This window comes from Dermacentor variabilis, chromosome 3 (assembly GCF_050947875.1).
Source record: "Dermacentor variabilis isolate Ectoservices chromosome 3, ASM5094787v1, whole genome shotgun sequence".
NCBI classification, from domain to species: domain Eukaryota; kingdom Metazoa; phylum Arthropoda; class Arachnida; order Ixodida; family Ixodidae; genus Dermacentor; species Dermacentor variabilis.
In genome coordinates, this window is record NC_134570.1 from 50167694 (window position 1) to 50456051 (window position 288358).

Here is a 288358-nt window from a genome sequence, read left to right on the forward strand (position 1 = left end):
GTTCTAATGCATCGTAGCGCCTTGCGAGGCGGTGCGATACGAGAGGCGGTGTGCAATGCAAGTTGTGTGCGCACCTGTGTGTGTCTCCCGTAAAGCTTCCGTCGGTGCAGCGCGCCGCGCTCTCATGTGTGCATGTTGTCTTCGCCGTCTTCCACGCAGATTGTAGGCGTTCATTCGCGCACGTTGCGGTGCCGCAAATTTACCGACATCCTGTTTTTCCGCGTCTTGTCAGAGTGTATGATGAGAGACCGCGAACATCGTTAACGCCGGCGAGCGACGCGGTCTCTACGAGCTTTCGGAGATATGATCATTTTCACGCGTAGAGTTTTCTCACTGCGCGCGTGTCGTCGTTATCTCCTAAACTGTGCTCCGACATGTGAGATGGCGCGATAGGCGAGGCGGCGAACTTTTAACTTGCTAGTCAGCGCTTGTCCCCTTCCGTTTTCACGTCCTGTGTATACATACATCTGATTTGTGCCTCGCAGGTTGCAGCGAGGCGCTTCTATGTTGCAGCGCCTTTTGCGGCTTCTGTGGTGGTATCTCTTCCTGCATCTAACGGGTGGTATCCTCCTCTTTTTTTTTTTTCTCTACAATTAGCGAAGACGTCGCGGTCGCAGCTTCCGATTCATTGCTCACGTCGCTCCGTACGTTGCAGGATGTATCTACGGGTGCTCCTCGGAGAACGAGGAAACCGAAATTTTCCCGGCCATCAACGATGACGAACTTCCTATCGTAGAAAACGGCCACCCGGTCTACAATACCGCAGGTACAGCAAACTATTCCTCTCGTGATCGCGATATTGATATTTGTGTAGCTTCTGAATCTTAGCGCAGCGTGGTCTTGTTGTTGCACAAGGCGTGCAAGTTCGAGTTCTCACTGAGGCGACAGAAGCTGCAGGCCCAGTCTCGGGTCCCTCAATGGAGAGGGCGGAGGAGATGTCGCCCGAGGCCGACGTTTTGTTCCTTATTGAATTGTACAAGAAATATCAATCCTATTTAAGAAATAGGAAGAAATCGAAACGACAGGTATGGGAAATGCTGGGCCGACGCAAATAATCAAAGGTTTAATTGCGAAGTGGTTTTCTCGAAAATAGAAAATGAATGGAGAGCGCTAGAAAAAAGTACAGGCTAGTGAAGCAACATAAAAGTATGTCTGGCAGTGACCGGAGGACCTGCGACGTTGGAAGAGTGAGAAGATTTTTTGAAACCCTTCCATGAATGTTAGTTCGACTTAATTCGACATAATGCTCTCGCATGGCTGAGTGTTCGAGCTATGTATTCTGCATGGTTAAAAAAACTGTTTCTCTGTGTTCTTTTGTAGCCACTTAATTGGAGCTCAAAAATAGAAACTACTTCATAAATCAGGAAATGGACCAGATTTCAGCTTAATTCCAATGAGTCCACCGTTGTATTATTTATGAAGGTACATGCTGAAAAGCAGTGTGCCGATTAAAAGCTTTGCACAAAATTAGCGTTGATTTAGGTTTTTCTGGCAGCTGGCTGAGGTCTTCGAGACTATGCACTCGTTAAATCCAGTCTACGTCACGGCGGCAGGACGTCAAGTGTTGAGGCAGGTTACAAGTGTTTTTTTTTTTTATGGAAATGCATTGTGCGTATACCATCAATAATCACCTGGCTTCCATGCCTAAATAGCACCCCTTCCTTATTGTAATTAAGTGATGAGGTAAGTAATATTATTAGTAATAAGTAATATTATTACTGCTTGCTAGTTGTTCGGCGCAGAATGCTCTTCATCTTGTAAAACAGTTGAACTTTGGGCACAATATTTTGCCACCAGTGCCCAGTCAGCTGCCTCAAGCCCCCAGTCGCCAGCTGTCGAGAGTCACCAGGCAACGACAAGTAGGGCCAGCATATCAGAAGACGTGATGGAGCTGGACCCAGACTGTCCATCGCCACTGCCCAGTCCAGCACAGCAGCGCAGTCCAGGACGGCAGCCGAGTCCAGCGCAGCAGCCGAGTCCTTCCCAGCAACCACAACCACCACAGGGCTCTTCAGGAAGACCACTCCGAGAAGACCCAAACCGAGTGCTTATAGAAGGCCTTCTGAATTGCCTAAAGCAGGCAGAAGAAAACAGAGAACGGCGCCACAATGAACGCATGAGGCTTGACCAGGAAGCCCTGGCTCTGTTAAAGCAGGTGGCAGATGTTTTTGTGCAGCAGCATCAGCAGCAGCAGCCTGCTGCTGATGATATGTAGCTTTTTCGTAACATTTAAATTATAATCTATTTTATTTATTTGGTCATATGTTTTCGTTTGCATAAATTGTTTTTGTTTGTTACATATATTCTTCTTTTGTCTAGCCTTTCCATAATACTTAAATTATAGTGTTCATTTTAATTCTCTTATTGTACCTTTTCGATCATATAGATTGTTCTTTTTCATTCATATATATTGTTCTTTTGCAACCTTTAATTGTTGTGTTGCCTAGCTTTTCCTTCATATTTAAATTATAATGTTCATTTCATTTGTTGCATTCTGCTTTTTTATTCATACAAACTGTTCCTTTTCACTTATTATATATTCTTTTGTGCCATTTAACTGCAGTGTTGTGCCTCTGTTTTCTGTGAATTATTCTATTTGTACGAGCTAAATTTATCCAAGGAATAAACATTTCATTGAAAAAAATCTTGGGTCCTTGACTATCCAAATGCTGGCCATTATGCAACAAGTTTACATGTTGCAATATGGCTTAGGAGGTTGTATAGTGTGGGATAAATAAACTTAGAGCGCCTACTTTTGTATTGAAACATTAGCAATCTTTATCTAGTCTGGTAGGATTTTGAATAAAGAAACACTATGCAGTCAGGCAATTGTTCGGAAACTTGTAGTACAAAAATACACTAGTCAATGTAGTAGTGTCGAACACTTGCTGCACGCACGTGTGTATGCCTCACAAAGAATACCTGAGTAACAAGTGCAAAAGTATATTTATTGCAGTTACTGAGCATCAATACAGGCCTGGTTCGTAAGAGCCATGAAGGTTATTTTTATCGTTAATAGAATAAAAGCTAACTGCCTTTCATATTTCTACTGCTGCATTTCAAAAAGGGAACATCACATGCGTGTACTCCTAGGTATAGCATGCAGTAAACAACCCCAGGTTTCAGGCATCGTGCGGGCTCGGATGAATAGTTAATCGAATTGCAAATTAGTTGTCAAAAGGGTGCACAAACTGTGTAACACAAAGGCACAGTAATCACGTGTAAATACTAAAATGTATAGAAACAATTAAGGGATCTTAAGTTGCATATATCGAAAGAGTAATCCATCTTGAGGATTAAGTCAATAAGCAAGGAAAAGTACATCAACATGCACATGTGCACACGGCATTAAAAAAGTAAGCATACAATGAAGAAACGAAGCTGAATGTATATATCATTAAATATTTCAGCACAATTACAAGACATGTGAATATTAAACAACTAGTGTAGCTATATAAAACAGGAGCATATATTAAAATTATATTGGCTTCGATTGATCAATACGTAAGAATAAAAGCAAAGTAAAAAAAAAGGTACACGCAAGTGGACGGATACTGAAAAACAAAACGTATATTTATTTATTTTTATTTATAGATACTGCGATCTTTTACAGGATCTTAGCAGGGTGGGAACATACAAGTACATTCGTACAAACATGCAGTTCAAGCAATCATGCCGACGCTTGAATTTAACATGGCAAAAGGACAGAATGCATAAAAAAAGGAGCAAATAAACTATGTGCGGTTGAGTCATGAATGCAGGTGCGCCTGAAAACGGGAAAAAGAATTTTACGTAACGACTTCTTCAGGAAGTTTATTCCAATCGACTATTGTTCTTGTAAAATAAGAGTACTTGAAGCAGTTGTTGTGCGGTGATAACGGGGTTACTACTAGGGAGTGTTTATGACGAGTTGCATAACCCGTTAAAGGTTTTAAGATGTGCGAGGTATCAATATAATAGTGGTCATTCATTAGCTGAAGAAAGCATTTTAATCGGGAACGGGTGTGTGTGTGTCATGCGTACAGTAAGAGGATATCGCAGGCAAGCCACAAATGTAAATGAGCCTTGCATTTAGAGGCTCCGGGCGATGCTATCACGGAAGGCTGCGGCCGACAGGGCTGGTGCGTCATCGCCTTCGCCAGGTCCGGCAAACGAGACATCAGTACCGCTGTCGCTCGCTTCGAGGTCCTCCACGACATTCGCCGCATCGCCGAGCCTTGTTGTGCAGCACACAGGCTGCAAGTACAAACTGAACCGCCTGCTTGATGCTGCCGACATGAATTTATAGCAGCCGCTGGAACCGAGCTTTGAGGATTCCGAAGGCCCCCTCAATGACCACTGGCTGCTTACCATGCGCGTAGTTGAATGCACTCATCCATGGCTGCCAGTTCGCCGTAGTCTGGCGGTAGGGTGGCAGCAACCCTGTCGTCAAGGGATACGCCCCCAAGAGGATAGCCCCCTGCGGCGGTTAATGTATGGCGATAAAATAATTGAAACACCCACAGACTGAATACGACACGAAGATGTATACAGCTATATCAAACATTCGAGCTTCTACGCATTGAGGTCATTCATTACTTGCCTGTGGGCATGCAACTGTATAATGTATTATGCATGCGTGCATTTTCTTACCCCGCGCGTGCATTACTTAATTTAATTTTGCATTATAGTAATTATACATTAGGGGTACGAAATGAGGTAATTTCATACCTTCGCAATTGGCCGGTGTTTCGTCGTACACGAAGCTGGCCCCTGAGAACTAGAGCGTCGTGGGCGCTTCCGGGAATTCCGATGAACACAGCGATGAACAGCACATCTGCATTGCAGACCCCCTGACGAATGATCGAGTGGAATTTCTTCCCGTTGCAATAACTTTGCTCAGGCTCCGACGGCCTGGAAATTCGGACGTGACATCCGTCGATGGCACCGACAACGTCCGGGAGTACGGACCTGCGACGAACCGACTCCAAGAACGCCCGCTTGCCCCGTTCCTATTCGTCGCGGTCAGGCCAGCAGACTTCTCTTTCGCACTTATGGAGAAGATGAAATCCAAGACATGGTTAATTGCGGCGTGGACGGCTGATTCACTGGCATCGAACTTGACGGCAATGCGATACATAGTTTGTTGCGTGCCTATGTACGTTAGCGCAATAAGAAGCGTTTTCTGGGCCGAAATTTGGGGACGTCCTCGGGTACCTTCTGGGTAGTAGCTCGACGCCTCGAACTCCTCGATCAGGGCTCCACACGTGCTTCTTGAAAGCCGGAAGAACTTTTTGAACTCAAGTTCCAGATGCGTTGGCACGACACTTTCAACGTACAAAGGCACATCCTGTGCCGATCCTGTCTTTGCAGCTCCGTTAAACGGAGAACTAATGCGAGCTCATCGCCGACGAAATCTTCGTCGACGTTGTCGCTAGGAGATGATCTCGCGAAAGGCAAGCTGAACAGCGATGTAGTCACTGCGAGGATGTTCTTCGGCAATCGTGTTTACACGCGGAGAACGCGCAAGCGAGCAGACGACGCCGGCGCTCCCTCCCCGGTATTCGATTTTACAAACTGCGGGCCGCCTCGAAATTTCAGCCCACCTGACTATGACGCCATTTCCTCTCAGAACCGGAACTAGCTGGCTGCCGTCTGGCTGCCAACGGGCTCCCAGAACTCCGAAAATCGAACAGGCCCACTGTTTATCCGCCTCAATTGGAGTTTGTGTTTCGGCATAGCCTGTGAACGATGCAGTGCATGAACATAAATGTCGCATGGAAACAAAGTTGTGACCTCTTTTGGTGGATAAACATAAAAAATTCCACGCGATTACTCGTTCCATATTTGATGAAAAAAATTAAAGTGTACACGTCGCCGTCAGTTCTAAAGCATTTAATTATCCGCTGTACTGAGGCCTCGCTTCTAACTGATTCCAACATGTGCGTTGAATATGCAAATTTTTTTCTAGACACAGGATTATTTATTGAATGTATCGACGATAGTGCACGCGCCTTGGCCGAACTGAGCCTTCGGCCCCCAATAAACTTTCGGTTCCCTGTTGCAAGCTGCAAAATAACGACAGCAGACTTCAGCGATTCCTTCTGCTCTGAACTATTTGCTGCGATAGCAGCCTTCTCCCAGAGAGTAAGGAGACCACCATCTTGTAGATACAGATCCTTGGATTTAGTGGCACATACCCACTCTGGTGGATTGGCCAAGAACCGGGTAGCTCAGAATAAAATATCCTGTTATTTCTTCAGAAAACATTTCATATTCCGTATATATTTCGCATTTCATATATGCTTAATTCATATATTTTCATATTTCCTATAAACAAATGAAAATAATTGCTTTGAGAAGAAAATTTGGTACATTTTGAATGTCAGTACATTCTGCTGGAAACTATACAAAGTGCCTCGAGTGGTCAATCGCGCGGCAATCTTGCGTGTATTCGCGGGCTTCGTTCACGCCCAGAAAAGTACCTTTACGTAGCACGCATTGGACAACAAAAAGATGCATCGAGAGTCTTTCATATTGCTCTACAATTTTCTCATTCATACTTTTCATCCAATTATAATACTTGAGGAGTTGATTAAACAATTAACGCTAATTACGTAATTAGGCGGAATGCAAAAGAAAAATAATGTGAGTATCTCCAAGCGACGGCAAACAACAATACCTTGGTTCTGTCCAGCTATACGCGGTATTTGCGTATTTTAAAATATTGGTGCATGATAGCTGGGACACCCTGTATGCTCTCGTGAACGGGCACGAACTATGCACGGCGTCCATCGACTTCTCAAAGTCTATTCTCGCCTCTTTGGCAGGTCTTCGGGGAGACTGCACACGCCACAGGCAGTAGCTCTGCATTGCAGTGCGTTGCAAAAAAAAAAAAAAAGCAAAGAAAGATCTTGTCGGTAGCCCAAAGAATTCGTCTTTGAGCAACCGCCCTAGAAGGACTTCCCTCATGCCAACGGCCCTTGACATGCAGGAAGAAATTCTGGAAAAGACGACTCGCACTGCTGCGTGTGGGCTCTAAGATTCCGTTTCCGGCCCGAAGTGAAGAGGACAACAAACCGAGAAGGTAGGGTGATTCAGGCGGGCTGTCATTTAAGACGCGGCTCGCTCATCATTCAAAGCGAGCCGAGCCGGCCGGGCTCCCAGGGTTATGGGTTCTCTTTCTCTTTGCCGACCGACAGGCGGAAACGCTTTGTTGCGTGCAGTGCATTCCTATGCGAGGTCCGCGTCCAAAACCAGTTGAACGACGAGCCGAACAGAGCGAAAGAGCTCATCACAGAACCGCTGTGACAGACGAAGGTTCAAGGCCCTCTACAAGTTTCGACGGATCGGTGAAACTCAGACTCGGCGTCGAAAACGGGAAAGGAAAGTAAAAAAAGAAAAGTATTGGAAAATAAACTTCGAAGGGCAAGAACTGTGCAAACAAAAGAATAAGAATCCCAAAAGAAAGCCGCTGTGCGTGTTACTCCTGTCTCTCTTTCCCAACGCGCGCGTTCAGAAATCTGGTGGCCCGAAGCTCATCACGGTCCAGGGGCTACGCAACCAGCTCAACCCTTGCGCTGACTGAACGATTGTGTGTCTCAGCAGGGCGGATTGCCCAGACCGCGTCACCGTCTCCCGTAACGTTCTTCTTGATGATCATGCGTTTGGCATCCGAGCGCTACAGAAAAAAAGGCAACACAGGTTTCGCTCTCTCGTACTAATTTGATTCTTCCGGTCGGCGAAATCTTGTAATTTCCTTTCGCTTACTTCGATGGAATTTTTTTAATGAGGCGCCTAGTCTTCCAATAGCACCGAAAAAAAAAGACACAAACTATTAAATTTATGCAAACCTGCATAGTCTGAACGGGACAAAATTACATCGCGCAATGCTCTACTAATATACACCGCTTCGCGAATAGCACTTTTGCGGAGCTTACATAAACACCGTAACGATTTCACGCGAAATGTGAAATACGGCACCAGATCTGCAGCCCGCTCTGGAACCATTGGTATAGGTGTCGCTCGCAGAAATTCGATATCTTGTCGTGGGTTAGAATGTTGCGAGGTTGCAGTATAAAAGTAGTTCTTCTCTCTCTTAGTTTAGTCATTATGGGTAACTTCTCTAAATGTATTGAGGGCTTGACACTCTCTACAGACTTAACTTTCTTCTGCGATAAATTTCGCTAAAGTCTGTTCAGCGTTTGCCTATAATGAAACTTATTGGCGGACTGGAAAGCGCTTGGTATGCGTTCCACGGGACCGGCAAGGACAAGGTTAAATAGCGTGGTGCTCGAGGCACCATCTTGGGGCACAACATGGCGTGTGTAGTGCTGAGGGGTCGGACCGTCATCTCTATGCGCAAAGAACGACCTCATGTGTAAGTATAGCGATGCACGCCGATGACATCTGCGTCTGCACCTCCTCACGCGTGCGCGAGGCTTCGGAAAGGAGCGACTTCAATAACGGCGTATCTTAACGAACTTCAGTTTGCAGCTGAGAAATGTGCGCGCTGGTCGCGTTTACGCGGAAGCCGATGACGCGTCGTACGCCGTATACCTGTTGATGCGCGAACCGTTTGTTGCGCCAGGACGCACAGATTCTTTGGGACCATCATCATGAGACCTCTGCAGGAGCCCCCATGTGGCCCGTACTTGAAGAAACGTCTAACAGTCATTTCGCACCTCTTTAAGTTTCTAGGGAGAGAAACGCGGGGTATACGTCGGCCCACGCGACGTTACAACTCGGCAGGACGCTGTTTCTCGAATATCTGAGATGCAGCTTATCTGTACTGGCCAGTACTTGCAGAAGCAACATCCGCACAATCCAGGGGGTTCGGGAACAGGCACTCAGTGTTTGTCTTTGATTGGCGCGCTCTGCACGTCAACAGCCGAAACCGTTGCGATAGCGCGGAATCAGCCAGTCACAACTCAGATTAAATTAAATATAAATTATGGGGTTTTACGTGCCAAAACTACGATCTGATTATGAGGCACGCCGTTGTGGGCGACTCCGGAAATTCGGACCACCTGGGGCTCTTTAACGTGCTCCTAAATCTAAGTACATGGGTGTTTTCGCATTTTGTTCCCATCTAAATGCGACCGCCGTGGCCGGAACTCGATCCCGCGACTTCGTGGTTAGCAGACCAACACCATAGCCACTAAGCAATCGCGGCGGGTCACAACTAAATTGGATGTGTTCAGGGCACACATTGGGCACATTGCCTGCGTCCCTTCCCACCACTTCGCCGCGCTACCAGAAGACCGGCCCAGTGCCTCCTCTTGCCAGGAGATATCGGTGTAGAGCGACAGCCTTCCTAAAGATTATGCGCCTGTTAAGAGGCTGCAGGCACCTCCGTGGTGCTTGGCTCGGCCACAGGTCCGACTCTCGGTGCCAGGAATTCGAACGAAAACGACGCGTTTCTGTACGTTGTATGCGTGATTCCAATGAATGTGCACACTGAATACTTGAAGACTCTTCATTACTTGCGGGATGAGCCATTGCATTTCTTGCTTGCTTAGAGACGTGTCAGCCATTGCTGATTATGATAGTTTGTTTGTCCCTATGGACCGGACGACGCGTTTCTTTTTCAAGGCCATCGGAGGTACGAGCCAATTAAGGCTTTCACCTTAAAAAAAGAACAACATAGTTTCGAAATAAGGGCGAAGCGATGAATGCGGTAGCAACATGTCAGAATATTGCACGAAGTGTGAGACACGTAGCTGTAGTGGCCGAATGAATTGAAGTAAACGTAAGCTAAAAACGTAAGTAAAGAAAAAAGTTGTCGGGCTAGGAATCCTCTGTTTGAATCCTGCAACCGGCCAATTTCACTCATGTTTATTTATTTGAACCCACGTCTTTCTTGGCGACTTCAGCAGCACTTTCCGTATCGGGTATGTTTCAAACCTCCTAACTGGGCCGATCGCGGAGGTAGTGCGCAGCCGCGCCAATAAATCTACATCATTTTGAGGGTTGGAGTCCTGTTATTGATTCGCACTTTTAATATTTAAATCTGAGAACACTTAAGATAAAGGAAACGTGCTGTCGGTGCTTCGTTTCATGACATTTGTTTGTGGACTGCCATTCGCAAAATTTTTATTAAATTTAAGACATGGTATGAGCAACTTTAGCGATAGCATGGTGGGACAACATAATCCGCATGTACCGCATGTCATATAGCATGGCATGACACATAGCATACATATACCTAAAGAAATGGAACCACGTACACGGCGGCACCGAAGCTGACGACGACGACAAAATTCGCTTGGAGTGTTCCTATAATTGCTATCGCAATAAGACAAGAAAGAAAGAAACGAAGTGGCGAGTGTGGAATAGGAAAAGGGGAATGTAAGTGAACACATGGAACAAGAGAGAGAGAGAGAGAGAGCAAATGATAAATGAAAGGTAGGGACGTCAACCAAGACTGGGCCCAGTTCGCTACCCTACACTGGGGAAAGGGAAAAGGGGACGGACATATTAAAAGAAGAAGAGAAAGTCCACTGGGCATATCGTTCAGTCACTCAGTCCGGATCACAGACGCTGACTCAATCCTGTAGCTTTCAGATATCGCAGCAGCGCTTTTGTGGCCTTTTTAGCTGCGATAAGCAAGGCCATGGTCCCAAGATCTTGTCCAAGGTGAACGGTTTTCTATCTAACTGGTTGAGAGCTGTGCAGAGATCTTGTCTTTCAGTTCCAAAAAATGGGCAGTAGCACAGTAGATGTTCTACAGTTTCCTCGACACCGCAGGCATCGCACTCTGCGCTATCAGCCACTCCAATCAAAAACGTATATGCATTCGTGAATGCAAGCTTCCACAATGCACGCCATCTAACACAACAAAGTTGAAACGAATAACGACACACGGACAACACAGCTGTTAGCCTCTCGTTGGTCGCCATTTTTCGTGTCCACGTCCGTGGACAAAAATCTGGAGGTCGCTTACGCTTCGCCTTTAAGAGTGGAACGCGGTAGCATTGGAAGTCCCCTTACTGCTTTTCATGCCTCCTGACAAGTGCAGCTTATGTAACCGTAACGTCTACCGGGAAACGCTGGCGGCGAACGCTACGCACGAAGCCAAGCTTTCTGGCAGAAATGCGGCCTCTTGCGTGGATCGAGCTCCTGTTATTGTTTCGCGCTTTTAGTATTTCTGTCTGAGAAGAGCTAGCATAAAGGATATGCGCTGTCGGTGTTTCTTTTTTATCGTTGCGTTTTGTTTGTGGGCTGCCATTCTCGAAATTCCGAAGCCTAACTTTATATAGAATGAAAGACAAGGTATGAGCAACTTTGGTGGTAGAAGACTGGTTGGGTATGCGTGGTTCGCAGTTTGGTCCGAAATTCGTTCCTCCAAAGCGACGTCAGACGCTGGACGCCGACGCTGGCCCTCAACGCTATCGCGCTAAAATGTGGGCCGATCCGCGGCGGAGGTGATGGAGGCTTCAAGCACTCAGCAAAGCGAAGCGAAAAGTGCAGCACACATTCTTTCGAATCACGCATACAACAAACAGAAGAGGTTTTTTTTTTCAATAAAGAACAAGCACAAAGCAAGCATCCGAACCACATAATCGATCACAAGGCACTCCCGATAACAATGCGAATCACGTAGCGCTCTCCACTGTTTGGATCGGACCGCTGGTACGATCTGTTGGGAACTCGGCGCTGACGCCCGTGGTTGTACCTGGGTCGCAAGCCCCAAGGGTAGCGTTGGCCTGGCGGCCTGGGGTACAACTGGAAGCATCCGAAGGTCCCGGCAAAGCATGAGTCGACTGGTAACAACGAAACAACTTGTTTATTTTAACATCGCAAAGAGTTGGCGGTCAGGTTTGACCGAAGTAGAGACGGGAGAGCACTTCACTCAACAGAAGAAATCGGAGCCCTCCTTTTGGCGTCCGGGGGCAGCTGTTTTTATACTCTCGCAGTTGAGGGCAAGAAGGAACCCCTCAAAAGACGAGCACGTGAATGTACAATGGGCTAATGGTGACGCACACTGTCGTAGCGATGCCGTAGCACCATGTCGAGCACGATCTCGTAGCACCCTGTCGTGGCGCTGCCGGTCGGACACAATGACTGTAATGAGAAGATGGTCCCTGCTTTGGCATCGCCTGTTTCGGGCATAATGACTGGAACGAGATCCCTGCTTTGGCATCGCCTGTTTCGGGCCCAATAACTGGAATGAGATCCCTGCTTTGGCATCGCCTGTTTCGGGCACAATGACTGGAACGAGATCCCTGCTTTGGCATCGCCTGTTTCGGGCCCAATAACTGGAATGAGATCCCTGCTTTGGCATCGCCTGTTTCGGGCACAATGACTGGAATGCGAGGATGATCCCTAGGCGGTCGCATCGCCGCAGTCGCGCCTGGAAACACCTGGCGATGAGTGTTGCGGCGACGACGATCGGGCCAAAATGTCCGCCGCCCCGCCGCAGTCGCGCCGGCAAAACCACGTGTCGCAGGCGAAACGCAACAGACCGCCCCGCCGGGGGAAGGAGATCCCGATGGACAGGGGACTGCATCCGCTGTCCGGAGGGATGTCGCTCGATGATGCTCATAATCGAAGTCGGGCGTCCCTCGACGTTTCTTGAGCGCAGCGCACAGAGAAGGCCTCGTTCTCTTGTTCAGGTTCGCACGGGACACTGCAAAGTGACTTCGGGAGAGTTCACATTTTTGTTCTCGTTCCCGGCAAGCGTTAGAACTACGCTGAAACTCAACCGCTCAGTCAGCAAGCACGGCACAACCCTCAATAAGCCCTGCCAGGCTCTTTCCCCTTTTTATACCACTGCCTAGTTCCTTACAGTAGTCTAGCATCATTCAGAACGCGTCCACAAATTGAAAAATTGCACTAGAAAGCATATCATCACTTTGAAACACTAAACAAAAGCAATATGTTAAAAAAAAAATCCTGCCTCAGGAAGAAAACATCAGTAACAAACAATTTTGAGGCTGATTCCTACGTTAGGGGCTTCGACTTAAGCCATCGGCGTTACCGCTGAGACTCCCCTTTTTGTAACGCACCTCAAAGGAATATTGTTGTAAAGCGAGGCTCCAGCGCAGGAGGCGGCCATTTTTGGGAGAGATGGTCTGCAGCCATTGGAGAGGGCAGTGATCCGTCTCAATGATAAACCTCGAGCCGGCTAGATAGCATGACAATTTCTGAACGGCCCACACGAGACATGCACACTCTTTCTCGGCGGCGCTATACGCCTGCTCACGACTGGTCAGCTTACGACTAGCATACAGGACGGGGTGTTCTACTTCTCCATTTTCCCGTTGGCACAGTACAACGCCCATGCCTCGCTCACTAGCATCGCACTGAACAATGAACCCTTTTGTATAGTCTGGCGATCGTAGCACAGGCTGGCTTGTTAGGGCACTCTTTAGGGCGCTAAAAGCTCTTTCCTTGGTCTCGTCCCAGACGACTGTTTGAGGCTCTGTCTTTCTTAGAGCATCCGTCAAGGGAGCCGCGATATCAGAGTACCTAGGGATGTACCTCTGATAGTAGCCGGCGACACCTAAGAACGACCGAATATCGGTCTTTGTGCGCGGTTGCGGAAAGTCTCGCACAGCGGCCACTTTTATTTCAGAGGGGCGGCGACGACCCTGACCAATCACGTGACCGAGGTAGACAACCTCGGCCTGTGCTATCTGGCACTTAGGAGCCTTGACTGTCAAGCCTGCTTCGCGCAGGCGGGTTAGCACTGCCCGCAAGTGTGTCATATGCTCAGACCAGGATGCGGAGAATATCGCTACGTCGTCTAGATACGGTAAAGCGAATTCTTGCTGTCCCCGCAACACTTTATCCATGAGGCTTGAAAAACAGTATGGCGCGTTCTTCAAACCAAAACTCAACACTTTAGGACGGAATGTTCCCATTGGTGAAATGAACGCCGCATACCTACTAGCCTCTTCTGTAAGTGGAACCTGCCAATAACCCCTGACAAGATCTAGGGTGGAAATAAACTGAGCGCTACTAACTTTCTCAAGGCGCTCCTCGATGTTAGGGATCGGATAAATTTGATCCTTAGTGATGGAATTAAGCCTGCGGTAGTCGACGCAAGGACGAGGTTCCTTGCCCGGTACCTCAACTAAAATCAAAGGGGAGGTATAATCCCTCTCACCTGCCTCAATAACACCGAGCTGTAGCATTTTCTTTACCTCAGCCTCCATAATATCGCTCTGGCGGGGTGACACCCGATACGCCTTGGATCGTACTGGCTCTGTGGAGGTAAGTTCTATATCATGAGTAAGTACAGAAGTCCTACCAGGCCTCTCAGAGAACAGACCTTCAAACTCTTGTAATAGCTGGTATAGTTCGGTTTTCTGCTCGGGCGACAGCGGTGCTTTACTGATAAGGTCACTAATGACTTGACCGGTGTCTTCCCTGTTCGTCACTGAGCCTAGTCCTGGAAGCTCGACCGGAAGCTCTTCCGGAACGTTTACCATCATGCACACCACTGCTTCCCTTTGTCTATAAGGTTTGAGCAGATTACAGTGGTAAACTTGCTGTGCTTTCCGCTTTCCTGGCAGACTTACCACGTAGTTAACGTCCGACAGTTTCTGAACAATTCGTGCTGGGCCCTCCCACTGCACGTCTAGTTTGTTGTTTAGCGATGTGCGCAATATCATGACCTCATCGCCAACCTCAAAACGACGGGCCCTGGCTGTCCGATCATAATAAACCTTGGCCCTCTGCTGAGCCTTTGTCATTGCTTCACCTGACAACTCCTGTGCCCTTCTTAAGCGTTCGAGGAGCTTAAGTACGTACTCCACCACGACTGGGTCGTCGCCCCTACCTTCCCATGATTCTCGAAGCATGCGAAGCGGAGATCGAAGCGAGCGACCGTACACCAGTTCAGCTGGCGAAAACCCCGTAGCCGCATGCGGCGCGGTCCTTAAAGCAAACATCACCCCAGGCAGACACAGCTCCCAGTCAGTTCGATGTTCAAAACACAACGCTCTCAACACGCGCTTCATGACGGAGTGGAGCTTCTCAACGGAATTCGACTGTGGGTGGTACACTGAGCTGTGTAGCAGCTTTACCCCACACCTTTCGAGAAAAGTTGTCGTCAAAGCGCTAGTAAACACTGTGCCCTGATCTGATTGGATTTCCGCAGGAAAACCAACTCGCGCAAATATGGACAGTAGTGCATTAACTATCTCAACTGAGCTGAGTTCTTTAAGCGGCACTGCTTCAGGGAACTTTGTCGCTGGGCAGATCACAGTCAAAATGTGTCTGTACCCCGTGGCTGTTACCGGCAGAGGTCCCACAGTATCAATAACGAGCCGTCTAAAAGGCTCCGTAATGATAGGTACCAATTTCAACGGCGCCCTTGATTTGTCCCCTGGTTTGCCCACCCGCTGACAAGTGTCACATGTCCTCACGAAATGGTCTGCGTCCCGAAAACACCCTGGCCAATAGTACTCTTGCAAGAGACGGTCCTTAGTTTTCTTAACTCCTAGGTGTCCGGACCACGAACCCCCGTGTGACAAGCGCAACAGATCCTGACGATAGCATTGAGGCACGACCAGCTGATCGAACTCCACTCCTCTTCGGTCTAGATACTTCCGGTACAGGACTCCACCTCTTTCCACAAAACGCGCAGTTTTCCTGGCGATACCTTCTTTGACATTGCAGCGCACGTTTTCCAGGCTGCCATCCTTTTTTTGCTCGGCTATCAAAGCCGACCGGCTGACTTTTAGCAACCTATCAAGTCCGTCTGACGTAGGCGCGATGAGCAAATCAGTAGATAGCTCTTCTAACTTTCCCGAATCGGGATTTTCCTCTCCAGTATCTGGCGCCTTCAACGCTACAGACTCAATTTTATTCAGTTCGGGCGTGCTCTGAATATCAGCTTGCTGCGCCTCTGACCCTTTTTCGTTGTTTGATAACGTCGGCCCCGCAACTACCGCCTTTGCAGCGAGCTCCCGAACCTTCGATCTGGTTAAGGCCTGAACACTAGCTTCACCAAACAAAAGCCCCTTCTCGCGCAGGAGGTGATCGGACCTGTTTGAAAATAGGTACGGGTACTGGGGTGGCAGCATAGATGACACTGCCGCCTCTGTCTCAAGCGCTCCGAAAGGTCCTTCAATAAGCACCTTTGCTACTGGCAGACACACGCTATGAGCTTCCACGGCTTGCTTGATCCATGCGCACTCGCCCGTGAACATATGGGGTTCTACATAAGACGGGTGAACTACATCCATCGTAGCTGCGGAATCGCGAAGCACTCGGCACTCTTTCCCGTTCACGAGGAGATCTCGCATGTAAGGCTCGAGAAGCTTCATGTTCTCGTCAGTGCTGCCTATTGAAAAAAACACAACTTTTGGTGTTGTTTCCGGACACTGCGCCGCAATGTGACCCGGCTTCTGGCACGTATAACAAACGCCCGCTCGCCTCATCTCGAACCGCTTTCTGCGTTCGGCTTCGGCTGCCGCCATCTTTTTACGTTTGGTCGGACTGCTTTCACTTGCATCCTCACTACGCGTGTTCCCCTTTGCTCTCATGGGTGTGAACTTCGGCCTCTCAAACTTCGAGCCAAATTCACCCTTTTGACCGTCCTTAGCTCCGCGAGCTCGACGCGTCACAAACTCCTCGGCTAGCTCAGCGGCTCTAGCCACCGTACTCACGTCTGGCCTATCCAAGACCCAGTATCGCACGTTCTCAGGTAACCGACTATAAAACTGTTCTAGCCCGAAACACTGCAGAACTTTATCGTGGTCACCAAACGCTTTCTCTTCTTTGAGCCACTCCTGCATGTTCGACATAAGCCTATACGCAAACTCTGTATATGACTCACTTCTGCCTTTCTCATTTTCCCGAAACTTCCGACGGAACGCCTCCGCAGACAGCCGGTACTTTTTTAGCAGACTCGATTTTACTTTGTCGAAATCCTCTGCTTCCTCTCTATCCAAGCGAGCGACTACGTCGGCCGCCTCGCCGGGTAACAAAGTGAGCAAGCGCTGTGGCCACGTTTCCCGAGAGAACCCCTGCTTCTCGCACGTTCGCTCAAAGTTAACCAGGAACAAACCAATGTCCTCTCCAAGCTTAAACGGCCGCATCAGGTCAGTCATTTTGAACAATACTCGTTCTCCTGCACCGTGTGCCTGACTTCCATTACGAGCGCGTTCCATTTCTACCTCAAGACGCTTCATTTCCAAAGCGTGTTGACGGTCACGCTCTTGTTTTTCTTTCTCTTTTTGTTCTTTAAGTTCGCGCTCCTGTCTTTTTGCAGTCTCCCTCTCTTCAATAGTCTCAAGGCATTCCGACAGCTCGTCATCCTCAGCCTCTAACTCAAGAATAGCCTTTATCAGTTCCGGTTTTCTTAGTTTGTCTGAGACATCCAGACCCAACTCTCTTGCAAGCTCCAACAATTTCGGTTTGCGCAACGACTTCAAATCCATGGCTGCTCTGAATGCTGCTTTCTCTACTGCTTACTATTGTCTTGCCGCAACTAACCCGGCAGCAACGACAACCACAATTACCAGCTCTGTTTCTAACACTAACAAAAGCCTGGCAAAGCTCAGAAGAAGAAAGTCCCGCACTCACCAAACCTCGCAGGCAGGAATTCCGCGCAGTCGTTCCGCTGCAGGCAACCAGTCGTCACACAGGGCTCGTTGCACTGCTCCCGGATCGTCGATGAGCTGCTCAGCATACCGTCAACTGCATCTCTTCGCTGCTGGCCTCCGTTGTCGCGATCTCACCGCTGGCAGACAGTTGTTTGAAGTCGGAGGCGATCTCACCGCTGCCAACCAGATGTTTGGGATCGGACCGCTGGTACGATCTGTTGGGAACTCGGCGCTGACGCCCGTGGTTGTACCTGGGTCGCAAGCCCCAAGGGTAGCGTTGGCCTGGCGGCCTGGGGTACAACTGGAAGCATCCGAAGGTCCCGGCAAAGCATGAGTCGACTGGTAACAACGAAACAACTTGTTTATTTTAACATCGCAAAGAGTTGGCGGTCAGGTTTGACCGAAGTAGAGAGACGGGAGAGCACTTCACTCAACAGAAGAAATCGGAGCCCTCCTTTTGGCGTCCGGGGGCAGCTGTTTTTATACTCTCGCAGTTGAGGGCAAGAAGGAACCCCTCAAAAGACGAGCACGTGAATGTACAATGGGCTAATGGTGACGCACACTGTCGTAGCGATGCCGTAGCACCATGTCGAGCACGATCTCGTAGCACCCTGTCGTGGCGCTGCCGGTCGGACACAATGACTGTAATGAGAAGATGGTCCCTGCTTTGGCATCGCCTGTTTCGGGCATAATGACTGGAACGAGATCCCTGCTTTGGCATCGCCTGTTTCGGGCCCAATAACTGGAATGAGATCCCTGCTTTGGCATCGCCTGTTTCAGGCACAATGACTGGAACGAGATCCCTGCTTTGGCATCGCCTGTTTCGGGCCCAATAACTGGAATGAGATCCCTGCTTTGGCATCGCCTGTTTCGGGCACAATGACTGGAATGCGAGGATGATCCCTAGGCGGTCGCATCGCCGCAGTCGCGCCTGGAAACACCTGGCGATGAGTGTTGCGGCGACGACGATCGGGCCAAAATGTCCGCCGCCCCGCCGCAGTCGCGCCGGCAAAACCACGTGTCGCAGGCGAAACGCAACACCACATACGTTTCGCGGCAAATATTGCTGTTGCGCAAGCTGCCGAGTAGTGACGTCACTAGCCTTTCGTATATAGAAGAACCAGCCTTGAAATTGAATTCATTGTTGTCGCGGCACCGTTATAGGTGGTCAATGCATAGTAGGGACACCCGAGGAGCAGCGTGACTGCCAGGAGAGTCAAAGGTCAAAAGAGACGGCAATACAACCAGCGGCGGCGTGCTGTCAGAATTACCATTACTACCATTACTCTAAGGCAATAAAGCATTGCATACCCCCCTCAGTAGTTGTAGTGGGATTTCAACAGCTTCGCTGGACATCCACTTACGCAGAATACTGCATCTCTGCCTCTTCATAACCACGCTCTGTCTCTCTCTGTCTTTTTCGCAGGGCCGGGATGGCGAGTCGTTCTTTTTCGTTGTTGCAAAAGAAGGTACATGTTTTTTTTTTGTTGTTTTAAGTGTAAATTGTATAGAAGATTTATGCTGGGGTATAACTGCATAGCGCCTAAGCTTTTTTGCGAAGAGTAGACATTTTTTTAAAAATATTGGAAAATAATCTACATAGCCACCTTGAGAAACAATGTAGTTTATACAAAGTGGTATCTCATGGCCCTGCCGCATTGATTGGCTCGAAAAGCGGAAAGTGTGGCGATGGTTCCCAGATTCCTCTTGTTCTCGCAGAGCACATTTTCCCACTGTGTTCCTCGTTCAGGTACCCCGTCCACCATTTATGCGGCGGCTGCCAACTCTTTGGTAAGCCTCGGCAAGGTTCACCCAGGCATCGACGTAGCTTCAGCTCCACTCCAAGAGTTAGTGGATATCCTCACCCCAGGACTCCCCCCAAATTGCCAAAGGTACGACCTGTCTATTCACAGGCCAAACTGGAAGCTCATTACGGCCGGTTTCTTCGGCGCCAGGCGAGCCACCTTTATGTACCGCCTGGCGCGAGGGTGCCTGCCGTTGAGCTACAGGCCCTTCACAGCCATCCCGGCTCGTGGAGTGTGTCCTTTCTGTGGCGCTCGTGAGGACTCAGTTCATATCTTTACGCAGTGTTTGCTTCCTGCAGCTCTTCTCCAAAGAGTTGCTAGTCTATTTAGGCTCCCAGGCGTTCCTTATGAGGCAGTCCGATTTTTGCACCCTTTGCCCAATCAGGCGATCAACCAGTTCGTGCTTCTCCTCGCCGAGTGCTCATACCAAGTTTGGCTGGCACGCTGCGATGCAATTTTCGGGGGTAGGGCACCGGGCCTTCACGAAGTGCTTGCGAAAGCACGGAAGGAGGTCTGGTTCCACCTCACCCGGGAGCGGCACCGCTTGGGCGAGAAGAAGTTTCTCGAAGTGTGGGCTCGTCCTGCCGTGATTTTTGACGAGTCAGGTGGAAAGCTATCCATTAAGTTATGATGCATGCTCCAAAGGTCGCACGACTCGGCCGTGTGCGTCAGTCGATCTACGGGGTTTTGTTTGGCTCAGTGGAACCCAGAGTTGGAACCGGTGGTGGCGCACCCTCAAGTGGTCGCGCTGCTCCGCGGACGGCTTTGGTGGTCTCCATGGTTGTATGCCTTGACCTCTTTTGCGTCAGGGCAGTCCGAGGGTCAGTCAGGCTTGTGCCCTGCAAGACCGACATGGCTGTTTGTGTGTCGAGTGCAGTCCCTTAGTTGGGCTGCACCACAACAGCCCCCTTGTCCGGGAAGGACCGTTGGCCCGAACCAAGTCCCCCCACCCAGTCAGCCCGGGTTGTGGGGGAGCACCGGGGTCAATGTATCGAATGATGTTGGGTTGATGAGTACATGAAAGCTCTGGGACGCGGCGCCTCTGGCTGCCAAGTCCTCTTCCCATCTGACAACGGTGCGATGTACATGAAAGCTCTGGGACGCGGCGCCTCTGGCTGCCAAGTCCTCTTCCCATCTAACAACGGTGCGATGTAGGTTGAAATTATTTACGTGACGACAGTGACATGGACTTTTACCTAATTATTAACCTAAGATGTTGACGTCATTTAGACGAACTTTGCCTAATTATTAGCCTAAGAAGTTGCGACGGCCTGCGACTTGGCTTGCGCCGCTACTTCGTGTACTTGCAAAGAGTGGACGCGAATGAAGAGAAATTCGCCGCGCCTTGTGTGAATGCTGCTCATCAGTAGTACACATCATACACGTCTTCCCATAGCGCTGTCACAACACAAATCGCTTGCCGGACGAGTTCTTCTTTTACGTTCGAAAGTATTGTTACGTCCCCCCTGGGTCTAATGCTACACTCAAGCTGCCGTCGCCGAGGCAGTTTGCGCAGCAGTAATTTTTACCGGCTCGGCCACTAGTTCGACTATCGGTACAAGGAATTCGAACGAAATCGGATTTCTCGCGGCAAGCTCTGAAGCTGCACGAGACATACATGATCATCTTCAGATTTACACGGATGGCTCGACAACTGCGGGCGGATCTGCGGCAGCTTTGATCTTCCCTGCAAAAGCCGGCACCATCCAGTTTAAAACCTCTCACCGGACAACGTTGACTGCCGGCGGAGCTTGCTGCACTTTACCGATTTGCGCATTGCATATTTACCGATTCCAAGGCAGTCCTGCAATGTATGCTACCTGCTCTACGTCGTAGGCCACTAGACAAACTGGTGCTGGAAGTAAGAGGGTTATACCACCAACTAGCAGAGAAAGGGTATGACGTCACTTTTCAGTGGCTTGCGGGGCACTGCGGCATCGTGGTTAACGAACATGCCGATGAAGCTGCCAGGAGGGCTCACGAAGATGCTTTGAGGGAACCCATTACGCCATCGAGGACCGATGCAGCGACAAAGTTTCGAGCACTCGCGGCTGACGTTACGCGATCCATGTTCAACACGACAGATTTCCGGCATACTCGTCCACACTGCCTGGAACCATCTCTCCGAATCCGCATTCCGCCTGTACTATCCCGAACAACAAACAATGACACCAAGCACTACATAGGAGAAATTACTCGTACTTACTAATTTAATTAAATAAATGATTGCAAATGAAAGTGGACGAAAGCATCGATTCGCACAAGGCGTGGTATCGCCTAGGCTCTTCAGTAGTTGTTGCAATCTTGGTGCATGTCGTAACGCAAAACAAGCCAGTGCGAAAAAAAGAACGGTCTCCAATCCACGGTGCAAAGATGGTTGGCCATCGAAGCTGTAAACGACAACTAGAACCATTACCCATTGCGACGTTGGCTGAAATTATTCACGTGACGGCATTAACATGCATTTTACCTAATTATTAACCTATGTTTCGACGGCCTGCGACTTGGCTTGCGCCGCTACTGCGTGCGCTTGCAAAAAATTTGCTGTGGCTTAGCTCAGTTAACCCTGGATATGCAAAGCGAAGGGTTGGTTTAGCTTGGTTAAGTCTTGGTTTCACTTGGTTAACCTTTGATTTAGCTGTAATTATCATACTTAGGTATACAATCATCGTTAAGCCAGGTATGACGGCTATGCCTAGTTCGGTGGCTAGGCATGACTGTTATTAGACTTGGGTGGACACGCATTGTTCGACGATGCGAAGCCTGTTGCATTACGGACCCTCTCAAGTTCAATGGGCGATATCCGCAGGGTGGTCAGACGCCGCTTGACGACGACGGCTCAAGGCTTCCCGCTCCCGCGGAACACTCAGAGAAGATGGGCGGTCCGGCCTCGCTCTCATCCATGGCCAAGCTAGCACTGGCTAGGCGAGCGCACCGCTGCTCTTAGCCAGGCGCGCGGCGAGTCACGTGGTCAGGCGGCAACCCAGCTGCGGAGAACGCATGCGCGAAGCCGGCGGCAGAACTCGGCGCGGCGCGTTGCCAAGGCAACGGCGCAGCTGCGGTCAAATGAAAGTCAAATTGCTGGCGGCGGCGAAACTCGGCTCGACGCGGTTAGTTGCCAGAGCAGAGCAGCTGCGGGAAAGCGCGGTTTGATGCGTTTACAGCTGCCCCAGCGACGGAGTGTGATTCACTAGCAAGGATTCCAGATGCATAGGCGCGCGCTCACGCAACGCGCGTAACCAATCAGAGCCGTTTCGCTTCCGCCGGGGAGGGAAAAGGCAGGGAAGGGCTTCGCGCGCGCAGCGCAGGCTTCGTTTCTGTTCAGTTCCCTCTCGGAAAATGGATGGTAGGGCCACGCGTTCTGTGTCCCCCCGAGGAACTGGCAGCCTTCGACGAGCGGCGGCGACAACTCGCCCGTGAAAGGGCTCGCCGCCGGCGCGCCGATCCAGCCGTTAAGGCCGAAATATAGTTCGACGTAGCGTGAGCGTGCGCACACATTACGTCACCTTGCCGAGAACGATGGTTCGACGCACTGGCGCCGCCAACGTAACCGGACGCGAACAACGCGCCCGGTGTCTAAAGACGCTCGCCCGCGTGTTGATAACGTCGGACTATAAACGTGCCTTTAGAGCCGTGCGAGCCCAGGCAATCCGACAGCAATGAGAAGATCCCTAGCTGAGGGAGCAGGAGGCCGAAGCAATCCGGCACCGTTACCTGCGGGTTACTTAACCGTGACGAAGGTCAGGTGCACGCAGGACAAGCTTCGCTTACTTGCATTTTCCGGTAGGGGAAAGGTTCGTCTTTTTTGTTGTTGTTGTTGTTCTGGTTTTGGTTTTGTTCCACTCCCGTGCCGGTTGCGCTCCGGAACAAAAGAAAGTGATCCGTAACGGTTCATAATGGTTTTTGTTTGCATGCAAAGTTTTCGATGGAAAGTGATGATAAAAACACAGTATTTAATTTCCTCAGTAATTGAATTATGAATTCTGACATCATGCTCGGTGCCTTGAGTCTTAGAAACAGCACGTCATCGAGTGTAAGTGGTTCTTTAATCTATGGTGTACTCGCCGAAATGAGAGACTGACGTCCCGATAAAACGAACGATAACACTGCGGTAACAAAGCGCTGTACCCGTAGAAAACGGAAAGATAAGCTCTTCAGCGTGCGAGCCTAGGGTTTTGCAACGATGCCGATCTGCTACTGCACCGGGTGGCAGGCTTGGATTATTGGAACGCTCGACGGGCTATCGCTCGTACTATCCTCCCTATCCCTGTCTTAGATGTGCGTTACTGCGGAGCCCTAATGCTGATGTTTCCTGACGTCGGTTGTTTCGGATTGCCGACTTTCCCTTGAACCGAAAACCGATAAAAAAATGAAGTTTGGTCTTGATTTTCTCTTCAAGTAATCCGCCTCTTGCCGTCAAATGAAGAAAAATATGGTTTTGCAGGAACACGTTGTTAATCTAAACTCATTTGATCTATATATTTAGTGTCCCCTTTCATTTACCTAACACAACCTAAGAGAGCGCAGAGCCGTCCTTGCGATAGAACAGCCGAGAATGACATCTGCGCTGAAAGCCGCTGCTGCCGCCTAAAATACAAGCGCACACGCTGCAAATCTGAGTAAGTATAGCCTGTCGCACAAGCAATCAAGCGCTGAAGCTCGCAGCGGTGCATCAGGCTCCCCCAATTACACGTTGCCACGGTGGCAATGTAGTTTGGTTGGTACGTTCTCTGCAGAGGCAGCTATGGGCGACATTTTGTCTTTGCGGCATGATGTGCTTAGGGCTGAGGACGTGTATGGTGACGGTGGCATGGCTATACGAAGGCATAACGGAAAGGGCGGACGACTGGACCAAATGCCAGTTCCAAGCACGAATGAATTAGTTCCTACCGGTAAGCTACTTCAACTATTTTTATCTAGCGGAAGTAAAGTTTAGTTACTACTGGTGGAAATTAAAACAAAACTTCCCTTTCTTGAATTTCGCGCCGGAACCTCGGCCCCAGCACTTCCAAGGTCCATTCGATTAGCCCGCAGCACTTCTTGAACTATACTTCCTGCCAGTTGAGTGGCAGTTCTTGTTCGTGTTGGACTGGCACAGCGCGTGCTGCACAGACGCTGCGCTATCTCCTTGGTAAGTGCAGGTGATGCTGCGAGCTCGTCCTGCTTATGCAAAGCCTGCTCTGGGCGAAACAGGTGAATGAATGGCGACGTGCAGATGCCGCCATGTTGAACTCGGGGAAACGAACAGAGATGTGCAGCACCTCGAGTGTACTTTCTTGCATTTTGGCCGTTTGGCCGCAGGACGGGTGCTCCAAGGTGAGTCCTTTGTTCCTTTGGAGCGCAATGTATACTCTCTCCTTACCGATAAACGTAGGAGCGGACGCGGTTGAAAGTTATGACGTCGCGGCAAGCAGGCGCGTCTTTCGTCTTGTCTTAGACAGGGTGTCTACCAATCGGCAAATACTCGGGGAAAACTCGGGGAATTCGTGCTTCTATCAGGAAAAATCAGCTGCAGTTTTAACGCGATAGCGTTAAAGGGACACTAAAGGTTACTATTAAGTCAACGTGGACTGTTGAAATATCATCACAGAAACCTCGAAACGCTTGTTTCGTGCCAAGGAGAGACTTATTTTAAGAGAAAATGCGTTCTGAAGCGTCCGCGTACCTCTAGCGCAGTTCAAATCGCCCGCCCTCCGATCGAGGAGTACTGACATCATGGTCTCATAGTGACGTTGCGCCATCGGTGAGTAGAACGGCGTCCGCAGACGGCGCTACGGCTTTTCTGCGCAAAACGCGAACGCGCGGCCAGAAACAGAGCCAAGACAGAGCCGACAGCAGAGCGAAAGCGGGAGTATGGTGGCTAGCGGAAGGAGAAAGGAATTACGTCCCACGTTACGTCCCGCGGCACACGGAGAGTCCGTTTTCGTTAAACTATAGGCTGCGGCGAGCTCGCAGCGTGGTCTGCGTGGTCTATGAGAAGCGACGAGCCTTTTCGCACTCGCAACAGGGCATAAAAATGTGCGAATCGACGCAAAACTCGGCCTAGAAACTTGCTTCGCCACAGCCAGGGCTCAATACGACCCAAGCTGGCACGACCCAGATGTCGTTTCCCGCACCGCCTCCAGGCGCCGCTACTATACCTCAAACTCCAGCGCAAGACGCCCATAAGCTGGTACTTCATTCTATGACGCTAACTTCGACGCTCGTCGCAATGGACCCTGACACCGACAGATTGGCTCGCGATGGTGGGCTCAACTTCAGCGATTTGAGCACCGACGAGCGCGACCTGCTGCTGAGGGCTCGCACTGCCGGCGTCGTTGCGTACTACGACGGCGGCCTCGACACCGGCTCTCCGGAGCGGGAAAGCAACGAGGGCTTCCCACGACATCACATGGACGTGGCATTCTCGCTGCTTGTTCCAAATGAAAGTTTCGCGAGCCAGCAGAACCCTCACAGCACGACGCGATAACGAAACTACTGAAACTCCAAAGCGTGCGCGGCGCAGAGTCGAGCGCGCAGAGTCGAGCGAAAACGAAACCTTTTGAACACCCATATTACTGAAGGGTAACGTCAAAATGTTATTTTTTCTTAGAATCGAATAGACGTAGGCAAGTAGCATTTTTTTCCGTCTTATAATCGAATGAAATGGTATTTTTAATACGAGTAGTTGAGTATTAGTAACACAAATTATGAGGAGTCCTTTCGTCATCGGGCTAGTACCGGAATGTCGCTGGGGGGGTCTCAAATCGTGTCATGCATTTACCTGAATTTCTCGGTTACTAAAGCTCTGTTCGCGATTATATTGACGCCTTAGACGTTCTAGAACATTGCTCTACCACTTTAACTTGAGTTTCTGGTAACCTTTAGTGTCCCTTTAAGAGGAAGCTTTAGCTCGGGCCCAACTCTGACGCGGCCTACTCAAATACATGTAAAACGCAAAAACGTTTTTATGAGATAACCCTAGACCGATTTTGATGAAATTTATTGCATTTGAAAGAGAAAGTTAAATTCTAGTGACTGTTGGAAGCGGAATTTCGATTTAGGGTTTGAATTTTCTTAAAACGATTTTCAAATATTTGACCGTTTGAAGAAAATAGAAGCACGAAGTTTATAAATTCATAGCTCTGCATAAAGAACCGATATCGCGGTTCTGTAAACGGCATCCATTAGATCAATCAAAGCGGACAAATTCAATATGTCATTTTACATCTTACGTGAATTTGTTACGTTGGTTACAGCGGTTTTGCAAAAGTTGTATTTCTCTATTATTACATTTTTTTTATATTCATGTGTAACATATCAATTTTGTCCGCTTTAGATGTACTATTAGATGCAATTCACAGAATTGTATTATCATTTTTAGTGGTTAAGTTACAGAGTTGTAAACTTGATAGTTTCGTTTTTTGAAAATTTTCGATTTTTGCCAATTTTTAATAAAAAATTGACAATTTAACTCAAAAATTCGAAACCAACAGTCACTAGATTTTAAGTTTGTCTTTTAAATGCAACAAACCTCGTCAAATTTGGTGCAGTGGTTGCCGAGAAAAACGAATTCTCCTTTTACATGTATTTAGATAGGAGCACTTGAGCTAAAGCTTCCTCTTAAGGAGCTCGTGTCGCAGAAAAGCCGGTGTCGTCGGCGTCGGTGTCGGCGTCCGCGGCGTTGGCCGTGAGCGATAAATCACGGCAGGCACTTTATAAATAAAAAGCAACTTCCAAGATTGGCTGGGTGGGAATCGAACCAGGGTCTCCGGAGTGTGAGATGGAGACGTTACCACTGAGCCACGAGTTTTTTTTTTCTTTATTACTGACGTGGCAATGAGCCACGAGTTCGATGCTTCAAAGCGGTACAAAAGCGCCTCTAGTGAACGCGGTGTTGCCTTAGAAACGAGCTGTTTCTAAGGCTCAGGCGTGCGTCGCTTGCTCAGGCGCACATTTCGTTGTCGCGCCGAACGCTGCGTTGCTCGACGCTCACCGCGTCCGATGCGGGGCGCGTAGTCGCTGCGCCGTAGCCAATTGTCTTACACCCCTTGGCGGGTCGACGGGAACGCTGTCGCGTTCCACTCTTGAAGACGAAGCTTAAGCGTCCTCCAATTTTATTGAAAGGGAATGAAAGTCGCACTTATGCTGGCTCGATTAACAGAGAGGAATCGTAACGAATCGTCTTTGACGCCGTGTCGTCGGCTGGAGGAGTTGCCAGTTGTTGCGTTCTCCAGGTAGCGTACCCCCCCCCCCCCCGCTGCCGAGCTGTTGCGACGCCTGTTTCTCGAAGCTCGACCGACGTTACTATTGGATAGCGTGGCGTTGTCGGCGAGCTGCAGGCATCCAGTAGACCATGGCAGCCAGGCAAGGACGAGACAATTTCTAGTGCGAAACTTGCACCGTTGATTCAATGGTTGGTGAAAGACGAGAAGAGAATGAAGTGAAAAAGTACATTGCGGAGCGTCTCTCTAAAAATCGTGGGCGGGATCTTGCTCACGTCAACGTCACGTGACAGGCACTGAGTCTGGTTTGTGGATGGGCGTCTCCAACTTTCGGTGAGCCGGTACGGGCCCGCCTCCGCAGGTACCAACCCGCAGGTCCGGGATCGGAGGCGCTTATCCTTTCTTCTTCTAGGCGACGTTGGTTCGCGGAAAGGGCGCCTAGTTGTCGATGGGCGCCTGTTTGTGGAAAGGCGACTGGTGGTAAGCCGTCGTCCGTGGCTTTGCAGCTGCTCTCACTTTCGGTGAGCCTGTAGGTCCGGGAGGGGTGGCTTGATCCTTTCTTCTAGGCGACGTTGGTTCGCGGAAGTTCTCCTGTAGAGCTTGACAGTTCGTGGAAAGGGCGTCTTGTTGTGGATAGGCGGCTGATTTATTGTGCCGGCTGACGTCTTCACGAGCGTGTCTCTGCTGGCGGCAGCCCGGGGGGTCCTGTCTAGTTCGCGGAAAGGGTGTACACACACAAAGGGGGGCCTATGAACACTGCGGGGCGTCCGCCAGACCGGCATCCACTCGAGATAACCATAGCGAATTAGGAATTCACCCTTTGTTTCGATGAGGCATGGTGGTCGAGCATCCCTTTTGCACGGGGTGCTACACGCCAGCCGTAACACAGTGTAAACCAACGACCGATTTTCCGGACACCTGATTTTTAAGGCACGTCCGACAATTCGGACGGCTTTGCAACACCAGTACGTACCCCACAGAGTCAACGCACACGAACGTATAAAATTTCGGATGAAAGATGCCTTCCACCGTCCGATTTTCCAGACATTTTGCTGTGACCGCAGGTCCGAAACGACATCAATCAAAGCAACCACCGTCGCCATTTTGATTATCTCGCCACCTCGAACCGGCGCTATCACATGCAGATCCACTGGCAGCCGTAGCCACCATCGCGGCAACGCAAGGCGTAGCTACTTCGACGTTCAGTACTGTTAGCAATTCGCCGCTGTTAGCAACGGCGCCGACTCAACCTTTGTAATCCTCGCCAATGGCTTCGAAGCTCGGAAAGCGCGGCGCGTTGCATTATGTCAATTTTCTAAAGTAAGCTTCGCCTCAATATAAAAACGCGTTCCAGCCGTCCGCTTCCCTTCGTCGGGGCAAGGTGGGATCACGTGATCAAACTTTGCACGTCAAATAGAATGCCTCGATCTCATCCTCCGTTTAGTTCACCGTTCACTCACAAATACATTTAGGTACAGTTTTATTCCGGAGCTAGTGACCATTTCAATTTGTTACCCGGTAAAGTGCATTCCCTTCCCCTTCGGGATTTTGCTTCTGCAGTTTATCACACGGTGTCATGTTCTGGTACCTAGTGTGTTTGTAACATTCGTGTTGATGTTCGTTCTCTGTGAATCTTTGTGTTCGTTCTCTCTCGTAATCGAGAGTAGATGTAAGCATGAAATGGCTACCGGCAAAGCAGATTGGTTGGAGATGATACTCGCCACAATCTCGATGCTAGCTACCACACCGCACCACGCCATACTGTGCACTGGTCCATATGGCCGCAATAGTTTCCTGTCACAGACTGCACGTCATTGCGAGTATCGTCTCGGTAAACCGCGCGCCGGACGCGCCGCGCACATCACGGTCAGATGGCGTTGAAAAGAGCACAGGCAACTCTGTCTCAGCGCCAAAAGACGACAATCAAGTGTATAGTGCTTTGTATCTGCCTTCTGAACGTCGCTATTCGAAATAACAAATAAAACTTCAGCGTACTAGAAGTTACAGCATGATTGATATTGTGAACGAACATTTGGAAGAACCCGAAAGCAATATTTTTGTAACTAGTTTGGTAAGCAACCAGCGTACATATGTACAGCGCTAGTTACTGGTTGCCCGGATGATCCTGTTTTGTTCTCGCAACTTGCCCGGATGTTCTCAGTTTAGTGCCGGGATAACGGCTCTGGCTTCTGGATCAAGGTCACTTGAAGGTCGCCGACAACGGGAGCTAAAAGCATTTCTTTCTTTAAAATAGTTCCGTTTCACTCCGAAACAAAATAATAACTAACGTTCTGGTTACGTTTTCTTTCCCGTCAAAAATATCATGTTTTTTTTTTTCGTTCCGTTGCGACCCATTGATCCACCCACTTCCGTGCTTCGCGCGCGCAACAAAAGAGGGCGCGTTTCCAACCCGCCTTGCTCCCTCCCTCGAGCAAGATTGAGCCGCGATCGTCGGCTGACCCTCGCAGGCTTTCACTCGCACATACAGCGTACGGCGCGCGGCGACGACCTGATTGTGTTTGGACTTTCCACGGAACATTACGGCGACGGCAGAAATGCGATTGGAGTGTCCATGTAATTGCTATCGCAATAAAAAGTGGCGAGAGCGAAGAGAACGCGATGAGAAAAGCGGGGGAGGAGCGCGCAGCGGAACGACGAGGTGGAAAGCGAAGGAGGAGGGTATCGCGAAAGCGTGAAAAGCACAGTGCCGCGTTTGGCAGTGGCGATGGTTACCAGATGGCGCCAGAGTAGCGCGCGTCGTCCGTATGGAAGCAAAGCGCTGCATGAGCGGAGGTCTGTCTGCGGCGGCCGCTGTGAATCCTGCCCGCGCATCACTCAGGCGCTGCCTCTCGCGATCTCCCGATTAGCGAGGCAGTCACGCCACACATCGCTCTGTTTGCAATGTGCCGCAAGAGACAGATTGCCCGCACAACCCAATAATCGCGAAATCAACACACGCATATATATGTATACAGCTGCGCTCACATTTCGCATCAGGGAGTATCGCAATAGCCGGTGAATTTTTACAGCGAAGCTGTTAAGGGCTACTTTCCCCGCTATCGTGTCCGCGTGTAGAAAAAAAAATCCCGAAGATAGTGCAATGCGGAGCAACCCGCGGCGGAGGTGAAGCAGCTGTTAAGCATTCCACATACGTGGGCCGATCTCGAAGATAGTGCAACACCGGGCCGACTGGTGGCGGAGGTGCAGTTCGCCATTAAGGGGCCCACATGCACAGCTTCGCTGGTCATCCTTCTTCACAGAGTGGAAAGGCACGGAGTTTGTTTTTGTTTTTTTTTTTCGCTCCGTTTAGCTTCTATAGTTTATCTGACGTGTTCTGCCGTTGTCGTCTTATACGAGGAAGACTGGGGGAAAAAAACAAGTTCGCTGCTCTTTTGGTAGCAGACGAAATTGCATCTGTGAGGTTAGGCCTACACAGCGTGGATAGAGGCTCGTATAACGCATGCCGCACGAAGGAACTGACTCGCAGGCGCGAATCTTCCGTCAAAGATTACGCCTTTCTCTTTCTTTTCTTTCTACCATACTATACAGCGAGACTATGCTCCTCACGCCGGTTACAGGTTATAAACTCCTCCACGCATGGCGGTGATCGGAATGGCGCAAACGGCCGGGGAGTCCCGGTGGGGCCATTTGGAAGTCGTGACTTGGCGATTAGCGGGTGCTTTTCGGACTTTCTGCTTCTTTCTTTGTCTTCTACTCTCTTTTCGCGCTTGTCTCCTTTTGGATGGGACGAGATGGTGCGTTTCGCGCAAAGTAAGGAAAAAAGTATTACAACGCGCAAGGACGACGAGGCGTACGTGCGTGCATGTTTTCGCTTCCGCTTTCGTTTCTCAAATCGGGCGAGCCATAATCTTTAACGTTTCTCCTTATATGTAGCGCTCGATAGAACGGAGGAACTTGCGAAAGGGCTCCAGTACAGGTCGGAGCTGCCCGAATAGCTTGATTCATGACGACCCACATGTTCCGTGCGAAACGGTATGAATGCAAGAACGGAGGCCAACAACCGCAGTACATCTATAACGCGGCACTGCCGGTTACTGTCAGGCTTATAATTAGATCGCCGAACTGGAATCCTGTAGATTAGGCTTGAGCGCTATAACGATATGGAGTGAACGTCGGCCGTGATGCCGGCGTGGATGAGCGTTGTACACATCGTGATATATAATGCACGCGTAGCACCTCAGAAAAAGGCATGTGCACTCTGACCCTGTGACCATAGAAAAACAAATTCAACGAGAGGGGACTCTCGGCCAAAACTGGCAACAGGAAATACGTCGCGCTAGTATTAATGCCCTCCGTTAGTTGCCGGAGCATCGCAAAAAGAAAGAGTGTGAAATGAAGCTAACAGAGATTCTTGTGTGTGTTTTTTTTATTCTTTCTGGTTAAAACTACACAGTTTTGCGTATAAATGAACTTCTACTTTGCGTCTTACTTTTCCTGTGTCACCTAGCAACGAGCTAGCGGGACGCCAGGCGCGACAGATGCATGCGTCATGCGCCAAACACGCCACCGAAGCGAGCGAGACCGGCTGCGCATGCGAAGTTCGCCTGTTAGGAGAACTTCACATCTCTCTCTTTTTTTAAATTTCTTCTTTAGATGTAGCCTGGTCTGTTGGGCTCCCGGCATATTCTTGCATTCCTTCTGCACTTCTACATGGCACCACGGCACTAACTGCGGCAAGGTGGGAAATTTCGTTTGACAGTCGGCGACGCATTTCGAGCAATGTGGGCTTACGGCACGGAGTTACGGAACCCATATACTTGTGACGCAGTTAGCGAAAAACAGCTCGGCCGTCCTGGTGCACTTAATTTGAGTTAATGACTCGTACTGGGAAACCCTTTTTCATTGCTTTCTGTGAGCCCCAACGTTATTGCAACTACGGCGCGATGTTGTACGCGTTACAAAATAGAGCGGAGGTGGTCCGTTCCACCGAGCCGCACACAATTGGTCAATTTGAACCGCGACGAACGCCATGACGTCAATTGTGACGTGACTGTTGCTGTCAATCATTTCGTGTCGTCTGCTATCGGACGAACGCAACGGCACGGACCGCCTATTACGTGACGTAAAGAACGGACCGCCTCCGTTTGATTTTGGAACGCGTACAAAATCGCACCCTAGGTAATTTCGATTGTTTTGGGGCACGCTCGCCGCACCCGGCTTTGTGACGCATTTAGCGAAAAGCAGCCCTCCCGCATGACGCAGTTAGTTTCGCGTGTAGTGAACATTACTGGGACAAGTTCGTGACGCTTTCTCTGACTCCCAGCATTATTGTAATTAATTTCGTGACTTTTTGGGATACATTAGGACGCACGCTTGCCGCGCCTGGCGTTGTCACGCACTTAACAAAAAAGCAGCGTGGCCATGGTAACAAAATTAGTCTGGCGTGTACTGAATCTCAGTGGGAGAAGTTTGTGACGCTTTGTATGGCCCCGCAACAACGAATACCTTCTTTCGGTACTCACGCTTGTGGAAAACGCGACGAGCGATTGCCAAGAGTGAAAATGCGGGAGTGTGTTGCTTGCACCGGCAGAACGCGCAATAGATATCGCCGAGGAGCTCGAAAAACCAGTAACTCATAACTCAAAAATGCTGTTTCAGTTTCAGTTTCAGTTTATTGAGCATTCTTTTTTCATTCTGTCTTCTAACGACTGAAAACAGGTTTTGCAGCCACGAATTTGTCTTGAGTGCGAGTAGACAGCATTCTGCGAGCGTCTGGCACGGTCTGGCTGAGAGCCTGTGTTGGGGCCACGTCTGCGTATTTTCTGCGCCATGTATGTAAAAGCGAATTGCTTTTGTTTGTAATGCCACCCACTCCACCACTTTCGCACGTTTCGCTCTGCAGGCAGTATTCCTATATGCAGTCTAAATACCAAAATGACACGTGCTTCTAATTTACTTTTCTTTTTCAGCTGATGCCGTCCGCTGGAGCGTCGTACGGAAACAAATGCTGCGCACCTGTGGCCACAACGTTGAATGAATGCACGAAAAGCTTGGAACGAGCATTTATTTAGAGCAAAATAAACATTTCCTCATTTCACAGGGTGTCCTGCGTCTACTTCATGAAATTGCACGTGGCACAGATTCGATGGAGGCTTGTAAAGATCGCTCGCAATAATTTCTTTTCTTTTACTGAATAGTAAAACGATTCCGCACTAAGACCGCGTGCATTTGAGCAGGAGCAGCAAAACAAAAACAGGAACAAGTGCAGCGCCAATCAGCGCAGCCCGTGGAACGCGTGCCAGCAACCTTTCAGAACGCGCGCGCCCAGAACCAAAATCGGAAGTGTGGTTCAGGCATAAACTCCAGCGGCTTGGTGCGCTACAGTCGATTCGCCCGCTGGGCTCTGTGGGAGTGCCCGCTCTTGTTGGATGTCTTTCTCTATGCTGTGACTGCGACGATTCTGTCTGCTACGACCGTGACGTCGAGGGTCATAGCGCGCAGGCATTGTTTTTGTCACTAGCGTGGAAGGTGTCAGCAAATAAAAAAGCCCTGTCACACGCGTGCGCTAGTCTCTCCGCGTCGCTAGGTGTCTCTCCGCGTCGTCTGTTCTTTTCAGAACTGTACGAGCACCAGGAAAATGTGGATGAAAAAAAAACACACACACAGGTACTGTGTGTTTGAGTGTGCGTGAGCAGCTCTTAGGCGCCCGTTGCTGCGTCGGCGTAACCGAGCGAACGAGCACAGCGAAGGGTGAAAGAGCGAACGCGGAGCGCAGCGGGAGGTGAAAGACGGCGAGAGCGAGGAGGAAAGCGGAGGAGGAGAGTGTGGCGACAGGGTGAGGAAGAAATCGAAGTGCCGGACGAGACGTGCTCCAAGGCGGCGACCAGGCATGCAGCGAGCGCCTCCACTAATACCATATATGGAAACAAAGCGCTGGTATGGACTTCGGCCCCACTGCGCATGCGCTACTTCGCCAGCGCCGCCCCTAGAGAACGCGCTCCGCGTGAGCCGCGCATTGTCGTGCTCACGCTCTCTCTCTCTCTGAACAATGAGCGACGGAACCGGTGGGAATGCTTCGTCTGCCACCGCTGCTAAGCGAGATGCCCGAGCCGAGGCTCGGTGCCGCCTCCGAGAGGACCCTGTTCAGAATCAAACTGCTTCCCCACAATATATCGCGAATGCAAAACAATAAAACAGCAGCGCTCAAAATTCGCATTAGGGACCGTTGTAATCGTGGGTGAACTTTTAGCGTCCGTGTTCTATTTGCGCTTGTGCAGTTCTTATGAATGGAATACCAACATGCCCAGAGTGCCACATTGTCCGTTCTGAATCTCAAGAACGGTATCGAGCATCAGAGAGCAACTTATTTCAGCTTCCACTACATATGTCACGTTATCCACGCCGCGCGCAACTTGCGCCATTTTCGTGCGGTTGCCCGCTTAATACCGCGTAATAAATGCTGCAAGCGTGCATCACACACACTTCTTGCGCGCACGAACTGAAGCCGCTGGGAAAACCGACGCAAGTAAAATGATTCGACGGGCTTTGCGGGGTCAGGGCTCTGCGAGGAGGGAAGGAAGGAAAAAGTGGAGAAGGAAGGCAGGGAGGTTAACCAGTTTTGCCTAACCGGTTTGCTACCCTACACATGGGAGCGGGAAGGGGGGGATGAAAGATGGGGAGAAGAGACAGAGGGCACATAACACGGCACACACATCGTTGGTTAGTAGTCCCTTCGTCGCCTTCAGCTGCGATGACTTCAGTCGGCGATATGTGAAAATGGTTGCAACTGACAATGGTCTATTGTCAAGGTGCGCTAGAACGGACGCCATGGACTGTCTCTGAACATTATATTCAGGACAGTCGCACAGAATGTGTTCCAGCGTCTCCTCGCAAAGACAGGCATTGCAGAGAGCGTTGTCGGCCATTCCAATGCAGGGCTCTGCGAGGTGTTACGTTTCGCCTACGACGCGCGGTATAGCCGGCGCCGATGCAACGGACGCCGGGGCTTCGTTCAAAGCGGCGGACATTTTGGCCCGTTCAGCGCTGCCCCAACGCCTCCTCCAAGCGCGTCCAGGCATGTTTCAATGCCACGTGTCTTCGTGTGTGTGTGTGTGCATGTTGGTGCCCACGCTTGTCAAAGCACGGCAGCCGGGGAGAGGACCTCCCCAACTGTAAAGCGAGGAGGTCTGACCGGCGCCGGCCCGGTGGATGCGTCACTTCTTGTCACAACGTGTCCGGGCGCCGCCGTCACGTGCGCGCCTCTCGCAAGCCGTTCCTTTTTGCCCTCGACTCCGAGAGTATAAAAGCAGCTGCCCCCTGACGCCAAGAGAGAGGCTTCGAATTCTTCCGTCGAGTAAGTGCTCTCCCGTCTCTCCACTTCGGTCGACCTGACCGGCCGCTCTTTTGCGATGCTATAATAAACAAGTTGTTCTGTTAGCAGTCGACTCATGCTTCGCCAGGACCTTCGGATGCTTCCAGCTGTGCCCCAGGCAGCCAGGCCAACGCTACCCTTGGGGCTTGCGACCCAGATGCAACAGAGGTTAACCCCGCAGAGCACAACGGTGTCATTTTATTGCTACGCTCATTTCAATATACCTCTAAATTCTTATTTAAGCGCGAGAAACTTAACCAAAGCCCAAAGTTCGCGTTCTTGACCTCCTGGAGCGAATCTTCAGTTATGTGTAGTAGAATAAACCAACTACTTATTAAATAATTATCATATCAGGTAATTCCATTCTTTCTTCTCTTTTTTCAAATGTGTTTACTCTCCATAGCCAAACATATACTACAAGTAGCATAGCCAAAGATACTGCTAGTACCAGGTGAACAATTAAGCCAGTCTAATTTTACTTGATGTGGAATGGCGCTTTGGTCTGCGGGGTTAAAAGGAAGCCCGTCGCTACGAACAACACGCGCTTACATAGGCCACGTCTTCTCAACAACACGTTATTCTTCTTTCCCCCTCGTTTTGCAAAACAGACGCCTCGTGCTTGCTGCAATAACGAATAATTTCCTTCCTTCCTCGTCGTGACCGAGTAAGTCAGGCAGCAGAATTTCGCGTCGTGCTTAGATTCCACCATCAATCTCGAGCGCGCCCGTAATGAATACCAGACCTTTGGAAAGGTTAAACTCGTAAGCGTGACCAGTGAACCATACGAGGTGAGCTCGATGCTCACGCTACGTGCGAGCAAGTCATGATGCCAGATTACGCGTGCATCGTTGTTCAATTTAGAAGCCCTTCCCAAGGTTGCGTCGTGAGAATAAAGAGGAATATTCCGGCCATCCTGTGTACTGGACCAAATCCAAGCATGCGTGCGAAATGCCGCGTGTCTGGCTCACCGCCTAGGTAGACAGACGCGTCCAGTGTGAGCTGTAACACGGCACACCGTGGTCGAATGGGCATTAAGACGGCGCAGACACATGAAAACTTGGCCGAAAATAATAAACACAGTTCCAAGCGTAGGTAATTAAACTATTTTTTTCATATGTAGGCGCCGCCGCGCAGTCATGGAGTTATACTTCAGCCACGGGCAGGACGTTTCAGCTCATGTTGAATGCGACTGTAGGTATTACTCTTTGCACTACCATGGTGCCCTGAGAAGACTGCTCTTTCGGTCATTTACCGAAGCCAAGGTGCTTGGCCTCACACCTCATAATGCGTGGAAGACACTCGATAGCTTCAGCAGTCAAGTCAGCTTTATTTCTCCAGAAAAACGCTAGAAGGTGTTCCGGTGTAAAAGCTGCTCTAGGCAGCTTGACAGGGATCCTGGAAACCCTCTGGAAGTGTACGACAGCACATTAGAAAAAAAATAATTACTAAATAGTTACAGTAGCTGAACAGCAGCTCTATTGGTGAGATGGTATCTTGAGTAGAAGGAGGAGGAGGAAAGAGAAAAGTAGAAGGTAGGGAGGTTAACCAGAATAACGTCCGGTTGGCTACCCTACACCGGGGGAATGGGAAAGGGGAAAACAAAGATCACCGGGAGAGAGACGATGGAAGGAAAGAAGTAAATTGCGGCAAGTTCGCTGGCGCGTGTGGTTTTACGGAAATTGCATTAATAGTCACAGATGGACGCACAAACCCGTCGTCCTTAAGAAACATAGAAGCGCCTTCACCGCTTTATGGGCCGACGGGCGATGGGGGCAGTGTTCCAGCAGCACCTGCACAGAAAGCGGCCGATTGTCCAGTTTTTGGAAAGCTTTGGCAAGTTCTTGTCTCTCTAGGGCATATCTTGGACAGTGGCACAGCAGGTGGTCGATGTTTTCTTCGGTGCCACAGACCTCGTATGCTGCACTGTCAGTCACTCCAATTAATGTAGAGTATGCCTTTGTGAAGGCAACTCCTAACCAAAGGCGACAGAGAAGCGTAGCTTCACGTCAAGGAAGTCCGAGTGGAGGTCGGAGTTGCAGGGAGGGGTTTAGTCGATGCAGTCGTGTAAGTCGTAAGTTTGGCTAGTTCCACTCGGTCACTGTGAGACTGCGTGCCAGGTGTCGAAGCTGCCTTGCAGCGTCAGTCCTCGAAATAGGAATTGGAACGCTGTGCTCTTCTTGATGTGCTGTGCGAGCAGCGTTATCGGCGGAATCATTGCCACTGATTCCACAGTGGCCAGGTACCCATTGAAAAACGACCTCGTGGCCTTTTTGTTAGACATCATGGTAAAGTTTCACGACAATAGGTCATGACATCCGTGTCGGAGAACTGACTGCATGCACTGTAATGCCGGTTTTGAATCACAGAACACAGCCCATTTTCTAGGACTTTCAGAATCAATGAATTCCAGTGCTCGACGCAGGGCCGTTAGTTCTGCCGCCGTTGAGGTCGTGCCATGCGATGTCTTGAACCGCAGTGTCATTCCTCGCGTTGGTATAACCACGGAACCATCAGAACTGCACGACGTAGTCGATCCATCGGTATAGATGTGCACGTGGTTGCTGTACTTTTCATGCAGAAGAAGTAAGCTCAGCTGTTTTAGAGCAGGGGCCGGTAGATCTGTCTTCTTCTGTAGTCCCGGAATCATGATATGTACTTGTGGACGGCTCAAACACCACGGAGGAAACGCTGGCTTGGCCGCAGGTGCGTACCCTGAAGTAAACGACGCACGATATGCACTGACAATACCGCTAAATGTCGAGCAGGGCCTTGCAGCAGTGAGACTCGCCAAGTGGCGGGAAGGGGTCCTAGCATAATGACTGAGATGCATACGCATCGTCTCAACGGTAATGTGCGTCGTGATTGGGTAACCCTGCGCAAGGGCAATGGTTTCAGCCGTTGATGCACTGCGTGGTAAGTCAAGACATATGTTAAGGGCTTGGGCTTGAATACTCTCAATCGTACGCAGGTTAGTCTTGCAGGTGTTGGATATTGCAGGCAGGCTGTATCGCAGGAATCCAACGAACAACGCCATGTACAACTGTAACATAGCGTGTATAGATACTCCCCAACTGTCACCTGTTCAGGTTCCTGCAAGGAACCTGAACAGGTGACAGATAGCAGTCAGCCGCTTTTTCACGTAATTGACGTGCGGAGTCCAAAACAGGTCTCTGTCAATTACGACTCCCAAGAACCTGTGACTTCTGCTGTATGGTATAATTAAGTTGTCCGTTAATAGATACGCCGTAACCAGACATTGGCTTCCTCGTGAATGCCACCATTGCGCACTTTCCACATGAAATTTCAAGTCCTTGTTCACGAAGGTAGCAAGATGTCATTGTGGCTGCCTTCTGAAGCCGAGCGCGAAGCTGAAGTCGTGTCACACCTGATGCCCAAATGCAGATGTCGTCCTCATAGATGGAAGTCGTACGGTGCTTGGCAGGTTATAAACTAATCCACTGGGTGAGATTGAAAAGAGTCGGGCTAAGCACTCCGCCTTGAGGGACTCCTCGGCTACCGTAATGCTCGGATGTCGGGCCATTTTCTGTGTGCACGTAGAATGGTCTCCTCTGTAAGTAGTTGCACACCCACATATACATTTTACCACCAAGTCAGACGGCTTCTAACGTGCCAAGGATGGCTTCATGGGTGACATATTATCATAAGCTCCTTTAACGTCTAGAAACAGAGCAGCAGATAGTCGCTTACAGGCCTTTTGGTGTTGCACAAATGTTATCAAGTCAACAACGCTGTCTGTTGACGAACGGCCCGGTCAGAATCCGGCCATAGCATGTGGATAGATTTCATAGTACTCTAAGTACCATTCCAGACGTGTTAAAATCATTCTTTCCGTTGTTTTTTCCGACACAGCTGGCAAGTGCGATCGGACGGATCGATCTTGAGTAACGGACTGCAGCGCTATTGGGGCCGAGCTCCACAACAGGAAAAGCTGGCGCCGCCGTCGGCGTGACGTGGTGTGAGGGATCACGTGGACAGGGCGGTCGCGTCAGATGCTCCGGAAGCACTGAAGCGAGCTGAAAACGAAAGTTTAAAGTCGCACCTGCGCTGCGGTTCTGATTAAGTGGGGAGGTTTTCCCGCTTCGGGTGTCTGCTTGACAACAGTTGAAAGCACTATAGTAGGTAGCGGCTGCTTTTGAAGGCGTCCGACATGGTAGGCTACTGCTCGGTGCCGCAGTGCCGGGCGCGTACGCAACGGAGCCCAGTGCCAGCATTCACACGCACCCGCAGGGCAAGAAACTGCGCGAAGCTTGGATCACGAAACTTAGAACCGGCAGGCAGCCATCGGCTACAACTCGGGTGTGCAGCAAGCGCTTCCGCGAGGAAGATTGCTGCTACGACGTTGGGGCTGCGATGTTCGCGATGAGTAACAGAAAGCGCGCACTGAGACGCTCGCCCGCGCGTACGCTGCCCGGCTAATGTCGTGGAGATTTGGTCTGTGAACTTGTTGATGCCCGATTCTGGCAAGTTCCCTGGAATGAAAAGGGAACGGTAAGAAGCACATTAAAAAAAGAAAATCCCAGTGCCTTTCCACTCTGTGAAGCAGGATAACCAGCGAAGATGTGTATGTGGGCCCCTTAATGGTGAACTGCAACTCCGCCGCGGGTCGGCCCGGCATTGCACTATCTCCGAGATCGGTCCACGTATGGGGAGTTTTTTGCTTAACACAACGACATGAAAATTTCCTTGGGCGGTAGAGGTATACAGCTTCGCTGTAGAAGGTCAGGCAAATGCTCATGTTTGTGTATGCACCAAAATGTGAATGTACTAGATTAAGAAAAATTGGGAGGACGCTTAAGCTTCGCCTTTAAGAGTGGAACGCGATAGTATTCGAAAATCCTTGACTGCTTCTCACTCTTGATGGCAACTGCAGCTTATGCAACTGTAATGTTTAGCGGGAAACGCTGGCGGCGAACGCTACATGCGCACGAAGGCGAGCGTTCTGCTAGAAACGCGGCGTCTTACATGGGCCGCGATGGATGGATGGGTAAGTGGGCGAGTTTCATAGGTCGGTGATGAAACTCTATATGGGTGGGTGGATGCGTAGAGTTTCCTACAAAATTACTAGAGGGAACTCTGGCGCTGCAGTCGTTGTCCTACCATGGGAATGATGGGAAGTACATGGATTTGTCTGATCTTCGTGCTTGTGGATTCAGACGTTCTTGTGGGCTTTGTATGTTACGCTATATAAATCTTATTGTCGTATATTTCAGCGCAATCTATATTCTTCGAAGTGTAGAAGACGCCGGGGAACGCGTACAATTGCTATTAATTGCAATGATTGAGCTTGTTTATGTGCCCAAATCGAAACGCACCAAGCGTATCAAAGCACTGGCATGCCCGCGATAAATTCATAAGTGCGTTTCATTCGCTTGTCGATACATGCATCCGTGGCTTAATGGTTTCAATATCAGGCTTCTGTACTAGAGTCCCTGTGTTCGAATCCTGCAGTCGGGCAATTTTAAAGATGTTTATTTAATTATTTATTACGCAATAAACTGTTGAAAATGACGAGTTTACTAAGTCACAAAGCCGTTTGAAGCCAAAAAGGACGAAGTTTAGGCAAATCCATGTACTTCCCATAATACCCATGCTGGGACAACCGCTCCCATTGTAGCTCACGTAGACACTAGCGCCAGAGTTCCCTCTAGTAATCTTGTAGGAAACTCTATGGGTGGATGGATGCATGGTTGGGTGGACGGATACATAAGCGTCCCCTTTGGAACTGGATGGTTAGTTGCGCCACCAAGCTCTTATTATATTGCCAATGTCCTATGTTAAAAAAAATAATTCCCATAACCAAACTTTCTGAACGAGAGAGGGGGTTAACCGAGGGGCCCCGATTTTTATTAGTCATCATAAGAAGGCATCAAACACCGACTACTGAGGACAACATAGGGGAAATCATTTGTGCTTAATATGAAACGATAAATAAATGGAAATGAACGTGGATGAAAAAAACATCTTGCCACAGGTGGGGAACGATCCCACAACTTTCGCATTTCGCGTGCGATGCTCCACCAATTGAGCTACCGCAACCCCGTAGTCGTAGCCTGCTCCACTACGCAAGTTCTCGTGTTTTAGGTCCGTACTATGGCCGAACAGGTAAAAATTTACGGCGCTTTTACTCGAACTTTGTTTCTTTGAGCGCAGTTGACATATTCAAATATTCTAAATGCATTTTAAAAAATACTCGCATTTACGACTATTCTATTCGAAAACCGAATCGGATACGACACTATTCCAGTCATTATTCGGAAGCTCTGAATATTCGCACACCTCTATAAAATGTCAATGTCGCTAAAAAAAATGTAGCCGGCCGCTAAATAAAGATCATCGTTAAATCTTGCTATAATATCACTAAAGTTTACCAATTACAAATCGGTAATCTGATTTCGTACTTCCAAAGATTGTTAGGCTAGACGGCCCCAACAGAATGTTGCAAGCGGCGGAAGGTGAAACCACGGTGAAACTTTCGTCCGGAAGGCAAAGCACTGACAGCGATGACAACGTATTTGATGACTACACGAAGTAAGGTTTGTAAATTTATCGGCCAGATAAATTACAGTAATCATTCGCTTACAAAACATGATGCTCTTCAGCGCAAACACTCGAGAGAAAAAAAAAAGAAAACGGAGAGGCAAAAGGAAACGATGTAACGCTCGTCTGCCCTTTCCTTTTGCCTCTACGGGTTTTTTTTTTCTCGAGTTTTTGCGCTAAAAGGCATCATGTTAAGTAAACACCAACTCGCCCAAGTCATTCGCTTACAAACTAGCATGGTGTCACGTTCTCAGAGGCAAGCATAGGGATCTCACTCAATGAGCCCCAATGCTCGCTGTCGCAATGCCGGCATGACGAAGAGCACTGGTAGCAGGGAGCGAATGCTTCATGCTGCCTCTTGCTTTAACGCGTCTCGAAAATTCAACATTACGCGACCTCCAACAATGGGCGCGGTGGAAAGCAGTACACGCGAAGCCACCAGCCATGTCGGCTCGCCCCTACCTTGCACCCTCCACATATTGGCTCCAGCGTACACTGCACAGATCATGTATGCACCATAGAGTTTCTCACTACATTACCTAGAGGGAAATCTGGCGCTGCTGCGCTGTGGTATGCATGGGAATGCCGGTATATTGTGGATTCGGATTGGCATCGTTCTCGTAGAGACAGGACACTTTGAAGACGCGCTTGGCAAGTACCGTTCCGTCTGTCACAATGATTCATTTTCTACTAGAACAGCACGCGAAAAGCTGTTTTAGCTTTATTATTACGCGAAAACATGTTTTGTTTAACTATGAGAACTTGTTATTGTGTGTACGACTACATGTTACGTAAAAAGTATCAGCAGGCCACTGAAGTTGGAGGACAGACAAGGCTCGCGCTCGCTTTGAAACAGTTGGTCGTCGGTTCTTGCTTTTCTTCGCTTGGTCATGCATGGTGGGTGAGTAAAGATGTAATATGCGTGAATGGAAACATTTTATGAAGATTTTACTTTGAGAACGCGTTATTTGCGTAGCCATATCCACGTTTTAGACGAAGCCTCTTGCAACACCAGCCAACACGAGCCTCGCAGACACATATACCGTCATTCCCATGACGGCACGGTGCCCCCTTAAGAAACTCCCATAGACGGTGGCGCCAGATTACCCTCTAGCTGTTATAGTGAGAAACTCTATGGTATGCACTCAACCAAGTGCAGCCACGGCCAGGCTTAAGGAAGAAACTCACGTTCACCTGCCTTTTTCGAATTCAGGACACTGTGGCCCAGCACAAGTTCTTGAAACTGAGCAAGTTCAGCTTTTGGCTCTTTTACAATAGGATGTAATCCATCGTACCGATAAACAGTGAACAATGCCTGACCAGGCCACATCAAAATTAATGACGCAGAAACTTCAAAGTGGCATTGCCAACTCTCTCTCCATTTTCACTTGACTTCCTAAGGATATTCTGATGGCAACAGTGGCATCTTTTGGAATTGTAGTAGGCTAATTTACCAATACAGCTCTAATAACTTCTCAAACTCCCTTCATTGGATAGCTTCTGTCCAAGGTGCTTCGGCTCAAGTCATTGCGGCTGCTGCACACAATGCCGTGATTTAAGTGCCATGTACAAGGTTTTACAAGCAGCAAAACAAACACAAGGTACAGGAGAGAACCGGATCACCAGCTGCATCACGCGCCATCTGCACGTAGTTGTTGCAACCATTGTCGTAGCCTTTCAAAACTAGAGTGGCACATTCACACACTGCGACGTATTGACCGAGATATGGACAGACATACACCAGTAAAACCGTTCTCTGATATGCGGTAAGGGAAGATTTGCGTCACGTGATGTCTGCACGTAACCACTTCGTATGCACGTTATACTGCCACCTTCGAGATTAGTGCCGAAAATCCCCTCCAGGAGTAGACCAACAATCAGGCAGGATAATCAGGCAGCCCAGTTTCTTGGCTGAAGTTCACTAAGTATGCCGTCTCACAAGAAAACAGTCATATTTTCTAAAAACTCACACTACTAGTGGAAGTCACTGCGGCACTGCACAAGCAGTTCACAGAAATACGCATCTACATGCACGGCATACATCCCACTCCCTTTCACAGGCAACACAAATGTAGCTCAGCACTGGAATTAGAAATTGGACTTAACAAAACCAGCTGTGTTTATTCCATCTTCTTTAGCATAAATTACAGAGGTCACGTAAGACGAAGTGGTATAATGTGAGCTCGTTCCACGTCGATGCGCTCTGTACAACAATGTGACACTTATGAATGAGCAGTGAGACACGCACACGGGTACCAGGGTGTTTGAAATGAGGCTTTATGTACAAGATGAGTGTCAGCTATACAACAAGCAGCCCTGCTAATCTCATACATGTGGAGAAGCAGAGCTGACTGTGCCCAAACACTTGCACTTACCAAAAAAAAAAAAACGAAAAAGAGAAAAGAAAAGGAGAGAAAGAAAATTATGAAACAAACGTCAAGAAAAATCAACAATACGCAAGTGTGAAGGCACAGAATTTCATCACTCAAACTCTTGATACAACGTTGCACTCAATGTGCCCGGACCGCCAAACTTGCATTGAATTCACGATGTGCTTTTTTTAAAACAGTCCCCTGTATGCCACTTTCTTTTTGTGGAATGAAGCTCCTAAACATGCATCCTAAACATTTGTCTCCAGCCACCAGGGTTGGGAAAAAGCACACGAAAAACGCACCAACATCTAAGGCAAAGGGTCGCCTTCAAGAGACAAAACAATTAAAAAAAGCAGTCCACTTCCTTTAGAATGGTGACTCAGCCGACGGAACGAGGAAGAGAATGTTCCCCTTCCACCACTCGTCACACGCAACCAAAACAACACGTGTACAGTTCTGTTCCTGCTTATTCACTATCACGACGAGCGCATGCACACACACATCGAGCGAGTGAGAGAGACACTTTACGAGTTTTGCGTACTGGCCGGAACAGAGGTCTACACGAGGAAGTGCACGAGGAGGAGGAGTCTACGCAGGCTTGGGCGGGTTGTTCCGTAGGCGCATGGTGTACGGCAGTGACCCTTGCTGACGAGCCGCTTCAATGGCTGCCTGAACCGCCTGCACAGTCGCAGCGCTCACATCTACACTGACGGCACGTGTGATGGTCTCCGACGAAGACGGTGCCGTCACGTTGGGCGGCACCACAGAGTTGTCCGCTCCTGTGGCCGTGGTGACAGCCACGGCAATGGCTTTGGGCAGGGTGCCCCCTTCCACCGGCTTGAGCGCGGCTGCAGCAGCTGCCGCGTCAGTGACGATGCTGGCCACCAGGGGTGCTGCTGCGGAGCCTTCAACAGTGTAGGATGACGTCTGTGCCGTGCCTGCCGAGGCTGTGATCACCTGGTGAAGAACAGTGGCAACAGGGGGGAGGGGGCAGGAGAGAGGGGGATGTTTGCAGTAAGCAGGAAGGATGTGCCTGAGGAAGAAGAGGACAATGACGATCATAGCCGTCCCGAGTCTGGAGTGGACTGGGACGGAGGTACTCCGCCCCTTTTGGCAGGCTGTTGGTCAGACTGAGAAGGCTGTGCGTTGACGTTGACGGTGGGTACAGCAGGATGAAAAGAGCAGGCAGCCATGCGGTGGGCAGACAAGAGGGGCAGACAGCGGGGGAAGGGAGGGAGAGGGGAAAAAAAAACAGACCAAACAATGCTCAAAATCAAAACAAAGAGAAAAAGAAACAGAACAGCAGGCATAGGTACAACGAGGGCATCCCAGCTCATGGTATACTTTCCTTCAAGACAATGGCAAACAGAAGAAGGACTGATATGCTACGTACAAGAAGTATTCCGCAAATGAAAACTTTGTGGTCGTAACATGCCCCGGAACTGATTCAGTAATGCTGATCAAACAAAAACATTTTAAACAGAACACCACAGTGGGAAAAATGAAGAGCTGAATCTAGTTTGTTTGCACATGCTTTCCAACAAAAAGTAAAGCAAACAATGCAGCGCAACTGTACAAGCATTATGTAGATGGTACTGTCTCATTACAAGGAACTGTAAAGACAGCTGACCACAGACATCCCAATGCTGGCCATTAAAGTGCAGCATGATGCAACAGTGCACGAGTATCACCAAAAGTAAAACTACTGTGCTGCCTTGAATGCAAACAGCTGAGAAAATCCCAGCAATATCGATACCCTTACCCCATAATATCGCAGTGGTGGGACTACCCAAAGTCGTTTTGGAGCAATTTTCGGAGCAAGTAAAATTCCATTTTGGAGCAGTTTGGAGCAGGCCAAATTGCATTTTGGAGCAGTTTGAAGCAGGCCAATGTGAATTTCGGTGGAATAATGAAATATGGCAGTGCACTTCAAACCCACAACTAAACACAGAATAAATCTACACGAAGCGCATAGTCGAAGCACGCTTTATACCTATAGTGTACTAGAATATAGAACAAGCCGATCGAGCGGCGGCACGGGGCACACTTTCTTGTGAAGCTGAAAGCATAGGCGGCCCTACGATATAACTATACATTCCCATGCTGACAGTCATCACGATATCGAGAAATGTTCACAAATTGTGCGGTCCAATCGACGTGGCAACATCATTCTTGGGTCGCCATGTGTCACCGCAGACCCAGAGAGCAGCAATCAACCCTGGGCTGGTATAACATAAGACTACTGTAATCTGTTTTTATTGTGATAGCAATTACAATTGAAGCTTGATACAGTCGACTCCCGTTAATACGAAGTTCACGGGCACCGCAAAAAACTTCGAATAAAACGAACTTCCAATTAAGCACAAAACACAAAAAACAGCACTTTATTTGTGGCGAAATCGAGTATTTTCTCTAAGAAAAATAGTCGGGCATCTTGCGTTGCTTCTTCTTGCCGAATCGCGCTGCTGAAAGCAAGTTCTGCAGGCTGTAGATGTGGCGAAACGCTTCTTCCGCGTTACCTTCATCGGCAAAGAAGCGCTCCGCAAGAGCAAGGCCCGCAGCTACATCGGCAGCCTTAGGTTGCGGCTCGCCTTCAACGTCATCGTCGCTTTCCTGAGGCCGAATAATCTCTACAATTTCGCTATCCGTCAGCGCACCGCACATTTCGACCGCCTTGTCTACGGCGACGTAATCTTCAAAATTGACGTCCCCGAGAGCATCACCAAAATCAGTGCCGTCAAGCTCGCTTGTTGACGCTTCCTCCGCTGAAATTTCAGAGGCATCCTCCGAAGAAGCTGCCACAAAACCGCAAGCCCTGAAGCAGTTTGCGATTGTTTCTTGCTTCACACGATCCCATGCTCACGCCAACATGTGGATGGCACTAAGCAGGCTCACCGCGTACTTTGTGGAGCTATCGATACACAAAATCAGGCGCTCGAGGAGGTGCCGCCTGTACAGGACTTTAACATTCTTGATGATGCCTTGGTCCATTGGCTGCAAAACAGCCGTTGTGTTTGCAGGCAAAAATGTGAGGCGTATTGCACTCAAGGCTGGCACATTCACGTGAGCACTGCAGTGATCGACAAGGAACAACACCTTGCGGTTCGAAGCAGCAAACTTGCGGTCCAATTTGCTTATCCAGCTCTTGAAGATTTCGGCTGTCATCCACGCTTTTTTGTTCGCCTCATAGACCACAGGCAGTGTCTTCACGCCTTTAAAACATCTCGGCTTCGCGGCTTTCCCAATCAAAAGTAACCGACAACGTTCCGTGCCAGTCATGTTTGCCGCGATCAGCACCGACACTCTCCTTGCTGCGTTTGCCCCCAGCACAGTCATCGTCCTTGAATGTCAGGGTCTTCTCTGGTAGAAGCCGATACAAGAGTGCAGTCTCATCTGCATTGAAGATGTCTTCCGGTCTGTATTCGGCGAGATATTCACGCAGCTTTCTGCCCTTCCACGTGGCGCATGTTTCCTGGTTAACGGACGCCTTTTCACCACACACGCTCTTGAAAACCAGGTCATGGCGATCTTTAAAGCGCGTCAGCCATCCATCTGACGAAACGAAGTCATCGATCCCCAACATTGCTGCAAGCGTTCGGGCTTTCATCGCAACGATGTCTCCGCTGAGAGGAAGTTTGTTGCTCCTGGGCTCCCTAATCCAAACCAGCAGAGCCTTCTCCAACTCTGGGTAAGCGTTGGTGCGCATTCGCTTCCGAGAAGTCTTGAACTTGTCGTTCTCAAATGCATCCATTATTGTGCGCTTGTTCTTGATGTAGTTAGAGAGCGTGTTCGGCTTGATCCCGTACTTCCGCGCTATGTCTTGTTTGGCGGCACCTCCCTTCTCAACTTCCTTCAAAAGCTCGACTTTCGTTGCCAGGTCGAGCGCGCGATAAGAGCCACAGTTTGCCATGGCTATAAACTGCGCGACTAGGTACAGTCAATTCCGAATCACTCGTGGAACAACCTAGCCTACGAGCTTCCCGCACAAAGGCGCTCGGCTAACACACGCCTCGACCAACTGCCTCGACATACGCTGCGCACGCTGCAAGACTAATCTCGCACAATCTCGCCACTGCCAGTATGCAGCGCTGCGTGCACCTATGGCACCTGCGTGGCCTCCGCGATCAGCTCCGGCCACGCGCGGCCGCCGCGCGTGGCCTGCGGCGGGAGCCGCTTCGCCTCCCGCCGGAGTTGATCGCAGAGGCCACGGCAGCCGTAGCAATGAATAATCGCGCCGCTCCAAGAAGGATGGCGTTGCGGGCGGCTGCGGTGGCGATGACACCAACGCGGAGCACGGAACTGTTGCAACATTTGAAAAATTGCACATTCTACCAAAGAATGACGGTCACCTCGAGGATCCCGGCTGAAAATTAACTTCCAATTAAACAATATTACTGGATGAGGACTTCGAATTATCGAGCGATTTCTTCTATAGGATTACATGCAAAACTGACGGGACCAACACTTCACTTCTAATTAACCGAAAATTCCAATTAAGCGGCTTCGAATTATCGGGAGTCGATTGTACAACAAATTATTTACCTTTTCATGACCTCTTGTCCATAGATCAACATGTAATTAAACCTCAATATAACGAAGCGTACATACATGCGATTTCAATATAACAAAATTTCGCTTCCGCCACAAAAGAATGCCGAGACAAGAAATGGAAACTTCCGTGGACCCAGATGGTCAAATGATGGAATTACAAGCGCCTGCTTACAAATGCACTTCTCAAATCGCCTTCAGCACGATAAGAGCGACCTCGCAGTGAAGCTGCAAATGAATGAAGTCCAAATGCCGCCCAGTGCACTTTGTGCTTTAGGTGCGAGTGAAAGTGTGTGAGGGTGGGAAAGAAAGCCGGTGGCATCATGCATGAGTACCTATTCCCCATGCGAGCAGAGGGAAAGAGGAGGAGGGGGGCCAGCTTACGGTAACGCGATCACGGGCGCGCAAGGAGTGGGGCGGGTACACGTCTTGGCTGCACATGGCTGTAAGCAAGGCTGAGCCAGAATAAGAATGGCTGTGCTCTTTTTCAGAGAACGAATCCGCTCGCTATTCACGGCCAATGCGGGAGCACACGTGCCAAAGCCGTTCTGGTGCAACGTGGCGCAATTTCGGTCAATTTTCTGTGTTTGGCGCAGGAATCTGAGTTTATACCAAAATAGCACAAATGGCGCAGGAGTCCCACCCTTGCGATCGGCAATTTTTGGGTAAGAAAGTAAAATGTGACACTGCACCAGAATACAGAACTGTGACAATACGTTATTTAGGCCAGCACTACTATGGCTAAACAACAGTTAACATCACAGGCCCCTCCCAGCCCTCACCACTTTCTTCACCCTCCTTTCATCTGTATCTGTGTACACGCAGGCAATACCAACCTGCAGGCCCTGCTTGAGGGCCACTGCGGTGGGCTGTCCAGGTGGCTGCTGCAGCGTCATGATGCGGGTGGGCACCAGGGTGGCTGTAGTGGCCCCCGAGGAGGCCACCGTCGGTGCAGCCAGGGCGACCGTGCTCACAGCAGGCTTGTGCAGCATGGCGTGCAGCTGCACCTGCGTCGCGGGGCTCACCGTGGTTGCGCCGCCGGAGCTGCCGCCCGCTGCTGACTGCACCGCACTTGACACCTGTCGTGACAGAGCAACAACAAAGGATCAATGGTACACTACAAGATTCGCTGAACGGTCAAATGTCAGGTATTAGGCAGCAATAGCAAGGTGTGCGGAATACTAGAGGTGAGCGAATACCGAATAGTTGATTTCAAATCGAATGTCAAATGAAATCCAAGATTAAAAGGCCAAATATCAAATCGAATATCGATTTTAATGCTTACAAATTTTGGCCAAGAAAGTATGGTGCTGCGCATGCTTGGAAGTCTCCTAGCATTGCAAAACAAAAATATAGCAAGCTATCAGTAAAATACGTACACAGAAATCAAGACATACCGTACCGTCTACTCTTAAAGGCAACATCAAATTATCATAGTATGTCAGCACTGATTAAAGCTCAGTTCTGTCTGGAAAATATTTTTTTATCTATAGAATTTCTGTTGAACAGAATCTAGTGCTCTTTTTCCTCTGAATCTAATGAATTGGTGCGCACTGTTGTAGTGGACCTATGTTTTGCAGCTATCCTTTATGCACTTCATAGAAGGCTTTACATTCCAGTTTTTCTCCGAAATGCAGAAGGGCTATCCCAACTTTAAGGCAGGTGGGTTATTGTAAGGTCAATCAGCACGACAAGCGAAAGGACCGCGCATCACGTAACTCATGCTGCCGGCGCCAACCGTAAAGAACAGGCGCTGTCCGTTCCATTTCGGTGTGAGTTGCCACCTGTCGGGGATTCTACAATCTGCAGGGTCGCGGCAAGTTGCCGTTACATGCAGTTAACATGCATAACATAAGTTACATGCATTGAAACAGTTTCTTCTGTATCAGTAATGAATAATATTGTTAATATTGGCAAGTTTGTGGCAATAACATAGCCACGTCCACTTTGAGGGGACAGAAACAGATGGGTGCGTTTAGCTGCCAGTGACATCGAAACACATGGCCAGCATGCTGCGGAAACTGCGGCATCTGTCTTCACTACTATCCTAATACGGCACGTTTCCGCTAAGGGTGGGCGAGTATCTTATGTGTGTTACAAGCGCCGGCATATGAATAGGGTGCACTACTAACGTATCAGTGTAAACGTGGCTACTATCGTTGCCGCTCGCAATTTGTTGCGTGCCCACGAGTGCAGATAAGAAGAATCAAAAGGCGCCTTTTTCTTTTTTGTTGTTGTTGTTGACTACAACCATTATAAAGCCTACACATAATAAAGGCAAGTTTGCTTGTAGCTTTTTTTTTTGTCATGGAAGTGCAGAAAGTGATAAAAGGAATGAAATGGGGCATTTGCTTAAGAATATTTGGTGCGTGCAGACCACTTGGTTTGCCTTGAAGAGACGTTCGCGTAGCATTTTACAGTTGGTAAACGCGATCATTATTAGCTAGACTTGGCACACAACATATCGCTGCAGCAAGTTCGGGGTGCGATCATTACACAGGAAATAAAATATCGAATTTTTACGACAGAATACAGGGGTGCGATCATTACGCGAGTACGATCATTATGCGAGTAAATACAGTAGTTTGATAGATAGCTTACCTCCAAGCCAATTATGCAATAAAGTTGAATTTCTTCAATTGCTGGAAAATTATTTACTCTGCAAGAAAACTGGATGTATATTTAAAACTAGCACATTGAAATACATAAACTCAGCAAGTTTCACTAAAATCGACAAATAATTCAAAAGAAAGAGAAGCTGTCGAAACATTTGTCCCCACATCATCCACCCGTGTAATGTTAACAGTTCAAAAAGTGCTCAAACGCATTTTCTACCTATTGTGTATAATACCACTTGTAAGGCCACCGCCGAAAGCACCAAAAGCAGTTGCTGGGGTTGGAAACACATCATGGCCGCCATATTGTTTGCCGATCACTTGTTTCAGATGGCACGGCTGCATCACCACCTTACATGTGATGACTCTTTGTGTGTACCATGCGCAATGTGCAGTGTACTCTGCCATTCTATGTACTCTGTCAATCAGTGTGCAATAATTAGTGGGGTGTAGAGAAAACAAAGTGCACCGAAAAACAAGAAGTCCACGTCCACCAACGTGGACTTGTTTATGGCGCTTGAGATGATGGCCGCAGCATGGGCTGCCGTGCCTCCAGCCGCAATTAAGAACCGAGGCACGGGCCTTGCTGCGTCCCCGAAAGTGAGCGTCCGAGAATACAGCCACAGCTTCAAGAGCACTGGTTTTGGTACCACCAAAAAGGCATTGCGTGCGGATTTGGCAGCGTTGGACTAAAGTTTGTCCAATGGGTCGGCATCCTCCATCTATCAGTTTTCTGGATATGATCACTTTCCCAGGATTTTTTTTTTTCTTTTCTTTTTTTTTTCAGCGTCGGCCTCTGCGAGCGACAGAGTTCCTGGCACCATCCCAAGACGGCATGCTTTATAACACTGGATAAATCCTGTAGTGTGCATGGAACGCTGCTGCTCATAGATGCCAATGCGTCCAGTTCCGACTCACGTGAAACTGATTGTGGCCCCAAAAGTTATCGACCAATACTGCTCTATGGCAATGCTGTCATCACTGACCAACGCATGGGGTGCACTTCGTGCTGTGGACAATATTGTTCTGGATAGCCTCACAGTTCACCAACGTGGGCCAAAAAATTTTTGACAGCAAAGTTTCACTTTGCAGTGCATTCACTGTCTGTGCTGCCTTACTTCTGAACTAAATTCCTGTGAAAGCAGATTTTTTTTGTACTGCCCACTGATTTCTTTATTGCAGGATTCAACTGTAATTAGTGCAACAATTATTAAAGTGATGCGTGATCAAGTGGCAGGAAGTGAGAGAGAGTGACCTACCAGAAAGTTCTGGTTGACAGGCAGCACCTGCTTGATGATCTGCTGTACGGTGATGGCCGTGGCTGAGGGCAGGGTCGTGGCCTTGGCTCCTTGTCCAGAGCCCTGCTGAACAATCTGCACGGTGCCCAGCTGGGTGGCCACTGTCGGAGCCTTGCCTGTTGGCAGCTGAGCCTGGGGAGGTGAGCGATGGCACTCCCCGTTACGTGCTTTGCCCACGCAACTCAGCAGCGACGTTCAATAGGACTAATGGCATCTCTGACCACAAGTAGTCCCAAAGCACTCCCTAGTCACCTATCACCGTATTTACTTTTAAATAGATTTTCATTGCCAGAAATGATAAATGCAACACCTTTACTGCAGCACGCTTTAAAATTTTCTAAACACAGCAGAATCTCGTTAATTCAAATTCCACAGGGACTGGAAATTTACTGTATTTACCTGAATTTAACACACATTTTTTTCCCGCGATAAAACTGGTCCAAAAATTGCGTGCATGTTAGATTCAAGTACAACTCTAAATCTGAGTTACCATATCGCCATCGGCATTTGAAAATGGCCACCTCATACGCGCTTTGAGTGTAGCTGCCGTAGCTTCCTCCATGTGTTGTGGTATGTGTGCTTAGGTTAGAACACCGCCTGTCTACCGTTTTTCTGTGTTTGCTCTATCAGGGTAGAAATGCCAACTACGAAGACACGCTGAGTTCATCGTGATGCTGCAGTTAAAAGGAAAGTGATCACATATGTGGAGACAGATGAAAATCGGGCTGCATCACGGGCATTCATAGTTCCCGAAAGTTCCATGCCGGTCTGGCGCAAACAGAAAGAGAGGCATTCTACTCCGGCGGCTGCTGCGTATGGCATGGCCGCGCGGCCCCTATCTTGAAAGCAATCTGCGATGGGCCCAGAGTGTATACGGCTATAAGGCGTACCGCACTGTGTTCTTGTTGTTTCGTTCACGTCAAAGCGAGAGGCAGCACGAACGTCAATATATTCGCTCCTGCTACCACACTTCCTCCCTCCAGCGCTTTGATAGCTAGTTTCCGCAATAATCAAGTGAGACGTGTTAATGTTTGTTTGTGCGTGCATGACACCACGCTTGTTCATTCAGTAAGCGAATGTTTACGTTTTACAGCCGAGAAAACTGCTATCCTTACTTCGTGTAGCTGTCTACTAATTTGCTATCGCAACCGATGCTTCACCTTTAGGGTGAAACTGCGACTTTTTTTATTTCTCGCTACTTTAGCGAATTGGGAGTACCTTGGTTTTTCCAAATGAGAGAAAGTTGTATTTTTTTATGAAAGAATGACGTGCGCGATACTGTAAAGGACTTTTCTCCTTTTAGGTTACAGCATATGGGTGTGCATTACAAGTGAGCCTGTCGTTCTTCTCCCCCACCCCAACCACAGAAAATAGGTACACATTACAATCAAGGGCACATTAGAATCGAATAAGTACGGTGTTCAAATAACACGGAGTTCGAACTAAGGAGAGCCCCTTTAAATATAGCGTTGGGCCAATTGTGCAGTACATTTCAGTCTTTATCTTTCTCGCATGCCATGAACACACTACCACATGTGCCGGAAGTAGCCTAGGTTCCGTATAAAGTCCAAGTACGATAAGTTCGCGCCCGGAGCGCTGTTTGCTGCGGGTGCGAGGAAAAACGCGGGAGGGTGAGGAGCCGAGAAGGATGGTTGCTCGATGTGCAGGGTTCGCCCGCATGCTGCGTGAACGTGTGTTGTCCTCCCACGTGTCCAAGGCTGGAGATGAGCTAGGAGTGTGGCGTAGGTCAGCGCACGGTAACGTGTTCAAGCACAGACTAGAGGGTTCCTTTCTGGCACTTTTAAGCCGGATGAGAAATGAGGGCTCCTCTGCCTGCTCCAGTTCGGTTTCGACTCCCCAAGTGTGTTTCTTCATCATTTTTAAGACACGCGCTTCACTTTTGGCTCAGGTTTGTACGAAAAGCGGTTCAAAAAGTGGTCCATGGGGGTGAGAAATTTTGTTTGAAATACAGTCAACGACTGAATTTTCGGACACCCAAATTTTCGGACATGCCTGATATTTCGGACGTCTTCGTGGCACCGCCACGAGCCCCATAGAATCAATGTATAAGGACATCTGAAGTTTCGGACACTCGAACCCCCCACTGTCCAATTTTCCTGACTTTTTGACGCGACGGAAGGTGCTTTGGCTCCTCGAGCAGCGCCCTTGCGAAGGAAATCGACTTGCAGCCGAAGCATATCACCGCTTTGAACCACAACTAGCCGTATCTAGCCGTCACACACCGATTTGGCCTGGGCACGCTGGCTATGTTCATCACCGCACTTCCTCCTCCGGCGGAGTTTCCGGAGCGGCACCATTTCGTTTGTTTGCGCCGGCCATGTTTTGGCTAGCGTGGTGTGTATAGTGTACTAGAATAATGTCCTAGTGACGTGACCAGGAAGGAGCGCGCGTGCCTCTTTCCGTTGATGCCACTAGGTGTCGCCACTGCGACCTTTTCTAGCAGACCGGCTGCTCTCATAATTGCTACTTTTGAGGTGGTCCGTGTTTCTAAGCGTTTCTTACGGACATGATTCTTTCATTATGACAGACAAGGATTGTATTTAACAAAGTATTGCGTAAAGGAAGTTTTTGAAGGCCACGTCGATACTGTAGCATTGACAACTTCGTCTGCTAGCGAAGTCCGGTGCTTTGATTACGCTCGTGGCATCGCCTGTGCCAGCTGGCAATTCACCGAGCTTATTTTTGCTCATCTACTGCTTGAAAGCCAGTATATCTGAGCCTGCTTTGCTTCTATGCAGCTACATTTACTCCACTTAAGTCGCATGCTTATCACGAATGACACGAAAGTGCGTAGCAACTTCGGCGTTGCGCTGCTAAGCACGAGGGCGTTTCCGACGTCACCAGTCCCGTTCACCACCAGCTCGTCGACCATCATCGCCCCTAATTATATAACGGTCTCGTTGGCTGCATTTTCATGGTGGCAAAATGCAAAAATATCCGTGTTGTTGCCGGTTATAAAACCCAACGTGGTCAGAATTATTCAAGTGCCCCTCCCCTCTCCCTTACTGCATGCTTAATAATTAGATGGTAGTGTGCTTTGCACATTAAACCCCGGAATTTATTTTTGACTGTACAATTGCGCAGATACAAACTTAAAATGTTCCCCGAAATTTGAGCTCCTAAGAAATGCGCCGTCCGCCGCATCTTCAGCACATACTGTCAGAGCGAGTCTAGAAGAAAGCGAGGTTAGTGCTTTTTTGTTTATTCACAATGAAAATGGCACAGCTATAAAAGAACCCTAAAGTGCGCCTTCCCTAGACACCGAGCATCTAATCACAGTATAAGTAACTATTACTGTTAAAACACAAGAAAAACACCTTGTAGCATGGAGTTCTAGGTACATCGACTGAGCTTAATATATTTTGATGCCTGGCGCCTTCTTTCATTACACTTATTCACGATCTTTGTGAAGAATTGTAGCCTGGTTGTTATGTAGAAAGCAGTGAGTTCTGCTGTCATAGATTCGCAGTGATCACGGCAGCCAAGTTGATGCTGCCGCCTTGCTTTATCAACATCTAAAATACTGTCTGCGTGCAACCCAAGAAGCCTAAAACAAGCTGTGAAGTCTTTCTTCAAGTTGACCACAAACTGGTACAGAGGGAAGGCAGGATATAACAAACCACCGTTGTCTTTCATATGGGTAAACTCTGCAAGCCTCAAATTTCCTGCTGCCTCTTTGGTGATCAGTAGCAAGTTCAGGCAGGCTTCACAGCCTGTCTTTAAAATACACTTTCTCGCCACATAACCAGCGATATAGAAAATGGGAGGCTGTCACTGGATGCTATAGTGCAAGGAGAGTGGTCTGGCAGTGTTTTCAGAATCACTGCTTCTGCTGCATCAATGTTCTCGGATAACCACTGTGGCAGCCCGGAGTGTAGCAATGGGAGTTCGTCTTTCTTTTTGGCATTGTGCCTCCTGTGGTGCAGTACATGCAGAGAGACTCCTTCTTTTTCAAAACAGCCACTGTTTTTCACCAGAATGACCACATTGAACATAACACGGCTCGGAAAACGCACGGAGCAAACAGCCGCAGAGCGTGTCTGAGCCAGCCCGACCGCACACCGGCAGCTAGAAAAAGGCGCAGCAGCGCCACCGGCGGCGGCTACTGGCGTTTGCTTCAACCGGCCCATTGCCTCTCCCTCTTGCTCGCGCCACTAGGACATTATTCTAGTACACTATAGTGGTGTGCGGTTGTGCCGTTGTGTCAAGTGTGCTCTGCGACACTAGGCCTAGGTGCTTCGACGCTCGTCAGCGAATTCCACTGTGCGCAACTTGAGGATTTCGCTTGCCTTCAATGGCCCCCACTCAGTCTTCCTCGCCGATGGCATCGAAGCGCGGAAAGCAGTACCGTCGGTTAACGATGGAAAAGAAAACTGCCATTATTAAAGGGACCCTGAAACGCTTTTGACGATTTTCTACAAACGTACTGAGTCGTTAGAGTAGGTCCTTCTGATCATTAATTGACACATCTAAGTGCTCTGCGTAAAGCGTGTAATTTATTATAAGGTTTTAAAAATGCACATCGCTGCCGATCGCAGCGCACTGCTCGGCGGAATTTTAAGCCGCCCCTACCCATATGACCGAAATCACTCATACGACGTCAGTGGGGCGAGCTATCCGATTGGCTGACAAGGGCGCGTGATCGATAATTTTTCCAACTTTATGGTAAACAAATGATCTTCGTAATAGTTGGAATGTTAGTTAATTTGTTTTTATGAAAAGAAAGTAACATAAAGAGAATGCACAAGAACAATTTTTCAGTACATTAAGCACTTCCGGCACACAGCAAGTGTCGTCTGCTTGTGTTACAACGTACTCCATTTTGACGAGAGCTCCGCGGTCACAGTTGGTCTCAGTCTTTTCGTGAGCACTATGATTCGACTTTGTTGCCTTGTGGACTGCAAACGTAGCGACTGGCAATATGTCAAGCTGCGACATCGTGTCCCTCTGCAAGGCAGCGTACGAGCGAACTGGCTGCTGCGCATCGGACTACCGCTATCCGATCGGCGCCAGGATTTGCGCGTTTGTGGCCGTCACTTTACACCGGAAGATTACTAACGCAACAGCGTTTCGCGAGTCCCGTATTAGGGCAAACGTAAGCGCAAGGGGACAGGGTCTGGCCGCTTGACTGTGCCGTAACGGGATGAGCCGAGATGAGCATAAGGGCAAATGTGAATGGTCTGCACGGTGCAGCCACCTGGTGGCATAGAGCGCAACCATACACAGTAGCAGCAACGAAGCGTATTCTTCTTTGCTGCTGGTGCGTATTTTTCGCAGGAGTGTAATCATCGACACGTTGTTTTTATAAATGTTTAAAATTTTTTACACTTGGTTAGAGCAATATTAGCGCTTTGTTTGGCTGGTTAAGCGCTGCGCCAACAAGTGTCTGGACCGTGTAGACCGATCAGGCCGCTCACGTACGTCTACGCCAAAGTTCCTTCATCAGCTTGAGTTTATGCCTCCAGTGATTTGTCGAAATGACCAGCTTGCCTGTGGTTAACGGAATACCAGACACGTTCGGCGCTACGACAGAATGCTCGCAACGCACGCTGCTTCGATAGCTCTCGCTTGGGGTCGACAGCCAAGCGGCTAGCGGAGAGGTCTCGCGCGGGCGGGGGCGGGCTCCAAAACAAACGGAAGTGGACGATGTGACGTCGCATCGTGACGCAGGACCAGTGAAGGCGGAGCGTAGCCCCGCTCGCTCGGCGAACGAGTTGAGGAGGAAAAGCGTGGATGGGGAGGAGGGTAACTTCTAATCGCTTGTAGCTCCATTAATACGTAACGCTTCCCTCAAATTGTGGTGCGAATGTTCTACTTAAGCTGTACCCTACGCGTCTACAAAATTTGTCCGAATCGTTTCAGGGGCCCTTTAAGCAAGTCGTGAGCGGCCGATCGCAGGCTGGCGTGAGCAAGGAGTTCGGCGCCCATTGACGACGTGATCAACGACCTCTGCTCTGCTGGGGTTTCCATACCCACGGAAATAACTTTTGAACAGTTTGTTGACGCTGACAACGAGCTTGACTTCTGCGCAGAACTGACTGACAAGGAAATAGTCCGTCAGGTTATGGGGGATTCAGAAGGCTCCGGATTTGAAAATGAGGAGCCAAAGCCTGCGCCGCCTACAAGCGCCGAGTTGATGCGAGCACTGTTGACTCTTTCATCGGTGTACAGTGCTGACATGACCCTTGCTCAGATCGAGGCGAATATGATCGCATGCAACCGGAACGCCGTCCAAACAACAATCAACAAGTTCTTCAAGCCACTGCAGCAATAACACCGGCTGCCCGACGATGCACACGTACATAATAAACCGGCAGTCGGCTGCATACAGAGTTTTTGAATGCCTCTTTTTATAGCCACTTCACTGATGCTTTGGCAGGGTTTCGGAAGCCTGGTACTTCGCCCTTTACCTCTATATCCGATAAAAAAAAAAAAGTGTGTTTTTTTGCATGCATTCATTTTTTCCGACTGCCTGAATTTTCTGACGTTTTTACGTTCCCTAGAGGGTCCGAAAGATCGGTCGTTGTCTGTAACTGCTGCACCATTTTTGGAGTTCGAATTCGCTGGAGTTTTTCCCTAGTCAAGTACATAGGACGCTACTGGGTCCAACAGTGCAGTTCGAATTATCCATAAATTCAAATTAAAGAGATTACGAATCATCAAGGTTTCAGTGCATGGTGACTGGATCCAAGTAGGAGCCATCAAGATCCATAACATCCTGACGAACTAGAGCAGAAACTTCAGCACAGCACCGACACTTGGCTTTCGTCTCTCGAGCCTTCTTCAGATTTACCATGTCTCCCCTCATGATACGGGCTCCCGTTTTGCTACTGCAGAAACGCAGTCTCCTAACACAGTGTAACTTATAGTCTTTCTAATGTGCCTTTAACATGATATTTAATAGACACAAGGTCATGACTAGGCACCCAGGACAGAAGGAAACTTTCGTTTTAGTCTTTTTGCCACTCATGTGTCATTTGTGCATTAACTTCGAAGGTTGCTCAACACATGTTCTGCTAAAGCTGTAAGGAAAGCGTGGCCAATCAATCCACGCCTCTAGGCAGTGTGCTCTTCCTGCCTTTAGCCTTCGCATTGCAGCGCCCTCCCTTGGGTGGCGCCTGGAACCCAGATAGTGCACGCCCGCATGAGAAGAAAACAAAGACCGTCGCTGCACATAAGGCAATGGCTAGCAGTTCTATTCCGGCATCAATTTGTGCCAGCTGTCTCTTTCTTCATGCCTGTGGCATAAGCTTAGGGCATGATGTACAAATTTGCACTCCTGTTGCAAGAAACAAAACTCAAGCCCCACTTGAAGTTCACTATGCCACTGCACTTGTCCAGAAAGAACAACAGCAGCATACCTGGGAGAGGCCGGCCACCTTCTGCTGCGTCTGGAGTGTGACCTTGCGCTGTTGCTGTTGCTGCAGCAGCTGCTGCTGGATATGCAACTGCCTCAGCTGCATCTGCTGTGGCGTCACAGATGCTGTGGTGATTGGCTTCGATGTCGCAGTCACTTTTCCCTGCTGCGACACAACGAAAAAGTACGGCAATCTTTTACACCAAGACAACCAGACAGACATATGAAAGCCTTGAAAGAAGCGCAGAAACATAAGCCTTCATAGAGCACTTTGCTTACCTTAAAAAAAGAATATGTTTATATGCCTTGTGTATATGCAATCGTTATGAACTACAATGAAAATGTTGCCAGTACACAAAAAAATACAGAAGAAACTTGTTGAAAGCAAGTCACATCCGGGACGAAAATACCATTACTATATAGTATCTGATATTCATTATATCGATGCTCATTTCGTTACATGTTACTAATGAGGAGAAAGATTTCAGATTTATTTCATTATACAGCAGAATCTCTTTATTCAACCCCAAGGGAACCGGAAACTTCTCCTAATAAAACAGTTTGATATAAGGAGAGCCCTCTTGAATATAATGCCCAATCAATTCTTAGATACAGAACACAAAACCATAACCGTCACTGGGCTCACACTGAAAAGGTATTGTCTTCACTCCATCAGCACACAATGACATGTGCCGGGAGAAGCCTAAATTCCATATGATTCAAGTGTGATAAGATCGCGCCCAGTGTTATGTGTTGTTGGGGGTCTGAGGGAAAGCCGCAAGGGTGAGCCGAGAAGCATGGTGGCTTGATGCACGCTATCCTCTCACATGCCATGGTACAGGTCACGTGATCAAAAGTGCATCTGGGGGAGGGGGAGGAGGGGGAGTACGTGTCTCTTCCGATATTGCAGCTGTGGCTGTGCATGTCCGTTCTCACAGGTAAGCGAATATGTGAGTCCGGCAGGTGCAAAAGCTGGGAAAGCCAACATAGCTAGTCTATTCACATGCTCCGTTTTCTTCCTGTGTGCCTAGTATAGAACGTCGCACCTTCTCAAGTGTTGGACATGCGCTGAAGCATGAGGCAGTCTGAAACAGTGGTGTAACCAGGCGGGGCACACCCCCGCTCCAAAAAAATATTTCTGGATTTCTGGCTTGGTCACTGGTCTGGAGCGTCTCCTCTCAGAGACCGCCCCTCTTAATCATGCTAGCGTTGTGCCATCGAGTATTTGCAGCGTTTATGTTTGCATGTGCTTGTCTGACACTATGCTCGTTAATTTAAGTTGTAAGTGAGTGCTTACTGCAATTTACAATTTACCTGGCTGATAAAACTATGAATCTTGCTTTGTGTACTTGTCTAATGCTTTGCTGTCGCTATCAATGCTTCACGCTTCGAGTGAGATTTCTTTTTTTCCCTGCTTCTTTTAAGCCAGACGGGAATGGAGGGCGTGCACGTCTCTGCTTGCTCCTGTTCGGTCTCGGTGACCCGTGCATCTTTCTTAATTTTAATGGAACACAATGTTATGGTAGCTAGCTACATGTTGAATCTTTGCCTTTGGCTTGGGTTTGTCCAAAAAGTGGTTCACGGTAGAAAGAAATTTTGTTTGAAGTAACTGTCGAGCGGTTACTGAAGTTCAAGTTCACTAGAGTTTTTCCCCATTCAAATATACATAGAACTTTGCCAGGAACACCAGAGCAGTTCAATTCATCTGTTAATCCGTGTTAATGAGATTTCGAATTATCAGGATTTCAATGTATCTGACAATTAGGCTGCAACTATGTTTGTTATATCAGGGTTCGACTATAATTTATGACTTTACTTTTCCACCACAAAAGCCACCACAAAAGACAATAAATGAAGCTGCTGAACCTTATTAACATCAATGTCAGATTCTAAAATGGGTAGTGCTGTGTGAATAGCAAAATTTTGGGTACGAAGCAAATTCAAATATTGATGTTTGAATGCGAGTCAAATCAAATATTTTTCTACTATTCTTCGAATACTTCCAAGTTAAATTACTGAAAAGATGTACTGCAGAACATGGCCAAAAAAAGAAAATTTATTGCGTAGCTAGTGTACTCCCACATAGTTTTTCCTAGAAAAAAAGAACAGTCCAATACAGCTGTTTAACAGAATAGATTCAGTGATAGCGCAAAACTGGATCCCTGAAGGAAAGGAATAGTCAGCAGAATAAATTTTTCTTTTCTTTTTTCTGATCATCAACATAGGGACATGCCACAGTTTTCAAAAATCTTGTAACATTACGTTTGGGTGCATTTTTATTTCGAACTCTCGAAAATTGCGTGCACATCACATTCAATTAAATACCACATTTTTCGTGGATCTTTGGAAGAACGGTCTGCACTCGTGCATGCGCAACTCCTTCACGTCGTATCTTCCATTCGTCCATTCTTTGGCGATGCTGACAAAGCTGGATTCACATGCCAGACGTTACTGCGGATGAGTCAGTCACGTGATAAGCAACATGAATTGGATCACTTCGCAGCTAGCATTCACACGACAGTCGATGACTGCACAGATGGAGCAGCCCTCGCCTTGAGGTGTGGCTTCACGGCAGTACAGTGCGCACTGCCGTGAAGTCCCACTTGAAGGCGAAATTCGCATATAACCCACACCTCTACATTAGTGTTTTACATTTTTGGAAATTTTGGTACGGCTTATGTGCGTTAAAAAAATGGTACAGTATAAGCAGATGCTGCGCTTCACACTTTTACGCTGCACTCTATCTAGTCTGCGGGCACTGATTGAGCTACCTTGTCTAAAATAGTGTCAGGATGCGGTGGCGGCCGTTAGCCTTTTGAGTAGGTCAAAGTTTACGAGGAGAGTTAGGTTTGTGCACATCATTTAGACGCACTGCCATTTGATTTTTAGTGAATGAAATCATTACATTTATTTTCTGGAGCTTCGAATAGTAAAAGTAAAAATATGGTACACATTATGGTACGCTATCTGAATAGTGCTCCTCTCTGTCAAGTTAATTTTTACAAGTATCTCGGCCTTTACATCACTCTTGATCTATCATGGCACAAGCATGGTGAATTCATAACTTCTTACGCTAATCGCATGCTAGGCTATCTACGCAGAAACTTTTACGCCGTTCCTGCGTCTTTAAGGGGGGACCTGGTGCACGAGCAGAGCTTTATTGTTATTAACTCTAGAGAGTTGAAACTTACAACTTATATTCAGTTTAGTGAGCTGATTGCAAATATGTAATCAGTTTTTTTCTATGTTTAATGAAAAAAAAGTTATGCAATCTTTAGTATTATAAATTTGGGATGTGACTTTCAAGAAATTTATTGTACTGAGAGACCTAAAATTAACTGGGTATGTTTCTGCATGTTTGAAGAGTGCACATATAAAGTTTTGTATCTCTATCTACATATTAGCCAAAGTTATCAAAATTTGAATTAGCAACTTTGGAAGAAAATTTTTTGTTGTTACTTCTTGCAAGATTTGAAAAAGTTGCATTGCACTAGCATACTATATTATAGTTTTCTTGCACTCTCCAACTGTTTAGCATTCAGGTAAAAAAAGAATCGTGCAAATCGAAGAACTTACAGAGACACAGTGCACATCCCAAATCTTCGAGCGTGCGAAAATCATGATCTGAGAAAAACGCAAAAAACATTTAGCAATGTGAAAAATACTTTTTATGGGACAAAATCATAGAATTCACCACTACAATGAATCAGAATGCTCCTGGAGAATAGTCCGAAGCAGGCTTTTCTTTGTGTCTCTTCTTGATGGCTTCCTGGAATGCGGCCGATGATGTGCGCTTTCTGTCTGCGTTGGCCACACGGCGGCTATCTTTCTCGGATGCTCGCCTACTGCCTGCGCAAGTTTGTTGCACGTGCAGCTCACTGAGTATGTGTGAGCTAGACTGGTGGCTTCCGAGGTTGAACCGCATAACAGCTTCTGCCACGGCAGCCTCAACAGCAAACAGTGATGCATTCTTTTCTTTTGGCGCCAGGCTCCAAATGATCGAGTGCAGCGATTCATTGGCATTTTGCGTCTTCCCTCTCTGGCACCTCTGCAAGAGCTTCTTATCAGAGAGGCGCTCATACACTGTCCGCAGTGCATTGCTTACAGCATATGGCAGATTGTATCTGCTTTTTGGGGGGGGCTCATTCTTTGCAATGGCTGCATTATATTTGCACCATGAATAAGGGCCATGGGGACAAAAGCTATGGTTGGGCTTCTCATCAGTTGAGGTTACGTGGTAATATGTAGCCCACACTGCTGTGTGCATCTCATCCACATTTCCCGAATGTGATTTGAGCGCCCAACCATAATAACTTGTCAGCTTATTTATGAGGTCTCCTGTCAGGCGGCCCTTACCACTCATGCGCTCACCATTTTCCCCTTTCTGCTTCTGCACAAGATTCCGCAGCGCCGTTCCCATGCGTTTCTGCACGTGGTTTGCGCAGTCTTCCTTTTCCACAGGTATGAAGCCGTAGACTTTTGCTTCATCAATGGCACTGTATGATCTGCTGTCACCATCGGAGAGCATGGTTGTGTACCTCAGGCCATGAAGGGAAAGCGAGCGCTGAAATAAAATTAGTGCTGCCTCCACCTCCATCTGGCCTGCCTTGGAAGACGTGTTCTTTTGGCATGAATGCTGCGACTTCCAGTGAGCATAATCTGGGGTTCCTGGTTTCGGGCCAAGCTCACAGCCAAGGCAGAAATTCGAAAGGACAACATAGTCCAAAACATAGCCTGAAAAAAGCTCTATCACTGTGGCCACTCCTATGTGAGATGAATGTCCCCGAGTGTGCCAAGTGCCATCAAAAGAAACTGCAATATTACCTGCATTTCCAAAATTCAGGCTTTCGTATACATTCTTCACCGAAGTGGCACACTTAGCCATATTCTCAGTGCAGGCACTTGTTGCAGCTGGATTTAGTTTCGATTTCAAATAGTGCTGATAGGTCTTGTTGTGAAGGCCTCTGTGCGAAACTCCGATAGCGGAAAAAATATCGTTAAGCACCGTCTGCCCATTTCCCGTGCTCTGTACGGCACGCGCCGCGAGAACATTGATCTCGAAAGGATTGCAGTTGGCAGTGCCACCAACTCGTTGCGAGCTCCATTTCGTGTCAATTTCGCCGCAGTTGCTGCACAGAACTTTAAGCTTCACGGCAATGCCGTACTCCCGCGAGTCCCGCTCGATAGTCACCGCTCCGCGGCACACTCGGCAACTAGCAACTTTTAGTAAGCAGTTCACCATGTCGAGGTCGACGATGGTGTACGTTTTTGTCGACGCACTTTCCAGACGAGGCTCGCTTGTTAGGCACTTCACCTTGCGCTCCGTCGCTGAAACTGAGGAGAGTTCCGCTATTTTTTCCAGTGCTCGTTGCTCGATCAGATCTCGCTCCAACGCCGTGAGATACGCCGTGTCGATTCTCGCGCGGTCCGGCCGAGTGCGCATCTCCGTAGCACACGCGCCCGTGACGACCGCCGCTCCGCAATCAGGGGTGTCCGCTGTATGTTCACAATCCGCCGTCGACATCGCGAGCGGCACCGACGTTTTCCGGAGCACAGGCCGAGCGCGAACGCCGTCAGCCGTCACGATCGCCTCTTCCCGTTGTGCTGCACCCAACTCCTCGGTTACACCGCTGTTCCGCGGCGTCTGCAAGTCCGCCGGTCTGATAAGGTCGTCAGGCGTCACTGGAAGTTCCGGTGCATCTTTTCGCTGCACCGCGCGCTTTCTTCTACGCTTCCCAAATTTATGCACTGTACGGAATTTCCGTGCACGGTTTGGCATTTTGACTGATCACGTTCACGCTGAGCGATAGTTCAAGCAAAATGGCGTCGCCGGCGCGGACGCCCGGCGTTCCCGCGCTCCAATCAGAAGGCTCTATTTAGTCACGTGATGGTCGCGGACCAACAGGATGGCGGGATTGTCTCTGTCGTTGTTGCCTGGTTGCTCCCTCCTGAAGCAACCTTGAATGCCCGTTTTCGGCGGGAAAGGGAGCGGGAAGCACACGCTTTCGAACGAGACCAAAATGGCGGCGCTCCGTTGATCGGTTTCGAAACTGTGAGCGGCGCAAGATGGGGCGTTTTCGGTGCGTCTTGCAGATGAAAATGAGCGTCTCGCGTGATAAATACGGCGTTCTTTTGCCCAAAGACGCGTTATTTCGCGTTAATTTTCTGTCGACAAGCGTGTGATGACTTCTAGATTGCGAAAATAACAAAACTGAAAAATCGACTTTTTAGTGATTTTTTCGTCTCCAAGACCCGTGTACCCCCTTAAAACCGACGCTCTACAAAACACTTGTTCGATCAAAATTAGAATATGCCTCGGCCATCTGGGATCCCCCTCAAGTATCAGTAACCCTCTCCATCGAAGCCATTCAGAACCGTGTGTCCCGCTTTATTCTATCTAATTCCTCTCATCATGCTAGCGAAACACTCATGAAGCAAACCCTTAACATATCGGAACTTTCAGTACATCGTGCATACAGTCGTCTGTGCCTTTTCCACAAGATTTACCACAACCCGGTATTAAAAGAAAAACTTCTTACTCCTCCTTCCTACTTTTCATCCCGCAGCGATCACCTTCATAAAGTTTTCGTGCCATCTTGTCGCACGAACGCATACTACTACTCTTTTTTACCTCGCACCTGCAATGACTGGAACCACCTCCCCGCATTGGTCGCTATTATTATAGACTCATCGAGGTTCAAGACTGCTGTTTTCCATGCCACCTAACAAATATTTTATTCACTGATCTGCATTATTTTTCTGTGTATATGCACCACTCCTTTCTGTAGCGCCTACGGGCCTTGAAAGTATTTAAAATAAATAAATAAATAAGAGTGCAGAGTGAATCGAATTAAATAGCAAACATTATTAAACAAATATTCGAAAGTTTGAATATTTGCACGCCCCTAATTAATTAGGTACAGAATGCTGTATGATGGCATGCCAAATTACAAAGAGGTAGGCAAAGAAACCTTAGCTTTGGAATAGCATACAGCTCACCAGCTCACTTGCTTCTAGCTGCACAAATGTCTATGTGTAATTTTGATTAGTTGCTGCACTGGCACTATCATCATCATCACTATAATCATCATCATCATCACTATAATCATCATTATCATCATCATCAGCCTGAATGAGTGAACTGGGAAACTTCAGCACGGGCATTCGTTTGTAGGAGTGCGTGCGACCTAATTTGGGGGTGCGCTTATGTGAGTGCATTCATTGTGCAAGTAAATACAGTGTATTGTCACATTAACGAGCCCAACTGTCAACCATTATGGAGTATGCTTTACGGGTCACACACCTGTGCCAGGCTAACGTTGATGTTGACGCCTGCCATGGTGACAGCCGAGACCGGGATGGTGACGGCGGTCTGGCTGGTTCCAAGGGCCGATGGTGCCGACACTGTCTTGACCAGGGTGGCAACGGGAGTCTGTACCGTGCAGGCCAGGGACTGCTGCTGCTGAGAGACAGCCACCACTTGCTGTGTTTGTTGCCCAGCCTGTTGCTGTGCTTGCTGCTGCTGCTGTTGCAGCTGCGCCTGTGCCAGGAGATGGGCTGCTGCCATCTGAGAAGGGAACAAGAAGCCAGAAAAACATTGAAAAAAAGAGAAGCCAGACCCATGGACCGATCAGCATATAATACAGTCACATAAATAGTTTTTCTAGCCCCATCAAATCTTGTAGCTACACACAATCACGTGGGAAGCTGAAAGGACATTGCCCAACAATATTATAATACAAAGCTACTGTTCTCACACTGCCTTCCTCTGTGTCCTAGTAAAAATTTATTTTAACTTAAGAGAAATGCTGGGAGTGTGGTCAAAAAGCCTAGTCATGTTGACTTGACGAGAACTACGCCATCACGGCCACACAACAAAGACAGCACTCCGAGCTGGTCCTTACCCTTTCCTGTTTGTACTTTGATACCATCCCGTGCCCACTACCCGCGAACCATGCAGTTAACAGCTAACCGCATGACAGCTTTTCAGTAGATCTGACCTAACCTTCCGCCACTGACCCTGTGTGCACGCACCTGCTTCTGCTGGAGCTCCCGACGCTTGAGCAGCTGGGCCATCTCAGCCTCGGTGAGGGAGCGCGTGATGGCCGTCTGCTGCTTTGGAGTGCCCAGAGGCGTGGCGGCCTTCACTGCTGCCACTGCCGCTGCAACCGCTTGTTGCTGCTGCTGCTGGGCTTGCTGCTGCTGCTGCTGCTGTTGCTGCTGTGCAGATGAGGCCTGCTGCTGTTGCTGCACCTGCTGCTGCTGTGACAGGGGACGTGCCTGCTGGACTGCAGCTGAGACTGCCACCTTAGCTGTGCCTGCCAGGCTGACGGGCACTGCCACGGTGGCCTGGGTGGTTCCGGCTGCGGCCAGCTGCTGCTGCTGTTGGAGGCGCTTCAGCTGCTGTTGCTTGAGCTGCTGCTCCTGTGACGCATGCGGCGGCACTCATGCAGCACACACGTATCGCAAATGTGTCCGGCCAAACGAAACTGACCGCCCTCAATGCCGGCAAAGCGCACGAATGCTTTGTTCTACTTGGTCTGTCTAACCTCGCAACACAGGCTACTGACACGTGTCCTCCTGCTTAACGCATCTTTATGAAACTTTTACATTCTTCGAAATCATTATCATCCTTACTTTACATCTTTTTACATCTTTTAATCCTTTGCATTCAAAATTCTGCATATCACAATATTTACAGATTACAATGTCACTACCTGAGGATATTATTATTTAACTCCATAAACTTGGCACGACCAGTTGTCGTTCTTACCAAATTGAAAAGAAGAACCTGATCATCTGCCCTTACAATATGGACTAAAAAATTCGATAGCCCACACTGCACAAGATAGTGAAATCCAAGGAGCAGCTTTGTTACAACATGCAGGCTGCGACACCCGGTTATTACATCACTCCCAAAAGATAAATGTCCCGTCACCTGACCGTGAGTCACCTGGTTTGAGTCACCTGACCGTGACTCAAACCGGATAGCCTTACATAGCGATACAAATACTCCTCTCTCTGACAATGAATGCCCCTCTGCCTTTAATACGTTTTTTTCATCGATTTTCAGCCGCGAGGATCATACCAATGTACCTGATGTTGCTGATTATGACTGGCAATTCATGGAAGGTATTGAAATCTCGGTGGAGGGAGTTGCATGTCTTATTAATAATTCAAAGTTATCTACTTCATCTGGTATTGATAATATTAGTTCCAAGATATTAAAAAATACCATTTCTATATCCAGTAACATTCTGTACCATATATTCAAGCAATCTTTGTCATCGGGACAGCTGCCCAATGACTGGAAGATGGCCAAAATTATACCCATATTTAAAACTGGGAATAAAAACTCCCCGGAAAATTACCGTCCAATTTCATTGACCTGCATTTGCTGCAAGATGCTCGAGCATATAATTGCTTCTCATATTTATAATCACCTAGAGTCCAATAATTTCTTTTTTCGCCATCAACATGGTTTCAGGAAAGGATTATCATGTGAGACACAGTTACTCGAATTCACGACTGACCTGCACCTTAACATGACCAATAACCAGCAGACCGATTGCATTTTTCTTGACTTTTCCAAAGCATTTGATCGTGTAGCTCATTGTCGCCTTATTGCAAAATTAACTGCACTTCGAATTGACTCCTTCACTCTAACATGGCTTCGTAATTTTCTTTCGAATCGTCAACAGTTCACAGTAGTTAACAATATCGCTTCGTCTCCTACTTACGTTACTTCTGGTGTGCCTCAGGGCAGCGTTTTGGGCCCTTTACTCTTCCTAATTTACATAAATGATTTGCCACTTAATGTTTCTTCTCACTTACGTATTTTCGCTGACGGCTGCATTATTTACAGATCAATTAACAGTACTGACGACCACCTGGCCCTTCAAAATGACCTTAGCCTAATTCATAATTGGTGTAACACCTGGTTAATGGCTTTAAATGTATCAAAATGTCAGGTAATTTCTTTGAGTCGTAAGCGTGACAACTCACATTTTTTATACAGCGTCAATAATAAACAATTGTTACATACAGTATCGTATAAATATTTGGGTGTTCACCTAACCGAAAACCTCTCCTGGACAGACCACATTGCAGCCGTTTGCGCAAAAGCTTCAAGGACTTTAGGTTACCTACGTCGTAATCTGGGTAATTCACCTTCCAACATTCGCAAATTGGCTTATCAGACATTTGTTCGTCCACAGCTCGAGTATGCATCATCCATTTGGTCCCCGCATCCTACATACTTAATCGACATGCTTGAATCAGTCCAAAACCGAGCTGCCCGTTTCATTACACGTAATTATAGCCATCACTCCAGAGTAACGCAAATGAAACTCGATCATTCCATACAGCCTTTAGTTCTTCGCCGTAATATCGCTCTGTGATCCCTGTTTCACAAATATGTTTACAATGCCGCACAATCCACATTACATATCCAGATCGCCTCGAACACGTCTCGCCGATTAAATAACCACTTTAGTTTTGCGCGCATGTACGGTACGACACATGCTTTTAACTTTTCCGCGCTCCCTAAGGCCATTCGCTTGTGGAACAATCTGCCTGATCACATTGCTTCCGAGTCAGATCAAGAAAAATTTCGTCATCTCCTACACGAGCATTTTTCATAATAGCACTTACAAATCACTTTATCTTGTTTCTTAACCTTGGCAATGTGCTTCGAACTACTTGTGATTTTTTATTTTAAATTGATGCATTGCTATCTCGCTCCTATGAATTGCTATTTTATGCTGCGCCACGTGTTCACTTGTATGCCTTGTATATATTATAGCTTTCTTGCGTCTATTTCCCTAAATATCCCTTCAAGAATTGTACTCCCTGATATGTTCATTTTTCGTGTATTTTACTTTATAGTATTAGTACCTTACGTTGAGTTTTACTCGTGTTATTTCCTTAAGCGTACCTTTGTGGCCCTTCATTACTTCAGTTGTTCCTTTTACATGTTTTTGGTAGTAATGAGCCCTGCATTGAGGCGTATCTTTGGTATTACACTTTAGAAGGCTGTTTACTCTTTCTTTTCCCCCTTGATTTTGTACCCCCCTTACACAATGCCCGCATAGGGCCTGTAAGGTATTTTAAATAAATAAATAAATAAATAAATACAAAAAACATGCCATTCACAGTAGATGCTATTCAACTTTAAAAATATAAGAAAAAAAGTAAAGGTAAGCCTAACTTTTTATAGGGTCAAGACACAATACTACCTACAGTAACAATGCACAGCGGAGATGCTTGTTTTGGGAATTCATAAGGATTTTTTAATTCAAACTATAGTGCTAATTCCTTTTGCTAGACTGAAAAAAAAAATAATTACCACCACAAGTGTAAATCACACAGGTAAACTTGCATTGTCTTTAATAAAAAAAATTCAAAAAGGGCAGCGCGAAGCATTACCTGCATCCTCTGCTGTTGTTGGTGTTGCCGCAGAAAGTTGCCTTGACGCATCGCCTGCAGCTGGGAAGCGGTGAGACTGCGGCCTCCTTGCACACTGGCCACCCCTTGTGCTGCGGTCACTTGGCTCACTGCACAGAACAAGCCAAGAGGAGGCAGCGGAGTAAGACTTCACGCCAACCTTGAGCGGGAATGCAATGCAAAACACGCACTGAAGCTGACACAAGCACTACAGAAGCCACATTAAGGCAGGGATGGAATGAAATAATTGCTCCTGAAGCGAGACTTCCCAGGCAATAACCCCGGCAGCCCGAGTTAACAGGATAACCCCACTGTGGTCCCTCGTACAGCCTCAGTACTGCTTTCACACATTTTACTTTATTGTTGTCATTACAGCACGGTGACTGAACTGGAGAGCAACTGCAGTGACAACATATGGCGGCAACCCTACACACTCACCAACCGATAATTCAGACTCATATAGTCAGATTAATGAAGCGTCCACAATAACTGATCAGCCAGAAAATGTTTTTACTCTATAAGTGGCCAGAAGACATTGTCATTGTGCTGCCGCATGCACACATGCGCACACTCACTCACGCTCTCTCTTACACAGACAGACAGACAGACAGACAGACAGACGGGTGGAAGGACGGACGGACGGACGGACAGACAGACAGACAGACGGGTGGAAGGACGGACGGACAGACAGACAGACAGACAGACAGACAGACAGACAGACAGACAGACAGACAGACAGACAGACACGTCTTATTCTACAAATGAGCAAAAGATAAGAGCTTTTCAATGCATTGCTTTATGCTCATACGCTTGCATGTGGCCTAGTTCAATCTGCATATACCAGCCACTGTAATGCTGTTGCTACAGATGACAAAATCACAGTCAATGCATTCCAAAAATCTATATCCCCTGTCAACTTGAACATGGGTCAAATGTGCTCCAAACGAGTGCAGTCATCATCCGGCATTTCCGTTGGCTCCGCGGCGTCATTGTTGGCGCAGGCCTAAACAATGTTGTTGGCACTATGTGAAGTTACTTGGCGATTCAGAACAGCAAAAGTTTGTAACAGCAACGGAAGAAGTCGTCCAAGACCTTGTCGCCAATAAAGCAAAAGGAAACAAATGCTAGGATCAAGGAGCATAAGCGAAAAACATGCAAATGCAGCCTTGACAACTTGGTTTGGCTGGGCTTGTTCCGTGGTCAATAGTATGCTTCGGTACTTTTGGTTTGGGAACGTGGAAAAAGCGTTTTATCAAAACAAGAACATCCCGCTTTCTGTTTGTCTTAGTGACTGAACTAGCATGCGGTCATGCAGCCAGAGTCCAAAATATTAAATGGTACGCTGTAATGCATCGGAAATGCCAGTCGTCCTTGTGCAGTGCTAAAAAAAAATGAAACATGACAGGGAAACTTTAGGTAAAACACTCCATATGTGCAATTAATCGAGGGTATCATATCTTGTTGCTACGAATCTAGTCACTAAAGGTGATCTGGGCTCTGACTTAAGTGTACAGACAAAAATTACGCCAATTTTGCATGAACTACAGACAATGGAAATGGAGGTACAGTGGAACCCCGTTCATACGTTTTTCACCGGACCGGGGAAAAAAAACGTAACAGCCGGGAAAACGCAACAGTGAGGAAAGCTCCGAAAATGAATGAAAAAAAGTGCAGCTTCAACTATAGACAATTTATTTCCACAGAGTGCGCTTAGGACCTAAAAAAAAGTCCAGAATTGTGGCTTGCCGTTTCTTTCGCTCGCTAGAAATCACCACACGTTTCTCAATAGCCTGGAAGGCCGCATTGCTGTCAGCGTCGCTGTGAGGTGCGACGTACCTGCGGAGGAGGTCCAGAGCCGCAACGGCTTTTCGAAAGCTACGATTTGGCAACTCCCCGGCATCATGCGGCTCGTGCATCGCAGTCTGCGACTTCACTCGCGACCGAGATCCCAACGATCTCGGCGATGCTCTGACACTCTGACGTCCCGACAACAACATCCACGGCGACGTAGTCGTCGTATGTGACCGCCATTTTGGCTTTTGGCGAGTTTTGGCCGGGCTTGGCTATGGAGCTGGCTGCAAGAAGCCGCACGCCAATTCGATGGCGGCCTCTCGAACTGGCGTGCGGCTTCTTGCAGCCAGTTCCATAGCCAGGCCCGGCCAAAACTCGTCAAAAGCCAAAATGGCGGTTGGAGCGCGTTGCCTACTTTAGCCCAGGCGGGTTCGGGGGGCTAAGTTGCGACGTATCATGCGGGAACGTTTTCACAGCTACGACGTAACAGCGGGGTTCCTTATACATTGGATCCTATGGAAGCTATGCCGGGACCGGATGAAAACGACGTAGCAGCCGGGAAAACGCAGCAGTGAGGAACGTAACAGCGGGGTTCTACTGTATGCCCCACTGACTATCCCTAAATTAACACATTTCATTCCATGAGTACTATAGATATTGCATTACATATATGCCACATGGCGAGTGATGGTTCCACAAAATTGTCCAAGTAACTGATCCAAGTGATCAGTCGGTGATTGTAAAAGCAATCCCTGTAGTAAAAGTCAGATATGTGGATGGCCAGTCGGTTACTCACCGGCCGCTACAGCTGAGATCCTCTGCGGAGCAGGTTGCAGCTGGGCAGAGGTGAGGTTGGTGACCGAGACCACAGCAGGAGTGCTGCCGCCTGCAGTGGTGATAGCACTGCTGACCGGCAGCCCACGAACTTGGCCCGTTGCCACAGCAACCATCTCCTGGACTGTCATGGTGGTGGTGGCCGTAACGACTGGCGGCTGCGGTCGCTGTGGCCGTAGAGCAGCAGTACTCAGAGTAGCCACTGCCGTAACCTGATTTAGGAAAGAGCAAGGCCATTTTGACGTCATCTTCACAGCGTGCAATGTAAATGGGCAACCTGCCAAAACAGTTCATTTCTCACTAACAGGTGGCAGTGTAGCATTGCTGTACAAACTACAGTTAAACCTTGACAAAACGAAGATGCTAAAACAAGCACTTTACTTCGTTATGCTGAAATATTGTTATACTGAAATTATGCAAGTACCTAAGTACTATCCAGTTTCGTTATGACAAGTTTTAACTGCATTCAAGTTCGTTATATCAAGGTTGAAAGTAAAGCCCCACACCTGTAGATAGAAAATGTAACAATTCTGGCTACAAAATGTGTTGTCACTGAAGAAAATTTGTCTTTCTGTGCACTTTTGTGAAAACTGCATTGCGCTACTGCCTATACCTTTGAAAGGGAAGAATTGATACTTTCAAAATACTTTCCAAATTTTCTTGCTTTTTCTGTTGCTTTCAGACCACTCAGGCTAACATGCCAGGACATACCATGTGTTTTTATGTGCAAACTGTAGCTGCGCAATTGTGGAATGCATAAGTGTTCTGAACTTGAGATGTCCATCTGGTGCACTGATACCTTTTTTTTTTTATCTTGGAACTTCTGTAATCTCAATAGTTTTTGCCAGTTTTGAAACTTCTACTAAAGCAGAAGTTTGTTACGCAGAAAAGAAAAAGCTCCAACTCATCAAATTACAGTATTTTCCCATCCACTGCCCACCACAGATGGAGCCAGAGAGTTAATGCCCAAGTTCAACCTCAATATAATAAATATGGACATACCATATTTACTCTAATCTAGGCCGACAGTTTTTTTTTCAAACAATCATATACCAATCTCTAGGGTCGGCTTAGATTAGAAGATTTAAAAAAAACATGCCAGTTTGTAATTGAAAATGATAAATATGGTGCATAGCTAGCGCCATCTAGAAACGTCAGTATCGCAGCCACTATTAGCCAGGCTAGTAGCTAACCGAAGTAAACAAGCGACAGCACCATTTTAACCTGTGTCGTATCGGTACTGTGGATAAGTATCAATGTGCGGTGTGGCAGTATCGTAATGGTACCACACAGGCTATGCCACAAACGAAAAGTTGTGCTAGCCGCACAGGCATCGTCAAATGTTCAAGCCGGGCAGGATGTCAGCATCGATGAGAAAAACATCTGTTGTTGGAGGGGGAAATGGAAGACGCCTTTTGCGTGTGCCACAACAAGGCTATGATAGCGATAAGGAAGATAAGCGTGTGATAACATAGAGGAGCTGTTCACCAAGATTGTGCAAACGTGAGCTTGCGCCCATCCGCAAGCATACAAGGATAGCAACAATGATGACGTAGAGAGCTCGGCATGTTCATATTAAATAAATACTGTTTTCATTTTGTGAACGCTGTCCTCAATTTTTTTGTTCGGCTTACATTCGAGGCAAGTTTTTTAAAAATATTTTCTGGCGTCAGACATTTGGGGGTCAGCTCAGAATCGGGGCCGGCCTAAGTTTGGGTAAATACGGTAAAAAATTATATGTTATAGGTTACCCCTATAATCCATGCAACATGGTAACCGAAATTTCAGATACCACACAGTGTGCCACTTAATTTCTCGAACATATGTGTGAATGATGCGGCAAACACAGCAGATCTGGCACCAAGACGCAACTTCAGTTGCAGACTCTAAATAGATGAAGGTGCACTGGTTAAGCCCAGGTTAGGCCTAAGCGGTGTAGCTGTGATGAAAATTTGTTAAGGCTGCCACAGTGGCTAACTACAAGCAGTCGGGGGAAAGCCTGTCATAAATATGTCTGTAACAGCACACCTCGTCAGCAATTGAGCACGTGATCACACGCATGAACTAGACTGATAAGTATTGTTGGGTGTGCACATGGTGCCTTCGGTGTCCGAAAAATGAGCCAGCAACTGCACTGAGCAAAGCAGCTTGGCACAAAATAGCTTTCACAATAAAAGTGGCAGGTCACTGCCCTTGCGAGCCACGTGAGAACTTGTTCTGTCACCATCTTGTGACGACAATGACAATGATTCGGATGGTCAGCTGCCACATGACTGTTACAAATGCTATTTTTGGACTTTCTTGGACAGTGCATACTTGTATTTCAATCAGTCAACATTTTTTTAGCATCAGGGCTTGCAAGGGTAGCTTAAGAGTATTACTTTTTTTCTCCTTTGGGGTGGCACTGCCTGGGCTTGCTCTACAATAGCGTCACTGAAGCGAAAGTGTGCCTGCTGAAGACTGTTGTGGCAGTAATTTCGATGCATTAAGTTCTACAGGGTACTGATGAGACACAATGACAACTACACTGCGCCAGTAATTTCGTGTTATTTGTTTTACAGAAATTTAATGTGCAACAAGGTATTCTTGTGTCAGATGCAAATTCGATATTAAGTTTAACTGGACGACAGAAGCCTGTCCTTGCTGGATACCTTTCATGCTTACTTGTGATTACGATGCAGTTGACTTTCACTATTTTGGCTCCAGTGAGGGGCACAAAACCGGATTGAATATCAGAGTTCTTGAAAAGTGCAGGTGCTTTCCTTGACTTCAAACTATGAAGAGAGTTGAATTCACCAATGTCATCAACTGATGGAAGTGAAATGTGCAGCCCCCATTATTTCAGTATAGAAGAACAATACGTTGTGTGGCTCAATGAAGAATCGTATGTTCTAGGGCAGATTTAGCGTCTGAAAGGCAGTGCTAGAGTGCAAGGAAAGCCACACAAACCTGCAAAACCACATATTCTTCATTACAATATCATCAATCTGCAGACTGCAGCAGCACTGCATTCTTATTTATTTGCAGTACAATGCAACATCTCTCTAGACAACAGTGATGGAGCACAGGCCCCATTAAACGACTGCTCTCTCTCTCTCTCTTTTTTTCCTCAAAGCGCTTCATGAATGTTGACTTACGGGAACCTTGGTGAGAGCGAACGTTGGGGCAGCGCTGACAACACCTCCTGCAGCAGCTGTCGTGGCTGTAACCGCAGTGCTAACCAAGATGCCACCGGATTTGGCCAATGCCACCGTGGTGACATTCTGAAACGAAGCACGAGAGGGAGAGAAGAGATGTAGCAACATTGAAGGCCACTGCACCTCCCCGACCTAACGAATGGCATGCAATGCAGGCCCTTGTTTGCACAGCTATCAGCTGGAAGCCATAGTCTGGGATTTGCATCATATTCGCTAACCACCATCATCTGCACGCATTGTCTGCTTAAATGGTTACTTAAAGGCTGCCACTAAGAAAATTAGGCAATTAGCAGCCCTGCAGTTTTGCCAATATTGCTTCCATATCATATAAAAGTAATTTATAATCAATTTAGCCAGAATGCAATTTAGCTGCAGTTGGCCATTCTTAACAACATCAGCTTATCGCGAGTGATCGTCACTTATTTTGGTGTATGACAAGCACTCTTCACAATGTAAATGGCGGTAGGCAATGTTTCTATCATCATCGTGTTAGTTGAATAAGATTTCCGACAATATTTGTAGACATACCATATTTATTAAAATTTAGGCCGATAGTTTCCTTTTATTTTTTTTTTCATATAATCATCCACCAAACTCTAGGGTCGGCTTAAATTCGAGGAGTTTAAAAAATTCGCCAGTTTGTAATTGAAAATTATAAATATGGTGCATAGCCGGCATCGTAGAAAAGTCAGCATCGCAGCCGCTATTAGCTGTGCCAGTAGCCAACTGAAGCACATGAGCGACGTCACTATTTAAACCTGTGTTGTATCGGAGCGGCGTGGCCCATAGCATGGCGTTATCATAATGGCACCAAACAGGCGATGCCACTATGGTGCTGCTTTCAAATGCAAAGTTATGCTAGCCGCAGAGGCATCGTGAAACGTTCAAGCTAGGCGGGACTTCAGCATCGATGAGAAAAATGCCCGTCATTGGACAGGGGCAACAGGGGACGCCTTTTGCGTGTGCTGCAACGACGAGATGACAGCGACAAGGAAAATAAGCGTGCGATAACTGAGAGGAGCTGTTCACAGAGATCGCGCCACATTTAGATGCATGCAAGCCTTGCCATACTGTCTGCTCAGGCATGGGCGCACGGATGCGAGCTTGCACACATTTGCAAGCGTGCGTGTGGTCTGGGCTATAGCAAGGAGGCTAGGAGTGATATAATGCAGAGTGAGCTCAGCAGGTTCATATTAAATAAATGCTGTTTTCATTTTGTGAACGCTGTCCTCACATTTTTGTTCGGCCTACATTCGAGGGAAATTTTTTAATTTTTTCTGGCTTCGGACATTCGGGGGTCGACTTAGAGTCAGAGCCGGCCTAGATTCGAGTAAATACGGTACTCGCGTGAGCTAACCACAATTATATATTCAGCGCTCACCTCACGTATTTCTTTTTGTGTCCGTGAGCTCCGTTATGCATTATGGAAATTATGTACTAATGTACGGTAGAACCTCGTTCATGCATCTTGGGGAATGTATTGGGGAGGAAATGCGAAAAAAATGTGACATCCGAAGTCACTAAAAAATTTGCCGAGCTCAACTCGCATCTCAACTCGCATGCAAAGCGTTGCGGCAATCCTTGCAGCATGAGATGTTGAAGCACACAGAGCTTGCGAGAGCCGATCAGCCCAAGACGTGCATTAACATTTCTGCGGTTTCTGCAAGCTTGCGTTTATGCTCTACGAATATGGCCTGGGTCAGCAGCTTCTTCTGGTAGGATATTTTGGCGGGAAATATTGATGTGTCTACTCGGCGAGAATCGTTACCATAGGAGACACCAATGCATCAAACAGGTAAGGCACTACGCACGTTGTCATTTTTGTATTGTGTATTGCATTGAGACAGGAATGGGAAACTGAAACGAAATGGAGCTGTTGAGTGCTTTATGGTACAGTAGCACCTCGTTCATGCATTTTGGAAAAAAAATGCAAGAAAAAGCACACAAACAGGGAAAATGTACGACCCGAAGTAACTAAAGGAAAATTCTACAGACTCAACTATTGTGGACATTTACATAATGAGAAGCGTCATGCGAATTGTTGTAGCAAAAGATGCTGACACGCATCGAGCTGGTGGTGCTCCAGCAGCCTGAGATTCATTTTCTCTTTTTCTTATTGTTAGTGTTCCAAGGTGGGTGACGCCAAATATGGGCGACGCCGAAACGTGATGCCCACATTAAGCCACCTGCAGCAGAGAATGGCTGCAGGTGGCAGGTGGCTTTGGAATATCACCTACTAAAAGCGTGCAGTATGCTACCAATAGCACTATGCACCAGATGCAGTAAAACAGGTAGGTGAAGATGCTTATTGCAATAGGTATGGCGGCGAGAGCTGTGAATGCGGTGTGCGACTACCCGGGCTGAGATTTGCTGGTACCACAACAAGAAACTGCGTGCCATCGCTTCCACGTTAGACGAGTGGCTATATACTGTTCTCGAACGCGCGAGCTTTGTGCCATTTCATGTTCACAAGGGATCTAGCGGCCGGCAAACATATACGATTCAAGTCTGCTGACAGGAACGAACAGCAGCATGTCTTGGTTATCGCGAGTTTTCTTTCTTCTTTTTAACGTTTTGGCACCAAAAATGGGTATTTTTGTGAACTTTCCATGACACTATTGCTCATACTTCCAACGACAGATTTTGCATGGAGGCTCATCTATATATACACTACATTCAAATAGGCTTTTTCTTTTCAAAATTTCATTGCAGTTGGGATCAAAACACCTCACTTGCCTTGGACAGCTGTCCTGCGACTGGCTGTAACTGCTGCGCCTGGCCGAGAGTGGCCAGCACAGCCTGAGTGGCAGCCACCTGCTGTTGCTGCTGTTGCTGTTGGACAAGCAGCGCAGCTGCAGTAGCCGGGCTGGCAGCAGCCACGACCCCTGCTGCTGCGGGACTCGCTGCGGCCACCACGGCTGCCGCGGCCTGCCCGGTCACTCCCTGGGCAGCAGCCACGGCTGCCGGCTGCGACAGCGTCTGCGTGCTTGCTGGTGCCACGTGCCCCAGCACCTGCGGCTGTCCCTGTTGGTGCTGCTGCTGCTGCTGCGCTTGCTGCTGACGCTGGGCCTCTGCCGCTGCCTACAGACACAAATCTATGGTTGACACTCCTTTTCAGCAGCCAAAAGTACATCTGAAGCAAAAAAAAAAGAATAATTTCCAGAACAAATTCTGGGGTTTCACGTGCAACAACAACCATTTGATTATAAACAAGGCATGCAAGGCATGCTGGGGGTCTACAGACTGAATTTGACCACCTCAGTTTCTTTACCAGTTAGTTATATTGAGGTAAATGAACATCCTTGTATTTTACCCCCCGTCGAAATGCGGCTGCCGTTGCCAAGATTACACCCCCAAACTCAGAGGTGCAATTATTTCTTTACCCGCCGCGACGCGGAAAAGTGTTCGGAACATCCGAATTTTGGCCCGCTGCACACAATGCATTTCGGTAGGAGAATTTTACGAATTCGTATCACACCAAAATTTGTATCAGCCGGGTTCATATCACCGAGATTCCACTGTATCCCCATTAACCACGGCAGTGCTTCTACTAAAGTGGTCATGTGTAGCGATACCCAGTAGCGGAGTCCCCAAAAGCAAGCAACTGACTCAGAGCAGAGTCAGTTGAAGCAGAGAGCGCAACTGACTCGCAGCTCAATGTAAATTTTTTTATTGCCGCTGTTAGACAGCACTGAAGAAAATAAACTGTGAACCCAAATGTGTGCAAGTGCACTGTGACTGAAGCGGCTACAGCCAGAACATCCAGAACATAAAAGTCAAACACGTTTAAACCTGCAATCCACATGAAAGACAAGAAACGTTATTCAGCTCTGTGCTTCTGTGTGTAGCAGCCTTTCCCTTTCTGTACCATTAGGCCCCAAAAAGCAGAACCACCATTCCACATCAAGGGAAATGACAACTTGTTTACATTGATTTCCGGCCACAGAAAGTACTTTAATTTTTATGAAAACTATGAAATGTTACTTGAGTAAACATTTTTCAGCATTGTAATGATTTGAATATGACTAAAATTTTCAGAAATATAGATTTGGTGTATTTTACTTAACAAAACCACAATCCAATTATGGAGCGGGCTGTAATGGGGAACTCCAGAGTAATATTGACTGCCTGGAATTATTTAGCTTGCACCTAAATCAAAGTGTACAAGCACTTTTGCATTCGGCCCCTATTGAAATGTGGCAGGTGAATAATCAATAATTGCCTTGCTCAACTATCCACAAGTGAAACTCACTTTAGAGTATCAAAAACACCAGTACGGGCTTTGCACTGCATTACCTTTCCTCCACAATTTTGAGGTTGTCAAACTTACTGCAGCAAATATGACACGCTGGCCTTTCTGCAGTTACCCGTGTACCATGCAGCTGCCCAATAAAAGGAGCTAGTTCTCGACCCATGCTTCATCCCTGCGACAGAAGTAGTACTCACGGCAGCAGCCATTTGGCTTTTCTGTTTCTCCTTGGCAATGCGCTCTGCCCGGATTGCTGCCAGCCTAGCCGGAGGGAGGGGCTGATCGTAGGAGATGCCATTGTCAGCCAGCACGGCCGCATGCTTGGGGTTCTTCACCAACGGGTTGGCGGTGAAGGTGGGCTTGAGGGTGGGCGTCCGCTTGCTGGCCACCGCCCGGATCGTGTCGAAGCGAGTATTGTAAAGCATGGTGAAGGCCTGGTTGCAGTCCTGGGAGAACAGCTGGCCCGTCCTCATGGGCTTGTTGTTCTTCGTCTGGAATGGAAGAGACCAAGCTTGGCCAGTCAAACACTGACGAGAATGGTAACACTTGTACGGCGACAACGACTATACGGACACTCAAAGCGGTCTGCGCCACCGGCATCGCCTGCAAAAGCGTCAAAAGGGCGCACGGTGCAAAAACAGGTCACACTTCACACAGAAGACTGCGCGCCCTTCCGCTCAAGGCAGCCCCATTTCCAGGCCAGAGAGCCTGAGAGAGCTAGGCAGCCAGATGTGACTGTGGCGCATGGCCTTGGTGATTTGATCAAAACAGAGCCAGCCATACCACAACGAAAAATGGGCTGTGTAGGAAAACAAATAGAAGAAAACAAATGAAAGAAAGAGGAGGAGGTCACCGTGTAAACACCGCGCAGTTCCTCGCCTCCGGTGTGGGACAAGGCAGGGAGGCATTGTGCTTTACTAATCAAGGCAGGAAGGGAGCAGTCTCTACGATGGCAGTTAAGCTCACCTCCTGGCTGCATGGCAATGTGGCATTTAAATTTGTCCCATCTCTTCTAATACTGAATCTAGTAGAAAAATTCTTGTCGTAAAATACTCCCTAGACAGCATCCCACAACTTCCAGTGTATAACCAAAATTTGCAAGGGGAGCTGGTGACTGGCCCTTTCAACAGTATGCAGCTTCCAGAGCAAGTCACTCAGCTTAATGATACTGCTGGCACAAGTGCGCAAGGCATCCATGACAGCGTAGTGAAGTTTCACCTTGTAAATGCCCTTGGTCTTCTTCTGCTTCTTGGGGTTGGTGTCGTACAAGATCTTGCCTTCTTCACGGGGCACAATGACGGACTCGTAGCGGTCCTTGCACTGCTTTGGGGAACGGTAGATGCGGCTGACTGTGTTAACCACGTCTGCAACAAGGTCCCAGTTCGGCGTGTGGCCTGGCGAGAGCACTGTCAAGTTCAGTGGGATGTCCTGCAGCTGCTGAATTACCTGAAAAATGCATCCAACAAAAATGCAAAGTGAATGTAATGGAAAACACATGGGCACTGCACGAACAGCAGACTCGTTTTAAAAACTGAGTGGGATACTGGGAACATGTTCATGCTGCCCTTATTATGGCTATACATAAGTGACAAAAATGAGCCATCAAAGCACAAAACTTTGGACTGTTCAGCTTAACGGAGAGTTTCACAGGGTTAATCGTAAATAGTCTTAGCTATACCACAGGCACAAGTGGCCTCCACATGAAGGTGCAGCTACATGCTAGGCTACAAATATGCTTAAAATATGACACTGGAGAAAATTTGAGTGCGTGCTATGATTTATGAGTGTCATAAGACTAATGATGGTTAAATAAACAAATGAGAGATACTTTGCGAGGCTGATCCCTTCTTATTGTCATATCTGAACATGCAAAATAAAAAAAAATAAAAATAAAGAAGGTATCACCAAACAATCCATCATTTGCCAAGCTAAACCATGGTATTAACCAGTCATTGCATGCTATGTGCACAGAGTGTAAAATCCCTGCTAATAAGTGTTCTGGTAGGCGAGGGCAACGACGGGTTAGTAGCTGTGGGATGGACAGGAATCCCTTCTCACTCAATGACACTGCCTCTCTCAAGCCAGACAAATGAACAATTCTACAGCAGAAGAGCCACCAGCACATGGCGTTCTCAAACTTCTGGACACCATTATCCGTTTCTCAATAGGTCTCCATCCCAGGCACTGACACTGACGACAACCAGCTTACCGCGGAGCAAGCACATCCACCCACACTCACCTGAAGAATAGCCCAGTCCTCGTGTATCAACCACTCCGGCATGTCTGGCGAGAGGTCCAGGAGTGGGCGTGCCGCCAGGAAGCCGCCCTGCTGAGCGAGCGGCCGTGAGGGCAAGGAAGCCAGGGCCTTGGGGGGAAGCTGGCCCGCCCCGCACACCATCAGGTTCTTAACTTTCTGGAGCTTGGCCTCACGCCGCATCTTGAGGATGGCTGCCGTCGGGCGGTCGAACAGCGACTTGGGGATGTGCACGGCATCTTCCTTGCGGCTCTTCTGCTTGCGTGCAGCTGCGACTGCACAAGTGAGGTGCAGCAAACAGTTTAGGCAGGCACCATGTAGTTATCACTATGCATCTGATTATAGCTATGACTAAAGGCCCTTACAGCTAATTCAGTTGTGCACGTGGATATCTACTTGGCACTTCCTATCAGACCATCTATTCTGTTGAAGTTGATGAGCTGTTGCTCTCAGGTCCTCTTTATCATCAGTGAGCAGCATTCCCTCAAAGAGGAATGTCGCCTATTCAAATACAGTCGAAACCACTTATAACGATACCAGTTTTAACAATATATCGGTTATAACAATGAAAAGCTGCTGCACCGGCAACTTTTGTATGTTTTCTATGGAGAAATAACCTGCTTACTACAATGTCCCCATGCTGCATTATCGGTTATGAGAATGAAGTCTGGCTGTTGGGTGTCTGTGCGGAAAGGTAATGGAATGCGAAATCCTTGAAAAGAAAAAAAGTAAAGTGAAATGGAAGCCGCTGCACGATCGCCTGCCACCCCAACTGCCGCCACGTGCTTCTCTCCATGAGAGATCTCTGCCATCGCCCTTACACCCCTCCGAAAGGAATGGGCTGCGCCCATAGCTCTGCGCCACGCCACCCGATGGCCACCCTCTGAAACACAAATGGACCACCCCAACTGCGCTGACAACAGTGCCAGCACTGCTCCCATGCTCGCTGGGCCCTCATTCTGCGCAATCATGCTAACGGATTTCATGCTTGTCTTTGTTCGTTGCGTCGAAGTCGTTCCTGGCCACGTAGTTTATCAGCCTCGTTTGACTCACCATTGAAACGTAACATGGCTGATCCACCTGCTGAGCACTGGCAATGCACAACATTGCTGGTGAAAAGAAGGCACACGGCTATAGATTTGGAAACGAAGTGCTTTAAAGAAAAAATTAAATTATGGGGTTTTACGTGCCAAAACCACTTTCTGATTATGAGGCACGTCGTAGTGGACTCCGGAAATTTCGACCACCTGGGGTTCTTTAACGTGCACCTAAATCTAAGTACACGGGTGTTTTCGCATTTCGCCCCCATCGAAATGCGGCCTACGTGGCCGGGATTCAATCAAACGAAGTGCTTTACCCGGTGAGACGATCGTCGTGAATGTGCTTGCATCGAATAACGACAGCGACTGCCACGATGGTGGCACTGACGCAGTAGTGCAGGCTGCCTCAACGTTGACCTCACAGGAGGTCCTGTAGATGACTCAGTCCCTCATGGGCTCTTTTTCGCGAGGGACTTTCCACTTCATTACGTGGGGCACCTGGATGCCTTGGAGAAAGATGCCGGCAAGCTTTGCGTAATGCAAGCAAGGCTGACGGACACGCGCTTTTCTCGTGCAATCCAGTAGGAAGTACGTGGCGAGATGCTTGTGGCGATCTGATCCCAGCGTTTCGTCTCGATTTCTCAAGCTGAGATGCTGCTACAGCAACCTTCCGCATTTTTAATGCAATAGCGTTAAGGAGCTCGTGTTGCGGAATATCCGGTGTCGGCGTCGGACGTCGTTTCGGCAAAAAAGATTTTCGAACCACCCATACCCTCCACATGGCACAAGAAAATCACTAAACTAATTGCATTTCTCAAGCTAAAATACGTAGAAAAATCATGAAGTATAACTCATACACAACCTACAGACATGATAGCTCTCGAATTGTAATTTTAATATACAAGAAAACGTACTTCCGTTACGCGAAAACTCAAACAAACCCCTTTTCCAGCGTTTCAAAAATTCACAGATCGCCGACGCCATCCGCCATTTGCGCGCGCCGGCGCATGAATATCTCAGAGTCCACGTAGCGGTGCACCCACTTCCTTGAAACACTTCCAGATGGCGCTTGCCTTGGCCACATTGCGGCCCATGCATGAGGCCGCGCTTCTACCAGGAAGCCTGCCTTCGTGCATAGCGTTCGCCGCAAGTGTTTCCCAGTAAACGTTACGGTTACATACGCTGCAGTTGCCGGGAAGCATGAGAAGCAGTCAGGAATCTTTTAATACTATCGCGTTCCACTCTTAAAGGCAAAGCTGAAGCGTCCTCCAAATTTTTAAAAGGTGCCTTTCGGGGCCACCAAAGCGATGCCTTGAGCCCTGTTTGCAGTTGTTTTTATAGCAGTGTCAATCTTGAACACCAACAGCCGCGGTTTGTTAACAACACGCACTTACAGCATGCAGGAATCAGCGTTAAACAGTTAAACGAGTCGACACAATCAGAGGCCGTACAGAGGAAGGTAGTGGGGAGAAGAACTGACCTCCCCACCAGTGTAGTTTTCTCGGAACAGCTATGCCTTTCCCCATTTTGATTTTTTTTTTCATGCAACACTGGTTATAACAATTATCGGTTATAACAATGAAATTTTCGTGGCACTTGAATATTGTAATAAGTGGGTTTGAATGTACATGTAGAATGCAGAAACATTTTTCTGAGAAAAGCGCTGGGCTGATTTTAATTAAATTTGTTGCCTTCGAGAGAGAAAGTTAAATTCTAGTGACTGTCGGAAGCAGAATTTCAATTTCAGGCCTAAATTTCTTCAAAGAAATTTTCAGAAATTGGCAAGTTCGAAAAAAATGGAAGCATGAAATTTATAAAATCGTAGCTCCGCACCAAAAGCAGATATCGCAGTTCTGTAAACTGCATCCATTAGACAAGAGCATCCAAAGAGGACAAATTTGATATGTCAAATTATATTGTACATAATTGTTACATAGTTTAAAGGGTTTTGCAAAAGTTATGCTCACATATTGGTGGTTTATTTGAGAGCCATGTATAATGTGACATGCAGACGAAGAAGACGTTTTAAGCTTGGTCCAACGAAGACGACACTCTGAACTTCGCGCGTTGTCTACCACCTTGTCAGCTGCTACAGTTATTGTAAATATCCTGTAAATCCCGTAAATATATTTCTGACTTTTTTCATCCCCGTAACATCTTTAGCGGAGGTGCGTCAATTTTGCCCGATTTAAGTGTACTATTAGTTGCAAGTGACAGAATTGTGATATCATTTTTCCCTGCCAAATTACAGTGTTTTAAAGTTCAGAGTTTCATTTTCTCGAAATCTGATACATTTGCCAATTTTTACTTAAAAACTGACAACCTAAATAAATGATTTGCACCCGACAGTCATTACATTTAACTTTTGCCTTTAAATGCAACAAACCTCATCAAATCTGGTGCAATGGGTGCCAAGACAGATGATTTCTCCGCTCCCATGTATTTATATAGGAGCTTCCAAGCTAAAGCTTCATCTTAAGAGTTAACCGCAAAGTCCAAGGAAGGCAAGCAATGCTAAAAGAAAGAGCGCAGTGCTGCAACACACAAGAGTTCCAAGTAGCTTGTTGAGAATGTTTCTCCCAATGTCACCCAGCCAGACAAAAACCCAAGGATCAAAATGTTTCTGCTGGCTTTACAACATTACCAAGCTGCAATATTTGGCCAAGGATGAATCCCATTTTGTATATGTGAACAGCAGGTCGTACATACCAGACAATGGTCATTCTTTTGTCCATAAATAATCCCTTCTCCAAAATAATTTGTTGAACATTTTAGACTCAGTATAAGTGTGCTAAGATGAAACAGGAACTACTCACGGTGATCATGACAAATTATATATGTACTGAACACAGTCTACTACGTGCTTCTTTCCCCTCCTGCAACAGCCTAGACAGGCTTGCATAAGACAGCTACAATCGTGCCGTCTAACCTGTGGAGAGTGGGTCCACCTTGAGCCTCTTGGCCTCTTTCTTGATATACACAGCGGGCAGGCTGGATTCCGACATGACGGATGGCTCATAGAGAAAACCCACGCTGTAGTCAATGTACAGGTCGTTCTCATCCTGAGGCGGTGTAGGAGGTGCCCAGATCTGGTTGAAATTAAAATGGACAGAACAAGAGGAAACAGTCATTCAGAGTTGTGGGAATGGGAGAATAATGGCCAGGTGCACGTTGGGATCGGATGAATACCTTAATCAGACATTGTGAGCTACTGTTATTGCTTAAAAATCTTCCTAGGGCAGGCTGAAAATGAGCGTTTTCAACAGGAGATGACTTGTGTTCCAATGCATTCACTGTCCCCTAAGCTCTGCCGGGACAGATGCTGCCAATAAAGGAGTCGCCATTTGGTTCACCATAGGGGTCAGGCGCATGCATCCTAACTGGTCAAGTTCCAATTATTTGGCGAAGGCCAATTAGGATTGAAATAGCAAAAGTTTCGGCCATAGAAATGCATGAGTACCAGCAGGGACCTTTCGTCAGGATTGAATTAACCAGAATTTCGTCAGGATTGAAATCAAATTAACCAGAGTCAATTACGCTAAAGCATTTGAGATCAGCTATAAACTATTTTAGCAAATTTCCCACTAAAAGACAGCTAGAAAAAATTTCAGTGAGAAGCAAGGTGAACACAGCAAACAAGAATTTTTACAAACCCAGTGGAAGTATAAATTATTACAACAGCGGCACCAAAGATACCATGAAGTAATAACTACATAGTACAGGCTGTACTTTCCACAGCGTTCAAGAGCTATTACGCTAGGGTTAGCTACAATTAGCAAAATCAAAAAACCAATAGCCCATGCAGCGCCAAGTGCAGAGAAAAGCACGCTCTGGCCTGCAAAAAAGCTTACTTACCGGCATCTGTTCATGTCCGTTCATAGAGATGTATATCTGCAGAAAGAGAAAAAGGTAAAGAGAGAAGTGAACAACTAATAAGCTCACTCGAAAAGTGATCCAAGCATTACAGGAAATAATGCATCAGCGCAGCAAAGGGCACCTTCTTCACAACATTCCTTTCCCATCCCACCAATACAATTGACATTATTCTCGCATACCAGAAGACATGTTTTTGACAAGAACAGCTCCAATCAAGCTTTAGCGACTCTGACCCAAGTATGAAAACAAGTGCCTCCACTGACTCTCTTCAGCAATCTCAACGGAAGGATGCAACACTGAAAGACATGGAAAAAGCAGAGGAGGAGGAGGATAAGGCTGCCCTGCATACGAAAGCTGGGATCACACAGCAAAAATTGCTGCGTCCTCTTCACACCTAAAAAGAGCTCTAACGAGTGGCAAAGCCTCAACAGAACCTGTGACGTCAGCTGTGAGCCACCTACGTGGTTCGCCAGCACAAAGCATGAATGCATTCCAAGAAATAAAAATTACATAATGCCGGTGAATTACTCATATGATGAGAAAAGCATTTTCTGTTTCCTTTTTGCTCAATATCTTGGTGTATTTGTGTATTCGTGAATGGAGCTATTGGTTGTTTTTTTGCATGCACATATGTATGCTAATTAATACAGTAATTTGCCAGAATAAAACAGAAATGATAAGAAACACACCAGAACATCTCATGCACCCAATTATCAGAAACTGCAATAACTGCCGCCAACAGCTAAATGTACTTTCGCTCCAAAACTGAGTGGGTGCAAATGCACTGCAGCATTGAAACACATACACCAACAAAAAGATGGGAGAGGAAGTGAGCTCTCTAGTTTGTTGACCTTGCTTATATTTCTGTATCTTTTAAGAAATTGCTGTTCTAAAATACGGCATCTCAACAGCACTTCCTTAAAGGGTATGATGTCGTGTTACATTCTCAACTGGTTTCAAGTGGGCAGCAACTTTAGGTACAGCCCCCAACACCTGCAAATGGCTTTGTGAACTCAAGCCCTGGGATGAGGAAGCGTGCACTGGGAAAATACAGACACATCAACTTGTTCGAGGCATCATACCCCCCCACACATGTGGCTCCCGAATTCCTTGACATATTATGCACACTAACTGCTTGTAAGCTAACCCAATATCAGCCTCGCCATGGCGAACAAATTCTGTCCTCCTGTTGCTTGCTCTCTTAAGTTAGGTATCGGTGTGTCCCTTCCACAAAATATTTCGTCAACTTCTGCAGCACTATGGTTTTAATTCAGCCATCTTTCTGCACTACGTTTTGTCGATCATGAAGCCTACCCGCAAATCATAGCAGGGCATCAATCAAAACGCAGCGTTGAAAGATGTCTCAACTTAGCAGGACACCAAATGTAGACAACTAAGTTTAACCGCAGTCACAGAACAGGATCCTGAAGAATCTCTGTTTTGTGCCGAGCGACGGTTCAAATGCCGAGAAAAAAATCCCGTCACAAGAAGAAATTAGGAGCATGATCGATATGCCGGCAAAGCGCACAAATTCTGCTCTCTGGTGACCTCCGAGCTTATGCTCGATGCATGCTCCCTGCAAGCCAGGAGGACCACAGAGTTTCCTACAAAAATTACAAACAGCAAACTCCAGCGCTAGTGCCTACGGATGCTGTAAGTATGGTTGTTCAGACAGCATGGAAACGATGGTATAATATAAATGTATATGCCTAAACATCGTCCTTCTGGCTTCGAATGGCTTTGTCACTATGCAGAGTGATAATCTTCAACAATGTATTTCATTATAAATGTAACAATCTGTAATGATCACGCATCTGAATGGATACCTATTTCGTCCACAAGAAGATTTGAAGCCAGTAGCAGATTTCAGGCAAATCCATGTACTACCCGTCATTTCTGTGTTAGCTGAACAATCACGGTGCTGGAGTTCCCACTAGCAATTTCGCCTAAAACTCTGTGGGGATGGACAGCTCAGAAAAGGCACCAAATACTGACAGATAACGTAGATGGACTGATGTGATGAGCTCTTCTGAAGAAAAATCCGATGAAACTGACCGAACAGCATTTTTCATTCTTCAAATGCAACGCAACCTGCTTTTTGTTATCGTTGGCCACTCGGCACATCCTCAATTACCGGGAGTGCTTACTTCGAAACCTTTCTGGCTTTCCCAAATTTACGGCATCCCTCCCTGCCTCTTTCTCACGCTTACACAGCTTTCAATTGTGGATGCTATGTTGTTCGCAGGAAACCACAGTGAATTTGTGGCTTCAGGACACTAATGTACCTGTCTATCTGAACTTATTTTTTTGGCTTTGATGTCCCTCTAGACAAACACCGTTGTCAACCAGATTATGAAAGAAGTTAAATACACTCCACTAACATGAGAGAACTGCACTCATTGTAATTCTTCACACCAATCTGGTTGCAACATTTGTTCTCTTTAGACTCAAAGCCAACAGTAGCGGTTAGCAGAGTACAACCTCCGACATTGTCGGCATGGCTCACGCAGGAATCCTCGCACGTCACGAGCAATTTGAAGTGCGAAAGAATTGTGCATCTCCTTCTGTTGCTACTCAAGCTGTGAGGCTTCTTCAAGGGTACTTCAACATTCTCAATTCATTAAATAAGCGCCTCCTCTTAACTATGCAGGCATCTACAATCATTTATAGCGTGCCTTGGATATTGGAACAACATTAAGAAGTCTCTTCCTTCAACTTAGGCAGCAAGTGAAGCCGCCTACATGAAAATGAGCAAGATTCCCAGAGGCAAACATTTTTTTAATCTGAACTGAGCCAATTTAGAAAAAAGGCAGCAATGTTTATTTTACCTCCCTATCCCACAATGGCTTGGCTCATTTAGAGCAACCCCAATAAAGCGCAAAGTGCTGGTCATACGAATGTACTGCGCAAAGTGTAACGCATTCCCATTCATTTTGTAAAGTGAATAGCTTCACAGAAATTATTTTGACTCATCCCTGATTTTTGCAGTTCTGAAACTGTCCTCACCGCCACTGATAAGCAATAACCAAATTGAGAGCATACTGGTCGACGATCATTTTACAAATTGGAAGGCCATACACGCAGCTGTAATTACTATGCGCTATACTACTAAATGAAATACCATAATACTACTATTAAAAGTGCTCAACAAAATGGCAAAGCTAATAGAGTGGAAAAGCTAACGGTGTTCCAAGGAGGGCATCACTGCCATGTAGACTACACAGTGCACTAAACACTAACGAACACTAGGCTCACCCTATACTTTGTCTAAAGTTTAGGAAGCTGCGCATAAATTCATATACCTGCAATCAGGACAACAGGAGTACCTTCATCTTAATGCCCTTCTAGCCACATTACAGCCTCAATATAGCTTATTTTCTTTAATTCAACTTTTCAGAGTTTCAGCTCTGGAAATTCATTCTCGAATGCATTCTATGAAACTGCGGATGCGTGGGGATTCTGTTGGTGCAAGACATTTTTCTCACAAACACATGGTTGCAACAACTGCCGTTAATAACATCGGCGACCACGTCCTCTTAGCTATTTCCCATGGTGTTCTTTCGAACCTTCTTTCAATGAACTAGCTTCCAAAAACATCTTGCTAATTGGTTCCTTCTGATCCATTCATTGCCTCTACAGCTAAAGCTGAAGATGGAAACAAGCAACTTCAATACAAGTCTCGTCCTACCAGAATAATGCCAGGAACCCACGAGTATAGATTGACATTGCCCATACATCACCCGTTTTCAAACATGAATGCAGCTTCACAACAGAGACTTGTTCTGAGTACATGCAATACTCAGCACGGAGGAAGTATTGAAGGCAACGTTTGACGTTTGAATAGAATGATTCAAAACTAAACCATACATGATGGTACTCGCACAGTTTCAAGAATACACTCCCAATTTATGCATTTGGATTGCTCCATATGAATAAGGTCATAGACATCATGACAAGTATGCAGCCTGAAGTTACTAGGTACACTGAATTAAGCACAACAGTGATGTGCAGAATGCACCTGTGAATTTCAACCCTTTAAGATATTTTTTTTTTAGAAATATATTCGCAAGAAACTGTCACTTATGTATTTCATTTTTGCTGAATTCACGCATATTTTTCACGCACGATAATTGTTCCTCTATATTACTACAAAAAGAAAGGGAAAAAAAAGGACTGCTCTTTATGTCATCAAAATATAAAATCTCCTCAAATGATATTGCGCAACAAAAAAACGACATGCACGTAAGAGAGGACGACACACCAAGCACAATTTGAGCTTGGCATGTCGTCCTCTCTTACATCCGTGTCGTTTTTTGTTGCGCAACATCATTTGAGTAAGTGATTACCAACTTGCCCGGAATGCTGGTCTCATGAAATCTCTACGTTGATCAACCAATATTCATAAATTAAAAACAACAATGCCCACAATCTTATTTTTTCCTCCAGGTTCTGCATTCTGTAAAGTTGTGAGCAGCTATGGATTCCAGCGTTGTACCATGCCACAAGCAGCTGTTGTTGCACAAAATAAACAGAGTTTGAACTCTCAAAGCTATATTGCGGCTATGAGAAATGGCATAACAAAGGGCTCCAGGGTTTGTTACCACTTGGTATTCTTCAATGTTAACCTAAACCTATGTAAACAGACATTATCTTGAAATCTGAACCTCACAGAGAAGTACCAAAAGGCAGACAGCCTTGAATTTAATTTGCATACTACAGATAAGCACAGAAGAAGACTAAACGGCCAGCAGTCTGAACAGTGTCAAATTCCAGTGTTGCCGAATTCCACCATCTTGGCATTATCAGTTGTTCAGCAGTGAGGCATAGCTGCCAATCGATAGTAACAAGATGGAGATTTTGACTATATGGTGGAATTTGATGGCATTAAGAACAGCACACCAGCAAGGTTTCTGAACAGAACCTATCCTCAACATATGTATCCAAGAAAAAAAGAAGTAGTAATAGCGGCTAGTATATGTCCAACGGTCTTACTGCTTTCACTTGCAGTGTACGACAAAGTCAAGCAGGTGCTTTAGCTCCTCAAAAAATTTACGAATGCCCTGGAATGGCATTTAAAGGCCAACTGCAACAAAACTTCACTGCGGCTAACTTTTCCATAAATTAGTAACAAATACCATTGAACCAATTTAGGCAAAGCTACAGAGCTGGCAATCGTATATTTTCTTTTTAGCAGCCTTTCAACAGCAGCTCAGCAGACCATGCGAGCACCTGGTGGTTGTCGCTATGACGCAAGTCCCAGATCACCACCTCCGAGATTTTTGTAGCGTGTCGCAGGATGCCGCAGGTACTGGGCATCTGGGCTGTCCACACACTTGGACCTACATCGCCTACAGAGACCAATCGGAGCGCACAGTTGTCTCAACGGCTAGTGGGCTCGTCGTAGCTCCCTGTGGCAGCTGCGTTATCTACGCTACAAGAGTAGACACAGCTATGCACAACTGCTGGGGTATGTGCTCACGCTCGTGTGCTCCACAGTCTGGCCAAGCCTGTTGTGCAAGCTGGCTTTGCCCAACATCAGCTTGACCAATGGATAACAGATAAATTCAGATTGTGCATTTTGAAATTCTATCAATAGCAAGCGTACATGTGGGCTTATCTCAGTCACACGTTCCAGGTTGTGTAGCTTCTGTCAAGCAGAAACGGTGACGTTTTAATTTTTTTTGGTTTCAACAGAAAAAAAAAGAAGGCCGTTTTTGCAAGATTTGCGTGACACTTCCACTCATATTATAAACGTGAAATGTTGCGCAAGGGCTCCCTTATATCTACACAATTACAAGTCCAATTTTGTTGCAGTTGGCCCTTCAGACAGCTCTAAAAGCTAATACGCACTTGTAAAGTCCTTTACTCTAACAAGGCTGCAGTGGCAATTACATATATGCAATGTGCTGAACATCGGGCCTTAGCCGCTTCTCTGTGCATCCGCTTCGTAGCCGTGCAATTAAAAGTGGATTGGCTATGGCACAAATTGATCTGAATGCGGATGCTTTTGGAGAATGTCAAATAAATAAGCATAGCTCGAATGCAGCAAACTATTGTGGACAAGTGGACGAAATGCACCTGTTCTTCACTCATTAGTTTTCTCCGTTGCAGCCCTAATATTCACCAGAAAGCTGGTCACCAGGGAAAAGTATTTAATTCACTTTTAATATTATTTTATCATCATACAACCAATTTATTAATTCAATAAGGACTAAGCAAAATTTTTCAAGGACATTTTGACTCCTTCCATCCAATTACCAAAATCTCGCCCGTGGCCGCCGGTTACCCACTGGTTATCCCAAATGGGCACAGGCGTTCCCCCGGCCTGACATTCGGCTTTCTTCAGGGGTGAATCGCTCTGGGAAAGCAGCCCGCACCACCAAAATCCCGTCGAACCCTTGTGGCCGAGATTCTTCTTTCAAACGCAGTCGTGCCCTGGCTCTGCCAGCGGCCCGCTAAATTCAAAACGCAGCCGGTGTTTACCACTGACCACGAACTCCTCAACACGAGCCGTGCATCGCACCTCAACCTTAGTCAAGTCGCAAGTTTAATGAAAAATTTTTCTTCCATTACCAGAAGTTGACACACTATTACCAATTTTGTTCTATAGCACTTTGACTGGTGCAGCAACAATAAAATTATGGCTACTGAAACATTTCTGGCTTAACATTGACAATCTGCTCCAAGATAAAACTATGAATTTTTTTCCACTTCAAGATAAAACTTCCAAGATAAATTTTTTTTTCCAAGTCCCCAAGGTGAAATGCCCACAAATGCTTCTAGCCTCCCGTGCTTTCTGGTGCTTCTGTTCTGTGGTGTGTACCTACAAAATACTTCCAAGTCAAACACTAACATTCCCTAACATTTGGCCAATTGACGACAAAACCAATTTGCATTGTTTACCTGAAGTTCAGGTGCCCACAGCAGCTCTGATCTGCTGCAATTGCTGTTGCAGCGATAGCAATATTAGCGAATTTCTGGCCTACAAAATATTTTCAGCCTAGCTCCAACAATTGCATCCTGAATGAAACTATGGATTTCACTGCCTGGAGTTGAAACATTCCTGGCAGTTCTGGTCGACAGTACTTTCTCGTACAGCAACACCGATAAAATTCTGGCCTATGAAATATTTTGATCTGAGCGCCGACATTAAAATCTTCAATGAGTTTTTCAAGCAGAAGTTCAGGCACCCACCGCAGTTCTGGTCTACTTCACTTGCTTGTGCAGCAACATTAGTGCGAAGTTCTGGGCTACAAAATATTTCCACCTCGGGGCTGACCATCGTATATTCAATGAAAAACTATGAATTTTGATTGCCCCGAGGTTGAATTGCTCTCAGCAGTTCTGGTCTTCGGCACTTTCATGTGCAGCAACACAGTTCTCGTTTGAACCGTTGCACGGGGCCGGTACTAACCGATACTTGATCCCTAGCTGAAGCAAATGATTTTGTTAACCCTTTGAAGGTTTTAGCCGTACATGTACGGCGGCAGTTTTCTGTCCCGCAAGGTCTTTGCCATACGGGTACGGTTTCGACCCTCTGTTTGAAATTTCGCGCCATAATCACGATGCGTGCTTACTGGGAGGTGCTGCCACCTCTTAGGACTTACAAGAAGAGTTTGAAATTTGTGCTACCTTCTTGGGGAGATAAACAGAACTGATTTCTAGCTTCAGCGTGTCACGCAGACTACGGCTAAACCCCTTTTGCGGTTTCAGTTTCGCCGCGTGATCGCAACGGAGGCGCGCGAAACGTAATTTTTCTCTTTGTCGGCACTCTCTTGTAGAGGTGGTGGAAGTTGATTTCTAACTTGATTGGCGCTGCTCTTAGCATGTTTCTAACCGCTGCTCGCGAGGTGTTCTCACTCTCAGCGACAACGCGCTTTCGCGGTTTCGGTTCCTCCGTGCGATTGCAACGGAGGCGCGCGAAATGTGATTTTTCTTTTTGTCGGCACGCTATCGCAGGGGTGGTGGAAGTTGATTTCTATCTTGATTGATGCTGCTCTTAGCTTGCTTATCACCGCCGCTCACGAGGTATTCTCGCTCTCTGCGGCAACGCGCTTACGCGAAAGGGTGCCTCAGACCTCAGCCCAAGGCAGCCGCACGCAGAGATGTCATGTGTGCGCCAACACAACTCTTCGCTCCATGAGAAGAACATACACGCATTTTAGGTGTGCAGACTGCGAGAAGGCGCTGCGCGGAGACCAGTGTTTCAAGGAGTACCACTCTCTGAAATACTATTCAACATTTTGCAGCTCTGAGTGATGCTCGCACCCAAATACTGTTCCTAATTTTTTTTTACTATTTCTTCCCGACTTTATATATCTTGTACATTCAAGATCCGCAATAAAGTAATTTGACCACCTGGGAAAAGGTTTTTCAAAATAATTCGACCCTCAAAGGGTTAACTGCCCAAAGTTGCTGCACTCGGCAACAGCACTTTCTACTTGACTTAAAGAGCAAAAAGAAAACAAGGACACAAGAAGGAACACCAGGCAGGATGAGCACTCGTCCTGTTTGGTCTTCCTTCTCGAGTCCATGGGGTCTTCCCCCTTATGAATTCTTACAATCTCGCCCAAATTTAATTGCTTGTAGCACTTTCTAGATCTGTAATATTAGTAAGGTTGTGCTTTATGTTGGTGTACAAGGTATTTTCAGCTTAGCAATGTCACTTGAGTCATATAGCTGAAACGACTTTTGTTCCAATTATGTTAAAAAAAGAATACAACAGCACTTCTAGTTTCCAGCGTTCTCGTGATGCAGCGGCCTTTCCTTTTCTCCAAGCACGAGGCCAATGCCACTAGGTAAGAAAAACCCAAGATTTTACTTAGAGGATGGAAGCATAATATTGATAAGGCTTATGGAGGTCACAGGACAGATGCTAAGGACAGCAGTAGCTGACCTATGTCCTTCCTCGTCCGTCAATATTGTGCTCGTTCCCCATACTAATAAATATGCACCCAACAATGCACACTGCCAATATTTACAGGGCCTTCAACGAGTGCTCAGCAGGCAGTGACGCCTATTGAGCTGGGAATAAGGAAAGGCCGATGCAAAAGCGCACGCACGTCTTGCTCTTCGCACCCAAATGCATCTCATCTCTTGGTAGAGGTGGACTAATCCGTGGCCCGGCCATCTTTTCAAGTTTTGGTGCCAGACAATAAAAAAGGGGAAAGGAAGGGAGTAACAACACCTACGAAATTTAAAACTAAATTTTCAATTCCTGCCTGCACTAAAGAAAAAATTATGTCCAGCAAAAGCAGCAGGTGGAGGACAAACAATTAAAGAGAGCAAAAAAAGTTTCTGCTCTAAATTCAGAGCTGGCCCAGAAAAAAAAAAAAAAGAATGAAAAGGATGTCAAGACCAGAATGTTGTGCGAATAATGCTAGGCCAAATGTGTATGGTAAACAGAAATAGGAGAAAATAAAAGGCTGCAGGGCATAGTTAAAAAAAAAATCGAAGATTTGGGCGTGGGAAAGCAGAAGCGAGTGGTATCGAAAATAACTATAAGATAGGGAGGGGGGGCTAAAAATAAAAAAACCTGGTGGCCAACTCTACCAAAAGAAACGCTGCATTTAGGAGCAAGAGTGGCACAGTGCGACACCAAAACCTGAGAAGGGTGCTCAACACCTCTCTCTCTCTCTCCCAAGAATTGAGACACACCGGAGGCGAAGAGAAAGAGTGCTTCACTTGACTTTTATTCAACATGCTTCTGCGCTTCCCGAGTTTTTTCTATGTTGCGTTCACAGCAACACATCTCAGCTCGGCCACAAAAGGAAAAAGGGGGAGGGGGAAACAAGCGAAGAGAAAAACATAAAAGGTGGTGGTGACATTGTGTGCCCTTTGCTCATAAATACCGAAAGAGGGAGGCAAAAAAAAAAAAAAAGTAACCAGTCAAGTGAGGGCGGCGAATTGTGCTTAAATGTGGCAGCACTTTGAACGATTTGACGAGACACAAAAAAAAAAAGGCTGCACGTATGAAACAAGCAAGAGCAGTTGGCGCGCACACACGAGGGTAAACAACAACAACACACTTCCGTCGAAGACGCGCAGCGATGGCTGCAAAACAAATCTATACACGCAGCCACCAAGTGCGCGTCAATTCATTTGTCACGATGGCAGGTACTGGAGGGACACGGGGGGGATGGTAGAATTACACAATTAGCAAAAGCACGATTGGGGTGTTGGAACTAAAAAAATAATATGAAAGAGAAGCAGGTGGCATGACAGGCTGAAGAGAGAACGAGCCAGGAGCAGAGATGAAAAAGCGAGAGCACACAAATTGATGCCGCCCCTCAAGTATTTCTTACCCCCCACCCCCCCTAAAGCTCAAGGTTTTTCCCAGTGCACGCACCTACTAAGCCGCCCAAGGTGCAAGCCACATTGACTCCGCAAACCCAGCTTGCTCTCCCCTTTGCAAAGGCTTCTGTTGTTGCTGCCACACTCTTCCTCAAAATTTTTGTAAAAGATCCTAAGTATTACAGAGTCCTTCACACTTTCACCACAGCTTGCTCACACGTGACGCAGAGATTGATCACACTGTCCTCCACACGTGGAACACTCATGCACACACACCCGCGCTATGTACAGGTCCTTTCACAGAAGGAACAAACAATAAAAGAATGAGCTAATGAAGAACTTTACAGAGTCACTGCATGATGCCTATGCCCCATCCCTTCCTCTTTGAACAGCCCTACCCCAACCCCAAAGCATCTCCCGCTTCTTTTTTCACCTAGATACACGGAAGGATAATCAACAACAAATGCTCCATGAGGGAGTCCATCTCAGAGACAACACCGTATTTTTTTGCACAAGTTGTTCACTCCCTGCTACGCCTCGAGCTTCTGGACTGCCGGTGCCGCCGCCGAGAGCGGCCACCACCTCCCCTCGTTTTGGGTCGGGGTACTTCCTCGTCAACGGTGGACTCGATTACTACAGTGGTCTCAGCTGGCGGTGGGACTAAATCTGGACCGAGGCTATCCATGACTACCTCGCCCAACACTGGGACAGGCAAGGGCTCCAAGTCAAGGTCAATAATTGCAACATCATCATCCTCCTCCTCCTCCTCCTCCTCTATAATAACTTCTGCATTTTCTTCCTCAATGGGAATTTCAGCAGCATTCTCCTCCACCGTTACCTCTGCAGTGCTCTCCTGTTCTATGTCCTGAACTTCAACAGGAGTTTCAACAACATCTCCCGGCCCTTCCTCTTCCTCTGTGGCTATTGCGGCAGTTACCTCTTCCCCCTTCTCTTCGACACAGATTTCTACAGTGCTTGCCTCCACACCCTCCTCTCCATTAGCATCTGACTCGCCTGCAAAGCTCAGCCGTGAGAACAGCTCGGGCGTCAGCTTGGACACAAATTCTGCCAGGAGGTCGGGTCCTATCTCCTCGCAAAGCTCAGGGTCCAGCACAAACTCGTACACCTGCTCTTCCTCTAGACTGTACTCCTCGCCCTGAGCCAGTTCCCCCTCCGCTCCACCTAGCACCACCTGTTCTACAGCCCCATCATCGACATCCTCAGCATGCTCCTCTGCTGCCATCTCCTCAACACGTTCTTCCACTGCCATCTCCTCAACACGTTCTTCCACCGCCATCTCCTCGACACACTCCTCCACCGCCGTCTCCTCGAGGCACTCTTCTACAGCCATCTCCTCAACACTCTCGTCAACGATTATTTCTTCAATTGTTTCCTCAACCATCTCCTGCTCCTCCTCGAGTGCAGCCACCGACTCAGTGACAACCTCCTCAAGCACAGTTTGTCCCTCAAGCGCTGCTTCTGGCCCTGGGACTTCTGCCATCAAAGGTGGCTTGGGACTGGGCATGGGCTGCATCGCCCGCTTTGGCGACTGCTTCGACTCCGTTTTCACAGCCTTGGGCATGGCTTCAGGCTCGGTCTCAGCTGCTCGCGCCCTTCTCGTTCTAATGACCAGATTGGGGTTCGAGAATGGTTTCACTGCCACAGGCGAGGACCCAGTCGAATTCGGCGCGCGGATTTTGGTCCTACTAGGACTGTTGGCCGCAGACTTCTCTGCGTCGAGAGCATCGCCTACATGATTACCGACAGGTTCGGAGAGGGGAACATTCGTGGTTGGTGCCGTGCCCTTGCTGCCCATTCGCAGTGCCTTCTCTAGCATCAGTGTTTTCCCGGCAGGTCGGGACCCTTCTGCTGGGACATTGGATTTCTCTGCAACCCCCGCCGGCACAACTTTCATGACTGGCAGCGTGCACTCCACAGACAAGTCTTTCTCCCCAAGCACAACCTTCTCTGTAGTGGGATGAGGTGGCAGCTTGACGGCCGACGCATTTTTGTCCAACACCTTCCTCTTATCAGTGGCTGGAAGAGGATCCAGCTTAACAGCTAGGGTGTGCTTGTCTGTAACCTGCGCCTTATCAGCTGACGGAGGTGGCAGTACCCTGATGTTCTTATCTATAACCTTTGCCTTTTCAGCCACCGAAACAGTTGGGGGCTTCACTGTGACTGCACTCCTATCCGTCACCTTTGTCTTATCAGCAGTGGCATGCAGTTTGACATACGGCAACTGGAGTTTTTCGGCAACCTTGATCTTTGCGGCAACCTGGTTCTTATGCTCAGAAGGATGCTTATACACTACGGCTGACTGTGCCTCCTCTTGTTCCACTGTAGAATGCAATGTTTTGCAGGAGCCTGCGCTCAACTTCTGGCGGGTACGTTGGTGCGCCGTGTCCGGCGGCAACAATGGCTGGTGATGTCTGTGGTTCTGCACCGGTGACACGGCTCGCTTTTTCTTCAGGGGTGCCGACACTTCCTCCTGTGCAACTTTATCGGCAGTAGAAGAGACGGCAGCGGCCGCCACGGCCGCCGCCCGCCGCTTACTGGTACGCTTGGGCACGGCCGCCGTGCCATTCACCTGGCGCACAGCAGCCCCACCCTTGGTCCCCCCACAACCACCACGTGATGATCTGCGCTCGCGACCACTCTTAGGCACCTGCGTGTAGGCATCCTCGCGCGAGTACACCAGGGCAGGAGCCTCCTCGTCGTCTCGGTAGCCAGCACGCCGCTCTTCCTCCTCTTTGATGGCCTTGAGGCGGCCCAGCTCCCAGTCCTTCTTCTGAGCCTCGATCTCCTCCTGCAATAGGGAGATTGGATCCTTTAAGCATGCATCATGTCACAAGGGATCAAGTTTGTACTTCTGCACATAAAACCTTCCCATGCACATGACCCACACCACCAAAAACAAATGCCCCCAATTGAAGGACGGGGAAAATTCAAGCATGTAACTGCATGAACACGAGCACGCCCATGTTTAAACCATTACGAGAGCAACCCAGCACAACTGTACACAAAGCGATTGCCAAAAAAACAATTTTGTTTCTTAATGGCAACACATGAGCACACAGCCAATGGGACCACTCATGCTATTTTTGCTGATGAGCATTGGCGCAGACAGAGAGGAGTGCATGGAGCAAAAAAACCCAGCACCCATTTCCAAGCCTTGACAGCACGAAGCCTGGCTTTCCCAGACAACGCCATAGTTCCAGCACAAGCCCTCGCCAATGATAAGCACTTGCAATGTGTTCACACGACTGCAAAACCAGAGGCCGCAGCATGAAAATAAAAATGACTCGCCTTCCCGAGGCATACAAACCCACGTGATGATGAAGTCAAGCTCATCTATAATGAACCCCTCTACAACGAAGAAAAAAACAAATAATTTTGTACCAGCTCTATTGTAAGCTGTGCAATGCACGACCCTTACATTTCGTGACCTGTATAACAGTAATTTTTGGAGGTCCCAAGCACTATGAATTCTGCCTTGCTGTCCTTCCAACACTATTTTCACGAAAACAAGTTTACTGTGGCTTGGGAGCCCAGACACGTGTCTGTGGTGCCATCAACTTTGTGCTTACATCACTAAAAAGAGAACCGATTTTTTTCTGCAAGCCTCGGTTTTGGCCATGCACTTCACTGTCCGAAACACAAGTCAAAGCCTCTTAAAATCAATGCTTCCTCTTTTCCCCTAAAATCTCATGAGCAGTGAAATAAACTTGAAATTCCCGATCAGCATCGTATTCTATACCCCATGCAAGCATTATTCATACTAACGCTCGAAAAGTAACTCAATTTCACTCACCTCTGCCTGCTTCAACTGTTCAAGAGTCAGTGGTTCCTGAAGAGATTCAAGGAACTGCATGGCATACCTCTCCACAGGTGTAAGCTGCGATGCCAAAAAAAGAAAATGGGACAAACACACTTTTAGGAATGGACATCTCATTTCTACCAAGTGGAAACGAATCATCTTGCACCATACCTGCAAGGCATATGCAGATAGAGACATGGGGAAAGAAAAAAAAAAACGAATGCACAAAGCTGCATTAAATCTTTTTCCAGATTCCATTGTTCTCTGTGCAAGCCTTGCAGGTACAATCTAAGATGCCATACCAACAAGCCCAAGCAACCAGCCTTACTGAATTCAGTTCATTTGCTCACATATGTTTCTTCGCTAAAATAAACACGATCTGGCTTTTACAGAGGTCAATGCGCAAATCTTGCCATTTAGTAGCGGCTTGTGGAAGTACGCAGTGTGACGAAATTCGACGATGTGCGCGTGCGGCATCAGTGTAGCAAACGTAACTGCTTCTTAGTTGAAATTCTTTTTTCGAAATTTTCGGCTGGTGCAGCCCTTGTATGATTCTATACGGTATTTCTCAGTTATCACTGTTTACAGTGGTGGTCCAGCCGGTTTTGGATTTGGAGCAATTTTTGGAGCAGGAAAAATGTTCTGGAGCAGTTTAGGAGCAGTTTCAGAGCAGAAAAAATTGGTCTTTTTGGAACGACTGAAGTAGTACAGCAGTAATCTGTAGCCATTTGGCGAAGCTTGTTATAACTGTGCAATCGGTAAGTGCTGTTCAACAGTGAAGCAAATCACAAAGCCAACGGTAACCCAATAAGCTTGCCTTCTCACGAATGGTATAGAATGCACGGTATGTTGCAAGCATATTTAAGCGAAAGCTTTACTGGCCAGGAACTTGCGATTTCGCCATGGCCGTGCTCCGAGGAGGCACATGACGTCACACCGCGTTCCTCATCGTTGCATTCGCCTCCGCTCACTTCGCCAGCCGCGTCGCATGCCTGATAGCATGTCGGAGGATTGAAAAGGAGAGCTCGCGTGCGCCGCAACCACAGCTGAGGCGGCAGTACGGACGGCAAAAATTCTGATAAGCAGGAGGAGGCCTGGAATCGACATCAGAACGAGATGAAGAGGAAACGAATCGCCCAGCAAAAGAGACGAACAGCACGCCAAACGACTGGCTGAACGCCGCAACATGGCTAGACAACCAGACTAACCTGGACTTGCAATCAAGATTAACCAAGGCTAACCATGCTATGCCTTAGCTTTCGCTACGTATATTCTGGCATAGCCGAGCTAAGCCACTGCTAATATTTACATGGGTAGGCAAGACACTTAATTTTATAAGCAATTAAATAAAATTTTGTAAGGCTAATGTGGGCAAGTGAACAAAGATATGCACTTGGGTGCAAGACAGACATAAAATTACAAATGAGCTGGAACAATTTGTGCCGTCACACACAAGACAAAAAATTATGGCAGTGGAGAACAACGTTCATACCATCTCGTACACACACTTTCGTAGTGAGGTGGTTTGTCGGCTTCCTGTGTGTCATGTGGCCTCTGTGAATAGATATGAGATGTTTCGGCGAAAAACCGTAACTTTTCTAGCCAACACCCGACCGACCTTTGAAAGCGCTACCTTTACTGCCTCCAAGAGCTCGAGTCACCACAGGCACGTCCGAAATAGCTCCGAAGGCCTGCCAGCAGAATTAATACGCATATCAGTGCTCATAGTGTGACAGGAGACGACGCATGCATGTGTGTATAATTAAGGAATGTGACCCATGCCAATTGCCTCTGCCCACTCTTGGTATGCTTCACTGCAGTACTTAGCATATGCTTCAACACGTAATATTGCTGTATTGAGGCGAAGCTGTCTTTTGGGAACCGGCATTATGCATGCAATGCATTGTGCTTTCCAAACTTCGAAGCCATTGGCAAGGATTACAAAGGCGGAGTCGGCACATTGTTAACAGTGGCGAACAGACGCAGCGAACAGCAAGACACTTGGTAGCGAATGTCAAAGTTGCTAGACCTAGCATTGCCGAGATGGTGACTATGGCTGCCAGCAGATCTGCATATGAGAACGCCTGCTTGAGCCAGCAAGATAATCAAAATGGTGGCAGTAGTGGTTTCGATCAATGCAGTTTCGGACCTGCAGTCATGGCAAAAAGTTCAGAAAATCAGATGGCAAATTGCTTTTGCATCCGAAATTTCAGACTTTCTTATACATTGACTATGAAGTACTGTAGTGGTGCAGAGAAGGTGTCTCAATCATGGGGCATGTCTGAAAAATCGGGCTTCCAGAAAATCAGTCATTGACTGTAGTTGCATAATCCTAGTGAAAACATTGTATTGCCATTAAAACATGAAAATATAACACTTTGGCACAGTTACCACAAGTGGCACTTGAGCGGCCGCAACCAGGAGCAGGCGAGTCGAACTGTAGAAAAATGGCGCAAACGGTGCAGTTGGACCAGCACTACTGTTTAAAATCATTGACAGAGGTGCCCCAATCTGAGAAATGACATAAAAAAACAGTGATGCTGTATAATCGAGTTCTCACAGCCTTTCAGAAGTGCTAGGGGTCTGTCTGCTGGCCCACAAACTAGCTTGAACGCTGCTGCAGTGCTTGAGAGCAGCCGTGGCTGGCTATTCTTAGTGACGGCTCCCACGCAAACAGTGTTGCAGCACCATGGCACCAGGTTTCACCGCTGCAGCCGTAGAAACCTCTAGCCGAGATTTCTATACGAGCCTTACGAGGTTTCACACGGCTCCAACGTGGAGCTGGTATAATGTGACATTAAAAAAAAAAATTACAAGTTAATTGTTAAAAACAAGAATGTACCTATAAGTTGTTTTTTTTAATGAGATATACTCAAGGTAAATTTTTTTATGATCACTTATCATTACCTTTCAAAGCAAATTTGAGGCTCTGACACATGTTGCGTTGTATACACATTTTATATTGACCCCGCTGCAGTACGCCGCCCTTCGCCGCACGACAACAGTTGCGAGCCTTCCCTCGACAGCTTTGCTGTAAACGCTGCGGAAGAATTTGCACTACACTTGCCTGATCCATGAGCTTGTCCAGCTCCTCCTCTGCTTGGGACTTGTCCTCGTCCCGGCTGTCAGTGTCCAACGGGATGGACTCGTCGAACTCGGCCAGTTCAGCAGCCGCTTCAGCACGAGCCGTGTGTGCGGCCTGGACGTCCAGCTCTTCCTCTGCCATGCCAAGTGCCTGCAACAGCATTCAGCGAGACATCAAGACAAAAGACACCAGCCAAGCATTAGTTCACCCACACTCTAGGAACTAAAGTTAGCGCGCTTTGGGGTGTATCTTGTCCCCAGACAATAATCGTCATCCATCCTGTGTGCCTTTTCTCTCTCGAACGCTGAGTACTTGGTTACTACCAGGTCACAAACAGCATGCGCGTTATCAGTGCAACACAGCAATCTTGAGAGGAAAGCACCAAGTACGGTTTTCAAGAAAGGAAATGCAAGCATGACGGATTACGATTATTATTTGGGGACAAGATATACCTCAAAGGGTGCAAACTTTTTTTAGAGTAGATATTTTTAAAACAGCATCAAGCTTTGCACCCATGCCAACTGCCGACATCTAATTTAGGCATACAAGAAATAATGAAAAAAAAGGGGGGGGCTGCGATCAGAATGTAAAGCTGAAGCCTAAAGTTTAAGGTGCACAAGTTCCACAGAAAAGTTGAACTCCTTTTAAACAGTTTTTGGTTGAAACTAGAGAAAGCCTCACAACACTATACAGTCAAACTCTGACAAAGACATAAGGAATTGTGCAACATAAACTGCGCATGTGGTGGCTGTGTGTGGTCACCCGGCCGTATCTTGAGAGCAATCTGTGTTGGGGGCAGAGTCTAGGTGGGTCGGCGGGTCGTAGCTTTGTGCGTGCTATTCTCGATACTCACTTTTCACTGACGCGATAAACAGTACGAATGACACTACGCTTGCTGATGCTGCCGCAAATGCTCACGCAAGTGTTTTGACAGCGAGTTTTCAGGGTCATTGCGTCAAATGTATTCATGTTTGCCTGTGCACGCAACACCATGTTTGCTAATTTAGTTATTGTACCTATGTCTACAAGTTTATATGGCTGATAAAACTACTATCCTTACATCGCACAGCTGTCCACCAATTTGCTATCACAATAGATGCTTTGCCTCCTTTGCAGACAAAGCAGTTTCAGCAAGATTTCAGCAGCAGACTTTTACCTTCTCGAACTCCACAGAGGAGAACTTTTCAGGCCTCTCTGGCTCGATCGGTCTGTCTTCCCTCTGCGACTCTTCGCTTTTCTCAGCAACTGCCAGGCCAAAGTCAGTTCCAAACAAGTCCTTCAGTGTGTTCTGAAAAGTACAGGCAAGAAGGTTGCGAATCCTCCTCCTAGCGATGCATGACGCCAACACGGTACTGCAGTGATCAGGCCTGCTGCTTTCATGCGTCAACAACACTCACACACTCCCCAAACATTTCCTGTCACTGTCCACTATGGTGTAGACAACTTATAGCACAAGTCTTCAAGTTCACAAACATGCACATAAGTGGAAGGCCACTATAATGACAAAAACACCCCCATTCTCGCACATCTACACATGTAAAGCACAGCCCATGCAACCTCGCATTTTCAACAACAGAAACATCATAAGACTGTTTCGCGGACCGAGAATCATGCTTATTGATTAGTTTGTCTGCAGGGCTTCTGACCAACTAGTTTACTTAGAACATTAGACTTCCGTTAATTCAACCCTGACAGGATAAACAAAATTGATCGAATTATCTGGCAGGTCGAATAAACAAAATGCGCAAAAGACACCACAACACACCTATGATTATTTGTCAGTACTTTCTCTATTCTCAACACCAAGTGATCTCTATTCTGCCAGGTGATCCAATTCACATCCGATATCATGTGACTGATTCGTCCACAATAACATACGGCGTGTGAATCCAGCTTAGCATCGCTGAAGAACGGGGGAACATAGCCGCCGGCCAAAGATACGACGCAGACTAGTCACGTATCCACAATGAAGTGTGTTGTTGCAAAGATTTGAGCAGTGTTGTATGCAGTTACTTCCGCACATTATACGTGAGAATATATATATTTTTTTCCAGGCTGTTGTAATTGGGGGTGCGGATTATACGCGGTGGCGGGTTATACATGCAACAATACGGAAGGTCGTCGAATAAGCTACTCATTTTCTACTAATGCTCCCATTAAAGGGGGGACGTGGCCCATGAAAACCGAAAAACCGCGAAAAAGTTGATTTTTGAAAAACCATATTTTTGGGTTGTATGTCTCACAAACTAGCTGTTCTGTAATTATCAGCACCTAATTCAACCTTAAGGGGGGAAGTGGGTCTTAAAAATTTTTTTCTTATTTTTAGGTGAATCTTTCATAAACTCCACTGTCTGGGGTAATTTTTCGTGCTGATTTCAGATCTGTAATTAGATTTTTGATAGCTGTACCAGTTCAAAAAATATTGAGGTCTGAAGTCAAATTAATTTCAAACTCGTTACGGGGTTTTTTGATGATTCCGTCTTGCTAAATCAAAAACTAAATGCATGACACCATTGCTAAAGACCTACTGTAGGGGGTGATGCTATTTTTATTCATTTGGAAGCATTTTGCGGACAAGAAAACAATCTTGCATTTATTATGAACATCTTTTTCTAATTAGCAGCGAGTACTATACCTGAATGTAATTTTCATGACGGTGCAAGAGTAATAAAAATAGCATCACCCCCCAGATCATTTCAATACGAATAAAATGATACCACCCTTGTCATTTTTGGCCAAAGACAACCCAGAAAAAACACCCGTAAGGCGGAGTACAGTGTGCAAAAACATCGAACTGAAATAAACGCATTTGAAGTTTCAAACAAATGTAGCTTTTGCTGAAGTGAATCTACAGCAATACAAATGGCACCCTTTTGAAGTCTATGTTTTGTAAGAATGGCCAAACTAAATGTGTGACTGCACACTCTCAAAATAATAGTACACTGGTCACTGAACTAGCACAAGAAACTTTATTAGGCACCATGCTCTGCAAAGAGCATGGTGCCTGGGTTTCAAACCGAAGTGTAGAACTCTGTGTGGGCATGAATATAGTTCCAGTGCTGTACATGCAGGCTGTCTGATTGATAGCAGTCTCCATTACAATCAGTGAGGCATTTTTTCATTTGGTATAATTGACCATGTTACTGAATGAAGGCTCTGAGTGTAAGTAGCCTTCCAAGTCATCTTCACCTGACAGTGGCTGTGGCACTTAGGATCAGAGAGCCAGTGGTAGATATGCAGCTGCTAGGTGCTTTCCAGAATTTTACTTTTGTATGATGCCTCGATGACTTCTGCAGCCAGGTGTGTGCCAGCCCAAGGGGCCTAGTGAACAGAGCTCATGATGAGGTTCTCTTTATGAAGGGGTGGTATGATAGATATTGTTACGAGCTATCGTGACAATCTGATAATAGAGTGAACGCGCAATGTGCTTGGTTGCGAGTCCGAAGTGCCGATGTGCGAAATGCACAGCCGCAGATACAAGGAGCCGACGCGCGATGTGCTTAGTCGCGCAGTTCAAGGTGTCGACGCGCGAAATGCCTAGTCGCGGGCTCGAGGAGTCGACCCTCGATGCGCTTATTCGGGCAGTCCGAGGTGCCGACGCGTGAAATGCCTAGTCGCGGGCTCGAGGAGTCGACACTCGATGCGCTTATTCGCGCAGTCGGAGGCGCCGATGCACAAAATGATTAGGTGACGCTCCGAGAAGTCCGCGCGCGATAGGCATGATCGCCAAGTCGGAAACTCCCTATGCGCGAAATGTTTAGCTGCGTTTCCGAGGATTGCGTGCGCGATACGTATTTTTCACGAATTCGAAACACCGAGTGCTGAAAGGCTTAGCCGCATGTCCGCGGATTCCGCGCGTGAATGTTGGTTGCGAAGTCCGCGTCGCCGATGCTGGGAATGCTTAGCCGTGAGTCCACAAGTGCAGGGATCGGCCACGCTAATGCGATGTCCGCGTAGCGCCCGTTTTGACACGTCGAGATTACGGCGAGTGGAGACATCAAACTCGCGAGGTGCAAAGAGCCGAGCAGACGACGCGAGCGCCGGACCAATGGCGAACCGCGCTGGAGTCACGTGGCAGGCACGGCCAATCGCAGACTCCGGCACGACCTTCAATCATTTGCTTTTTGTGCGCTTGTTTCTGTATGGAGGAGATCGCTGAAGCGGCAAATTTGAAGACGGAGAAATTCGCTTTCCAATGAGACCAAGATGGCGGCGCTCGGTCGCGCCGTTCCGGAGATATTGTGGCGTGAAAAACGCTGTTCTTTCTTGATTTCCGCGAGATTTTTCGCCACCTTGGCTGATAAAACGAATTGTTTAGAGCACTTCTAAGTGGTTTACAGTGATGATACTTGGGTATCAGATAGAAAAGGGGTCATAGAAACTGAAAATGTGATTTTCAAAAAATCTTTTTTTTTTTTGCCATTTTTCGCGATTTAAAACCCGTGTCCCCCCTTAAGTACCAAAAAAACGCTACATTTGAGGCTACCGCGGTCCACAAAACACGCGCAAATGCCGAAATGAAGCCAAACTTCGCGCGCGCCATTCCCGGCCCATGCGGCCTGCCCGCGCCATCTTGGTGTCGTTTTGACCGTGAATTCTTTGTCTCTATTTTGCAGCCTTGCAAAATGGCATCGTCGGCACGGTTGAGGCACCATTGGCGTTTTCCCGCGATGTGATGCGGAGCGCTGATTGGCCGGAGCAGCGCGTTCAAATCCCGCAGGCTCAAGCACGCCTGCCATTGGCTGCCACGCCCACCGCGCTCGCGTCGTTGTTGCCGCTTGCTCCGTCCGCCTCAACATGAGCTTGCGAGCTGCTCATCGCGTTGTGCTGGCTTTTAGATTATTTGCTCAGCCTTTTTTTTTTTCGCTAGTTCTTTGCTGCACGCGATGCCGGCAAAGCCCAAGACAGTGCAGATGTTCGGTGCACGGGAGCGCGATATGTGTCTTGTACGAGCATCGAACTTCCGATCTTCCGCAGCGAGTGTCGACTGCGCAGACGCTTTTCAGCGGCAGAACTGTGCTTTCGGCTGTCACCAGTCGAAAATCCGACACACTGAGTGTGCCTGGAGCCGCAAGAGCTAATTAGAAGCTCCGCAGGAGCTTTCTAATAAAAAAAACACATGTGTTCAACTTTAAGGCCCGTTTTCTCGGAATGGATTTTTTCGCTAGTAGTGGTGCTGGGGAAGGCGATATCCCAAGAACCGCTCTTCAGATTTGTATGCCGCTTTTTTTATTCTGTTCCTGAATGACTTTGCCAGGGGGTAACAGGCTTCTTCTTTTGAAAGCTGGTGCAGTTAAATTATAATAAGGAATTAACTTTTAATGAATGTTGTCATTACTGGCTACATCAAATTCAATGTTGTCTTAAAATTTTTTGGAGGGGAAATTAAAGAAAAGGGCTCTTTAGCCCCCTGGGATATCTATCAAGGGATCATCAGTGAATTTCAGCTTCCTACGATGTCCTGGCATTTCTCCAGGCTCTTCCTCAGGCATATACATGAATCACCTAGTTAGACCTCAATAACTCTGGAACTAATAAATATATCTTCATGAAACTTTGCAGTTCCTCATAGTTCGGTGGTGTGAACGTACCCTGAAAGTTTTATCTGGATATCTTAAAAAATAAAAAAGTTCCGTCTCCAGGGTAGCCTCCCCCCTTAAGCTTTCAAAAAAACAAGCATGCAGTATAATGACAGAAATTTGCTTAACGTTGTTAATAAACTAGGATGTGAATATTGAAAGTGAGAACAGCTGTTTATTATTTGAAAACAATCAGAAAAGTATTCGATATGCAATTCAATTTGCTTTTGGCACAATTCAATTCGATCTCAAAAATTACTATTACATAAGCCTATTTATTTACAATAACTTCCACGCCTTGTTGTGTATTCATTTGCAAATCCTTCACGTACTACTAGGTTTTCTTGAGAAGCTAATGCCTACATACCTGCTTGAAGAAGGCTGTGGTGAAGTTGCCTCCTTCAATTGCCAAGTCACCTAGCATCCTCTTCTGGTTTGCCTTCTTCAGGATGTTTTCTTCAACCGTTCTTTCACTTATCAACCTGAACAAAAAAGAAACACTCAATGATGCAACTGCTGGGCTACTGAAAAGAAAGCTAGCTGTATTGGGTACAAGTAATGAATAGACTGAAGGTTTTCAATGTATCACAGCAACGCAGCAGCTTTTAAAGTAGAACAACCAGACAATCTTAACACTGCTTCGAAGCAGCTAACACAGTCCAAAACTACGATGTAGAGGCTTAATGGGACAAGCCAGCACAGTAAGACAGGCAAACACAGAGAAATATTTCCAAAACATTTACAGAAGGTATTTCACTTTTGTTAGAAACCTTTCACATACATAACAATGACTGAATGGAACCACTTTTCTACATCTGAAAGAAGCCGTTTTCAAGCACTGGCAGGTCACCCTTGACGCTACCCAGCAATTTCATTCCAAAAAGTTTAACCCATTTCACTTTAACGACAGAGTACTGTTCCCTTTATTTCTAATTCGGTTAAGTATGTTGTCACGTTGCAGTGATGGCGAAGAACACAGCAGGAAAACTGCGAATCACAAAACTAATTCTTTATTCAGCGAACCTGTGCCCACAAAAACAGGCTACACTCAAAGTACAACAATAGCAATAAGCACAGTTGGCGATTGTTGAAATCCGATCTGCGGGCTAAGCGCATCGGCTTTTATACACGACTAGTGGAAAGTTCCAGGGCAATCGCTGGTGCCCACGTGCCCACCAGAAACTATTACACTGTCACGCATGCAATGTGATTACATAAGGTTCGGTGAGAACATACAACACACAGAATCAACGATAACGTTCAAGGAAGTTTGAACCATGCAGGCGCATCTTGCGCTGAGCGATAGATTTAGGTTGTTGATGGGTGAAATGCAGTCCGCGAGGACAAGACAAATTAAGTAGATGTGTCAATACATCACTGCATAAATAACTGGCCTGATGACTACCACAGCTGTATACAACTATGACGAGATTCGCATGCTCTTCCAAAGGCGACCTCGACACACTTACGGCAAAGCTAGCACAGATTTGCAAACAAATTTGTGTGCTCTTAAACAGCTCAAACCTGTGGCACGACATGATAATGATGGCACTGCAATGTGTTATACTGAAGTACAGTAGAATCTCTATGATATTAATTTCTCTGGAGCACGCAAAATATTCGTCTCATCCCGAACTCATACGAGCCAAAATAAGCCAAGCTGAACATGAAAAGGAACACAAAACTATATTGGGCACAACTATTCTGGCCAAAAAAAAGTTCATTTGCGCTTTCCTGCCCTTGATGCAGCTGACAAGACCCGCCTGAAAGTCATAAAATCGTGCAGCGGTTTCGTTGCTCACACCGCCGGCACTTAACAGTGTTGTGCAGAACATCGAGAGCATCAAGAGTTTTCGACGTCGGCAGCAGTTGGTCACACACGTTGGAGTCTTCAGCATCACTGTCAGTCTGAATATCATTTACTTCGTCGACCCTGTAGTCTGAATATCATTTACTTCGTCAACCCAAGTGCTCAATAGACCTAAACCCACAGGTTGCAACACTGTCATCCAAAGTGACAAAGTATAGCACGGAAGCTTGCTGTTGTTTCCAGACTCTGTGGGGATGCGACTCTCACACGTCCCCCGATATGTTGTTTTCTCGCATAGTTCCCGTCTCCTGTAATCCGGCTTCGCCGCGTGGCTTTACTGCGGTGGTAGGAATGCTTGCAGGGTAGTACGAGAGATAGTACGAGTAGTACAGAGATAGTACAGAGATAGTACGAGGGTAGTACGAGTGTTGCGCTGCAAACGCCACCTAACGGCGGGGTTACTTGGGCGCAAAAAGGAGAAGGCTCTTCCTCTTTGGCTCGGGATAGGCAAGCAGCGCGGACGTTCTGCGCGTGCGCTGATCCATGCTTTTGCGAGACAGTCTCGTAAAGCCTACCCCGAAATGGCCAAACACGATCGTTCGAACACACAACCGTTCCCGTGACCGTATTCGCCAACGACCAGATGTTGGTGTCTACCATGGAGCGAACATATTCGCTTCTTATCCGGTCACGGTGAGTCGGACTTCCGCGATTTGTCACGCGCCCATCAGCATGCTTTGTGGATAGCAACTCGGCTAGTAGGCATTAGTCTATGAAAGGTGCAATAACTGCCCTTGTGATTGTTTGCACTACTGTGTTGTCGTTCCTTTGTCCCAAGAGCACGGGTGAGAACCCCACAACTCTCTCAGCCTTCAATCACCAAGTCCTCATCGGGCTCTTGATTATCACCCGTTGGAGTTGCGTCCGGCCCTGTGCTAAATCCACATGCGAAAACATTTCGCAATTGTATCCGCAGTCGCATTGTCCCAAGACATGACCATGAAATGCAAAGCATCAAGCAGACTGATCTGCAAATCCTCATCTTCGCGAACAATTTTTGTGAGGAGATGCTTTACTTGAAGTGATGCTTCACATTCAGAATTATTCCCACGTCCAGTGGCTGCAGATGGCTCATAGTGTTCGCAGGCAGGAACCTACAGTGACATTGTTGAAGGTCATTTCCTTTGGACGGGCCAAACAATGGCCTATGAAAAGCAAACTCTTTCAGTTTTTTGCTGCCATTTTCCGATCCAGGTTCATGAGAAACCCACGGAAAAAAATCTGCAGTCATCCCCGCTTTTTTGTTCCCCTTGTACTAACAAGGTAAACGTCCTGGTAATCGGAAGCACCTCGGCTGTTTAGCCTTGCCCACGGAGTAAGACATTTAGGAGGTGAAACTCCCGTCAGCACGAGCGAGCGCGGGCGACCAGATAAGGTCTGTGGGGATGCGTGACTCTCACGCCTCCCCTGAGATCTAGTTTTCCCGCATAGCTCGTCTCCTGCAGGGCGGCTTCGCCCGCCGCGTGGCCTGGCGCCCGCGGCGGTTGGAGTGGTTGAAGCGCAGTGCGAGAGATGCCGCTAGTGTTGCGCTGCGGCGGGGTTACTTAGGCGCGGGAAAGAAAGGCGCTGGGCTCTTCCCCGGCGGGTCGGCTGAGAGCGTGGACATCGCGCGCGCCGCCGACCGATGCTTCTGCGAGACCGCCTCGCGTGGCCGCCTTCGAACGTGCCACGATTCGCGTGACCATACACGCGAAGGACCAGGCGTTGGGATCCAGCATGGGGCGAACATATCCGCTCGCTTCCGGTCGCGGTGAGTCGGACTTCTGGATTTGTCGCGCGCCCATCGGCATGTTTTGTGGGTAGCAACTCGGCTAGCAGGCACTGATCTATGAAAGGTGCAATAAGTGCCCTTGTGATTGTTTGCACTACTGTGTTGTCGTTCCTTTGTCCCAAGAGTACGGAGGTGAGAGACCCCACAGGTCACAATTGTATGCACCGACGGGGCCATATACAGTGGCGGCGCCATGCGGCGCGTCGTAGAAGCCGCAGCGAAAAAAAAAAAAAAATGCAGCACCCGGGCAGGCAGCTCCAGCGCGCTCTCATTTCTTTCCAGGCCGCCAGCACGGTAACGGCTCCGCGGGCATGTGACTTTTTCTGGTCGCCACAAACACCGGAGTTTGCACTCCTAAATGTTTCTTGCTCCGTGGCCTTGCCTATGACGGTAACTGTGCTCAGCCAATCACTGCAAGCTGATTCATCCACTTTCTTTCTTTCACCACAAACAACTCTAGAAAAATTCGTGTCTCTCTTGATGCAGCCAACACCCGGGAGCTTGAAATTTTTAATTCCAAAGCAAAGCGCAACGTTGCCTGCCTTTTTACATAGCACCTTGCTGTCCACGCTGATGCCGGCTGCTGTAATTTTGTGAAACCATGTCAGCAGGCAGGACCTCTTCGAGATTTACGTGTGTAGCTGTCTTCGCCTGTTTGACGTTCACGCCGAAGTGCTGGGCATTCAACGCAACATCTCGCTGCTCAACAATGGTGCAGAGCGTCGACAGTGCTATGCCTAACTCATTTGCCAAATCAACATGCTTCTTCACAGGGTTTTCGTCGACCTCCTTGAGGATTTCAATTTTCTTCTTAAAAGAAAGGGCCTTTTGTTTCCACGACATGTCAAACAGTGAACGCTTCCGTCTTCCTGCATGCACTCAACTTGTGTCCGTCACATGAAGGTAGTCCACGATGCAGCACTCTAGCGGTTATGCAAAACACACCGGGCAGCAACAGCAGTGAACACTGAACAGACAAATGTAGCAGCACGCAGAAGCCTGAGATGGTGATTCGGCTTTCCCTTTCAGATCAGGTGACGCTGCGCGAAATCTCCGCGGGCAATAAAAAAAAGGGGGGGGGAAAGACAACAAGCTAGCATACTCCAATGAGCTGCCAGGAAATGGGCGACATAGCCTTGTCAAACACGTGGCTGGCCCTGGCTTGTCAGGTTTCTTGCCGAGCACACTATGTACCGTAAAAACCCACGTATAATGCGACATTTTTTTATTTATTTATTATTATTAACGTCTCAACTCTTCACCTCATACTAGTCAGTAATTACTATTATACCTCGTAGAACTTCAGTCAGAAATATGGACTAGAAGTTTTGGTTTTATTACTGTGGCGTGGTTATGGCTTGACTTCGTTGTTGTGGCGTGGCTACAGCTTGGCTTCCTTATTGCTGCGTGGCTACAGCTTGGTTTCGTTATTGCTGGATGACTACAGCATCGTTTCTTTATTGATGAGTGCACACCTTGGTAGCACACGCGCAAACCACACTTCGCGAAGTGCATGTTTTTTATTGAAGGACCAAGATGTCCAGACCACGAAAACAGTACTCGGCTGCTTTCAAGAGAAAGTTTATCTTAGCCGCACAGGACATCGGCAACAGTGCGGCTGGGAGGCCGTTTAGCGTCAACGAGGGAAGCATTCGCGGATGGCATCAATAGAAGGAAGCCCTTTTCGCGTGCAGCAGAACACAAAGAAGCTTTCGCGGCCCGAAGAGTGGGACATTCCCAGAAATCATACTCGCCCTGACGGAGTTCGTACGCCAACAGCGAGCGACGCATCTAGCTGTGAGCGTGGAGCTTATGCAGGCAAAAGCTAAGGAGCTTGCAAGAGAGAAAGGAGCTATCGAGCTCCGCCTTCAAGACGAGCAAGCACTGGATTTATCACTACATGTGCCGTGCTGGATTTTCCTTATGCCACTGCACTTCGATTTCGCAAAAGCTGCCAGAATCATTCGAATAGCTGCTTGTGGCTTTCTAGTGCCACATTATTTTGCTGCGCAAGTCCAAGAACTTCCAGCTAGGGCAAATCGGCAATGCTGACCAAATGTCGGTTTATTTGGACATGCCATCGCCCCTCACCGTGCACGAAAAGGGCTCTAAACAAGTTGATGCCCGGTCCACTGGCAACGAGAAAATGCGAGTTACAGTCATGCTGTCGTGCATGGCAGACGGATGCAAGCTCCCGCACTATGTTGTCTTCAAGCGCAAGGCAGTGCCTAAAGGTGAGGAGCTGCCAAAAAATGTGGTCGTGAGATGCCATGAGAAAGGCTGGATGAACAAGAATCTTGTGCTCGACTGGATAAAGTCTGTCTGGTGCAGGCGACCCGGCGCACTGTTGTCGTTCCCATCCATCCTCGTGCTGGACTCATTTCGTTGCCATTTGGCCAACTCAGTGAAAAGGCTGTTGTGCAAATCCGGCAAATCCCGGGTGGGATGATGTCTCAGCTGCAGCCTTTCGATATTTGCTTAAACAAACCGTTCAAGGACGCAGTCAAGCGGTGTTAAGCAGATTGGATTCGCTCAGGTGAGCCTGCAGTAACGCCGACCGGGTGGCTGAAGCGGGCTTTGCCAGCCACGCCATGCAAGTTGATTGTGGACGCATGGGCCAGCATACCACAGGACCGTGTGCGTCGCGCATTCAAGAAGTGTGCCATGTCGAACGCGCTGAATAGCACAGAGGATGAGTACCTCTGGGAAGATATGTGCGACAAGGAACTATCCGAAGAAAGCGCAGCTGAGGAAGACAGCGATTGAAGTGCGGAGTGCAATTTAAATAAATGTTTTCCTCGAGTTTTCTTAACTCATATTATACATGGATAAAACTTTTTTTTTCCATTTCGCGTCCCAAAAATTTCACCTCGTACTATATGCAGGTTTGTATTACACACGGATTTTTAAACACAGCTATGAAACAGCTATGCAGCTTCAAAAATAGCTATGCAAGAAGCTATGAATGTATGCAAGTATGTTTGACCCACACCAAACTAATCAAATTAGAACACTCAAAACAGCTCAGAACTGAGCTACTCAATTCTTCCCGACTATTCATGCAATAGTGACATCTCAGCATTAGGGGAACAAATATATCTTCCTACCCTTGCTTCCGGCTCTGCCTTTTTGATATGGTTGTCGTTTCATTAGTCATGTGCAGATTCACAAGTTATCACACGAGCACACTTTAGTTCATGCAACAGCTGTTCAAATGCTGTGTGCCTGCCTCTTGCCCGATATCATACCACCAGCTATTTCTTCTATGCACAGCCAAGGATTGGAATTCTGTTCCCATCACTCAAGAGTGCTTTTGAAGAAACTCATCACTCAAGTCGTCCCACATAACTTCCACTGTTAGCCATGTCCTGCCTACGCCCACATGCATCGCCCCTGCCCAGAGGCCCCTTTGAGGTGTTCAACAAGTGAATGACCCAGACACAACACCAACTTGCCTGTAGATGTGGACGTCTCTCGTCTGACCAATGCGGTGACACCGGTCCTGGGCCTGGGCGTCCATGGTGGGGTTCCAGTCCGAGTCGTAGAAGACCACCGTGTCGGCTCCCGTCAGGTTGACGCCGATACCTCCCGACCGGGTGGACAAGATGAAGCAGAAGATACGGCGGTCGGCGTTGAAGCGCTCCATCAGAGCCTGTCGTTGGTCCACACGCGTGCTGCCGTCCAGCCGCAGGTACGTGTGGCCGTGGTAGTTCAGAAATTGCTCGAGGACGTCCAGCATGCGTGTCATCTGCGTGAAGATCAGCACTCGGTGCTGACCGCCCCGCAGTTGCCAGAGCAGCTTGTCCAGAACCTGGAGTTTGCCTGCAATACACACGGCAAGGAAGACGGTGCCATTCATGCAATGTAATCAGATCTGTGCTGTTTTGAAATTGAAGTAACTGTGACTGCTATTGCATAACTGACATTCTGTTCAAGAGAATATACTTTTATGTGGCCCTACTACCCAAAGGCAGCCACGTCAACAGATCCCAACAGGAAAAAGATATTAAAATAACGGATGGCATATTGTACTTCGCAGTCACTGGCATAACAACAGAGCGATTCAGGCTCTGACGCCATGCTGTGCCGCTGCAGGTGTTTAATGAGTGGCCGTACACTTATGCCATGTTGCCTTCAAATAGGCATAACATCTGCCTCCAATAATCAGAACCTACCTACATTTCAATTTATGCTTAGCAATGTACCGACTACATTAAAATTTAAAAAGGCAATTCTTACCACAGTCGTACTGTATTAGCCGCAGCTCCGGAAACTGCGTCTGCAGGCTGCACATGACGGGGTGCAGAAAGGCGCACCTCGGACCCAACTCATCCCTGAGTCGCTCCTCGAGGACCCTTTCGGCATTGATGGAGGATGGCGACGGATGCGACACGCGCATCTCGATCCGTGAAGCGGTCACCTTGGGCACTGAGAAAACAAACCTGCATGCCAAAGCACAGCAGGACGGAAGGGATGACTTCAAAGCTGCTTGGCAAGCAGCATTTCTAAATGCTCACATATTCATATAAACATGGTGAGCAGCTGAATGATCACAGCGCCAGAGCTTTCTCAAGTAATATTATGAAAGCAAGAAGTGCAATTTCTTGAAAGTAGCACTTGTTTCGCAGTTCAAGAAAAATTTATGGTTCAGCGATCGAACTGGGGGCCAACACCATTCTTGGGTGGTCAATCCAAAATGGTGTACAGTAGAACCTCGTTGATACGTTCCCATTACGTACATTTTCCCGGCGCAATGTTCGCAATCGACAACACAAAAATTGAACCAAAAGAGTTACGCTCAATTTTTACCGGTTCATACGTTCCCGGAAAACACAATTTTTCGACATCAACAGTCAGTACGTCGCCAAAGCAGGATCGTACAATATGTTTTTCAGTCGCTAGATCCCATGTAAACAAGAAAAGGCGTGCCGCCCGTGCAATGGAGAACAGTATATAGCTGCCCGCTGCCATGGCAGCTTCACCACAATACTCGCCTGCCCATCTCACATGAAAATACCGGCACACACTCAGTTACTCATTTCGGTACCAGCAAATCTACTTTAGGGTCATCGCATGTGGCATTCACAGCTACGACCACTAATCCTATTGTGGTAAGCATCATCGCCTACCTGTTTCACAGTGCGTGGTGCCGTGGAAAGCATAGCACTCGCTGTTAATAGGCAATAACCGCAACGTGCCACCGCTCCCTGCTGCAGACTGTGACAGTATACATTTTTCCGGCCGTTAGATCTCGTGTGATCAAGAAAACGCATGAGGTGCATGCGATTGAGAACAGTATACAGTTGTCTGCCTCGCGTGAAAACAACGGTGCGCCGTTTCTTATGCCAGTTCCAGCAGATCTCCGCCAGGGTCTATGCACCCGGCATTGACAGCTGTCGCCACCAAATTTATTGCAATAAGAATCTTCACCTACCTGTTTTACAGCGCATGGCGCATAGTGCCATTGGTAGCGTACTGCACGCATTTAGTAAGTAATAATACAAACACGCCAAAGTCTGATGAAACAAAGTTGTCTTCCCCATTAGTGCTGCTTGCGAAGTCGCCCGTTGCCTGCTGCACGCAGCACAATATGGACATCCCGTTTCACTTTGGCGGCAACCGACGTAGCCTACCAGCTCACTTTCGTTTCGATTTCCCGTTGCTCCCTTAAAAACACCACGCAATAGGAAAACAATGAAACGCATCTCAGGCCACCAGAGCCCCACCAGCTCGACACGCGTTGAGTGTCTCCTGCCGCAATGATCTGCGAGATGCTTTGCATTGCGTAGATGTCAACAACAGTTGAGTCTGTCAAATTTTTTTGGTTAGTTCAGACTGCACGTTTTCCCAGTTAGTATGTTTTTCCTTGCATTTTTTTTCCCCCAGAACATATGAATGAGATTCTACTGTATATGAGATAGCCAGAAGGCAAGCAGATTGCACAGCGATGCCCGACAACTCGAAGCTGCCACTCTTGAACACTCCTGGAGTTCATAAACACAAACGCAACAAAGAGTTCACACTGAACAGCCAGCTGTCGCTGTTGTGATTGTCACTGAAAGCATTAGAGAAACTGTACATTGAGTGGCTCTTTAAAATATTAGTCACAAGAAAACACCCTTACCAGTGCCACTTGCCAGTGTTCTACGCACTGCACCGGCAAGCACAATTGCATTAACATAAGTGCGAAAACACCGAGAGTAGCGCTCGGGCTGCCAGCACAAAAAGGCTTTTCTGGCCACGCTACCAAACGCACGTCTCACAACCAGCGTACACACCTCAAGGTGACCACACAAGCCATGTTTGGTGTAGAATGCAGCATCGATAAATATAAATAGTATCACCAGCACAAAAAAGCACCGCTCAAGTGAACGACACCGCGCACCTGTCAATCATGTCCCTGAGCTCATCAAGCAGCTGTGGAGGTGTGCGCACCAACGACCGCAGCGTCCGTGTGTACCGCCACAGCTGCGTCTCTCCCTGGGACGGTGCATTGAGGCAGGCCACGTATCCCGTTCCGCCCCAGGGGCTGCGCACCACGGGTCGCGTGTCGTGCACAACCGTCACTGCCTCCACCAGGTCTCGACCGTACGTGGGGCAGGCCGCACAGCGCAACGCATTCGTGTGCCCCAAGAGGCGAAGCTTCTCACGTCGCTGCTGCCGCCTCCGGCTTTCGAGAGTGTCCTGCGGGCCAAGGAGAAAGAGAGCGAGAGTTTATTGGTTCGGTTGGGTTGACGGGGCAGTCAGGCCAATTACAATGCACCCCCTAGTATTCGCTACCAATAAACTCACCAGGTAAAATGGGCTTCTTTGGCTGGAAGACTCACTTGTAGCACCAGATGACTTCACAGAAGCAACGACAGTCGTCTTTGCATTTACTGCAAAGAAGGAATGACATGTTCTTTAAAAACAATCAAGTAGGACAGGATATGCATCACATGATATTGTTTCTTGAGTAACACTGAAGTTCACACAAATATCAAGACTTTAAAAGATCAACAGTGGCTGAACAAGGAATGTAACAACTACAGAGCTACTGTATATGCTCCCGCATAGAGCAAAGTTTAGACTTTTTTTTTCCATTCCTCTGCACTTTCATTTGGTGAGCACAGTCAAGTGCTACATGAAGTAACTGTGCAGTGCAGAGAAGCTGCCAGTCAGGCACAGAAGCTGAACTAGCATTACACTCAAACCTCGACGTAACGAACTGTGATTCAACGAAAGTCGCCATGTAACGAAACTTTCAATGCAACGAACTATTTTTGTTTGTCGATATTAGTTCCATTGAAAACAGTGTGTGTGTCCCCCCCCCCCCTTGAGATCTAGCAAAATAACTTCATGACATGTTTCAATTTAACCAAGTTTTCGTCCATTTCAAGTCCGTACAGTCGCCGACTGATTTTCCGGACTCTAAAAATTCGGACATGCTCGATTATTCGGTCTGCTATGCAGCACCGCCATTCTCCCGATAGACCATAATGTATAACAACTTCCGAAAGTTCGGACACCTTGCAACCTCTCGTCTGATTTTTCGGACACTCCTTGAGCCAACTCGATCGAGAGCACCATGCACCGACTCTGACCACTGCATGGTTCGACTTGCTGAACGCCATTTTTGTTTTGAACGGAGCCTCCTTGCTGCCCCACGAAGGGGCGCTACTGCAAATCCCCGCTCATCATCATCGTTTCTGCCTGGTTCCATAGAGTGGCTACAGCAGTTCCGGTCTCAGCTTAGTAAGCCACGTCAAGACAATCCAGCAGCTGATTTGTTTCTTCGTGCACGACGCTGCAAGTAGGCCACGTTTTTCGTTTGTGCAACTAATGTCGGCGTGACGGCATGGTGATGTTTGCCCTGTGTGTTGTGTGGAGGTTGCGGTGATGCAATGTGGCATACAGAAACATCGCATCGAGTGTCTAATGGCGCCGACAGCGCTCGTGCAGACTACGCTGGGGAATGCCGGCAAGCGAGTGCTGGGAGGCCAAGGATTTGTCGCCTTCTGATGTGCTTCGTACCGACGCCGAAAATGTTCTGCCGAGACCTGCACAGCAGTTGCATTACGATTCTGGACACTGTCTCATTTGACAGTTTCACAAGTGCTAATACTGCTGTACTGACATGCGCAGAACTCGACGATGGCGAGAACATTCGTTAGGTTTCTGCTGCGCCGCCGGACAATGACTCCGAGTCGGAAGATGACGCACCATGTGCTACGCTGCCGTCGCATGCGGAGCGTGTACAAGCAGTGACTTTGCTTTCAGGTGCCTATAGTCACCGTACGACCCTCTCCAAGATTCAGGCTTATCTGACTGCGCGTAAACGGAAAAAGTGGAACGGCGCATTCACGATTTTTTCAAGCCTACTGCTGAGCCCGAATAAGTGCGTGGAAATAAAGGATCTCTTCTTTTTTTTTTTCTTAATCTGCTTTTTCGGACACCTGTTTATTCGGACATATCCGCTAGTCCCCGTGAGGTCCGAATAAACGGTTGGCGACTGTACTCGTAAATCTAGCAAAAGGAAAGCTATAAAATGTTCGCCAGGGAATAACTTATTTGCAAGCACCCCTCTGCGTGAAAAGTTTGAGTAGCAAAAACGTCGTCAAGCGCACGTGCCGGGACACAGTATGCAAGAAACAGCACTGTGCCGTTTCTTGCATCACAGGCCACAGCTCGAGGAAACACGAGAGCCAACTCCTTCAGCACAAGGGCAGTGGGGAAGTAGACACACCCCTGTCCACCCCCTCTCCCTAGCGAGCGCATATTTTCTCCTCTACCCTCGTTATATGCACGGCATCTTGGCGCTTATCTTTCGCAAATGCAAAGGCCTAGCCACGATGGTTGGTGCCTTCATTAGCTCTTCGTTCCCATGTGTTTAGTGTTGGTGGTCTCGTAATCTCAAGCTTCCGAGGTACAGCGCACAGCATCTGCCTGCACTGCAACAGTGGGCGTTCTTGATCATGGCGTGACCTTTGTAGGAACGCGAGTGGCACTGATAAAACTACGAACCTTACACTTCGTGTAGCTGTCTCTTTGCTATCGCCATCCACACTCTGCCTTTGTGTCAAAACTGTGACACTTTTCTCTCTCCCTCTCTCTCTCTCAGTATGAATATCCAGATCTTTTTCCCCTTTTGTTTTCAATTCATGGGCACTGTCCGATGATGGCCGCTAGTACTAAGTGCGGTCAGCCATAGCATCCCAGATTTACGGCGCCGCACAATGAAAGACGCTAATCTCAGGTGCCGTGAGCCGTGCCAATCCATTGCTCTTGGCACTATCTGCACGGCGTGTGCTGGCGCTCATAACCCCGCTATTATGGTCTGACCATCTTGCGATTTGTTTGTAATTACTGACCAGATACCGTATTTAAAGTCAACGACCGATTTTTCGGACCCTCTAGGGAATGTAAAAACGTACGAAAATTCAGGCAGCCCGAAAAAATGAATGCATGCAAAAAAACGCACCTTTTTCTTTTTTTCTCGGATCTAGAGGTAAAGGGCGAAGTACCAGGCTTCCGAAACCCTGCCAAAGCATCAGTGAAGTGGCTATAAAAAAAGAGGCGTTCAAAAACTTTGTATGCAGCCGACTGCCGGTTTATTATGTACGTGTGCATCGTAGGGCAGCCAGTGTTAGTGCTGCGGTGGCTTGAAGAACTTGTTGATTGTTGTTTGGACGGCGTTCCGGTTGCATGCGATCATATTTGCCTCGATCTGTGCAAGGGTCATGTCAGCACTGTAACCGATGAAAGAGTCAACAGTGCTCGCGTCAACTTGGCACTTGTAGGCGACGCAGGCATCGGCTCCTCATTTTCAACATCGGAGTCTTCCAAATCCCACCCAACCTGACGGACTATTTCCTCGTCAGTCAGTTCTGCGCAGAAGTCGAGCTCGTTGTCAGCGTCAACAAATTGTTCAAATGTTATTTCTATGGTTATGGAAACCCCAGAACAGCGGAGGTCATTGATCACGTCGTCCATGGGCGGGCACACGTCAATCGTGTTGTTGCTTTCAGGCAAGTCTGGTTCCTCTGTGGCGAGTACGAAACCCGCGTGGCGAAAACAGTTGCGGATCATGTCTTGCCTCACTGCCTTCCATGCGTCTGCAAGCATTCCAACAGCAGACCAAAGATTAACGTTGTAGCCTTTGCCGTTTTCCGCACACAGCACCATGCGGTTTAGTACCCGCGAACGGTACAAAAGTTCCAGATTGCGGATGACGCCTTGGTCCATTGGTTGGAGGACTGCAGTCGTGTTGGGTGGCATGAATTCCAGCTGGACAGCCTTCAAATTCTTGATGTGACCATGAGCGGCGCAGTTGTCAATGAAGAGCACGACACGTCTGTTCTGAAGCTCAAACTTCCTGTCCAACCTGCGGACGTAACTTTCGAACAACTGCTGAGTCACCCATGCCTTTTTGTTGGCTTCGTACAACACTGTCAGCGTTGCCCCTTTAAAGCACCTCGGGTTCTTTGACTTCCCGATTACTAACAAGGGAAGCTTCTCGCTGCCAGACATGTTGCTGCCGACGAGAACAGTCAGCCGTTCTTCACTGTGCTTGCCACCATGGCATGGGTCACCAGCAAAAGCGAGCGTTCTTTCTGGCAACATCTTGTAAAACAAACCAGTTTCGTCGCAGTTGAAAACGTTGTCAGCAGAGAACTGCTGCAACAAAGACTGAAGTTTTCCGTTGCGGTACTGCTCAATAACTGCACTGTCGACGGCGCCGCTCTCACTGCACATCTTCTTGAACTTGAGGTCATTCCGATGCTTAAAGTTCCTCAAACATCCATCCATCACTAAACTTAAAATCCTCAATGTCCATTTGAACCGCGAGAGTTTCCGCTTTTTCTTTCAAGATGCAGCCCGAGACCGGCAACCGCTTTGCTATCATCGGATTAAGCCACACGACGAGAGCTTCCTCGAGCTTTAGATGAACACCTTGGCTTGCATTCTTTTTTTGGGCACCAGATGGTTTTTCGGCCGCTTCCAAGATCTTGCCCTTGTTCTTGAGGAAATCCGAAACTGTTTGCTTAGAAATGCCGAACTCCTCGCTCACGTCAGCCTGCGATCGGCCGCTCACGACTTGTTTAATAATGGCGGCTTTCTTCTTCATTGTTAACCGACGGTGCTGCTTTCCACGCTTCGATGCCATCGGCGAGGACAACGAAGACGGGGCGGGGGCCATCGAAGGCAAGCGAAATCCTCAAGTTGAACAGTGGAGTTCGCTGACGAGCGTCGAAGCACCTAGGCCTAGCGTGGCAGAGCACAACAGCACAACCGCACACCACGCTAGCCAAAACGTGGCCTGCGCAAAAAAAACGAAATGGCACCGCTCCGGAAACTCCGCCAGAGGCGGAAGTGCGGTGATGAACATAGCCAGCGTGGCCAGACCAAATTGGTGTGTGACGGCTAGATTCGGCTAGTTGTGGTTCAAAGCGGTGATATGCTTAGGGCTGCAAGTCGATTTCCTTCGCAAGGGCGCTATGCGAGGAGCCAAAGGGCCTTCCGTCGCGTCAAAAAATCAGGAAAATTGGACGGCGGGGGGGGTTCGAGCGTCCGAAACTTCAGATGTCCTTATACATTGATTCTATGGGGCTCGTGGCGGTGCAGCGAAGACGTCCGAAATATCAGGCATGTCCGAAAATTTGGGCGTCCAAGAATTCAGTCGTTGACTGTACTCGTATAATGTACGCACTCGCGTAATGAGCGCAGCCCCCGCTTTTCCAATCAAGAAGTGTTCTTTTTTTCTTTTTCTTGCATAATGATTGCATCCTGAACTTGCTGCCGTGAAGTAGGGGACACACTGCACGATTCAGCGTATGATATGGCGTTCGACGGGTGCAAATGTGTCTGATGCTGTGTCAGACTCTGAATCGTACCAGGTCCTACTTTTATTGCGATGGCGCTCCAGGCGCATTTTTGCCTCCACCGCCGCCGTTGCCGAGCACCGCATGGTGTAGATGTGAGCAACAGCACGCGAGGGAAGCCGACGATCGCAGCTCAATTTCGTGAGCAGTCTTCCATCACACAAAACACCCCATTGGGGAGGGGAGGCATGGCAGCGTTGTACTCTGGCCGCAACTGCGTATTGCACAGCCGCGCCCGAAGGGCGCTGACAATCGCGGTTTAATCTCTTGCATACAAGGGAGGAAAGCGGGAAACAAACACGCAGTCTTCCGTCGGACGCATAGCGCCAGGGGGAGAAGGGGAGTGCGCGACGTTTTACTCTGACAGCCAGTAACTGCCCATAGCACAGCTGCGGCACGCCCTATCTTCAAAGTGATCTGCATCGGGGTTGATGGCTCTTGCTTGCTGCGTTCTTGCCGCTCAGTTTGTGTAGAAGCGAACGTTTGGGAGTTTATACAACCAAAAATATTAGTATCCTTACTTCGTGTAGCTGTCTACACATTTGCTGTAACAATCGATGGTTCGCATTTTGGGCAGAACTTACTTTTTTAGATGTGGCCACAGAAAAAGAAAAATCGCTCAAAATTTTACCCCGCATAATGAACTTTACACATATTTTTAGAAAAAAAAAAAGTATGTTCATTACGCGAGTAAATACAGTACTATCCACGAGGAATGTTCTGGGAATTGTTGGTGAAATTATTTTTACTGCTGAAACTCTAAAACCCTCAAATTAACAAAATTTTCAATTTAACATAGTTTTTCGCTGCAAGAACAACTTCGTTATATAGAGATCTAACTGCACTTTCGCACACTATTCACATTATTTCCCATCACCCCAATCATGATGAATCCCCTATTTCGACAGAGAAGTATCTCGTTTACAACCAGCACTTGTAGGCAATTAAGACCGCATTTGTGACTTTTTAATTTTTTCGTGAGTATTTTCTAACATGCCATAAATGAATTTTGCCCTCGGAAGTTAATTTTATTGTCCCATAGCTTCAATACAAATTTCTTTCCCTCGTGCCTTGCAACACACTCCATAAATCTAAATGAACAGATTCAACACACACGCACACACACTATAAAAAATGATTAAAAGCAAATAATACAGAAAAACACACAGGTTCAGGTGGTCCAGCAAAGTTGCATTGGAACACTCTGCACCCCTGTTGTGACGTAGATTCGCTCTCACACAACCTACCAGTTTTCGTCACTCCTGCGTGCGTCGCCTGACTGTTCACATTCATAGGTGCGACACGCACAACTGGCTTTGCGCCAGCGATGGTCGAAACTTGAGTTGAAGCAGGACTGCCCGCAGCACTGGTCACAACCCGTCCCATCTGGCTCAGCGCTGCGAGACAGCGGCACGAGACAAAAGCATGAGGACAGAACACTTGCAGGGCTGCTAACATCAGAATGTGAAAAGGACTAGTAGCCAAAACATACTAAACATCGTTTGATTACCATATTTCCTCGACTCTAACGTGCACTTCTTTTCCAATAAAACGGGTCCAAAAGTTGCATGCACGTCAGAATTGAGTACGACCTTAAATCAGCGTTACCACATCGTCATCGGCAGTTCAAAATGGCTGCCTCGTAGACTCTTGCTTCCTCCATGTGCTGTACATGTGCTTAGTCAATGCTTCCTTTGGCTTAGGTTAGTGCACCGTCCATATATCCCGTTTTTCTGCGTTTGCTCTATCAGCATGGAAGTGCCGAGTGCAAAGACATGCCGAGTTAGTCATTATACCGCAATTAAAAGGAAAGCGATCACGTGTGCGGAGACAGACGGAAATTGGGCCGCATCACGGGCGTTCGGAGTTCCCAAAACTTATGTGCTGGACTGGCACAAACAGGAGACGAGTTCTACACCGGCGGCTGCTACGTACGGCATAAATATGGTAGTTTACTGCTGCTCCCATGACACATACCAATGTAGCAAATCGTCAACAGGCCATCAAAACCAACAGGAAAGCCTGTGGTGGATTATCAGAGGCATCACGCTCGCATTTCCTTTGCAAAGACCTCTCTCTTTCTCTCTCTCTTTATTCTTTTTCTTATGTCAGCATGTATGTTTGCAATAAATATCTGATATAAGGAAAGTATTCGCCAATTTGGATGTGACTTAAAACAAAACAAGGCTTGACTGTATAAGATGGTACCTAAAATACGGTGGCCATGACATGTTACCAGCTCCTGCAAATCGCCCTCTGGCACATGCCACAAGCAAAAGCATAGCTTTTGAGATTGGTTCTCGTTTCTCATAAATTCTTGCATTCGGACACCACAAATAGCTAACAACGAAAATTCACGCACAACTCATCTACAATGACTTTACCAGTAAGCAAATAGCCATAAACGTCATGTATGGGGCATGTACAGCAGCCAGCCTGCTCTCCCATGCTTCCCTCCAGACACAGTGCACCATCTAACATCCCCTCCGCTATGGCTGCGGGCACCTGGTGACACATACGCAGTGACCCAAGTTCAATGGTTCAAAAGGTTCAAAGTTCAAAAGGTTCAAAGTTCACAAAGGTTCAATGAAGAGCAGCACATACTTAGTGGCACATAGCCATGAGACCAGCAAATATTTTTGGTTAGGTTAGATACAAGGGGGTACCCAAAAGAAACCGGAATTATTTTTAAAGAGCTATGTATTTGTTTATTTTTTACAAAGCAACCTTATCACCTTGAAGGTACTCTCTATTACACTACACTACACACACTACACTACACTACACTACACTACACTACACTACACTACACTACAAACATTTGTCCAATCTGCAACTCCATTCTTCAATACATCTTTTAAAACTTGTATGCTTTGATGGCTAGCTCCTCTCTCGTTTTTTCCCTCACGTTTTCTACGTAGTAAATCGTAGACCTTTCACATAATTCATTCGAGAAAACAAAAAATGATGTCGCACGGAGCAAGGTCAGGTGAGTAAGGGTGCGAGCAGCTGACCTCACTCCATGCAACTTTTTTTGTTTCCTCGGAGGACTGCAATTAAAGGACTGCAATTTCACGAGGCAGAAGAGGCGAGGAAAAAAAAAACTAAAGAGAAGCTAAAACATACTAGCTTAAAAAATTTTGTGAAGAATGGAATCGCCCATTCGACAAATTCATTAAGTGTAATGGAGGGTACCACCAAGGTGATAAGGCTCTTTTCTAAAAGATAAACAAATACATAGCTTTCTAACAATAATTCCGCTCACTTTTGGGTACCACCTCGCAGCCGGAAATAATTTGGTCTGGCAGTGCAGTCTTGGCATTAAAATTCAATTCGGCCCGGGCGCCTTCTCAGGTAGGGACGCAGACGGCGAGCGTGCTCTCACCCGTCGTGGTCCTGACCACAGTCTGGCCAGCAGATGTGGCCAGCATGACCGTCTGGTGCTGCTGCTGCACAGCCGTTGTGCCGTCGGGCATGGTCTGCGACGTCTGCTGGGCAGGCGTCAGCAGCAAGTGCTGGCCCGTTGTGGTCTGCACGATGCGGCCGATGCCAAACGGCACCGCCACCCGCGCTGGACCGGTCCCGTGGGCCGGCGGCTGGATCTGTAACGTGATGGGCGAACCCATCACCGGCTGGCCACCGGCCGCAGCCACTGCAGCCAAAGATAACAAAAGTTGGCATATTCTGGACAACACAGAATTCGCTTACTAGGTTTGCAAGAACGCTCAATATATTTACATACCTGATCAAACATTATCCTACACTACACAAGTCACTTTGGTTCAAATTTAAACATTCTGAATTTTCCAGGTACTGAAAATAAATATAAATTTGAAAACGAGCACCACCGACAGTTTCGGCGAGCAAGCCGCATTGTCGCTGACATAGCTCATAGCCACGATGAGCTAAGAATTCATTTTACAGTCGCCGATCAACTCTTTCGGACTTCATTTTGGATGCCATAAGGTGTCTTGCTGAAGTTTTTGTACATTATCCACGCACACTGCTGGAAAAAAGGCACCCACAAATAAAGCCATTCTGTTTCCCATACCATCACTTTAGTTGGCAAGATGATTTGAGACAACCTGACTAAATGTATCCACAGGGAAGTTTTTATTGCACTTTTGATTGAGCAAGGAGGTGGCATTGCCCTACCATTATATATTCAAGGCAGCGTGTTGAGGAACAACTAATTGTCAGTAATGATGTCCCTGTAATGCCCAAACACTGTTCCACATCAATGAAAATTGGTGTAAACTGTTCATCTTTATTTATGGCTGTGGGGAGTACAGAAGAACCTCGTTAATACATTCACAAAAGAATCCTGATCTTTCAGCACTAACATTCAGTACATTGCCTAACTGCAACCACCCCAATACGTTGTCCGGCTGCTCGATCTCATGTGAACAAGAAAAGGTACGAGGTACACGTAATCCGAAGTGCTAATCACCCACCCTGGCAGCTTCCGGACAGTATTTGCCTGCCCATCTCGTGTGAAAATGCAGGCCCACACTCGGTTTCCTCTTCCAGTACCAGCAAATCTCCCCACAGGAAGCTGCATATTGCATTCACAGCTATGCGATGAGCATCTTTACCTATCTGTTTTACAGAGTGTGTGGCGTCGTGCCAATGGATGCGTACTGCACCTTTTTAATAGGCAATGACCAAAATATGCCGTCAGGTGCAACATGAGCATCATGTTCCGCCTGTTTCACTCTTGCAGCATTGTGTGCCCATGCTCACCAGCTCAATTTCTTTTCTGTTTCCCGTTGCCGTCTCAAAACACTACAAGATCAAAAAATCTCAATGTCTAGGGCCGCTTGGGCCCCCAAAAGCTCTCCGAGCAATGGTCGTCTCTCGTGCCACAACGATTCTCGCCACACATGCGCATCAAAACTCCACACCAAGTACCCTGCCTAAAGAAGCTGCAGACTCGGTCTGAATTATAGTAGTGCAAACATGAGCTTGCCAAAATTACAAAAATGACAACGCACGTCTCCAGCCACTCGGGCCCCGCAATCTCCTCTCACGGCAGCATCTCCTGCTGCAACAATTCACACAATGCTTTGCATTACGAAAACATCAACTACAGTTGAGTCTGCCAAATTTTTTAGAGACTTCGAATTGTACCTGGTTAATAAGTTTTTCTCTCACATTTTTTCCCCCAAAATGTATGAATGAGGTTCTAGTGTACATTTGTGCAAAAAACAAATGTCATTCTAATTGTAATTTAATTAAGTAGTAATTACTAGCGATATGTTGAACTATCCACAGCTGAAACTTCTCTCTGGCTTATGAAAAAAACCAACCCCGGGATTTGTGTTAACGTTTCTCGCAGTTACCATACTTACACGATTGTAAGTCGACCCCCCCATATAGCGAGACAGGAAGAAAAAAAAAAGAAAAGGAGAGCATGCACGAAGCCGCATTCAATAACGAAAATTTATTAGTAGCTGACATGGTCACTGGACTACTCATTTTCACTAGTGCTGCTATCGTCATCGTTGCTACGCTCCCACAGCGCGTCGTGGTCCAGCGAAATTTAACATTTGGCAAACAACTGCACCACGACATATTGTGGAACAGCAGCCCACGCCGAATGCACCCAACCACCAGAGCCATCAGGGGGGCTCTTTTGGCAGGTCCGGTTGGCGTAATTTCGTGGTCTTCTGCCGCCAGCCACTCGTACTCACGGCGGAGCAGGTCCTTAAAAGGCGAAGATCCGGGCTTGTTTCATGACCATGTCGCACTTCAGTGGCACGAACCGATCACGCGTTTCAGCGACGTACGCCGCAAGCTTAGCCTACAGCTCCGGAAAGCGTCCAGACTTCAGCACGTGGGAAATTCCTCACTTGCCGTCACAGGTGAAAATTTCACTTCGCTGCAGTCGTCACTCTCGTACCACCCTTTCAGAGAAATCAAACTTGCGGCCCGCTGCGCAGTGATTTGTTTCTTCGGCGTAAAGGATGGCAGCCCTCTTGAACGCTGCTGTGAACGAGTGCCGAATGATTAGTGGGCCTGGAGCACTCATGACGACTGAGGAAGCATAGAAGTAGCACGTAGCTGGCAGTCAAGTGAAACGCGTCAAACCAATGCCTTTCGTCAAATAGAGAAAGCTAAGCGCAACAGGGAAAGAGAAACCCGCGAGCTCTTCTGCTCTTCCATGAACTACCAATCCTCCCCACAAGCGCTGCTGTTCTGAGGGTGCCGCCGCGAATGGAACAGCGATGCTTCCGTCAACTATCGACACCCCCCACGAGTGTTGTGTCATTTTTGTTGTGTGTACTGTAACACTCTCAAAAATGTTGAAAAACCCTTCGAAAAGTGAACAAACACGCGGGATAGCGAAAAGCTACGGGTAGGGCCATAGAGCAAACATAAAATTGTAACTACGTTGTAGCTCCCGTTGGCCTCGCTTTTTTGGCGGTGCCATGTTTTGGTTTCGATTGTAAGTCGACTCCACCAATTCAGATTTTCAAATTTTATAAAAGTGGTCGACTTACAATCGTGTGAATACGGTATGTCGACACTTAGGGGTATCAAAATCAAGAATGTGTGATACACACTAGCTATCCCAGGGCTAAGAACACGGGAGCTGGTGCCCCTTCAGAGGGAAAGACTCGTGGCAGGAGCGACAGCTGACAGGCACTCACAGGCGTTGGACTTCTGCACCAGCTGCAGCATGTACTCGCCGCTCCCTCCTCCGCCTGCAGAGGAAGGGGCCGCCGCCACCACTGGGCTGTGCGCACGTGGCGTCACGGTGCCCGGCGTGGAGACCACCACCAGACGCTGTTGCTGCTGCTGCGGCTGCTGCTGCAGGCCACCAGGGTGGTGCACCTGGGAGAGCACGGCCCCGTGGCGGGCCATGGCAAAGGTGGCCCCGCCGCCCGGCACCCCCTGGTGGCCTGGCCGCACCACCATGCCCGCGGCATGGTGGTGAGCCCCAGAGGCGGCCACCAGCCTCTGGTGGTGAGGTCCATGATGGCCGGCCGCCACCATTGGCGATGCTGCCCGAGCTGCCCCAGACTGCAAATAAATGCAGAAAGCGAACATTAGCAGAGAGACTTGGGCCAGTCAGTGTGCCATTTGTCTTCACCACTATCCCAATGTGGCACGTTTCCGCTAAGGGTGGGTGAATATCTTAGCTGTGTTACAAGCGTGGGCGTATGAACAGGGTACACCTCTAACGTATCAGTGTAAACGTGACCACCATAGTTGCCGCTCACGATTTGTTGTGTGCCCAAGAGTGCAGACGAGAAGAATCGAAAGGCACCTTTTTTGTTGTTGTTGTTGGCCAAAACCATTATGAAGCCTGCAAGTAATAAAGCCAAGGCAAGTTTGCTTGTAGCTTTCTTTTTTCCATGAAAAAAGTGATGAAAGGAATGAAATGGAGCATCTGCTTAAGAATGTTTGGGTGCATGCAGACCGCTTGGTATGTGTTCAAGAGTCGTTTGCACAGCATTCAACAGATGGTAAGCGCGATCATCATTAGCTAGACTTGGCACACGACATATCACTGTGACAAGTTCGGGGTGCGATCATTACACGAGAAAGAAAAAGAATTGAATTTTGACGACAAAATTCAGGGGTGCGATCATTATGCGAGTGTATACGGTAATTAACGAAATTTCATTGCATACTCCCACCTTTACCAGTAAGCAACTAGACCCGAGAGGGCAGTGCCAAATCCACGACCATCAACACCGCACTCACCTGGGCTGATGGTGTCGATGTGCGGATGTGCAGCCTGATCTTGCCAGGCGGGCACCTCGGTGGTGGGGGCGGGTGGCTCTCAATGGTTTCGACAAAGTGGCACGACGTCTGGAACTTCTTGATGCGGTGTGCAGCAAACGCTGTCAGACACAGCTCCACATCGGCAAGCAGCAAGTTCAGGGCCGAGAAACTAACATGCTGCGCGGGCAGGTGTGGAGAGGAGGTGAGTAGAATAAAGGCATCCTATGTAAACAAAATTGATCAACCGATTGATTGATTGATTGATTGATTGATTGATTGATTGATTGATTGATTGATTGATTGATTGATTGATTGATTGATTGATTGGGTTAAACCCTTCGACAGCCAAGACATTAAATCAAAAGTGGTGCCAGAAAGGTCCACGCGTTTCAGGGCTCTAAGCTATTAGCGGCTCTTTACGCAGGCAGCCCAAGATCGACGGGTGTAGGTGCTCGCCAGAACCTGCACCACACCATTAGTGTCATTCTACGGTAATTACAACACTGCTCTGTGCACGCAGTTTGTCAAAAACAATGAGCAACAATACAGTTGAATGCAATAATGACAGTGAACATTCTGTCACAGGTATTAGAAAAACTCGGTCCGAGCCCGCGGGAAAGACTGTCTTGCCAAGACACCCTTTTCTTGTATAAAAAACCAGTACTGGAACATTTGAGCACAGCAGCTTGCTGCATCACAAGTGATTTTGGGCATCTTAAAGCGAAGTTTACTTGCGAACTACTCTGTGATTTGACATGCCATCGTCATTGCTGTCTCCGTGAGTAGAAGCTGCTTTTATTGGCATTTTGTTTTTGTTTTTGTTTTTCAACAAATAGCAGCCAAAAACTGTGGAATATTATGGCAAATGAAGTGACAGCAAGCATAAACATCCTCTGCACTTGGTTAGATCTGCCACATAATCAAGTCGGTTCTCACAATGGCGTGGACCAATTTTCACCATAATTAACGAAACCACAGCGAGTTTAAAAACGTACATATCAATAGCACGAGCCATCTAATGCCAATGGACCTGCAGCTCCTACTCTGCAGAACTGCTGTGCTAAGCACTTGCTATACACAGCAACCAGCACAGTAATACAACATTGAAAAGGACATAAAAATGAGCCATCTGCAGAAACACACCGACTGTACAAACATTATGAAAATCTCAGAACGGACATAAAGGCATCCGTAAAGTCGATCTAAGGCGAAGCTCAGGCCTTCACTGAAGCAGCCTATGCACCATGTTTACTTTACACTTCTTTTAGGAGAAAAAGCACAAACATAGGACACAAATGCCAATGCCACTGTGTAAATAGCGTGAAGATATGGTAGTAGCTGCAACGATATGTGATGCCCCATCTACAACTACTGAGTCAGAGTCAAGCACTAATTATGAATAAATTTAGCCATGTTGCGTTGCAATAGGAAAGAAAGTGCAGTTTGGCCAATTTTAAACAATTTTTCTAATGCAGAACTAACTGGTGTTACCCTCTTCACCCTGCTCTACAGATGCTATTAGCGAGAGTGTGCTGTTGTCTCCGAGTGCGCCACGGACTGCGAAGCAGGCGGCAATGCCTGGCAGAGCACGACCTCCGAGATTGCCAGTGACACTAGGACGAGAGGCCATTCATCATGGGCCGTTTGAAATATGGAAACATTGTCTTGTAGCTTACTCAGTCACCCTGTTCGCAGCGAGTAAGTCATTTACTCAGCACAAGTTCGAATGCTGTGAGGAATGTATACTTGGCAACAACCCAAGAATGTTAGTGGAAGTTCCATCCACAAAACTGTGCTGCATCAGTCTTCTGTGCCTCTGCCCTCCAAGTTCTCAAAAAGCCAACACTGGAAAAAGTTTGCTTTTGAGTGAACATAATTGGCTGGTGCATCTATACAAAATCTCTCTTAATTCGACAGCAATGTATTTGCCACGGAATTCTTATTCAGTGGCAAATACATTGCCACTGAATTAAAAAAGAAACCTTAAAAAGTAAAGTAAGTAGACCAAGCAGTCTCGAAGTAATCAGTGGGACAAGGTGAGCAGGAGGCAAGAGAATCAATTTTGAGAAAAATTGTTTGGAGGTTGTACCTTGATATTACTTGCTTTGAGCGCTACCCCACAGCACTCAAGTACTGTTGAAAGCATCAGGAATAAATAAATTTTTCGAAATAAAAAAATCACTTAACGTGTGTTTATTTGTGCGCGTTTCCAGCGCGGTGTGCGGATGCACGAAATGGCTCCCAACTGGAACAGCACATTGTGCACATTGTGCAAAACAGCAAAGGGTCAAGTTTGGTGATCCTGTACACCAGTTGACTGCCAAGGGCATCGGTGTTTATGTCATCCCACCCACAAATGCTGTGCTAACTGAGACAGCAGAGCCAGGCAAAACTTTTCTCATAAGACTCGAAAAAAAAAAAAAAGAAGAAGAAATGACCGCACAGAGAGAACAGGTTGCTGCTGCTGCTGCTTACCTTGAATGGGTCATATTTACAGATGTCATATACACGGGAGGCAGTATAATACACGAGCCCTTCCATGCGGAAGGGCGACACGATGGGTCTCGGCTCGAACATGTTGGGGTGATTGCACACTTTGCGGAGCTGCATCAGCACGTTTATGACGCTCATGAAGTTGCCAGTGGCCAGCGTCTCCTTTGTCCTGCGCACACGCACACAGCACAGCTGTGCAACATCCCACCAGACCGCTGCTCACCCTGCGAGCGACACACACACGTACGGGCAAACGACACATGCAGCTAGCTGAAGGCAAGTGGGTTTTTGCATGCAAGCTACCGCATTTACTCGATCACAAGGCCCACGTGTTTGTGCCCACCCTTTAATTAAGAGGGGTTCGAAGACTGCCTGCATGTTACAAGAGCATACGAAAGCAAGATACCGTTGCAGCATGTGTCAGAGCAACTGCCACTGATATTGTCATCACACATTCTCGGGTAGGTAGGCCACAATGACCTGCTGCTTTCAACACGAAACTTTGTTCAAGAGATACGCTATCTCACCTGCTCAGCTAGCAGTCATATTATAAGAAGCCAACAAACACTGACACTGAGGACAGCATAGGGGAAATTACTTGTGCTTAAAGGGACACTAAAGGTTACTATTAAGTGAACGTGGACTGTTGAAATACCATCCCAGAAACCTCGAAACGCTTGTTTTGTGCCAAGGAGAGACTTATTTTAAGAGAAAATGCGTTCTGAAGCGTCCGCGTACCTCTAGCGCAGTTCAAATCGCCCGCCCTCCGATTGAGGAGTACTGACATCATGGTCTCATAGTGACGTTGCGCCATCGGTGAGTAGAACGGCGTCCGCAGACGGCGCTACGGCTTTTCTGCGCAAAACGCAAACGCGCAGCCAGAAACAGAGCCAAGACAGAGCCGACAGCAGAGCGAAAGCGGGAGTATGGTGGCTAGCGGAAGGAGAAACGCGCGACCATACTTATTCTATGCAAACTACTTTATTCTACTTTATACTATGGTACTTTATTCTATGACGCAAACTTTGACGCTCGTCACAATGGACCCTGACAACGACAGATTGGCTCGCGATGCTGGGCTCAACTTCAGCAATTTGAGCACTGACGAGCGCGACCTGCTGCTGAGGGCTCGCGCTGCCGGCGTCGTCGTACTACGACGGCGGCCTCGACACCGGCTCTCCGGAGCGGGAAAGCAACGAGGGCTTCCCACGACATCACAAGGACGTGGCATTCTCACTGCTTGTTCGAAATGAAAGTTTCGCAAGCCAGCAGAACCCGCACTGCACGACGCGATAACGAAACTACTGAAACTCCAAAGCGTGCGCAGCGCAGAGTCGAGCGAAAACGAAACCTTTCGACCACCCATACTACTGAAGGGTAACGTCAAAATGTTATTTTTTCTTAGAATCGAATAGGCGTAGACAAGTAGCACTTTCTTCCGTCTTATAATAGAATGAAATGATATTTTAATACGAGCAGTTGAGTATTAGTAACACAAATTATGAGGAGTGCTTTCGTCATCGGGCTAGTACCGGAATATCGCTGGGGGGTCTCAAATCGTGTCATGCATTTACCTCAATTTCTCGGTTACTAAAGCTCTGTTCGCGATTAGATTGATGCCTTAGACGTTCTTGAACATTGCTATACCACTTTAACTTGACTTTCTGGTAACCTTTAGTGTCCCTTTAACAAATAAAGAAACGATAAATTAATGGAAATTAAAGTGGGCGAACAAACAACTTGCCACAGATGGGGAACAATACCACAACCTTCGCATTGCACGTGCCATTTGAGGCAAGTTGTTTTTTGAACCACTTTAATTTCCATTAATTTATTGTTTCTTTATTTGTGAAGCACAAGTAATTTCCTCTATGTTGTCTTCGGTGTACGTGTTTGTCGGCTTCTTGTGATAAGACTAATAAAGATGGGGCCCCTCGGCTAACCCCCTTTCTTCTCTGCTCAGCTAGTAGCAACATATACATGTCGTGCTCTTGACATTTCGGAGACTTGCATGTGTCGCAGCACTAAATAGCGATGCGGTTAGCTGAGGAATGGGCCACCGTCCCACTGGCAGAGTTGTTTTAGAAATGCAAAATATTAAATGCATTCAACCACACAGATGATATGTTGTGGTCCACAGCCAGCGATTAAGAGCTGTCTGAACAGTGATGACAATGGACATTTAACTGTGGATAAAGATGCATGCTGTGAAGGTAAATTACGCAGGTTTCATTTTCTTGGGAAAATTGAAGGCATGCAACTTTTCCACTTTTTTTTTTTTTTTTTCGACAGGTAAAAACCACATGCTCGTTAGGATCGGGTAAATGATACTTGCAAATCCCTGGTTCTCACTAAAAGCAAGAAGTGCAAGCCTGCTTCAAAAGCAGTTGAACAGATTTTACTAACTCTTTGCTGGTGCAAATTGAGGAATGGAGTTGGACAAAGATTGATACCAGCAGCAGGCTGAAAACGAATCCCACCGTGGGACTTCGTCCTGCGTCTGTGGCCAACCGACAGACAACCTTCAATCAGTAAGTTTCCGTATGTAACCTAATGAAACTGGCTGAATTGGCTAGTAAAATCAAATTGCTCATAAAAACAAAATAGACCAGTTCAGTGCAAAATTTAAAAAGTTAATCATTACATTTGCATCAGGCCTGTGGATTGCTTACTCAATAAATAAAAAGAACCATCTAATGAGAACAACAGTCCAGTGGTGAAAAAGCATAGAAGGAAGACAGAAACACTAGCTTGGTGCATTGCTTTATCCACAGTGCCTCTGGAGTGATGAAATGAGATTGATGAAAAGAACGAGTCGCAATCACGTGAGGTGATCCTCCAAAGTTTCACTAATTAAAGGGACGCTCATGAGAAACAACACTAAGTCTGTTTATAACATAAAGTATTCTTTGGAAACTCAAGTTTCATTAATTTCGTGGCAATAAGTTTCACTATGATCTAGCAGATGCAGTCCAGTCCACGACGACACGGGCGAGCTGGTGTGGAAATTTTAAGGTGGTGCCACCAACTGTCTTTTCCTTTTTTTGCGCTTTTTCTAGCTTGCTAATTGCACAGTAAAAGTGGCATTTTAGGTACTGCAGGAGGGCAATTCGCTAATACGTGTGAAATAATTTTTCTCTTTAATGTCCCTTTAACACGTCACTGCTCTGTACTTTGAAGGAAGCCGCTTGCAAATATTTTTGGCAACTATTTTGGGCCTGAGACAGGAAATAAGAATGCCTGACCCAACACCATCCCAGTTTCTGCCCAAAGCCCCTACCATCATCGTTAAGAATCCCCTTTGTCGCGCAGTTTTATTAATTCTGTACAGTGGCTTTTAAGTAAAAGAGCCTACACAACCACCTGGCTGCTTCTAAATGGGCTGCAACCAACGCGCACCATCTATGCTAGTACAACGCTAGCAAGATGGTCTTTTGTTACCAAGGTATCCAAAATCAATTCCTGGCTAGGCTCACGAGGGTGCAAAGTAGTTATCGCATATGTTGATAGCTGTGCGTTTGGCTGGCTGCTGAAGGAACGAAGAATGCCACAGAAAACTGAACTCCACCACTGCACAACTTTCAATCAAACAGTCATGTTGCCCCATGCGTAAATAAAAAGAAATGTTCACAGGCTACACGATGACGAAAACTTACTTTGTCTGGGACATGAAGTCGTCGTAGAGGTACCGCTGTCGATTCGACAGCCGGCACATCACCACGTGTTCGTATTTCTTGGGCAGTTGCTTCTCCACCTCGCACTTCAACCTCCGCAGAAGAAAAGGTCGAAGCACCTGGCGACACAAAAAACCAGTAAGGGCTCCCAGTCCGGAATTTGCGCAAAAACAAGAGACAATATGCAAATTTTGATCAGGTGGTGGCATTGCTTCGCACCACAATGCAGAACCAAATGACCCATTACAACAAATCATTAAATTTTGCTCCCAAAATCAAGAACTTAGGAAAATATGGCTTTGTAAAACCAACGTACCACCGCACATGAAACGTTTGACAAGTGAACCATCACTGACCACAACAGAAATGCTGAACAAATTGAACAGACTCTAGCAATGAACCAACCTTATGACGAATCACTGCAAAAAAAAAAAGCATTGTTATGATTAGCAAAAAAGAAAAGCAAGAAAGACTTTGAAAGCATTTCGTAACATTGAAGGGCTTTGAAGGCCATCCCAAATGGCACCCTGACAGTCGCAGGTTTCAAAAACAACTCACCATTACAAACGACATGTGTTTCGCAAAAGCCGGCTTCATTCTCATTTCATCAAAACGACAAGAAGGAATACTGGACACCAAAATGCAAGCTATCACCGGTTGAGACTCAACGAGATTGGTCGACGGAGGTCGCAAGCACGAGAATACGGGAGCAATAATAATCGCTTTTGCTCAATTCTATTCAGCTCTTATCACACTCCATTCGCTGCCAGTCGATCCCGGTGATAACACACGTAGCCTTGCTTTCACCAGTGACAAAAAGCGCAGCAACAAAAAGAGTTGGAAAAGATCATCCACAGCCCCCCCAAGGAAGACGGTCAAACGCACCTTGTGGAGGCGCTTGATGAGGCTCTCGTTGTAGTCGCTGCTGCCCTCGATCATGCCCGTGACGGGGTTGGCAAACCACTCGCGGAACTCCCGGTGGGACTGGAACACGCTGGGCATGAGAAAGTGCATGAGGGACCACAGCTCCATGAGGCTGTTCTGCAGCGGGGTGCCCGTCAGCAGGAGACGCCGCGAGCTCTGAAAGTTGAGCAGCATCTGCCACCGCTGGGACTTGAAGTTCTTGATGTGCTGCGCCTCATCGAGGATCAGGTACTTCCACTTCTTGCGCCTGAACGCCTGGTGGTCCTGGACGACCAGCTTGTACGAGGTGATGCACACGTGAAAGGCATTGGGCTTGGTCCAACCCTGCACGGAGGAGTAGGGGAGGGGTGCCATTGAAACTATTTAGGACACGGAGGAGGTGGGTCCTCGAAAAAGATGTGCTTATTTTGAATATGCAGTCCATTCTTGTTTGTCTCCTCCTGTTCTAATTTTATGCGCACTTTCTTTAAAAAATCTCTTGCAGAGATCTGCAACATATCAGTTCCTTAAATTTTACTAAACAGGGTACCGATGGCATCTGTATGGTTCAAGGAATTGAATAACACCAACCTTATTGCTTACCTAGAACAAGAGGTGCGAGACTTCAAAGTTAGGCACCGGAAAAACACTTTCTCCAGTTTCAAATTCAATACCTCGCAAACCGTGTTCTAAGTAAGGCAAAGCAAAAAGGTCGGCGTTACTGCATTCCTTGAATCTGTGGGGATGCGCGACTCTCACGCCTCCCCTGAGATCTAGTTTTCCCCCATGGCTCGTCTCCTGCAGGGCGGCTTCGCCCGCCGCGTGGCCTGGCGCCCGCGGCGGTCGGGTGGTACAAGCGCGGTGCAAGAGATGGCGCGAGCGTCGCGCCGCTGCGGGGTTACTCGGGCGTCGGGAGACAAGGCGCTCGGGCTGTTGGGGGTCGAGACAGCAAGCGGGACGGTCGTGCCGCACGTGCAGCGACCCTCTTCCCCGGCGGGCCGGCGCGCGGCGGGGACGTCCCGCGCGCGCGCGCGCGGCGACCAATGCTTCTGCGAGACCGCCTCGCGTGGCCGCCTTCGAACGCGCCACGATTCGCGTGACTGTACGCGCGAACGACCAGGCGTTGGGATCCAGCATGGGGCGAACATATTCGCTCGCTTCCGGTCGCGGTGAGTCAGACTTCTAGATTTGTCGCGCGCCCATCGGCATGTTTTGTGGATAGCAACTCGGCTAGCAGGCACTGATCTATGAAAGGTGCAATAAATGCCCTTGTGATTGTTTGCACTACTGTGTACTGTCGTTCCTTTGTCCCAAGAGCACGGGTGTGAGGGATCCCACAAATCATACAGAATCCACTGATACCTTATTTAGCAAAATCCAAAGGTGCCAAGATTTTTCTTTTTCTTTTTCAAAGCCTGGCCATTCGGGCTGAAATCAAGAGCGCACGCCTAAATGCGCTTGACTGACCAATACAGCTGAACATCGCCATAACGCAATCGGCGTGGAACATGAAAAAATTCACTTTTCCGAGAATTTCATCGTTGCAAAATGAGACAGCACAGATATGTAATGCAACGCAGAACTAAACTTCACTGTCAAAATTCTGTTACCCTACTTTGGTAAGCTCGCTCGAGGATGTAGAACCGCATTGCCCACAGCACAAAGTGCGCCGTACGTGTCTATCAGCAGTGGCAGCACCTATGTGGAACGGCTTTTTCAGTCGGTTGCTCTCGGAGACACAATCACTTTCTTTTTAGATTTTGCACAACTCGGCACCAGACACAGAACAACAGCACTCCACGCATGCAGCAGTATTTTTCCAGCGCACATTGCCCCTTCCCCACAAGCACCAACGCGTCCACTGCCGAGCACGAAAGCATCGTATCTCGTGTACCCAAAGGCATTCGATCGATCGAGATTACGGCCTCTCAGCTCAAATCTAAGTCCGGCGCGGAATTCGCACGTGATGCGTTAGCGTGGCAGCAAAATCTGCATTCTTGAACCAAGGGTTAGTATTCCCGAACGATCTCTCAATTTTGGCTCGATGCGTGGCACTCCATGCTGCGACCGCCATCTCAAGCACCATGAACAATTCCACGTCCGTGGAACATTGATTTCCTTGTTTTTGCCCCCTGGTTTCGGACTTTCAGGGGCTTCGGCTTAGAATTGGGGCCGGCCTAGATTCAAGTAGATAACGGTATTCAAAAACTCATAGAAAAACATTCAGATTTTCAAATAGTGGCTATTCAATTGGAGGACCGGACAGAACAACACCCCATTTGTCATTAAAAAGCTTAAAGTACATGTTCACCCACCCCTAAACAAGACAAGAAAGGCACACTCCTGTTTTCACACCCCACTGCACTCACCTGTCGCTTCTGCTTGCGCTCCTTTGGGATGCCATAGTAGGTGAGGATCTTGAAAGCAGGGCACCACTTTTTGAACTCCATTTCCCAGTTGAGCATCACACTGGTAGGCACCACAATGAGGTGGGGACCCCAGATTCCTGCACGCGCACACGCAACACCATGCCCTTAGCAACCTCAACGGAAGAAAAGAGCAAGAGTACACACAAAGGGTAACACAAAACTGAAAGACTATGACAAACCACTAAGAAGGCTGGCAAGGATGCTCCACTAGCGCCATTAGCATCATCAGAGACATCGGGTGAAGGCACCGAGCTGTTTGCACCGATGTGTCGCCAAGCTCTGCTTTCACATGTTCTCCAATTGTGTAATCACTGCCCAAGTCAGTAGTTTTCTCCACAATCTGATTATGCATACCAGGACGAATTTTTCTTCAACTATGAGGCTTTTCTTTCGAGGAACCTGTATGGGTTTCCTTTGTAGCAATTGCTACGAACGGGTGGATGTCTGATTTCCCCTTTATGCATTACTTCTCTCCACCTTGCGGGTTTCCGCAGAACTACTACGTCACAATCTGATTATGATGCATGCTGTAGTGGAGGGACTCCAGATCAATTATGATCACCTGGGATTATTTAATGTGCACTCAATGCACAGCACACAAGCGTTTTTGCATTCCGCTCCCATTAGAATGTGGCAGCCGCGACCGGGATAAAGCGTGCAGGCTCAAGCTCAGCAGCGCAATGTCATAGTCATAGAGGTACCACAGCGGGTATAGTTTTATCCCTTACCAATGCCTCTTCACATGTTAAGCGACAGGAGAGTTAAAAAAAAAAAGAAGGCCATCAAAGGTGTTTTGATTTGCTATTCCAAGATGGTCATCCAAAAAAATGTTGACCTCAAGAACCACTCTAAGAAAAATTCGAGGCATTTGTTGAGTTCAATTGCAGTTAGCGCAATAAAACAGACAACATTTAGGAAACATTGAGCCATATGACTTTTGTTATATCAAAGCAATAACTCTTTTCATTTAGTGTCAAAATTAGGCAGCTCTCTGAGCCAGAAACAGACGTCTCTTTCTGTCAAACTACCACCTAGACAACTTCCTGCGCTGTAAATATGTACCATCAAGTAGAATCGAAACCAATGGAAGTTAGGGCCAGCTACAATGCTTTCTTTTGTTTTCACTTTCACTAATTCACATAGTGTTCAAGTGATGTTGGTGTGTTTGCTCAGTGCAAGGTCTACACCACCGTCGGTGACTGGATAAATAGTGGAGTGAGATCGTGATGTTCTAATTATTACTTGCGAAAGGTGCTTGTGATTTGTCGATGATGCCACAATGGTGCGAAGAGTGCAACAAGGCACGTAGCGTGACAAAAACACACCTTTATCACAAGCCATGTGCGCCAACAGGGAGATTGTCTGGATGGTTTTTCCCAGGCCCATTTCATCGGCCAATATGCCGTTCAGCTTCTTGTCGTGCATGGTCACGAGCCAGTCAAGGCCAATGTGCTGGTACTCTCGCAAGCTGTGCTTCAACAACCAGGGCACTTTCGTTTGGACCTGCAGGTGGTCGCAAAAGAAAAATGGAGTGTTACAAACGAGCATACCCCAAATCCTAACACGTTGTTGGAAAAGCTGGTTCGTGATACAAAATAAGATTAAAATCTGCTAGAAAATGATGGACAAGACGGAGAACAGCACAGCGCTTGTGCAGGTCTTAGTCACATTATGTGTCACGCGTTTTCTTTTAGCACTTTTCAAAATTTTGTTGCTCCAAATCTTGTCCACTTCGAAAGCATAATGACGCCTGGCACCTCTAAAGTAATTTCCAGCAAATGCCACTCATTTGCTACAGCATGACGAGGCATAGTGACACCAGCTGAAAATGACCTTTACAAGCAAATTCTTCTGAAGATTCGGTCACAGTTGATTTGAACAAGTGTTCCCTTAAAAGTGAGATAACGATCTGTCAAGCAAAAGATAAAAAGACTGTTCAATTTCTCTGGATTGATTGATTGATTGATTGATTGATTGATTGATTGATTGATTGATTGATTGATTGATTGATTGATTGATTGATTGATTGATTGATTGATTGATTGATTGATTGATTGATTGATTGATTGATTGATTGATTGATTGATTGATTGATTGATTGATTGATTGATTGATTGATTGGCTAACACCCTAAAGCAACACTTGGGCTATGAGAGATGCTGCAGTAGGGCGGCCCCCATGGCCTGGAATTGTACTACCTTGTGCTCCAGTAGACTACCACAGGCAGTAAGCTATCACGGTGCCTCGCGCCCAATTTTAAAAGCCAGTGAAAGCAAACACTACATTTTGCACTTCTGCAGCAACATCTTTTTTCTATCGTATTTCTTTTAGCTACTATTTTACGTATCTTTTTTTTTTTTTTGCTACCATTCTACAGTATGCAAGAAGAATAAGGGAACCGAGGGACTCATTGTTTCGTTAGTTCCACCCAAATGAAGCCATATAAAATGAAAGCATATGGGAAATTAAACCTTTATGGACGAGTGTTGCCTACAGGCAACAGACCAGAGGCAACAATGCTTTACCTTGCCAAGTTTTACTGGGTATGGAGTTTCTGGCTAAATGTCTTCGGCCAACAATGAATTACAGACAGCATGCATAATTTGTTGGGATTAGAGCGCAAACACAGGACGAGGAAGAAGTTCGCCATGTGACGTGCTTTCAAAGGACAACGACCGATGCAAGATCTCCTGCTGCACTGGGATCGCACGTTGTAAAGCAAATTCTATTTACACCTGTCGTTCACACTTAGAAAGAGCTGTCTGCACAATTCCAAATGATGCCACAGGTGGCTCTATTCAATTCAAATGTAGAAAAAAAGAAAGGGGAAATGAAAGTGGATAAAAAGGGGATCATGCTACTACAGGTAGGTCCACCTGTAGCAAGCTTACAGATACAGCTAATGCAGAGATGCATTTCACAGTGCAGTCCCAAGCATACTGGCACACCTCTGTTGAGCTTTGCATGAAAGGGAGTGCCCCTCACCTGTGTGGTGGAAAGGGTGTTCCCCTTGGGCTGGAAGCTCTGGGCAGTGGCCGCAATGTCGGTGATTTCTTTGGTGGGGCCCTTGCCCGATGCATCCTCAGTCACATTCTCCGCCTGCACGAACACGCGTGAGCCAACTATGAAGAACGGGAAAACGGCTACAACAAACACAACTAGACCAGTGCTCATGTCGATGCTCGGGAGGTCATGCACAGCATAGCCCTGCACAATATTACAAACGTACCCAACCCAACGCACTCAGGTGGGGGCTAAAGACACAGTGCTCCCAGTTTCCATGACAGAAAACTGAGCAAGTTGGTATCCATAATTTAAATAAGTTAATGTAAAAAACACAGAGAGAACCAGTGTTTTAATTATCTATTTTTTGTTCCTCTTGCATCTGCATTCTCTGTGTCTGCCTTTTTAAAACCAATGCTATAGTGCTCAACAATAGGGTAGATTTCCGTAAATATGACTGCGGTTCATTTGATTTTTCATTATTCAAGCCTGACCAAAGGTCCCAGCCAGCGCCCACGCGTTTATATTGGCCCGATCTTTCGTTACTTTGATCCTAAAACGACAGAAAGCTGGGCTAGTTGGTAAGGATTCATTATGCAAAAAAGTGTTTGTGTTGTCCACTTCCCTTCTCTTGTGTCCTGTCTGCACGCCTCACCTTTTTTTGCATGTTGATCCTAAAATTGACCTTAACTGGATAATTAGAACTTGACCCATGAGCATGCATGCGCATGACCCCTATTGTGACTTCAATAGCGACCCCTTTAGTGGAAACATGTCTAGGCGGAGCTTAAGGGACAGTGGATTCTTTAAGCACACGTCAATCTCCAATCAAAAACAATTATTCTTGCTTGCCCTGGGAAGATGTTCAATTAATAATGGTAGCTGACAATTTACCTGATTCTAATATATACTACTTTCTTTATTTTCCAGGGAAGTTGAGCCGAAAATTGTCTACACGGTGAAGTCGGATATGATACCAAAACTGCCATCGCAGCCTTCATATGCTTTACTGCTAAACATGGCTGTACGAAGGCAAGGCTAACCTCAAAAATTTTGCAATGAAGCTGGCTTTAGAATAACCTTACTGCTTTCTACTTTTGACACATAGAAAGCAGGCACACGTTTGGTTTGGGGACTTGTTAGAATCAGGCAAATAAAGCCAAATTAATCAGCAGTGTGCTTTGCCGTTTCTTCTGCATCTTTATTAATTCGACCTGCTGGATCAATTCGAACAATACTGCTGCCCCCGTCAAGGTCGAATTAATGGAAGTCGACAGTATAAAATTGTTGCTACCACCTCGCTGCCTTCCAGCAAGTTGATAAGACCGCAGAAAGTAAACAATATGAAGTGCAAACTAAGCAACCATAGAGCCAAACTGACCTTCTCCTTTGGTACTGCTACAAACCCGAGGAAGAAGCAAAGGCCAGGGCTCACCTTCACTTCGGAGTCGACTTCATCCGACATAGGGTTGATCAGGTACTCCATGCCAATGTCCTCCTGCACCTCCCCCTCACTCGATGTGTCCATGTCCTCCTCCTCTTCCTCCTCGTCCATCTCTTCATCAGAGTTTTCCGAATCTGCAAACAATACACACCGCCGCAGCAAAATCAGACTGGCTGACAAATTAGCAGTTTGTGTTAGTTGGTCTGTCACAATCAGAAAAATGGCAGCACTCAAAGGCCAACGACGGATACACCATTGATTGATTCAGAGGGTTTTATCATCCCAAAGCAATACTAGAGCTACTAGAGACATAATGATGAAGGGTTGTTAATTTTAACTAACTAGTGTTCTTGAAATGAATATTTCAATAAAATCTGACTATTTTTCTGGGTGAAACAAAGGTCCTGGCAGCCAGGAAAAAGTACATAATGGGAACATATCAATGAGGTTCTACTGAATTTATTACACACCAACATAAGTGAGAAACATTTTAGATTTATTTCTATATGTCTGATAATTCGTTATATATGTGTTCATTACACCTAAGTTCGACTGTAGATGTGACCATACTCTAAGGCTGAAAAATGCCGAAGAGAAAGAAAAAAATCAAGATCAATTTGTGCAAGTGTAGTATTTTTGGCTGCAAACCTCAGAGGGCACAAGCCCTCCCAATGAAGAAAAGCAAGCAACTTGCCTCTTTCGTTGTCAGCAGCGTCGTCATCCTCCTCCTCTTCACCAGAGCTCCCACCAGCATTTGGCACCTCAGCATCACTGGCGTACGCACCACCATACTTTTCATACAAGGCATCCAGTGGCATTTCTCCTGAAAGACAGTAAAAAAAAAATTGCCGAAACCAATGACGTTGATTGCCAATGTAAGCAAATCACCGAACACTTAAATAAAGCTATGTGCGTTATTGAATGATGCACTTGACATTGCAATTGAAAGCTGCAATAACAAAGTCCTGTGTCAATGAAATTCTCGCGACAACAAAATATTTTCGTGTTCCTGGCAAAGGCGATAGGACTTAAGGGGAGACACGGGTTGAAAAATCGCTGTTTTCTAAAAAAAAAAAATCACTTTTTTGTTTTAAGCTGCATTGTCATCTTTGGTGTATAAACTTTTATTTCTGTAAATATCAAGCCGAAATTCGCACGAGAAGTCACCAAAAAATGCGCCTAAGTGAGCGGCGGTGACTCTATAGTCCACCGAAAGTTTAGAAAATCCGCGCCGTTTGCATCGTTCTCACGCAGTCGAGCCTCACCGGCCGCCATTTGCAATCATTGGGGCGTGCAGCATCAGCCCTTTCCTCCAAAGTTCAATGGCTGTCAGTCTCGTATGTTCGCGGAGAATAAAAGAAAAACGAGAAAGAAGACGAGACTGTGGTGCGTTTTGAATTGCGCGCCATGCAGCGCGGCCCCGCCATTGGACGGCGGTGCTCCTTTTGTGCAGCAAAGCCGAACCACCGCCACAGCGCGTTCTCGCTAGCCGCACTGTTTCCAGTGTTCTCTCCGAGTTTTCTTGAGATGACAAGCCCGAAAAAGTGCAGTTCCGACGCCCGGAAGTATCGAACTCGGCACAAGTACCGAGGGAAACGGCGTAAGACTGTTAAAAAAACGACAGCCGGGAACGACGCCCGCGACTCTCCGACGTCGGTTAGGCCTACCGCCGACACCGGTCACCGCGACAGTGGTGAAATCGACGCTGCTGTGGATTTCGTCAGTGCATCGCAGAAAAAGATGGAATTCTTCAAAAGCGAATCAAGGTCGGTCGGTGCCCCTGCTGCTAGCACGGTGTTGTGCGAGATCGGCGCATTGACGGCACTGGTGACAGGTTCGGCATGCCCCACTTGCTGTGAACGGAAACTCGCCGTCCGAGAAGCAGCTGAGAAGCGCAAAGGACTTTCGTCGCACCTAGAGCTACGCTGCGAAAATACCGACTGCCCTGAATCTGTGCTTTCATTCACGCACACGTCGAAGCGGATCGTCTCGGCCGGTGCGTGCGGCGACTCCGGGGCGAACACTCGCTACGACAGCGGGAGCTCGCGCGATGGCTTTGCCGTAAACGTGAAGGCTGTTTTGGCAGCGCGTGCTATAGGAGTTGGATATGACCAGCTTTCGCGATTTTGTGCGATCATCGGCCTTCCAAAACCGCTGCATCACAAGACATTCCATGCTATCTCTAAGAAGCTCCATGGTGCTGCAATGGAAGCTGTTAGCCAAAACTTGGAACTGGCACGAAAAGTCACGAAGGACGCCGTTGGCGGCGGCGATGTGCCGGTCATGTTTGACGGCACTTGGCAAAAAAGGGGCCATAAAAGCCACAACGGAGTGGGCACAGCTGTGTCCCTGGACACAGGTCTTTGCTTGGACTTTGAAGTCCTTTCAAATTACTGTCTTGCTTGCAGTATCCACAAGGACATGGATGATGATGATGAGGTATGGCAAGCCTTTCATCGTCCTGTATGTGAAAAAAACACTGAATGTTCATCCCATGCAATGGAACCTGAAGCAGCAGTGCGCATATGGCAGAGGACTTCGTCATACGAGACCCCACTGCGCTTCACAAGTTTCTTGAGTGATGGGGACAGCAAAGCCTTCACTGCCGTCTGTGGGGCTGAGGTGTACGGTGACACTGTCATCGAAAAAGAAGAGTGCACCAACCACGTCGCAAAACGCCTAGGCACTGCTCTGCGAAAAATGACAACGCCACTGCCACGAGGTGAAAAGCTAACAGTCGCAGCCATCCAGAAACTGCAGACATACTACCAAATAGCCATAACAAATAACAAGGGCAGTGTGCGCAGCATGTGCACTGCTATATGGGCCTCCTATTTTCATTGTTGCTCCAGTGATGGGGCCAGCAGCCACAAATTTTGCCCTGCTGAACCAGATTCCTGGTGCAAACATAGGCGTGCTGAAGCACTGGGGGAGCCTACACCACGCCACACCCCCTTGTTGACAAAAGCTCAGGGCTTGGCAATTATGCCTATATATAAGCGCCTTACTGATGAGAAGCTCCTGGCTCGGTGCCTTCATGGCAAGACGCAAAACGCAGCAGAGTCTCTCAACAGTAAGATATGGCTGCTGTGTCCAAAAACGAAATTTGCTTCCCGGACATCTGTAAAACAGCCACGGCTATTGCCGTGCTGTGGTACAATAAAGGCCATGCGGGCTTTGAAGAAGTGCTACAAGAAATTGGAGTACTTCCCCCAGGAGAGTTGGTTACACATAGCGACCATTCTGATGACATGCGCATAAAGAAAATGAACTTGAAGCGAACCGCAGAAGCAAGGGCGCACCGTCGTAATGCAGTGAAAAGGGCTCGCACCGAGGAGACCAACCGTAGGAGCCGGGAAGGGCCAAGCTACAGTGCAGGAGCATTCTAGAAACTTTTGTGTGCTTTCTGTGAAGCTGCTCTTGAGTGTGACAAAGATTCATGCAAAAACAATTGGATTTTGAAGAATAGAAGGTTTTGAAACTTTCAAACCTGTTTTTCTCATTTTCAAATTTTTTGATATTTTCGTGTCTTCCGGGAAGCCTTTTGTACACTTAGAATTGGTGTATACTAACGAAATTTGGCACACGTACTCTTGAAGGTATGTAGAATGCCGATATCTACTTGAAATTTCAATATCAGTCGTCAGTAATTACAACAGTACGAAGTTATGTCTCAGGGAACTGAAAGAAACAATGGCTGAAGTATCAAAATTTTTTGTCCCACTTCCTATAACTGAACACGTCTTTTGACTAGATATCGGCACTCTGTGATCTACGAAGAGCTAAATAAGCTATAGCAGAATACCTTTTGTGAAAGTTTAGTTCATAAAAAAGTGCCCGTAAAGATCGCTATAATTTGTCATTCAGTATAATATAACTCGAGAACTATAGCAGCTACACAAAAACTAATTGCATATTTGAAATCTGCATAAAAAACTCTCCAGTTGGTTGAATTTTGAAGTCTCTGGTACAAATAATAAAAAAAAAGTTGTTTCGAGGAGCCTCTCCCCTTAATGCACTGCACATCTCTTGACAACAAAATGTTGCTGAACCGCGATCCCGCATTAATGAAATTTGCAGGAACACTACCCCGCATATTATCAACAAAAAGTGCAATCAGAGTACAAAAAGTGCTCAAATGTATGTTCTCCCCACCTCAATTAAATGCCCTCACAGCACACCTGATAGGCCGACTCCCGTTTCATTTGCAACAACCAAGTGCCAAAAGCAATTGTGTGCACCGGAAACGTGTCACTGCCACCATCTTGTTTGCCGATCACCCATTTTTAAATGGCACGACTGCATGTCTCTACCGAGACGTGACGACGGCTTTTGCGTACCTAGCACAGTGCATATTCTCTAATTTGGCCAGGAACGTACAACAAAAACTAAGAAATCCACATTTTCCAACTAGTTTATGGCACTTGAGACGGCAGCTGCAGTGTGGGCTACCACACAACCGGCCATGATGGAGCGGTCTTATAAGAACATGCATCCCTTGCTTCAAGAAAGCGCCTTTCAGTATCACCCAACAGGCATCACGTGTGGATTCAGTGTCATGGAACACATTTGTGCAAAGAGGCCGCATTCTCAGTTGATCACTTTCAGGGATGCGAGATGCAAACACAGGGGGAGAAAAGTTTGCTTTTCAGAGTTTGCATCTGCTGCCATTACTGTGCCAAGCACCGATTGTGAAATCCACGAAGAGCATCACGAGTGGCGCAGTACATGAATGCGCCGGCTGCTTCGCATCTGCATCGTGCATCGCACTCGATACAGTCACAGAGAAGAGACAGAGAGAAAAGAGAAAAAAAGCTAACACTAGCAAGCATAGCGGCGCAACGACGCCCGCTCTTTCTACAGTCTCTCTCTCACAGTGAGCGCGTAAATGCATCATGGAAGCAGCCCTGAAGCAATAGACAGCCCAGTTTGTAGAAGAAGGCATTGACAAAGCACAAAGCCGTGTCGCTTGAGACGAAGCTCTAAATTTTGCAAGGTTCAATGATGTATGATCTAGCGCCGTCAATGACATAGACAAACAATTCTGAAAACTGGGAATCACCGCAATCATGAGGGCTGGAACCAGTGGCCATGCTTATCAATGGAAGAATGGCTAGGCACTCTTTTCCACCATAAACAACTGTTAGAAAGGCAGGCTAAGTGCAGCAGGGCAAAACCTGCCATGACAGTGAAACCAACATGGTGGAAGCTGTTGACATTCGTGAGCTCTGGGAGCATGTCGCTACTGGAGATGAAATAGGTGGTGCTTCGATGGAGGAGTTTCTGAGTGCAGATAGTTTCGGGCTCAGCGTTACGAAGGTATGTTTGCTTTTTTTTTACGGCAGTCCAGATATAAGGTTGATTTGTTCGAACAATTGAATTTTTTTGTTCTTTTTGACATGGTTGTAAGTGGAATGGTTATAAGTGGACTACACTGCACACACAACAATTTGCAATAACATACTTTCACAGAAATTTACTGACTTTAAGCACTGAGAAAAACATAACTGCTCGAAAATCTGGTTAGAGAGAGTTTAGTAAACAAAGCAACAAAGACATCTGAAGCCTCGAGCACAAACATTGGACAAGCCCATTCACTACCAGTCCTTCCCATGGCAGCCAGACAATCGAAGCGACAGACTCTTCTCTAGTAATTTTAGGAGAGAGACCAACGGTAAACAGTGGCTGCAGCCCACGCACCTTCCATCATGAGCTCCTTCAGCTCCTCCTTGTGGTCTACGGTCTTCTCCTGCTCCTCCTGCTCTTCAAGGGTCTCCTCGTCATCTTCCTCGTCCTCCACCTGAAAGTCGTCGTCTCCACCATCCGCACTGTCCACCTCCTCATCTGCTTTGGTCGATTCCACCTGCACAAAGCAAGGGTTGTATGAACAGTGTTAGTTCACTTAGGAATGGCATCTCCCAAAACGGAGACTAACAGACCAACAAGTAGTCTAAATGAGTTCATACAATGAATGCCAATAGTTTTACAGTAAAACCCCAGTAATTCGAATTTCCCGAAACCGGAAAAAAAAATGTCCGAATGAACCGAATGTTGAATTACTGAGGACGTCAAAAAAATAAAAAATAAAGAGATGTTTACAACATCTTGCTTTTATTTAGTGCATGAATCAGCAAATCCTGTTTCTACTTCGCACAAAAGCACTGTGGAAGCTGCGGTTCTCGTCATCCCGTGACTGATTTGCGTTTGCTGCAGCGAAGGTCTCGCAACTTTCTTCGCAGTGCGGCCACGGTACAAGACCAATGGTGGCGAGTTGTAGAAACAGGCTTTTCTCTACCATGCACACATCACCTAGTGAGCTGGTCAGTAAGCAGATAGTCCACCCGTCACGATGTAGCCGGCTCTTCATTCGCGACAGTGTCTGCCGTGTTTGTGCCATTCCACACACATTACATTGAGCAAAAACGAAACTACTGTTTGCCGCAACCGCTGTGGATCGAACAGTGGTCCCTCTCAACTCGATCTCAGATGGCGACTACTTAGTTCTGAAAGCCCGCGGCCAACACGCAATGCTAAGTGGAAGAATAAAGGCACAAATGGGCACAAAGTGTCCGAGCATTTCTGTCGTTCCCACATGCTATCCGCCGATGACTGTGGTGACATGGACTCCACCGTTCCATTTCAGTTGGACGCTTGTGCCGCTTTTGCTCTTTTGCGTAGCAAATTTGGGGTGCTCCGAGAGTTAACCAGTGTGTGGCCAAAGATGTTTGAATTAACGCGAGTTCCATGCCGATAATGCATATGCCTGCCGGGACCTGAGAAAAAGTCAAATTATTCAATTCTCCAAATTAATGAGGGTTTTCACAAGATTTTGTTGTACTAGAAATATTCACAAAATCAAACGAGGAAACCGCAAACATTTGTCAAGGCGTGCACGCCCATTTCCTTGCAAGATTGAATGACTGATTGCATTGATTGACTGATTGATTGATTTTACTGACAAAAAGCATTAGAGCTATTAGAGGGCCCTAGTTGACGGATCTTGGTTGTGATGGCTCTTGGTTAAACGCTGGAGTGAGGAAGTGCTGTAGCAGGAGCGAGCGAATTGACCTTTGTGCGGCCTCTTGCTTCACTGCGAACTAAGCGACGAGAACGCAGAGCAGTGCACCTAGATGCGTGGACTCTGTTTCCATCGCAGATTGATTTCAAGATAGGGGCCGCGCGGCCGCGTCATACGCAGCAGCTACTGGAGTAGAACAGCTCTTCTGTTTGCGGCTATCCCGCGCACAAGTTTCGGGCACTCTGAACGCCCGTGACGCGGCCCGATTTCCGCCCGTCTACGCATACATGATCACTTTCCTTTTAAGAGGAAGCTTTAGCTTGGGCGCAACTCCGACGTAGCCCATACAAATACGTGTAAAACACAACAACGCTTTTCTGAGACAACTCCTGGATAGATTTTAATGAAATTTGTTGCATTTGAGAAAGAAAGTTAAATTCTAGTGACTGTTGGAAGCGGAATTTCGATTTAGGGCCTGAATTTTGTTAGAAGAATTTTTTAAAATTCGAAAGTTCGAAAGAAAATAGAGCCACGAAGCTTACAAATTAATAGCTCTGCATCAAGAACAGGTATCGCGGTTCTGTAAACTGCACCCATTAGATCATTCAAAGCGGACAAATTCTTTATGTCAATTTATATCTTACATGAATTTGCTACGTTGTGTACCAGGACTCTGCAAAAGTTGTATTTCCATATTGCTAATTTTCTTTAGGTTTATAAGTAACTTATAAATTTTTTCCGTTTAGATGTACTATTAGATGCAATCAACATATTTGTGATATTTTTTATTGCTGAGTTACAGAGTTCTAAACTCGATAGTTTCATTTTTTGAAAATTTGCAATTTTGCCAATTATTAATAAAAATTTACGACCTCAATAAAAAAATTCGAAACCAACAGTCACTGGATTTTAAGTTTTTCTTTTAAATGCAACAAACCTCGTCAAATTTGGTGCAGCGGTTACTGAGAAAAACGAATTCACTTTTTACATGTACTTAGATAGCAGCACCCGAGCTAAAGCTTCCTCTTAATTGCAGCACTGCGTATCTTCGCAGTCGGCACTTCCATGCTTACAGAGCAAACACAGAAAACGGGAAGATGGACGGTGCACTAACCTAAGCACACAAACTACAGCACATGAAGAAAAGCTACGGCAGCTAGGCTCGAAGCGTGTACAAGGCAGCCATCTTGAAATGCCGATGGCGATATGGTAACGCAGGTTTAGGGTCGTACTCGATTCTATCGCGCGTGCAATTTTTGAACCTATTTTATCGGAATAAAAGTTCGCTTTAGATTCAAGTAAATAGTGTACTATTCGAACTATTCCATTCAAAATGATTTGTCCAAATCACTATTCACTTTGAATTCCCTTCGAATCTCAAATTCACCATTCGCCCATCCCTAGAATAAGTACTTTGAAATTCACGTCACACAAGACGTCTACCAACACTTGGTTTTGGGGAAGAAATTTAAGAAACTGACAACTACCGAGAATGTGCAGCGGAACGTTGGTGGAAAGGAAATGACCATGATCTATAGTAATAGAATTGAGCATGTTGTTTGCAACTTAAGTAGGTAAATTGGCACAGGAAGTTGCAAAAACATTAAGTGGTGCAAACTAACAGTGAAACCTTGAAATTCTAGATGTAGTATATGAGATTGCTGTTCATAAATCTGCTGTTATTAACAACTGCATACTTATTGTTTTTTAATGCAGTTGTTATATTACTACCAATTTGTACTTTATACATATTACAAAGTAAAAAAAGATCCTCGACTTGTACATGACCAAACCAGTTGGACGGAAAAACCACAAAAGTAGGTAGCTATTTACATAGAAATAATTCAACCATTCGGAAAATAAACCACAGGAACATCAGCTTGATAAGCAAACTATAAGTTTCTTACAGCTAGGGCAGCACTCATCAGATGCTCCTTACCAATGCCGGCGTACAACCACTATTGCGTTCACCTATTACTGTTTCCAGCATGTTTTCAGCACAAAACATACTCGCTCCTGACTGAAAAATTCAGATAAAAAATGTTCCACGGCGTTTTCCACGTTACCACTGTACAATTGGACGCTCTGACCAGCAAGCTTCCCATTGCAATAAATAAAAGATGGGTACAATAAAAATTGGTCCGCAGTCCCTTTGAAAAGGGAAGTTAAGCCATTATTTCATTTTCTAATAATGGAACTGTTGTTATGAAATTTAAAAAATGCTTCGAAAAAGTACTTCATCAACCTAACTGAGTGTGTTTTTCTTTAGTAGTATCCCTTCAGCAACACAAATCAATTGCACAAGCTGCGGGAAACGCCAGTGAAACCCTATGAATAACTTGCAATCTGTAACTTCACATTGACGCACCGGCGCTGAGTTATCAATTTGTTTGATCCGCTGCAGCAGCTTAGTGGCTAAGGCATCGTGCTGCTAAGCACGAGGTTGCGAGTTTAATCCCAGCCCTGCCAGTCACAAAAACATTCGCTGGACAGATTACTGATTCGGTCACCAAATCAGCATGACATACCGTATTTACACGATTGTAAGTCAACCCCCCCCCCCCCAATATCATGTGACAGGAAAGAAAAAAAAAGGAGCATACCCAAGGGTGGATTCGATAACGAAAATTTATTAGTAGCTGACATGGTCACTGGAATACTCGTCTTCACTAGTGCTGCCATCGTCATCGTTGCTGCGGTCCCACAGCGCGTCGTCGTCCAGCGAAATTTCACATTTGGCAAACGACTGCACCACGACATCTTGTGGGACAGCAGCCCATGCCGAATCCACCCACACGCAGCCGTCAGGGATGCTCTTTTGACAGGTCCGGTTGGCATAATTTCGGTGTCTTCTGCTGCCAGCCACTCATACTCACGGCGGACTTGTTTCATGACCATGTTGCACTTCACTGGCAGGGACCGATCACGCACTTCAGCGACGTACGCCGCAAGTTAGCCTACAGCTCCAGAAAGCGTCCTGACTTCAGCACGTGGGAAACTTCTCACTTGCCGTCACAGGTGAAAATTTCACTTCGCTGCAGTCGCCACTCTCGCACCACCCGTTCAGAAACATCGAAATTGCGGCCCGTTGCGCAGTGATTTGTTTCTTCGGCGTAAAGGATGGCAGCCCTCTTGAATGCTGCTGTGAACGAGTGCCGAAAGATTAGTGGGCCTGGAGCACTCATGACGACTGGGAAAGCATGGAAGTAGCACGTAGCCGGCAGTCAAGTGGAACGCGTCAAACGAATGCCAATGCCTTTCAACAGAGAAAGAGAAACCCGCGAGCGGTGTCTGCTCTTCCATGAACTACGATTACTCCCCACAAGCGCCGCCGTTCTGAGGGTGCCGCCGCAAATGGGAACAGCGGTGCTTCCATCAACTATCGACACCCTCCCCACGAGTGTTGTGTGCAGTGTAAAACTCTAAAAAATGTTGAAAAACCCTTCCGAAAAGCGAACAAACATGCGGGATAGCGAAAAGATACGGGTAGGGCCATAGAGCAAACATAATATTGTAACTACGTTGTAGCTCCCGTTGGTCTCGCTTTTGGTTTGGCCATGTTTTGGTTTTGATTGTAAGTCGACCCCCCAGCTTCAGACTTTCAAATTTTAAAAAAGTGGTCGACTTACAATCATGTAAATACGGTATCTCAGAGCCACGAAATCACGCCATACAAAATGAAGATGCAGGCAAACGGCTAGCAACACTATCTGCTGCAGCTCCACCACGTCTCGATCATCTGCAGGCTAAATCGGCGATCTGTCCCATCGTGTGAATTGACCCAAGAAGGGTCAAAATTAATTTGGAATCCCCCACTAAAGTGTGCCTCACGATGAGATCATGGTTTTGGCACATAAAACCCAGAATCAAATAAACCGTTTTAGCACTGCTCGTTAGTGTCCCCTTAAGAGGAAGCTTTGGCTCGGGCCCAACTCCGACGCGGCCTATTCAAATACATGTAAAACGCAAAAACGTTTTTATGAGATAACCCCTGGAGCGATTTTAATGATATTTGTTGCATTTGAAAGAGAAAGTTGAATTCTAGTGACTGTTGGAAGCGGAATTTCTATTTAGGGCTTGAATTTTCTTAAAACGATTTTCAAATATTTGACCGTTTGAAAAACATAGAAGCACAATTTTTAAAAATTGATAGCTCTGTATGAAAAACAGATATCGCGGTTCTGTGAACGGCATCCATTAGATCATAGAAAGCGGACAAATTCGATATGTCATTTTACATCTTACGTGAATTTGTAACGTTGTTTACAAGGGTTCTGCAAAAGCTGTATTTCGATGTTACTAAATTTTTTGAGATTCATGTGCAATATATCAATTTTGTCCGCTTTGGATGTACTATTAGATGCATTTCACAGAATTGTATTATCGTTTTTCCTTTAGGAGTTGCGGAGTTGTGAACTTGGCAGTTTTGTTTTTTGGAAATTTCGGATTTTCGCCAGTTTTTAATAAAAGATTGACGCCCTAACTCAAAAATTCGAAACCAACAGTCACTAGACTTCAAGTTTTTCTTTTAAATGCAACAAACCTCGTCAAAATTGGTGCAGTGGTTGCCGAGAAAAACGAATTCTCTTTTTACATGTATTTAGATAGGAGCACCCGAGCTAAAGCTTCCTCTTAAAGCAATACATTCTGAGGCTACTGCCACCACCAAGGCAAACCAGCACTCACGTCGATGGGGCTTCCCGATCGTTCAGAGCTTCCGCCGTCATCTTCCTCCTCGTCAGCTTTGTGGTTGCCCCCGCCATTAGTGTGCGGAAGAGGCGAGGCTGGCCTCTCCAGAATTTCCGGTGGTAGCGAGTCCAGCAGCTGCTCAATGGGCAGCTCACTCTCTTTCTGGAGCAGCTCCAGCTCTCGACTCTGCTCTTCTTGGTCTGTTGGTGCCGTTGTCTCCTCGCGGTCTATCGTCTCTTCATCATCCGAGTCGCTTGCATCCGGCTGGAAGTCTTCATCTGAGCAAACAGGGAAAAGCAGCCCACAATGAAAACTTTCATAGGCAAAGAAAAAAAGCAAATAAACAAGGACAGATCACCCATAAAGGCAAGAGCATGCACTCCTGCTTTGCCCTGATCATCGCGTTTACCTTAAAACAAGCGGACTGTTAAGATTTTTCTGGCTACTTTTCGGTCCCCTCGAGGTCCAGAAAATCGGTCGGCTACTGTGTATTTATTTCAGTTTATAGATATCTACAAATGTTTTCCTACCAAGTATCCTTGTGGGTTCAAACAGGCCATTCGAGCTATCTTCCTGTTGTGGTTACGATCTCAACCTCCTTGGCACTCCAACAGACAACCTCAAGTCAAACCCTAAAAACACCTTACAAGTTTCTCATGCATATTCCGTAATATTTGTGCAATACCAGCCATAGGTGCCGCCTAAAAAGCAAGGGGATTGTACACCTATTTGTCCAGTAACTCTCAAATCGTGGTATGCCACAGGCATGAATTTCATGCTTTCAAACCTTAAAGGAACATGAACACAAAACTTCTAAAAATATATTCTGCGTTCACAAATGTTGCAGAACTTGTCATAGCCTCACGCATTTTCACCGTGACCATATAATTATTTTGTACTCTTAGCTCAACTCTGACAATTTGCAGAAGGAACAGAGATGTCCATTTGTGCAATCAGAGAGTAATGTTCATTAACAAATTCCTTTTAAAATGAACATTCCTTAAATAATAAAAAGAAATTGCTATTAAGCACATGTGCCCTTTCTGCTTTTGCAAGAGCCGCACTTATTTTCTTGCCACAGCAAAAAAAACGGCAGGGGGGAGGGCCATTTCACTCGTTTTTGTGGCCATATTTAATACACCGCTGCTCAGGTTCTGTTTGGCAGTGCACTCACTATTCCTCAATCCCCTCTGTGGAGTTGGACATGGCTGTGATGTCAACTCTTTTCACAACGGTGTCCAACAACAGTGCATACCATGCACTCAGAATCCGAGAGCATGCACGCAAGCTGCTGCGACACTCTCTTCATTCGTCTCGTCAGCATCTTCGAATTTTCTTTTTTGAATTTCAGGTTGGAAAGTTGGGGGTGCAGTTCTTCTATGAGTCAAGTACATACAGTATTTATCACACAGCAACAATTTCACTCCCCATAGCAGCTCAGTTACCATCAGCAAGGTGGATAAATTCTCGTGAAAATGAATTGTCATCCACCTGAACGTAATTCCTCTTTCCAGGTATGTGAGATTCTGTTTCTTTCCTGAACTTCACTCCATTTTTTACCTGCATACTCCATCAAAACAAATTTTTAGTACGACTAAAAAGTCGAGAAGCAAACATACTGAGTGTTATATACATGTTGCTCTATATGTTGCAAAAGCAGGATGCTGTTCCACATGTCCCTACAACGTGCAAGCCAGTATGGAAAGAAAACCTCCTTTCCAGCAAAGAACATCACATGTGCTCGGGGGTGGAAATGCCATTTGACCTTTCCGCACAAGTGTAAGGCACAGACAAAAATCCGACTTGGCACAGCCACAAGCACCGCTGGCCCACTGTCTAACATAACACGTTAAAGTAATTAATAATATTGTACTAAATGCATTTGTTTCATAACTTGCCTGTATCTATATGCCACATATAGTCGCAATGTTAATTGAAATAGTCAATAAATATAGCAGAGCTGGCATTATGAGCATCAGTGAGGCATTGGGCAAATTACCAAAACTAGTTTCATTAATTTTTAATGGAATGACTTTCCGTGTGTGTTGTGGAGTTCTCACCTGTGCTCTTGGGACAAAGGAACACCAACACAGTGGTGCAAACAATCACAAGGGCATTTATTACACCTTTCATAGATCAACGCCTGCTAGCCGAGTTGCTGTCCACAAGACATGCCGATGGGCGCGCGGCAAATCGCAGAAGTCCGACTAGCCATGACTGGATAATAAGTGAATATGCTCGCCCCGTGCTGAACACCAACACCTGGTCGTTCGCACGTACGGTCACGCGAATGGTGGCGCAATCGAACGATCGTATTCATCCATTCCACGAGACGGTCTCGCAGAAGCATGGATCAGTGCACGCGCGAAATGTCCGCGCCGCTTGCCGACCCTGCTAAAGAAGAGGAAGAGCCTTCTTTTCGCGCCCAAGTAACCCTGTCGTTAGGTGGCGTTAGCACAGCAACACACGCAACATCTCTCATACTACCCTGCAGGCACAGTGAACGCTGCCACAAAGCCAAGCGGTGAAGCCGGATTACAGCATACGGAAGCTATGAGGGGGACGTGTGAGAGTCGCGCCTCCCCACAGTGTATATCATGCTATAAAGCCACTTTGACATTTTGACTAAAGCAACAGGCGTACGTTCGCCACCCTTCTAGTGGGCTAGAACAAAAATGTTTGCAGACTAGAATATGTCAACAAAAACACAACTTGGGAGGTGTGCAGCTAAACCAAAGCTATAGGCATGACGTCCATAGGTTACTCCCCACGTACACAATTTCTCCTGGTTTGCTGTGCCATGGAACACGTGAAAGCTGATTAAATTACAATCCCGGAATGTGTTTTTCCAATCATTCAGGGATGCAAGGAAGGACCCTACTCGTAAGCTAAATGTCAGTGGTAGAGTACACCTACAACAATATATCTTCAAAGTCACACGGCCAGAAACCATGCTAAACAATGTGTGACCGCACATTATATGAGGCCTTTTCTTTTTATTATCTGACATTTTCCTTGAGTGAGCCCCACGCCACATTAATACGAGGAACACCGAAGTGCTGCACAAGCAACGTAAACCAAAGGACAGTATGTACAGCGACAGTATCATTGGAAAATCCGCCAGATAAAATTGCAACGAAAGTGTGAAAACAGCGAATGGAGAACCAACGGCAGCAGCTATATCTGTGGTTATGGCCACTTCATTAACTTCCACAATGACGATGAGTACGACGTGCTTTAGGCTTTGATTTCGGTTTTACTACCGAGGCATCATCAACAGAAGGAGGCTGTCGTTTTTATGCTTAAATTGGCGCAAGCATGACACAATTTTCCACTATTGATGCCTTGATCAGGTTTGGTCAGATGTGATGTTTTGAGCAGGATGGTGCAAAGGACAGCTCTTTGCGCAGTTTCACACAATTGGCGCAGCCTGTTCCACAACTGAGTACTCAGATAGATATGAGAATTAGCTTACAAAAAAGAAGAAAGAAATCTAAACCAAATTGTTGGATAGAAAGTAACTAGAACTAAAACTCACACAGTATGGTGCCCGTTTCAGGGCAGAGAATGCACATTACTAATACTTCGGAAACTGGACTGTGGATGTGGCATAACACTTTTGAAAGCATCACTACCATCCAAGTTTATCATTTTCAGCAATGTTATCGCAGTTTTGCACGAGTCCATATCTAACACAAAGTAGCTCATGCACCGAATTACATCATTTCCATACTGCTCCTGTGACAGCACTTAAATACTAGTACGCAAAAGTGGCAAAAGGTTTAGGTGTGCCTGCCTACAAGCTTCCATCAAGACGTTCAGCTCTGCTCATTAAGCCTAATCAGTTGAGAACAAAGCAGACCCCCAGCTCAACCTCACACATTATTTTAAAAGGTTAGGTTAGAATCTCTCAAAAAAGAAAACAAAATGACAGGAAATTTTTTTCAGGTAAACACAACTTCCACACGCGACCAAGCACGGGACACATCCGCTGCGCCTCACCGTTTGAGGAGCCCGACCGAGCAGGACTGGCAGGCGCCTGGGCGGGCGTGGTCGCCTCGGAGGCCTCAGTGCTGTCTTTGTTTGTGGCCCCCATGCCTTCTCGCAGCCACGATGAGTACTTCTCCGTCTGGTCCATGATAAAATTGAGGTGCAGGTCAAGCGCTTTCTTGCGCTTCTCCTCGAGGCGCGTCTGCTGCTTGAACTCCACCAGCTTCTCGATGTTGGTCCAGAACAGCTTGATCTCCTTAGCCACCTGGGCGGCAACCCGCCGCAGCCGCTGCAGCTCCTCACGCTCTGCTCGTTCAGCACGCTGCTCGCGCTCCTGGTGGTAGCGGAGGACCATGCGGGCGCACTTCTTAGCCGCAGCCTTCTTCCACTTGCGCTCCTGGGCAAAGTCGGTGGCGAGCCACACCATCTCCTCGAGCAGGTAGTCCCAGTGGGCCTTGGCCCGCGGGGGCTCCTGCACCTTGGGTAGCCGGCGCGCCGACCACATGCCGTCCTTGCGCAACTCCGCGATGCGCTGCATCACGTACGCCTCCTGCTTGGCCCGCTCCACGATCTCTTCCTGGGAGCCGATGGACGAGTCGTAGACGGCCGATATGGAGTGCTGCCTTGTAGTGAGACGTGATGCCGGCAGGGTCAGTGAGGAAGCAGAGGAGCCGGAGGCTGCCGCCCCCGCTGGAGTCGCGGGCGTAGCAGGTGCTGCAGCGCCAGCTGCTGCGGATGGTGGTTGCCGCAGGGCGCCCCCCTTCGACGGCGAGCTTCCACCCGTCGTCGGGGTTGCAACGGCCGGCACACGCAGAGGTGAAGGAGGCCGCAGGACGGCAGAGGCTGGTGTTTGTTGACTAGAGGAGGAGGCGGAGGAACAGGGGTCGGCCAGACCCTTGGGGCCAGGGGAAGGCACAGAGGAAGGTGGCGTGGCAGGAACCGAAGGCTGACCTGCATGTACAGGGCCAGAGGCAGCGCTAATAAGTGACTGCCTGCTTTGGATAGTCACACAAATGCCTGCTTACATGTAGCAGGAAAATACACGCAAGAAACAGCTGATGTCATCGTCAACATCCCAATCAAGATTTTTACAAAAATAGGGACTACTCTTAAAGCAATAGCCACCATTAGGTCAAGACGCGATAACAGTTCCAGGACAAGGATAATGTAATACTCATCTTCCAATTCTATTCCTTTTCATGCTTTGTGGGGGTTCTGGGCAGCTATCTTGCTTCTATTTATGAGCAATAAGAAGAGAACAGAATCAAGTGGAAGAAATCCCTACATTATACTTGTCCAGTTCCAGATCCAAGGTCAAGCTTACAGAAAAATACACTCAATTCTCTATTGATGAGGTAACAGACAGTATCAAAGGCAATTTCAAGCAAGCAGCTCTTTATATATCTTCAAATTAGCTCTACAATTATTTTGACTATCCTATCCACTATGGTGTCCCCGATATCACAAGCTTGGCATTGGGGCATTTGTCACTTCTAGCCAGTTGTCATGATGTTGAGACACACATGTTCTGAACCCCTAAATTAAAGCAAGCCATGTTAAATGGGTGCTGAAACACTTTTCCAACTAATCGCAGAATGACATCACTGTTAAATTGCACCGCCTCACAGACACAGCAACACACAAATGTCATGTGCAAACTAGCAGTGCAAAGATGAAATGGTTTTTCTGTCACTTCGGGATCGCAAACATGTGTATGTTTCATTTGTTTAACTAAATGAGCAATATTTGTATTACTGAAAATATTCTCGCGATCACGAGATCAGTAAACAGCGTTGGTGGGTCCAGCTGCTTGCAATGATGCTGCATAACCAAATTGCAGAAGTGAGGGCAAGCGATCTTTTTTATGTTTCCGATACAAGATTATAAATTTCCTGCTATATGCAATGCAGTAATATTTGGCTCACATGTTCACAATAGCCTTTACGACAAATTGCAACAGTTTCTTAATATGTTCAAAAAGTGTTTCAGGGCCCTTAAGCGAGAGAATGCCAGATTCTGAGGCTAGATGTAGTTGTCCAAAAAACTTGTGGTCAAGATGCCATTTTTTACATAAACACAATGCTCTGCACCTGGAATTTGCTCAAGAGCTGAACACTCAAGCTAGCATAGCTGTATAAATTCGTGTGCACAAATTGCAGTCGTCTCACCAATTCTAAACATCGTCAAGACGGCACATCACAAGGCAGTTTACCTTCTAAGTCAATAAATGTACTGTAAGAAAACACATACGCATAAAGTCATTATTTCACACTAGATATCTGTTTCAATTTTTTGTCACAAGCCCACAAATTTTCCCCAGGGCAAGCCAATTGTGTAAAATTTATTTCGGCTTTTCTGAGCTCCCATACAGTAAGGTTTAACTGCAATATGTGTTTTCTTCAAGCAACAAGGCAATAATCAATCAATCAAACTTAACCTGACATAACAAACCACAAAGAACAAGCGAGAAAAAATGGTGGTGTCACCATAGTTGTATCTTGAGCAATAGCTAAGGTGGTGCCAGTAGGAAAGAGCAGTAAGTGTGGACAAAGATTTGTCCATATATCTAAAAGCAAAATAAGCAAATAAAGTAACTAGCTGCTCAGTTCACTGCCTCGCTTCTTCACAAAACAAAGATTGGCCGTTTTGACACTTTCTTTCTTTCTTTCTTTTTTTTTGCTGCAAGTTTGTTTAAATATGCATTGTAACAGCAAAGACTATTCACAAGCAGCATTAGAGCTACCATTTTTCATGGCATGTTGAATAGACTGGAGGAATGTGCACTTCTGCTAATCAGTTACGTTTCTCAAGTAGAGAACTAAAGAAACATAGAGTTTCGGCACGTCCATGTTTTTACTGCAGTTTACGAAACACCAGAGATATGGACAGCAGCAGCAGTAGCGCACTCTCGTGGCTATCTGTTAAACTGCAAAGCATCAAAAACATTCCATTTCCACAACCCTCACATGACACATCCTGGCGTAATTGAACATTTAACTTAAGACTACCAATTGAGCTCGTTAGATTAGATTCACGGTAACAAACACAGCACTAAGAAGAAGGACAAAGATAGCAGTACAAGTTTTTATCTTGTTCCTTCGTCTTAATACCAAGTTTTGTTTGTTACCCTTAAGTTATTGGCCATGTGTAGTGCTCAGGCAGTACTATGGCAACATTGAGATTGCTGGTTTCAGCATTTTAGTCATAGCAGAATATCAATGCTTGTCAATGCTTGGGAACTAATCATTCTTTAAATTAACTATTTTCTTTATATTTTCCTTCGGATAACTGCTTAACTCTTTCCATACCACACCACTGTGAATCACTAGCCCACTAACGATGGTTTGAAATGCCGCTTTCGAGACATTCCGCGCCGCTCATGGATACACTTTGCCATCGGACGTGATGGAGGACAGCTATATTTTTATTTTCTAACCAGTTCTACGTTTTTCCAAGAGGCAGTGCGGTAATCTTTGAATGCACTCCGAAGTTTTGCGATTGTCAAAGTAGGAAGCAAAAATGGCTGCCTCCGGGAGTGGCATGCGTGCTTCGAAACATCGCAGATCTTGCGATTCAGCTGCGTCTGTGGCTCATTTTATCATGTGATCGAGCAGCAGCTCCTATGAGGATGCTGCCTTTTCGTCAAACACCGAGAGCGACGATGATGCAAACCAGCCCGGAACATCGGCAGCCGCAAACCGACATGCCCAGCTGTAGTACTGGCAGTTAAATTTTTGTAGTGGAATACCTGTTCAATGAAAAATGCTCATTTTTTTGGAGCTAGTGCCTATCAGACAGCAATACATCTTGCATATGTCATTATTTTTGTTACATAATTTTCTTAACAGATAAAAGATGTGTCTTTACAAACTTTGTTGAATATTATCTCACAATCTTGATTCTGGCAATTTTATATCTTTTTTTTATGACATATATCCGTAATGAAACTTTTATGCGTGAAAAGTGAATTTACTCTGCTTTTTGTTTATGCATTACATAAAATATTCTGTCTCGTAGTTTCATTAGCAAAAAAGGTCTGCCATAATCTACAAAGAACACCTATTTTCCCCGTGGTAGGGAAAGAGGTAAGGCACGCTACAGTCAGTTGCAAGCTAAGAACGAAGTGGTAAATACATCACTTTCAAACTTGGTACCAGACTTGTATAGGTCACACCTGCCAACACATGAATTTTAAAACTCGTAAGGACTGTCCAGACACTACACTGAAGTGGATGGGGGCGAAGAGGAGGAACAGGCCCCATTTTTCTAAAGCTTGCCTTGAGGTCATGCCGTTTGTGTTATTCGCACACCCTTATATTAATGATGATTTACTTTTCGGCGCAGCACACGCGCAGCCGCAAACATGGAACAGCAAAGGCTAACAAGCACCACACTGTATTTAGGACTCGGTGATTTTTTTTTAGCAACTTCACTGTTGCCGATTCAGCTACTTCAGGTAACTCCCTGTACAAACTTGCTCAAAGCCAAGCCCACCTCTGGCGTCCTTTTATCATCTGAAGACTTAACAAAAATGGTTTAGAGACCGCTGAGCTAGCTTTCTCATCAACAGGATTTACTTTTCATAAAACTTGGTGCACCATTCGTAAAATCATAAAATGAGCCCAAATATGAGGAACTAAACAAAAATTCTGGAGTTGGCAGTTATGGTATAGATGCATCAGACCAGTTACAGGTGTTTATTTCATTGGCATCATGACAAGGATAAACTTTCTTTTTTAAATCAGCATCTCTCAGGAGCCGTTTTCGAGCACAGGCATACAGAAGGCAGGTGCAACCTAGTTTCACGCACAGTGATTGTACCGAATTCTTAGGTAACCTGATGCTGAGTATGATGTAAAGGCACTTTTCATATGGGTGCCTATCAATGTTCTGCGCAACACCACAAACTAGCATAACCAACTTCACCCATTGAGTCAATAAATCTATCACTTCGAAGGCCTTTAAAATGCACAGGTGACACCAACAAACTTGGCTATTGGACGCTGCCTTTTCACCTCCACAGCTGTAAATCTGCTCTCTGTATTCAATTTTGGTTCCCTGTAATCACACAGGAAACAGACAAGACATGCTGGCCTGTCAGCAACATTATGTTTCTGGAATGTGGATTCTGCAACAAATGTAGCTTTCTGCTCTGAAACACTGACGCAGTAGACACATTCTTTTGAAACCCTACTTTCATCAATTTTGCAGTAAAAGGTTGTCTACTAGAAATGAAAATAAAGGCCAAAGCTCTGTTCTTTTTTAATTTTGCACCTAGACCACACCACCAGTACCATCACATCAGTGTGACCATAAATTTCATTCAAAGCGGTCCTTTTCTTTTTTTTTTTTTTGCACATTTGAGTGGTGTCAACTCTGTAAAAGTTCTTGAAACTTGCGAAATTCCATTTCTGCCTCTTTTAAAATACAATACAGTCAATCTTTACTGATAAATATTTACTATGGCCGAGTAGACACTGTCAAAATTCATGGTGTCATGGGAAGCTTGTCATGCGAGCTGGGGCAAGATCCCACAAGCACCTCGCTTTCCGAATGTTCACTTGCACGCTCATGATTCGCAGGCACCGAGCTTTCACCAATGGCCGTCAGCCCAGCAAGGCAGGAGCGCAAACTGAACAAAGCCTACTCACCAAAGTAGGAGGCAAAGCAAACATTCGCAAAGCAAGATGCTTGTGCAATCTTGCCACTGGTGTGGGAATTGCAAGGCAGCATTGCCACCCGTCTCTTTCCGGCTTATCATGACTCCTCTCACGGTAAGAGTATCCTTTTTGGCATTGTAGGAGGACAGCTTACTGAGACCGGCGAAATTATTTTTCTCTTTAGTGTAACTTTAATTAGCAGTTTAACTGACAACTATGTAAGTAGGTTACACAAACTACAGCAGATTGAAACTTTTAACTCACGGCTACGTCTCCAGGCTTAGTGGAAATGTCCCTTGAACTTTTGCTTTAGAGTGTACATGATGGGCAAAGGCTTTGTTAAATCAAGACTGCAATGCAGAATTAGTTAAACCAAGGGTACTGCTTCAACAAAATTAGTTTAAGGGGGGAGGTCGATCTTAAAGACCGAAAATTCGCCGAAGGGACATATTTTCAGTTTTGTCAGTTTTGCATCTCCAAAAGCCTTAATCATAGGATTCATTTTATAACATTCTAAAATCCTTCATTTCTGTAAGAATATATATAAGTGATGTCCTAATAAAAAGGCTTTTAAGTGTTTTTCATTGATTTCTCAAAACAACTTTTGACACACTTGCAATTTTTGGAGAGAAAGTAGCCTCTGTTGAATTTTAGCTATCATAATAATTATTTCTTTACCGAAAAGATAAATGCTTGCAGTATGCACAAACCCTAACTTTGGCAAAATATTTTCTTAGGATTTTTTTTTTTCATTAGTCATGTTTCACATGTCAAGATCGCAAATTTTTGCAGGCAACTTTGATAGGCTCTCACTCTAGTTCAAATTTACCTATGACACTTGTTTATACCTTCTCGCACACTTTAGAGTTCCTAGATTATTTCAATATCCTAACCAATGCATTCAGTTTCTTTGTCTAGATGCTAGTTTTCCTCCAAACAAGCAAGCCCAGTTTCTATGGTATATTAGGTACTGTATCTACCTTAGGTCAAAAATACATTTTTGGAATCGGCACATCAAAATGCACAAGGTATGCAAATCTGGCTAAGATTTATCTATAAATAAGTAATATCAACTATTTTAAGATTACGACATCGCCTATAGCTATGGGATTCAAATATGACGCGCGGGCATACCACACCAATTCGTGCTTGCAAGTCCTGCAAATGCACCACGACCCGTGCAAGGCCATCCAGCCATGACACCAAGCTTCTAATGGGAACAAAATGCACTGAATTTCAAAGGGTCCTAAGGTGCAGGCAAACCAACAGATCTGCTTTTGCACATATGAGCCCTTGCAGGCACGTGTTGCAGAAGCAGGCCTTCAATATGCTCCGGACCATCACACCTTTTCTTCATTGCACTCCCCCACTGCAAGCACACACTCACTTCATCAACGGATGGCAGAAATTATATTTTCCAACACAGGCAAAAGCCGCAAAAGGCTTACTGACAGTCCACTTTTGTAGCTGGCACTCACCAGGAGATGCGGCAAGCTGACTGGCAATGGCAGAAAGCGTAGTAGCCGTTGCCATTGCAGCATCCGCTGTTGACACTGTCGTCGTCGAAGTCGCCGCAGGCATTGCCATCAAGGATGAACTCGACAGCATGCCAGCAATAACAGTGGTGGTAACTACGGCAGCGGCGGCAGCCGCAGCGGCTGTCGTCGCCGCAGCAGCCGAGGAGGCCGTCGCTGCTAGTAACGCGCTCGGCGGCCGCGTATCTAACAACCGAGCAGGGTCCTCTTCATCCTCACTGTCGAGCGCGTGCGCACGAAGCAACGCCAACAGTTGGGGTGTTGGCCGCCGCTTCCACGCGAAGTAGTCCATCATGTTGCCCCCATTCTGGAGAAAAAACAGCTCTGTCAGGTGTTCCACATAGCGTTCCTTGTTGCGCTGGAGCTCCCGCCACCGGTGCTCGTACACCCGCTGCCGCATGGCGGCCACTTCCTCATTGGCTGGCGGCTGCTCCTCCAGCTTGATGCGCTTGGCCACACGTGGCGACTCAACGCCCACCAGCTGGAGGAGGCCGCCAAGCCTAGTAGGTCCGGACACTGCCACACCACTCGTGGATGCCGTCGGGGACGACGCGGGGGGAGGGGGTGGAGGGGGCACAGGGAGCACGTTCGTAGTACTCTGTTTGGGGGGCACCACAAACTGAGGGGGCAACGCATTTGTCGTCGTAGTCGGTGACCGCTGGAGAGTTCGAGGGGGCGAGGGGCTGGCCATGAGGCTACTGTATGAGAGCAGGCGCTGCTGTTCATCCTGTGTCAGGGTGTCCATGACGATGGCCTGCTGTTGGGCAGGAGGCTGTGTGGTAGCCAGCAGTGCAGCTGGGCTGGTGGCAGCAAGCCGGCTGGATGAGCTCAGCAGCCCAGACACCGTTGTCACTGCCCTGCTGGTCCCAGGGGCAGGTGGAGAAGAGTAGCCCTGCTGGCTTGCAGCCGCTAGGATGCGGGCCAGGTTCTGGGAAGGGCTGGCGGCAGCTACAGCTACACCAGGACTCGTCACTGCACAAGGGAAAAAAAGACACAGTCGCACTAAGCACAAGCGAACAAAAAAAAACTGAAAATGTGAATGTGACAGCAAGAACCAGGTGTTTCCCATCACTAAAGTTTGGTTGAACACAAACACCACTTGATGGCTTAGGAATAAAACTTTATGAAACCTAACCTTACTAACTTTACGAGTCCTTAAAACACTGGCAGAAAGACTAGTCGCCACCTCCTGTGGCCAAACGAGGCTTGGACAATATCTGGCAAGAGGGTTCATCACAAGCAGGGCAAATCAACATTTGAAATTCAGATGAACGCTGATCTTAAAAGTTGCAAAGCACTAAGCCACTCTCCTTTAAGCAGGCATAGCTCAAAACATGTGCAGAGTACTCGCTTGATTAGGCATCTTAAGCCTATGCCACCACACACAGTACACAATACCTCAGATCAAACTCACTGATATGGAAAGAAAAGAACAAGTAACAACATTTGGGGCCAGTCCTAAAGACCCAAACTAAGCTGGAGTTCTGCAGAAGCAAATTCTTGCTAACACTCTTTTAGTGCCTGTGTACGCCCTGCGTCTTCGTCCTCATCATAAGTACCCAAACTCTTTTTCGCAAGCCGCTTGCTTTCCTCTTTGCGAACATCACCAGATTTTCAATTTCTCAACTGTACGAGGAGCTAATTCCAATGACAAACACGAGGCCTACCAGAGACCTGCGCCGGAATGGTGATGTTCTGGATATGGCCTCCTATGGACACTGTAGCCGGGGCCAGGTAGTGCTGATAGGAGGAAGAGGTGGGTGACCCAGTTAGGGACACATCCGAGCTGGTCACCACAGCGACCGTGGTGGCCACCTCGAGGGCCGAGGCCTCCGCAGATGAGACCATGCTGCGCACCTGCGTTGAGCCACAAGTGCCGTCACACACAACAAGCTCACCTTCAGCACACCCAGGAATGGTGTCACAACTGGGTGGCTACTGTATTTTCCTGACTATAGTTCACACCGTATATACAGTCCTGCAACCCCAAATTTGAGCTTAAGATATTAATTTCTTCCAGATAGCTTGCAGAGACTAATTTTGGCTGAAATTACCTTTTTTTTTTTTTTACTGTCTCCGACCAGTACATGCATGGGTAAGCAATAAAAAAAAACAAAAAACAATTATTGTCAATTGAAGCAGTCCGAAACCATGGATCTTTCTTAAGCATAGAGGCCAGGTCCAAAAGGCAAAGAACCCCTCTTGATAGGGCTGCCAGACCAAAACAACTCAAGCAGGTCATATTCAAGGAATGACTCAAGGTTTCCATCATCTTTAGAATTAGGTATCTCTGTTGTAGCATATTTAGCAGCTTTTGTGAAGCCACTGAGGACGGTCATTGCAACGCTAATTTCTAAACATGATTTAGCACAGCAAGATGTTGCAGGCACAGTAAGAAACACACTGAATTTTTAAACATTTTTTTTCTGATGTGCTTAAATCTTTCGAAAATTAAATCATGTGTAGCCCAAGTGACGAAACTTATTTCAACTTCTGAACACGCACACTACGCAGACTATATTCTGGAAAATATGGTACATAGGGTCTATGGTCTACGTGACGTGACGGAGAGTATGACAGCCAGATGGCATAAAGACCGAGTTGCTGTGGGGGCTTTCTGAAGTGTGCAACTGCGTTCACTAATACAACCAGTAGAACAAAGAAAGCTGAAATAGTCAAATATGTGTTCACAATGAAAGAACGGCACGAAGAAACAAACACAATGAAAGGCCATGACAAGGCCATTTTATTCGCCCATGTACATACAACTGCACACCAAGGCTACTCTATTATCGTTACAAAACAGACGAAACAAGCAAAAACTTTTGTAAAAAGCAAGTTATCAAGCAGAGTCACCTACTTTAGCGACAGATGACTGTCTCTACAGATCATACATAAACTTCGGCAATATGAAAATCCTCCAATAATGTGACGATGTGACAATTTTTCTTCTTTCTTTTGCCTCTAACTGTGCTTCGTTTCTTATGGTTTCTAGTGGTAACAGCATAGTTTTGGAAGCCCATTTTGCATTTGTAACAAGCTATTCCATTTTCCATTTTTATTCATCACTGTTTTGTTCGCCACTATGCCGCATGCAAAATCATTCTGCATAACTTGCAATAAACAACTAGTATCACCTAACCATCATGGCTTATGCGCCCACTGTGTGGGGAAGCTCGACTCTCAAGCATCCCAATGTTTTCCCCACATGGCTCTCGCATCTCCTGTTATCCGTTTTCTCCCCGTAACTAAGCGCCGACAACGGTCTGTGTGGTTGCAGCATGTTATGAGAAATGGCTCCGTGCGTACACCAATCCACGCTTCGCGGGACTGTCCCGAGAAAGGTTTTGGAGCGGGGCACCAGGATGGACTAACACGGTTGTTCGAATGCGCCACCGTTCGCGTAACCATACACACAAACGATTAGGCGCTGGTGTCAGCATGAGGGCAAACATATTCCCTCGCTATCCAGTCACGGCGATTTGAGCTTCCTCGATTTGTCGCACACCCATATTTGGCTGGCAGGCCTTAGTGTATGAAAGACACAATAAATGCCTTTGTGATAGTTTGCACTACTGTGTTGTCGTTCCTTTGTCCCAAGACCACGTGCAAGAACCCACAATTGGCAGCAAATAGCTGTAAATGTAATGCTTACTGAGTAGCACACAAACAGTATATGTGCTTATGAAATGCTGGCAGCATGTATTGCCTATGTACATTGATGTGACCACATATTTTCGCACACACAGATAATGTCACCATGTTGAGTCAGATGTGTGGCTGCTTAGATGTCAGCCCATCCCTCGAAAAGCCTAAACCAAAACCTTTCACAGGAACTGTAAGACAATACAGTGCAATCTGATAGTGGAAGCCGATTCTCAATGCACCAAGTTCAAATTTCAATGAATGAGTTGAGCTCACAGAACTGAGTCTCTCACCGCCAATTGATAAGGCACTATCTGAAGGCAGAATGTATTTGCAGAAAATAGTAACATATTTCTTATCTGTTCCAGTTACACTTTTCTCAGTGAAAATATAAGCACAAGGTTTACACTCAACACATGTCTACCATGCTTTTATCAATCTAAGAAAATGAAAGAGTTGCACTTTTATTTCACAAGGGCAGTGTCGCGATAGAGAGAATTGGGCAAACAGACCATGCATACTCCTGGTATTTATAATCCCCAACTAAGCTCCATTTGTGGGCAATATAAGCTAGCCCATCATGGTAACAAAATGAACAACGCAGCCTTGTAAAACATAAGATTGCGAAGAAACTGAACTGACCAGACAAGAAGCTAGCCAGCAGTGGCATGAAGCAATCATGAAAGAAAGGGACAGTACGAAAGATAAAAACAAAGAAAGACATATCACAGTAGTTCAAACGCCACAAATTCTGAAAAGGCACTGTCAGAAGGATGTACAACTAAAAAGACATAAGAGATAAATTTACTAAATTACTGCAAGCAATTCTAAGAGAAGCTGATCAGCTTCAGTAAGCTATGAAACCAGGCTACCTGGCGTTCAACTTGTGCAAGAGCATGAAGCAGACAAACATCTGTTTCATGCTCTTATACAAGCTGATCAATATGCCTTAGGCCTCCCAAACTTGCCATGTTCAATGCTACTTAGGACACACAATGAGATCAGAAATTAAAAGCTCATGTGAAATTATGAGCATTAAACCAAGAACATAGCTGGAGAGGGCACTTTCGGTAGGAAAACAACACTATGATGAGTTGCATGCTTCTGGGTGTTAGAAAGCACGCCATTATCATACAACTATATGCCACCCGCTACGATTGCAGTTGGATACTTTGTCTTTAGGACTCCTGGTCAGTATCATGTAGCGAATCCTTTTCCTCGCTTATAGTCTTCTATACACCACTCACAACTGGCCAATCACCTTGATAATGTAGGCAGAGCACCGTTCAAACCACTGACAATGTACAAAAGGCAAGAGTTGGAATACAATCGTTACATAGTCCCAAACTGATTTCCACTTTCATTCTGGGTGGTTAGATGCAATGGCGGTTAGATCCAATAACACTTCAGTTCTGGTCCCATCTGTGTATATCCCCTGTCTCCTTTGGTGCTCACCTGAGGAGCCCTGGAGTGAGCGAGGAGGTCCCCCGAAGCCTGGGTGGCCTGCAGGAGACTGGCGACGGCGGGGGTAGTCGACTGTAAAGACTCATGGTCATTGCCCGGCTGCTCTCCATTGGACTCCCCGCCAACTTCGATCATGGCCCCGACCCCCAGGGAGGCGCCACCGAGTTACGCTGCGCACATAACAAGCAAGCGGCAAACCAAGGTCAGAAAAATGAGCAAAGAAATGGAAAGGCTTCACCAATGGCACTACAACATCACCAAAAAGAATACTCGGTGAAGAGAGACACAACGAGAAACACAAGACAGACAAAACTAACAGGTAGCCTGTTGTGCTACTCTGGAAGTGTTTAGCAACAGAGCATCCTTCATGACAATCGCACCCTGACTAGCCCAGCAGGGCGTCTTTCCTTAGATCAGAGCGCAATGGGAATCTTCTATCATCTAAAGAACACATGCGCTAGTGAACAAAAATATATAATAAAGTATTTCTGCAAAAAGATATGTTAGACACCTACATTTAAAAGGCTAATAGTTACTCTTTCTTTCTTTTTACATCATCCCGCAGGAAACAACTTCTGCCACTAAAAATCCATTATGGACAACATCTTGCTTTTTGATGCTACTACAGTTCCACTTTCCACTTCATTAATTTCGTGGTGCTCAGTACTGCCTAATTATCAAGCTTGTGTTCTAATGGTCAAGTGTTTTTTTTTCTTTGTCCCCATCATCCTTCGCTATCTATTACACCTGCAGTAGCCTGCCAACCCTGTTGCTAGGCCAACCTCTCCAGTTATCATTAGGTGTTCCCTTTAATGTGCACATTTTGCGATTCCCTCGTTTCCTCGCGACACATTCTTGGAATAGACAAGTTTCGCAGACAGAAGGTGCGCCATAGGTTTCAAATTGCATGGCAGTCAGTGCTTAAGTCCTGAGGCTAACAGTATGGGGGTATGCAGCAGCAGTTTTGGCAGCTGTTTAGCACAGATTGAGGATGTTAACTACAGCACATACGTAGCCTGCACTTGCGCAGGTAACAATGATAACCCCTGCCCAGCATTCACAAAATGGTCAGCCTGCACTCTTGACCAGCGAGAGAGACGATGGCAGTGGGATATTTCTGCAAAACAAGAAGAATTAATAGCACCGCACAATTACGAATAATACCACTACATGAATGTAATTCTGCTGCTTGTGCAATCGTGCAGAAAGCCAAAAGTACTGCTTTAACCCGAAAGGGTTAAAAAAAGGCACTGTGCACACAATGGTGTATGCAGAGATTGTGCAACAACATTGATGAATGAAATTATATGTAGCATACATCATGAAACACTTCTGATGGGAACTGACCTGCAGGTTGGAGTAATATGTACAAATTGTTTTAGTAAAACGAGTAGGAAGGTGCACAGTTGGGTATTTGTGCTCGGTGTGAGCATGTCGCATACAGCAGGTTCACTTCTTAAACTGTTCTTCACAATATGCTGCACCGAGTATAATTTTCCAATGGTTGGATAGGTGCATTTCAGGCCTGCAAGATATGAAATAGTTGATGTTCTCATATTTGTGATCGGACTGTCTGATCGTTTATTTGCTGATATATTTATATAACTAAATCAAGATAACAAATCGTCGTGTCACTGCTGCTGTACAGGTGGCTAGAGCTTAGTAAAGCTGCACAGATGCAGCTTTTTTTCTCTGGCCCCCAATTTTCGCAGTAACAATGTATTGTCTGCGGCGAAAATAAAACTTGATTGATTGATTGATTGATCTGATGTTCCTGTATCAAGCTTTTCATAGAGTCCACATGATGTAAACTTGACAAAACTCACTAAAGAATTGAAAATTCTTAATCTATTCTAGAGCTGTATGCTTTTTACAATTATAAAAATGTGAGGAATGCGAAGAAAGTAAGCTTTAAATTAAACAGAGGGCGAAAAAAAAGCCATTGATTCTGTGCCTTCCTGCAAGCCTCTGTGTGCCTTCCTGCAAGCCTCTGTCAAAATATTTTTTCTCTAACTATAACAAGACCAAAGCATCAGAAAAAGTATGGCAGTGAATTTCTCTAGCAACCCTCAGTTGTAAACTAATACCTTCCCACCCTATGCCCACATGCAGGCAATTGCATAAGGCCACTGCCAAATTTGTTCAGCAATGCTGGTTAAATGCAGACAGGGAAACTAAAAACTGTGTAATGAACTCTTTGACAGCTATCCATTGTGACAGTCAACTAAATTGGCACCATGGAAGCCCAGGGTAAGCAATGAAAGCAAAGGACTGAGCTCACCCATGTCAACTTTCAACAGTCTCTCGCCTTCAAACTGATACAGCGCTTCGTTAAAGCAGCAAAATCAAGGAGAGCCTCGACACACTGTACACCGCTATACGTCTGAGAGAACTGTCAGCACCGACAAGCATGTGTGTTGTACACAGCTTATAGGCAGCCTTCCAAACTCACGTGTCTCAGCGGACGATTCATTTAGGACAAGACTTATTGGCAGTGAACAGGAGAAAGCAGTGTGTCACACTCAAAATTACAATACAGACAGGGGCCATCACTAACAGTCCTGAGGTCTGTACTGAACACTGCTGCAAATTTTGGAATGGGGGGGCTTGAGCACAGTGGAAACTTTTCTGGCAGAAGGACAGAGAGGAAGGAGTTACACTCTAGTGGGACTCCTCACACATCCCTTCTGATTAGATAAGCAAACAAGGCATGCGGTTCTCCTCTTGTCATGCAATCTTCGAACTATCAGCTATCAGTAACTCATGTCTGACTGATATGTCTTGCAGTGAACTACATGATGGACCGTCATTGGCTGCAAGCCACCTGAACACAGGGCCAGTATAACGTAACAGTTCCTTTCACTCGCTTCCACACCTTTCTTATCCACTGCTGTCGACCGGCCGATCGTGCTCATAATGTAAGCAGAACCCTGCCTGGGCCACTGACAAAGTGCGGAAAGGAAACGGACTGTAAAATAATGGCTACATTATCCCAGCCCTGATGCCTCAAGATGCCAGCTCAATAAATTCAATGATGGTTACTTTTGCTACAATACCAAAGCAACTTAAGTACTTGTACATTCCACCGTCCAGTAATTTTTGCAGACATCCAATTCTTGTGCAGACATCCAATTCCTTTAGTAATGCGAAAGCATTAAATGTCCCAGAGGCAAAAAATCCAGCGGGATCAAGCGATGGTACCAAAAATAGCTGATGGCACAAGTAAAAAAATGCTCAGACAGACGTCACATTTCTCATGGAGGTTCTTTAACTTGAAAAATAAAATCTGGCAAATTTTAGTTCGGATGGGAGTTGAACCCGCCGTTCCGGGGTGTGAAGCGAGCACACTTCCCAGACGCCACTGCGGTTCCACGGTTTTGGTTGACTAAAGGTGTGCCTACTGTGTTTCACTGCACACATCGTGTCGCAGCCAGTGTGGCCTAGGGCATGCATCGTTGGACAAGTAACAGCGCAGCCAATGGGGAGAAGGTGACGTGGTCCGCGTCTTGTATGACCTCAGCAGCAATACAGAAGATAGTAAACGGTATAACAGCATTAATTGGTAATAATTATAGGTAATTCATGTGAATTGCAGTGAATTAAGTTGAATTACAGTGAAAAAAGAACACGTTAGAGCAAGGTTACTTAAGGTGGAGTAAAATGAATTAAGGTGAAGTGAATGAAGGTGCATTAAAGTGGATTAGGATTAAGGTGGATTAAAGGGTAACTCCAGTGACTTTTCGATGTCCACTGAACATAATCAAATTTTGAATGTGTTTTCTTTTGCACTGATTATCTGTGCCAAACGAGATGGCTGCAAGTCATTTAGCTTTCCTTAAAATGAATTTGAAAGATTGGTTGCGTGTTCCTGGCTCAGGCCCACGAATGTATGCCTTCTTACTGGCCACCCTATGTTTGCAATGTCAAACTACACCGCACTTCTCCCAGAAACGATGAAGCTAGCTCCTTTTTCTACAAGATAAAGTCCGAAAATCATCATTTTTTTTTTTGTCTTGCTGCAGCACAATGCCTTAAAGGGACACTAAAGAGAAAAATTATTTCTTCTGCATCAGTAAATTACCTCTCGAGGACATCAAAAACACCACTCTTACTACGATAAGACGCTTGGTAAGCCAGAAAAAGCGCAAGGACAAAAGACAGGTGGCGACGCCTCCTTGATGCTCCCGCGCCTGGTGGCTGTGACGTCATGAATTTTGATGGCATCTTTTAAGGCCTACTTAACTACACAGCGGTACAGGTTGACTATATTGTGTTCTAAAGGAACCAAATATTAAACATGGCAAGTTTCGGGATCCTTCACTCAGCCAACACGGCCCAAATGCGAAAACGTACTTTGGAATCCCTGACGTCACGCTGACGTACTGGCACTGGGGTTTCTGTGCGAAATTCAAATACTGATATTTGGACCTTCATTTTCTCATCTAATAATCAAACTATTATTTTGAAATGACTGCCTGCAGTGTTCTCAAACAATGCTTTATTAGTCTAAACTGATTTGCTGTTGCGCTTTAGTGTCCCTTCAAGCTTGGCACGTTAACTGCGTTGTGTGGTGGCGGATGGTGAGAACCAAACAGAGATCCTTCAGCACTCATACTGTCACTGAAATCACCACTGTCTAGTTCGAAAGAGCTGTAAAAGTTCCCCACGTCGTCAGGAGACATCATCAACTTAGTTTTTTTGGCATTCAACCCCATGCCCTGTGTTTAGCATGCATTCTGTGTGTTTACATTATGGTAGCGTAGGATCTGACATCATTGACTAATCATGACGTCACACGAAGCACCTACCCGTTCTTGTTTCAGTACATCATTTATTGGTTAATTTAAAATTCTTAACTAGTTTCTAAGCAAACTGAAGCACTCTGCCTGTGACAGGACTGTCAATGCCATTCAAAGGTTTTAATTGCAAAAGCATTCAAATCCCCTTTTGACATAATTAACCTTACATGATTTGAATGCTTTCACATTCAAATCACAAAAATAATTGAATGAATTTTTTCCTATACTTCCCTTATTTTACTGGTAGTGAATACAGTTCAATGCCTCAAAAAAATTATTTGTTTACAAAAGAATGTTTATCTCCCAATTATGTGCATTGCATGACCTTTACAATGAAGTGACCTGTATAATGAACGATCTGGGGGCCCCAAGCACTTCGTTTTAAGGGTGTTCGACTCTATGCATGTTCGACTGTATGATGATGCGTGCATGATCTACCTGATGCCCAGTGCATACACGGATGATCGTTTGAAATAAATGCCAGTTGGAAGTTCAGCGCCTGTCCTGTCATCTGTGTCCCTTTCGTCTTCATCTTTAGTGCGTTTTTATGAAAACTGTTACACAACCATGTCTTGGATAAGTGAGTAACCACTAGTTGTAGAAGGATGTTCATATTAATAGCTGAGAAAACCTAAACTATCTCTTGCTACAGGTGGTCCTGATGTTCAAGCAGTTTGTGTGACTTCCTTGCTATTGGTTTCTTAGTCAAGCAGAAGCATTTTATTTTTTTTTTTAGAATGCTTTCCATTAATGTTCACATATTCTTAAGTGCAAATACGAAAAATGTTGACAAGGCCAACATTTACACAGTGCAAGAGCCATGACCTTTCAGCCAGCACCTGCTTGCCTCCCAGTCTTTAGTTAATGCCAACCAATACCGTGGGTTGCTTCTCAAAATTGCCATTTTAACTTTCTTACTGAACTTCCAAGCTTGCCAGCAGCACATAAATTTTTAGTGAACTCAACACTTTTTTGTATTCTTAATAATCTCAGTAAGACCATGACATTACTGCCACGATTATTTTCATTAGCCAATCACAACTTTATCACATTCCGCAGATGAACAAAGATGGGAAAGTTGTTTGTTTTCAATTTTTTTCTAGTTGCTAGTTAGTTCTTAGAACCATTACACAGAATCATTACATTGCCCAGACCCCGAGCTCACATAAATAAAACAGTCCGTTTCACTCTATTCCTATCATCCACCGCTCATAAGCGCCCAATCCTGGCAGTTTATTTTTATTTATTTTTGTACCCCCTCGGTAGTCTGAGCGGTGCTCAGACTACCGAGGGGGTACAAAAATGCACTGAAATAAAGTCATTACCTCATCCCAGTAATTTTTCTAGACCTAAGCCACATGTGAAAAAACAAGGTTGTAAGAGAAGAAGGGCTACACAAATGCCTCTGAAGTGAAAGGTCACACGTCAACAGAAAAGCTGGTATGCAGTTTTTTCACACTGACAAGTGTCACCAAAATGAGTGCTGTAATAATTTAGACCCGAAACAAGATTTTAACAGATTCTAAGGATTACTTTTATATGCACCGATAAGTGCAGAGGCACAAAGGCACTCAAGCTTTCCACAGCTCCCAGTAGCACCAGAACATGACTGGTGAGCAGAAGGGACATTGGAGAAACACAATTCGCATTTGCAATGACACTTCATAATGTTTATTGTGAGACAAAGGCCACAGAGTACCAACTTGGCAGCTGCGCATTACCAAGCTTAAGCTTTGAATTGGGCAAAGATTAGCGTTTAAAACTCAAACCAGCCTCTTTTGACACTTCGAAATCATCCCTCTTCTCTCCCCTCCCCCCTTCCCATTCTAGCAGCTGGCATCAGTGATGCTAGTAGGATATTCACAGCATCCTCTGGCTGGTGAGAGTGCTTATAGACTGACCATCACGTAACCAAGTACTATGCGGTAATAGGCCAGAAATTTATTGAGGTCGGAGAACCTTCTTGTCCTCACAAGGCTGCAATCTAAAGCAAAGCTCTTGCTTGGGCTAGTCGGTTCATGCTTGAATGAGTTTAGAGCAATACGCAATAGACCAGGACGGAAGAACACAAACGACAGGACCAGCGCCTACAATTTAAGCCAGCCATTCCTGCGTTCATGCGCTTCTGCTTAGCTATTGTTTATGATAGTGGACCACTGCTCTGCTCTTATGTCACGTAGGACATAGACTATATCTGCACATTAATTTTTAAATATCTGTTACACACTACATAAACACCATGTGCCCACTATATATTAAAAGATGGTTTGCTAAAGTGCGCTCTTATTTACTGAGGTTGGTTTTACTGTCCAAGAGCCCCTGGAATCTTTAGTTTCTAATTTGCTAAGTGCACTGTTCATCGGAAGCTAAGGAATATACAACTGAAATTGTAGTAGCACCAAGAAACGTGGGTTGAAACTTTGAATGCGACTGATCAGGATATGATTTGGACACTCAGTCAAATGACCTCCTTCCCAGCACTGATGCTATCATTTTGTCCAAACATCATAACATCTGATCATTTTAAAGAGCGATGCGTGGACACAGTAAAGGAGTAATTTGACATTACCGCATTGTTTTTAAACATGCACCTCAGTGACTACAGTTGGCATGCAGATAGTGATTGTTAAGAACAAATCAAACAGAAATCCAACAGTGCTAGAAGAGAATCAAATTATTGAACAGGTTTCTTCATCAGTAAGGACTCTTCACAATACACCATAGCCACGCATTATTAAATTAAGTTTATAACACAGTCTTCTGAGCCAGCTAACATCTACGTATACATTCAATACTAAAGCATAAATGGGTGCCATTTGTAGTAATGATAGAGCAAGGAAAGTACTTATACTTTAGTAGGAATGTTCACTACTGAGTGCTGCCACTATTGTATATTATAGTGTTGCAACAAAGTTAATTCATACTTAATCCGAACGAAACACTCAGGTGCAGAATCCATAAATAGTACCAAACAATACCCATCGCCACATGCCATACTGAGCAGAAGTTGAGAGCGAATGATCAAAAGTCTGACTCCCTCAGTGACAAAGCGTCCTCTACTGTGCAATTTCTAAAGTTATATGTCCACTATGGCCACCTGGATGAAGAGTATCACATGTTTACTTAAGTCTTATGTTTGAGTGTGCAAAGTTGGTGCAAAATATTCAAAACCTACTCAAAAAATATTCACATTTGTAAATAGTAGCTATTTCATTTGAGAATCAACTTATATAAAACAATATCTGATTATGTTTTAAATATTCCTGCACCCCTAGTAATTACTCCGTAAAAAAGTATTCCAAGCATTTCATGAACCTGTTGTGTGCCATGTTTCCCGGTTAAATTTTCGCCAGTCTAAGCAGAAGCAATGAAAACCAACACTTCAATACCTGTACTGTTCTAACTGATTCATAAAACCTTTCATGAGCTACCTATGCAGCAGCCATAACAAATGTATTAATTATGAAATGCATGCATCTGGAGGCAGGATTCAAAATACAAGTAGCTTGCAACAACTTGATTTTGGCAAGCTGGTTCATCTTGCAAATATACTGAGGCGGCGTGATGGGACAAAGACAGAAACGTACACAAAACTTTGTCTGCTAACTAAATTATATTCGACTATAAATGACTGGTGTTTATCCATTGAAATTTTGTTGATAGTCAGCGCTAGTCCTGTTTTGCATGTTTTCGTACCCATCACATCATGCTGCTTTAATATACCAACAAGTAGCTTGTTTATAATTATATCTTGACTATGCTCACATTTATACCACAGACATTAGTTCTCACAGAACATTCTTATACTAAAGAAACAAACAATGCTAAATAAGCAGCTGCATCAAAAAGATTTGAAAGTAAAACTGAAGTCACAGCTGCACATTTAAAAAAAAAGAAAAAAAAAGCTGCAAAAGCATGGGCACAAGTCATCCATGTGTATAAATGCCAGAACGCACAGAGTGATCTACACATGTGTGGTGTTTCCTGCCGTCCTGCCGCCTCTGCCTTCTGTTTTCTACTGACAACACACTTCTGACATCTGTCCTTAACACAATGACACGCAGGCACGAGTCTTGGAAGGTCAGTATTTCTTTGTCAACATGACTGCCTAGCTTTTTTTTTTTTTAATCTGTAACTGACTCCTCAAGAGTTGGCTTTGTCTACTGAACAACCATACATGTACCACCAAAATGTGAGGAAATGCAACCAGGAAAAATAATCGAGCCTAACTGTCCCAACAGAAGTAATCGTTCCCTAGTGTAATGCAAAATCATTGTGCAGCCATTTTCTAAGCGTGATGCAGTTCTTAAGTTCTCTGGAGCCTGAATGTTGAGCACAACACAAGAACAACTTTGGTTGCGTTCAGCCGATTTGTGTTTTATTTTACACTGATTCTCCTGCGTTCAGTAAGTGATGCTTAAGATTTGTACAGGAGCAACTTCTTTATGTTAAGTAATGCTCAGTATGGGAGATGTTATACATTAATTTTGAACTTTAGCAATGGGCATGTATAACCTGCAAAATCTTTAATGCAGCGTGCTATGGGAGCTGCCAAGGCCCTAACCCGTACTTCTGTAGCTGCGATTTCTGCAACGGTCATGAAAGAAAACAATTCCGAAAATGATCAGCTCCAAAGTTAGCATTTTGTGATGCACTTAAGCGTCACTGAAGTGGCACTAGAATCCATTGATGATGCATAGTAAAATAATTTACCGCAAGATTTATATAAAGCCATCACGTGGCACACAACACAATAAAGCAGGGAGAACTTGTTTTCTCCGCTGCAGGCTACCTATGAACACTGCAAATGCAAACAGGCCCATTGCGAGGCATGCAAAACTTTCACCACCCGCTCATAAATTCATAACCTTCACAAACATAACCATTAAACTGAGTACTCGTATTCACAAGTGAGGCCACAGTAAGTCCTATATGTATTCACAGCAATTCGTAAGCTATACAAAAATTAGTTGCACAGTTCTAATAAAATATAAAGCACCGTATCTTAAACATTTATCACGAGTCTACAGGGAGAAAAATGTATACTGTAAATGTGTAGTCTAGAGAGGGCCATTACATGAGGTTTTGACTGACAAATCATTAATTTAGGAGCTGATTTATCAAGACATAAAAAGCAATAACAGAGAAAAGCATGTCATTTCTTCCATGCCTCCAACAAAATGCCCTTTTTATCTGACTACCCGGCAGCTATCCATGTTGCCAATGCGGTCAACTTAACTAATTATTTTGTTTGTTATTTCCCCCGTATTATAATACATAATTAGTATTTTTTTGTTCATAGCTAAATTCATAACACATCATGAAGGGTCCTATTAAAAGGAGTGGGCTGGAGCAATACAGTGGCACCCAATAAAAAGTATAAGGGAAGGTATCAGTGTAGTTTTCTCATAATACCAAGTCATTTTGTTTCAACAGATTGTGCAGTACTATTCAAGGGATAGACAAAGAATATTAAGATTTACAGCTCACTCTTTAATCAAGTAATAACCATGTCTGTTGGTGTCATGTGGTTGCTTCAAGGGATAAAATTTTGCACAAACAAAAACATATTCCGGTGAACAAAAAAAAAAAGAAATCACCCACCAGGGAAATCAAATACTAAAACACCAATACAGAAATCACGAATCCAGTCATCACAGGCAATCATACTTGCGTGTTAAAGTTTACCTATAAGCTAGTCAAGGGCACCTACAACAATGATGCATCACACACAGTATTCTGTTGCTAATGCCACAAGACAGGGCTATCCTCTTACTGTGAAACCACAAGCTCCAAGAAAGACCTGCAATAAACATTCCCCTTTGTTCCAAGACCCATTTCTGCATAGTATAGCCTCCACAGTAACGGTGCAGACCACAAGTCAATGACATCTTTTGAAGCACAGTTACATTGATTTATATGGCATATTTTGCTTGCACCACAAAGCATTCCTGTTTGCACACATTGCTTGTAGCATTTGCGAGTGTCTGTGTGCACCAGCATTCAATATACTGTCTGCCAGGCTAGTTGGTGATGTATTCTTCGTGTCAGTGTTGCAGCACATATACATGCAGAAGAAAAAAAAACCACAAGGGATAGGATATAGTGCAGCATTTTGCCCTGTCACTGCAAGCATATGCTACAACACTGCTGCGAAGAATGCGCAAACATTGCTATGTAGTGCATCAGTGTTCACTTCAGTGTTATTTCTCATTCCATTCCGCGTAAATTTTTGCGCTTGAACTGCTATGTACCATCCTGCTATGATCCGTCATTAAGGCTGCAGTATTCATAAACCAATAAATTATGCTTCTTGTCATGAAAACAAAACCCAAGTAACTTAATATTAATAATACCCCCCCCCCCTCCAACAAAGGTACATGGGTGTAGACAGTATGAGAACTTCATCCAGCTGCTTCACAATGCACCATGGAGGAACACAAGCATACAAAAAGCAGCCTATCAGTGCATAGCAAGCAGAGGAGGAAGTGAATGCAGACAACACCATGTGGGATTTTCCAAACAGGACAAAATCACTTGGCATTCCTCCACAAAAATGTACAAAAGCAAAACATAACCAGCTACTGCTAGCACGGAAGGTTGCAATTACAGAAGCTTCCGACAGAATACAAGCAGCAATTTCAATCACGCTGACATATCCTCACAGACCACAAATCATTTTGCGGTTAAATAATTGTGCAATGATGATGGGTACGCAAGCTAAACAGGCATGATGTGCTTAAAGTACGGCCAAGACCAAAATAAGTTGACGTTCAGGTAACGAATTTGGGGGCAACCATTTCAATTTAGAAAATCTTTTGGCTTGAAATCTAACAAAGATAGGATTAATCATCTTATGGTACATGGAGGACTGCAGGTCCTGCAAAGGCCTAGGCACCATATAAAAGTCAAATGCTTAAGTGCACAAGAGAAAACCTTACCTGGTACTACTGCAATGCCTATCTTTCTTACAAGCAAGGGTTCGCCAAAATTATGGTTACTGTCTTCCTAAGCTAAAAGGATGTGAAAATAAATCCCAAGAATGCAAGTAGATTCATTGCCATACACTTGTGGAAACATGCTTTTTATTAAACACAAATTTTTACGTCCATCAAGTAAATATTCGTATATCTAGCTTACAGCAAGCTTGCCCGAGCCTCTTCGGTGACAGCTTTCTTTTTTATATTATTATTATTTTCATTCACTAAGTCTTATCCAATTTCATAGTCTACAGGCGTGCTGAATGAAGGTGAACACACATCTAATGCAGGCTTCTAATTTCATCAAAGCAGATAATCCTGCCGTCAGATCACATTCAGTGAATGAAGATGAGGCACAGTTCATGTAACGGGCAACAGTGAAGCTGTATAAGAACATTCTTTTTTTTTACTTCTTTTGTAACAGAGAAGTAGACTTTTGCTAGTAGCAGTATGCTGAAGCATAACTAGAAGTAACCAGATATACATTTTTACTACAAGCTCTGTGACGCAAATGTAACTTCCACTAACATTCAGTTAAATTGCAATTATCAAAATCAGTTTGAAATGGAAACTCGTCGGACAACACATCAGGTAACTTACCCATTAACATAGGTTATTTCAATGATGTTATAATGGTTTTGCTTAAATGTTCATTCCTAATGAATGATTCCTACTAAGACCAGCAGCCCATTCTACAAAGCTTACAAGCACATAATTACATGGCTCTAATGTGACTTCCTGTTGAGTTCTGATGGACAAGGCACAGTTGATACAGTAGCTGTGCTTCTGGTTCCTTCGTTATCAAACCAGACTTAAATCACCAGCAAACCCCTAATAAAAATTTTAAAAATAGTGGAGTTGGGGTCTAACAGCCACAATAACATGGATTAACCACTTGCTATTCAATTTTGCAATTAAAAAGCTGTCTGATCTTTCAATACAGAAGACACATTACATGTGAATTTCAGTCATTAGATACTAATATATAGCAGCCATTTAGTACTAAAATACAGAAGTGCCAAATGTTATGCACCCTGATTCAAGCGTTACTAATATAAGAATCTGCATCATAGGATCACATCCTACAGTACCATTGACTACTGTTTGGGGAGCGCAAACATCAAATTCTCATAGAATAGGCATATCATGCCAGCACTGAGAGCAGTTGCTCAAGAAAATGATGCTGCCCCACAATATGCAAAAGTGGATAACAATACCTAATGATTTCTGAGTGCTGCTTCACACGACATATGTATCCAATTCACTGTATACCACGATAAAGTACTGAAATTACGCAATGAACTTCTGCATTCTTATTATTGTAATTCCAATAGAGTAATCTAATGTTGCAGACCAAAGGAATTAAAAATTGATTAATGTACTCAAGCAAAATAGTAACTTTCAGAGCTCGAGAAGTGTTGTTCAGAACTGTCTTGCAAAGAACAGACATCTCAGCTGAAGAAGTCGAATTTCCTCATCGACGTCTGATATCTTCTCTCTCCAGTACCCAAGACATCCAATTGCAGAAACATAAATGTGCAAAAGTTTGGCTGTTTCACTTAACACGATTCTGGCAGTTTCCTTTCCAAAGAGAGTGCAGCAAATAAACCACTTTCAGAGCTTGGAAAATGTACTTGCGACTAAAAGCTAGACTTATATCGAGAGACAACAGAGTAGGAAGGAGCGTTTTCCACCTAAACAAGCAAGAACCAACTAAATAGCGGGTCGTGCTTTCTGTTCAGTCTGACAACCTTTCCTGTTCTGTCCTTTCTTCATATCGTTTCAGATTCTTTGATACCATAACAAATGAGAAATAACTAGTTCAGCAACAAGCATTTAAAGTGCACCTAAAAAGTGATCCACCTCACAACACACAATAAATCCGTTTTTATCATACACTGAACACACACTGGGCTTCAAGTCCAATGGAATTAGGAATGCCGGGACAAGCTTAAGTATTGTTTTCCTCCTAGAAATCGCACCTCAACACTTAGTAGAGCATCGCTCCAAGAAAAAAAAATAAAAAAGCATGTTACATGCTTTCCGATCTAATTGGCCATGCCCGACAACGCAACGGTGGAAGTTTGCCAGTTTTCCTAGGGGGAAAGAAGGCGGAATTCCCGAGACAGCGCGAGGCGAACTAGACGTGAAACCGTAGAGACTGAGATTTTGTTTTTTGTTCTTCTCATGACCAAGCTTCCTCCACCGCACTTGGGAGTCTCGAAGCAGCACCCTACAGGACACGGCTTCCAGCACTCGACTGCGTAATCTCTCCACGGTTTCCGCGCAACGAATGAATGAGGCAAGCGGCGCCGGCAAGTGCTCGGCGTACTTCCGGCTACCTCATGCGCCCGAGCCGCTGATGATCAAACCCCGCTCTCGGCTACGAAGCCGCGCTTGTCCTGTCGAAGTGTCGCTCACTCAAAAACAAAACAAAAAAACGCGACACTGGGAACGAACCTGGCTCATGCGCAAGTGAACAGAAATACCCAGCGCCGAAGGTCGGTCGGTCTGCCGGCCGAAGTCCAGGGGGGACCTGGCCACGTCGCGACCACGCCTAGGAGCGTGAACGCGTGCGATTACACGAGCAGCAGCAGCCGCCGATTCCCGCCTCGCTCGGAAACCGCGTACTACGCCCAACTGCGGCTTGTCGCTTGGTAGCTGCAGCCCGGCACGGACGCTCTCCCAAGTCGGTCGGGCCCGCGTCTATCGGCGAGCATGACGTAAACAAGCACGGGGTACACCGGGAAAGCTCGCAAGGCAATCGGCGAAGACACGGCAGCGCCCGGCGATTGCCGCTCGACTGCGTCACGCGTTCCGTCTGCCCAAGTTCGCAGTTCCTTCTCCACTTCCACAACACGACAGTGAAATTATTTCACAGGCACTATCAGCCGCATGTGAAACATGAAGGAAATAGATTACACACGCGCGCGATCGCGAGCCTGGCTCGCAAGGATCCCAGTTGCGAAGGCGAGCCCGAGAAAAAAGAACTGCGCGGCGACCGACGTCCTTTCACGTCGTCCGCTATCGCCCAGGTCGCGACAGCGGCGCACAAGGCTGGGCTTCGTTCTGTGCCCGAAAAGCAAGCAAACAAGAAAACTATTCACAGAGAGTCCCTTGTGCGAAGCGATCGCCGATAACCACGCTGAATTCGTCACCACGCGCTCTCCAGGAACGAGCAGAAGACCGCCCCGGCGCAGACGCCGCGAGCGCTTGGCTTCTTTTTCGAAGTTACAATGATCGTGCTCCGGACATTACCGGCTGGGCAAGGCAGTGTTGCACATGTGGTCTAAACGTTGTTACACTGCATCTACACGCGATCAACGACTTTTAGTGCACCGGAGAGTTGTGTGCAGTTGAAAAACTTTCTCGAGTACGCGTTCATTCATAGGCAACCACGACCAAGCGAGTTGATCGGGCACGCTCGTGAGCGATCCCGATGTTGCTAGCTTGAATAACTCGGCTCATCTGTAATGAATTTGGTGGACGACAACGGTCACAACGGAGTGAATTGGCCGAAAAGCGGCATTTAATCGCAAGTCGCCGGCACTCCGCAAACTCGGGGAAAAGGCACTTCTACTCGAGAAATAAACAAATGCACACGATCCGAGCGTTAAAAAAATCAGCACTTTTATTTACGGCACCGTCTGGATTTTACAGCGTGCGAACGGTAGCTGCCTGTCACATGGCACGCCGCAACGCAATTCGAACAGGCAGCAGAACGAACAAAGACTGGGCGTCCGCCATATTGGACTCCGCCGAGGAAAAAGTCGGTTGTCTTACCTGATTGAGATCAGGTTTTACGACAAGAGCGTTCCCATCGGAAGCTGTAACTGTTCAATCCCACGAGATGAACATCCCATGAGACCTATGACACATCTTGGGATATTCCGCACGGATTCGCCGTCATTATTTTTGTCACAAATCTTCGCACTACACAAAACTTATAAACATCCTCCTACCCCTCTGTGGTAAGCTCAAAATGGCCGCCCTGCGCCGCCGCACCGAGCATGCGCAAGGGGGGAGAAGCGCGTGACGTTCGAAAAGAAACCAACGCTTTCCGGTTTCCCGGGACAACAGCTCAGCGTTGCCGGACGCCGCGCGGGAAATTCGTCGTTCCAAAGGACGAAAAGTCTTCTTGATACCCGAATGGATTCCACAACACGTACAAATCGTTCTGTTGTTCCGTTTTCTTTCCTATATTTCTCATTCGAAGTATGTGTCTTCAATTTGCAGTAATACTTTACCTCGTGTTGACAGTAAATGAAAGCGTACTCCACAACTTTGGCAGTCTTCAGGCTACAAAAGTGGTCATTTGTCATTTTAGCTATGTGAGGAAGTGAACTTACTTTTAGATGTATTGCATAAAATAGAAAAAGAACTAAGAATGGATTGTGGAATGACCTCATGTGATGATGTGATTGAAGGCAGGGTACGATTACGGCAATAACAGTGCCGATACGATAACGAAACTGAAATTGTAACGAATCACGCGCCATTTCATACGCAAGTGGCAGAGGAAGGTCGGCTGTAAAACGTCGTGGACTTGTTGCTGTTTATTTTACGAAAGAAAGAGTGGGATGTGTTGGCGGCGTACATAAAAGAAATCGCAAGAATGCTGAAATAGAGTGGGCGGTGTTATTTTGTAACTAGTGCGTACACGACGCCATAACCTCCAAGATTGCCGACACGCAAGGTGATCTTGGAGGCCAGCAGCAGCTTCGCTCAGCTAATAATAATAATATTTGGGGTTTTACGTGCCAAAACCACTTTCTGATTATGAGGCACGCCGTAGTGGAGGACTCCGGAAATTTTGACCACCTGGGGTTCTTTAACGTGCGCCTAAATCTAAGCACACGGGTGTTTTCGCATTTCGCCCCCATCGAAATGCGGCCGCCGTGGCCGGGATTCGATCCCGCGACCTCGTGCTCAGCAGCCCAACACCATAGCCACTGAGCAACCACGGCGGGTCTTCGCTCAGCTAGCACCACTTCACTCTTCCATCAACAGCGTTTGTCAGCAATACATTTTATTACTATGTGCGCCAACTCCTGCATCATTCGCATCGCGCTTAACGCTATTATTATGCATCCGCATACAGAAATTGATAGAGTTTCAGGCAGACAGAACACAAAGGAACATAGAGATAGATAGATAGATAGATAGATAGATAGATAGATAGATAGATAGATAGATAGATAGATAGATAGATAGATAGATAGATAGATAGATAGATAGATAGATAGATAGATAGATAGATAGATAGATAGATAGATTTTCCTATTCACATGCGAAACGCAGATCTCATTGCACAACCGTTCAAGCGATATGAATGAAATTAGTTGCACTATAGAGATAAAGCTGAATTCTGCCGACAGTAGGAAGCGGAGTTTTGATTTGGAGTCTGCTAGGCTTATAAAAAATATGCGGAAGTCTATATTTTCAGCAAGAAGTTTACAAATGCCCAAGTCCGAACCGAAAACGGATATCGTAGTAATGGTAAATGCACATGTGTTGAAAGCATCTAAAGCGGACAAACTTGATATACATGTGTTAACGGCTTACGTGAAATTCCCAGAACATACAGAAAGGCGCATACAGAAAGATATTTGATATACAGAAAGATATACAGAATTACGATATCATCTTTATTGCCGAGTTAGAGTAATCTTTAGGCTTCTATTTAAATTTTGCAACTTCCAACGATTTCTTGCGAACAAAATTTAATGGCCTAAATGAAGAAACCTGCTTTCACTTTTTCTTTTTTTTTTTTTTTTATTGCGGCAGGAATCTTACGGACATTCAAGGCGCATCCGTGTCGACGTGCTCTCACGGTATCGACGCACATGCGGGACCTGCGCGTGGAAGTTTCAAAGGTCTCGACAGAGACGCAGTGCGCTTGGCTGCGGAAGGCGACGAAGCTAATTAAGTGGACGCATTAGTTGGTTTCGTGGCGCGTACACGAGAAGGAGTAGTGTAGAAGGGCAATTGAGCACGAGTAAAAAGAAAAGCATGCGCAGTTTGCACTAGTGGCGCAAGGCTGGAGTCGACAGCGGAGCTTGTGATCACCTAGCTTTTACGTGGCTTGCCTAAGTTGTTTGTAGGTTTTGCGAGGTTCTGCTAAGTTGTTGGTAGGCTTGACGTTTCTAGGTTTTGCGAGGTTATGCTAGGCTTTGCTAAGTTGTTGTCTCGGCAGGCTTGACGCTGGAAGTTTTCGAGCAGTCACAGACCGGTATCGCTTTCTCGGCAACGTCGAGCGTTCAGGCGCCGACTGTCGCGTTCCCTGGACTAAAACTCGGGATCCTCGACTCGGCGTCGCGTCATCTCAAACGCAGCTTCGGCGCGGTGTTCCAGATCAGTTCGGCGGCAACGCATCGCTTCTCACTTGGCAGTACGGCGCTCTGCCTGGTAAGCCGCTTCTTCTCCGGGAGTCCGGGCTTTCTTCGGTCTTCCCATGGCAGCAGCACGTACGCACGGAGTAGAGGAGGCGAGAGGTGGCGCCGCGCCGGATGTTGCCAGCTTTTACACGCCTGTGACGTCACAAGCCGCCATATACGCGCGTGGGGTGCGAGGAAGTTACGTGGCTCGCTGATATCGCAGGTGGTTGCTAGGCAATGCGAGGCGGAGCACAGCTGGTCTGAGTTTTCTGGTAACGCTCCACGGCGGAAATAACGCTTAAACAGCTCCGCTGTTAAAAACTGGGTGGAAACGGTTAATGTGCAGTCGCATATCCAGTTCCCTTCCCCTTACAAAAGAAAAACCACGCGATAGTCTTCGTGGCGTGAGACGCGTCGAGCATCACTGGAGCCAGAACAACTTTTTGAGGAAGTGGCCCCGGTTGTCGATACGAGCAATGGATGCATCACCAGGACCACCAAGTCGACGAAGTACGCTGCCTACTACGAACCAAAGTGAAATACGACGCTGGGGACAGGAAAGAGCATCCTTCGATCGTTAAGGAATTAACGTTAACTCGTAATTGTGCTAAACGGGCCAGATAACGTATCCCGCATTGAACCGGGCGCGATTAGCTAAAAAAAGAATGACACGTACTGCGTGTCTAGAGGGAAATAAATTTAAATATTTAATTAAAAGAAATAAAACATGCAACGCGAGGGGATCTCCGTGCGAACCCGTCTTCGCCGAATTATTGCATCGGCGAATTCTTCTCCGACGTTCTTGATAGCGCGGTCTTGTGAAAAGCATATGTAGTCACGTATCGTGAGCAAGTGATACCTTGCAGCTGCCGTTTGAAACGATATTGCCCCCGCATAGCATTTACGATCGTGCGTAAAATGATATTTGTGACGTCAGCGTATGACCGTTCATGTACGTCGCTACGCCTGCGTTCAAAAGGACAACGGCAGAGAATTGACTAGGCTTGAATGACCAAGTTCGGTTTGGTGGGAAGCTTTATTTTATTTATTTTTTTCCGTCACATCAAGGCGTTACTTGGCACCAGGCATAGACTATCGATATTTAAAACGATGTATAGACGCCTGCAGTCGCCAGTTGAGATGGTAAAGAACTAATTTTTCAGCTGCATGCGCCTGAAGAAAATAATAGCGCAGTGCCGCGGTCATGGCCATGAATGTTGTCGTCATCGTCGTTGTTGTTTAATGCACGAAAGACAACTTAAAGTGACACCATATAAAGCCTACACCAAATAAGTTTGACGTGTGGAGTGTACTGTGGCTGTTAAATATATATTTCATTCGCCTGGCAGGAATCCATACAGAGTTGATTATTATTGAGCAAAATCGAAGACCGGGCCGCCCTTTCCGTTTCGAATTTCGGGCCAGAACCTCATGGCCGGTGTCGTTTCGTGACGTCGTTGATATCAAAGTATTTTCGCGTATTTTAGCCTATTTGGGTCGCAAGTTGTTTTCTAAACTTCTAATTGCTAGAATGAGTCTGTAGGATGCGATGTAGTCTTCTCCTATCGATGAACAAGTATAATTATAGAGTACATGCATTGAAAATCAATGACGTCACGAGAAGCTGGTGCACGTGGAGGAAGAATATAATAAACTATAGGAGGGAGGCATCACGACGCGCAGCCAGCCTCGGTAGGCCAACTTTCGGTGAAGCCAGCACATGACCTCTGAGACTCGACGTACTGGCCGATTAACTTCAGTTCCCCCTCCCACGTCCGGCAACCTTTTTACCGCCTTCCTCTTCTCTCTTCCTTTTTGTTCCTCTGCGTGTTCTTCGCTTCAAGCGGGTGGGCGTGGCGTCTCTTTCCCGCGACAGCTGCTGTTGGGGTCGAGCTCCACCACTGGAAACGCCGGCGCTGCCGTCGGCGTGACATGGTATTTACGAGGGAATCACGCGGACACAGCGGCCGCGTCGGCTGCTTCGGAAGCGCAGTGCCGGACGTACGCGACGAAGCCCGCAGGGCAAGAAGCCGCGCGATACTTACAGCCGACAAGCAGCCATCGGCTACAAGTCGGGTGTGCAGCAAGCACTTCCGCGTGGAATGTTTCTGCTACGGCGTTAGGGCTGCGATGTTCGCGGTGAGTAGCAGAAAGCGCGCACTGAGACGCTCGACCGGGCGCGCTGACCGGCTGATGTCATGAAGCTCTGGTTTGTGAACTCGTTGCTGCTAGATACTGGCAAGTTCACTGGAATGAAAAGGGAACGGCAAGAAACACATTTTAAAAAAGGCATGTAATATGATCATGCTTGCGTTTGAGTCAAATAATTAATGCACATTACCAGCTGATTAAGAATAAAATAAAAGCGGCAAACTGCTCGCTGAGAAGAGCGATAAGCGTACAGTGCGACATAACTTAAGAAATAATGATATTGAAACGTCCTAGAACTTATAAGAAAAGATTGAATCGTCCCGACGGCATGTGGAAAGTCGCCGTAGGCGTCGAAGTCCCCGGTTATAACGAAATTATTTTTGAGCAGCTATGACAGTCTCCGCACAACAATGGTTGCTTGTGTGCGGTGAAACGCTCACATGCCGGTGGCCTAAAGCTCACGGCGCGGTGCGAAATCGTGCTCGCAGCGAAAGCGAGACATTGTGCGCGGACGTGCATGCACTCGTGCTGTCGGTAGCTGCGTTGAGGCTTCGTTCTGTTATGCACCATTTCGTTACACGGACAGACAAGATCATATTTTACATAGTATGTTCTCAGCGATTGCCTACCTTTCATGCAACAAACTGGTTCGAAGGACTTCGTCGCGGCGACCGCGCGCAGTGGCCGTTCACTATATACGAATTCGTCAAAGAGATAGCGTCTGTAAACTATTCTGTACTTTCCTTTTGCCCAAGGTTATTACTTTAACAGTAAAAAACTTCTGTCGTTCGGAGAGTATACTTACGGAAGTGTCCAGGAGGGCTCAGGCGCGGTGTTTTTATTGAGCGCCGACATTCAAACCAATGAGGAGCGCGCCGCGTTATCCCTCATACCACGGTCTTAAAACGGTTGCACCCTTTTGGGTGTATATTTGCCACACAGCAGTAATCGTAATCTGTCTTGCTTGCGTTTCCTTCCTTGAAAACGCTGCGCTCGCTACTTTCCTGTCGAGAATGCTCTGTCATGCTAATAAAGCGCAAGCCGTTCGTGACTGGGAAGTATATACCGGTCTCGCAGCGTTAAAGAAAGGAAATGCGGGCGAGACAAATGATGATCATCGTTGTGGGCAATATAAGCCCCAAAGGGTGTAATTTTTGGAATGTATACATCTAAAAAATGTTTACACCCTTCAGGTTGTATTTTGTCCCTAAACAATAATCGTCATTTGTCTTGCCCGCATTTCTTAATTTTTAGAGGGTATACACTCTAAAAAAATTACACACTCTGGGGCTTATCTTGTCCCACAACGATAATCGTCATTTGTCTTGCCCGTCTTTCCTTTCTTTAACGCTGCGAGCCCGGTACTCCCCAGTCACGAACGGCTTGCGCGTTATCAGCTTCACACAGCATTCTCGACAGGAAAGTAGCGAGCGCCGAGGTTTCAAGAAAGGAAATGCGGTCAAGACAGATGACGATTATTGTTTGGGGACAAGATACAACCCAAACGGTGTAAACTTTTTTTAGAGTGCGGGCAAGAGAGGCGCTTCCGTATTATAAGTCCTCGCCGCCAATAGTCTGCTTCTCCCCATATCTTTGTGGTGTTTATAAACGTTTACATAACTAATAATAATCATCGATGCGCACTTGTTCGGCGGCCCTGCCGCGGCTCTGCTCGAAGAGCGGCAGCCCTAAGCTCAGGCGGGCCGATCACGTGTTGGGCAGGTTCGTTTTGGCTTCAGTTGCGTAATGCTTACCTCTTTGCTGGTGAGGGAACCGAGGCGTCTTGCGTTCTTGCGTCATTTATGTAGCTTGATTAAGAATTCTTCTAGCAGGCTGAGAGCGGGCGCGTTGTGCTATTCCAGAAGAAATTGCGATGCGGTGCACGCTTAAAAACGTTTACACCCTTTGGGGCTTGCCCCGCAACTGCACTCTTAAACAACATTGCCCCCTTTTCGACGTATCTTGCCACACAACGATAATCGTCGTCTGTCTTGTACGCATTTCCTTTCTTTAACGCTGCGAGCCCGGTACTTTCAAATCACGATCTGCATGCGCGTTATCAGCATGCACGACAGAATGGAATGGAATGGAAAACTTTATTGACTCTTTTAAGGTTTTAGCGGGTCGAGGCCGAAGTCTTCGTTCCTGAAGCTTGGGTCCTCTTCAGCCATGGATGGGCCCCTAGTCCAGGGCTCCACTGAGCCGGGCCGCCTCGCACGCGTGCGCTATAAGAGCTCTTTGAGCCTCTAGCTCGCGGCTGGTGAGCCAGCTCTCCCACTGCTCCGCACTTGGTGTTTTGTGTTTGTGGAATGCCTGGTTTCTTGTACACTCCCATGTAATGTGGTATAATGTTGGTTTAGCTCCACACCAAGGACAGGTTGCGCTATACTGCGTGGGGAAATTAGTATGTGTAAGCTTGGGAAGGTGCCCGTTTGCAGTCTCCGCCATCCTGCGGCCTCCTCCTTTGTTAATGCTTTATGTGGTGGGGGATATTGATATATTAGCCCCTTATAGAGGTTTAATAGCTCTGAATAGCTGTTCCCGCAGTTGATCTGTGGCCCCTCTGCACGACAGAGAATTCTCGACAGGAAAGTATAGCGAGCACAGCGTTTTCAAGGAAGGAAACGCAAGCAAGGCAGATGACAATTATATATCGTTGTGTGGTAATATACACCTCAAAGGGTGTAAATTTGTTTAAGAGTGTATAACAGTCTTACACTCTAAATAAAGTTGCACCCTTTGGGGTGTATATTTGCCACACAACAGTAATCGTCATCTGTCTTGTCCGCATTTCCTTTCTTTAACGCGGCGAGCCCGGTACTCCCCAGTCACGAACTGCAAGCGCGTTATCAGCATGACATAGCATTCTCTACAGAAAAGTAACGAGCGCAGCGTTTTCAAGAAAGCAAATGCGTGCAAGGCAGATGACGATTATCGTCGTGTGGCAAATATACACTCCAAAGGGTGTAACCTCTTCTCAGAGTGTACAGAACAGAGTGCCTTACACTCTTAGAAAATGTACACACTCTTTGGGGTGCATATTTGCCACACACACACACACACACACACACACACACACACACACACACACACACACACACACACACACACACACACACACACACACACACACACACACACTAAAAAAGTTTACACCCTCTGGGTCGTATCTTGCCACACAACGACAATCGTCATCTGCCTTTTGCTTGCGTTTCCTCTCTTGAAAACTCGGCGCTCGCTACTTTCCTGTCGAGAATGCTCCGTCATGCTGATAATGCGCAAGTCATTCGTGACTTGGAAGTACCGCGTTCGCCTCAAATTAAGGAAATGCAGGCAAGACAGATGACGATTATTGTTGTGGGACAACATATACGACCCAAGGGGTGTAAACTTTTTAAAAGTGTAAAGCAAAAATTAATATATAAATAAATAACAATAAAGTGGAAGTTTTCTTTTTTTTTACTTCCCAAGTATTTGACACCTAGAGACGCTGTCAGACGGCGACACACATACAGAATGTCGTTTTAGGTTTCCTTGATGGGAAGCCTCGTGGTCTCTCGTGTTGGGCTCTCCGAGCAAAATGAAGAAAGCAAGAGAAAAAAAACACCGTAAAGGTAAAATGTCACAGTAAGAAGGGAAGTTTGCCAATGCCGGCAATGGCCATTCTTCCTCAATGTTTGCAAACGACCAAACACATTCCTTCGCCCAAAGAAAAGAAAAGAAAAGAAAAAGTTCCCAAACATGTGTTTGAGTGCGTGAACCGCGTGCTGACCCGTAAACATGTGTCCGGAGTGCCGAAGCGTGCAATTTTAAAACAATTGGAGAATCGGAGCTACTTCGACTGCGCCTTCATCTGGTCATGCGAAATGTGCCCGCCTCGACGCTTTCGATGTTTTCCACGCTGACTACGAAGCCCGTCAGATCCCCGCGGGGCTCCCTCTCTAACGCAAGCTCGTCCGGAGCTCGCACGCAGTGCTGAACGGGGACAGCCCCAAAAGCTTGGCCCGCACCCTGTGCCGTGTCCTTCGTACGGACGCCGTGGCCCGCTGACGTTGCCTCCACGACGAACCGACCGGCTCGTGGCGAGGACGGAAGCGGGTTCGAGGCGACAGCAGCACTCTCGGCACGGCCGTTGGCCTCGACAACGGACCTGTCTGCGCAACGGCTTGCGGGTGCGGTCTCACGGGCCTGCGGGCGAAGTCCTTTCCGAGGATGATCGGCGAAATGTTTGACGTCAACGGACCCGGCCGAACCATTTACCTTAGAGTGAGGCAGCACAGGGATCGAGTTTACGGCATCGCGGTCTGTTGCTGTGGTCGAGGGCGTGTGATCGCCATCAACAGCAGCAACGGAAGCTGCCGAAGTGATGCAAGGTGGAGCTTCGGAAGAATTCGCTGCAACTGCGGAGCTCCCAGAAGAGGGGAGGACAGTGCAGTGGGAGTCGGTCGTGGTCGTGGAGGAAGGGCGAGCACTTTTAACGGTCGGCGACGGCCTACCACGCGACGAGGGCGGGACGGAACTGCCGTCGACAGAAAGGCCGTCGGCGGCGCTAGCGTCGTCGTGCGGCGTTTCCTGCGACGCCGATGTGGACGGCGCCTCGGCGGGTTCCGGCGGGTGCCACTTGGCCACGTGCGTCCGGAGCGTGGACGCCTTGGCGAAGCGCTTGGGACAGCGCTGGCAGTGAAACGGTCGGTCGCCGGTGTGAGTCATCATGTGCGCCTTCATGTTGGAGCGCTTGCCGAATCGCTCGTGGCACACGTCGCACTGGTGCGGCCGCTCGCCCGTGTGCATGGTGCGGTGCGACTTCATGTCGCTCGACGTGTAGAAGCGCTTGCCGCAGACGTCGCACGCGTGGTCCTTCTGGCCCAGGTGGATCTTGCGGTGAGCCTTCAGGTTGCTGATGACGGCGAACGACTTGGGGCACAAGTCGCACTTGTGCGGCCGCTCGCCGGAGTGCGTCAGCATGTGCGTCTTCACGTGACTGGACGAGGAGAACTGCTTGCCGCACACCTGCGGGGCATCAGCGAGGAGCGCGGCGACGTAGTTAGTGAATAAGCGGGCGGGTTGATCGATTATTGAACATTATCGGCGCAATTTTATTGAATAATCATTGAAATATTATTGAATATTTGGTCATACCTGACACAAGGGCCAGGTATGGCCAAAGAGCGCCAAGGTTATGGTACGTGAGCTGTCAGTGGTGCACGAACTCTGAATTTCGAAGGTTAAATGTAACACGGCTGTATACAGAGGCCTAAGAACGTTCGCTGAAGAAGTGCGTAAAATGTGTACGCATTAAAATTGTGAAAGTGACGCATGAAGCTTGCATGACGGGTCGCGCGCCCGGAATCTTCTCCACTTCGGTCGCCAAGTCCACCGTGTGACTCAAAAGCGCGTAATAATCAAGTGCACACGGCCAGCACGCTCTCGAAATTCTATACCGCTTAGGGTGCAACGCTGTGCACACAACTAGCACGTCACCAGTGTTGTGCAGAGCGCTACGCACGAGAATTCTGTGCACGCTAGTCTGGTGCCAGCGGTGCAAAGACGCGGTGCATCGCGGTAAGTATCCGTGAACCGGGCCAGCCTCTCCAAACGCGTGTGCTCTGAGGGATCCATTTCGCAGAAGCAGTCGTAGAACGACGTACTTGTTCGAGCACAGCTCGCAAGAGGGCGCACAGAGCGAAACGAAACAAACGCAACAGCTGGCGCGCGAGACCGTCACCGGAAGTGCGCCGCGGTGGCGCTGTCGTCGAGAGTTACTTTCGCTGGGTAGGTACGTGTGCTTAAGACGAAGACAAAGCAGTATGCCGACGAGCTGTAGCCAACAACGTCGTCGTTGGCTATACGCCTCTGCTTGGTATCGCCTGCTACACTCAAGTTCAATGCTTAAAAAGAAGGTGACTAGCCGATAGTTCTTGATTACCAACTAACGCATTACCAAGCTGTTAGTATATGGGCCACTGTACCAATTATAATCACGCGCGAATTCTTGTGTGGCACCCACAATTATAGAAGGGAGCAGTCCATAGGCATGCCTGCGTTGTTCGATTGCTTGTGATACACAAGTTTCAAGGTAGTGGCACGCCATTTTATATGTGTGTGTGTGTGTGTGTGTGTGTGTGTGTGTGTGTGTGTGTGTGTGTGTGTGTGTGTGTGTGTGTGTGTGTGTGTGTGTGTGTGTGTGTGTGTGTTTAAAGAGAGATTCTTCAGGCTACCTTGCAAACCTAAAGAACTTGAGCGATGCTACAAGGTAAACAGAACAAGCATTTAATTTCAACAGTTTCGACCGATCGACCGCTTTTCATCGGGGTTAACAAGAAACAACAAAAAACGATATATATATATATATATATATATATATATATATATATATATATATATATATATATATATATATATATATATATATATATATATATATATATCCGCTCTCCCCGCCATATGAGGGCCTTTAGGGGTTTGAATAAATGAATAAATATGTAGTTCAGCTTACACCTTCGTTCGGCCACATATCCCGTGTTCCAGTTACTTTTGTCAGCACCTGTCTGGAATAGTGCCTAGATTGAGCACAGTCCACTGGGGAGTGCAGAGCACTCTCGTTTGTGAAAATGAAGCTAAAGGAACTCTAAGAAGAAACGCTAATTCAGTTTAAACGGAAAAAGAAGTCATTCTTTGAAAACTGAGTGTGTGTTCGTGTGCGTGTGTTTAATCTCGCGGTAAGAGCTCGTTGATTGCTAAAAGAGAAAATGAAGGTCAAAATTTATTTTCCACTCCGACACTTCAGTGCGGGTATAGGCCGCACATTTGAAAGTTTGTTTTTCGTATTCAGGCCCCGTCGAGGCGCCTCCAAAATTTTTTTCTGAGCTCGCTAAGTTTAGTGTTTGGCTACCTTAGTATATAATGCAGTCCATATTTTAACTCGAGCACACGTACGCGCCGTGAAAATTAATGACGTCGCCGTTAGCAGTTGCGGGAAATTCAAGGCGACGTCGCCACTTGTCTTTCGCTAACTGTTGTAAGCCTCCGCTTATACGGTGATGAATAGTGGCTTTATATTTATTTTATAATTATATTTTATAAAGTGTGAAGTGGGTGTACTCTATACAAGTAATTTGCAAACGCAGCTGAACTTAATCTCTCTCTCTCTCTCTCTCTCTCTCTCTCTCTCTCTCTCTCTCTCTCTCTCTCTCTCTCTCTCTCTCTCTCTCTCTCTCTCTCTCTCTTTCTTTCTTTCTTTCTTTCTCTCTCTCTCTCTCTCTACTGTCCATTTGAAATCTTGGACAGACAGTTAGTAATGCTCCCAGATGAAGGATTCGCTGCAGCACTGCCTGTGTTCTTACAGTAGAGATACTTGGTGGGTTACAGCATTGTTTCAGCGCAATATTTAATACAGCCGGGATGGCCGGCGGACGGGAAGACGTTTTGGTTTTCCCCAAGACGGATGATTGGCGGCCAACAATGACGCGGTCGAAGGATAACGAGGACCCTTCAGCTTCCACGCATGGTATAAGCCGAAACGATTTTTTTTTTTTTAAATAGCCATGCTTTCCTTGAACCTTCAAGTTAGCTCTATTTTCATTTTTCTCCCTCGGTTCTTTTCTCCAGTCGAGATAACAAAACAATAAACGCTTCGCGAGAATTCGTTACGAGTGAGTTTGGAAAATTACCTTACATATCGGAATAAGTTTTGCGAAGAAGCCTGTTCGTTATCGTCATGACTGCACAACGCAAAAGAAAGAAAGAAAGACGGGGACAGAAGAAAGAACACAACACAGGCGCTGCCGCCTTCGTCTTCTTCTTTTTTTTTTTTTCGCTGTGAAAGCATTTCATCTACTCGCCCAAGCTTCCACTTTGTCGCGTTCGTTATAGTCGGGTTACAAACTGTAGGCCATCACTGCAAAATAATTTACACCCTTAAAAGTGAAAAAAGGGTGTAAACGTGTGTATAACTCACACCCTTACACTCTAAAAAGTTTACACCCTTTGGAGTGCCCCTTCTGCCACACAACGATAATCGTCATCTGCCTAGATGCGTTTCCTTTCTTGAAAACGCCGGCCGCCGGCTACTCTCCTATCGGGAATGCTATCATGCTGATAACGCGCATGCCGTTCGTTACTGGAAAGTACCGGGCTCGCAGCGTTAAAGAAAGGAAACGCATCAAGGGCAGATGACGATTATCGTTGTGTGGGGCAGAAGGGGCACTCCAAAGGGTGTAAACTTTTCTTAGAGTGTAGGGTGTGATTTACAATAACTGACACCCTAAGGGTGCGAGTTATCGAGACGGTTATACCGCGCTTCACTTTTAAGGGTGGTAAATTATTTTACAGAGCACGTGTGTTGTGTGTTACTCTTAATAAAGGGGAAATCGGGAACGGCGGACGTCTGGATTCGCCTTTATTAATCGCTTATCTCCACCGTGCGGATTTGCGCAGAAACTATTACGTGTATTACTCTTGCCTTCAAAGATTCCTGCAATTAGAGCCCTCTCAAAACTTTTTTTTTTCCCTTTCTTTTCTTTTACTGGCAGGCGCGGACGCGACGGCAGCACCACGCCGCATCTTCGTGACGTCACGCGCTCTGCAGCTTGCCGCCACAGTTTCCTCCTCCTCCCCCGCTCCCCCCACGGAGTGACACACATCCCCCTGGCGCCCGAACGAGCATCGATCGCTCGCTGGCGTCCCAACTGATGACGACGCGGGAGGCACGTGTGTGTGCGTGTGCGTGTGTGCGTGCGGTCGCGACGCGAACAAGTGTGTGTCGCTGGCGTCGTTGTATATACAGCACTCCGCGACGTGCCGTATATAGATACGTATATATATACTGGCACTCGTGGCGCCTCTCGCCCGTGTGGACGAACATGTGCGAGCGCAGGTTGGAGGAGACGGAGAACTCGCGCAGGCAGATCTCGCACTGGTAGGGCCGCCGGCCGCTGTGCACGATGGCGTGCGTCTTCAGGTGGCTCGAGGTGGCGAACGCCTTGCCGCAGTCGGCGCACCGGAACCGGCGCTCGCCCGTGTGCACCACCGCGTGCGCCTTCAGTTCGACGAGGCGCTGAACTGCTTGCCGCACACCTGCGCGACGAAAAAAAACAGGCGCGCCCGGGCAGGAGCGCGGGCCTTCTTTACGTGCAGCAGGTGGGGGGGGGGGGGGGGGACATGAAAAGAGCAACGGCTCTCGCAGACACAACCTGGCAGCCCCAACGCGTGTTTCTCTTTTCTTTCTCTCTCTCTCTCTACCCATCTCCCCTCCTTATTTTTTTTCCTAGAGGAAATGGTGGATGCGTCAGGCAGTTTTTCAGCCTACTACTTCTGCTGCCGCATCTGCGCTGTTGTTGAGGTCGCGCTTTCAGTGATGGATATCCAAGGATCAAACAGCTAGTGTGCGAATGCTCGAAACTTTCGAGTGGCGAATCGATTGTCGTCTTATTTGACTCAGTTTTCCGAGTTGAACAGTCACTATTCGTTAACGCGAATATTCTTTCGAATACCCGAAGTTGGGGACTGTGCCCGATAGAACGTGATAATTGGATTCGAAGAAGCGCGATAGATTGCATCGTGGCGCGGACATGAAGTAACGTGAAAGACGAGAAGTATAAGTGCACACTCTTAAGCAAAATTACAACCTTTTGCCACACAACGATAATCGTCATCTGTGTCGTCCGCATTTCCTTTCTTTAACGCGGCGAGCCCGGTACTTCCCAGTAACGAACGCCATGCGAGTAAACAGCACGACATACCATTCCCGACAGGAAAGTAGCGGGCGCGGCGTTTTCAACAAAGGAGACGCAAGCAAGGCAGATGACGATTATCGCTGTGTGGCAGAGATACGCCCCAAAGAGCGGTAAACTTTGCCTAAGTGCACTCTTAGGCAAAGTTACACCCCTTTGGCTTGCCCCTTCTACCACACAACAATAATCGTTATCTGCCTTGATGCGTTTCCTTTCTTTAACGCTGCGAGCCGGAACTTTCCAGTAACGAACGGCACGCGCGTTATCAGAAGGGGCACTCCAAAGGGTCTAAACTGTTCTATGCTGATAACGCGTGTGCCGTTCGTTACTGGAAAGTACCGGGCTCGCAGCGTTAAAGAAACGAAACGCATCAAGGCAGATAACGATTATTGTTGTGTGACAGAAGGGGCAAGCCAAAGGGTGTAACTTTGCCTAAGAGTGTGTGTAGCAGTTAGAGGCAGGCTGCGTCGCTCTGGCAGCGAAATTATTCCGGCTAAACTGCCATCGTTTGCACACACCGAAGAATCCCGAGTGTGCGAACAAAGTGCTTAATTTGTTCCCTGTGCTGTGTTTGTGTTTTTAGTAAACAAGGCTTTCGTGACGTACAATGAGACGACGGAAACTTGCTAGCGTTGCGATTACCAGCAGGATGCGAACGCCGTCTTGAAATTAACTTATGGGTTTTAGGTGACGAAACCACAACCTGATTATGAGGCACGCCGTAAATTTGGACCACCCGGGTTCTTTAACGTGACTTGAATCTAAGTGCCAAGGTGCTTTCGCATTTCGCCCCTATCGAAATGCGACCCGCCGTGGCCGGGATTCGATCCCGTCGCCGTCTTATAGTAAATGGTGAAAATGGGCCCGTCCAGTATTTGAAAAACTATTCTGAAAACATTCGATTCGATTTGCATCTGGCAGTATTTGATTTGTATTCGATTCGCGGTCTCACATATTGCCATTAATTCGCACACTCGTACAGTGATGTTCACTCGTGCGTATGCAGCTCATTTAACCTGCGCCTCTACCGCACCCCGCGTGGTGTAGTTAGTCAACCATCGTGTCAATGAGCTCATTTGTTAGCTAATTAGTCGCTCATCCAGCGAGTCAGTCATGTTAATTGGTTACAGTTACACTCACCGAGGCAGGCAGTCGGCTAACTTAATTGTTTTTTTTCCCGCTAATCAGCTAAACGGTTACACATTCAGCCGGTCAGCTAACGACCTAATCAGTCAACTAACATGTTCTTTCGTTTGTTGGCTAATTATTCACTCAATTAGCGAGACTGTCAACATAACGAGCCGATCAGTCAACTAATCTACAGGTTCGATTGTTGGCTAAATTAGTCACGCAGCGCCAACCAACACCCGCCGTGGTTGCTCAGTGGCTATGGTGTTAGGCTGCTGCATGAGGTCGCGGGATCGAATCCCGGCCACGGCCGCCGCATTTCGATGGGGGCGAAATGCGAAAACATCCGTGTACTTAGATTTAGGTGCACGTTATAGAACCCCAGGTGGTCGAAATTTCCGGAGTCCTCCACTACGGCGTGCCTCATAATCAGAAAGTGGTTTTCGCACGTAAAACCCCATAATTTAATTTAACTTTAATTTAGCGCCAACCAATCGGGCAGTTATACAGTCGGTTTACGCACAGAAGCAGCAGCGAAGTTGATTGGGTTAAAACAACGCACAGAACGACACGCATGTGCAATCACAAGCACGTAACACGGAAAGCACGGCTGCGCCGAGCAGTCCGCTTGTGTTCGCCTCGATTTTTGTTTTGCCTCACTGCTTTCGAGAAACTACTGTTAATATTTTCTTCTTCCCTTGAGCCACCCGCACGCGATTTGGTCTTTTTACGCAATTTTTTTTTTTTTTTTGCCTCCGAAACCACTACGAGCTATATAGCACGTCGCACACACCTCCGACCTACTTCGGTCCCCAAACTATACACGGAGCTGCAGGCGCCGTTAAACCATGTTGCGCCGGTCAAAGCCGGTTTCCGCACGGCTGGATTATCGGCAGCTTCCATTAGCGTCTCTAACGTCGCCCGGCGCTCCCCCCCCCCCCCGGGACCATGTGACCTCGACATCCCCCGCTGCCGCCTCCACTATCGCGGAGCCTAGCAATGCTGCGCCTGTAGTGAGTGCGTCTGTGTGTGCGCGCGTGTGTGTGTGGCTGTTCTTAACAGGCTATTTAAACAATCGCCTGCGGCAGAGATTAAAGCTCTTAAGGCGGACCACGCACTTGAAGAGGCTGACATTGCTCGCACAAGAGGTCGCAAAGATATAATACGCAATAACAATAGTAATCCTCGTTTCCTCGAAATAATACGAGCACACACACAAACACACGCACGCACAAGAAAAAAAAAAAAAAACGTGCCACTACGTTGAAAGTTGTGTATCACAAGCAATCGACCAACACAGGTACGTATATAGACTGCGCCCTTTTATAAGTGTGGGTGCCACACAAGGATTCGTGCGTGATTATAATCGGTACAGTAGCCCATATGCTAACAACTCGGTAATGCATTAGTCAGTAATCAAGTACTATCCGCTAGTCACCTTCTTTTTAAGCATTGGATTCGAGTGTAGCTAACGATGCCAAGCAGAGGCGTATAGCCAACGGCGTTGTTCTCGGTGTCAGTACACGGCGTTCAATTTCAAACCTCGATTAAAGAAACCCGATTTTTAACAAAATCATTTCTATCCCCCCCTCCCCCCCACACACACCGCAATAATTAATTGTTTTTTCCTATTGTATAAGTACAACTTCATTCTATTGCATGATTATTCTAAGCGTTCCTGATTTAACGAAACAATTCTCTGGTCCCACATACTTCATTCAGTTGACCTTCGACGTTAATTGCTGAAAGTACGCTCGTATATATAGCGGAAACAGGTTACAAGCTGTCTGGAAAGGACCCTCGGATATCGAACTCTCAATACAGGCTGTCCCAGCTAACCTTACCAAGAGTTTAAACTCCCGATACAGCTTTCTGTTGCTCAATACGTGCTACGTAAAAGTGTTTTTCCGAGCGTGGAAGCAACCCGCAAATGCACGCAAAATTCCCGCGCGATTGGCCGCTCGAGGCACTTTTCGTGCCTCGTGCAGTGGCAGCGAACTAACTACTATTGGATTCAATAAGTTTAACACTGAGGCCTCTTTTAGACAGCTGTAAAAACTCTAGAGCCAATCACTACATGAAGCATGCCCGTTTCATACAAGTCGTGATACACGTGGTGCGGCGGTGAAACTCTGCTTTGATATTACAGTCCCTTCCCCCTCCCCCACCACCTTTCTTCTTTCTTTAAGCCTTTGATGTTGGGTTAGTTGGAAATGGGAGAACTAGAAATGCTATAATCTCATTCCCCTTGCAGAGTTTTTATTTCACACTTTAATCTTGACAAAGTCCTTGACATTGTCAAGTTGTTTGTTCAGCTCGAATGAGTAAAGAGCAAGGCGCAATAGACCAGGACAGAAGAGCAACACAAACGACAGGTTCTACTCTCCTGGTCTATTGTCTCTTGCTCTTTACTAATTCAAGCATGAACCAACTAGCCCAAGCAAGAGTTTTACTTTAGCATATTTCTTTGTTCAGCATCGCCGCAGATGACAGGTGTTTCTGGTTTATTGTGAACTAAAAAGGCAGGGGTGTGGGTGTCTGTGTGTGTGGGGGGGGGGGGGGGAGTGCACACATATACTGCGTTCAAATGTGTTAACAGAGTAAACTCACCGTAAAATGCTATCAGTCTGCGAAACATTAGCGAGGACGCTAGCCAGCGGTTTATGCGGCACGGCCATCTTATACCGACTCAACATTCGGTGCAGTCGAATCGCCATAATACGATCCCGGTTTATCCGAATTTCGTGGTGATACGAATTTACAAATAGTCCTTCGCGGAACACGTTATGTACAAAGGGTTCTCTTTCGGGGTGATTCGTACGTTCTCCCGTGCCGCGATGTATCATACGATCGTCTGAGCCGCCTAGATGATGGTCAAGTCAGCACGACCGCCGCGTACAGTTTCAAAGTCGGCGTATTTTCTGTCACCGTAGAAGTAATCTTCATACGTACTCCCCCACCCCCACCCCCACCCCCTGTCCAATTTATCACTAAATGAAATTATTAAAGCCTTGCGTTCTACGTGCCAAAACCACGATACGATTATGAGCCACGCCGTGGTGGGGGACTCCGGATTAATTTTGACCACCTGGGGTTCTTTAATGTGCTCAGCCCACCCCCTCGGGCTTAGCAGAGCAACACCAAAGCCACCACGCCACTACGCCACCACGGCGGGTCTCCCGATTGTACATGCAAACAAACAAAAGAAGTCCCACCTTCACTTTAATGCTCTGATTGTGAATCTTTCGATCACACGAATTCCGAATTATACGAATATTCGAAGGGGTTCCGAGAAGTTCGTATCACCGACATTTCTACTGCGCGGCAAAACTTTCACCTCCTAGCGTATGCGACGACCATTTGCCCGGTGGTCGTCTCTTGCTACCTCGGCAGACTATGCGAAAAGGCAATGAAGAAATCGGCCAGGACCTGGCAAGTGTGTGGTTTCTTGCCCATATGTAAGAGCATGTGCGTGCGCAGGTTGCTGGCCGTGGCGAACGACTTGGAGCAGACGAAACAATAGTGAACTCCAGACGACGCTGAGGAACCGGCGACGGCTGCGGGATGCTGATGCACAAGGTGCGGAGGTACCGCTGGTGGCGCCACCTGTTGACCATCTGGCACACCAGTGGCGGCAGCAACCGCCGCAGCGTGGCCCTGCGCGCGCAAACCAAACACTCTTGGAAGTAGCAAGAAAATAACTGGATCCGAGGGGCTCGGTGTCTTGTTAGTTACCAGCGTATGAAGTAGCAAACAATGGAGCCAGAGAAAGAATACAGGAATGAATTGATATGTCTAACTAAAATCAAGAAATAATAAACTAGGTAAAGGGAAATAAAGGTAGGCGAAAAGATGGCCGTGTGTAGGAGCCGGTCCCACGCCTACCGCACGTACGGTTCTTTGCCAATTAAGGATTAAGCTACCGCGGCGATGGTATGCGGCGGCCATCCACCGATCCACTACCTTGGCTATTTACGTAAGTTATTCCTGGGAGTTTTTGCCAGTGCGACACACGACCATGGCGGCGCATGTGGAACATCCTTCTAACCTCAGCAAATGAAAGGGCGAAATACGAACTCAGTCTGCGGAAAATCCTCCCGTTGGGGCTGAGGTTATGTGTTTAGCGCACAGCGAATCCTGTTCTTTGTGACACTAACTGAAAAAAAAAATGGCTGCGGCTTAGCTCACATAATCCTGGATATGCAAAGCGAAAGCTTGGTGTAGTCTGGTTAAGTCTTGATTTCACTTGGTTAACCTTTGGATTAGCTGTCATTACTATAATTGGGTATACAATCATCCCCCAAAGGGAAATGCCTAAATGTCTCTGCCGAAGTTTTCTACACCGATCTGTTGTACATGAAGTGGATACTTGGCTCAATTCTGTCAAATATATCTATAGTCGGATACAACTTCAGAAAAAAGGGGGCGTTTACTCCTCCGAGGCGGAGGCACACGAGCATCCACCAATGGGCGCGCGCTCTGGACAAACGTCATGAGCCAGACGGCCGGTGACTCCGCCGACGGAGAAGATGGCCGCCCGCGCTTCGAACTGGGCGAGGTCGCGTCAGCTGTGTGCTTCAGCCCCTCGTCAGAGTGAATTCCAAAACTGTTTGTGATGGTCTATCATGCCGGAAATATTACAGCGAGATTACGATGCACCATTTGTGCCGCGTGCATTTATTCTGAGCCGTGATCCGGTGAAAGAACATTGCAGCGAGCATCGCTGGCGCTGCGCTACGCTTTGCCTGAAAACAGGATCCCGCGGCGACCGCTGCGAACACACATCCTGCGTGCTTGTTCCATGTTGTTTTATTTCGCTCCCGAGTGAAGTTACGGTGACAAAGTTTTCCAAAGACTGGTGCCTACGGTAGCGGCGGGTGTGTTCGTATACTGTGTCGCTGCGTTTTTCGTCGGACGGGGTGAAGTGATGAAGCAAAACCATTCTCAAGAGTAATCAGACAAGTGCGCGCAACAAAAACTATTTGCAGAAGAAGCCTTCAACGCAAACATTTGTCGCCGTCAACTTAGTGTAAACGATCAATAGAGAGGTTTAGCTTTTCCGGTATTCCGGTAAAACGCAGGTGGACGCCCGGGGTGTTGGGGCGGAGGCGTAAACGTGAGCGGTCGAGCGGTCTGCATGGTGCAGCCACCTGGTGGCGCAGTGCTCAAACAGACAGAAACAGTTAATGTTGCATTAACCGAGCGTATTCTTCTTCGCTGCTGGTGTAAATTTTCGGCACTGGCATAATCATGTTGCTGCCCCAACGCCTCAATGCCCCGTCCGCCTGCGTTTTACCGGAATACCGGACAAGCTAAACCTCTCTATTGTCAGCAGTGAGATAGCCGAGCGTCTAGCGACGGTGTTCGAGCGTTGTGTGGCACCGTCGATTGATTGCTGTCCACCAGTTCTCACTGCACGCGCAAGCTGTAGAACGCGTGCTGTGAAATTGTGAAAACACAAAACCAAAAAATATAAATTTTATGCTATTTAAAACCAAGAGTACTTATTTAAAACGATGAATGAAGCATTTTTGCACCTTCCTGTCTCGACCGTATTCTCGCCCCAGGTTTGTGATGGTTGCGATAAATGCATTGTTTTATATAAGTACTTTTTCAATAGCAACTGATTCATTTTAAGCTTGAGAAACGAGTAGTAGATACGCCGTGTACAAGTGAACAAGCGCAAAAGCGTTGCAGAGCTGCTCTTTCTACTTTTGTCACTTACAATGAAGCTAAAGAGCAGACGACGAGCAGCGTTGTGAAAGGCACGGGGTTATTTTTCTGCCGCTATCCTGCATGTGCTGTAGCACATGAGAGCTCTAATAAACCAGTCATCAAAATGCAAAAGTCTTTATTTATACCGAGAATTACGCGTTTCAGGAGCACGATGTTTCGAGCGGGACTATTTTAGTCGCGGAGGCAATCGGCTGTCGCGCTTCGGTCACCTGGGCGGGGCCTCCCCTTTTTTCTAAAGTTGTATCCGACTATAGAGTTGGGGACAGGCGGGCACTGTCTTATGACCTATCATTTATGTTCGTCATGCACTCTTCTCATACTATGCCAATTTTGGTACGTACGAAGTTAACGAAACGGCCATGAGAACACCAAGATGTAGGCGGTTACATAGAAATAGACTGGCAAAGTGCAAATGTTCGCGAAGAAATGCTGCGCATTGTTTCGTGCCCCAATGTGTTGTAAGACTACGTGAAGTGGATACCTGGTTCTGCCTTCAAAATCGACATTCGCGAACACTGTCTTTGGAGCCGATCGTTGCGGTAAGGCCACGAGATACCAATTTATATAACCTACATAGGTTCTGTAGGTACCCACGTAGGTTATTTTACAATATTTTCAAAATATTATTATTCTCCATACAGCAGTTAGGGGGCAGAACGAAGTTGTTCACCAAGCATAAACCTTTTATCTTATTTATGACCGTATATATGCCTAATACAAAATAAAATAGAATAATGCTCAGTCGAACGCTACCGGCAACCACCGTCGAATCATTACGTTTTCATTTTTGCGTTAGGTCGTATAAAGCGCTTATTTGTTTTGTTTTTTATTGATTTGCCCACTTTGTAGGTACTCATCGGACGAAAAATGTGGGCAAACTTCGTAGCTGGAGCAGTCGAACACAACGTCATAATTTTTATTTCAGATCTACTTCCACCAAACAGGCACTGATAAATATTTCACAGCCGTACATTATGTTTACAGCATGCAGGAGGGATCGTAGTAAACAAAAAAATAAAAAAAATGGCTGTGGCTTAGCTCAGCTAACCCTAGATATGCAAAGCGAAAGCTTGGTTTAGTTTGGTTGTCTTTGTTTCACTTGGTTAACCTTTGATTTAGCTGTAATTATTATATTAGGTAAACAATCATCGTTCAGCCAGGTATGACGGCTGTGCCCAGGTCGGTGGCTAGACATGACTGTGATTAGGCTTGGGTAGACACGCATCGTTATACGGTGCGACGCCTGTTGTGTCGCAGGGAAAGCGCAAGTGCTAGACATGCAAAGAGACGCCGCCAACATGCGCAGCGTCGAAGCACAAACGGACAGGGCGCGGACGAGGTCGCTACATTGATCTCGACAGTGCGACGCGTGCTGCAGTGAAGCAGGTCGCCGGGCGATATCCGCGGGGTGGTCAGCAGGGTTGCCAGATTGGTCTATTAATAGCCAAATTGGGCTGCTTTTTATGCTGGTTGGCGTAGAAAATTTCGAGTTGGCTGCATGGCTATACTTGGGCTATTCTTGTGGGAAGGACTCCCGAGGACCAGGTCAACACTGACAAAATTCGGGAACGCCGGTTTATGAAAACTCAACGCTCATTGCTGCTACAAAGATATGTAGGCGATCTCGAAGGCTGTGTTTTCAGGCATTGTCGGCGCTGCGAGGATAGCGTTAAGTCATTGCTGCCACGTTTATACGTCATTTCAGCGCTAAGCTCTCTTGTTGTTTTGGGCTTGCCGCCATCTGCTGCCGGTTCACGCGTGATTCAGTAAGAACAACAGTGGGGCTGACAGGTGTCGAGTACGTGTTCCGTGCAGGCTACTTGCTATACAGCAAACTATATTATGTGGACTTACACAACAGCTGAAGTATACGTACGCATGTCGTGGTGCGTCATTTTCACCCGTGGCCCTTCAGTGTTTACGATGTGTTCCTCGAAGCCCATTGCTTGGTTTGCCCGCAGATCACCGCGTTATTTATTTACCCAGTAACTGTACGAAAAAATCCGCAACTCGCTTTAAGTGAGAAACGCGGGGGTTCGAGTCTTTATGTACAGTGCGCGCCACACTTGTGTAGAGCGCAGGCCACTCCGGAGGCAGCCAGTGCCGCACCTAAAGGCTGGGCTCGAGATAAGAGGTGTCTGAGCACGCAGCGGCCGAGGCATCTAATCTCGGGCCCAGTCACTACCGTTAGACGCCGCTGGCTGCCTCCGGAGCGGCCCGGCGGTCGCCCTTCCCGCGCTCTACACAAGGGTGACGCGCACTGTACATGCTCAGCGAAGCGCAGTGCCCTTGACTGTCGATCAAAACAAGATATTTTGCTCTGTAGCATCACCAAGCTTAGTTGACATCTTAGTTGAAATAAAGAAAAAGAAATGGGCATGGGCAGGGTATCTAATGAGGAGGGAAGATATCCAGTGGTCATTAAGGGTTACGGACTGGATCCCAAGAGAATGGAAGCGCAGCAGGGGACGGCAGAAAGTCAGGTGGACAGATGAGATTAAGAAGTTTGCAGGGACAACATGGCCACAACTAGCACATGACCGGAGTAGTTGGAGAAGTATGGGAGAGGCCTTTGCCCTGCAGTGGGTGTAACCAGGCTGATGATGATGATCACCAAGCATCGCCAAGTTGTGGGCTAGCATCATGAATGAAAAAAAAAAAAACAGTGCCGGAAATCCAACGTTCCTCTTGCTGTCTGAGCTTGCTTTGTCCCTATATTTGCACAGCCTCTTTCGAACGCAGCTGTCGAAAGCGTGCTGTTCAGCCAGGTTTCGTTGACTAAGGATGATCTGAGAAACCGCATGTAGCATGAGGCACCGCGTTAAGTTTGGTCTCGCCGAGAGTGGGGACTGCAGCAAAGATTTTCGGCCAGATGAACAGTTTCTGTCGCGTTTCGCCTTTGCAGTTCTATATGGTCCAAGTGGCAGTGTGCGTTAACTCAAACGGGGTTAGATTGTATACTTAATCCATTTGCGTAAATCCCCAGTGTGAGAACCATCAAGCGGGACTTTACGCAATGTTTTTCTTTTTCGTTTTTTTGTTTTAGTTAAGCGGCTTTGTATTACGTGAAAGTTGTGATTGTTTCATTGGACTTTTTGAACGTTGCATATTATTACAATGGTAATCTCTCTAAACACACGAAAAGGATGTTCGTCAACAGTGAAGATGCCTAGGTAATTGCTCACCAAAGGTCGGTGAGTGACTGCCGTGTCAACGACAGGACGATAACTCGTCGATTTTCATACCGTATTCCTGCGACAGTTTTTCCCCTTTAAACTGTGTGCGTACGAGTGCGCGTATACTGTGTGCGCGCGAGTGGTGCGTCGTCTTCTCTCACGTCCGTGTCGTTTTTTTAGTGTCGCGCAATATCATTTAAGTAATGGAATACCAACTTGCCCGGAATGCTGCTCTCATTGAGTAATTGTGATTATACCTTACTTTCTATATGCACGTGCTTTATGACCATTGTAATTCCTCTTTTTTCGTCTTACTATTCATTACACTGTACTTCCTGACGCGTATTTTCGAGATGTGATAAAAAAAAAAACGACATTCGATATACATAATAGGTGTTTGTGGTATTGTTGCGTCCATATTTTAATACTTTTGCCCACATCGCAGTCGCGGTGGTTGGGAAAAAAACCTCTTGCGAGTTTGTAGAGTTTGTAAAGATATATAATGTTCTACTGACTCCCTATTCTGATGTGCAGAGCTTGAATTCGTTAGACGAAGGGGTTTACGCTGTACTTCATGACAGCCGTGCGCGAACCATAGATATTACGTTCCCTAGTGGAATCATATTTCTTTCTTTTTTAATTGCAGTCAAAGTAAGGTACACAGCCCTCCTCGCAAAATTTGGCAACACACGCATTCGTGCCTGCATGCACAGGAACTTACGTATGCGTTTTTATATTGCACGCATCTTGCCAGCGAATCCCTGTTTAAATATCGCAGTTTAACTCTTCTCGATGCTAATACCACCTGGATTATTGCCAGCGCCGTAATCCAGGTGGCATTTAAGACTGTAAAGTTTAATTCACATATTCTATTATGGGCTAACAGGTCGCTCTGTTTCTTCCCATTCAAAGGCGAATTGCAGTCACAACTGCCGCTCGTTCGCACGAGGAAAACGCGAGAAGGTTTCAAGTTTTCTCGAGAGTCCAGCGTACCTCTACGCGGCAGCTTTTGCTAACTCAACGTCTAGCTGCTTTCGAGTAAAAAATGGAAAACTGAGAGATTAAGAGAGAGAGCGGGAGAGAAGTAACATGTTTACTTTATAAATCACGCCTATAGGAAAGGCATCCCTATTTTAATGCCTTGAGTTCGGGCCGCCTCTTGGGCGCTCGATCGTGACCAGCTGAATCTGATCCTCGAGGTTGAAGCTGGCAATATTTTGCCCGACTTTTTTAGAAAAATGCCTCGGGTAAAGTGAGGCGTGAACTAAAGTTAGCTCCGCACATGTCTCAGCAAGTACCGGTAACGTCATGAGTAAATCGAAAAAAAAAAAGTCTTCGGTTCATTGCAACAATAAGTGGTGTCTAAATACACGTCTGAGTGGCAGCAAAACTTTGGTGGCAACTCTCACTCGAATTATTTACGCAGACCTTCAAGCCGGTGTTGTGCTGGGCGCATGCGGCGGAAGTAGTTTTAGAGCCGGAAAAATCTACCCCACCTGTAAGACACCTGCAGAACATCATCAAACGTTTTGGATATATGTTTTCGGCTGCTTTTCGCTCACGAAAAATTTGGGTGCGGCTATTTTTGTGCTACATTTTGAGATCATTTGGCTATCTTTTGTTGGGACCATCTGGCAACCCTTGTGGTCAGACGCCGCCTGGCGACGACGGCTCAAAGCCATCCGCCCCCGAGCAACGCTCAGAGAAAACGGCCAGGCCTCAGGGCCGATTTACGCTCGAGCCGCCCATAGCGCACCACACGCTTGCGGTCGCGCGAAAAATTGCACGTATCCAGCACTCGTGCACAAATTACCACTTACACTGTGTGTACAGTGTGTACCTTACACATTGTAAACCGAAATTTGTGCGCAAGTGTTTGATACGTGCAATCTCTCGCAAGACCGCACGCGTGCGGTGCGGCTTGCGGCGATGGGCGGCTCGAGCGTAAATCGGCCCTTACTCTCGTCCATGGCCAAACCATAGAATAAAGAACCAACTTGTCAAGCTCGCACTGACTAGGCGAGCGTGGCGTTCCTCTTAGCTAGGCGCGGCGCGAGTCACGTGGTCAGGCGGCGACCCAGCTGCGGAGAGCGCATGCGCCAAGCCGGCGGCAGCGGTGGAGCTCGGCGCGGTGCGTTGCCAAGGCTACGGCGCAGCCGACGTCAAATGAAGGTGAAATATCTGGCGACGGCGAAACTCCGCTCGACGCGGTTAGTAAAGCTTTCACTTTAAAAAAAATACTGAGTAAATTCGGTGACGAGAAGCCGCGTTCAGCTGGTTCAGCGCGAGAATGCGACCTACTACTACGCACGCGCTCATGTGTGTGTCTTTGACGAACACACACTAACGGATTATCTTTGAAAAAAAAAAAGAAAAACTCCAGTCGGAGAATCCGAACTCAGATCCTGCTGCCACTACGCGCGTCTTGCGCAGGAAAAAGGAAACGGTCGGGCAGGAAAAAGGAAAGTGAGACGGTGAAGATCGACACGCGCGGTGTCACAATCACGAAAGCGGAATCAACTCGCCGTACTGTATAGTTTATTTTTATTTCTTTTCCGCTTCATAAAAATTCATGTCATCGGATGCGAGAGGCGAGACGGCACGCGGTATACGCCGTATATCTCACCTGCATGTGTTCCTCGGCTTCGCGGTGGTCCAGGAACAGACGACAGCAGACGGGGCATTGATGCGTGGCCAACGCAGGCAGCAGGTGGCGCTGCTGCTGCTGCTCGCATCCTGCTGGCTTCCGTTCAAGGCACCGTGGTTCAAGGCCACTGCCGCCGGCAGCTGCCGCCACCGTCGTAGCCGCGCCGCCGCTACCGTTGTATTCGTCGAAACGTGCAGCAGGGACAAGGTTGCCGCTCCGGATCGGCTGATCTGGGAGACCGGCTGGCCGCGAGGTGGTGGGCACTCCGGTGACCCCAGCCGAGAATGCGAGAGAGCGACTGGGATGTCGCGTCTCCATATCTGCGCGGCTGACTGGTCGATCTTCGGTATTGACTTTTGGGAGAGAGTAGTGTACCACCACGGCCGCTCGATACCGGGCCGTGCGTGGTACAATACATACTATAAGACTTTCAAACGCTCTTGATACTCGGACGGCAGCGAGAGAGATAAACGCAGCACTGTACTCAATTGAATTTTAGCACGACGTGTACACAAAATCACGGATTTGTGTATATATCATTAAATCATCAAGCAGGAAGTCCTGGAGCGTTAAAGGGTACTACACATTGGAATATTATGTTACCGTGCATATTAGTAAACAAAGTACACTTCTGAAACAGGAGAACGGCTGCTCTCATCCGTGAGTGCATGGCAAGCCAGAAGTACGCAATAACAAAAGACAGGTGGCGACGCCGTCGTGAATTTCCCGCACCACGTCGCCGTGACGTCATACATTTTAACGGTTTCAGCGCTTGAGCTGGGCCAACATAGTTTATCGGCAAACATAGACTATAGAGCACATTCGGAAGAAGCCAATGACCTATACCTAGAAGTTCCGGGAACTTTTCTTGCGCCAAAGCGGCGCAAGCACGACAAATTGCTTTGAAATCCGTGACGTCATCAACAGTGGTCGAACAAGGGGTGTCTCAGATTGGAGTCAACGTTTGGACAAGGCAAAGAGAGTTGTCTTAGTCAATTTAGGCAATAAATGCTTTCGTAAGGGCAAAGTACGCTGCATGCTGACTATAGTTTCGAAATATAGTTTCGAAACATTTCATTTTTAGCGGGAATCAAGTCACTAAGTTATGATAATTATTAGAATTTCGTGTTTTTAATGTTTTAGTTGTTCCCAAGCGCCTTCCTTGTTATATTTAGCTATGTTAAGATGGTTAGTCAATGCATGGTCGGATTGCGAAAAGGAAAGAAAGAAACCCCGCTTTTCTAAAACGGAATATTATCTCATGATTGCTCTTTGTCTAAAAAGAGCAGTTTTGATGCAACAGGATGGCTCACTGATAACTGTAAAATGTTTTTAGACTATGTCTTTAGAAGAGCACTTTCTGGACCTACTATCTGTCTAGTGTGCATCTGCTTTCTTAATTTCTTAACACGAACACGGTTCGCAACTTTCCTCTACACAACCGTGTCCCGCTGACACCCGCACACCTTTCGTGACCTGAAAGTTCGGCGCGCGGGAAGATATAGGAAACAAGCGCAAGACAGATGATTATCGTTTGGGGACACTACAAGTCCCCAAAGCGTGCAAACCTTTCTTATATCGTAGGAACAAAATGGTGTAAACTTTTAACTCAATTTTTTAGTGCTCTCGTATGCTCTACGAGGAAAGAGCGCGCTTCCTGGCGACAAAAAAGAAAGAGAGTGAACATATACTCCATCGCAAGTATAATACTGCAGAGTATAATACGACGATGTAACGCGGCATGTCTGCCTCCACGGCTTTCTCGAGCTAAGGAGAAAAAAAAAAGAAGTTACGCCTTCCACCGGTGGGCGTTACAAACTGCCGTCCAGAAGACGAAAATACCGTTGATCCAGCGATAACCCTCGTGGTTTCCACTCGCGAGCCCCGAAGGTGCTCGTCTGTAACCGCGCCTACATATGGGAGGCAAAAGGCGCAATGACGAAACCAAAACGTGGCGATGTAAAACAGACCGATGGTCGAGTGTAGGTAGGCACGCATATTTACGCACCGCGCTGTGAGACGACCGATTGACGGCGCACTTTATAATACAGCGAGAAGAAGATAAACATCCGTGCCGCGATCAAAATTATAGCGCCACGGAGAAGAGGACAGCGGAAATTCGCGAAGGCGCTATAGCTCAAGTATACGCAGCCTTCTGCAGCGAAGGCGGCAGTGCGTCGCGAAAACGCGAGGGAGACGGTGAACATTGTAATGGTGATGTTGCTTACCGACAGCTTGAGGGATGCGCAGCAGACCTGTGCTGACGATGGTGCTCTTGGTCAGGAGAAGAAAGAATAAAAGCGCGTGTCATGAGCATAGCGCGCACGCCTCTTCAGTCTCTTCGTCACAACCACGCGCAATGGAAACCTTGAATTCTTGTCCATTTTCTCTGGAAGGAATATTCAGAGGCCCTTTGAATGCGTTCATGTACTCCTCTCTATTGCACATGTATAAAAAGCTATAGCTACGTCGCCTAAAACATATCTGACGACTTGATACAATTGAAGGCTATGCAGGCCTGATTGGTTGGCCCATTGGTTGGTTGACCTATTCAGCAAGAGAAGGGCCAGGCCGCAGCAGCCACGGTCACGAAACCAGGCGAGATTCGCAAAGCTTCGCTTTTAAAGAAGTCACAGTTTCGCCCGACAGGCGAAGCTGTGATTGCGACAGCAATAAAGACAGCTATACAAAGTAAGTTTAGTCGTTTTATCAGCTGCATAAGCTGCTGCAAACACTCGCTTACCAACTAAATTAACATGCACGTTGTAACGCGCGCGCAGGCAAACAAGGACACTCGCTGTCATAACGCTGGCGTGATGAAGAGCGGCAGCAGCGGCGAGCGAATTCCCCCCTTCGCGCTGCCTCTCGCTTCAACGCGAACTAGGCGCGCGAGAACATAGCGCGCACGAAACCATCAGCTATCTCAGGCCGGCTAGCCTTCGAACCCAGCGCAGATAGTCTGCAAGAAAGGACGCGCGCGGTCGTGCTCAGCCACCGCGGTTGGAGCAGAAGAGAGGATGCGCACTTACTGAAGCACTTATTAGTCCCCCCCCCCCCCCCCCCCCACGCACACTTTTTCGCGTGCTAAGAGCCGCGAACCCTCAACGCCTTCCTCCCTTGCGAGCGCGAGAAGGCACCGCCACGTCAAGCCTTCTCGGGTCGCCCTCGCAAGCTCTCGTTCGCACCTTTCGCGGAGCAGTTTGTTGTAGAGAAACGAGATGGCGCTCTCGTCGGCCCGCCACACGTAGCCTCAGCGACAGCGCAGGAACACGAAACCCCTACCGCTTCCACCTTGCTTCTGTGCGACCAGCTGTCGGAAATGCAGCTGAGTTTTCGCTAACGCACTGTGCTTCAATCATGCTGGATTGAATCATGTGGATTGAAGACGTGTGCAGTAGTTGGTTGCAAAAGTAGTGGCTGGCATATTAAGGAATGGAATGAACCTGTGCGGCCAAGTTAGCGGACCGTCGCTGCAACTGTCCGCACGCGTCACGGGCAGTTCAATATGTACAGCTTTCCTCGAGGATACCAATCCGCCAGCGTTGTATCGCTAACCTTAAAGGAAAGTGCTTCAGCGCCGGAAAGCCGGCAAGAGTGAGTACCACTCGTTAAGCAATTTTCCAATCGCAACGCGTCCTTTCAGTTCCGATGTTGCGCGACTACAAGATTGCTGTTTCGATCAAGAATATAACTATATGATAGAAACTCGCCTCTTCCTGCTGATCTTCTTTTCGTTCCTATAGGCAATACGCATCATGCTTCATACGGTAACCTACCCAAATGTAGTAACGTTTATGGCGAAACACTAATAGAATTTAGCGGAACTAAAATTTGGAACATGATCCCGCTTAAAATAAAAACTGCACGTAATTTCGGCCTAGCATGTAAGTCATTTTTTCTGTCACCTGTGAAATTGCGTGTCTGTTGAGAGGCGTGGTTGATACTGTGCTCATTATATGTATGTACGTATTATAGGTGTACTTGTACACGTGTGTACAAGTACATGTGAATGTGTGTGTTTTATTTTTGTAGTTCATTTTTTTGCGTGCTTTCCCTCTTGCTGACCTGTGCATATTTTGTTGTTTATTGGAATGGACCGGCCACTAGCCACTAGGCTATCGGTCTAAGTAATCTATCTATCTATCTATCTATCTATCTATCTATCTATCTATCTATCTATCTATCTATCTATCTATCTATCTATCTATCTATCTATCTATCTATCTATCTATCTATCTATCTATCTATCTATCTATCTATCTATCTATCTATCGATCTATCTATCTATCTATCTATCTATCTATCTATCTATTCTGATATTCTTGAAAAATAAAGTTCCATTGATTGATTGAAAAAAAGGGGGAGAGAGAGCAGCGCCGCGTCCTGTCATCGTAAGTTTCGCGCGCAGTATCGACACACATATACCTCAGCCGGCGCAAAGCTACGCCCTCTCTATCGCCAACGTGTCAATGAGTGAATGGGCGCACGCTTGAATATATGCGCACCATATACGCACACTAAATGACTGCACTACACCGATAGCGCACGAATGGGCTATCGTGCGCTATACGCAGCTGTAAATGAGTTACTAGGGATAATACATTTTTCCTGCAAGGTATTACAATTAACAATATGGCTACGTTTCAAGCCTTCCGCGCATCAAGGACAAATCTATCGGAATTGAGCATACCCGCGAGCGATTAGGCAGAAGATAATCACACAGCGACCGCACCGAGGAAATTGACTGAGTCAGAAATGTGACAAGCCACTGGTTCAAAATATTTGTCAACTAAAGAACGAAGAGGAACACACAATAACCCTAATTCAATTCATGAGCGGAAAGTTTGGATAGCTTGGAATACATATTTAGCCCCGTTGTTAGAACAAGCACTGTATGCGCTGCTCGCGCCGTCTGGACACATTTAATCTGCTCCGAAAACGCTTTTGCGTGTTCTCTGAAGCCGTGGCCAAAGCTTAGTTTCGCCCACCCAGTCAACATCTGCAATATCTCCCGAAACAGAGGTTTACTAAGCCGCACCAGCATCATGCACACCCATTGTATAAACACGGAGGCAACGGAGCCAGTTGAGGCAAGCAATGGACGCGTCACCACGTGATCAAACATGGCAGCGTCCGCGGGATCGTCGCGAAAAGGATAAATACAACAGACTGCGCGCGGCCGCGGTGTTATCGCACGTAATTGTACGACGGTAGTTACCGGTAGCGGCTGGCTTTCTTTGCTTCTTCCTTCGGCTTTTCTGCTGCTGTCCGCACGCCGCGTTCTTTAGGGGCGCCGCCATATTGCGTAGGCAGTGGCGCCATCTATCGGCAGTCGGCATCTGGCTTAGGCAAGCATACCGTGCTGTATGCCAGGTATATGCTCGGCGGCCGTTTCATGGTGGTTGTTTTCGCGCTCGCGTGGTCAATTTAGTAAGCCGCGGTGTCTTCTAGGTGGAAAACGGTCTTGTGAGACGTAGTGAAGTTATTTAAGTCAGCATGGCCGGAGTTTCTGCTGGCATTGAGGTGGACGGCGCACCCCAGCGCGATGTGTGCGCATGCACGTGTTTGAGCCTGCAGCCAGCCTCGAAGATCACTTCTCTATTTCTGAAAATTGGTTTCACGAATGTGACTCTACTGCAAAAATCCTCACTGTAATTCTAAGCTGAGGTTTAGCAGCAATGCGTAGTTACGAAACATACGACGCCCGCCGCGGTAGCTTAGCGGCTATGCACGGAGTTGCGCTGCAAAGCACGAGATCGCGGGATCTCAGCCTGGCCGCAATTTCCATGGGGGCGAAATGCAAGAACGCCCGTGTTACGTGCACTCGGGGCACGTTAAGCATGTCCTGATGGTCAAAATTAATCCGGAGTCCCCCACCCACTACAGCGTGCCTCATAATCAAATAGCGGTTTTGGCATTGAGTTACCCCCCCCCCCTTTTTTTTTGTACCGTCACCTGTAACGCACCACCCGTTCTACGTAATCGTGTTCTCACAAACAGCCGTTGGATTCTTTTTATGCGGTCCCCTTCGGATATTACTGCTTCACGGGGCACAAAGGCAATGCCAATTAAAGGCCAAAGCTTATACGTATCATGGTGGTTTGCCAACCCCAGTGATCGCTATGTTGAGCAACGCCATCGTCGTCATACGAGAGGCTATAACGTAGGCAAAGCACAGTGATTTCAGGCCTACTAGACTTGCAATGCGTGAGAACGCTGCCTCTGGCTCACGCAAGTATTTTATGAAAATTGGCGCTCAAATATTTGGAGGTTGCATTAGGTCGGTCATACACGAGCACCATTATCGTTTAGTTCTTACTCCAAGCGACCCGATAGTGAGAAGACGTTCCCATTCACGCTGGCGCTTCGGAGATGCCGCTGCTCTTCGTACAACATAAAAGCCGATACGGCCAAAATAGCTCACAACACGCATGCGCAGCCGAGAAAAATTTCCGCATGCTGCAATTACCCACGAACCGAAAGGCTACGCAGTGGTTCTTCGACGACCTCGTTCGTAACTGACATAACGTAAGTTTCACGGAGAACGAGCTAAAACAACCTCCAAATCGTTTCGCAGCACGCGACGGCAACGCGTTCAAGCAGTGCCGCGCCACCAATTCCCGATTCCCTACCCTACACAGGGTAGCATGTCAGCGATGTCGACGCCCTCCTGACTTTCGCCGAGGCCGTCGGACTCGCCGACCGCCTCTTAACTACGTCGCCTTTCCTCGGCGTTCTGCTGCCTCTGGTGCCCTTTCTCTTCCTCTACTTTCATTCCCCCCTGTGCAGCGCGGTTGAGGTGTCCTCAACTGAGAGACCAGTTACTGCGCTGCACTTTACCCCAATTCTTTTTTCCTCCCCAACAAGAACCTCTCTCTATACGCCGGACTGTACGCCGGCTAGTCTCTGCCTTTCATTAAAGGGCTCTCCATCTCTCGCTTGCGCGAGAGAGGAGGAAGGGCTCGCCGCGCGCCCTTTCCTCCTCGCCCGATGAAAGGAGGGGACGAGAAGAGGCAGCGAATGGCTAGAACCAAGGGGGTTTTAAACCTTGGGTAGAGCGAAGGAGGTTTAAAAAAAGGTTGAACCGACGCACTCCCGAAAGGAGTGAACAACAGTCCTGCCACTCTCGCAGTTCCCATACAGGGGGAGAGGGCGGGATAGGGAAAACACGACGTGAGAAGACAAGGGATCGGCGGTTGCGAGCAAACTGAAGGTACGGTACCGTACTCTTCTGCTATTTCTGAAAAATAAACGTGCAAATTTCTCAAGCGGACGACTGACGCGGGGCGTGCAGAAGCGGAGCCGCATTGACGCGCACCGCATAAGGTCTAGGCGACACTACGGAAGCGGTCACACGTCGAATCAACACTTCTGTGCCCGCCGCGGTACGTAGCTTTGCGGCTGTGGCATTGCTCGATGTCGCGGCTTCGATCCCTACCGCGGCAGCCGCATTTCGATGGGGCCGAAATAAATGAGCGCTCCTGCTCTTAGATTTAGGGACACGTTAAAGAACACCAGGGTGTCAAAATTAATTCGGAGTCCGCCACTATACGGCGTGCCTCATAATCCGATCGTTGCTTTGGCAAGCACACCCCCGTTATTCAAGTAAAGTTTAATATTTCTGCCACGACGCGATGTGCCATGTGAGGCAATGATAATGCTCAACCCGCTCAGAGATTATGCGCAATGGCGCACAGCGACGCCTCAAGCAAATAAATCTACCTGTGTGTTCTGTGTACTACGCAGATAAACAGCAGCGGTGCACGCAAGGTGACGTTTAACATCAACCCACCACTCTCGCATTAGACTAAACGCTGAAGAAATTGCACATTCGCCGTCATCATCACCGCTAATTATCATCAATCAAAACACATAGCGTAGAAAGCTTCGCTGAAATTGATTCCCACAGTGGGTCCGCGGATATTTGTTTTTATGAGCGATAGACAGTACAAGCTCTTTTTTAGCATAAATTAGATAAAAGGTTTATGCTAGGTGTACAATTGCATTGCACCACATAAGCATTGGGTTTGCAAAATTTTACGATTAAAAAATACTGTAATGTAATCTACGTAGGTACTTTGGGAAACTATATACGGCTTGCACAATGGTATCTCGTGGCCTTCCCGCTACGACTGGCTCAAAAGAGGGAACTCGGTCAGGTGCATACTTTTCTCCGTGCCCGTGGCTTTTGCCGCTGCATTACATCTGGTCGCTGCTCACGTGGCCCCTTTGCGCGACTTTAAACTTCGTCTATGGAGTAACATGTGTTAGGCAGTTGCCGCGGGACATCGTCGCCGCGCTGTTTCCACTTCTGGAGAGGCTCTACTTTGGGCTACTGTCGTTTCTGTCAGAGGAGTTGTTCTGAAACAATCATGCAGTGACTCTCGGAACATGAATCGTGCTCCACCACCCCGGGAATTCCTGTCTTGCGGATCATTCTGTAGCCTGCAACTATTTTAACGCGACAGCGTTAAGGAGCTCGTGTCGCAGAAAACCTTGTTGTCGGTGTCGGCGGCGTTGGCCGTGAGCGATAAATCCCAGCAGGCACTTCATGAATAAAAAACAACTTGCAAGATGGGCTGGGTGAGAATCTAACCAGGGTCTCCGGAGTGTGAGACGGAGACGTTACCACTAAGCCACGAGTTTTTTTTTCTTTATTGCTAAGTGTTCGATGCTTCAAAGCGGTACAAAAGCGCCTCTAGTGAACGCGGTGTTGCCTTAGAAACGAGCTGTTTCTAAGGCTCAGGCGTGCGTCGCTTGCTCAGGCGCACATTTCGTTGTCGCGCCGAACGCTGCGTTGCTCGACGCTCACCGCGTCCGATGCGGGGCGCGTAGTCGCTGCGCCGTAGCCCATTGTCTTACACCCCTTGGCGGGTCGACGGGAACGCTGTCGCGTTCCACTCTTGAAGGTGAAGCTTAAGCGTCCTCCAATTTTTATTAACGATGTTCCGCACATTTAACTGAATACACACAAATTCCCAGGGGAGTGTACGTAGTTCACGGACTGCGTCTGTCTTGTCGGAAAATCCTTGGAAATAGATACGCCTTTGTGTTGTAGCTTGAAGCAATTTCTTTATAACATTTATTTTCTCGTGGTGCGTGATCGCAGAATTTTACGATTACCCGACGCTCTTTGCCAGTACGTTTCCGCCCAATTTTGCGTAGGCGTTCATCCGAGCTGGCATGTGCACCCAGCGTTTCTGTAAAGACGCCTTTGAGGACCGATTCCTACAGATCTTCGTGTGTCTCATTTTCTCTCTCCTCAACACCAAACACAAGAAGATAATTACGGCGTACGGCCCTCTGAATCGGCAAGTTTTCTAAGCTCTGAACCTTCTCCAAGCGGTGAGCTATAGAACATACTACAGTAATAGCTGAAGCCGAGTCTTCAAATGTTTTTCAAATCTTTTTCTGCCCCTCTAGCAGTTCGCCTAGGAGCTGCTGAGGTGATGGACCCGGGTTAGGCTCGACGTCACCACAGAGCACGAGCAACGAAGAAACGAAGCTGGAAACAACGGTACACAGTGTCCACTTCCACTCAGGGCACGTGAGCTGGGACAAGTAATGATTGCTGGATTTAAAGGTAGAAGTAGGTTTACTAACCTACCTTACAAGTTATTTTATTTTTTATAAAATAACTTGTAAAGATTGTAACGTCCGTGAACTACGTACACCCCCCTGGGAATAAAGGAAGTAAGGATTGCTGGATTTAAAGGTGAAATAGGTTTACTTTATAAGCTACCTTACAAGTGATAATATATTCGCATATGCAAAAACCCGAATAATCCAAAGTGCTGCTAGTATCAATGAAGTTACATGTTTCCTAATACTGCTAGCCACTAAGTTTCCTTTCACATTAGTGTAAGGCAGTAAAACTGTGCGGCGTTTGCTGAGATACTGTTGCATTGAGGTATCTGTTGTGGCACTAGTTTGTGTTGGCGGTTCATCATTCAGCTTTCTTGTACAGTGTTATGAAGACATAGGTATCAAGTTGCCCTTTTGCTTGTTCAATGAAAAGGGCGTGCGTGTGTCCCCAGAGAGACCAGGTCCTGTCCAGTTGACCATTCATGTTATTACTACGCGAAGAAAAAAACGCCGACAAGGAAGGAAGCACAAAACATGCGCAGATTCGCAACCGCTTTATTTTGAAAGTTCCTGCAAATAATTAGTTGACTAATGTACACGTGTCTTCATATCTAAGACTGAACGAACGGGCTAACAAGAAATTCCTAAACGTCACAAAACAATATATTTTGCATGTATCGGCATTCAAGATACCGTGCTACAGAGACACGAAAACTCCTAATCTGTGAGGGCTGTTGGCGGTTGGCTTATGGATTCTTTGTAATTCTCTAATATAAAACGCTTCCGCTATCTCGCGGTTCAGTTGTTCTCTTCTCCTTGCGAAGGTCCGTGCTCTCAAAAAACGTTGGGGTGCCTCCGCACTCTCGGCAAATTTACAGCCAGGTGGGACAGAGCTGCGTTTTTCAGGGACAGTTGATGTTCTGGGAGGCGTTTGTTGACGCACCACGCTCTGCTTTGACACACGTGACACTTTCGGCGCGACAAGGGTATTCGGTAAACTATGCCTGCATTACAAAGAACGTAGGAACATAAGCATGCTTCACTTGTCAAGCACCCTGGCGTGCGGTAGAGGCAGTTTCACTCCTTTTTCACACCTGGGTGCAAGCTTTTGAAAGTATTCTGCTGGGGCCGAAAATACAGTTCGCACTCCGTGCCGAAGAAGCAGTCAGGGGATCTTTGGCCAAAGATCCCCTGACTGCTTAATTTCTTACGCTTCCCGGCGACTGCAGCTCATGTAACCGTTAGAGTGTACTAGAATGAAGTATTCACTCTTGTACACTCTAACGGTCACATAAGCTGCAATTGCCGCGAAGCGTAGTAAGCAGTGAGAAGATCTCTGAATCGTGTTCCAAGACTGTTGAACTGCGAGTAATGGTTACTCTTAATTGCAGCCATTCTAGTACACTCTAACGGTTACGTAATTAAGCTGCCGTTGCCGGGAAGCGTAAGAAGCAGTAGGCCACACCATTAGTCAGCCAGATAGCTGGGACATGGCGTGTGCAACGGCGCACGCTCTAGGCACACGTTTATATAGTCAACCAGAACCGTGGCGTCGGTGAAGCCTGCTCGTCTCGCACCCTAGAGACCCGGGTTTGACTCCCACCCAGACCGAAATGTAGCAAATTTTCTTTTCAGAGCCATTTATTTACTTTGTTTACAGGAACCTCCCTGAGAAATTTGACGTCACTCCGAGCTTTATTATTATTATTATTATTATTATTATTATTATTATTATTATTATTATTATTATTATTATTATTATTATTATTATTATTATTATTATTATTATTATTATTATTATTTTGACGTGCCATTACTCTTTGCGTCGTCTGCATGCCGACTACGACGGAGTTTCGCGGAAATGGGCATATATATAATGCTTTCGCACTAATAAATCTTCATCCTGTTCACCTGGAGTGTCCACGTAATTGCTGTCGCAATGAAATATTATGTTGCAATGCCAGCCAGAACAGTTATGGCTAGCTCGCGACTAGGACGCGGCAATGCTGCAAACACAGAGACGAGAACGTACTGCGCAGAATTTCTCCTTCCCGAACAATGTCCTGCGCACGCGCGCTCCGGCGACTCCTCGTGCACAGCACTGAACATCATCCAGATAACTTATCAACCCCGAAGCACCAGGTATGATAACACGTGGGCAGAGCGCACCGAGTGGCCGAGTTGGGCAGGAACATTAGAGCCGTTTCGAAATAAAGTTTGAAATTTAAGGAGCTCGTTCATAATCGTATTCTTCTTTCCTTCGCAAGTAATTTTGATTCGGCTTACATTTCATGTAGCTCGCGATGTAGCCACTATATCAGTACTTGTGGGGCAAGTTGTGTGTAAATTAGGGGTCCGTGGGCGAATATTCGAAGCTTCGTATGTGAATCGAACACTGCACACTAATTATTCGTATTCGAAAAAGGAACTATTCGGTATTTTCCAAGCGTGGAAACTAAGCACAACATATTTCGCAACTACAGAATGCTAGTCTCGTTACTGTTCTTTGTTTTCTAAACAAGTTATTGCAAATTATAAAAAGGCAACTGCTTTCTCATGCAAACTTGCTTTTCGCTTTTGAAGCCTACATGATAACCTGCGAGCTTTGCTTGTATAGCCTGTCATTCATTTAGCGTCTTTGGCAGTCTACCATGTGGCAGCTTTATCTCTTACGCTACAACCTGTGAATTCATGTGGAAAGGTAATCTATCCTGGTCAACCTCCCGACGTTTCCCTTATGACTTCTATCTCTTTTTCTCTCTCTTGGAGTGCTTGTTTGCAGCCATGCGCTCTAGTACCTGTCGGCGTGGTAGTTTAAAGGAAGCATTATCTCGGGCTTAACTCCGACGTGGCCTATTTAAATACATGTAAAACACAAAAACGTTTTTCTGAGATAACCCCTGAACAGATTTTAATGAAATCTCTTGCACTTGAAAGAGAAAGTTTAATTCTAGTGACTGTTGGAAGCGGAATTTTGATTTAGAGCCTGAACTTTGTTAAAAATATTTTCAAAATTCGAATGTTTGAAAAAAAGATAGAAGCACGAAGTTTACAAATTAATAGCTCTGCATCTTCTGTAAACGCCATCCACTAGATCATTGAAAGCGGGCAAATTTGGCGTCTCATTTTATATCTTACGCGAATTTGTTACGCTGTGTACAAGGGTTCTGCAAAAGCTGTATTTCCATATTACTAAATGTTTTTAGATTCATTTGTAATATATCAGTTTTGTCCGCTTTAGATGTACTATTGATGCAATTCACATAATTGTGATATAATTTTTCATTGCTGAGTTAGAGTTGTAAAAATCAGTTTCATTTTCTGAATATTTCGGAAATTTGCCAATATTTCATAAAATATTGATGATCTCAATTAAAAATTCGAGACCAACAGTCACTCGATTTAAAATATTTCTTTTATATGCAACAAACTTCGTCACACTTGGTCCAGTGGTTGCCGCGAAAAACGAATTCTCATTTTACATGTATTTAGATAGGAACACCCAGGCTAACGCTTCCAAATTTGACGAGGTCTGTTGCATTTAAAAGAAAAACAATTAAATCTAGTGACTGTTGTTTTCAAATTCTTGATTTAAGTCGTAAATGTTTTATTAAAAATTGGCAAAATTGCAAATTTTCAGAAAACTAAGCTATCAAGTTTACAACTCTGTAACTCGGCAATGAAAGATGATATCACACTTCTGGGAATTGCATATAATAGTACATCGAAAGCGGAGAAAATTGATATGTTACACATGAATTAAAAAAAGAAAGCTCGTAATGTGTGAATACAGCTTTTGCAGAACCCTTGCACACAACGTAACAAATTCACGTAATGTATAAATTGACATATCGAATTTGTCCGCTTTGAATGATCTAATGGATTCCGTTTACGGAACCGCAATATCTGTTTTTGATGCAGAGCTATTAATTTATAAACTTCGTGCATCTACATTTTTCAAACCTTCAAATTTTTGAAAATTCTTTTTATAAAATTCAGTCTCTAAACCGAAATTTCGCTTCCAACGGTCACTAGAATTTAACTTTTTCTCCCAAATGCAACAAATTTCATTAAAATCCGTCAAGGGGTTATCTCAGGAAAGCGTTTTTGCGTTTTACATGTATTTGAATAGGCCACGTCGGAGTTAGGCCCGAGCTAAAGCTTCCTCTTCACACAAATTTGAAGCGAGATCTTGTGGACGACATGCTCAACACATGCTGCCACAGTTCAAAGTCCCCAATCAATGTAGTCGTAAATCGCACAACATTGAAAACGAAAGCGAAACCATTTTACAAAAGCGCTACGAACAGTTTTGAGTACCGTGCTACCATCTGTCGGAGACCACAAGCTGTCACATCGCGGAGTAGTGGGTTGTCTTGCGTGTGCTTTGCGGGAAAGCGGCGGCAAAGTTCAACGAAATGGGCACGGAACGTCTGTTGACGGCCGCGGTGTTGTTTACGTGCATTGCGATTGAAATATCCGCCGATTCGTACGTGTCAGAGCCTTCGCTAGGCGTCTCGTTTGAATTCAAGCTCCATGTGGACGCCGGTAAAGAGGAGTGTTTTTATCAGAACGTTGAGGCCGGATCGTCGGTCTACGTGGCCTACCAGGTAAGTTCCTGATACTGGCCCTGTTTCGTTTATGATTGCTCGCCAAATGCCGTAAATACGTGTGTCCCACCTGTGGAGCTCTGCACGAGGACAGTTACTCGAGCATATGCGCAGCTGCCGTTGCGTTGTCTTGAGATGCGTCGAAGAATAAGAAACAGTTTGCTGTCCGCTTGGGCGAGACCTAGGGGGGAAACCGGATTTGCCGCAGACCCGTGCTGAACGAGCTGAACCATGTGCATGACTTTGTACGGCTTCTTTTGACAAAACACGTGGGTTTAAGTTCGTACGACTTTGCCCCGTTGATTTCGCATCGCATGTGTCAGGATTTCGATGTTCGCAACTGTACCGTATGCTTGTTGTAGCTAACGCCGCGAAAAAACACCTCGTGTCAGAAAGCGTTTATTACGGCACGGTTCACCGAGCACGCACCGGACAGCTTTTAGTTGTTGAATTTTACGCAGGAAACCTTCTTTGGGTAAATTGCGTCGTGGTGGCGGTTCTGACTTTCTTTTTTTTCTTTTTTTCGCTGCGATTTCGGTTATTGGATTGCGTTGAACAGCTAAACTGATTTGTATCGCACATTTTCCAGCAAGTCCGCTGTCAAACGGCCACTTTCGATCGCGATCGAGCCCGATCTGCATCTCAATTCTCAACCGCGGTTAGCTCCCTCTCCCAGCTTGCGCAGAGGATCGAGCCAATCACGACCGTGGAATTCGATTCCGACCGGGTTCGAGCGCGATCGAAAGTGCGCCGTGTGGCACCCGTACGAGTGAAAGGAACAAACTAAACAAAATCGGGAGAATGTACAGCAGTGAACTCTGTCAGCGAAAGAAATCGCAATGTTTACTTTGCGCACAGGGAAAAAATTAAAGAGAAAATAAAACAAAACAAAAGCAGTCAGCAGCACCTATAGTGATTTTCTTTCTGCTTTGATTATGCCATGAAAAAGTTAAAGAACAAACAAAAAAGGAACTAGGGTCGTATCAAGTAATTTTGCATACTGTCTTCCAACAAATTACAAGATGAATCGTGCACCGACACATGATTATATAAATCAATTTTTTGTTGCAGGTTCTAAGAGGTGGCGATGGTCAAGCCGGCTTTGCAGTAAGACACCCCAATGGCAATCATGTGCTACCCTATCAGTGGAGGCCTTCGGCTGAATATGAAGAAACAACCTCGACTGGAGGTAACCATTTTTTTGTTTTTCTTTTCACAGTGAAAAACGATATAAAAGGAATATATTCAGGTCCTCTGCCATTCGTGGCAACTGAGTCGGCGATGTGCACGTTTTCATTTTCATTATGTGCTGCACCTGACGCACATTTTCTAATTAATTTGGTGATCGGTGATACGATGATGACAATAGGAAGCCACTAAACAAGTGGGCACATATCATGGCTGTATAGATGGTAACATCCATTTCTCAGGTTTATAAGGACAGCATCTGACAGCTAGGGAAAAGCTAAAAGCACTGTAAAACCCTTTACTTTCGCTTTCCCTTAACTTATGTGAATTTCGCAATTAGAAAATGTCGCAAAATTTAAGGGCGTGCAAAATTTTCTTGGACAAAAAACAAACACTGTGCTGAAAACTAATAATTTATTTTGCAGGCCATTTCTGCTGGCTTATGCCTCCTGAAACATAGAGCATCCTATTTAATTGGCTGCTTAATGTTGTTAGTCATCTCACATGCTGTGCGGAGAATCTAACCGAGTAAACATGGCGAAGGTGATGTGTGTGTGGTGCTAGATCTTTGCCAGAAAGAAAAACAGAGGGTTAGTGCCAAATATAAGGAAGCTGCTGCTTCACAGGCTCTAGCTCTAGCTGATAATAATTGGTAGGATTTTAAGAGGAACTTTTACCTCAGGAGCTCCTATCTAAGTTACATGGGAACAGAATAATAGTTTTCATTGACAAATTTTTTGCTTCACTGTAACTGCAATAATTCATCACAATTCTTCTTTTTTCAGGATACTACGAGCTGTGCATTGATAACTCCATGTCCCACTTTGCTGCCAAGCTTGTCAGCCTCTATTTCAATTCCTTCAAGAGGGACAAATGGGAGTCGTATGTACAGGAGCTCGAGTCCCTAGGTGTCACAGTGGCCAACTTCACCGTAAGTTTGCACTTCTTGTCTGCAATCCAGCGGTATTGCTTGCTTGCCTGAAGCACACATAACGGTATTGAAGATTTTTAGATGTATTATTTGGAACTAAATGCCAGTATGCTTTTGAGTCCTGCCATTATTTTATGCATTTCTACGAGTTGCCTAATCACTGACACATTTCTAATTTAGTTTGTTGTTGTTCTTGTCACCCTGTTTGCTATTTTAACAACACGCACTTCCAATGCTAGTCTCTAGTTGAAGCTTGTATTTTTTTTTCTTCTTTGCTGCGTTTAATAAATCGGTCAGTATTTCTTTGGACACTATTCTTTTAAGGACAGGAGGTCCCCATACAGCTCCACATTTTGGCTGGGGCCTCCTCCTGCATATTCCCATATGAATGTACACCACCAAGTGACTGATTGAACAGAGACTGAATGCAGGCCAGTTCGAGCATAACTTCAAGGAAAGGTTTTCTAGCACTGCAAAGATGGAACTTGAGGACTAGGGAGACAAAAGATGATACGAAAGACAAAAATCAAGTTGTTACAGAAGCGCTTCTTGTCTGTTCATATCTTGTCTTGCATTTGTAGTCATTTTATTGTTGAAGCACTAGAAAATCCTCAAAGATGGCACTTGCTGGAGACCAAGCACAGTGCAGAAGGCATCATGCCTGTTTCATTTAATAAATAAAATGTGCTTAAACACAAACACGCATAGAATGCTTTATGATGTGCGCACCAATCTCATGCTGTGCCCGCCATCAATTATGCTGCAAGCTAAGCAAAGGTTCATGTGCTTACAAGCAGGGCTAAAATGAATCAGATTTACTAAATATAGGCCGAATTCCTGCACCAGCCTAGACGCCATGGATTTTGATCGCACATGTGATCAAAATCGGTTGATTTTGATTGGTTGATTGGTTGATTGACGCTTGGTTTATTTTTTTACTGGTATCAACTGTACCAATAATTAATGGTAGTCGACTGTACCTGTACCATGCAGCCGATTCCCATTAATTTGACCTTTGCGGGACCACAAGATTTGGTCGAATTATCTGAAAGGTTGCATTGACAAATGCCAGCGAAACGAATGAATTAATTTGTTCAGTGTTGGTATTGCAAGCGTGCTTTTATTCATGCCGCATCCCTTGTCGACCTGTTTCCTGTTGAGGACACCCGTGTAAACAACCTGAATAATCTATTTCTTGATCTCGATCGAAAACGCTGTGTAATTGTCACGCAACGCCATGCTGAGAGGACAAGCAGACTGCTGAATATGGGTGCGTGACTCAACATAAAACAAGTGGGAAGAGAAGGCTTTACGGTCGGCCGTCAGCCATGAAATATGAAAGTAAAACAGCTCCTCTCCTAGGGTAACAGTAAAGCCGCCAGCTGAATTTCTTGCATTTTCAAGCTTTTTAGTAACCCCTGCACACATGAGAGTATGCCAATGGGGGTCAGTGGGAGTCAAATTAACTGAACAGGCTTGCTTTTGCATTTGGACTAAAGTTTTTCTTCCATAGCAGTGTATGGTTTCTCGCTGGGACAATACCGTGCGTTTGAATTAAGCAAAAAGTTGAATTAATCGAGATCGAGTTAACAGGAATTGACTGCAAAAAACTGACTGCATTGTATTCTAAAGGAGCGAAAGACTGAACTACGCAAGTTATGAGAAATTTCACTACTGCAACTGCACAAATATGAGAAAAACCTTTAACATCCATGACATCGCACTGACATGCTGGCACTGCGCTTCCGACGTGAATTTGGTTTAGTGTTACTCTCCATTATCTCTGTAACTTAATTTTTCTCTTTAAATCCTCAATTCAGGCACTTTGCATACTCCGTCTGTTCAGACCACTTGCTGTTCTCTGCAGGACACCTTGCAGAAGGTAGACGGTCAGGTGGGTGAGATGCTGAAGTACCAGGACCAGAACAGGAGGCACCTATCACGAGACTGGTACATTGTGGATGGCAACAACCGCTACGTCCAGTACTGGTCCCTTGCCCAGTGCATCGTCATCATGGCCACTTCGGCACTGCAGGTGTACTTTGTGCGCAAGCTGTTCGAGGTGAAGAATGTCACACCGACATTCAAGCCACGGGCGTGAGCCCGTGACGGTTGCGCCTCTCATTGTGCGTGCACATGGTACGTGACATACATTGGCCTCTCTCAACGTGGTCAGCAGCCAGTTCCATGCGTTTCTTTCCGTTGCTGGCATCGTAACATAACAGACGAGAAAGCTTTCTTAGAGCGAGTGACTTGTTGTCTGCCTTGGCTAAAACTTTGCAGTCGTGTGCATCTCGGAGTATACCAAATGAAGGGACCCTTCTGGCGGGAAAGAGCGGAAAGGCCATTGGCCTCTTGCTCCTGCTCGTCATTTTTGTACAAGACATTGCGCAACCTTGCATTGAACTAAACTGAAAAGGCAAGGTGTTTGTATGTGTGTGCCGAGTCGACGCAACCTGTTACCCTTTAGGTTGTCTTTTGTGTGCTTGTGTGTGTTTGAAAAGTCTGCAAAAGTTAGTGTGAGTGCTAACTTTTAGACCTTGTGGTTCTTAATGCTAACACTTTAAAGAACCACAAAATCACACCGCTTGTTGTTCTTAAAGCGAGCAACATCAGCGGTGAATCCGGACCATATTTTTTGTATGTGCCACTTCCTCCCTGTACACCAAAGCATGTGCGATGAGAAGTGATGGTCTATACCAGCCCCCACACTCTTGGATGTTGCTCTGCTCGACTTGCTGTTTTGACTTCTGAGAACAGAGTGCAATGCTGATCCTTGGCTGATATACCAGTCTCCTCGCTTCACTTACGCTTCTCCGTGATTTGATTCCCATAATGAGATGTTCCATCATCACTGAAGGACTCCACCAATCAAGTGCCTTTAATGAGGCACTGAAAGTGACATCTAATGAAGTTATAGCTCAGAAATTCATGAAGATTCTTAGCAAAGCACAGAGACTTATATCAAGTTAGGGGTAGGCTCTGTTCTGAACACCCAAAAGTCGAGGCATGGCATCAAGTGGAGGAAAGTCACAGCACACGAGCGCATGCGGCCAGGCTTGGAACTTTTCTTTTAGATCGAGCAGTGGTAAACTTCCTTTTTTACTTGATGCGACTTACGCTTTTTGCTGCATTGTTCCAGAAAGCATGAAACCGAGTTGCAGAAATGAGTAGTTCCTGGGATCTCGCAAGCGTTGTCCAGTTATCTCAGCGTGGTGAGTGGTTCTCAACATGTCATGGCGCGGCTTCAACGCACTTTGCTGCCTGGTTTATTGAGGGGTGAGATTTTCACGACTAATGCGCGGTGTGGATTTACCCTGTAGACAAGCAAAAGATGCGTAACAGCGAGCTTCCATAATACCCGAAAATGGTGGATATTTAAGAGCACCACTTCTAAATGTTCACTGTCTCACATGTACATATTATTGGAGCTATGCATACCTGCCTAAAAATATTCACAATGAGATGGACCACAATTTTAGAAACAAAGGACACTCATGAGCTCAGGTAGTATTTGTCTGGGCAGGTCCTCTGTAAATCGCTATGGATGTTCACGTTCACTTTGTTGAGAGAGAAGTTGGGCTAAATCCTAGTGCTTAAAAAAAAAAAAGTAAGAAAGGTAACATAAAAAGTGCACTCTGCTCCTTATTTTGTCTGTCAACGATCTGTCTGCGTCAGTCTTTTCTATAGACGCTCTGCACTTCTGAAATACCAGAGACATTTTTAAGTTTTACCATGAGAACCAGCACGGTAAGCCAGAAAAGAGGAAAAAGAAGGAACAAAAGAGGGATGGTGAGACAGCCTTGATATTTCCACAAACTACATTGTAAACTGTGACAGCGTCTCTGCAGTACTGTCTAATCATTTATCAATGAACAAGGATTGCATTGCATATTAAAATAACCAAAGGCTAGACTTACAAAGCTTTGACAGTGTTTCATATGTAAAAATGACTCAAAGTGTGCAAAAATACTTTTGAAATTCCGTGGCATCACACTGATGTGCTGGCTCTGTGCTTTACTTGCAAAATTCAAGAATGGAAACATTGGTGTGCATTTTGTCCATTAGTCACAAAATGTTTTTTTGCCAAATAAATGTAATATGTAGACTCAGAAATGCTTCGCCAGGCTGAAGTGATTTAGTGTTAGCCTTTAGCGTCCTTTTATGCGGGATACTCCTTAAGAGGAAGCTTTAGCTCGGTAGCTCCCATCTAAATACGAGGGACGAATTAAGTTTTGTCGTTTTTTCAAAAGAGAAGGTGGTACACAGGGTGAAACAAACAGTTGCCATAAGAATCCACGCCAGCAGACCGGCGTGCACGAGGTTATTAGAGTAGAAATCACGATGGCAGACAGACGTGTGCTGACAACGTAGTCGCCAATGGAAGTGCGTGCTGTTATCCAGTATGAATGGGCACCTGTTCCCTGCGTTGAAAGCCTGACTATTGGGACGCCACTTACAAAATTATGCTGAGGTGGGGCAGGATGTGTGACAATTCCTTACATTGCAGGGCACCGAGTTTTACCAGAGCGGTTTCTTCAAACTGCTTGCACGCTACGACAAATATCTCAATGTTGATGGCGACTGTGTGCAAAAATAGTGCAAGGTGTATAGTTTATAATGCCATGGTGTTTTTTTTTTTTTTTTGAAATAACGTTTTTGTGTGAAAACAAATGAGGAAACTTACTTTCGGAAAGTTTCTCTTACATAGGGGGGAGCTGAGAAGTTGTTTTTCTCAGCAATAAAAAAATGATATCGCAATTCTGTAAACTGCACCTAATACTAATGCATCTAAAGCGGACGCAATTGATGTAACACGTTGCTTTGAAGTATGCCACTAATTTACAAGTAGGACCTTTGGAGAACCCTCGTAAACATTGTAACAATTTTACATAAGCGTTCATAAATCGAATTTGTCTGCTTTAAATGCTCCAACAGGTGTAGTTTACTAAGTTGCAATATCTGTTTTTGGTGCAGAGTCAATGGATTTGTAAACGTTGTGTTTCAATTTTTTTTATTTACTGATTTTTGACAATTCTTTAGAAAGCTTGAGGTCCTAAATCAAGATCTTGCTTCCTGAAGTAGCTACAATTTGACTTTCTTCCTTGAAAGCGACAAATTTCATTGAAATTATTCCAGCGGTTGTCATCTCGTAGTAGAGCTTCTGAATTTCACCTGTAATTTGAATACGAAAATTGGAGTTGGCTCTGAGATGTAGATTCCTCTTAAGCTTTAAAAGAAGCTGCATATTAACTGCGGTGCAGCTTGGCCTCTGTTGGACCACGACCCTTCAGCAAATGCACAGAATAATTGTAAAACAGGGAGGCCTTCTCTATCAGTGCCAAAGGTACATGCTTTTTAGGGCTATTTAATTCCACGCAGGATTGATGTCTGCCAAACCAATACAGGCCCGTCTTTGCATTTTAGAAATATGTTACCCAAGCTCGAAGAAATATTTTCACATTTTCATGTTACCTTTCTTTTTTTTCTTTAAGCACACTAGCTTTTGCATGAAAAGGCTTCTGCCAAAAACAGATTGAGGTACAATGAATGCTTCCAACTGTCTGACCTGCCAGCAATGCTTTGCTCCCAACAACTTCTGTAAAACATGCATTTTTTGCATTCCCCCTTCTCCCGGTTTCCATTTCTTTAATTTTTAGGTGACAGATATCTTGTAGATGCTGCACTATACGTCTGTTTGCATTCTGCACTGATGGTGATAGCTTTTTGAGATCATGCTGTTCTGGCTAGACCTATTGGCGCTGCACCTGAATCATGTGGTCATGTGCAGCAATGCATGTCGGGTATGTTTGATGATTGCAAATTGTTATACTGAGGCATTTGCCACTGCAGTCATCTTATTGCATGTGATTTCACAGAACTGAGTGAATAGATGCACATCGTTAAGCTGGATTCTCTGATTAAAAAGACATGTTAAGGAACTTTCTTGTTCGGTTTATCATAGGTTCAGCATGCTTCTGCTATGGTGAATTATGAGCAGGTTTCAAAGGTCTCTCTATTTTTGTCTAAGGGCGTACAATCTACTGGCATGGACAAATGAAGCCCTAACAGGAAAATTCAAAATCGGAAGATTACGTTTGAGGTAGGGGACATATTAATGAGTTTGGTTAGAACTTCGACATGCGATAGGACAATTGTCTGTGACACATAAGGCGTTCTACCTATGTATGGAAATCCATCAAAGAAATTTCGGCATTTTTAAAATTTTTCAGATTTTCCTGTTTGTGTTTCCTTTGTCCAGGACGGTACTGTGAGCTGGCGAAAGCCCAATTGTGTGAAACTCATGTTTGACAAGCTGCATTTGAATCTCAAATGCATCGATGCAGGCATGTATTCATTGCTCAGTTTACTGTTACTTGTTTATTTTCGTATTTCTTGAAGATTTGTAACACTGCTGCAGTGTTCTGAATGTACTGAACAATTTTACTATACTATATATATATATATATGCCTGTTTTGTGTGCGTATGTGCTGTATTGGAGTTGATTTTGGTAATGAAACTGGGCCAATCTTGAGAGACTACATCGATGACTATGTGCATGATGTTTTTGCAACACCGATTTCAGCACTGTTATGTTGTTCAACGTGGATGCTGTACAACACTGCCCGTCCACATATTGATTTTTTTGAACACTTCATTCCTTCTTTTTGGGACTATTGTTTTTGAGGTTGTACATCCCAGTTGCGTTGAATGAAACTCATTTCAAGGGGTCTTCTGTTGGTTCCTATGCCAGAATTGTGTGAATGAGCACACCAAACTGCATGTGCTGGTGTGTTGAAAAATGCGAGACATGTCTGGGGTATGAATGTGCAATAAATGTGATCTTTTCATTGCCTCTCACTCTGTGGTAGTGATTCCTTGCTGCATTTTAGTACTAGTATAAGCTTTTTATTGCAATTGCAATTACGTGGACGCTCCAAGCAAATTTGCAGAATCAGCGTCGCTGCGATGTTCCATGTAAAGTCCAAGTGCGATCAGATCACGGCCACGCACTGTATGCTGTAGGGGTGAGCGAAAGCTGACAAGGGTAAGCCAAGAAGGATGGCCTCTTCTCCCATTCGCGAAGGAGGAAGGCGGGGAGGGTATGTGCAGTCTTCTCACATGCGCAAGGGTGGAGGGGGGATGTGCGTGCGCTATGAGGGGGCAGGTTAGTATGCATCTCGTCTTCTACTCCAGTTGCTGCGATTGAGCGCAGCCACGTGCACCCCATCTTGGAGGCAATCTGCGGTGGATTCGAAGAATAGTGGACCTGAGATAGCTAATTGGCTTCATGTGCAATATGTTCTCACGTGGTTGGTTTGCGTTGAAATAAGAGGCAGCACGAAGGGGAATTCGCTCGCCACTGCTGCCGCTCTTCAAGCCAATGTTCCGACAGCGAGTGTCCGTGATCATCGAGCTGTGTCTGTGGTCATCGAGATGTGTTCGTGCTTGCCTGTGCACGCGTGATAACGCAGCACAGTTTATGTGGTTACAGCAGTTCATGCAGCTGATAAAATGACTAACCTTACTTCGTATATCTGTCTAATAATATGCTATCACAATCAATGCTTCGCCTTTCAGGCAAAGCTATTACCTTTCTTTTGTTCGTTGTGGGTGCAGGAAATTATAACCCTGATACTTGCACAATTGTAGAAGTATTGATAACCTGTGGCGCTAGAAAAAGAAAAACTTGCATAATTCTTTGGAATTTGTTCACACAAGAATAAACAACTTGGAACAGAGAAACAATATATAAGGTTATTACAGAGAACTCTCACTTGAGTGAACTTCAAGGGACCGAAGGAAATAGTTCACTTAACTGAAAGTTCACTAAACTGAATATTCACTAGACCAACATAAGACATGGCACACATAGTCAAAAGGTTGAAGCGCAATTCATGGAGCAAAAGACGTGGCATCCATAGTGTTAGGGATGTGTGAAATGGAATTTGTACGTATCAATGAAAAACACACCACGTGGGTCGTTTGTGTGCACACGCGGAACCGACGAGACTGGAAAGGAAGAGACGACGACCATACCACGACTAGCCGGTCGGAAAAAAACAGGCACCACGTGGTTTGTGGTGTGACAGATCGCAGCTTTGCTCTGGTGGCGTTGCAAGCGCCAACAATGTTACTTTGTTCATGGCCTCCGAGATTACATGCTTGCTCGTTTTGTGTGGGCAATCTCGGAGGCCATGCCTTGTTGCCGTTCGTTTTCCGTGCCACCGCTTTGCCCCAGGGGCGCTGTAGCGCCAGCGACATTACATTGCCGCTGGAGCGGCGGTTTGACGAGGGCAGGCATCGGTTGCGCCTGCAGTGCAGTGCAGTGCAAGCCTTGGTCCTCTGAGCGAGTTCGTTAAACTGAAATATTGACTGTTCCAAAATTCGTTTAAGTGAAACATTTTTGCATAGAATCTATAAGAAAAGTGCCGGGGATTTTTAAAAAGTTCGTTATTCTGAAATATTCGATAAACCGACGTTCGTACAACTGAGAGTTTACTGTAATAGATACCAAATATCTAGGCATCAAAAAATCTGTTTTTAAGCACAATAGATAGCCCAACCTCATTTTAGGCTTCGAAAAGGCAAAAAGGCAAGTTCTGTAGTCATCAACTTTGGTTCTCAACTGTCGTATTTAGCACAATAACGTTGAGACAACAAAGCAGAAGACGACTTGTATCGTCTTCTGTATATATGCAGATATTTAAGTTGAGCACCTGTTCACATGTACCAGCAAGGTGGGAACTTTTACAAAACTCACAGTTAAGCACTCAAGGCCAAGAACTTCCAGGCCCTGTGAAAAAAAAAAAATCTTGCGTTTTAGGTGCCAAAACTACAATCTGATTATGAGGCATGCCTTCGCGGGGGACTGCGAATTAATTTTATCCACCCGGGGTTCTTTTAATGCGTAACCGATGCATGGTACATGAGCATTTTTGCGTTCCGTCTCCATTATGTATAGTCGGCACGGCCAGGATTGAACCCACCACCTCTTGCTCGGCAGTGCAGCACCATCTCTGTTGCCATAACTGCACATAATGCAGTTCAAATTGCACAGTTCATAATTTGTGAATGATGCCGATGTAATATGGTACACATTGCATTGTTCATATTTTGCAAACACCTGAAAACAAAACTGTCATCATTAAAAAGTGGTGTTTGCAGGACAGGTGCATTGTAAAATCTGACGTAATGCCTCATGCTGGTGGCCGAGGTAGCACAAAAAAATATTTTGCACAAATTTTTTCAGCTACAGGGGGCAGGAAACCCCCTGTAGGCTTCAGGAGTAGGCTTCACCCCAGGCAAACTGAGACTTTATTGAAATTTGTGCAGGCAGCTCCCATCATATGTGAACCACAGGTGTACACTTCATTTGCTTCACATCACGCGTTTGACACTGCTGCAGCTGGATATCTTGCATCGGCCTGTCTCCTCTGACCTTGCTTTCAAAAGACAGTGAGTCGCGTGCCAAACGTCTTCCTCGTCCAGTGTTCCTGCTCCAAACCAGCAAACGACGCTTCCTGCCTGTCATTCAAGGTTGGCCGAAAATATTTAGCCACAGACTTCGTACTCAATACTGAAACTTGGCAAGAAAAAAATTGTTTTTTTGTTAATAAAGGGTTAATCAGCCTCTTAAAGTTAATCTTAGCAAGTGAGTGAAACTAAGTGCGCTATTTTCGGACCATACACTGCAAGGCATGGCTGATCGTCCCATCTCATTTGCAGTGCGGTGAAAACCACCAATCACTCGCAATCGGTTTCATGTTAGCATACATAGCGATAGTAAAGTACTAAGTGGAATTCTCATTTAATATTGGACTTTGCTGCAATGACTCCTTTCATTTTACCTTTCTTTCACTCTAACAGCTGTTAAGAGTTGGATGGGTTTGCTGTGTTTGTCCTTTCCAATACGTGATTGTCAATATCAGGTTGCCAGGCCACCACCTCATTCTCAGCTTTATTCTATAATGGCAGCTTTTGCGGAATAACTGGGACACAATAATACCTAAAGGACGAGGATGTTGTTGGCTGTAGGCGGATCTAGCCTTGCGAGACATGTCAGCAACTGTTCCACCCGAACATCTCCTTTCATGAAAGTTTGTCACCATTCAGAAGCGCAGCACGAGACAGGTGAACGAGACGCCTCGCAGTGCGCTTCGTCTTCCAGTTTGTATGCAAAAACTGCGGTCATGGATTTCAGATACTAGCTTACCCAAACTCGTAACCTGTCTAAAGGCGAAAGCCTTTTTGAGAGAGACGGCACGCATCGTAGAGGCCAGAAAAAGCCTTCAGAACAGAGACAGCGAGTCAGCTTGTTTTCAACTTTATTTTTTAGTTATGCGCATGATGCGTGGCACACGCTCTCCTCGCACCTTTCTCTTAACACGCCGTTCTGGGGAGCAGACAATGCTGCTTGAGACAAACATTTCAGCAGCCTGCTCAGCTTTACTCTCACCGTACATGGTGAAGAAATGCAAAGTTTTGCCCACCACAGGGGACTGAACTTGTGCGGTTGGGAGCCAGACGTGCTAACCACAACACTACAATGCTGCTTTGGTGCTGGGCAATTTGTACTGGGTTTCGGGAGTTACGCAGGCTCTGAAAGCGGTGCTACCTGTGCATTTGTTTTGGACGCCAAGACAGGGAACACTGTAGCAGACGAACACAACAATGCACGTGTCGTAAAGGAGCTGTTCCTGAGAAGGATGGCGGTGTTCGCTGCAAGAGCCTGCTGCTGTCACAACAAAAAAGAATTGCAGCACATATAAAACTGTTGGAATTAATATTAAAAGAAGCTTTCGTGAAATGTTTCAATTAAACGCTATGCAAAAAGACACTTGATGTGTGCAACTTTTGTTGTACGTCCAAGTATACGTGCACGAGAGACTGTTCAATGTTCTTCTGCCCACCGCAGAAGTTTTGTGTCACTTGGCCTCACGGCAATGCACATGGAACTGTGAACCTTCTGCGCTGCGTTTCACATCATAACAAGTGCCTGTCTGGCAAGATGCGGATACCGTCACGATGTGACACACGTGACCCAAATTACCTAGAATTAATGTCTATAAGATCGTTTTGATGTCTTTGGGATTGGTTCGCTCTTCACCATCTCCAAGATCAGGCCACCTTAGTCTGTGACGAACCAACCGAGCGTATCTGCCAAAGCTAAAGGAGGAAGGCACAGAAATCTTTGCTCTAGTAGAGCAATTATGTGCTTAAGTCCTATCTCTGTTGCACTAAGCATATTTAGGTACCGTTTCTTGTTTCATTGTGTAATTCTGTAGAGAACAAAGCTGGTTACCAGCACATCATGGTACGCATGTCTATATACTGTACTTATTCGATTATAAGCCGAGGGTGAAGTTCGGGGACCCAGGAAAAAGTACTGAAGTATGCACACTAATATAAGGAGATAGAGTAGTGGATGGATTACTCACACTCAGTGGGGAATGCCAGAAATACCAAATAATCAGAAGCCTCCGGAATTATCAGTCCTGGTTATTCACGAATTTCGTGGTATGATGTGGCTTCAACAGCAGCGCAAATTTCGCCTTATCATGTGGCTTTACAGCAGCATGCACAAGCATGCTGTAAAGCCACACCATAAGACGAAATTCACACAGTCGTAAAGTTGCACCTCTAGGTAAAATTCGCAAATTATCTGCACACCACCTTTACTGATAGCTTTTTCTAATTCTCAGTGCAAGTTAAATGTGCCAAAATGTGGTACTGCCTCACCTGCCAAGGTTTGTTAGTTGCTACGATACGCGCTTGCATATAAAATCTGCATCGCCAAAAATGTGATGCTGCTGCCACCATATTGAAACTAACTGAAATTATCAGTGTCACATGTAAGGCATTGGTTGACTTCGAGGCTAAGGATTCAGGGAAAAAAACCCTCGCCTTATGTTTGAATAGATAGGCTAAGCCAATTTGTTGTATGCATGCTGTACTGTAAGCTATTTGGCAAGACAGCAAGACAATGGACAACTAGCATTGTATTAGACCTTGCAAAATACAGCACTCTTTAGTAGGTTCTATTGAATTACTATCATAGAGTCCTTCATCAATGATATACAAAAAGCCAAACCCGAGAAGACGTACTTTATTTTACACTTGGCGTGCCATTTTGTTTCTTGGAAATGGATGACTGTGGAGGCAAAGTGATCAAACAAAGCATGATTTGTGCACTGGATGTCGGTAAATGGGACAATGCAATGTGTTCAGTCAACGGCCTCAACACGGCGGTACCAGAAACGAGCCCTGAAGTCATCGCTGCAGGTCAGGAAGGCCGGGCCGGTTGGTGAATGGACCAAGTGACGAACTGTGTTGTTGTGGCCTGCACAGAAAAAAATAAGGCTGCACACAAAGGTTCACCAATGCACAGCGTAACACCATGCAATGGTACGTCAGTAAAGCCATGCTGTAAGCAAGTTGGAGAGGGAGCCGAAATTACTTCGTCATAACCACGAGCAAGAAAATTTGGACGCTTAAGCTTCACCTTTAAGAGTGGAATGCGAAAGCATTCGAAGATCCCCTACTGCTTCTCACACTTGCCAGTAACAGCAGCTTTTAACCTTAACGTTTACCGGGAAATGCTGGTGGCGAATGCTATGCATGAAGGCAAGCATTCTGGTAGAAATGAGACTTCTTGCATGGGCCGATCCCGGAGGTAGTGCACAGCCATGCCGAAAGAACTACACCATTTACAGGTTTCTGTTATTGCGACGCACTTTTAATATTTCGGCATGAGAAGATTTAACATAAAAGGCATGCACAGTCAGTGTTTTGTTTCATGACATTTGTTCGTGGGCTGTCGTTCTCAAAATTATGAGGAATGACTTTGTCAAGAATGCAAGACAAGGTATGGAGCAGCTTTACAGATAGAATGGAGTGGCAATATAACCCGCATACACCGCATGTCATATAGCAAGGCGTGGCATATACATACACCTAAATATAGACGGGCATTTTCACTCACGGGGATGCAAGCACCGGACGCCGGATTTCCTGCGATACGGGCCGCCCTCAATGCCGTCATGTAAAAATAAAACATCTGAAGGGCTCAATTTTTTTAAAATTCTGCTTTGTTAGAACGAGATATTTAACACAATGGTTTGTAAGGAAATATTGGGGGAATTACGATTACTTTGCTATGTCCATTCATTCATTTTATGTACTTGGTTATAAACAATTTCTTGAAACTAAGGTTTGGCTGCGCATAGGCACCACTCCACGCCAAGCGGTCTGGCATGTTGACTTTGCCATGACAGGCTTGTGTCTATTTGATGTATTATCACTATTTGATGTATTAAAATTTCTCGTCACCTGAGGTTGCTTTCTTTTCTTTCAAAAACTGTTGAAGGTGGTATCAGAGGACATTTGTCTTTCTGGCATACATTAGACGAGCGATTTAGGCAAGTACTATTTTGAGCAAGTTAGCTGCTCAGATTGTTCGATCATGTCTTGCACTGAATATTCTGGCACATCAAGCATTAATGGCAGAGAGATATGGCAGTCACAATTAAAGGTTTCGGTTATTTTTCTTGATACTGTATTGGTAAACCTGCAAGATTAAAGAAAAAAAAGGTCAGACGATTACAACACTCGCTAATGCGAAATTTGAGTGCAGCTTTATACGTGTTTTCATTTTGTGATAGACTGAGCGAAGGAATTTGAGACTGAAATCCTCGTACCGACTGGCAGTACGGGAATGCTAGCATGATGAGCGGCATTGGAGCGAGCTGTGTAAGAAGACGATGACGAAGGTGCAAGCAGTGGCACGAGCGCATTCACGCGGTTACACCAATGCCGGCGCTCAACCCAGGAACGGCCGCCTAAGAGCTGTGCTCTAGATAGAGACACAGGCGCCGAGAGGCTTTCAAGCCGGCTATATTTGTGAAAATCTTACACGAGATGAAAAATCTGCGCCAGTGTTAGCCATAAAAGGGTCCCACCAAGTGCCACAATTTTTGCGAGACTGCTTCCTCAAGGCAAAATTGAGAGCACATGTTCGCGCACACAGCCAGTGAAAGCAGTGTTGGCAGAACAGGTATTCACATCTTCTGTGTTGTTAATATGCTAGTCCTTACCCAAGGAAAGCAGGCGCTGCCGTTCAGCATTTCTGGAGTCCCAGCTGCATAAGCTGGTGGTCTTCTCATCGGGGAAGAGAACTGCAGGTGACATAGAACACACAGGTTGGTTGATGCACTGTTAACTTGCGGATGACACTGCACTCCAGCCCCCGTCAAGCCAAGGGCAGGTCACTTAAACGATTTAACGGGACACTAAAGAAGTTAAGTGAAGCTGCACTGGTAAATCACACATCAGCAATAGGTGGTTTCAAAAAAAGTAATGGCTATGACGTGTTTCCAACTCTGCCATTGCCTTCGGCACTCCCAATCCGCAAGAGCATGGCTTCCCAGATCGGCACGCTGCCATGCACCCAGTTCGGTCGCACTTCTATGCTTCAAAACTTCGTGTGCGCCCTCCATTTAACAGTGACCAGGTTTGAATAGCAGCTTGGGCTTGGGTTTTCCATCCTGGTGTTAACAGCATAGAACGTAGATGAGACACGAGGCGAGAAGACGACACCGTTGTAGTCTTCCCGTCTTGTGTCTCATCTACGTTTTGCGCTGTTAACACCAGGACGGGTTTGAAGTGTTTGTTGTAACAGTATGCCGCTTTTGAAACTGGTCATTATATCTGGACGCAACTTCAAAAGACAGAGTTGCAAGATCGTAGGTGCTGTGACATGTGGTCGTTATAACCGATAGATTGTTAAAGGGACACTAAAGGCTAATACTAAGTCGACGTGGACTGTTTAAATACCGTTCCATAAACCTCGCAACGCTCGTTTTGTGCCAAGAAAAGACTTGGTTTATGAGAAAATTGCATCTGAAGGGTACGAATACCTTTCTCAAAATTCAAATCTCGCGCCACCCAACCGCAGGAGCAGTGACATTGCATACGCCCTTTGCTGCCGTCGGTGAATGAAACGACGTCCGACAGACGGCGGTACCGAGCGAAGACAAATAAAGTCAGAGCAGCGGATTCTCAGCCACAGTTGCTTTTTGGCCAGGTGGTGTAGACCGTTCGGGCATCTTGTGACATCACATGGAAGGCGAATTCTTACTTGCAGTTTGTGCGAGTTTCGCGAGCCAGCAAAACCAGCACAGCGCTACGCAACGCGCAGCCGAGAGAAAACGAAACCGTTTGACCGCCCGCGTCGTTGTCGAGGGTGATTTCAACGAGTACTTTTGTCTAAACATGAAACAGAACTGGACAAGTAGCATTTTATTTCGTCTTACAATAGGAGGATGTTTTGTGCAATGAGTGGTTGACTACTAGTGACAGAATTTAACTGAGGAGTGCTTTCACCATGGGGCAAGTGCTTGAATGTCCCGAAAGAGTCCCTAATCATGTCGTTCACTTACCTCAATTTCTCGATTAGTAAGGCTCTGTTTGCGATAACATTGATGCCTTAGTGATTCTCAAGCACTAATCTATCACTTTAGCTTGACTTAGTATTTGCCTTTAGTGTCCCTTGAAAAGTGGGGTCGACAATACTAAATGCATTTATTACTGAGCTAAAGAGATGCAAACTTGGAGCTTCATTCTCATTTTCGAGGACTTCTTGAAAAATTTCTTTTCAGAGAACTCTGTGCCCTTTCACAAGACTTGTACATGCGATTTCTGGCTTAAACACTACCAGAACTTCAATGGTAAACATTTGACAGAGGTCTGTGCAGTTGGGAACAACCAACTGAATTAGAATTGCAAAAACTGCAACGAAAATTTATTGGAACCCGAAGGTGATAAGGGGAAAGAAGCACAACCTCACCTCTTGCCATCTTACCTCCGATGAAGAAATTTGGACATATTTAACTAGCGCTAAAAAGAACATAGAATTAGAATTAGAGGTACGCAGAACACAATACTAAGTTGTGCTTCTCATTCTGTTTCTACAACTCTTTAGTGATAGTCAAATATTTCTGAATTCTACTAACTGCACTCTAAAAACAGTTCACTTGCCTCAGGACGTATCTTTGTCCCACAACAATACTTACTTGTAATTTACCTTTCGTGCCTTTCCTTAATTTAATGCTGCACACCTGGCGCTTCCAGGTAACCAATAATAATTAGGTAATCAGCATGACGTAGCACTTTAACAGGAAACTAGCTAGCGCAGTGTTTTCAAGAAAGGAAACGTAAGCAAGACACGATGACTACTGTTGTGAGACAAAGATATGGCCCAAAGGGAGCAAGCTGTTTCCAACTTTTTTTCTCTGTAGGAGGAGCTGGACCAGCTCGAAACACCAGGCGTCTATAAATTTTGGTTGGAGCTAGCTCAGTTTCAGTTTGACCACCGCCACCAGCTCCATGATTCCTAAATACTGGTCCAGAAGGCAATGCCCCTTCTCGAAGTCCAGTGCCACGCGCAGCTCACCATAGTCCTCCGTGTGATTGAAGATGCCCTGTGCCCTGTGGACTTGCTTGCCGGTAGCTCCAGCACCCGTGTACGCAATGAGGCACCGTGACATGGATAGCTCCCAGAGCTTCACAATGGAGTCCTTGCCGCTCGACAGGACATACTGCAAAGAAGAGATTGGCACTGTTGGCGACGTGATGAACGAAAGCTAGAGTGAGATCACACACTTGGGAAAAAAGTTTAAAACTTCAGGAATCTCTTTGGCTCTGAACTCATTTATAGCACACCCTGTGACAGCGAACACCACCAAAGAACTTACAATCACTGAGATGCACACAATGTTGCCTTTGTCTGATGCAGTATTGCCTGTTGTGGCCTCTGAATTTCATGCAGACACCGCCACACTCAAGAGTTTTTGTGCGGGGCACAAAAGAGAAACTTCGGATCTGTGCATGTCTCAGTGCTTACGGACACACTCACAGCCGAAATACATATTATGCCCGACTTCTATGCAATCTTGTGCAAAACCTACCCAATTACACACATTCAAGTGTGGTGAGATAAAAGCGCAGAGCTCCAGTATACCGTAAGGTAAGAGCACTATTGCCGCCCTGCCTTTATGGATGCCTTTGTAATAATATATATGTATATCTTTTTCAATACTGCTGCAACTTTCTGAGGGTGATAATGTTCCCCAAATTATCACAGTTATCAAGTTATCAACCAAAACAAGATGCACTTGCTGTGTCGAAAATTTTATGTGTGTAAATTGTCACCAATTAAGTGGTGAGGCAGGCTTATATAATTAAGACAGCGCACCTGATTCAAGCAGTTTTGTACTATCTCAAATCGACAAGCGCAGCTATTGCTTTGGAATATGCTGTGACACATGTACATAGTGAACTCCCATGGCAGATGTGGAGTGGCCGACAAACTACACTGGAGCAGTCCACTATGGCGGAGGGCAACAGAATGAAATCTGCGATTGAAGCACAGGCACTCCCGCCAGAGCAATTGGCAGGGGGCACTAGCGCACATCCGCTGTCGGCAATGCGGTTCTATAACCACGAGCAAGCTTGCCAAAGTGGGCTAACGAAATTTTGACAGAAAGTTTCATACTGCAACGCATTAAGTATCTGTGCTGTCTCATTTCACAACAAGGAAATTGTCGCGAAAGCGTATTTTTTCACATTCCCCTCCGATTTAGTTATCGCAAGGTTCAACTCCATATATATATTTTTTACTGTCGCTTTGCTTTGTGCAAAGATTGCTGCACGACCTCTGACATTAACATTTCAACGTTCGTAAATTTAAACGGAGAAAACATTCCGGTGGCACGTTTCGATTCTCGGATATGGGTGGCTGCTTTGTCTACATGGTCTACATGTGTGCATCTTTTGAAAAATGTTGTTTTGGTTATAGTGCAGCACCACTTATAGTGTGGATATTCGTGCCTCCAGTGACTTACACTATAAGCAGTCTATGCTGTATAGCAATATACTATAAGTTACACTATAAGCAGTCTATGCTGTATAGCAATATACTATAAGTAATCTCAGTGAATTCCTCGTAAAGTTTTAATTATTCTTGGCAGATATTAAAACTCTTGGTGACATATAAATACTTTCAGTGGATATCCAGCAGATTGGAAGTAAGAGCTATGGATAGCTGCAAAGTGCAACGCATTCAAGTTTTCACAGGTGGATTCCCAGACAGTTGTCTGACGTTGTACAGTATTACGAGCTTTGCAAAAATAGGGCCAGCTGGTACACACGACTCTTACAGGTAAACCTTTGGATTGTTTATGCTGAAATTTTGCACAGAGGTATCACTTTGTGGAAGGTTCAGTTTAACATACACTTGTAAGCATTTCTTGCCCTCCTGTTTCATCCACAATAAATCTGGAATAAGTATTGTATGTGGCGAGTCTAATAAAAAAATTTTGATTTCACTGCAATGAAACAGTGGCGCCATCTGTCACTGCTGTGGTGAAAGGAGCCTTCCACTGTAACAATGACAGAAAACAGCCAGCGGTGTGGCTGGAAGAGTTGCACATACCTAGCACTCCTCTTAATGTAACACTTGTTACAAGCACATAACACTGCACAGCAGTTTTATCGAAGCCGTGAGCCCAGTCCTGCACTTCACAGAACATCTAGAATGATTACCGTGGAGCAGCCATTCTTGCTGCTTGCCCAGATGCACCACATCGCCAAAGACGCAGGAGTGTTAACAGAGAGCAGCCATATCCACGAGGAGTACAGCGAGCTCCTTACTCACTTTGCCATTGCGTGAGAAGACCACGGAGCAGACCTCGTTGCCGTCGTGAGCCTGCGGGAACGTGCAGACGCACTTGTTGCTCACGCCGTCCCAGAGTTTCAGATCGCCGTCCTTGGAAGCCGAGACGTACAGCTTGCCAGAGTTGTTGTAGCGAATCTGTTCGTCAAATAAAAAGTACGAAGTATATCACTACAGGTGTACACGCCCTATTAGTGTCATTGAAGCTGTGCAAGAAGCATTGCAGCCCAAGTTCAGAAGTTTTGAAACGTGTCTTGCCACCAAGTAGGAGTCCACTCACAGCAGAGGTAGTACAGCAACTCTAGTTTTACGGAGCATCCAAGGCATGTGAAACATGCCGTACTCTGCACTGCGCTTTTCTCTTCCTATAACACAAGTACAGAGCACGGTCTGCTCTTAAAGGGACATACAGTGAGTTTTCTGTTATCAATTACATCAGAGATTACACATCATGCACACTACTGCTTTAATGCATTAGACACGTGTGTCATATCAGCCACTTCTTACCAACCATGTTGATTGCAGTCTACTTATACAGTTATACCTTGATATAACGAAGTCGGTAAAATCGGCAATTTGCTTCGTTATATTGAAATTTCGTTGTATTGAAATTCGACCTTTAATGCAAATAAGCACAGTCGCCGAATAATTTTTATTACACCGACAGGAGCTGGAGATATTTCCTAATTATCGGGCAATCGAAAAAATTAAGTTTGAATGAGAAAACTCCATTTTGATGAATTTGGGAGTCGACGACGAGTGATATGGTTTCATGCCACATACGTCGACGATATCGTCACATCAGCGATGTGAACTAAGCGAAGCCAGCCACACTTTAGCTTGCACTCCGCCCCTGCTGCTGATAGCGTCACCCGCACTGTGACGACACCATCGGGAAAAGTGCCGGCAGTGGGGAGCAAATGCTTCATGTGCCTCTCACTTCAACGAGTCACCAAAACTCGAAATTACGCAACCTCCAATATTAAAAGTGAGGGAAGACAGCTTACATGGTGCCACACAATCTCGGTGCGCGCACTCTTTGCACACGCGGCAGATTACCTCTAAAGCAGGGTGCATTGCTACATGTGCACTCAGCCACGCTTACAGCCATATGCAACCACGGCCAAGACGCACGCCAACTTACCCCCAATTCCGCCCCCACCCCTCCCCCCTCGTGTGCGCTTTATCGCATTACCGCAAGCTCGCATACCTCCCCCTCTTTCCATATGCTCGCAAGGGAAGGCGACACCTGTGAAGCCACCATCTTTCTTGTTTCACCCTCGCACACTTTCACTTCCACCTAAAGCACACTATGCGCGGGGTACGAAAGGATCTTGTTGCCTTTGGACTTTATACCGAACATGATGCGGCTCCACTTTGGTGGCCGCTTTTGTCACATGGCGCGCGATTTGAGAGGTGGGTTTGCAAGCAGCTGCTTGTAATTCAATCATGTGACTATCTGTGTCCGTGGAAGTTTCCATTTATTGTCTTAGCATTCCTTTATGGCGGCAGTGAAATTTCGTTGTACTGAAATTGCACACAAACACACTTTGTTATATTGAGGTTCTAAATACATGGTGTTCTAAAGACAAGAGGCTATGAAAAGTTAAATACTTCGTTACATCGAGAATTTGGTTATATTGAGGCTTAACTACTATTGGTTTTATGACCAGTTATGCATTCCTACTGGGCCATAGTTGGATATACAGAGAAAGAACACATTACATCATGTTAGGGTAAGTGGAACCAGCTTACCGCATTTATGGGACCCTTGTGCTGATCAGAAGGCACGCTCGACACGAAACACTGGGCTGTGTTGACGTCGTAAAGTCGTACTGGATAATGAATCATGAAAAAGAAATGGCAGGTGTTAGTTGCAAATGGCACACTCATTCATCCAGTGTGCTAAGCGATACTCCAATAATGGAGTAACGCAGTTACACGACGGGTAATTCTGCAGCTGGCCTAAATGTGGGCTACTTGGACAATACAATAGGTTACAGATATTAAAGGCCTACTGCAACAAATCTTACTTTGGAGTAAATGACTAGAAATAAGCAGTATTTAATATCAAAGCAATTGTGGCAATACTGCAGGGCTGGTCACCGTTCGATTGTTTAAATTAACAGACTTTAAATAAAACCTCAGAGGGTGACGTATGTACATTGTGACTTATGGATACGGAACATACCAGAGCATGGCCTGCGAGATCTTCAGTGCAACGCAGGTGCAGCTCAATCTCAGAATTCACACTCATGTGCTGCGCTGGTTCTCAACATGCTCGATTGCCAGTCACTTCTGATTGATGTCACTTCTGCCAAGCAGTAATGGCAGTTTTTCTTTTCTTTTCCCCCCTAAGATCAAAAATGTCTCCATCCGCAACCTTTTCATGGTGTGTCCATTCACATTTCAAACAAATTTTTGCACAGAGGCTGCTTTATACCTACACTGTCTGTACCTAGACTTTTGATCTGGTCCAAAATTTTATTACAATTGCCCATTAAAGCAACGGCAGCTTGGCATATGCTCATAAAATAATACAAGGCTTACATGTGTTAACACATGCATTTGAGTGGGTGGGGAGCACACTGCAATGCAATAGGTTCAACCAGCTCTGAAGGCAATTTCTGACAATGTAACAATGCAAGCAGCTTACTACCTTCTCCAGTGAGAAAGCTCTAGCTTGACAGGTAAATGACACTTTTACCACATTACCACGACACTGAGGGTGTGGACAAAAACAACAGTGCTGACGGCAACACTTGGTGAGGGTGAGTTCAACTACATTTCGTACCAGCCTACTAAGAATACAGCACAAGCTCCACCCACAGAACTGCACTGAATCTGCCCTCAGTGACAGTGTGCACTAAACCATTGTTGCTGAGAGCCACTGACGTAGCTTCCTATAGCCCAGATGATAGCAGCAGTGACGTACTTTTCCTCTGTCATAATGTCACATCAAGCGAGCAAACTTAATCGGCTGGCATACCTGCACTCTAAGAAAAGTCTGCACCCTTTGGGGCCTATCTTGTTCCCAAACAATATTCGTAACTTACCTTGCACGCATTTCTTTTCTTAAGGCTACGCATTTCTTAAGGCTGCGCACCTGTTACTTTCAGGTCACAAAAGGCATGTGTGTTATCATAGCATTTTTGACAGGAAAGCCGCAAGCGCAGAATTTCCGAAAAATGAAAGGCACGTAGACAGATGACCATTATTGTTTAGGGACAAGATACACCCGAAAACATGCAAATTTTTTTAGAGTGGGTACCAATTCCCTTTTAATCAGACGAGTGTATTTGCCGCTTAATTCTTCACTTTTCATTGAGTACAGTTTAGTGGCGTGGCCTTGATGATCACATATAGGACACATTGAGAGCCGAAAGACACTCGCAACTCAGTGAGTTGGGCTTGTCGGTGAATGTTCATCAGTTATATGCTCTTGAAAGTCCAACAGCTTATGCACACACAAAGAAGAATGCACACATTTGTTGTCCACCATTGTGTCCCCTCTTCGTTTTAGTGCATCAGCTGTTGCACTTCTGAAATCATCCTGTGATGAAAGAACCCATAACGGCGACCACTGTAAGGACTTCCTGCTGAAGGAAACACCACATTTTCGCCATACTTTTATCAAAACATTGTTGCAAGGTCCCTTCAAAAATTCCACACATGTTACTGTGCAAGACAATCAAAAAGGAATATTTCTTGTCAAGCAAGGAGTAAACTTACTGGTAGGGTGCTGGGTTCCCACCAGCACAAAGTCGCCAGACGGGTGGAATGCTAGGGCTCGTACCATCTCCGCTTCCTGCAGGTTTAAAACAATCGTTTAACATTAGCCAAAACAGTCCTGAAACACCGCAGGGCAGAAAAATGACTGAACCTGAATCAGTACTGTATTATAGAAACATTATTATGCCTCACATAATGAACACGTTCCAACCTGTGAACTTTTTAATTTGTAAAAATTCCGTGGACACGAAATCCCGTGTTGAGGAAATGGGATAGCACGCATTTGAAAAAGAAAAGCTTCCCCTCAGCACCCACATTGTTGGATACATACACACTTTATTAACGATTACTTACCTTTAGATGGAGCACACACTCAGAAGCAAATTTGTAACAGCAGAGATCGAAAACATTGCTTTTAGACCACAGTGAGTTTTGTCAGTCCCTCTGCTGCTGCCAATTTTGCCTGCTTCAAGAACTTAACTCGATAAACTTGCCTGAATAAGGCACCTTTTTGGTATATGGCATTTTGAGCTGCTATCAAGGTGGTGCAAGTACCATCACAAATTATTTATTGCATGCAGTTTTGCAATCTTGCACCCTTTCAACAGCTTTTAATTATTTTCACAAGCAGATTTTTCTTTTTTTTTGCAGAACTTGGCGTTACATTTGTAAATCTATAGAACGAGCTGGAGAGTTGACAGGTGCAACAACAATTCACAATGTTCGCAAGGGAACTCACGTGAATAGTCTTGAAGGCTCGCTTCACAGATGGCTTTGAGTAGTCAAAGAACTTGACAGTGTAGTCCCTACTTCCGGATGCCAGAATTTGCTCTCGTGGGTGGAACTCGAGGCACGTCACCTCCTGAAATAGAGCATCAAGTTCAGAATCACAGGACAGGACAAGGTATATGCATCCAAATAGCAAATCAGTTCTGCGGATGCCCGCAAGGTGAAGAAAACTTCATGAAAGGGAAAATTGTCATATACCTGTCAGTAACACGAAGCTACAAAGGAAACCCATACAGGTTTACTCGAAATAAAGCTTTGCATTTGAAGAAAAATTCGTCCTGGTATGGGGATCGAAACCAAGGACCAAAGCTTTTCCGGTGGGTTCACTCTACTGCCTGAGCTAACCAGTAAGCTAGCAGATTGCAGCGTGAGGATGAATTAATAGACAATTCAAAGGACAGGGACAGCAATCAATGCGGCGAATTAGTTCTGTGGAAGCCTGCAAGGTAGGAAGTTTATGAAATGAAAAGCTGTCATCCACCCATCTCCAATGTGAAGACGCAAAGGAAACTCGAACGGCACCAAACAAAGGGGCATGCTGCAGGAGCACGGAAGCTTGTGTAATGCTGTGTCGGTAGAAATGTCAGTAAATGGTCGCTAGACTCCCATGGACGCCATGAGAGTGGAGGGGTCTGTGAACACTGCTCAAGACATGCACCCTTAATAATCCACCTATAGAAACAGCGAGTGACATGCCTACCAAGCCCTTTCCTTCTACTCTGAACAACTTATACGTCAACGTTCGGCCAGCCAAGTTGCAGTCCTTGCTGAGCATTGCAGCCACATTCTGAGTAGTCACACTATGTGGCTCTCCGACTGGGCCGTGACATAGGGAAGAAGTTCTGACAAGGACAAGAACTGGACACAAGAGGCAAAGTGCATGAGTGTCCATCTCTTTATCCTGAACATTCTGGCCTTAGGACATCCGCAAGCCTTGCCAGCTTGCATCAATGTGGCCTGCTGAGGCAGTCTGCGTGCTGTCCTTGCATTTCTCGCAGGCACACAGTGCATCGCATTCCTTGTGTCCCAAGTGTTGATGACTAGAGTTTGCAGCGGCAAGCACAAGCTAGTGTTTTCAAACCCATCCCAGCCTGTGCGCATCAACAACTGGTTGACGCGGCACGCCGTTTGCCTTTCCCTGCCATCGGGGGCAGCAGATGCCAAGTGTGCTCTCTGCATTGAAATGCAGTATTGTATTTTGCTGCGCAGTGTGCGGCTCAATAAATGCCGTTTACTGTCCTAGAGATCTTGCCCTTCTGGGAGGGAGTTCCATACGTGTGGCAAGAGCCGGCATCGCCCTTTTGCTCGCTGCCCTAACCTTCAGTGGGTCTCTCCGCACATCGTTATGTTGCGACAAGAAGCCCATCTTTTGAGCAATTTACTGACACCGAGCAGGGAGATGTAGAGTTGGCCCATAATTTGACGACAAATGCAGAGCGGTAATTGCGTTTGTATGGCTGCTGTGTGTAATGAGCCAAAGACCCATGTGATCAGCTCGCCATGCCATGTTGCCTGGCTTCAAGGAGTCGTCATTATTGACAACTCTCACTAATGTCGGTTTCTTCGATTACTCAGCTGACGCTGGTGTCGAGCAGTGTGAAGCTGGGCCCCCCTCCAAGAACGCGAAGCACGGAGTATCGACTTAATTAGTGTTGGCCTTCTAAAGCTTACTGCCATGCAAGAGGGAAAACTGTTGTGCACCCCGCCTATCTTCAGGGGCTACATGGCTGTGGCTTCCATCCCTGGTGGCCACCTGCCGCGAGTCCCGTTGTGGGGAGTTGTGAGTGAATTTTGGGTTGTGTCCATTCAAGCACAGGACCATTGACCGAACTGGGAAAGGTGCCACACGTGCCCCAAGTGCTCGAAGCTCACCAGGAGGCGCTCCCAGTGGGTCAACCGCACCATACACGAGAATGCTGCTTACCGAAGCCATGCAATTAATTCAGTCCAGTGCCCTACAGACTTCCAGTGCCCTTTCCAGTGCCCTTTCCAGTGCCCTACAGACTTCCTTGGAAGTGCGAAAATAGTTACTCATGGCCGGCAATTAAGCTGGCAGTGCCCACCTTTCATGGTTACACTTATGCAGTTAATGTCGTGGGCTTCCTCGAGGATCTGGCGCACTATCAGGCGGCTAGAGGACTTCGCGACCACAAGATGATCATTCGTGCTGTGCCCAATGTTCTTAAGCAGTGAGCAGTGCAGTAGTACCAGCTTTTTGGCCACCATGCAATGACGCTGACGATTTCAAGGCAGCTTCCTTGCAGGAACTTTTACCCACTAACTACCATCTTATGACATAGCATGTGCTCAAATTATGAGGCCCAGACGGATCACTTCTTCAGCATGTGCGAGCGATGGAAGAGCTGTTTCAGATAGCAGGGCTGGCAGCCTCTAACAATAAGTGGTTTGAAAGGGTGATAAGGCAGGCTCACCTGAAATTTGCAGCCTACCTGCACAATAATCGATTCTGTGGTGGAGAACTTAGCCACTGAGGCCAAGCGCATACATGGTGGCCATGCGTGCCTGCAAACCTCCACCACCCACGAGCTAAGCATTGGAGCCACAGGTGCTGTGCGAAGGCAAGAGCTCTCTCTCAATCACACTAGCAGCCATCGCCTGCGCAAGCCCGCCTTTGCAGTAGGCATTGAAAATCGGCAAATTTAGGAGATCAGCAAGAGAGCCTTAGACCCACATGCATATGCACGGTGTGCATTTAGTGTGGTGCACAGGTCCAGACTGCCTCCTAAATGATGCACAACGTTCCAGATTAATGCGCGCCATGTAGAAAACATGCTCCTAAAACTGCCTGAGGGCAGCGCAGCGGGCGGAGGAGGGCAAACAGAACAAAGTGCTTTCAACCGCAAGAATGCAAGTGGCAGGGCCCAGTGTTCGACTCTTCTGCCTGGAAAAAGGGGATGGGGGTCGGGCATTAAGACACATTCAACTGAACTTATTGCCCCCCGACCCCCTCAAATGTTGTGCAGGGCTTACCCTCGGATGTACCCACGCAATTAATCACTGTGACCATTGCCAGTCGTAAAATTGTAGTGCTCCTTGACACAGGGGCCAGTGCCTCTTTGTTCAGCGACAGAGTTTGGCTATCTTGCCGAAATGTTTTGCTTGCTTGAGAGAATGCTTAACTTTCTGCCTTCCAGCAGCTCCATTCTTGCGGGCAGTGCAGTGAATGTGACTGTTTGGCGAGAGAGGGCAAATGAAGCGCTTTTGCTTCATTCACTTACATGGCTTGACTGTCCCCATTATTCTGAGCCGCAAGTTCTTTCCCAAGTCCCAGATCGTTGTCCTTTCTGAAGCCTTTCACCAGCACCATGGCTCCCGCATGTATTAGTGCAGGGCGAGGGTTTCATCCATACAGCACTCTTAGCTAAAGAGGCTGATCCCTCTCTGGCAGACACTGTCACGTGTATTGCCTTGCCTGCACACGGTGGCACGTCCCACCCTTTAATTGCTAGTGCAGTAGGGTTGAATCTGAAACAGAGAAGTCGCAGTTTTGCCCAAAAGGTGAAGCACCGTTAGCAATAGCAATTAAGACAACTACACAAAGCAACGTTCATGCTTTTATCGGCAGTGCAAATTGCAGCAAACATTCACTTCCTGATTAAATTATTAAGCATGGTCTCATGCTCGCAAAGGAAAAAATGAGATCTCATTCGATGACCCCAAACAATAGCTGTTACAATGCTGCCATGATGAATAGCGCCGGCTTCGGGGAGCAATCACTTCATGCTGCCTCTCACTTCAACACGTTTTCGCAACCTTAAACACTGAGCACGCAGGAATACAGCGTTCATGAAGCAACCAGCCATCTAAGCTTGCCAAGCCATTGCCCAAACCGCAGATTATCTCCAAGAATGGGGCACAGAGGCCACAATGCGCCCAGCCGCACAGATAACCATGCGCAACCACAGCTGGGCTAAAGGAGGAAATGCGTGCTCAAGTCCTCCTCGCCACCTTAGGTACGCTTGATCACATGACCTCCAACATTGGGCACATGGGAGGGTGGCACACATCAAACCACCATCCTCCTGGCTCACCCACTCACAGCATATGACACAAGGCACAATCTCATTGCAATTAGACTTCATGCGGAACCTCACGGCGGTTCCAACCATTGCCAAAAATCCACCTGTAGTGTCCATATAATTGCTATCGCAATAAAATCTGACATGTCCAAAATGCTGTCCAACTATTATGACCTGTTCATGGATGATGCAGGTTGCACTGACCTTGTGCACCACAAGATCGAAATGGGAGATATGCGTCCTCTCATATGTAATCCCAGGCTTGTTAGAGTGCCCAACAGGCAGGCTATTGATGGTGTGCTTGACAAGATGCTAGCAACCAGTGTCATAAAGTGTTCCAATAGCCCCTGGGCATCTCCTATTGTCCTGGATCTGAAAGAAAGATGGTACTTTCCGCCTTTGCATTGATTACTATCAGCTGAAAGCACTGACCTGTAAAGATGCCTATCAGCTGCAAACCATTGAGTCAATTGTGAGCAGTGCAGGTTCGGCGAAGTATATCATGGCTCTGGATGCTGCTAAAGGTTACTTCCAAGTAGAGATGGAACTTACGCCGAGCAAGGACAACTTTCACTTGCCATTATGGGCTTTTTAAGTTTGGGACGATGCCCTTCGGCCTATGCAGGGCACAGGCAACATTTCAGGGGTTAATGGATCAAATTCTAGGCAAGGCCAAGTGTTCCCATGCAACATGCTACCTTGACAAAATTATAATATGCCCACAAACTGAGGAGCATATTTGGCACAATGAGGGGGCTCATGGCAGTAGGTATAACGCTAAATCCAGCTAAGGCACAAATGGCACAAACTTGAGTGCAGTTGCTTGAGTTCACCTTGGGCAGCAGTTCCATTGAGCTGAACTCAGAGTTACTCCAGACTCTTCTATATTTTCCCATGCCCCCGTTGCATGGGAAACGGCCTCTCCGTTTACTTGGAATGGCCAATTTCTATCAGTCATTTGTTCCACTGCGAGACTCCAGGCACTGCTAACAAATTTGTTCAGAAAATCTGTTGGATGACATGGGGTCAGGAGCAAGAGCAGGCGTTTGGTGGCTTGTCACGAGCCACTCAGGGCGGCTCAGGTTGCCTGATCTCACGAGGAAATTCATTGTCCAGGCTGACACGTGTGACCTAGGATCGGGGCTGTCCTCCTTCGGGAATCCCAACGGTGTCCTGCACCCTTTGCTAGTCAGGCGCTGCTCGCTGCAGAGATGAACTGCTCTGCAATGTAAAAGGAGTGCTTTGCACCACAGAAATTCAATGTCTAGTTAGACGAAATTCGTCGAGTAGACGAATCACAACGTGCTCAGCTGTCATGAGGCTTTGCGAACCTGCAGGTTGGCTGGTGCACTGGACGCTGCTCGTATAGCACGACTTTTCAGAGCAATATAGAAGGGGGAGAACGAGCGCTGTTGCAGAGGCACTTCTGTGTGCCCCACTTCCCCACCCAGCCAGTGCCGGAGATGAGTGGAGGGAGATGGAAGCTGGCGATGTGCCCTCCTGTACGAGTGGAGGGATGGTTGAAGAAAAGAGGGAAGTCACTTCCGGGTTGCCCTTTACACGTGAGAATGCAGTAAAAGAGGTTTTTGGCGCTGTGCAGCCAGGCGGTAATGAGACTTCTCCCTCAGTGGGGGCAAGAGTTCTTAGTGTGCCAAAGGGGTGCAAGATCAGCTGGAGCTATTGGTAAAAATCGTTTCATTGGCCACAACTGTGCCTGTAATGAACGTCACCTCTTAATGATGATATTGCGGGTGTGCCGAAGGGATTATCCATCAAAGCATAATCCCCCCTTAATGAAACCAGCTTTCCCTCTGGGAAGGCCGCGATTACATTCAGCCGTGAAGAGCTCGTAACGGCCTCACAGAAATGGAGCATTCTAACAGTGCTGGTGTTGCAACAAGTGCAGAAGGGCCCAATCCAGCTTCTATTGCTGGTAGCCCTGAAAATTCCTACCTGTTGGACCATGGGCTCATGCCGAGACATATGGCTACCAAGGGAAAGTCCACTGACCTGTTTAAGGCAGTGATATCAAAGAATCTGAGGTACGCGCTTTTGCGTTACGCTCACAATGAAGCAGTGGATGGACATCTGAGCACCTCAAAGGACTTTGGAAAACTCACTTGCAATGCCACCTGGACTGGCATAAAGCAGGATGTTTTCTCTTATAGTCGAACTTGCCACGTCTTTCAGATGTTGAAATCTCATGGTGGCCATCCACTAGGTTTAATAAAGTCGACTGACAGTCAGCGGCTTTGACTGTTTGCAGCCTGCGATTTATTCAGACCCTTCCCAAACAGTAGGCAGGGCTTTCAGCACCTTTTGGTAGATATCAATCACTTCAAGAAGTGGGCATTTTTTTCACTTCATATGGTGACGGTCCAGGCAGCAATGGACAAACTGACAGGAGTTTTCACACGCTTTGGATTTCTGGAGTGTCTGGTAACGGAAAAGTGTTTTGCAAGACGTGTACTTCCGTTTGGACCAAGCATCACCTTATGTAGCCCTACCACACCTTGACCAACCTCGCGGAACATTTCAATCATATTGCGAAGTGGATGCTGCCATCCTTTTCCAAGAGCCAAAGGGATTGGGAAGACCACATGAACAAACACACGTTCATCATTCAGACAGCAGAAGACCGGTCCACCCGTTTCTCCCCTACTTTTCACACTTTTCGTCAAGAACTGGCAAATCTGCTGATTATTTCTGCACAGCACCAAGAAGAAGAGGTTGAGAATGGCCAAGGGGACCTTCCTCGTATGTAATGGGGCATCATGCCCAGCTTGCCGCCCACAAAAACCACCACTTCTGGTTTCAGGCAGGCGACTTATTGCTCAAATGCAACCACGTCCTTAGTGATGCCAGCAAAGGGTTTTCTGCTGTGTTGGCTCCAAAATGGCTGGGGCCTTACCCCGTGAAGAAATGGCTCTTATCCTTTGTGTGTCAGCCGATGGACCCTCAGATGGTGAGAACCAGGGCCTGCATTTATATTGCTGATTGAAAGACTACCACTGCAGGCTAGATGTGTTGGTGCCGGAGCACAGCAACGTTGGGTCTGGGAGACAGAACGCTAAGTACTCCTGACCACTTTCAGCCGCCACACTGGTGCCCTGTAAGGTGATGACCACTGCGAAGTTGCCCGCACAATTCCAGACCTTCCTGGTAAAACAAACACTCTGGTTTTGCTTTCTGCCTCTGCAAGTGAGCACATTTTTTCTTCAGGACTACCCGCAGAGATACGAGCAAACCACAGTTCCAGCGTTCAGGGTTTAGTCTCCTTCGTGTACGTGCCCTTATTTTCAAACTGCCCCAGCTTCTCACTTCCATTTATCATCATACATATCTGTAGAGGGTTGGTTAATGTGCTCATTCTTTCGTCTCTTCGTTTTTGCGACTAGTTGCAGAAATGTCAAGCGGGGAAGGGGAGGTGAGTGGGGGTGCAACCTCACGAGTTTTTTTGTATATGAAGGTGACAGCATGGTTTGGATGCTTCGGGCATTGCTTTCCCTGCACATGGATCCACTGCAGGCCCAGAGTGCATGCGCCACAAGTATTTTGTCGTGCACGCAAGGAAGAAAAACAGAGTGTCTAGCCAGAGGCACGACCTCCCGTTCTCTGCCTCCCTTCTCTCCTTGCCGCCTTCTCAGAAACGAGTGCCACCTTTGCAGCTGCTGCTAACACTGTTGCTGCCGGTGTCTGGTAGAATCTTCCCGCCACCATATGCACTCTCGACAGTTGGTGACAGCTGCCTCCGTCAGTACCTTCAAGTGGCAAACCAGTTCTGCTTAAAATGGTCAAGCCGCTTACTTTTGTCGCACCTTCGGGCCATCGTTGCACCCAACGCTGACAGTGGGGTGCATGTTCAGGCCCTCCCACCACAAGGATGCCTGCTACTCAGCTGACTGCCCCATCTGCAACACCTACAGAGGCTGGCCGGAAGATGCGGAATGTGGCCACCTGGAAGTACCAGGAAGGGTGTATCGGCACCTCATTGGTGTGTGTCAGAGAAAGCATGGCCAGAGAGTGGACAGGGGGGCCAGCACCACTTGCCCTATTGCTTCAAGCGGGCACACATTCACTGTAAAGGACGCTGCTTCGGGCGGCGCTCACCTTCCCCTCCCCGCTGACGCTGCTACCTGCGGGAAGTGCAGGACGCTGGTCATCCTTGACTGCCACTACACCGGCCGGATGCGCCCGGAGGAGAGGAGAAGGAGCGCAGCAGGCGACTCCGCGGGGCCTTCTGTTGCGGCGGCGCCGTCGACGGACTGCGAGCTGGCCGAGCTGTGCTGGCTGAGCTTGCGGGAGGACTCCGAATTTGCAGCGCTCGTCCTGCAGGAGACGCTGGCGGATGAGGAGGCAGCCCACAAAGAAGAACAACGTGTTCCGCCAACCGAGCCAAAATCAGATGCGGTGGCCGCTGATCCAGCAACCGCACTGGTTTCAGATTGAACTCTTCAGCACTGAGTGTGGAGGCTCCAGGGTGCTTTTTTCCACGTTTTATATTCTTAGACATTTTTAGGTGGTGTTTTTGTAGCGAATAATAGTTTTTATCTAACAGTTATTTTACACAGGGTTTGTGTACAGTATAAGCCATGTGTTATTTAAATGTACGTGCATTTACCTTCTTTTTCTAGTCTTATTATAAATATGTTATTAGTGTAGAGACAGTTCTCATTTTGCCATATTCTTTCACATAGGCTGGAAGTTACTGGTCCTTGCAACGTCTGACGCGTGCTGATATGGAGGACCTTTCCCTAGCAATGCATGCCGTCGGCTTATTTCCCAGCCAGACGGAACTCCCACATTCAGGGAGAGGAATGTGGGAGTTCCTTCAATCCAATGGGCGCAGTCCTTGTAGTGCTCTCCGGCTCTAGGCCCCTTTGCTATTGAGAGGAAACTCCCGAACCATTGTCTGTCCCTCAGCCCCATACTGTTTTCTCCAAGCATCGAGGCCGCGTTCCGAATAGTCACGCTACGTGGCCCTCCGATTGGGTCGTGGGACGTGATGTTGGAAATTAGCTCCGACCGAGGAGCACCATCTCCGCATGCATGGAAGCCAAGCGGGCACAAGAATGGGCGGCAGACACTACAGGCACGTGGCAACGCACGTGAGCGTCCATCTCTCTTTTCAATGTGCATACAGACCATTGTTCGACGCAATTGCCACCTGCTCTTCTCCACCATTGGGGAGGCAATGGACGCTGAGTGCACTCTGTGAGCTCGAGTGCCGAGTGTATTTTATACCGTAGTGTTCTTTCGGCTCAATAAATGATTTTACCCATCCTAGACATCTCTCTTTCCTGCAAAGAAGTACCACACGTGTGGCAGGAGCCAGCCTGGCCCTTCGGCTCAGTGCTTGAACCTACAGTAGGTCTCTGTCCGAATGCCAGCATGTCGAATTGAGAAGCCCACCTATGAAGCTATTTACTGACCCAGCACAGGAAGACGTAGAGTGAGCCCACAAGTGAGCCGTCACTGCTCGTAAGTAAGAAACCACTTGATATATGCAAAATACTAAACTATTGTCGCAGTCATTTATGTCCAACAAGCGGGCACAATCAGCAACTGCAATTAGAAAGCAGACCGTAACTACCAAGAAACCACGACACACAGCCTGCCTCAAGCTGCTCACAGCACGACTTTCACGACAAGAAAGCCAGGCAACGTGACGAAAGTTCTGGCACTAGTGGCCTCACCTCGATGTGGTCGTAGAGGGTGCGAATGACGGGATGTGTCTCCATGTTCTGCTGCGCCGACTCTTGTGCGGCCACCTCGGGGGGCATAGCACTTTTGGCCAGCATGCGGTCCACGTCGAGGATCTGTCGGGGACGCATGGAAACAGTGATCGGTTTAATGAGTCACAGGGTTTCAGAGGAAGCTTTCACTCGGAGCCAACTCCGATTTCCCTATTCAAATACACATAAAATATGGCAATGCGTCTGTGAGACAACCGCTGGACCAAATCTGAATGCAATTTGTTGCATCTGAGAAAAAAAGTTCTACGAACTCTATGAAGCAAAATTTTTACTCAGAGCCTCATATTTTTCTAAAAGAATTGCCGAAAATTGGCACATAAAAAACAAGAAAAGCAGAAGCACAGTGTTTGCAAATCCATAATTGTGCACCAGAAACAAGTTATCAGTTCTATAAACTGCATCCCTTATAGAACCTCAAGTGGACAAATATTATATATGAAATTACAGTTCATGTGAAATTGTTAAAATTTTTATAAGGGTTTCGCAAAAGTCCTACACATAGATTGGTGGTATAGTTCTAAGCAGTGCATAATCAATTTTGTCTTCTTCAGAGGTATTGCTAGGGGTGGCTAACAAAATTATTTGATAATCTTTTATTGCTGAGTTATAGAGTAGTGAATTTCAAGCATGGGTACTCTAATTTGGCAATTTTCATTTTCTTTAATTGACAGCCTAAATAAAAACTCTCCTTCCTACAGCTACTAGATTTTAACTTCCTTTAGATGCAACAAATATAGTCAAATGGGTGCAGTGGTTGCTAAGGAAAACGATTTTTTTCTGTCATGTATTCAGGTAAGAGCTCCCAAGCTGAAGCTTCCTCTTAAAAGGTAGATTTAGCTCGAAATATAAATGCATACATGGGAATGAAGAAATTGCTTTTCTCAGAATGAGGAATCTTTAGCTTGGGAGCTCCTATCTAAATACATGAAAACAGAGAAATCGTTCTTCCTGGGAACCAGTGCACAGAATTTGACGAGACTCATAACGTTAAAAGAATAACATAGAACCTAGTGGAGGAACGAAATTGTTTTTTTTATTTAAGCCATCGACTTTTTCATCAAACATGTTTAAAATTGCAAACTTTAGAAAAACACACATTTGGTGTTACCAAATTTGTAGGTCAGCAATGAAAAATGATATCAAAAGTCTTCAAACTGAAGTTCATAACATGTCTAAACAAGACAAAATTGATATACAATATACCCCTGTAAAATATTGTGACACTCTTACGTGCGTTCTAGGTTTACACCTGAACATGATGTGGGGCATCCATGACGGGTGAAGACAAGGAAGACGACATGCGGCTGGCTAGCTGAATCTCAATAGGGCGCTCTACTGCTTGTGAATACTAATTTGTGAATAGGACTTTTTCAAAAATTGTCGTAAACATTGTAAAAATCCACAAAAGCTGTAAATTAATATACTAAGTTCGTCTGCTTCAGCTGTTCTAACACATGCAGTTTACAGAACTGTGACATCAGCTTTTGCTACAGAACAACAAATTTGTGAACTTCGTACTTTTCTTTATTTATTTTCAAACTTCCCAATTACAAAACTTGTGTCTGAAATTGATAAATCTGTAACTGCCCAATAAACAACAGTATAACAATTCTGTAAATTCCGTAAATACATCTAAAACGGACAAAAATATGCACTACACACTGCTTACAAATATACCACGGAGGTGTGAGAAGGACTTTTGCAAAATCCTTGGAAAGACTTAACAATTTCATGTAAACTCTACATTCATAAATCACAAATGTCCACGTGAGAGGCTCTAACAGATGCAGTTCACAGAAGTTCGAAATCTGTTTTTAGTGCGGAGTTATGGATCTGTAAGCTTTGTGCTTCTATTTCTTTGAAACTTGCAAATTTCGAAAAAAATTTTTGTAAGAAATTATAAATCAAAGCTTTGTTTTCTACAGTCACTGTAACTTAACTTTGCCTCTCAAAGGGCACAAATTTCATTCTATATCCTTTCAGCGGCTGTCTCACAAAAGCTTTCTGCATTTTGCATGTATGTATTCGAATGGGGACACTGGAGCTGGCCTCGAGCTAAAACTTCCTCTCAACACAACACCAAGCCTACGAGACATGCCAAGGTGGAGGGCTCCTGAATAATTTTGACCACTTGAGATTCTATAAAGTGCACGTAAATTTAGCAGCATGAGTGTTTTTACAGTCCACCTCTATGAGAATGCGTCCGCAGTTGCGAGTAACCAACTCATGACCTCTTGCGGAATGCTATAGCCACCGAATCATTGTGGCAAGTCGCAAAAACACTCAGAACTATGAACATATTATAGAAATGTGACTGCATCATTGCCCAAGTGCATACATATTCATATTTAAACATTTCCACGTCCCTCTGTAAATGTTTAAAATGAAAGAAGGCCCCTCTCAAAAGAGTTGCACCACATTTATGTACACAATCCCGCTGTTTTTAGGCGTCTTTTAATGAAAAATGCTACACCAGTTCAGAGGGGCAGATGATTCGTTAAGAAACAGTAAAACCTCATTCGCACATTTTTTGGGGAAAACGTGAGAAAAAACTTACTAAGCGATAAAACGTACGATCTGAAGTCACTAAAATATTTGGCAGACTCGACTGTAGTTTACATCTACATAACGAGAAGCACTTCATGAGTCATTGCAGCATGAGATGCTGACGCACGCCGCTGGTGGATCCCGAGTGACCCGGGACACGTGTCATTTTCATATTGCCTAGTGTTTTAAGACGGCGACAGGAAACGAAATTGAGCTGGTGGGCATTGCCACAATACAATGCCGCCAGTACGAAACATGATGCTCACTTTGAGCAGCCTGCAGCATGTTTGGGTTATTGCCTATTAAAGGCGTGCGTACACTTCCAACGGAGCTATGGCATGTGTGCTGGAAAACAGATAGGTGAAGGTGCCTATCGCAATAGGGTTGGAAGTGATAGCTGCGAATGTAATATACAACGACTGGCGAGGAGATTTGCTGATGCCATAAGAGGAAGCTGAGTGCGTAGCAGCATTTTCCCGCAGCATGGACGGGTGAGTACTGCAGGGAAGCTGCCGTGGCGGGTGCCTGCTGCTCTTGATCGGGCCTGCCCCGCGCCTTTTCTTGTTCACATGCAATCTAGAAGCCGTAAGATGCATCACACAACCGCAGTTTGGCAATGTACTGAACATTGGTGCCGAAAGATTGTGTTTTCTGGAAACGTATTAAGCAGAAAAAAAAAGCTAACTGTATTGGATCATTTTTTCTGTTCTCGATTACAAATGTTGGTGCCGGGAAGTTGTACGAAATCGGATTGTATCAACAATCTACTACTGCATATGTTTGCGATTCTTTGGAAGAATAGGGTTGCTAATCAGCGTAGAGAGCGAAGATGAAACTTTTTGTATTTGAATTTCATATACAAGAAACTGCACCATCTACTGTCAACATGATGTCATGGATTCCATGTCTTATGTATTTGGAACATCTTCAAGAAATGCAGGAAAAGCTGCCATGACTGCGGCAGGAGAATTCATTAGCATCGATGAAAAAACGTAAATGAAACTTTCAACAGAAAGTTGAGCAAGTTGTTGAAGATCCATAGCTTGATAGCTTAGGCACACAAAACATGGGAGCAAGAGTTCCTCGTTTGCATGTTGTGTCCATGTTTTTTATGACTAACTTTTGAAGCTACGAAAGCAAATCAAACTCACCTTAATAGAAGCATCAGCTGAGCCGGTTGCAACGAGCTGCCCTGTACAAGTAAACAAGTGGACAAATAGATTGCAAAACACTTGCAAGATAAAACAACTCACAAAACTCCTTTGGCAATAAAGTATCACCTGATGCTAACCCTCTGACGACCCCAGAAAGAAAGCAAAGGTGTTACTTACCATCACGGCTGAATGTTCCAGCTCTGCACTGTGCCTTGTGTGATGTGACATAACAGGTCTCGTACAAGGCAGGTTCAGGCGCAAGGGAGGCGGCTGGAATAATGATGTAATGTTACACTTACAATATCTAAAATGTTCACGGAGAAACATATACTGGGAACAAAGGCAACGCTGATGCGTATGACTTGCTACTGCAGAGCAAAGAATAGAAAAATGCACCGTGAAAGAAGGAGTAGGACTCCTCCTTGACAATACTGGTACAAACTGGCAAGTATTGATCGAGCTTGAGGATTTAAAGGCACATCCACATCTGCAAACCACATCCGCAGGCAGTTGCAATTCTCAATTCTGAAAAGTTTCGCCCTATTTGCTACACCGCAAGAAGCTGAATGCAACAATGCCATTAATACTGCACTCCAACAATAGTTTACAAAGGACTACAATTAATCACGGTCATTCTCAATGGCCTCACTTCATTTCTATGGACAACAAAGCTCCTGTGGGCAGAAAAGATCACTTTTTGGAATCTAATGTCTAAAAGCACTTTTATCGCCAATTTCAAGTTACTCCCATCCTCTTCCCGATTTACAAAATGAACTGTGATGGTGCAAAGCTTATACCACAAGTTTGTGCAAATTATAGTGGTACTGTCACCATAGCAGAATACACCAGATGGACATTGTGCTATAACTTAAAGAAAATGTGACAGTTAATATTTATGCAAAGTAAAAGTAGTGAAACATTTGGATCAAGTTATCCAGGGTTGTTTGGTAGTGTGATGGCTACATGGCATACGGACTCCATACAGAACCGCCACCGCACGTGAAATGTACGCTGCTCCTCCACCGTGTAGCTAAACACCATGCAATGAGTGATGGGAAAGATTATATTAGGTGTACATTAATTAAAAGGTTATATGAAGGCAGCATGAATAAGAGAGGAAACGCAAGTAGCTGATTTGTAACCGAGATTGTAGGGTCACTAAACAACTCTGGGGTGATGAGGCGAGTCAGTAGCTCTTCTCTCACCTTCACTACTCTCCCCATGGGCACTCTCTCCCCATCATCACCTACTCCTCTAGAAAACATGCAGACACTAAATCAATGCCACGCATCAATAACAAAAACAACCAAATTTTGCTGATCAGGGCTCAGCATTCTTCAGCTTTGCTGTTGTCGCTGCATGCACAACAACACCATACGCAGCACAATACACACTGTACGAGATAAAATCAGTCGACTGTGCACAACAGCAAGAGAGACGATGAGGAAGAGAGGGTATGTGACCACATGGCAAAGGAGTGCTAGATGAATGATCATGATTGATGCCGCCACGTATATAGAGCAACTGCCAATTTTTTACCCTGATGACCATCATATGCATGACCCTGCTGGCCCCGCATTATGTGAAGAAGGGACCAGAAACGCCCCTTTTTTTAATCACCAGAGGTGGTTTCAGAGTCCTGTATGAGGAAGTGACACTACACATAGGCAATACATACAGCCAATAACCAGTTTTTTACTGACTATGGAATACCGACCATGGAATAGGTGTGAAGGGAAGGAAAGCACAGGCAAGGGTGGCATTGGATTAGATGTGGACGGTGCAACAAGATGAAGAAATTTTCAGGCACGGGATGAAGTCCACTGACACAAGATATGGCTGATGGTGATCAAATGTCTAGCTGCTACTTTGCTTGGAACAAACTTGTCTAGTATGCAATCAAAACTTTAGTGGACCACTGTCAAAGGTGAGCAGCCCTCAAATCGTTGAAACATAATCTGTACCTTCAGTTTCGTACTCCAAGTCAATTCCCGGTCCCATGTAGGGTTGGTCCAAGTTTGAAACCTTATTGCCTTTCAATTCTGTAAGGAAAGAAAAGAAAGCACTCATGGCATTACAGGGATACTACTGAGAAAAATAATTTGAGCTGTGTTAGTGACTTAAAACTTCCACAATACCAAAAAAGCCACTTTTACAGCTAGAAAATACTTGGTACACCAGAAAAGAAGCAATAACGAGCCTGATGGCAATGACGCCTTGAAATTCCTTCACCAGGTCACAGTGACGTCATGGATGTCGACGCCACCTGCTCAAGTCTAGTTAATCTCTTGTCATTAAAAATGAACTAATTTGTATTATGAAAGAGCAAAGGACTGAAGTTAGGAAGTTACACTAAATTTTACTGAATCACAATGGCCGAAATGCAAAAAAATTTGTTGCAATCCTTGATGTCACGCTGACGTACTAGCCCTGGAGTTTTTGGATATTGCAATTACCTGATGCAGAAACTTCTCAATGGTGTCATCACCTATTTTTCGTAGTTGCTATTGCAGAAGCATAATTTTAATAAAGCGTAACCTAATATTCCAAAGTGCCTCTTTAAGACAGCGAAGCGCTCTGTAAAGATGGGCTCACCAAATCAAAGAATTATTTAGTTTGATTTCTCAGTCCCTTGGTGCATGCTCTTCTTTCGGCAGCATAGCATGCACAGCAGGGAAGACCATAATTTATCTTTTTATACTTCCAATGCTTAGCGGCAGCTCTCACAATTACAATCGAGTGAGAAAGTGCAAATGAAGACAGTAATAATGAGGAATCAGTAAGGAATCTAATACTGTAGGGTTGAGATTTACACTCTCCGGTTGTGGAAGGTGTGCACGCACCTTGTTCAGCTCGCAGGCCAGCGCTGACTATGTTCAGCAATCTGTCGGACGGGGGGCACGCTGGGTGCGCCTTTACCATGTTGGACAGGCTGACTGCAAGCGTCTGATGGCCATCGTAGAACAATTGGCTGTGGAAAAAAAAAAGATGAATAAACAAACATTGCAGCAGACTTGTTAGCTACGAGCTAGCAATCGCAGTTTTACAAAGTTTTCACAAGAAAGACACGGGTACATACTCGGCCTTTGCAATGGCTCATTTTCCTTTGCCAAGTGACAACGTTTGCAGACGACGTTTCACCATGCATTGCAGCAGAGATGATACGCGAACACCGAATCTATGTTGGATGCGGTTTGGACGAGGTCAGCAACGTCTTCTAGCACCAGTTGCTAAACGCACCTTTTTTAGGATACACGCGTATACTTCGAACGCGCACATAACATTGTCGCACGTTTTAAAAGCGTGTATGTGTCAGGTAAGTTAATCGAAACTCGTGTGTGTGATTGGTTGCGCCCATGCAGGTTACGTTTCAGCCAACTGCACACTCCCCATTTGTGCACAGAACTGCTGCACGCATAACACTGCGCAGCATTCAATGCAAAAGCAATATTCAGCTGGGACCGAGTATTCGACACATGTTCCGGTAGCTAAGTAATGACACCTATCCCAGTATAAGCGACGTTCTGGACAACACAAGTCAACACGAATGAATAACGTTAACGAGCAGAAGAAACACGCTGAATGTCGGATTTGTAAGCATTCTCTAGGTAAATGAGGTGCTCACCTAATAATGAGTCTGTAGAGCGCCTCCCGGTCCTTGATGCTGGCTGTATTGTTCAGCATCTCGAGCCTGTAAAACTTGGAACTGATGAAACTAATAACCCGGTGGCAAGGAAACGTTTGTCGGAAGGTGAAATTCAAGGAAGCGACGGCACTTGAACCACTTGAACCGCAAAAACAGCCACGCAACGCCGGCGTCTCAGCAACACCACGTTCAAAATACGCAGCCCGTGCAGGCCGGACAAAAAAATTGTCCGTCAGCTACTGATTGCTTTTTTCGCCGCTATGGCGCTGACTGACAATCACGTCTAAATATTAGATTATCCATCCTGAATTTAAAAAAAACAATTAGCAACATTTTATCCTTCAACTTAATTGAAATTGAATATTTTATGTTGTGATTAAGCGGCAGCTCGAAACCACGGGCAACCAGAGACGTGTGCCAACGCTGGAAGCGTTCCTGGTACCACAGTTCCTGGTCAGCGCCTGCCGTGGTTGTCTAGCTGGCATTTGCAGGCATTTCAAACGTAACAAACTGGCGTTACGCTACTAAAAGATATACTGCAGTTTATAAATGGCGCCCATCACAGGTAGCAACCCGGACTCGTCGAGGATCGAACGGTCACGTCAGGGCAACTGGCGAGTTCTGTCAAGATGGGCGGCGTCGAGATCGTCGTCGGGGTCAACATCCCTCAGCTCGGCCGTACTGAAAATGAGCGACCGAGAAGATGATGAATCGCGTGGCCCTGCAGAGCCTCGACATCACAGTCCTATCGGCAGTCCAGGATCATTCGGACGCCAGCCGTTCTGGCGCACATCTTATCAACCTGACGAGGGCAGTTCGGTACATCACGGTCCCGCCGGCAGTCCAGGACCATCAGGACGCCAGTCGTTCTGGCGCAGATCTTATCAACCTGACGAGGACAGTTCGATACATCACAGTCCTATCGGCGGTCCAGGACCATCAGGACGCCATTCGTTCTGGCGCACATCTTATCAACCTGACGAGGACAGTTCGATACATCACAGTCTTATCGGCGGTCCAGGACCATCCGAACGCCAGCCGTTCTGGCGCACATCTTATCAACCTGACGAGGGCACTTCGGTACATCACAGTCCTGCCGGCAGTCCAGGAGCATCAGGACACCAGTCGTTCTGGAGTCATGGTGAGGACAGTTCGGGACTTCACAGGGCACCGCCGGCCTCCTCAAGACGAGTCAGTGCTCGCAGTGCCGAGAAAACTGTGCCCGAAGTCGAGCCTCCCGACAGAGTCAGAGGGGCGAGACAGCCAGATGCTAGTTTGCAGCATCCTGCCGGACGTCAGCCGACGCGGAGCGCCACAAGCACGCCTCGCTGTGGGGAACCTGCTTTAGAACCCCGCGCTAAACGTGCTGCAACGTCAATGAGCGGCAAAAACGATGCGCCTAGGGCAAAACCCGTCGCGGAAGTCGACAGGGCAACGCAGGGGCGCACGTCGTCGCCCATTTTGAGGCCGTCCAAACAACAAAAGCAGGGAACCGCAGCGAAAAGGCCAGTAGAATACAGAGTGCTCAAGGAAATAGCGCTGTTACGTGCGAGTATACGAAAGCTAATCCCGCGCCTGCCATTCGAGAGAGTGGTGCGCGAGATCATGCGGCACCACACGACAGGTGGTCACGATTTGAGGATAGAAAGAGCAGCCCTTGAAGCACTCCAGGAGGCCAGTGAAGCAACCGTTGTGGCAGTTTTTGAACGTGCAGGCGTGATAGCTCACAAAGCTGGCCGTGTTACCATCACGTCGCGGGACATGGAAACAGTGCTGACCGACATAAGAAAGTGTGGAATCCTTCACTCTTCTCTTTATGCATAAAGCATTTAAAATTTTATTTATTTTAGTTATTTTAATATCTATAGTGACGCAGAATGCATTATGACAGTATGTGCTATAATGATAATAAATAAAGAAGTTTATTTGGTGTGCATAGCCTTTTGGATGTGGCATTTGGACTGACACCATTTGGAGTTAGAATGGTCCCACATGGCTCCTCTGTGTTGGCTTCGCCACAACTACTAGCATTTTTGGTGCATCGCAGCTTGACCATGCCATACACGGCCTGTATTCTGAAATGGTCACTTTCGGCCATACTGCTGCCTTCGCCACGCCTTCACTGTCGGCACGTGCTGATTGGCAGCTTTAGGAAAGTCGAATGAGCTGATTGGCTGGTTGAGCACTAAGTCATCCAATTTTGCTCAACCAGCCAATCAGCGTGCACCTGACGGCAGTACCTTGGGGATAGTGCATATAGTAGTCGAAGTGGATCGTTTCAGAATACGTCTCCAGAATACCACCGTATACTGCAGCGATATCTCACTGCCATGACTTAACAGGGAGTTACTAGTGGCACTGTGACAATGTCTCCAAATAAGCCTACTGAAAGTGTGTTAGACTGCAGCTTCAACACTTGACTGCAGGACATGCAAAATAATCACGAATTTTCTCAGATTTTAACCCCATTATAAGATTAATCATGTTCCAAGTTCATTCCACGTAAAGCAAAGCAGCTACATTGTCAGGCACTCACAAGCAATAGGTTTTTTTTTTTCAAAATGAAAATATGTGAACACTTGGTCTCCATAATGCCCTTTGGCTTGAGTCTGTGTTTCCTTGACAGCGTGGGCAAATAATTGCTTTATCATGGTAACCAATAAATGTAATGCATGATACAAAAGTTATAGAAAAAAAAATAAACTGAAGCTTCTGTTATCAAACAATTGCTGGCAGCAGCTTAACCAAGAGATTGCAGGTTGGGGTTAATGGGTTTGGTTCACGCTTTCGAAATTGAAACTTAGCATACTGAAAATGAGAGGAACATCCTGTAAACAATGTAACCTTAGCAGTGTCTCTTGGGCTTGCTAAACAGCATTCTAGAGGAGCATATCTAGCTGACGAGCATGATACGAATGCGACACTTAAAAAAAATAGAAAAAGCAGCGTCGTTCTGTAATTTATAGAAGTATACGGATCTGATTTGCAAACATGGGAAAACATGTTAACACCTTTTTGACAGAGCAAGGTTACCTTAAAAATTTGAGGGTACAACTATTTTATCAGTAGAAAGCTAACTAGGATGTCGAGTTGCCGATAAAGCAAAACGATGATCAACAGAGGAAATGTAGAATTCATGCTTTGTAGGGAGCACTTATGATATGTTTTCACATTTCTGATGATGAAAACTTTGCAAGTGAAGGAATGCACAGGGCTTCTGAGATAGTATTTCCATTTGTGGGGAGAGGAGATTGTGTTCTCCTTTGCAATTGTACTCCCATGTTATGCATGAGCAAGAACTGAAATGAACTCTTCTTCATCTTTTTTTAAGTTCACTTCAATTTTCTTACGTTTTGCTTGGGTTCAGTAAGTTTTCTTTGGTAGTGGTGTATTCCATATAAGTAGCTGCTACCTCAACAAGAAGCTTTAGTTCCGAGCCAACTCTTAATTTCCCAATTCAAGTATACTTGAAAAATGCAAGAATGCTGTCACATGAGATACTTGCTGGACTGACTTCAATAAAATCTGTGGCAATTAAGAGCCAGAGCTAAATTCTAGTAACTGTAGCAAGCAGAATTGCCATTTAGAACCTCATACTATATACAAAAAATGTCGATAATTGATAAGTTTAAAAAAAAAAAGCTAAGCACAGAAATTTACAAATCTACAACTGAGTGACAAAAACAGATATGATACTTATGCAAACTGCATCTCTTGTAGCATCTAAAGTGGACAAATTTGATAAATGGGTCTATGTGAAATTGTTGCAATGCTTACAAGTGTTTCGTAAAGTCCTACTCCCAAATTAGTCGCATATCTGAGAGCTGTGTCTAACACATCAATTTAGTTTGCCTCAGATGTCCTAATAGGTGCAATTTACATAACTGTATTATTATTATCCATTAGTGAGTGACAGAGTTGAAAAATTTAAAACTTCTGTTGTTTTTTTTTTTCATTTAAAACTGTCAAAAATTACTAGCTTGAAAACATTGACGCCCTAAATAACAAGAGCTCAGCTTCATCTCTAGACTGCAACCTTCTCTTGGAAATGTGACAAGTCCCATCGAATTCATGTACGGGTGCTAAGAAAAACTATTTCTCTGTTCCCATGCATTTGGATAGGAGCTCCTGAGCTAAAGCTTCCTCTTAAGGTGAAGGGTGTGCGCAGATGCATCCTAAAATGTGGTACTGGTAATACACTTTCCATTGCAAACCAAATGCAAGATACTGAACAATTAAGATAACGTATAAGATATATGAATATGTGATACTGCCCAATCCCACGTAAACAAACCAACAATTGTTCCACCTGAGCACCTCGTGCCTTCTTATCCCATGATTGGCTCAACATCAGGCCATGACTGGTACTCTTCCTTCACCATGCTTAGTTGTCCACTAATAATTTTGTTCTCAAATCTCCGTAACCCCTGAATCTAATAAAAAATTCCCATAAATTGTTGCTTGCAAAAATTCTTTCACTGCACAATGACAATACAAACTCAAAAAGAACAATGAACATGGCTGAAACTCGACGCCCTAGAATTCATTACGAGCCTTTGCGTACATGCTATTATAAAATAACAAAGCTACAAGAAAGTTTAGTGAACCATCCTTTGCATAAAATATTCAGAATGACTCATACATGATCCCATTCATACTCTAAAGAAAAAACAGGCCAAATCGTGCTGTCTGCAAAAGCTTGCAAAAGTATCTCATTGCGTACAAAGATCTAGCAACAAGACACTTATCTAACAATTTAAGTAAGGAAAGCATCAAACTGAGATATTACGTCACTGAATATGTGACCGTCATTACTACAATGTTTACAAGAAGTGAAGTGTTTTTTTTTGCAGATATGATACTGCCTTTTTTTGTAAGAAAGAAAAGAAAGAAGTTCGACTACATTAACACGAAATGACAACATGGTGTCGCTGATAGGGTTTCTCTGATGGGACTGGATTAAAGAAACTGCAAAATAAATATTACCAGCAAAATTTTTTCAATACTTCACTACATACAGAGGAAGGGGAAGAACAAAACATGTATGTGGGAAGAAAGCAAGATGCCCACACACCACCCCTCTTTTAATGGAAACCCATCTCAACGTCCCTTGCACTTACACCCTTGCACTTCTACTCATTAACAAAACTCTTCTAAGATGGTCGGAAAAGAACAAGAGGCTGAAGCAAAATAGAATTCCTTCAGGTAAAATAGCCCAGATGCACTGTTCATAGCAAAGATGGTACATGGCATGTAGCAGGAATTCTTGCTTTTTTGGACGAAGGCATTAATACTCCACAAAATTGTGCAACACATCACCCATGCGTGCGACATAAGGAAACCACTGGAAGTCTACTAGATCTCCTGTTAAATTGCTTCTTCCAAGAATGTTTGATGCCACCTGCTGTGCGATGGCACAGTCCTCTCTGCTTTAGTTCTTCAGCTGAAAAGAATATAAATATGTGTCATTTGCCACAATGACAGAAAGCAATGTTTGGTGTGTCCTTGAAGACAGCGTGCACAGATAAATGCATATAATGCCTGAACAACAAAACAGTGACACTATAGCTCTATTCGAGTCAGCCAAGTTTCTCTGCACCTTCTGCACCTATTCGCGGTGCACTGCACCTAGGCCTTCGATTCCCCGAGGTCCAGCGGTGCACCCTGCACCCCCGTGCACAATTGAACGGGGTGCAAGGCAAGGTGTCGCCACGGTGCAGTGCACCCTTGAACCTTGCAGCGAGTGGGTGCAGCCTGGCACAGCAGAACTGGCACCCCCTGCACCTTTTCGTTTGTGGTGCCGTGCACCTTTTTCAGAATCGAACAAACCTATTGTTTACTCTGCTGAGTGCTGCAATGACCATAGGGCTAATGTGGGAAGTGCTAGTTGAGCACCCTTCCTGTTGTCTTTTCATCAGTGATAGGGAGTTTTAGATTTTGCAAACACAAACGGCTTTGGGTACCCAAAGGAACTTTTGTACAGCTTTGGGGTTATTTTGTGTACCTTTTGGTGTTCCTCTGTATGCCCGGTAGTTTGTGTATGTTTGCGTCCCATAACTTTGGGTATTTAAAATCTAAAACTCCCTAATATATAACTTATAATCTTTCTTTAACCCTTTATTTAAGATTATTGCCTACCGGCAACAAACCAGAAATTTTTTTTTCTTGCCGAGTTTCAGTATTGAGCACAAAGTTTTTAGCCAGATGCCTGCGGCCAACACTGAACGACAGGCAGCAAGCATCATTTGTTGGTTTAGAGGAGGAACGCTAGATGAGGAAGAACTTTGGCATGTGACCCACTGTCTTTTGAAAGCAAGTTCCAAGGCCTCTCGATAAAAAAGCAAGATGCGGGCAGCTACGTCGCGCCGCCGACAATAGGCGGGCGCGGCTCGGCCAAGTTTACACTTGCGACCGCTTTTCTTGGCGAGGGCGCCACTGCTCGGTGATACTTTCGCGACTTCGCGCTGGAGCTAAGCGGCCGTTGGTTCTCGCGTCCGAACATGTTTGCCTCGTGCTCTATGCATTCATCTCGTGCTTTTCAGCGTGCTTGTGTGTGAGCAAGTTAGTTCGCGTCAGAACGTGTTTGCCTCGTGCGATATGCATTCATCTCGTGCTTTTTCGCGTGCTTGTGTGTGAGCAAGTTAGTTCGCGTAGGAACGTGTTTGCCTCGTGCGATATGCATTCATCTCGTGCTTTTTCGCGTGCTTGTGTGTGAGCAAGTTAGTTCGCGTAGGAACGTGTTTGCCTCGTGCGATATGCATTCATCTCGTGCTTTTTCGCGTGCTTGTGTGTGAGCAAGTTAGTTCGCGTAGGAACGTGTTTGCCTCGTGCGATATGCATTCATCTCGTTCTTTTTCGCGTGCTTGTGTGTGAGCAAGTTAGTTCGTGTCAGAACGTGTTTGCCTCGTGCGATATGCATTCATCTCGTGCTTTTTCGCATGCTTGTGTGTGAGCAAGTTAGTTCGCGTCAGAACGTGTTTGCCTCGTGCGATATGCATTCATCTCGTGCTTTTTCGCGTGCTTGTGTGTGAGCAAGTTAGTTCGCGTAGGAACGTGTTTGCCTCGTGCGATATGCATTCATCTCGTGCTTTTTCGCGTGCTTGTGTGTGAGCAAGTTAGTTCGCGTCGGAACGTGTTTGCCTCGTGCGATATGCATTCATCTCGTGCTTTTTCGCGTGCTTGTGTGTGAGCAAGTTAGTTCGTGTCAGAACGTGTTTGCCTCGTGCGATATGCATTCATCTCGTGCTTTTTCGCATGCTTGTGTGTGAGCAAGTTAGTTCGCGTCAGAACGTGTTTGCCTCGTGCGATATGCATTCATCTCGTGCTTTTTCGCGTGCTTGTGTGTGAGCAAGTTAGTTCGCGTCGGAACGTGTTTGCCTCGTGCGATATGCATTCATCTCGTGCTTTTTCGCATGCTTGTGTGTGAGCAAGTTAGTTCGCATCGGAACGTGTTTGCCTCGTGCGATATGCATTCATCTCGTGCTTTTTCGCGTGCTTGTGTGTGAGCAAGTTAGTTCGCGTCGGAACGTGTTTGCCTCGTGCGATATGCCTTCATCTCGTGCTTTTTCGCGTGCTTGTGTGTGAGCAAGTTAGTTCGCATCGGAACGTGTTTGCCTCGTGCGATATGCATTCATCTCGTGCTTTTTCGCGTGCTTGTGTGTGAGCAAGTTAGTTCGCGTCGGAACGTGTTTGCCTCGTGCGATATGCCTTCATCTCGTGCTTTTTCGCGTGCTTGTGTGTGAGCAAGTTAGTTCGCGTCAGAACGTGTTTGCCTCGTGCGATATGCATTCATCTCGTGCTTTTTCGCGTGCTTGTGTGTGAGCAAGTTAGTTCGCATAGGAACGTGCTTGCTTCGTGCGATATGCATTCATCTCGTGCTTTTTCGCGTGCTTGTGTGTGAGCAAGTTAGTTCGCGTCAGAACGTGTTTGCCTCGTGCGATATGCATTCATCTCGTGCTTTTTCGCGTGCGTGAGTGAGCAAGTTTGCCTGTACTTGCTGTGCTTCGTTAAGGCTCTTCGGTGTGCGTGTGTGCTGTAGCCAGCCTCGTTCATGTGGCGCGATGCCGCGCAACTGTTGTGTGCAACTCTGCGACACAAATGACAAAAATGACCCGAATGTGAAATATCACGAGTTCCCCTGCGACTTGGAGCATCGAGAAGCGTGGCTGAAAAATATCTCTTGCTAAGGAGTGTCGGGAAAAGGAAGCAAGTGGGAACCGAGCGACAGGTCTCTGTTATGTTCCCTGTACTTTAAAGAACATGGCTATAAAGAGGACACGAAACTTAGGCTCCTGCTTCCGACTGCAGTACCGACCGTGTTTTGGAAATATTCACAGTACCTTTCCACGAAAATCCACAAATATCCACAGTACTACAGAATTTCAAAAGCTATGGTCTGATGCAGAAGCAGATCTTGAACTAGCGCCAGTAGCTTTTCTGGCTGGGTACATTGTACGAGCTTGTGAGAAGGAATGAACAGTTTTTTTTTTTTTTTTTTGTAGTGGACACAAATCTTGTTTTAAATTGAGCTTAATGTTTGTGACCTTAATTTTTTACCGTTTAATTGACCTTAATGTGAGTTCTTTTGGAAGTTCCGAAGCCTGTGCATAACTTCGCGCTCCATAACATTATTTATACTGTTACGACTCTGAGCAGAGCCCTTCCTTACCACAATCAAGTTGTTCCTTTACGAAACATTTGACACTGGTTTTCAGGTGCCACGCGAACTGTGCAAGACCCTGCTTGAAGCACCCGAACCAACCGGGCCACTCTACGGGCTGATAGCAAATATGGACAATGGAGGCTTGACATACCCTAAAATGGAAGTTGTTATAAGCTTTGCCAGCTGACTTGCATCTTTGTTCAGCGGATCATGAAGACAAATGAGATTCGAAAAAGCAGCAATCTGTGCCACCTGTTGATGTCAGCATTACTTCCACATTTCACACAGTGTCGGCAGTTAATGTGTGTGAGAAATTACCATGCTCAGACTGAGGAGCTTTGCAAAACATTCTTGACAAAGTTGCTGCGACCCCTCTTAGCCAACTGGGCTGGGAATGTTAATTCAACAGTGGAGCGGCTTTTGAGGTTGTTGCATAAACCTATCTCAAGGAAGGTTCTCCGTTTGTGAATACCAGTGAATATATTCTTCCCTACTTATGACAATGCAATAAAAGTATCAAGCTGCTGGCTGAAGCATTTTTTGGACTTTTCTTGACTGCAGCTGCACTTGTAAACTTCCGACAACTTTACCTGTATTGAATTGTTTGTTTAAATTAATGACTTAAATCTGGACATCCAGGCATATAGCCAGATTTTTTTTTTCGACAAGGCCTGGGGTGATTTTGATGCCAAGCAGGATGGGTAGGGGGGAGGCGCTGTTCGGTGAATCACGGTCGCTCGATGCAAAAGCACATTGTTTTTGCATCGTGCGGCCGTGGGCGAGTCATACTTGTCAGGAACACTGGCAAGAGAGAGGAAAAGTTAAGTTTCGTTAAAAGGGGCGCACTCAGATAAGCTCCAGCATCACTCAATATGCTTCGTCTTGATGAGAAACAATCTGGTGATGATTATTTGCAATGATAAGGGTTCATCTAAGTTAGCTTGCATTACTTGGGTAACTCGGTGCAAGTTCTCCCTAAGTAAAGTTTTTACTTTGCGTACGTGTTCACGAGAAGTGAATAAAAGTACTGATAGATTGCTTCAAGCAGAGCCTCTCGATGAAAGTGCGTTGCGTGTAATGTATACTCCTGGCGCGGGAGTTATCTCCGTTCGAGATAAAAAAGACTGGAATCGGATGAAACCGAAGGAGGAGGAGATAAACTTTATTAAAGAAGCGGTCTTAGGCGGGGGTTGGGGCGTTTATTCCCTCTGTATTGAACGCCGCGCTTGCGGTGGCTCACTCCGTCCCAGCCCAGTTGCCGCACCGGCGTTCTTTCGTAATGCGCGTAGGGGGCGCTGCTTGTAGTTTGGCGCTGTTTGGCTTTTCTTATCTATGCTACAAGGCGTAATCAACAGTTCTAATGCCGACCTTTGTCTGCAATTTCCAAATGTAAAACGCATTATTTACGCCTTGATTGGAGTGGAGATCGCGCTTGCCGACGCAGCTGTGTAGGTGCTCCCTATCAGCAGCCGTCCCCGAGCAGTGGCGCCGCAACGGACACACGGAGAATTAGGCCCGAGACGCCGTTCAGGCGCGACGCAGCGGGCCTCAACCCTGTGCTTTTGCATCGAGCGACCGTGCAAGGTCAGAAAAGACAGCCCAACGCAAGATATCCAGCTACTTTGGTGTCACATGTGATGTAAAAAAAAATTGGAGGACGCTTAAGCTTCGCCTTCAAGAGTGGAACGCGACAGCGTTCCCGTCGACCCGCCAAGGGGTATTGGGCTACGGCGCAGCGACTACGCTCCCCGCATCGGACGCGGTGAGCGTCGAGCAACGCAGCGTTCGGCGCGACAACGAAATGTGCGCCTCAGCAAGCGACGAACGCCTGAGCCTTAGAAACAGCTCGTTTCTAAGGTGACACCGCGTTCACTAGAGGCGCTTTTGTACCGCTTTGAAGCATCGAACTCGTGGCTCAGTGGTAACGTCTCCGTCTCACACTCCGGAGACCCTGGTTCGATTCCCACCCAGCCCATCTTGGAAGTTGCTTTTTATTTATGAAGTGCCTGCCGTGATTTATCGCTCACGGCCAACGCCGCGGACGCCGACGCCGACGCCGACGACACCGGCTTTTCTGCGACACGAGCTCCTTAACGCTATCGCGTTAAAAATGAAGTGCGCACCTATGGTTCACATATTATGAGAACTGTCTGTACATATTGAAAACGAAGTCTTAGGTGGTTTGTAGTGAAGCGCACTTTCCCTGCCAGGGGTTTCCCCCCTGTTGCTAAAAGAATTTCTGCAAAACATTTTTTTTTCTTTTTGTTGAATATGCTTATTCTTGATGTGTTTTGCGCATTTAGATAGAAAATAAGCATTTTTACTGGTTATTTATAAATTTCCTTCCAAGTTTAAAAGGACTCTAAAGGGAAACATTAAGTTGAACTGGATTGAAATGCTACCTCTGATCCACATCTTATACAAACGTAATATTACCTTCCACACTGATTTTATAGTTCAGCATCCAATACAAATGCCACACGTGACATGGCGGGCGGGCGCACGCGCAAATTATTATTATTATTATTATTATTATTATTATTATTATTATTATTATTATTATTATTATTGGCCTCCCCTTTAAAACGGGGGTGTTAACGAATATTGTTACGATCGGTCTGCAGGGGTACTGCTCTGCAAAGCTACCTCAGCCCACTGCAGGTACTTCGATCGACCCGCGGTGGTGTCGCGCTTCAGAGAACCGGCGACAACGACAGCGCTAACCGACCATGAACTTTCTTCGGAGAATTGGAGACCACGGCAGCGTTAATCCACCATGCGCCTTCTTTGCAGAGTCGGCGACGGCAGCAGGGCTGGCCACGTTTGGAGGACCGTGTATTGTTGGTTGATTTGCCGTGGCCTTCATGGTCTCTTTGCAGCAAGAAGAGCTTCTCTAACAAAAGGGTGCTTTGCGGTACGTTTTTCCTCGGGCCCCAGGATTCGTCACAGTCTGCTGAAACTCG

General features: G+C 46.5%; 6 protein-coding genes and 1 pseudogene across 13 annotated transcripts; 3 read left to right on the plus strand and 4 right to left on the minus strand.

Moving 5' to 3' along the window:
- Window positions 1–44695: 44695 nt before the first annotated feature.
- Window positions 44696–193081, minus strand: dom (domino helicase). 6 transcript variants are annotated; one of them, XM_075685053.1, is made up of 44 exons: window positions 192859–193081; window positions 178644–178821; window positions 177288–177466; window positions 173855–174044; window positions 172131–173159; window positions 165005–165943; window positions 161000–161280; window positions 154996–155158; window positions 149990–150118; window positions 149287–149429; window positions 147834–147947; window positions 146174–146351; window positions 144789–144925; window positions 142402–142764; window positions 141499–141635; window positions 137825–138011; window positions 135329–135526; window positions 134269–134641; window positions 131001–131267; window positions 128863–129012; window positions 122547–122632; window positions 122140–122438; window positions 119994–120196; window positions 119210–119576; window positions 112481–112595; window positions 107691–107822; window positions 106517–106684; window positions 103444–103527; window positions 102298–102438; window positions 89316–89351; window positions 88390–88549; window positions 84406–84695; window positions 83385–83612; window positions 82364–82657; window positions 80654–80998; window positions 77858–77983; window positions 74683–74932; window positions 72078–72205; window positions 68685–69074; window positions 67954–68217; window positions 60655–60816; window positions 53234–53404; window positions 50196–50438; window positions 44696–45950 (listed from the first exon to the last, which is right to left on the minus strand). In XM_075685053.1, exons 3-44 carry the CDS (start codon window positions 177429–177431, stop codon window positions 45870–45872), a joined length of 9885 nt encoding a protein of 3294 aa, XP_075541168.1. In that variant the 5' UTR covers window positions 177432–177466; window positions 178644–178821; window positions 192859–193081; the 3' UTR covers window positions 44696–45869. The 6 variants fall into 6 exon arrangements, with proteins under 6 accessions (XP_075541168.1, XP_075541171.1, XP_075541169.1 ...); XM_075685056.1 differs by lacking the exon at window positions 178644–178821 and having other exon boundaries at window positions 84406–84689; XM_075685054.1 differs by lacking the exon at window positions 178644–178821 and having other exon boundaries at window positions 60655–60813.
- LOC142575577 (uncharacterized) lies at window positions 151754–153303 on the plus strand (annotated as a pseudogene).
- Window positions 193082–201061: 7980 nt separating the features above from the next.
- On the minus strand, window positions 201062–202610 carry LOC142573956 (uncharacterized). Its single transcript, XM_075683156.1, has one exon. It carries the CDS (start codon window positions 202566–202568, stop codon window positions 201453–201455), a length of 1116 nt encoding a protein of 371 aa, XP_075539271.1. The 5' UTR covers window positions 202569–202610; the 3' UTR covers window positions 201062–201452.
- Window positions 202611–205512: 2902 nt separating this feature from the next.
- LOC142573797 (uncharacterized) lies at window positions 205513–206847 on the minus strand. The gene is made up of 3 exons (XM_075683050.1): window positions 206844–206847; window positions 206429–206678; window positions 205513–205519 (listed from the first exon to the last, which is right to left on the minus strand). Exons 1-3 carry the CDS (start codon window positions 206845–206847, stop codon window positions 205513–205515), a joined length of 261 nt encoding a protein of 86 aa, XP_075539165.1.
- Window positions 206848–233953: 27106 nt separating this feature from the next.
- loj (p24 family member logjam) lies at window positions 233954–243197 on the plus strand. 2 transcript variants are annotated; one of them, XM_075685060.1, is made up of 5 exons: window positions 233954–234216; window positions 235288–235405; window positions 236190–236335; window positions 238203–238474; window positions 239478–243197. In XM_075685060.1, the coding sequence occupies exons 1-4, from the start codon at window positions 234025–234027 to the stop codon at window positions 238434–238436; spliced, it is 690 nt and encodes a 229-aa protein (XP_075541175.1). In that variant the 5' UTR covers window positions 233954–234024; the 3' UTR covers window positions 238437–238474; window positions 239478–243197. The 2 variants fall into 2 exon arrangements, with proteins under 2 accessions (XP_075541175.1, XP_075541173.1); XM_075685058.1 differs by having other exon boundaries at window positions 238203–243197.
- A 5218-nt stretch (window positions 243198–248415) lies between these two features.
- Window positions 248416–276958, minus strand: CstF50 (cleavage stimulation factor subunit 1 Cst50). Of its 2 annotated transcripts, XM_075685062.1 has the most exons (14): window positions 276713–276951; window positions 275931–276058; window positions 275052–275129; window positions 273265–273357; window positions 273085–273125; window positions 269327–269449; window positions 267741–267959; window positions 259541–259663; window positions 258802–258877; window positions 256825–256904; window positions 255052–255207; window positions 252790–252934; window positions 250433–250513; window positions 248416–248679 (listed from the first exon to the last, which is right to left on the minus strand). In XM_075685062.1, exons 1-14 carry the CDS (start codon window positions 276769–276771, stop codon window positions 248564–248566), a joined length of 1518 nt encoding a protein of 505 aa, XP_075541177.1. In that variant the 5' UTR covers window positions 276772–276951; the 3' UTR covers window positions 248416–248563. The 2 variants fall into 2 exon arrangements, with proteins under 2 accessions (XP_075541177.1, XP_075541176.1); XM_075685061.1 differs by lacking the exon at window positions 267741–267959 and having other exon boundaries at window positions 276713–276958.
- Window positions 276959–276976: 18 nt separating this feature from the next.
- Window positions 276977–278667, plus strand: LOC142575580 (uncharacterized). The gene has a single exon (XM_075685063.1). The coding sequence runs from the start codon at window positions 277283–277285 to the stop codon at window positions 278555–278557; it is 1275 nt and encodes a 424-aa protein (XP_075541178.1). The 5' UTR covers window positions 276977–277282; the 3' UTR covers window positions 278558–278667.
- Window positions 278668–288358: the final 9691 nt, after the last annotated feature.

Coding starts and splice junctions, on each gene's coding strand:
- CstF50 (XM_075685062.1), bottom strand. CDS start 276,771: ATGCTGAACAATACAGCCAGCATCAAGGACCGGGAGGCGCTCTACAGA. Junction 273,126..273,264: donor TGGAACATTCAGCCGTGATG/GTAAGTAACACC, acceptor TTACTTGTACAG/GGCAGCTCGTTGCAACCGGC. Junction 258,878..259,540: donor GAGCCTTCAAGACTATTCAC/GTGAGTTCCCTT, acceptor TTAAACCTGCAG/GAAGCGGAGATGGTACGAGC.
- LOC142573956 (XM_075683156.1), bottom strand. CDS start 202,568: ATGCTGACGCACTCCGGCGAGCGGCCGCACAAGTGCGACTTGTGCCCC.
- loj (XM_075685058.1), top strand. CDS start 234,025: ATGGGCACGGAACGTCTGTTGACGGCCGCGGTGTTGTTTACGTGCATT. Junction 234,217..235,287: donor CGGTCTACGTGGCCTACCAG/GTAAGTTCCTGA, acceptor TTTTTGTTGCAG/GTTCTAAGAGGTGGCGATGG. Junction 236,336..238,202: donor TCACAGTGGCCAACTTCACC/GTAAGTTTGCAC, acceptor TGTTCTCTGCAG/GACACCTTGCAGAAGGTAGA.
- dom (XM_075685052.1), bottom strand. CDS start 177,431: ATGATCGAAGTTGGCGGGGAGTCCAATGGAGAGCAGCCGGGCAATGAC. Junction 50,439..53,233: donor CTGTCAACCAGAACTTTCTG/GTAGGTCACTCT, acceptor CTGTCACGACAG/GTGTCAAGTGCGGTGCAGTC. Junction 45,951..50,195: donor CCCTCAAGCAGGGCCTGCAG/GTTGGTATTGCC, acceptor GTCAACGCACAG/CCTTCTCAGTCTGACCAACA.
- LOC142575580 (XM_075685063.1), top strand. CDS start 277,283: ATGGCGCCCATCACAGGTAGCAACCCGGACTCGTCGAGGATCGAACGG.